The sequence below is a fragment of the Larus michahellis genome, chromosome Z (genome assembly GCF_964199755.1).
Source record: "Larus michahellis chromosome Z, bLarMic1.1, whole genome shotgun sequence".
Lineage (NCBI taxonomy): Eukaryota > Metazoa > Chordata > Aves > Charadriiformes > Laridae > Larus > Larus michahellis.
Window position 1 is genome coordinate 51,479,645 of NC_133930.1, and position 255,055 is coordinate 51,734,699.

General features: G+C 38.9%; 1 protein-coding gene across 2 annotated transcripts; it reads right to left on the reverse strand.

Annotated features, from left to right (window-relative positions):
• Nucleotides 1-73,558: 73,558 nt before the first annotated feature.
• ROR2 (receptor tyrosine kinase like orphan receptor 2) lies at nt 73,559-232,811 on the reverse strand. 2 transcript variants are annotated; one of them, XM_074570399.1, is made up of 9 exons: nt 232,536-232,811; nt 121,362-121,439; nt 109,560-109,847; nt 108,450-108,480; nt 86,468-86,595; nt 82,778-83,092; nt 81,050-81,295; nt 79,181-79,383; nt 73,559-76,952 (listed from the first exon to the last, which is right to left on the reverse strand). In XM_074570399.1, the coding sequence occupies exons 1-9, from the start codon at nt 232,627-232,629 to the stop codon at nt 75,510-75,512; spliced, it is 2,826 nt and encodes a 941-aa protein (XP_074426500.1). In that variant the 5' UTR covers nt 232,630-232,811; the 3' UTR covers nt 73,559-75,509. The 2 variants fall into 2 exon arrangements, with proteins under 2 accessions (XP_074426500.1, XP_074426501.1); XM_074570400.1 differs by lacking the exon at nt 232,536-232,811 and adding an exon at nt 147,851-147,881.
• Nucleotides 232,812-255,055: the final 22,244 nt, after the last annotated feature.

Consider the following 255,055-nt stretch of genomic DNA (forward strand, 5'->3'; position numbering starts at 1 on the left):
GTCACACAACAGTTTTCTGCAACAAACTAAACGAACCCTCAATGTCAACACTTGTGCCCTGACTGACTCTACCAACCCAGCCAATATTTAACTGACTGTTCATATGGAGTCTTTTTATGAGTCTTATTCTATACAAGGTGCAGCAGAAAGAACAAGGGTCTTATGTTCCTATTTGCAGAATTCTGTAGCTCAGGAGTACGCATTAGAGAAAACTTCTTTACTACAGCAGGTACAAATCTTTTGACATGGGTATGCTCTAGTACCTCAGTGACTGACCTATCACCTGTTATCCAGGAACATGTTCTGCTACTCTTTGATTGACAGCCACACTCTGAGTGGCTGTCACACACACAGCCCTCACACTTGTCAATAGATTTAATTTAATTCCTGGCCTCTACAGAGCAATGGCCACACCTCCTCAGTGGAAGAAATGAGATCAGGCTCCTCTGTATCATGGCATATGCCAAGTTTAACTCCAAGGACACCTAAAGCGCAAAAATAAGCTTTTTGAGATTTGTACACCTTTTTGTGGGTCGTGGTTGAATAAACTTCATGAAAGCTAACTTTGTGTAGATCAGATGGGGTTTTAGCTGCACTCTGTGACCACCACATCTGTATAATACTGGCAGTTTTCATACTTAGACTGCTAGCAGGGACTTATGCAGTGAATGCTGCATCAGCACAGTGTTTTCTACTCCTCAGAACTACACTAGTTGCAAGCTACAGTGCTCTGTGTTACTGTTTGAAATGGCCATGCTCTGCACACAGGGCTGGGCCTCACCCAGCCGAAAATGTCGTGTGTTCAGTGCTGGCTGTGGGCTGAGCTGGTAGGTGTTTCACATCCGAGCAAAGCGAGCTCGAGTTTCCCATTGTGAAGCACCAGGAACCAAGGCTTTTATTACACGCTTATTAGAGCAGATGCTCTGTGGGTTGAGCTGCCATAAACTAGTTCTTGACTACTGTTACCTCGCTGCTAGTTAAGTTGTTAGTGTTCTTACTCACTGCAGGCTGAACTTTGGAGCCGAGCCAATTTGGTTTTTGTACTTTCTTCTTAAGAAGCAAGTTTCCGTCTTTCTGTTTCTGATGTCCCTCACCACAAATTCAACGCCTACTCATCTTTTTGACGTGTCTGAAGATGATCTGTCTATGGTTATTGTCATGGCTCACCAGCAAGGCTTTCGGGGAAAGGGACTGTCATAGACGTGAAACTTCTCCAGTTATATAAATATCTGTATGGTGCTTCAGATTGGAGGGAGTCACTAGTATCCAGCTTCCTAGCAGGTTCACAGCAAACTTTGCAATGGCTGGAAGCTGTGAGTCACTCCTTGACTTCAGGAGTGAAGCAGATTAGCCGCCAGTTTACAGCTAGAAAAGCCTCCATAGCACCTGAGGACAGCAATACAGGTTCCCTAACAGCTTCTTTGTCTGACATATCTCTACGTCCTGTACATTTGTACAATACACACATATGTCCGAATAACATGGGTTTACACTCATGAATTTAAAAAATTTATTTGCTCTCTAAATTAATATCAGGTGTGTATTTCCATTTCTGGGCTCTATTTCAGTGTCTGATCATTACCCATGCACAGATGCCAGCAGTTTCTATTTCCTTTTGCAAAATGCTCAAATAAATCTGGGCATTACCAGCCATCTGTGTTTGTTGCTGAAGCTGCAGTAACATGTGCTATACATGATTGGACATTACTGGGCAAAAAGTCTTCAAGAAACAGGTTCCTATTTTTCAAGGATTGGTATATGTTTCCTAAAATCATACAGGATTCACTTTCAAGGGGTCTTGCTGCTACTATGGAACAAGTGTCAGAGCTGGTACTGCATAGACAAAACTCAACATCGTCCTGGGAACAATTTTATGAGGATGTCCGTGCTGTTTGGCATGTGCAAGGAGAGCTAGCCAGCAGATTTTTATTTTCTGAAGCCTGAGGTGCATACAGAGCCTGAGTCATGTGCAGGGCTTGATTTAGGTGAGTACCTGCCCGGTGCCACACTGTGTCTGGGATGTGGCACATCAAGTTCCCCCTTGAGATGGGATGCCACTAAGCAGCAGTCTCAGCACGGCTTCGTTTTTTTAATAAGACACATCCCAGGCAGTATTAAGCACTATGAGGAGATGCTCATCTAGGAAAAGCCAGCGCATGGTCCTTACCACTGGGCTGGAGCCACTGAACCCTGAAGGCATGCCACTGTCTCTGTTTTGCTACTTCATCAGCTTGATCAGCTTTTTCACTCATCCAGTCATCTTTCTTCCTGACCCTCAGCCAAGTATTTGAAGAATAAAGATCATTACACTGGTTTTACATTATAAACGTTATTTTACATTGCAATAGTTCTGAGTTTGATAGAAATTTAAAAAAAGAGGTTAACTAGATTGGTGAGAAACTGAAAAGCAGTCACATGATGAAGAGAAAAAGAGGGAAGAAGGTGGAGACAAGAAACAGCTGGGATGGTGGAAAGAGATCTCTACATCTGGCTGCACAGGCAACACACCCTGCCCAAACCAAACCTTGCTTAGACCATATATATACTTTCATATATATACAAACTCCACTGGCTCTATTCACCATTCGGCCTGCAGCAAACTTGCAAAGTAGTTGATATTGATGCAGAGGAGCTTTGAAAGTACACAGCCTGCTTAAGTTGAGTGTATTTTCTGCAAATCTAATGACCGTGCTGGTGAGCAATATTCTGGAGCCAGTTTCAGTGGGAGGACACTGATGTAACGGCACGCATGATTCAGGAACCCCCTGCAATGATAAACTGCCATTTTTATACACCACTGTGACAACTGTAGTGGGGGAAAGCACTATGTGATGACAGAGGTGAGGCTTGAAATTTAAAAAAGGATTGTAGGAAGTTTTCTTTTGTGATAGTATAATATTGCAGCGTACCAGACACAGCGTGTTCTCCCATCTCCACAACAAGAACACATTAGTAATTTTGACCTTCACACCATGAGCTGCTTAATGTTTCTGCATGTCTGTGTTTCTTAAACATAACCATATTGCTGGTCATGATTTCCTGTGAACCGTGAGTTATTAGTATTAGTACTGCAGCTAGATTAGATGTGCAGAGCTGCTGAAGCTGTTTAAGATGGTGACAGCAAAGCAAGTAACTCCTACTCTCCTTGGACCAAACAAAAGCTTCAAGTAGTCATGCAAGCTCTCTAGTTTTAAAAACACACATGAAGTGCAGCCTTCAGAAATGTCTTCAAAACAGAGGTAAATTTAAAGAAATAAATTGGATTTTTCTTTACCATTTTCTGTGTTCATAAAAATGAAATTGCCATAATACGAACAGCGGGGGGAAAATAAGCAGTGAAAGAAAATCACCATTAAAGCATTAATCGTGAAGCTGACAAATGTATTTTCATAGTATTATTTGAGTTCCAAAGATAGCTCTGAAAAAGGAGGTCAGCCTGGAATTGGGGCATTAAAAAAATGTTGGTTAAAGACGGGAAAGGTCACGACTGTTTGCACAGTGCTCTACTTTCTCCATTTAAAAAAAAAATACAGTTAAGGAGAGATGATGATTCAGTGCTGGAGGAAAAAAAGCAATGTGTGTGATTGGTGAGCACACTCGCCCCATCTATGAAATCATCTACATGCGTGGCTAGATGAACATCTGCTGCATAAAGTCAGCACTGGTTTCAGTATGCCACAAAACAATTTGGCTTTTGCTTTTTTTCTGAGGAACGGTACAGGAAGAATGTATGCTATACCCGAGTAGCTAATAATGTAGCATTTAATAATGGCACCAGTGAGCAAGCAATGCTAATAAAATTCAGTATCTTTGTCTCAAATGTGTTGTTAATCCAACATGATTCAGAAATGGATGAACGGGGGTGGGAAAGTAATCAAGCATACTTGTTTACGTTATTTCCTCTATTCTTTATCAAGAAAACTAAATGCCAGCACGTGATCAGCTCTGACTCCAGCACACTGCATTTGCAATGAATGTTTTAATGGACTGCTCAAACTGATGGCAGAATGAGAAAGATCATCCAATAAATTCAGCATATACATACAATATAAATCTGGCCTGTATTTATCAGTGACTAAGTATGACAGGGAGTAATAGTTTATCCAGGAAATTCCATATGCTACGTGGGCCAGATCCTCAGCTGGTATAAACCAGTTTAGCACCAGTGAAGTACTAGCAGTACAGTAGCGATGATCATAGCTGCCAAGTTTGATGCTGCACCATGTGTGATATTCTATGCCAATTATTTAACAAGCTTATCAGGTATTTGCATCTAATTTGCATATAACCAACTTCCTTTTTGAAAGCCTGCACTACTGCCGTGGGGGTGGAGAGCAGCCCTGCTGAACAAAACCCTCAGCTTAGCTACTGACCAGTCACCACTGGAGGTTTTCATAGCCACTCACATATCTGTAGTGCCTTCCCTGTGAGCAATAGACCCATACTACATCTTCTAGTAACTAAAACTGTTGCCAAGGAATTTGTGTCTATGGGCTGCAACTGAGAGTCCTTGCTTCTCCTATCCTGCTCCCTGTCCCCAGCCCCAAAATCCTGTGCCTTGTAACAGCCACAGAACATCAACTACATGTGAGTAGGTTTAAGTCTACAGATCCAGGTGAGGTTTATGCTGGTAAACTACAGCCAAAGATTATAATCAACAGTGCTCCCAGGCAATTAGTCTTCTAGTAGAGTGCTAGTAACCTTCACAAGGGAGATATCAGGGGTTCTTGTGAAGGTTTCTCTGTGGAAGTGAAGACTGAGATTTGGGAGCCACCACTATGTAGGCACACATTATTTCTATCACTCTACCCCACCCTGTTCCTAAAAAGGCAACTCTCATCAACCCAGATATCAACAGCAGAAGACGGTATATGCAAATTCACCTCTCTAGTGCAATATTTACATCACAGGAGTATGAATGCTGACATTTACACATTTTTTTCTTTGACTTGGCTTTGGGATGACCACCTTGAAGGTGTTGCACAGTCTTCCTGTATTCTGCCAGCAGAGGAAGTGGTGGAGAAAGTCATGCTGTTATCTGCAGAAGAGCAGCCCTTCGAGTGCAACACCCTTTGGGAGTGCAAATGTTGGGTTTCAGGATTTCCTGGGTACTTGCTTCAGGAGTACATTATAACTTAGCAGTCAGAGATACTTTGGGGCTTGGGTTGACTGCAGGAAACTAAATTCAGGAGAATTCTTTTCAATTCATAGATCTATCACTTGAGATAAAAGACCGTGCACATTAAAATGGAGACTTATAAATTACTATGCATTGTCTAACCAAGGATAAATACTTTTCCTGCATCATGAGCTTGGCTCCTTACTGTGAGAGGCAGCATGGCAAAGTAGAGGAGAAATAAGTCTACAATGCTTGAGAAATAACTCTCTAACTCTCTCTGTAACCTGTAAAATAGATGAACGGTTACTGGTTTCCTGATTTGGAGCAGGATCCATTGATAAGCAAGATCATGAAGTGCCCAGGAACACAAGAGGTTGTCTTTAAAAGCTGTAGTTTGCTGGCTGATGTCTCATTATACTTTCTCCTTAGGTTACAGAAGGTATGGGAAGAGCCCTCTGTCAGCAGAAGTGAATGGCTGAGTACTGCTAGCAGAAGAGCTAAAACACACTAGTAAAATGTGAAGGTCATATAGGGCCCACAACTTCTAGCTGGTTTGACGAGGGACCAGGCTTTGATATACTCCTAAATGAGCAAGGGCATCACAATCTGACCTAGATAGGAAGCTTGTGTGGGAGGATACCAGGGTAGTGACAACATCCCAGTACAAATGGTTACAGCCAGTATGAACTGAATGTCATACAACACATTCTCTGGAATAACAAACTAAAATAATGTGAACGCAGCAGAGATTTTCTTCAGCTGGTGCTGAGACTGGCTGCTGCTTCAGTTTCTTCCTTTGGAGCTCTCTAGAAGTATCCCACAAAACCTAGGTCTTAGGCAGTGTTCCTCCTTCTCGTTTAATCCTTTTTCCTTTGCTGTGTTAATTTTCACTGTGTCCCTTCTTCTGGCTCTTCATTCATTTGAAAAGCCAATATCAATACATTTTGGCCCTTGCTGTGCAAATACACGCCCAAGGTGTGCTCAGCATGGTATTAGCAATTCCAGCTCCAGCACCGACATTAGCTCTGTCAGTGCAGACATCAAATTGCAATACATAATCTTAATGCAACGCTGTCAACTGGTTACTTCATTATACCTACTGTATAGTATTCCCAGGTCAAAATTATATTAATAATAGAGTTAAGACAGTGAGCATAGATTAAAAATGTAGTCAAAATTAACATTATTAGCATTATCCCCAAAACAAATACTAGAAACTCCTAAGATTCAAAGTTCAATTTATACTAATAGAACGTCACAGTAAGGTCATCGAAACAACCTCAACTGTGACAAGTAGCAACAGCCTGCAATAAACAAGCAAGTTAGCCTTATAACAGCAACAGCTTCGGTAGCATGAAATATTCCTACAGGTTTAAAATAATTCTTTCTTCCTCATATGTTCTCTTTATAGTGAATTTATATATGAACAATAAATATCAGTAGTTTTGTTTAACAGTGTATGTAGCATGGCTTTCTTCTAAAATAGAGTGGAAAATACAGTAAAAATGGTTGTTATGTTGGACATACAAGCAGTTTTGAACAAAAGCCATGTGTTTTAATGCAAAGAGACTCCAAAAAAATTTAGTCTTAGATATGATATAAATCAGATCACCTGCTTTTACAATGTGTCTTTTGCCTTGCATTCACGGAGTTCATGGCAATAAAATAACATGCATCTTTAGCATGTAATTACATGTTCAACTGCCTACAGTGTAAATAGTGTGCCTTTTAAAAACAGTTACTGGCGTATAACTAATTAATGAAATTATTCAGGGTTATTGCCCACATACCAGCAATATTCGTTACAGAACAGTTTACATTCAGGTTTAACCAGTTTGCAGCCCTGCTGGCTTGCCACATTATTTTCCATGATAATGCTTTTATCTGGTTTAAGAAAACCGCATTTTAAGGAAAAAACAGCGATGGTACAAAATAAGGCTGGAAATAAATAACACTGAGGGCAAAATCCAGTCTTGGAGTCATGAAGCCACGTGCGGCTACAAGGGAAGAGCCTGTAGTCCACCAGGCTGCAGGCAGAAAGGGTGAGAGCAGCTGCTTGGGGAGGAGGGGGGCTGGGGGGGCACACATGCTTGCAACATGCTTTGAGAAGTTGCGTATGATCTCCCTCTGGGTCCTGTTGGGAAAGGTAACATCAGCTGAAAGGAACCAGGAGTTTCCCCCACAACCTGTCACTCAGGGTAGTCCTTGGCTGGAAAAGGATCCTGTTCCTGCGCGTGTTGCTCTGCCCTTCCTCTCTCTGTCTGAGTTCAGACTGGCAATTTTTTTTTCCCTTAACACCCAAGCCCCAGCAATGTGAGCTGAGGTTATGCCGTTGGCCCTAGAACTGTGTTTCCTTTGTTTGCATCGGTTTAAGCAAATTCCTCTTAATCACTTAATGTAATTTAAACATATAGTTGTGGGCCACATGGGTGTAAACAGGTCGGTACAGCACCAGAAGTGCTCGCGGAACTGCCTTTGCTTACACTGAAGGCTGAATTTGGTCCAGTATTTTTGCACAGAAAGGCAATGTGTAATGTTACTGCAACACATTTTCTCTGGCACTGTCTCACTGCTGTTGGCACAGACACAACTCTTTGATATTGAGTAGGTGAGTGATTTTTCTCGCCAGCTTTCTATCTGTAACTTTGACTCCCGGTAATATTTACTAGCTGCCATCAGTAGGGCAGCTTTTAAGTTTCATTTCAGTCGTAGGCCAGCCGTTAAAACAAAGCTAGAGGCGCTGCCTGTCCTGACAAGTCATGATACTCTGTGGTGATGCACTTCTGCGTCATCTCACAATGACAGTACGTGCCATGAGGAAGAAAAGGAAGGGGGAGCAGGCTTACGTCTGCATTTAGCAGCAAGCACAAACACACATTTCTCTCTTCTTGCCTGTGAACAAAATTCATCCACAGTTCTCTAGAAAAGAACAGACTGCAACACTGTAAAACAGTCAATAAAATTGGTTGGGGGAGGCTGGGTTTTGGGATGGGAAAGGAAAAAGGTGAACAGTGACGAAATACCAAATTTTACCTCCTACACCTTACATATTTTAAGACATTAAAGGAGGATAGTTTCACACCAACAACTACCCATAAGACACAGGAACCAACTTGTACTTTAACAGCAGCTTGTCAACTGCAAGGTATTTTCTATCAAAACATCAACAAATGTGATTCAGCCTGTAGGGCTGACTGTACAAATCCTACGTAATTTATTGCCTCCCTTCTTCTCTATACTGATAGCATACTGCAAATGCAATGCCTCCTTGAGTGCCTAAAAATAGAAATAATATTCTAATAGTATTACACATAAAATTCTAATCAAAACACAGGAGCTGAATTAGAAAGGTGCAGTGTTTCCCACCTATGCAGAAGCGTGTGCCTCACCAATGGGAGGGGGTTGGTGCAGGAGAAGCAAGGGTGATATTTGGCTCCACATGTACATGTGCTTTGCTCGATGTGCAGCTTCACACCACAGCCAGCTGAATGCAACTGTCAGATTTGTTCACAGGAACTCCTGCTCCTCGTCCTCCCTCCCCCATTTGTTCACTTGCTCCTGCTCCTATCTCCTCTTGCTCTCAGGGGTTGCAGGGCTGGCCGGTGAGCAGCTTGGACAGATGGTGGATTAGCCCTTGCATTGGTTCAGTGAACTGAGCCAATGCACCCTTTGGCAGAAAGATCACTGGATCTGATGTATTTCTTACGCCTGCGTATGTGCTAGAGCTGCAGCCACCTCTGGCTCCACCTCAGCGACCCGACAGATGAAGTACCTTGCAATCCTGTTCCACCCCAGGCAACCACACGTCTCAGCTGGCTCCTTACAAAATGCTTTGAAGATACGTGGAGCAACAGAAATACTACTAAGTTTTGTTACTATGAAATGTAACTTTCACCTTCTCAGGAGTAGTGCAAGGGGACGTAGGTTTACCCACCAGTCAGATGCCAGAGGAGGACAATGCCAAGCCCCAGCTGAAAGGCAGCAGCAGGGCATGCTGAGGAGCCGTGGGACAGCTGCAGTGACCCCAAGCCTCATCTAAAGCCAAACAGCTAACTTGCATCTGTGGGGCTGGCAATCAAGCACCTATTCCCAGCCCCTGCTAAATTAAGTTAAACAAAGACAGCTAATTTTGTAATTTAAAGTGACGGTGTTGACGTTACACCCAGTGCGGCTTTTCTTTGAATGCTGCCCGCCAGCCTGCCCTACTTTCTGAAGGTTGTGGGGATGCTGTAATGAAAGGGATGCAAATATTTCATAATACTAGCACATCTTCATAAAGGCACTATTTCTGAAAATTGCCAATCACCACTTGGGGCCTGTTATTGCGAGCAGCACTCGGGGCTTGCAGCCCGAGGAATGCCACTGCCACTTCTGCACTTTTGCACAACTTGTTTGTCCTGTATCCTCCACATCCAGAACGTTCTTCGCAGGTCAGATTGTAATCTTGAGTGAATTGTAAGCAGCACCGTGAACCTGGAAATGTCTGCAGAGATACATGATTATGCATGCTGTGTGCCCAAGATTAGAGCTTGGCCCGGCACCAGGAGTTAGGAAACCAGACCCTACCCAGGAGTTAAGAAACTCGCTTACATTTGTTGTGTACTATTTTAAACGTAAGAACAAAGAGGAAAACACTCTGCACTGATCCTTGCTGATGTGGAAAGTCAGACTAAGACACCTATTTATGTTTCACAATGTTGAGGAATATCTATTACTTCAGGACAACAGTCGCGCTGAGCCTGTTGTGCAACAGGGATTTACAAGAACTTCTGCAAACTTACCCTCTTAGGTACTAAATGAACTTAAGCCTCCCCATGTTTACTACACAAAGTTCATTTTAGCACTAAAATAGTTCATGGCACTGTTTGTCCCATACTTGCTTCACACCCTTCAGCAAGTGGCACGCCACGCGGGGCTGGAGGCTGATCCCCACTGACACAAAGGGGATCAGCCTTTGAGCCAAGAGCGGGGTTCCTTTCACAGGATTTTTCCACAGGTTGGTTGTTTTTTTTTTTCTTCGTTTCCAAAGGGAACAGAATAAAGCCAATAAAGCCTCAGTTTCCAGGAATGCTGTTTAAATGGAGCAAACACTTTGAAGCGTCACGTCTCTTATGTGAGCAGCTCAGGGGGGCTCCAGGGGTGGCGTCCGGTGGTCCCAGGTCACTCAGAGGCAGACGATGGGGTCTGGGGAGGTGGCCTGGGAGCAGGCAGCTCTCAGGGCTGTCGCTGCAGCCTTGCGGGGCTGCTGTGGCTGAATCACAAAGAGCAGCTGCGCACCCACAGCCTCGCCGAGAAGTCTTAAAAAGGTAGATGGGGGGAATCCCAGTGTGCCAGAGCGAGTTTCCCAGGCTGAAAACAGCTGTCAGGGCCTCCACTCTGGTCAGCAGTGAGCGCAAGCCAGAGGCCCAGCTTTGAAAGGTTTCTGGGCAAAGTGACATCTAGCCCTTGTAAAACTAGGTGCCGAAGTTGGTCTCTTACAGCAACAATTAGTTGCTTACATAAGTGACCTGATTTTTCAAATGCGCTGAACATCCGACAGTTCCCATGGACTCCAATTAGGGCTGCTGGCTGCTCAGCAGTTTTGGAAATCAGACCATTTCTTTGGATGCCTAAATATGGGCTTGGGGACGCTGGCTGTAGCCACTCCAACTTACAGATTCTGGTCATGCTGTTTCTGTAGCAGAGGCAACCCTAAATTAAGGTCAGCAAAGTTAGAAGTCATTTTAGAAAAGGACCCTGACTGCACTTTGAAAATCTGTCTGGTCTGCTGACATTGTTAAGTAATTAAATAGAAATTCATGTATTATTTATTGATAATCATCTATAAGATAAAACAAGAGTGCACACATACTCCATCCTTTGGTGTTTGCTGTTATGCTTGCACTTGGAGAGGTGCTGCAGAACACCAGAAACTGATTTTAAAAAACTGTCCATTTAGTTCCAGTTGCCCATCACAAAACACAACGTACTTTACCATGAAGAAAGACTTGGACTTCCTTTCATAACAAAGAAAAGAGAACAGTGATAAATAAAAGGACTAGCAGGCAGCGGTCAGTGTTGAAACTTGTTCTCAGGTTGTTCTGCAAGACTTCCTTCCCTTTGCCCTCTCCTCCTTGCCCACCACGGGGAGAAATGCTCAGGGTGACAGGGAGCAGCAGGCTTCAGAAACATTCTGACAGTTACAAGAAATTTTGTGTTCACCTTCAAACTTCAGACGATCCAAAGGAAGCTCTTGTTTGCCATCAATAGTATTTAATAGTCATCTAACAGTCAGGTTAGCCAGGAGTGAAAGTATGCAGCACAATCTGAGTTTGCTCAGGTTCCTTGTAGCACTGGTGTGCATCAGACAAGCTCTGTTCGAGATAGTCATACCTCCGTTCCTTTTGCGAGCTTTTTCTATATACTTCTTGACTTCCAAGCCACTCTGCCAGCTCTCTCAGCACTGTCTGTTTAATGTGCCTCCACGCTAAGCTGGAAATGTGAAAATGAGGTTGTGAGCCATTGCAAGTTGTCTGAACAGTGACAGAGAAGTGCTCTTGCTAGAGTACTTGGCTTAAGCTTCTGTATTTGGGCCTCCAAAATAGGCATGCTTGGCAGGTTTGATGTTAAATGAATTACTAATACTGGCTTTCAGCAAATTTCCTGTAAAGCTTTTACACTGATTTATTCTCCTGGCAAGATTTTTCTAAGTTCTGAAAATGTATTTAGATATTATCACTAACTTATGTAACACTTACAGAGAGCATGTCAAGTAGTATGGAAAGGGAGCTAATTTTCATTTGTGTAGCTGATAGAATCACATAACTATATGTTTGCCCACAGCCTGTTTGCATGCTGATTCCTGTCCCTGTAATTTTAATATAATTATGTAGAATCTTCACCATGACTCACATAGGAAACTTCAAAGACAATGAAGTTCATGCGTTTGTGTGCTATGTATTTCCCAAATTTAAACAGGAAAGTTATCATCACAGCATCCCCCAAGGGGAGCCCAAGTGATAACAGTTGCCTTCCCTTTCCCTGTAAGTACTACTCAGAGTAGTAAGTAACTTTCTCACGGACATTCCAGAGAGGGTAACGTGTAACCTGCACCTTCACAGAAGGCAAAGAAATCCCTGCTCACCTCCTATAATGGATCTCTGCTGAATAAAGACAATTCGTTCTTAAACATATTTACTTTGAGGTGACAGGGGCATTTCATAGCCTGTAACAGCAGTTTCGTATAAATATCCGTTTGCACCAGAGAGCTTTCCCTGTGGTATTGGAGGCAATGCTGCTGGTAACACTATTTGTCTCTCTCTTCTGTTTGCATTCCCCCTAAATGTCTAAACACCGAGTCCCTATCTTCTGGTGGGTGTTTCTTCTAAATAAATAGAAGAAGGAATGGGGTTGGCTGGCATAGAGCTGTGTTCTTTGAGAAAACCCCCATCATTCCAGTTTTTGATCATCTGGATGAAGGGGCCTGGGCATACTGTAGAAGAGTTAGCCGTATGGGCTGCCCAGGAGCTCCACTGCAAGGTGTTCAAAGGACACTCTGGCTGTACGGTCTGGAAAAAGGAAAGATTTTTGTTGCAGAGCTGAGTGGATCTTACTATTCAGCATAGGATAATTTCTGTATTTTTTTCTTTTGGGCCCTGTCCCATCACTGCAGTTACATTTAGAATTCGATTTATTTTTACTGATTGCTGATGGGAAGGGGAATATTTACTTTTTTAATCAGAGAAAAAGAGAGAATGCCACTTTCACAAGACAACAAGAAACTGGGCTGCAGATCCAGAAGATCCCAGTGGTGCTACACATAGGCCTATAATTCATTGGTGAAGTGATGTTCTCAGATAGGTGGCAAACTTTAGAGACTGAGCCACTGACACCTGAATTTAAAAGGCACCTTCACTCCCTGAACTACCCTCACCTCTTTCTCATCTGTCCTTGCCTCCACCCTGAATCCCACAGCAGTTCTGTTGGTTCAAAGGAGGCCACAGCTGGTGCAAATTTCCAGCAAGCAGGTAATAGAGACGCTTTGCAGGTAAGTATGGGCTATGCTTGTTTACAGAAAGATCTTATCTCCGCTTTGATTGGAGGCCTTGAAAACATATTAATGGCAAAATTATTGCTTCTCCAGCTCCTGCACAGATCAATGTACTTAACTTTAGTAAACATATTAAATGCAATTCCAGTTACTGACTGTTTAGAAACAACTGGGTCAACCAAACTCATCCCAATAAAATCTTTCTGTCAAATGTTTGGCATACATTTTCTTTGTAGATTATACATGTATTACCCACAGAAAGCTCACCTTAATACTGTTCTTCTAAAAGATGACGAAGTTAAGCATTCAGGATTTAGGAAATCCCAGTGTTAAGGCCCCTTGCGCAACCTTAATTCAGCCTCTGTTGTATATATGTTTTGTCATCATTTATGGTGACACAATCACATAGAGGTTTCTTCTCACAAGACCTCTGCCTCATTCAGTTGCTTAGGAAGGACAGTGCCCTGTAGGTGTTTAATATTTTATTCTTTCCTTGTTCAATACACTGTTACCTAATGCGTTATTCATCGAACACTATTCAAGGCTGCTCTGAAAAAAAGAATATAAAATTTCCTCGAGGGCTTTTCTGTGGTGCTTACCATAATAGTGCTGGAGTGATACACAAATGTTAATGAATCATTTCAAAGATTTAGAAGAGATGCAGAGATTTTCAAAGTTGGTAAGCAATTTTAAATGTCTGCAACCTGTTTCTTGTGATTATGTAGCATTGTATTTTCAAAGCTCAGCTTCCACTAACTACAGCTGCAGTTGTGAGCATTCAGCATTTTTGCAATACAGTCCTACAGTCTCAAGTCAGAAAACCAAGAAATATGGGGAAATAAAACTGGCCAGGCCTGGAAAGTCACCTGGAAGTCGCCTAGTTAGGGCTCCTTCCTGGAATAAGCCAGGTTTACAAAACTGGTCTGAACCAGCCTTAAATAGAATCTCTCATCATTACGATTCCAGTCTGGACTTGAGAAAAGTTTTGTCAAAACTGGAATGAGTACATTAGTGTCTTGATTTTGATAGACTGGCATTTTGTGACAAAAACATTGTATAGAAAAATTCCCAAACAGCTTCAGTTGCAACGAAGACACACCTGGAAACCAAATTAAGGTTGCCTCAGCAACATTCATTTTTTGATATTTCTTAGCTTTTTGAGTGGTTTAGAGTACATCCTTAATAAAAATCTTTTACCAGTGCGTGTGCGCAATCTAGTTCCATATCAGTAAATGCAGACATGTTCGTATTTACATATGTGCACAGACATAGATATGCTTGGACACGGTACTACACGGACTATCTTACTTCCATTCGCACACTGTGATTAAGCAAGATAGGAATAGTATATAAACAAGCAGATAATCTGCTACTTCTGACATTTCATTTTTTTTAAACAATGACATGAAACTGCCTGAAGGTTTAGCTTATGCTGGAGGATCTCATTGCTGGTGATTTCCACAGCTATAAACAAGTGTATAAAGACAATAAATAGATTTCCAAAATATTCTTGTATTCAGTGTTGCTATATTATTTAAATCTCCAGACAGGTTTCTAACTCATTCAGGAAGAATATTATGTGAGGGTTTAGGAGATGGGGAGGGAATAGGCTATACTTTTACCATAGATGTTATTCAGAAAGAATTTTAATAAAACCACCAATTGTATTACATCAGTGCATCCTCTTAAATCCCATGGAGATTTTCCTAAACAGAGCTAAGCCATTTGCTTCAACCATCTTATCTATTTCTGTCACTACACAAATCCCCTAAATATTTCAGTCACTGCAAGGCCAACTGAAATGGTAAATTACCTCGTATACTAAAGGGAAAACTTGAATAACACTAGGTTCAGATACTGCTGAAAATGAGACTGCTGGGATTGAAGACAACTGCAGGAAAATCAGAATTATAAGCAGTATCATCCCCATCCAACAATTACACTATTGCCTATTGGTAACATTCCTTTATATTTCTCCTTGCTTTGCTTTTGTCTGATGAGAGATTCTGTTATTTTCCTAAGCACATGTTGAAAGACAACTGACAAAGGATGGCCTCACCTATTATTCTTTGTAATGGAAGTGTTTGCAGACAGGTCACCAGAGGCTACTGCAGCTTTTGGAAAAGCTGACGATAATACAATGAAAGCATTTCTGAAACCTAAGGCTGCCACTACTGTACTTTTACTTCTCCATTTCACAGTGTCAAATGCTTTCCTTAGTGCCCCTTAGCTAATTCTGGAAGCGGGGACTTTTAGTAGATGGATGGTTTAACCTGGGAATAAAGGTAGCAGCACCAGGGGACAGACCCAAGTGGCTCAGATAAGATTCAAATTCACTTACAAACTTATTCATAAAATTCTACAATGAAGGACAAATCCAAAGAACAATTAGCTTCTGCCACTACATGAATTATCTTTCTAACATAACCACCAGAGCGTTAGCTGTGATCTCAGGAACTGACAATTCATGATGATGACATCAGCCTACAGAGGGAATACAGAAAGAAATGCATAGAAAGGATTATTATCCCCCCTTATTCTCTAGGATTATTACTTATGGTTTGTGGTACCATTGCGCTTGTGACACAGACATTCAGTTTTAAGCTTTGCCACTGGCTTTTATTTAAGACATCCTTATCAGGAAAAGACATAAGGATTCTATTTTCAGAAAAACAGCTCTTTAGTTTTGTGGCTTTTCCACAACCTTTATAGGCAGTTCTGAAGTTTAAGTGAAGTGGGGAGGCAAATGACATCTTTACTAATGGAGAGCAGATCCAGAACACATACCTGTAATTCTCATGTACTTTTAAAGCACTTATGGTTGCATATTATTAAATACAGAAAGGACAATTCAGCCACAAAAGGATGACTGATCTTTCCAAATTTGACCTTATTTACACTAGTAAACAGCTTTCTGGCAACTCCAGTGTAAAATCATGTAGGACACCTTCAGGAAAAGGCTGAGCATACACCTTGCTGTATATGCCAGCAGATAGGCATCATTAGTGCAACCCCATCCCAATGCTTTGAAGGTGGTCCCAGTGCTCTGAACTTTTCAGAAATCAAAACTGCCTCAAATCATGCCAGTTCTGGCATGGTCATCTCTTTCTCCTGACCACCTTCAGGACAACTCCTGTACCACATTAAACCTGTACCACATTAAACACCTCCTCTTCCCCTTCTCATTTCTCTGTCCTGCCCCTTGTCCCACCAGTGCTGGCCCCTGTGCTGCCCTGCTGCTCAGTGATGCAGGGAATTTGGGGTCTTCCTCTCACATCAGGGCATAATCTCCGGACCCAAGCAGCCCTACACCTGGCTTGCTGCAATGCCCTTCCTCAGGAAAAATGCGTGCGTCATCTGTTCTGCTCGCTGCTCGTATAACAAAATTGCCCACTGTTTGCCAGGGACTGGCCTCGAGAGCTTGGAGTGTTGCCATCCTGCTGTCAAACACCCACACTGCCACCCCTGTCTTTGTTTTCATTGATGTCTAGTACTTTAAAGCATTAAGTCTGCCCAGATATGATTGGATGTCAAGTGGGATGACAGTGTGGCAGTACTGTCACAGAGGAAAATTAAGACTGTATTTCTATTTTGGCAGAACCCAGTTGCTCACCTAGGACTGGAATCTCATTGAGTTGTGTCTTGTATCGTTTGCACCTTAAGGACATGGACAAGATGCCTGATTGAACACATGTGTCTGCTTAGCATTTAAATTTTAAGATACAGCTACGTCTTCACTAGCAGAAATGCATATTTTCATGTGAACTGACCGTGGTGCACGGATTCAGAAAATTCCCTGTTGGGCTTTTTAAAGAGGCTGTTGTATTTACATGCCTCCAAGAAGGAAGTTCAAAAAATTAAAAATAGTTCTCTCTCGTACAATGATGACATGATAATACCAGTATTTTTTCCCTGTTCTGAATCGAAACTTGTGCTCAGGAGGAAGGGGAAGGGAGCCTTCACCTCTCTTTTTTGGAACTCTGTTGAAGGCTGACACCAAAATGTAGTTATACTGGTTGGGCACATTGTTTTTCCTGAAAGAGGTCAGAGGGGTGAAATCCCAATTTCCTCTGCCTTCCCTGTGGAAAGAGGCCACAGCATATTTCTGCTGAGCAGCACTCTGAATGTTTTACTTTTCTTGGGAAATGTCTTTCTTTTTCTTCTTTAAACAATTTACGGCATTTTCTGAAAAGCGAGGGCAGCAGCAGTATGCTCAGATCAACTTAGAAAGCTAGAGGTTCACACACACCTCTGGACAAAGTTTTCCAACGGACGTTTTTGAACCGAAGTCAAAGAGGGAGGTCTAACCCCAGATTTGGTTGTATTTGGTTTATAACTGTTTGGAAAGCAGTGGCAGCCTCTCCTCAAGTGGAACCTGAGTAAAAGATGAGGATGAGGAGAGGCTGTAATTTCCATATAATCTGTGTGCACCTGCATGCACACAGGCACGCTCTGTGTTTTACAGATGAGTGTCTCCAACTGCAGCATCCCAGGTACAGCACCCAAGGGCTGCTCCTGATCTGTGCAGGTTGAGAGAAGTGAAGAGGCAGGTTTGGTGTTGCAACGAGCGCACGCTCTCCCAGTGGGCGAGGGTTGCCCAGTGACCCCCGTTCTCCTTCTGGTATGAGTGGACTCTGCAGCCTTCCTGCCGTGGAGCTCTTTCTCAACATCGTAGCCAAACCACAAGCCTGGAAAGCAACGCTGGAATGATCACAAGAGGGAAGAATGTTGTTGCCAGGTACTGTTCAAAGCCACTTCAATCCACTATAGAAAAGATTGCTGTTTGTTTGAAAGAAAAAGTGTACTGTACCTGTATGTAAAGAGCTAATTGAAGTCAGCAATAAAAGAAGGATTAGCTGATCTGTGAAGTATTTACTGAACTCCCCCAGCTACAGTATACAGTTTCCTTGAATTTAATATCTTAATTGTGTCCACAGTTCCTTTGGACACAAAATGAAAATGCAAGACTGCCATATTCCCTGGTGCGCAGGCTGACATCAGCTCTGAGTCAGTGCCTTCATCTCTTCATCTAACCCTCATAGTACAGAACAGTTGCTAGATACGGGAGAAAAGAAGAAAGGCATGATTAATACTTGAAGCTGTTTGCTAGTTTCTTGGCAGAGGCTGTAGCAGCAATGATCAGATCGGTGCTAGCCTTCCTATACTGTGGTTTGCACAATCAAAGTCCCCTGAGTCTGGGTGCAATCTACAAAAATCCTGGAAGGCTGCACTTGGACCATTGATTTCTGATGTTGCCCATTTCTAATGTTGCCTTTGGCTAATCTATTTTAAAATGGTTTTGGTTTTATTTTCAATAGGATCATTAGGAGTTAATACAACTGTTCACTCACTATGGGCTGTGCAAACACTGGAACAAAAATTCAGCCTGAATACTTTTCATTCTAGTGCCACCTTCTAGTCAAAGATTTCAAACCATTTTGCAAAGCACTAATGAAATAGCCAAGACTCATAACCCTCCTTTGAGACTTTTACATTTTCTGATGGTTCCTTTCCTCATAAAGAAGATGAGACACCACAGTTATAAGTAATTTGCCCAGATTTTGCAGCCCAGGACAACGGAATGCTGTCTGTGAAGACACATGCGGAAAATGACAATAGAGCCCTATGCTCCAAATAATACTCATGCTCACTTGTCCATGAATTAATTTTAATTTATTCCTGATAATTATCACTTGCACACAGGTTCTAAACTACAGACCCATAGGAATTAGTAAGACTCCATATCAGTTTATCCAAGTTCCTCTCTACTTCAGAATAAAGTCCATGTTGTTATTTTTAGACACCAAGCAATAAAATGCTTCAAGTATTCCTCCACCACCCAGATGTCATTAAAAATGGCTCTTCAACTATTTGATTACTGACTGATGAATATAAGAAAGAAAAAGAAAGGCAGAGTAAAACTGTTCAGCAACATCAAAAAATAATGAAAGCAAGTCTCTCATCCAATTTAAAGACAGAGATTTCTTTGGAAAAATAATAAAGCAGACTTGACAGTTTAGAAAGAAACAATTGCAGTTAAGAATGCCAAAATACAACAACAACAACAAAAATACAGCAGAAGAACAAAGTCGGCTAATATTGAGGCCACCAGACTAAACTTACACATTGCACAAAGATTATATTTTTTCCACAGAGAGAAATACCTCTCTACATCACTCTTGATAGGGAAAATCCCTTCCAAGTTAGATGTAGCAGCTTAGACAGGAGACAGAAATTCTGCATCAGGAAATTAGCCAGGTAATTAAGTATTTGTCAGCAGGAAAAAAAGCTACAGGCACAGATGGATTCCCAACTGAGATTTTTAAGCTTTTGGAAGTAATATCTTCTCCTAAGCTGTTTAGAATCTTTAATGATGTTTTTAAGTCAAGGGCAGTTAAAACTGAATGAATCTGATGGAAATATTGTCCCCTTTAATGAAGACAAACCAGTAAGTCTGTTGCCATTTGCCATGCCATTTGAATATCAAAAATACCTTCAAATAATTTGGCACACAGGTTGGAAAATCGCATAAAGCTCTCGATTAGCAGAGATCAGGTTGGTTTCAGTACTGGCAGGTGGATAACATCTGGTAGTTTATGGATTGAGTCAGTAAAGGAATGAAAGTGACATCATTAAATGCCATAAAAGTTTTTGTTACAGTAAATGGGGATAATTATTGTAAGCATGGCAGATAATGGAGGAGAAGCAGATCTGAATGGCTAGAGCAGTGAGATCAGGCCAACCATTTTGCATGAAGAAAGGATTTGTACACTTTTGAAGGAACAGGTAGGCAACACTGACCTCTCTCTTCCACCTCTGCTTTTCAACCTATTAGGAAAGGACAAGTATAGCAGATCCAGAGAATGATAAATGAGGAAACAGTAATAATTAGCTAAGCCAGAGGAATGGCTAACTGCACCAACGCAGGCATAACAGTTAGGTTAAATTAAAGTTTTGCAAAATCTGCTAACAGATATCTACTGGTAGCTGACAGAAATATTAACAAGCTGCCTTTTTTGGAGTACTAGCAAAGGACATAAGTATGTCCATAACCCTAACACCTGACGTGGCTGAACTCCTCCAAATTGTTTTAGGCTGATGTTATCCAAGATACAAAAACACATTGGTGACTAACTTACTATCTGGCAAGTACATCTTGATTGGATGCAGCCAATGTTGTCTCCATTACTATGTCTTTTGTCTGCTCATATTCCCAAATACTTTTAGGAGACAAAAATAATTTTTGGAAGTGCAGAATTGGTGAAAGAAATTACCAAATATTTGCTAAGATATCAAGGACTCTTTGATTACCTTGCTTTAACAAGCAAGAGAATCCATCTGTGGGATTCTCAGGACGTCCCCAGAATCTGTCACAGTGAGCTAGGTGGGCAACAATGCTGAGATACCAACTTCAACTCACCTCAGACACACCTCTGCAGGCGACAAGAGTGACACAATTCACCGCTAAGATTACACAACATGTACCATTATAGACACCCCAATTTAAGTTCTTCTGAACTCCTAACAGGCCAGATACAGATAATCCATCTCTGCTATTCTGGTACAGAAAGTCCTAAAATATTTCATGTAGAACAAACAGTATTAATGGGCATCTTCAGAGGAGCCTAATGGAGTTAAGTGTCTAGATCCCATAAACTTTTCCGCCTAACTCTGATAAGCTCTGAAAATTCCAGCAATTTGTATAGACAGATGAAAATTACTTTGTTTTCCTAGTTTCATTTAAAATTACATTGCATTTCAAACCCTTCAGCTGAAATTCCCCTCAAAGTCCAAGAACTTTACAGTCATTCTTTCAGCATTTAATTTTCAACCAGATTTAATGTTAAAACACAAACATTATATTAGCTACAGTTCAGTCCTTTCCTAAAGAAAAGTATCAGCACCAATATAATGAGGATATCCAGGAATTTTTACCACAAACATGGAAAGAAAAGCCTTAGTATAAAATCTTTTACTTTGGTTTTTCATTATTGGTTTGGGGTTTTTTTCGCATTTTCTTTAAAAAAAAAACTTTTTGGGGATCAAGATATACGAGACAAACACAGAGGACTGTAATCGCAACTCTTCCTTTTCACTTTAACTGCAGGGTCCAGTAACGCCTTAAACAATTCCCATTTCCCAGATGATAGTAAGCCTTTTTTCCCCTTTTTCCCCCCTTTTTTCCCCTAGGAAAAAGCAGTCCTCCAAAGCACAAGAGAATTAATTGAAGGAAGGAAAGTCATTGGACTTTGAGATATTACAAAAGAATTCATATAAATTTAATTTGAAAAAGTTGTTATTTCAAACCTCTGAGAAAGGGTAGAATTTGCAGAGCACATGCAGAGGCAAAGAGGTGATAATTAACTCTATGGAAGGTCCAAGGGCAGAATTTCAAAACACAGCAGTGAACTTAGTAAGCCTGATACAGAAGACAAAAGTTAATTATATGAGTAAGTAGGGTAAAGCTTCTGATAAGGAAATTTCCATTGTATTTTGGTCCCTTAAATCAAAGGAGGGTGGCTCTCTCTTCAAGATTTTTTCCTAGGGGTAAAAAAAATTCATTAAAGGTTATTAATTCAGAAGCATTACAACAATTTCTTCTTTCAAGATAATATACAGAGATGTATCACTGGCTAGGAGAGAGGGTGGGCTGAAAGGTAACTGTGTACAGATATGGTAGACCCAACCAGAACATATGGACATTATTAGATGTCTAAAATGATTTAATATCAGGTAAAAGATGAAATTACCACTTCCTGTATAAGTACTATAACAAGATTCATGAGTATATGCTGTAAAAAGAAGTACCTTTAGCACACCGAAATGTGAGTGATAAGCCTAATTTTATTAATTCTGGTCAGTTATCGTGCATATTTAAAATCTGGATACATAGATGGCAACTTCAAAGCTTTCTATTACAGAATAAAAAAGGTTAGAGCCATACAGGCTTCCTCTAATATTTTGGTGACACAGTAGCAAGTTGGGTTTTGTTGTGGGCATATGGAATTAGTTTGCATTAACAGAAGAAATATGTGCAGTACACCCAGAAGTAGTTTATCCTGCCACTGGAAAAGCAGTGCACATAAACACATGGAATATCATCATGACATCCACACTACCCAGGCCTCTAAGCCAGTATTAAGACACATATTGAGCTGACTCAAAAAGAGCACAGCAAATACAGTAAACCAGCACTGTGTTGGAGTATCCTAAACCAGATTGAAAATGGGCCAAGAAGATGCCAGCCACACTAGCAAAATCCTAGGATTTTATACATGTTACCAAAAAAATATTTTTTTTTTAATGGTACAAGCTGTAACATTCTATTCTTTTGCTTCTGTGTTGCAATTTTATTAAAGAAATTTGAAGATATAAGAAAGATTCAAGAAAAAGAAAAAAAGAGGTCAAATACTGAACGGACATTCATTTAAAGAATCCATTGGTCTTGTAAAACAGTTACTGTTTTTTCCTCTTTGTCTTCCAAATAAGATTATTTGTATTTGTTTCACTTCTGCCTCACAATTTAGAGTGCACTCAAAGAATTCCAGCATATTCATCAGGCATAATGTTTATTTCAGACACCCGTACAGCTTGTACCTCTCCACTGAAATATTTCTAAGTGCTCATAACCCTGGTATTATTCAATGTTTTCACCCTCTTCAGCTCAAAAAATATTTAAAAATGTGTCAAAAGACAACACAAAAACCAGAAGCAGCTCAGAAAGAACTTTCTGATAAAGTCAGTCTGTCATCCGTACAGCCTAGTATGTTACCAAAGGAAGTTCAGAAATGGAGTAAATTGCTAGTTAATATCCCTGTGACTCCTCAATACCAGATCTAGGTTTTCATTTCACTTTTGGTTAAACCAGGATTCACACACCTCCTTTTGCACAGCTCACACTTGGGAGTGAAGTACAAGATTTTTTTATGGAGCCTTATTTGTAGGCTCCACTGGGGAGAGTGGTTAGAAAGACGTGAGCCTAACAGGCATGGCTGCCATATAGGCAGCAAATGCTTCAGCCATGCAGGTTTTCTGCCTGTATGACAGAAATGCTCACAGCTACTCATAAACTTTATAGACTCCAATATAAAGCACACCAGCTACTCTTTAAAAGTTTTAAATAAGATCTGTGATTCTTTGTCACTGTAGTCCTTGGAGCACAAGAAGTAGTCCTGGAATTATTCACCAAGCACCCTCATTATCCTCACTCAACCCTCTCCTTAAATTTTCCCTTTTCCATGCTAAGCTCAGAATTCCACTGTAAATGATAAATACTCCGTATCGTGCCACTCAGTGCTACCTTGCACCTCCCTGTGCTCTAGCTCCAATCCACTGCACACACCTGCATGCTTTTTGGATTTCAGGTTTTGTTTCATTGGATCATTCCCAATAGTTAGGATGATTCCTTTGGCTTTTGGCAGACTCCACAGACTGAGGCTATTTGGCCCATTTTATTTTCTCTGGCTAGCTACCAGTTTGTCTAAGAAGCTCCAACAAATGCAGGCACATTTGATAGTGGTCCTGTCTTATCAAGAAAGTCAGCACACAAAGTTGTTTTTCTTCAGCTGATAAATACTGCCTACAGATCAGCACATTATTCAGAGAGGCCTGTCTTATCTTCTCTCCCTCTCCCTCTCCCTCTCCCTCTCCCTCTCCCTCTCCCTCTCCCTCTCCCTCCTCTCCCTCTCCCTCTCCCTCTCCCTCTCCCTCTCCCTCTCCCTCTCCCTCTCCCTCTCCCTCTCCCTCTCCCTCCTCTCCCTCTCCCTCTCCTTCATCTTCCTCTCTCCCTTCTGCAGTGGATTCCATCCTGGTGGACACTGCCTTCTTGCTTTCCATAAGACATTCAGTAGAGACATGTGAAACAGTATTTTAGTATTTCAAGGGTAAGTTTCTTCCCCTGTTTCTAAGAGCACTGCCTGACAAATAAGTCTCTAAATAGCAACAATCAAGCTGTTTGCCCTGAAGGGGTCTGAAGACCAAGCAGAGCTGTTGTCTAGGGTTTTTGTTGTCTCTTCCCAAGCAGCTGAAATCAGTCTTGATAATAGGCACAGGCAGCAGTGCCTCCTTTTTTCCAGGCCAGAAACATCCCAAAGAAGATCTGAATCATGGAGAGAGGTTTCCAGCAGGTGATTTAAACTCTGCAGTTTCTTTCCATGATCGTAAGTGCCAGAAGGACCTTGGCTCACAAACTGAAGGTCCCTTCCCTTTCCAGCACATGAAGGACACTGACAGCCACAGCACCCTGCAAAGACTGTCCCCTCACATTCCCAATTCCTGAACTAAAATGGCAGCTAAGCAGGGAGGAGATGCATGTCCAGATGGGTGATGAAGTCCTCATAGCCTGCATTCCACATCTGGGTTCTTTACCAAAAAGAGACTTTCACACAGATAAGACAGAGGTATTCAGAAAAAAAAAAACAAGGACCCTGAAAGAAAACCTCTTTTCACATGATGCCTATTTTTTTTTCAACTTCTTTTGTTTCTTTACAGTCTCTCCCACATAAAGGGGCAGCCTCTGAGATGTGAACAAGCTTGGACCTAAATTTGAGGTGCTTGTAGCATGCCTTCACTATCAAGACTTTAAAGAAGTTGAGTGGGGAAACAGAGAGTAACTAATATTGAAAAGAAATTCTTCTTGGCCTCTGTGCTATTCACCACCTTCATATTTGCCTGTAATACCCCAGAATCTGTCACTAACTGTCATAGCTACCAAGGGGGCAGATTTTCAAAGTTAAGTGCACGACAACATCCATCAAACAGAAAGATAGACTAGGTCTTAAATCTTTACTTCTTTTCACCAGGAGTTAATGATGCAGCCAATTTGGCCATCGCAAGGAATAGAAACAATAAAAATATAATGATTTAAAGAAAATAAGTTATGACAAGGCAATTTTAAAAATGTGCTTACAGTCACCGATCCAACCCAAAGCAAACAAAAACAATCATTTCACAAAACTGAAGTGTGTGCCACAAGAATGTACTGCTGGCTGGTGTTTTCAAAAGAATTCTATTGTTCAAAGTAGCTGACATTGCCAAAAGATACAATCATTTTATTACATTGGCTTAATGAACAGTAAACTCTCTGTACCATAAAATGGAGGAAAAACTGCAGGATTTTGAAAAGAAGCAAAATCTGCAAACTGAAACATTTCAGCTGCATGCTTTGGCCATGCAGCTGAATCAGTCCAAAGGAAATATTAAATATAGAAATGAATGACCCAAATTTTACCAAAGACCCAACACCTAGCTGTTTGTTTCTACAATTAATTATCTATAGACAACTATAACAGCTGAAGTTTGGAGATCTGTGCTTAGGGTAATTAGAAAAGGCATGTAAATTTAGACAGCTAGTCAGTGGAAAAAAAGGATGACATGATTAATCAACAGGATTAGATAGAAAATTTCTTTACATATAATTGTAAGGAGGAACTGCGCTTTAATTGTAGCATTGAGAGAATATGTCTTTCAAATGCTAAATTATTCATCGTGTTAGATACTTGAATGATCCTTTCTTAAATCTTCATATAGGATGTAAAAATTCTACAGACAATACTTAAGGGAAGATACTGCAGGAAAATTTATATGAAAAATGTAGAAGTCTCTCATCTGCCTAGACTAGTAAATAGTAAACATAAAAAGGGGAAAAAAGTGAAAAGAAGAAGGAAAAAAAAAAACAACCTTAAAGGAGAGCCATGATTTGAGAAGCCTGTTTCTTAGAACAACAAATAGTGAGTCATCATAATAGAGAAAGAATTAGTCATTCTTTGCAATGCTACAGTACATCCTCTGCATGAGTTATGCAGAAGATATGCAGAATATGGACTAGACTCTAAATCAGGACATAAATGGATGATTTTTAACAAAGATTCAGAGAACAATCAGCCAAAGGCTGAAATCCCATGCATTATAGCATTCTGTATACTGCAGCATCAAGCCGTCAACAGAATACAAACTGGACTCCGGCAGGCTGATCAGAGATGCGGTTAATCACAGAGCCTAATCCTAACATCTCACACAGGGAAAGTTACCCTGGATTATAGCAAGAGATCTTGCCAGAATGAGGATGACAAGAACAAGATTAGGCATTCCTTGCAGAAACAAGTTGACTAACAGTTGACATCATCTATAAGGATTACCAGTTATCTGGCTCCCTGATGCTATTTTTATAGGCAAATGGGGAAAGATTGGGCCAAATCATCAAATCTTTTTTATGTGGGAAGTAGTCCAGATTAAAATGTATAAAACAGAATATTTTATTCTACCCCAAAATATTTTCATGTGTGAAGTTGTGCAAGTATCTTTACTTTGGGAATAAATACTCCAGTTTTACTCTTGAATAACTTAATGTGGAACACTGACCAATGAATGAAGACTTTTTAAAAAAACCTGCCTCTAAAAGGCAATTACATTAAACTTGAATGAGACATTCTTATTATGCTTTTGCATAAATGCTTAGAATATATAGTATCTTAAATTTAAATTTTACTTGAATCCTAGTTAACTTTCAATGTAAGTGTTCAAGGCCAGGCTGGATGGGGCTTTGAGCAGCCTGGTCTAGTGGGAGGTGTCCCAGCCTATGGCAGGGGGTTGGAACTAGATGATCTTTAAGGTCCCTTTCAATTAAGGTCCCTAAGCCATTCTATGATTCTATGTAAATAGAAATCATGTATTTTTACTTTTTAGATTAACCTGATTCGAAATGATACTGAATAAAAACCTGCACTTTTAATGGAGGATAAGTATGTCTATATAGAGATACATGAAATATTTATAAGGCAGTATATCATCACATTAATATAATTCTTAATTTCCACATGTGGACAAGACTTTTGTGTCCAGAGACTGACAATGCTACCTACATTACTTCTGTAAATAAGGACATTTGTACTCATTTGTAGAAACAATATCATAAAAGTATGCCAACAAAACACAGGATCAAACAAAACCCGAAATATATTCAAAAGAAGGAATGAGAGAAGCAATTCACTGCTCTGTTAATGAACAAAAACAGGTTTGTCTGGCTGTGGAATGCACGTTACATCTTGCACTGCAAGCATGAGCTCAATAATATACAATTAAGGAATCAGAGAACAGTTGTGGATCCATAACGGACAAAGGACACCCCAGAGCCCCCAGTCTTCTCAGTGGAAGACAGACAGTTGCCTTGTAGGAACGTGTTGAAAGCCTCCTGCCTTACTGCACTTTTACTGCCTCTGAAAGGCCCATATTATTTCTTCCCATCACTCTTTGTTAATGTGCCAATGTTTTCTGTTTGTTTCCACTACAACTAACGAAGTCCACAAACTAAAATGCAGCTGACTCAGTTGGACCAGGAGTGCTTTTTCTAAATTGTGTTTATATTTATGGCATGCTCAGGTTTATGCTGTGCTCGGTATCTGTTCCAAAACATTTCAGTTTTAAAGAAGAGCCAAGTTAGCCAAAAGAACAGTTTATCTACATAAAGAAGTTATACCTAGAAATCCTGCCAAGTGAGAAAAAGGTCAGCTATTTAAGTAAGCAGCAAAGCTAACAAGTAGCTCCTCCTCCCCGAAGCCTGTTCAGATCTATCATGTGTGAACTGTACGTCTGAAGAGGGAAGAACTAGCATTACCATTGTCTTAACCTGACCATTCCACAGCTGACTCTTTCTTTCTTTTTTTTTTTAATGAGGGCTCTTTGTACGGTGGGCACATTTTATTCTTATTTCCTGAGAAGTTTCATAATCTAACCTAGCTTTTTCTACAAGGACAATGGAATATATCTAAGGGGACTGAAGTGCCCTTTCTTTATAAAATGTGGTTACTTGAATGAATTTATAATCACCCAATTTTTAAGAAGAGAACTGTGTCGGTATTTAGGTAGAGCATTCAAGACACCACTGTTTGGGTTTGGGGCTTCAGCTCTGGACCTCCCAAGCTCAGGTGCCAGTGAAGACTGGAGCTGCCCAGCATCTGATTACCGCATTCCCAGCTACCTACAACAGCAACTCCATGGATGGCCAGAACTGTCCATCTTTTTTGGTGCCAAACAACTGCTGAAAAAAGTAACAAGAATTCAAGAACAAGCTGTGTTTCTGCCCAAGCCCTCTGGGAGATGCACATTACAGTGGGTACTCTTAGAGCTCACCTAACCTTTGGCAACAAGTCACATTACAGTATCTTCTTACAGTATTTCTCTTGTTCCTAATGCTTCTTGTATTTCTTGTTTTGCAGGAGAAAAGCTTACACAGGAAGGGTGGGGATTGCCTCCAGCCAGCTTCACAGCTACCCTGGTGCTGACAGGACTTTCCTAGGAGAGAGATAGGAGATAAGGTTTTTGACAGCCTCAGGCTGAGGAGGGCAAGTAATTCCTCTCTCTTGTTTCCTAGGCAAAAACTCCAACCACTGCTTAACCACTTTTGCTTAAGGCAAGCCCAGATACCATCTTCCTCCTCCTCCAGCCCAGTTTTGAGTCCTTTGTTGTAAACAGTCACTTGTCTCTTGACTCTGGGGACAGCCCCAAACTGCGAATCTGTCGGGAACAGAAGAACTAGGTGCTTGAATAGCACGCCTTCACTCCCTGCACAGGCATGATTTCCAGCATCTTGCTTTTTTGCCAACCTCCCTGATAGCAACTTGGTCGGGAGTAAGGCTGTCATTTTCTCCCTGTGGCTCTTTCAAATCCCTGCTTCTCAGCACACACCATGTGGAGAGCTTATATGTGTTAAGTAAAGTCAAGTCATGTGTTGTTTTTCCCAGACCAGCCAAGCTCCACTGCTGGGTGTGTGAGGAGATCACCATCCCATGTCTTTTCCCTCTCTACCCATTTGCCTGGCTGCCGCTGTGCATTTTTCCAAACCATGCCATGCAATTGCCGTTGAGCATCCTTCTCCATTAGAACTGAGGTGTCAGCCTCTAGGTCGTTCAGCTAAAATAAGTGGTGCTACAGGAGCTATCCTCAAGGCATTTATGGTCTTTTTTTGGATCTCACGATTAGGAGAGTTCAAAATATGTTCCAGAGTTCAAAGCCAAAAACAACATACAGAAAAAATCCTTCACAAATTAAACTTCTCAGTCTGACTTTGATATAGCGTGCAACTAAAAACTCCGCCCCCAAAATAGTGATTAGGTCAAATTGCAGTGATTTGATAAACTTCAATGGACTTGATACTGGTAAATACTGGTTCAGGTTTTCCCCTAGACAGCATGAAAGTATTAGTCAGAGCACTTTGTTGGAAACTAGCTAAACTTTTTTTGCATTTGTGTGAAATAGGAAATATTATAAGATTTTGAGATGTTGGAGAATTAGATTAAATTAAATCCCTCATAGAAATGTTAGTGCCCACTGTGGTCAGGGTTGTGTTCCAGATTCAGTATCAAATTCAGTACGATACACACATTCCCAAAAAAGGATGCTGATAACTGAAATCAAAGTAATAATAAAGGAGCTATTCACTTGCTTTCTGATTGGGACTCCAAATTCTCATCAAATCAGGAGCAAATACAAAAAGTGATGCTGATCACTTCTATTTTAGGATTTTTTGATTTGTATTCAACATGCAGATATGGAAAGATGTTTTCTTTTTTCAAAAACATGCCTCGATTTTGTTGATTGTTGAAAATTAGCTTCATGAATATTTCAGTAAGGAAAAAGCATTTCATCAAGTATTCACCGACTTCACAGAGCTAATACACAATTGACTTAAAATAACTTATGTTTACAAGGCTGTATTACATGGAAAAAGAGCAACTTGGTTGGTCCAAAGCTGAGTATTATTCATCCCAGATATCAAGGCAAAAGATCTGCAATCCATTTGGATGCAATCAGAGTGAAAAATATTGCAAAGGGCAGTCCTTTCCAGGCTATATATTTTTATCTGGGTCAGGTCCAGAACTTCTGAACTGAGTGCCTCTATTTTGCCTCCTTAATCCATTTCAGCATTTCAGTGAATGGACTAGACAAATTCAGACAAAACGCTGAGAATTTTTATGGATTTAACAATACTGAAAATCAAAATCACATTAATATTTCTGATGATGCATAGCCTGTAGCAAGATTTCCTTGGGAAATCACAATTTTGTGACTGAGAAACAGAACAAATTTGACTAGCAGCTATGATAAGTAAGTACAAACATTCCTCTCTGACAAACTGGCTGGAAGCCCATTTACTAAAAACTGTCACTATCTTTATGTTGGTTTGCCAAACACAAGGTTACAAAAATTCTGTTGGGTGCGTTTGAGTTCATACATCAAACCTAGAAGGCATACAGACTTCAAATACAAAGTGCTCTTGTCACGTACTTACTGCTATTTTGAAGACACATTTAATAAAAGTCATCAATAACATACGTTTGCTAGGCTTTTTAAAGAAGCAAGCCACCATCCAATCAACCAGGGAATTCATGCTATAATGGGATTGCTTTGAGCCTCGATATAAAAGGTAAGACTCAAAAATAGTAACAACCCTATGTATAGTTTCTTAATAACAAATCTAATATTCCCCATTTATACTCTGCATTTTCTGAGTGGTAATAAACAGTGCAGTCTCTACGAACATCAGCAATACTGTTTTTAACTGCTATGCTTAAAAGTTTAACACTTTGGCTTGTTACCTCTTAGATTTCATAGAAGGGAGGATGTCAAAGAAACATTTTGCTTATATACAACACACTATGGAAGGCCAGGGCACTCTCCAGAGACCTGAAGAACAAGTGTAGAGGTAGTATTTAGGCTTATGTTTTTGGATTTATGCTGTTGAAACTAAATGTAAATATATATAATTAAATTTTTACCATGTAAATCATATTACCTAAAAGTATGGCCATCTCAGGAAACCAGCTGATCTTACAATTTTTGCCATCTTTTAAAAAAGATCTGTCTAGAAAGATATTCCACTGCTGTAGGTAAGTAAAGATATGCCAGTTCTCGCCAGAATCTGCACTAGCTTGAATGGATAGCAGAAAAAAATCTCCTGTTGGACATACAACCCAGACTCTTTGGGTAAACAAATTCAGCTCAAAACCAAGAATTATGTTAGTTCTAAGGCACTAGTTCTGGAACAAGCTTAGGCTACAGATAAATGTCCACTCTTAATTAGAAGGTTATATTGATACCTGTATTAGATATCATATTTGCGTGACACTTACAAAGACACTCACTAAAATGAAGGCCAACTGGTCAATTACAAATGTTTCGTATAGTCTATCTGCATGCTAGCTTTGTCCAACGGAGTCTGATTCTGCAACCTTTTTAAATGAAAAGTATATCTTATAGGCCTTTACACAGACTTGTAAGTAAACATGTTACCCCAGTTGATTTTATCTGCTGAAGTTTTAAATGTTTTCTGTATTGAAGCCCTGCAAAAGTCTACTGATTGATATCAATGGTGTGGCTGCCAATTAATATATTTGAATTCTTATATTTCTGAGATGTGTCAAAATTTTTCAATTGTAATCTTTGACTAAAGCATGTGACTTTTTCTTTTTCTAATTGAATTTGAGAATGATTTTGGAGAAAACTCATTATTCCCAGAGCATATTTGGCAGAATGACAAACAAAAACAATGCATTTCCCAGATATACTTCACAACTGGTGTTAAGTTGTGTAACATGAGCTCATCTGGACTCAATATCAGAGACAAGTAATTATCTCCCTCCTTCCCCTACTGCTCCCCCAAAATAAGGGAAAATTCATGCAATCAGCAGTGACATGACAATACAAAACGGAGTCTCAGGTATACACACATGCTACCTGAGAAGATCAAACTGCTGCTATGTGTCAGCGTGGATTTGCAATTAATGCTAACATGAAGATTTTTCATACCAAAAGAATGCAATTAAACACTGAAATGGTGCTGATTTGAGATACCATTGCCTAGTTTGTGTCACAGAATGCCTTAATGAAAATCACTTTCTTTCATAGCAAGCTGTAAATGTTATCAATCAAAACCCAGTTGCCTATGGATGTGGACACCCTTTGAAACAACATGCTATCAGGATAAATAAGGACACTTCCATTTCTCAGCGTCAATGGAAAAGCGCTCAAAGCTTTTGGCTGCCTGTTTATGAATTTTAATGAGGCCTGGATTTGTCTCAGAAGGAGGCAGCCTTGGTTTTCAAAGTGATTCAGACAAGTTATTAGAAAACAGTACAAAAGCATGAGCGATAATATAATAAAGCACTTTGATGAAGCTATGTTCGGGAGGGGAAGCCGGCTTATATAAAATCACCCCTGCTGTTTCTCCTCCTAAACTACAAAATTACTAACTTTGGATCTCAGTTTCCAACGTCATTTTCACCTTTTGTCGCTAAATAGTTTGTGGTATGGAATGAACAGTACAAACAGAGGCTGATTGTTACATTTTAGTCTCAGAGGATGATTTGACACTTTTCAGCCATCAGGCAGTCACTGGGCAGACTCAAGTTAATTTTGGCTTTAGAAAATGTTTGCTTACTTGAATTACTTTAGCAGAGTATTTAAACCCAGAATATGATTTGTCTTTAGCAGAACCTAATCCATTAGCAGGGCCTTTGAGGTTCCCAGTCTCACCTCTGCTCCTCAAGTCCCCCAGACACATCCGCATCTCTATGTACCACAGCAGCCCTGCAATGCCTTTGTCCCAACTATGGCCATGAATGGAGGGAAAAGCTGCCCTGGCTGGGCCCAGGAACCTATTCCAGCCTCTTTCCTCACTGTATTTCTTATATTTACTACATTTCCTAGCTGTGGGCAGGCCTGTGCATTGTTTTCTTATATGCAAAACAGGGAATATCACTGCCCACTCGTTTCTGCAGCAGCCTTGATTTCTTCCACAAGCCAGCCTTCAGGGCTCCATGAAAACCTGGGTTCTGCTGGCATGGGCTCAGGAAGAAACAACAGGTAAAAAAGAAGTCAATATTTGACAAACAGAAAAAGCCAGGTCCTGCATAAGGTTTCCACAGCCTAGTGAGTCATGTGGAGTGAGAAAGGTCATGAACACTGGATTCATTAAAATCTAGTTGCTTTAGTAGCATGTCATGGTTGCTACAGAAGGCCAATGCTTAGAGCAAAAAGCCAGCCCCAGGGTAGTTGCCCTCTGAGCAGTGGATGAGCTATCAAAGGCCCCAGAGCTGGGAGGAAAAAAGGTACCTCTCCAGTTGGTGTAAGAAAAAGCCAACCCAGGAACCCCACGAGTTGGGAGAACAAACTGATTTCTCTCACTCTCCCAGGTCCATCACCTCATCCCTCAGCATGAGAGGCTCCCCTCCATGCTGCCCTGTCCCTGTCTCTCCTGCTGGAAAAACATGGGGTGGGAGGGTCCCTCATTCACACTCCCTTCTGCGGTTCTTCCTGATGGAAAGATGGCATTTCTGTAAGATCTAGCTGGAGAGAAGAAATAAGTGGCATGACAATTCCTATCTTGATGATAGGGAGTAGAGTATGGGGTTGTTAAAAATCTCTCAGGGAAGACTTTTATTTGTTCTCTCATCCAAGTTATGTAGCACTTGCTGTACAAATCTTCAGGATCTCCACTTCGCTTTCTGAAGGCAGACACTTAAATGCAACAGCGAGTGGAAATCCCAGGCTTGTTAGGAGTCTATGTGAGTTTTCACATGTTTGAAAAAACTCTCAGTTCCTCCTTCGACCATACTGCCAGTAACTTCTGAAAACACCATTCTGCAGAAATGAATTAGAATCATGTAAGCTCGATGCTGCTCTTCTTTTCATGTTGCTATGCTCATTTTCTTCTACCTGCTTGAATTATTCTCATATTTACCTACTGGAATTTTTTCTTCTCCAACCTTATTCCATGTTCTCATATTCCTTGTTCATGCCTCTTTCTTACGCAGCAGTTCAAGACCATAATTAGTCTTCTATTTTCTTTTACCTTTCATGTTCATTCTGCTGCCTCTTTCTTCAAATGTCTTGCTTACACTGAGGTCCAGCTCTCAAATTCTTTTTAATTCCCCTGCACTTATGCGTAGTGGCACGCCCCATCTGATATTTTTCATCTCTGTTGCGTTTCCCTCATCTTTCCCATACTTGTCCTTGTTGTGAAAGATAGAGGAGACTGTATTCTGCATTGCAAATAAATAAACGGAACAACTGAGCCTTTGGAAAAATCAGTTTGTCATAGCCCCGAATGGCAGAGTCTAAGCCAAGTTAAGTATTGTGGTAGTATTCTTCAAAAAAAGGGTGGAAGTAGGTGGGAAAAATATGGTTCAATCCTAAAGTCCTAACGGGTTACTACTGTATGAGAGCACATGGTATGTTATATTCATCACACAATTAATGAACTCAGTTGAAGGTATAAAGCGAAGTTAGGAAGTGGTTAATTCATGCAATATATAAAATGCTTTATTCTGGCATTTAAACACTGCCACACCCAGAGGAAAATTTTTTGCTGCCTTGCAATATGTTAACCATTAGCCTAACACTAGAGCAGTTGTTAACTGACTCTGTTTACTGTCTGGGCAGGTGATAACCACACCTCTCCATGAGGAAAGTCATTAACATTTTCCTGAAAGGGGCATAAAATAGTTTGGAAATATAAAACTTTTACCTGTTGAGGGCTAGGGCATTGCTACAGCCACATAGGATATATTTGGATCATTAGCAAAAAAGCTCCCAAATCCCCTCTACCATCTGTAAATGGAAAATATAAGGACATATAAGGACTCACCCAAGAACCACAGACTAAGTCATGCAGGTGTGAAACATCACAACCAGCTATCAGCCAGACGATATCAAGTAAAAGACACTTTTGGATCTAATCTAGTACGTAGGTAGGTTTTATTCTCTTTTCATTGCTGCTCACTTGCTTCTGTAACCATTGACACCTTGTGACCTACATTTGGATTCTATCAGAGAAATTATTTTATATTCTTTTAACTTAGTTTTTCTTAGATCAGTTATAGGGTAACTGGCAAATGTGAAGGTCTTTGTAGGCTTTGCAACAGTGAGTTTTTAAGCACATGGTAGTGTGCCAGTTTTTCAGACAGATCACAACCCTAGCACATTGCCGCAGGACATCTAAAAAGTAAGCCTGAATTTCTTGAATTTGCAGTGTTCAGACTGTAGATAATAGCCACATCTCTTCCACATTTTTAATTCCCATTAATTTTTACATTATCCTGGTGCCAGGGAGTCACAGTAATGGATTTGGGTCCCCTATGTGCCGGCTTGGGAAGCAGCCTGTAAGAAAACCACAATCAGTGCCTCTGTAACCCAAGTATAAGGAAACATGTTCTGACCACAGCCTCCCAGTGACACATTTTATTGTCCACCAATGTATACTACAAAGCCTCATCTGCCAACAAGAGTTTATATATTAGGTCAGAAGATTCCCCTCCCTAAATGTTGCAATCACCCAGCTAAGCCACGTGAAAGGGCTGCAAGCTGGTCCAGGGGACAATTAAGAGAATTTCTGTTTACATGAGAGCCTTTTGCTCAGGATTTCCAATCTCCTGACAAAAGGGCTTCTTAAGAATGCAGTAAAGATTACGAAACCGGATAAGAACGTACAAAGACTTTAAACAGGGTTGTAAAGATAGTAATATTTATTAAAAACCGGGTCCTCGTGCATCTCAGGGCACCCCATCTAAGGAGAACAATCAAAACATTTAACAACCATGTTAATTTGGAACTCAGGTACTTCCTCAAATGTCTGGTGCTATGTTAAAATAAAAGTGGCATTTGTTGCCCAGTAGATGGACAAAACATTTGATACCCAAAATGGCAATTCAGTTCATTGAAATGCCCATGAGATGTGATGCCCATTTTGCTACGAAAGAAACAGAGGGTTTAAAATTTATGTAATGACATGACTTTCCATGTCCAAGCCATGGACAGCATTTGTAGTATCTGGCATTAAAGGTTAGGCATTCCTGGGTCCCAGTCCCAGGATGAGATTTGTCAGCTTGTTTCCACTCACCATAGAGTAAGCAGTGACAAGAAAGAAGTGCTTGAATATAAAAACAAGCTTTAACCTCATCAAGTGGGAATGAACTTCAAAACAGGAAAGCATAAAGCAGTACAAGCCCTAAAGCCACATTCTGTGTCTTGAGATGGAAGTTATGAACCACAGAAATCCTGTGTCAGCAGATCTCAGATCATGGCAGGCATGCAGGGAATAAAGAGATTATCAAAACTGGGATGAGCTAAACCCGTGACGTACAACTCTGCAAATGATCTGCTATTCAACAGATGCCAGCACAGGGCTTTCAACACTGGGGACAGATGTTTGAAATGCTTAATGGGAGCAAGAAGCCCTGCCTCTGCACGTTGAACCTGCTCCTGGAGCGTCTGCAAGCACTTGGCCAGGCAAGTACAGCGGCAGTTTAATTTTCTGCTCCCAGAATGATGACTTCCTGCACAGACTGTTAGAGACCCTGCTGCAGATCTAGGTGAAATGATCACGTATTATATTTTCAAATAAGCAAGTCTCTGGCAACTGCATGAGTTTTGTTTGTTTTTCATACATACAAACACAGCAATTCTAAGCACTGCAGCTAAAAGCAAACATGAATATTTGTTACAGAGGATGTGAATTCACAGACTACTAGGTACTCATAAATCCAGTCTCACAGTATATTAGAAGAAAATAATGTATTTAGTGAAGTGATCTATATCTTAATAAAAATACAGTGATTAATATTTCCAGCCACTGCAAACAAACAGTCTTAAAAATATCCTCTTCGGTACTGGGGAATTGTACTTTTGTCATCATGCCATTTTACTGATGAGAAAATCAAGACCGCAGCTTCTTGCAAGAGGAATCTGTCATAATTTACATCTGATCTCTGAGGATGATTCCTCTGAGAGGAATCCTATATAAGCCCCTTTTCAGCTGTAACTCAAATTAGCTTTACTGCTGCTTTGCGTGTATGTGATTCTTTCAGGACCTCGAACTGGGAGCAGGACTGTTTGAGATAAGGCTCAAATGATCAGCTAGCATAAATAAGCAGTCTGTTTGACTAGAACAATGAAAATACAAATAATTATATGATCATCCTGTTTCATTTTATGGTAGTCTGAAAGTATTAAGCACTTCAGATTTCCCTTTCTTAATAATTACCATTAGGAGAAATTGTCTAAGTGGATAATGGCATCAAAACAGTAAACTTAACTTTACTGGCCTATAAAGTCTGTCTTTACTGACAACTGATTTGTTTTTCTTTGTTATATCCATTGCTTACTTTTTTTTTTTTTTTTTAAAAGGATTGCTTTTTTGTCAGATACATAGAATTATTCTAAATACAACCCTGGGTTGAGGTTTTATTCTTTGCCTCATAAATTCTGAGGTTCATTCACAGATTTTTTTCTCTTAATTTGGAAAGGCTTATGGCCTGAAAGTGGAAACACAAAGACCATACAAGCATTGCCCTTACCTCTAGATTAGGTATCAGTCTGCCTGTTTAGCTGCCCTCTGGACACTTTAGTTTATGGTACAGATGCTGGTAGGAGAACAGAGAAACCAGGAAAAATATTTCTCTGTTCAGAAGATTTATACTCTGTACGTATGAAAGCCAAATTCTCCATCAATGGAATCTTTGGTCACCTTTTCCCCATCACGATGAGTCCCAAATGAAAATGGCACAGCATGAAAGAAAAATGGACAGATGGATATTCTCCATACCTGTATAATGAACTTCACCTACAAAAAGGCCGTAACAGTGGTTAGGCAGAGAGGACATCATTTGGTCTGGCACTGGAACAGGTTGCCCAGAGAAGCTGTAGATGCCCCACCCCTGGAAGCATTCAAGATCAGGTTGGATGGGGCATTAAGCAACGTGGTCAAGTTGGAAGTGTGACTGCCCATGGCAGGGGTTTGGAACTAGATGATCTTTAAAGTCCCTTCTAACCCGAACCATTCTTTGATTCTACAATTCTATGGTCTTTTGGAGGTTTGTCTCCATGTTGTGGTTTTGGCTGGATTGGCCAATCAGAATGACAGATGGCCCGCCCCACCCCTCTCCTCAGAGAGGAGAGGAAGAGATAATGAGATTTACGAGTTTAGAAAAAGAACTAAACTACTTTAATGAAAATAATAATAAATAAGAAAATAGTAAATAATAATAGAATAATAAAAATTAAAGAAAAAAAGTATACAATATATACAAAACCATATCCAGCTCCCAGGATGATGACTGCATCGCCAGCAGACACAGGGAAAGTCCCAGACTGGAGTCAGTGATGGACAGGAGCTGAATTCCAGAACTAGAGTCAGGAATGCTAAGATTGGGATCAAAGGCAGATGAACAGACAGGGTCCTCCTCAGACGTCGGCCCTTGAAGAAAAAACGAGCCACAGCCACCTTGCCCCTTTGATCCCTCAGCTTTTATACTGAGCGTGATGCATTGGGATGGAATACCCTGCTGGTCAGTTTTGGGTCACCTGTCCCGTCTGCTCCTCCCTGCAGGTGGGACCCCTCTACGCTTCTCCCCTTCCCACCCTCTAACGGGGCAAACAGCGAAGTTAGCTGACCTTGGTTGTTATAGCAATAAGTCTAAGCAAGAGCCTCTGTGCACACCGTTCCTTGGTATAATCAGGTTTTATCACTCTGAGAGGGAACAGTTTCTGAACAATATGCTGTTAATTTCAGACTTTAGTCAGTTAGAAGAGGTCCAGCTAAAATGGAAAATTACAAATCAGAAAATTGGTTCTGTTTTACCTCAAACCAGGACATTCCACCCCTTATTCCATACCATTTGCATCATGCTCAGATTACTGTCACTTCTGTTCCATCAAATATATACATATATATAGATACATAGATCTCTCACTTATGATTTTATATTTATACACCAAAGTTCATTAAATTAATTTAGTTCATAATTGCAGGTTTTCATGTATCATAGCAGACTCTCAGGGCAGAAAAGATGATGTAAACTTCATTGTGGTCCATGTCCACAGGTAGAATGTCCATCCTGAAGAATTTGCTGGACACCACTTGATGAAGCTGGCTCAGGTCTCATCACCACTATGTTATCCTGAAAAACACTTATAGAATGCTGTTAGTATTATATAACAATTAACACCATACAACTCAGAGTTGAGTATTTTCACCAACGGCTAAATTTCCTTGAGGTACAGACTGAATTTCTCCATTCTGCATCATCATCATCCAGGTCCTTGAGCAAAACCAGTCCCATGAATGGGTTTGCCTTCGCCTGAAGTAGAAGAAATCCAAACAGCTCTCCCCAGCATATTCCTTTCATGCACCACAGGGACCTTATCCCCTTCTATATTATGTAAAAGGTCTGATTGAGCAGGACCAGCTCGATTGATGGATCCCCTGGTGTTAACTAACCAGGTAGCTTGTGCTAAACGCTTGCCCCAATTTTTAAAGGTTCCACCCCCCATTGATTTCAGGGTGATAGGGGATGTGATATACCCACTCAATACCATGTTCTTTTGCCCAAGTGCTTATAAGATTATTTTTGAAATGAGTCCCATTGTCTGATTCAATTCCTTCTGGAGTACCATGTCGCCACAAGACTTGCCTTTCAAGGCCCAGGATGGTATTCCGGGCAGTAGCATGGGGTACGACATAGGTTTCCAACCACCCGGTGCTTGCTTCCACCATTGTAAGCACTTAACGCTTATCCTGACATGTTTCAGGGAGTGTGATATAGTCAATTTGCCAAGCCTCCCCATACTTATATTTCAGCCATCATCCCCCATACCACAAAGGTTTTAACCTTTTAGCTTGTTTGATTTCGGTGCATGTTTCACAGTCGTGGATAACGTGCGCAATAGCATCCATGGTTAAATCCACCCCTCGGTCAGGGGCCCATTGTATGTTGCATCCTTTCCTTGATAACCTGACCTGTCACAGGCCCACCGAGAAGAAAACGGATGGACAAAAAATGCTGGATTTTTCCTACAGAACTTTCTGTGTCTAGTTTAAAATGCCACTGAAGCTACAAACTGCCTTGGATATTCATAGGACAGTCCAGAAAACTCTCCTCTGGATATTTGAACAGAGGTGCCTAGGGATCTTGGAATTTATTTAAAGACTATAATATCTGCACAATGAAAATAATTTTTCAAGCTTTCAAGGTTTTTTTCTAGCTTCCCACATTTCTGCAGACTTGTGATTCCAAACTACAGTCATCATTCTTTCTCCACCCCTTAAAAATTGATGTATTAGGCTGATTCACGTTCTCTGTAATTGAATGTGAATTACGTTCCCATTACAGAAAAAAATAAATACAATTGTTTCTGCCTGAAACATTCATTTTCCCAGTAAGCCACTCCTCCCCCCGTCCGACGCTGCAATGTTTAAATCTGATAAACATGGTGAAGAATCTTAGATTTTGTGGGATGCCAAGGCATTAGGGAATTAGCAACTGCTCTCCTTGTGTGTTACAGCAGTGCTAATAAAATAGGCAATTGCCAGAGATATTTTGTCCTTCTTTGTAATCAAAGGCAATTGAACATTGTTTACTGTGTGGTCAGTATAAGCCTGAATAATATGAATTATAATCACAAAAGAGCTTTTAGGTGAGTGGGAAATAAAAGCCAGGGTTTTTTTTCCCCTTAAAAAAACAACCAAACCCAGGAACACAACAAACACAATGCCAATTTAGTGCATTTCTGGGAATACTTAATTAGAACTACGTAGCGCAAGTCAATATTAAAGCTCCATAACAAATTTATACCTTTTAAAAATTCACTGGGATTCAAATCCAAACAAAGGCTGCTAAGTGACAGAGAAATAATAGAATTACTACTGTATGCTAGGATACTGGTTATAACAAATAATCATGCCATTCTCTGTTGTCAATTCCACAGAGGTCCAAGTAGAAATTATTCCCCTTGTGCTTTGAGAAAAACAAAAATAAAAATATTCCCAAACTTGTTCCCTCTGTACAGGTGTTAAATACTTCCTAAATGGAGTAATGGTCAGACAATTAAGAGGAGCACATTCCATACTCCAAAAGATCAGTACTTAGAACTAATTTATCTTTTGGTTGTTTGTTTTAAACTGTCATACGGGATACAAATGTCAAATAACATGCTGAAGTGCACGTTAAAGCCGTTAACAAACAAAATTTTTAAGAGCTCCATGAGCTTTTCCACCACACATCTTCATCAGCAACAATACACCTTCTACAGACACCTTTCATTTTCCTAATCATTGTTCCATTTCATCTCAATGCAGAAACACACTAAAATTCATCCAGCTTCATGTGGCGACAATCTAATATTTGTATTACAAAGTAAGCTGATCTCCAAAAAATTTGGTTCCAATTAATTAGGTCTACAATTTGGCTTCAGGTTTTCTCTACATGATAGTATTACAATATAGAAACATTTTTCTTCTTCACCCACACTCTTAAAAATTGTGTCCAGACTCTTTTTTTACAGGTCAGGCACTGACAGATCTTTCTCTCAGCCCTAGACAAATGCTACAACACACCTTCCACATTCATCACAGCCTTTCCTTCTGACCTACCCATTTTGCTCACTGACTATTCTTCACAGCTGCTGCAGCTTTCCTTCCTCCTACACATCAGCCTAAGCTGTTCTAGCTTCTGTTGGTCACCCATGGTCCATACTCTCCCCATCCGTTCCAGAGGCTGACTCCTGCCTCCATGCAGCCAGCTTCACCGGTCATCACTTTTCCAGCCAGTGCCATCCAGCTTTTCCAGGCAACACTCTGAGACATGGAAAGAGTGCCCACAAAAGGGGCAACAGCCACCTCTGCTGTGAGGATGCTTGGTGAAATATTTGATGTGCCACACTTGTCAGTGTTTTCTCATCAGTACTTTCGTCTCCAGAAACTGCTGATTTTCAAGAAAGATTTAGTGTTTGACATTGCAATATCCTGCAAAATCATTCTGTGTTGCGTTGGTGCAGCAACTTTTGGCTGGTGGATGTCCCCAGCCCCCCAGAACCTGTGATGTTGGCATTACTGTATTAATGATGAACCAGAGCAGGGGGAGCAACAATCTACGGAGTTCAGATCCGACTTCTTTAAAATTCCAACTTTTGGCTTCCATTGGTCTTATTTACTTTTTAGCATCAAATAAAGCTGTTTTTTAAACCTGCTGACATTACAGGGCCATGGGAGAGAACTTATGAAAATAACTATTGGTGTGCTACATGCTGTACAAAGTACTCTAAGCATGATATTTGCATAGTTCTTCTGCAGTGACTGGATGGGCAAAGGCATGACATACAGTCTATGTTTATAAAATCTCACATAACCAAAAATTTTGTTCAAGGAGTTAACGTGGAGGAAGCATGAAAGGGTTTTAATATAAAACAAAAACACCCCATAACTTTGATTAGTACTTAGAAGTGAAACCTATCCCTAGGCCACCTCTTTGGCACACAGGCATCAGGAGAGCAGAACAGCATCTTGTTAGAGGGAGACCAAGCAATGAAGGTGCTAAATGAGAAAAAACATCTTTAGAGACCCTTAGCATGCAGCGCTTACTAGAAACCCAGTAAGTGTCTCAATCAGCGTACCTCCACAGACAAACAGGATTTCATAGTCTGATGTTAATTACCCATTCCTTTATACTAAATTCTACCTCAGTGATCCTGCTGCTCTTCAAAGGAAATGTGAATAAGTAAAGGTTTTGCGTTCCTGGTAGTATTCATATTTCATATACATACTAAAGTCTGAACACATTTTTAAAAATTCAAGTGTAACTAAGATGTGACAAAGCAGACCATACATATTAAAGTGCAGTGTGGATTGCATATGCTAAAGTCCTTGTATCTATCTAGGAACATAGCCAGACACCAGCCTCTTGTCAGAAATGCTGTGACTAAGCACATGCATCCTAGGTGTTTTAATATTTTGTGGTGTAGGTTTTCACCCTTTAGGTTTTGGTGTGTGAATTTCGTTTTCAAAATAAATGTTTGTGGATTAGCTTCGGTCTACAGACTACAATTTAGTGCATGGATGAAAATGAGAGAAACTCAAATCTAACTCACAGTATAAAATGCAGCTGGATGTACTGAAGTGCAGCTGGGGTGCACAGGCATGGATTTCGTTGGTGGTTACAAATATTCTGAACTATTTGAGCATTTCCAAAGGCAGTGAATATAACACATATTAACTTTTTCTTTATGAAATCACATTTTATTTTTTCGCATTCCATGTTGAAGGATGAAAGCTAGAAAAATCTCTTTTAAAATGCAGCCTGTTTTGCCTTGCCCAGCAAAACATTTCTTCCCTTTTCTAAACAATTTGTGTTGAAAAGAAATTATCAGACTGATTGGATTTACTTTTTTACACACACCATATATCAAGGCAATCCTGAGATGAATTTTATGTTCCATAATCCTGTCCATAAATATTTTTATCATTAAATAACTGCCCCCCTTGAAATTCAAATCTATAACACATAATTGACACATTAACTCTAGAATGGTAACAGGATATGTAGAACTATTTTCAACTGCTATCAGTTGTACATGGCTGTGCTTCTGAAGCGCTTAGTGCACATGGATTGCTGATACATTTTCTGAAGGGGGTAGGCTTTGTAGAATGATTATTTCTGTAAAGAGATATATTGTAGGTTTTTGCCTTTACTTTCCATAGTGCACACAGTAATCTCTGTGAAAGTTAAACACATTGTAAAAAAAGCAGACCATATAAAATAAATTGAAACTGTATTTTAATCACATTTTACACCAGCAATGACATTGCTTTATATATCAAGAACACAAGATGCACAAATATTTCTTCATCTGGCTCCTGAGTTGAAGATGACATGACTGGAAAAAATTGCTTATACAACTAAAATTTCATCTGAATAGTTGCGTGTGTGATTCATGCCATTCTATTCAAAGTATAATTTTAGTCTACTTTCACTTGCCCTTGAAAATCTTTTCAAGAGAATCTTAAGAAACTCTGAAAGGGAGGGAAAAGATTGGAGGTAAAAAATATCATCTTTGTCCTCGCTGTATTAAAGAGGCACCAAAATACCTTATTGAGGTTATAGGCCATATCCAGTAAGAAATGTGCCACAATGCAATTCAGCAAGAAATTAGGTGTCTAAATTGTGATCCTGAGAGCCTTTGCTGCCCAACTCCACTATGTATTCCTTAATGACTTTGAGGGTACATCTGAAAAGCACTGAGCTTGTTGTTACAGGGAGCAACCTGGCCATAGCAGGAGGCACCTTGCTTAGGGTGGCACACTTAGGCTTGGTGTCTCTTCTCCCAGCAGTGAACAGCCTTCTGCCACTTGTAGCATCACCAGGCTGTGTACCCCTTTTCTGGGCTTCAGCTAGGCCCCAAAATTCCTCCCCTAAAAGGAAATCAAGGCTCAATTTTCTTACAGATTGAAAGAGTGGATGTACCCCCAAAAGAATATACTAAAATACACAGAATCAGAGAGTCCCACAGCAAGGTCACTAAAGGAAAAGTTTTTATGATGTGATGAGAAATAACCCCATCTTTCAGTACAGCTGTGCCATGTCTCCTCCAAGGCACATACCTGACACAACCAGTCAGAAGACCAAGGTGGTGCCCATCATGTTACTAGCTCATCAAATTCCCTTGTACATGTATGCACACCTCTCAACAGTTGAGCCAGTGACCATTTCAACACATTTCCTTGTCATCTGGATTTATTAAGGAAGGGCAAGTTGAGTATTTTCAGCTTCTCATATGTTGAAAACTAAGGCCAAGTCCTAAGCAGCGTAAACTTACCACCTGGTCATCTTTATGCTTAAAGAAACACTGACTGAACTATCATCATGATCTGTGCCTATATTCTTGGTTAGATCCTGCCTACCTTTCGCATAGCATCAGTCCACTTTCCAAGGAAAGGAGTTGCTTGTGCTTGTACTCCTGCTCTGGGTGGTATATCTACATTAAAACAGACATTATACTAGCAAAAGATGTTTTTAGGGCTACTACTCTGCAAAGTACATATTAGAGGTTTCATATACATTCAGCACATTTTTGAAGATCAGTTTTGTGAACTGATCAAGGAACGCCATCAAGGCCTTATACCATCAAGGAGGGCCATTTGGCCTTTAAGCTCTTTAAGCAATAGGAGCAATAAAGTCCAGCTTGCCATGACCAGCAAAATTTTGTACCTGTTACAGAATCTTCTTACATACTGCTCTCCTGAGTCTCTTTTAACAGGCCAGAGACGGGACATATCATAACTGCTCATCTGGAGCTAAGGGTACGCTTATGGTACCAGGCAATCTACACGTGCATGTTGATTGACTGGATCACTTCTGCCAAATACACAGTATCTTTGCAGCAAAAAATCACCTGTTACAGTGACTCAAGGCTCTCTCTTCCTACCCTCCCTGTCTCCTATTTAGAAACTGATTTCGACAGACATTATAAGAAAACATCTTTGAGACTTCTGTTCCTCCCAAGATGGCAAAAATTGGCCAACAGATTCAAAGTTCTCAAGTAAAAAGGAAGACAGACAGACAAGTAGAGGTTGCATAATCATAATTTCCTCAGGAAACCATGTTAAAAACAGATTCCTGAGCCCTTAGATGTAATAATTACAGTCATACCACATAATATACTTTTCCATTAGCATTAACTCACTGAATACAGATAACCTTTGGAATTTAAAGTGGATAACGCCCTTTTTTGGTCATTTAAAAAAAGAATTAACTCTGAGGCAATTAAGAGTCATTAAAGTAAATGATTCATGGAGACCCAGTGTTCAAATCTGAATGCCTAAGCTAGCAAGATTTACACGTTTAGATGTTGAAGTAATATGCTAGAGGATATTTGTCACATACCCAAGTATTCTGCTGGAAATTTCAAAAGCCAGATATGGTCTTGGTCTCCTTAGTTCACACAAAAAAAAAGATTGAATGGCAAATTTGTAACACATCTGTATTGATTTTTCTTACTACACAAATTCTCAACTTGAGGGTCTTGGTCTAAATAACTATACTGTCTGCCTATGATGATGCACATGACAGATCAGACAGGGCATATCATAATTTTCATGTGATCACAAGCAGTGGAGATGTACTGAATAATTATTCCCTGTTCAAAAGCTGGTGAACTTCATATGAAGCTAGTACATGGCAATTTCAAAGCAAACTTCTTACAGCATGTATGAGTTCAGGGGTTGAATTTCTTGCCATGGGATGTTGAAGATGCTGTCACACAAACTGACAAAGGAACACACCAGTGACCTGCAAACTACAAATCACTGGAAGCCAAAGGATTATTCTGGAAAAGTTTCTCTTTATATCTTGGATGTCTGCTGCTGGCCACTATTTCTTAACGTTTCTTTTGTTTGTGAAGAAACAGGATTTTATTCAGGCAAGTATCATATACCTGTCAGGCATCCGGAATCCATACACACAGGAACAAATTCCCCTCTCTGCTCTTATGCCCTATGGTTGAGGACCAGGAGATTGCACACAGGTAGTTACTTGTTATTACAGCATGGAAAACATTCAGACCATTGCTGTTGTCCAAATGTCGAATTTTAGCAAGCAAGCGGAGTTAGGGGAAAAGGGACTTTCAGGTTCAAATCAATTCTCATGTTTTTTCAAGCTGAAACCTCAGCCTATGAAAGACAGGCCCCAGTCTTCCTGACATACTGCAACCTGCTACATAAAATGTTGAAAACAAACCACAGTATATTTCAACATCACTTTTAATTAGCTGTTTTATAAGAAAGGAATATTTTATCTTGTTTTTTATTTTCATACTAATTGTTTTTGTATAATTTCTGTTGTTATTCAGAAGCCTTGTTTTATAAGGTGTTAAGTATATTTCCTGTTAAAAATTAGCACTTTTTTAACTGCAAAAACCACAGTGGTCAGAAGGCATCAAAAGCATTTTTTCATCAGAAAATATTTCATTCCTTAAATACAGCTTCACACAGACCTTTCATACTAATGCTTTATAAATTAACCATCAGGAATGGATGCCAAGTAGGTTATACGTTTTCTTGGTGAAGGCGAAATGCAAAAGGCCAACCTCCTATTTGCTCTGAAACAGACGACTCCTGTTTATGTCTTGTTGCCTATTTAATAGAAAAAGTTACATTTATATTTTCAAGGAAGTTCCCATGCTGCTTCTATGTACCTAATATGAGACACTTTCCCAAATTAAATACACTTACGTTGTCCCTGTTTTGAAGCATGATAGTTAAGAGTGCATTTATAAATATGAAGAACATCCTATGCCCATAGTTTGTTTGCACAAAGTAAATTACGCTCACGCAAATCAGGGTAGCATAATACAATGCACTTCACAGGAAATACCAGGGAACATTTTGTCAGATGAACTGCACTGAAAAATGGCATTTCAGATTGATGATGATTGTACAAATGACTTCAAGCATAAAAAACAGCAAATGCAAGAGATGTTGAAATTTTTAAAGTGAATGTAATAATTCATTTTTTTTTAACTTGAAAGAAAATTTTATAATTTGAAATGAAATTAAATTGCTTGTCAAAGAGAGGATTTCATTTGTGCAGGAATTATTTTTATTTTGTTGTCCAGACACAAAATTGTCACATTCTTTATCTGCAGATCTCTGCTTTTAGGTAAAGTCAAAACGTGATGTTTGTGTAAAATTACATAGAAATTACTTCATAAAATCCCGAATATTGCCAAGATAAACTTCTAAGGCCACACTTATACAAAAAATACTTAGAATTTGCTTGTTTAAAAGCCTAAATCTTACTTAGGGTTCACTGATTTACCTAAAAGTTGGCCTACATGACAAGTACACCTAGGGAAGGTACTTACACTTGTCGAAAAATGTATGCAACTTCATGATATCCTGAAGTCTCTATAATTTTGGGATTCAAACATGCATGAAATTCATATTATATGAAATAACTTTAAAATTTATCTAATACAAATTACATTCAAGTCTACACCAAACCAAACACAATTTCTTCCACGTTTACATTCGGAAAGGCAGCTTTTATATATTGTGAAATCAAAACAATATCAGGAGGATATCAGAATTGTGAGGAGAGTGCACAGAGAATTGCAAATTAAAACACAATCTAAATTCCCTTTTTCAAGAAAAAAACAATACCTGTTTGCTGCCAAAGCTTTAAAGACCAAATTGTGGAACCAGGCAGCTCTTGCAATCAGACTGGAGTGGTGAGATACTCTTCTGCCAATACAGAGAAAACACTTTCTTTAGTTATTCAACTAATTCAGTCTAATGCACATGGATAGCCTGAATGAGATATTAAAAAAACAACACCAAAACCTAGAACTTCTTCTGTTCCTATGAAACTGGGCCGAAGAATCTGAGATTTACCAGCAGTAGAAAGACTTGGTGATCCTTTCATTTCTATTTCTGTAGATAATGCTTTCTTGCTTGACCACATGCATTAATTTAGTATCTAAAACATACTTTAACTTTAGAAAATGGATTGCATATCCAACACGCTTATGATAGTGTACTGGTTAATAAAAATGCTTTTTAAATGTCATTTGTGTTCATTTTAATTGAATTCCAGCTCTGTTCAAAAGCAAGCTGACATCAATTGTAAAGAAAAGAATAATCACCGAATAAGTTAAAATTGCACCATCGACCAATTTTAACACAATAAGTTGCAAACTCCTTAAATAAACATGCACAGGTATATTACAGGTTTTTTGTTAGCCTTACATATAAATCTCAATGCTAAGTTTATTAATTTGATGATCCAAATGTTTTGGTTCTTACAGCAAATTAATGTTCTTTAAGAAACTAAAATTACTATTACAAAACAATAAAATAATTTCTATTAAGTTTGCTTCCTTGTTAATGTAAATCAATCTACCTGGATGAAAAAATGCCTGGGACTACCTTAAAGTCTTGTGAGATGATCCTTTTCTTTCTGCAAAGGAAGATTCTAATTTTCAGAGAAGCCAGACCACGCAGATTTGTTGTTCTGTAGGTGCAACAAAATGATGTTGAATCTCCTGTGTCTTAGACTGGTCTAAAATAGGGCTGTTATTTAGTATGTTTTTCCGATAACTGACTCTTTATAGATGAATCATAACACGATGCTGGAAACTTGGCAATTACATCAATGACTCTGCACCATGCATTGTACGTGACCTGCATACTAAGGGAGAAGAGTACAAGTAGAAAGGAATGCTTTTGGCAGTTGCTGAAACTCACCTCATCTCATTATATCCTTTGTGTGCACAGCCTGACTCTCTTAGAAGACAGATGTAAAACCAGCAGTGTCCTACAATCCACACGTTACTTGCTGTTACTGCTTGAGTTCCCACGAAATGCTAAAATAATGACTAAATATCCTGAGATATGCAGCTGAAAAAACTCCAGAAAAAAATATTCTGAGACAGATTCAGATTTGTAGTAGTGCTTACAAGATATTTAAAAGATTCAAGGGAAAGTTTTGATTGTGTGAGAAAGTGCAAGTGAAGTACCTAAGCAAAATTGGCCTGATTTTCAGAGACACTCGGCAGTTTGATCTCCCATACAGTTCATCTCTAAGATTATACAAAATAGTCTGTTTGTATAATCTACAGCCTTGAAAGAAAGGTCTCTTGTGATCTCTCATAAAAGAGTCTTGGCAGATAAATGTGAGTAACACAAAAGACGTTGTCTTTCTTTCCTGAAAGTAAGTGCCATAAGCCCAATAGGTTTTCCAAACACATTGTTACAAGCACTTTGTTCTAAGAGGATGAAACTATCTACAACACTTTTAATGTTCTTTTTTCATTAAAGCGTGTTTCTATTTGGTGGCTTTCATCCAACTTGTTCCAAATTGCTTTCTGAAGTGATGAAGAGTACTTGATGGAAATAGGAATAGCAAATACTACACAGAAAAGACAACAATGTCTGGGAACAGAGAAAAGAAGTCCAATCTGTTCCAAAGTGGAATTTTGTTTTCTTTCTAGCTAAAGAGAGAAATGTCCTGCTTCAGCATGCTTTGCCTGAAAAGGATTCAACGTTTCTAGGTGTGCAAATATCTGCCTCAAACACACACTATAAAAGTACATATACGGATAAACATGCACACACCTGTCAACACAGACACATATGTATGTACAGTATATCAGTGTGCATATATATTCACTTCCTACCAAGTGTAGTTTATGGTTTACTGCTTCGAAAATTTTCATTTTTACTCTTACTTCCACATTGTCATTTAAGAAATAGAAGTCACAGTCCTTGCAGTGCAGAAAGAATAATGCAGAGTGCACAGACTCTGAAACTCAAGAGTTGGTTTTCTCTTGCTACCATTAAAAGACCTGTCATTAATTAAAGGGCTAGGGAATTACGACAATGTCTACTGGCTACACAGACCCTAGATACAAGTTAATTTCCCACCTTCACTCTCCCCTTGGACCCTTTCCTGTAAAGGCAACCTGCAGACTGGAAATGGAAGTGTACCATGTCTCACCAAGGGAAGACCATGTGTAAATACAATAGACGGGGCCTGTGAGGGAGAGGCATTACTATTTGTCCCCTCCTCCTCTGGCATTGCATGACTCCGCAGGGCTTGGGGAGCAGTAGAACAGCTATAGCGCAGGCAGTGCTCAGTATGCCAAGGCTGCGGCATGGGTGCCAGAGATTATGGGCTAATGTGCCTGTAAAACCTCTTCCCACACAATGCCTGAGGCTATGGGTTTACCTCTATCTTGTGACGTTACACTGAGATTAAAGACAGAGCGTGTTAGAGAGTCATCTGGGCAGAAATCAGGTCAGCCTACAATTTGCCACCACCACAATTAAGGTTCCTTTCTCATAGGATGGGCCAAGACTCAACCAGAGCTGTTCCCAAAGATCTAATCTTTATTCTACCAGCTGATAAAACTAAATGAGAAGCGTTAAGTGACTTGCCCAACACATCTTAAATATGATTTAACACAAAGAGGCCATGAATATTTAACTACTGGTTGGTACTTTTCTTGGAGCAACTGGAGAAAAATTCAATTCAGAATAGCTTTAAGTTAGAGCTCCCCACTGGGCCGTGGGAGACGGATGTCAGTCTCTGGGTCACAACAGGCAGAGGAGGAACTTGATCGTGGGTGGAGCAGGTCTCAGTATTGCTGTCTTTTTTATCAGAAAGTGAAAGAGCACAGGGGAATTCAGTTTTGTCATGCTGCAGAGGGGAAAGGCCTGTGGAGACCAAACCCTTGCTCCCCTCCGCCCTGCCAACAACATTCTCACCAGTGAGAGCACTACTACCCAGTGCTTCCTCTCTGCCAGGTTTGCTCTCAGACTTTGTAATATAATACGTGTAACCGCTTTCATATGAATCCATATAGGAACACAGTAGAATGTTATGGTCTAATTTACTTTTGTAAACGCTTATATAAGGGCAGATAGAGAGACTGGATGACAGGTTCTGTCCAGAACCACCTTGAGCCCAAGATATTCTGTACCCAGTCAAAACAACACCCAGCTTGTATGATCTGGAGCTGTGAAATACAGATGGAACGAATACAGCTAGTATGTGCTTATTCATATAGTCACTTCAGAAGAAAATACTTCTAATAGAATGTATCCTGAGTACTAGATAAGACGAATAAGATTTCCCCAATGACTACTTTCAATCTTTGTTTACAACATGAAAAAAAATCTGAGACTCAATTATTTATCTATCCATTATTTATTCATTCACCTACTAGTATCTCAGTAAACTAGCATGTGGTTTGGCTGCTCAGTTTCCCCTAAGGATTCTGGCCAAACACTCCTGCACAAATGAAAGCCGGGGAGTATTTTCATCAGAAAACACAAAGAAAGCAGCCATATCTTTTCAAATCTCTTTCATTACAGCTTTAACTGGTGATGGACATATTCCAGACAGTCTGGTTCAAGCTTGGTTAAAGTCTTCAAATGTTTGGAGACTTCTGAAGGACTCTTGCGCTTTATTGTGCTCCTGAAAGTGGCTCCCAGAAAAACCTCTTATCTCTGAAATACACTGAGAAGGTGTATTTGATTACACATTCAAAACATAGAGGAGAAGAAATAAATGTAGGCTTACACACACTCACGCACACACACACACAAAACAACCCAAACCCTGTCACTGTAAACTGAACTAGTTTATTTGAGGATATTGTTATTCTCAGAAAGCGTAACTCGCAACTCCAGCAGGCTTGCTCGGTCTGAGTTCCCCTTTCTTGCTTTTTGCCTCAGAATTAGAGCTCCTACCCTCACTATGCAAAACCTGCTGCTTTCAGTTCACATTATTTCCCCGAAATTCATTCCTCTCTATCGCTTCTTTCTCTTTAATGAAGAAAAAAAAATTAAAAAAAATCAGTCACAACAAACAAAGTGTCAGGTTTTTATATCATTATTGTCAAAAAAGGCAAAATCTGTGGGGAAGGAAGGATTTGGGCAAAATTTGGTCAGGTTCTAGTGAAGAAAAATATTCAGAAAGTGGTAAAATCCTTCCATAAACCTCACCCAATCTTCGTCATTAAAGTATCTCACATCTCTGTCTTAACCACACCATCTTGTAAACCATTTACAGCTAGAGTTCAGCATTAATGCAACAAAGCTCAGCCACCACAGTGACTACCTATTAAAGTAAAAAAAGAGAGGAAAACCAAACAACCCCTAAGTCTTCAAATGAAAAGTGTCAGGAGACAGTGGCTGGAGGAAACCAGGTCTCGGTGTAATGAATGTAGCGGGAAGGGTCTGAGGGGCAGGAATATACCTTCTTTACTAAACGAGAGAGATGCTAGGAGGCAGGAAACTCTAAATGAACTGAGGTAGCATAGCAAAAACCAGTTTGGGGGAAGAGTGAGATTTGGGGTGGGACTTAGTTGTACTTTACCACTCACTTAGGTAATCCATATTTTAAACACAGTTGGTATACTCTGAGGAGAGCTATGGTTCACTAAGACTATATTATCTGGATATCTAGAAGCTCTGAAGTGCTAGAAAACTGTATCAGTCGCTGTAGTTTGTAATAAATTTTATCTATTAAATGGGATATAAAAATCCAATAAAAAAGGTTATAAATTGGGTTTAGAAATGGAAGCCTTCACAATACTGAAAGATAGAGCAAGACAGCATACTCTATGATAAAGTGGTTTAACTATGACTTTGTAAAGCATGGCCAAAAAAAAATTGTTTTTTTCAAGTCATCACCTTCACAAGAGGAGAAAATAAATATTGTGGGAAGGCACACAGAGGGTGTTGTTTTCATTTATAGCAAGACAAATTAATCCATCTCCATTTACTGTGACCACTGTCACTTCACTTCCTGATCCCAAGGACTATTTGTAAAGTTTTTTAAGATCTCAGGAGGCGGGGTAAGGCACCCCAGTCCAAAGTACTACAACATTATAACACTTCATTGAGAATGAAGTTCACCCCAACTATCATTTAAATCAGAATGAAGCACTGAGTCCCATACTAGTGGAAAAAAGATTTTGCCTTGGCTTTTTGCCCAGGGCTGAAATTTTCTTTATTGTATATTTATCATAACAAAAGGACTATGCTCAAAGAATTCAAGGAATTTCAGTTTTTATAATAAAGCAAAACCTCTCTAATGACTTTGTAATTAATGTACTGTAATTCAGGAATATGAAAGATCTAGAGTTTTCAATAAACTGAAACACTTCACTGCATTTGCTTTGGTTCAGGCATGTCCTGCATTCACTTTCTCAGTAATCCTCTTTAGACAGGCAATTTACCTAAAACTAGCATAATTGAGCATATTTGTAATAATGCACGTGGTAATATGTCTCACTGAAGCATGTAACCTAAATTTTTTCATGTCAAAAAAAAAAAAGACAATAAATGATTTATGGCACTTCAGGACTCTAAGTCTTTATAACATACTCATCCACCTCACAATATGACATCCACTGCCCCATATGACATCATAGTGGTCAAACGTAAGCCATGACAAAATTAATTCCTAGAGAGACAGACACACTTTTGCTATGAGCTGACTTATTTCTGTAAAAACCTCTATCAGTAGTATCAGCGGTGTCAAGGACACTTAGATGGCTCAGTATGCAAAACAATTTTAGAACTGGAATATCTGGCTTCTGCAAAAACAAAAATTCTTATTTCTCCCACCCCACTTATGTCCTTGTGCTTGTACTACACGTAGCCCTGCAAAGCAAGCTGATAAAAACCTCTGTCATGCCATTGCCCAGTCTTGCTACAGTTGCTCTGGCGTGGAACTAAACAAACCACCATAAAACACAAGAACTCTAAATCACAAACTGTGAGCAACATCTTAAGGTCTCGTGTCACATTCAAGCTCTGAAATCAAACCAGCATTACCAGCAGGAATTGGAAAGAAGGAAATAACTCGCTACTGGATCTCACCTAGGCATAGATGAGACAAAAGGAAGGTTGATTCCTCTGTCGACATTGTGGCCATTTTAAATAGGAAGAATAGTTGCAATAAAAATATGCCATAAAAATATTTTCTGTAAGAGAAGAAAGTCTTTTCACAATCTGGAAAATGCAGAGGTGGACACTAATGTGCCAGGTACTGATGGCTGCTAAAGACAAGACTCAGACTGGCTACTTCACTTCAGAAAGATTGGAGAAAACTTGATCGATATGCACTTGTATCTCTCATGGATGCCCTTTAGGCCATGCTTACATGTTTACCTGTTGTAAACTGTACTTTTATCAAATTCTCTATTATTTCTTAAAAAAATTCCTGATTGACAGGATAGACTGTGACATTTCATGGTATTGAGTTATGCAGGTATCTTTTAGTGGAACTTGCAAAAAATTCGGATTGAAACTGCCACTGCCTATCCTTTTCCTTTTATTTTTTCATAAGCTTATTATGTTTAATGTTTCAATGGAATTCACCAGGGATTTATTATAAACTTCAGTATCTTAGCCACATGAAGAGGGATTGGTTTGAGAGGGTTTTTTAGGTGTTTTTTCCCAATTAAGCATTACGTGCCCATTGTAGCTCCAAGTCCCTCATGGTGTAATAGATGCCTTTGTACTTTAATTCATGTGACTTCCATGAATATTTATAAATATTAGTTAAAAAAAATTCAGCTACAGTTATACTGTTCTATGTCCCCTAGTCAACAAGTAAGAAGAAGTGCTCCCCTTGCCACATGCTTAACTCTCAGTTATTAATGTACAATAACAAATTTGAAACCCTCAGCTGGGAACATTATATTGTAATTGCTTAGTAGGCTATTAGGGCATACCTGTCTATCAGACTTAAAATACAGAAAATAACACTGCTGTTATGGGAAGAGAATGATTGATTTCTTGTGCCATCTCGTGGAAAAATTATTAATTGCAAGACAATCTCAAACTATTTCACACAGTTATGTATAAGCGGAAATGTCAGTAATGTGGTTCAAGCCAGCTTTGCTTCCTACACAAAAAAAATCTTTTGCCTATAAAGTAGTAACCTGGTTTGTTAACATCTTACAGTCAAATATTTTTGATCAGTCAACTTAAACTCAGTGGTGTACCTTTCTGTATGCCTTGTGATTGTGCAGTCTCCATCATAAAGCTCTGATTTATCTTCCTTGCTACAAACAATGTTTAGATCTTCCTTTATGTTCAGCTTTATATGGAAAGATAATATGCTTCTTTTAAAATTCATTGCACAACAGAAGTACTTATTCTCACCTGGACTACTGGTTGGAATAGATTTTTTTTCAGTAATTTTGAAAACTGCAAACTAATTGTTCTAACAATAAATATTCACTGATTGCTTAATTAAACTTATTAAAATGCAAATTGAAATCCCAAACCAATGACAATAATTAAAAAAAGAACACATTACCAAAATGATGAAAGATCAGATTTAACTTTTTCCATTATCCAATATAATGTTGATTAAGTATAATTGGAAAATGGGAAAGCACCAAAAAAGTCTGAAAACAGCTTTTGTAATGGAAACTTAAACAGGACTGTGTTACCTCCCACCGAGCTCAGAAGAAGACCATACAGTGCTATTTTGCCAGGGGTTTAGGTCATCTTGGTGTTCTAAGTCTACTTGCAGTCCATCAGAATTTGAAACACAAGCTAAATCTTCTTTCTGTCCTCTCCCCTCCAGCCATATGATATTCCACCTGTAGGAAACCTGAACACTTATCTAAATCCCATATGTTTAATCTATAGACACTTGCTAAAGTACATTTGCAGAAGAACATGATGATAAACTCTGCAAAAACCCAGCAAGATTGTGGTGGAATAACAGTAATGCTTGAGGATTTGACCATGCAGCTCTTTTAGCATTAATGTGAGTCAATAAAGTTAATTTCTATATTCCACTTTGAAACTACATGTGTGAGGGTTTGATTATTTCATTTTATTTATGGTTATCCTTTGATAATGCTTTAGCATATGAATAAAACCAAACAAGATGACAGCAGAGCTCAGCACCATTTACTCATTGCAAAATGAACTAGAATTGCCTGGGTGCAGTCTAATCCAGTACACATTTCAGGGAGTGCTACATCCTGCTCTCTCCTCCCTATCTCTCACTGGAGGAATAGCATGCTGTTTTGCTGTATTTCTGCATCTTTCTGGAGCAGATGGTGCTCTCTTACGCTACTGCATGACATATTCCAATCGGTCAAGAGTCCTCCGTGGACAATGTCAAGACCAACAAATTGAGCAATTATTTAAATAAAAGCCACTTGACGTGGCAAGCTACTGTGCTAACATATTGCTGCATCAGCTTTCAAATTCTACTATTTTAAATTCTTCTGATGTACTAAATGCCCTTCCTGGTTCATTGTTGCTGCCATGGGGCTATAAAGCATGCTGAACCTGCTAGAGGAAAGTCGGTGCTTGTGGAGGAGAGCGGTTACTCTTTTGGCTGTGTCAAGATCTCATCACATGTGGGTCAATCACAATACGAAGAAACACAGAAGCATCTACTGTTTGTAGAAAAACTATAGCTCCACACAGCTTTTTGCTACAGCTCTGAGCCCTAAATCAGTGGCATAGAGTCATTGCCTGTCCTTCTTCTTGGCCACTTTTCTTAATCCACTGCTGTGAGTGGATCCAGAAAAGAAACAAGATGCAGCCCCAGTCCCTGTATTACCCCAGTCTCAAGCACGCTGTGCAGTAGGAAACTGGTGTACGCTCCTGGCCGGCTATTCTCACCACCTTTGCTGCGTGCCCTAGTTTCTAGAAGCCTTGCAACTTCAATAGCAGGGTTGCAAATAACAAGGTGTCGAATTATGATCTCTCCATACAGGCCTAGTCCACGCTGATGTGAGAGCTGCCATGAGCCAGTTTTACTCTGACACAAATGTTTTTCTTCTTAATGTGGGACACAGTTTATATACTGTTCTTCATAACATAAGCCTACATAAAGATTTGCTCCAGTACCGTCTTTCATATCATTACCAAAACTGGACCAGTTGTGGCTGTTTGTTGTTGACATTTTTTAATAGGAGCAGAACTGAAGTCACATTTCAGTCATAAAGAAATTAAGGAGACTATAAAATCTAAGTGCTGACAAAGTGCAAACAAGTATGCTCTCTTCCTTTCAGAACGTGTAACGTACTTTCTTTTGTAACAAGAATTCATGTAAGTGCAGTTTCCCATTTGTTTTTTGCTGCTGCTCTATACTGCTGCAAATAGCATTGTTTTCTGGTAAAAATCTTCCACTCAGGATTAAATTATGATAGTATAAACTGATGTCAAAATTTTACCCCTGCTATCTTCTCAAGTAACTTTCCTACCTTGCCTGTACATGCTGAGGATCCTCTTCCGCTTCAGCATCACTTCCGGAGCCCAGATCCATGCTCTCGACCGTGTGGATTTGGACACCTTATAGATTGGGTAAGACAACTGAACATCTGGAGCTTCTTGTGTTGCTAGACTTAAGCACGCAAGAACACTATCCACTGAAAATTACAAGATTTGAACAAATAAAATTGAGGGAAAGGAACTTTTATCTCGTTTTTGAGACTTAGAAGTTCTGTTGAATCTTGTTTTCCAGGTTGTCTTTGAAGAATGAAGTACTGATACCATTTCCTGCCTCCGGGTGCAGTGCTTCAGAATTCTGCCAGATAGTATCTATGTGACCTGGCAATGCTGTAGCTCCTGCTCCCCATTAAAAATTAAATCTAAGTACCCTAAACATAGAGAATACAATAAAGATTTCTGAGTTCAGGCCAAGTCATAGGACAATTTAGTAACTGTGTTAATGGATCCATATTCAAGGAACTGAAGTACATAATCAGCAGTAATAATGATCCTGCGTGACAAATTAGATGGTTAATAACATGTAATCAGAATCACAGTTTTCTGATTGTGTCATTAGTAATAGCTGTGTAACCCCAATGCCGTCAGAGGGAACGCGCGTACAGACCTAAGTGGAAATTGCCAAACTGTCTTGTTGATAGAGAAGAAGAGGAGGAGAGGTGGTGTGCCCTCTCAGCTGTGTTGGCTCTGCAAGGTTAACAGGAGTGGAAGGTAGTACAAACTTAATTTTACCATTGGAAAACCTGCCAGTTTTGCGTATTCACATTTCACTGTATAGCTAATGATTAACTTTTCTTCTCTACCCTCTTACTTGCTGTCAGGCATTTTCTTTTCAGTACATTGATTCTTGACATGTTCTGTTTCTCCTATTTAGTCTCCTTTTACATAAAGCAGCAGTGGTGTGCACAGTGTCAACCCTTGGCTCAGAGAGGACATGGCAGTGACTTTAGCTTCTCTAGTCCTTCTACAAGGTTCCACAACTCACTTTGGTCCTTTGTATCTAAGTTGTGTGTGTAAAGCAGAGGGTATGACCAGCTGCGCCCCCATGGACGTCGGCCACAATGCCCTTATCTGTTGCAGCAAAACTGGTGTCAGCTTCAATGTTAACAATTCTTGTTAATGTAAGTCTATGCAATGGCACAACAGTAATGCATATTTACAAAGTGTTTTGGTGATTCTTTCTCAGACAGTTATAAATGATTTCTTAGATGAGAGCTTTTTACACTTGATGAATAGCAGATGATTGTCACTACTTTACTATTTAATTTTTAAATTAATTTGAAGTATAATTCTCCAACTATAAAGTGCTCTGAGACTACTAAGAAATGAAGCACATTAAATGAACTTCATTATAAATCATCATCTTTACATGACACTCGAAAGGATGCACTGGAAGAAATTAACGCATCAAAGCAGGATTCTCAATGTTTCATTTAAACAGCAAATGCATTTCAGACTTAACTAAAATGAGAAAACACTAGGTTGGTATTGAAATTGTGTGTAACTCCTATACCAGAGTTACATAAAACCCAAGCTTATACTTAGTAAGAGCATACCAATTTGTAAACCCTGTGAAATTTTACACTTATGCATTGGGTTCAGCTTCATGTTATTAAAAAATTCAAAAGAGGGTTACAAATCTGAGCAGTAACCTACAGTCTTATACCACAGATGAACTTTCACTAATTGTGTTTAAGAACAAGAAGAAACAGTAGTGCACAAAAGAAAGCAAACAAATGTTGCATTACACTTTCTACATAAACCCACAACATCTCCATATTGAAAAGAACACCACCAAACACACAAAACACAAATATTAAACTTACTTCAAAACAGTCATTAAACTACACTTCTTGGGGAAAAAAAAAACAACAAAAAAAACCACCACCAAAATTAAAAGCGACACTGTCAGATAAAATATGAAGTACATATTGGAAGCTGCATTTTGTAACCACAGTTTGGTCCAGTCCTTTGGTATGAGAAGAGAAAAGAAACAAGCTAGCTCTGAACTAATATGGAAGCTGCTAATTTTCTATAAACATATAGATATTTGCAAGTCTTTAGTGCAATAACAGTAACCAAAGGCATCAGGTTGAATATCCAACCTATTCAGCTGCGGCAGCCATGCAGAATATTTCTAATGAAACAGAAAACTACAAATTAAGAAAATGTAACTATTTAGACTGGTGTTCAAATCAAGTTTTAAATTATTTCAAAACAAAGCACAGAGGGTTTAAACTCTAGTAGAAGGTTTCTTGCATTAGTCTTTCTGCTAAATGCTCAACCATTTAGAGGTACCATGTATTTATCACAGTGGCCTACATTAATCTAGGGAGACCACTGTTATGATTAGTTTAGGAACTTGTCTCTGCTCTACTCGTCCACTTTTTCTAGTACTTGCTACTTGTTTACAACACAAAATAAGAATGGAAAATACAAGTCTGAACAGTTAAATTTGTAAATTTTTCAAAAATTTGTCAAAACCAGAAACAAGTGCTGAGAATGAAATACTACAGTGAAATATTGGAAACCAAAACAACTTAAATTTTAGACATCACTCACCTCTTCAGAATTATTATAAAGAAACAGATATACAATATGCAGATTTAAAGCTGCAATTGAAAATACAGTATTAGAGCACTTTTTACATGGAGCTTCAGTGTTTTATTAGTAAAAAGGTTTGCTAAGGTTAGCCATGTTGAAGGGAATGCTATTTTCTGCACATCTACTGAAGAAACAGAAAAGAGAAGGCAAAATAAAAATTACCTAGAGCCATACTAACTAGATTTAAACTTAATATACAAGCTAATTCTCAGATTTCAAAAAGGATTTAGCAAAGAGTTTAAAAAATTTTAATCCAGCTGGTTTTTGAAATTTCAGGGAAGTCTTAGAATTATTGACAAAGACTTCCTGTAACAAACCCAATGAGCTTTCCTTGTTGGAGTTGATTCACTAATGTGTCCTCATTGTAAAAAGGTTTGGGGCAGAGGGGATTTTATTCTTCTGTGCACTTATTTGCTACACATGAGCAGACATTTTATGGCCAAGAACTGAGAGCAAGAAAGTATTTTACAACCCCAGACCAAAACCCCAGAAAGGTAACATAGCTGCCCTTGACCCTACACACCAGAAAGAAAAAAAGAAGGAAAAAAAAAATGTGGTAGAGGGACTGCCTTTATTTTGCTGCAAAATAAATGTTTACTTGCATTTTCAAAGGAGAGAGGGGGGAGGGAAGGAAAACACTGACTTAATGGAGCCTAAAAGGAAAGAAAATTTAAGTTCCTACATTTGTCCTTCCCTAGAGAATTATCTCTTTTAAATGCAAGACCCAGTCATGAAAAATGGGAAAAATAAAAGCTTTGTGAATGTAGGCATGAAAAATACTTATACTTGCAGTAAACAGTGATGAGTCAATATCTATTTATTTGGAAGATTGAGTTGATATAGTATATAAACATAGGTACTTATTAAAGCCTGAGCCTCTGCAAGCTGACAAGCACCACACCTTTACTGTTTCTGTCCATGATAATCCTGAAGGGAAACATTTCTGTGCAACAGTTAAGTGTCCCTAAGGTCATTATGTAGTTTTTAATTATTTTGTTGGGAAAATGGAGCATCACACATTTATCTCTGATGTAAACGTAGTTCAGTAACATGGAGTTATGAGTCACCTTTCCTAAAACTAAAAAGGAAGTGAATACATAAGAAGGAGTGGCATATTCCACTTATTCCACAGTATTTCAGCAACAAGACAGATCTAAACCAAGATGTACAAGTGAATATGATAATGCTGTAAGTGCACTACAATAAATAATAAAAACTACAGACATAAGCTGTATAGGGACATAGCTATTTTCTTTCTCTGTATATGCCTTTGCGTTATGTTTTCATTGTTTTCTAGTTATACTTGCCATCTGCACCGAAACTGCTTAAAGAATGGTCTTTTGTCACTAAAGAAACAATGTATCATCAAGATGCCAAAACACAAATTCTTTACTTAAACAGAAGTAAATGGTAAAAATAGTGCCTTATAAGTAAATCTGCTGAAGCTACAAAACAAACTGTAGAAGAAACATCAAGTGCAATACGGATTACAAAATACGTGCATAGCTGCAATTGAAATTTATGGGAGTAGCAATAAGGGCAAATATATACCAAAGCGCCATCTGCAATAACAGGAGCACTGTCACTAGCATGAGATACAAAGTACAAAGGTGGAACCTTGGAAGACCAGTGTCTTGGTAAATCAAAATTACTGCTCAAATAAATGTACAGAGCTTCATTTTACAGGAGATGAACTAGGCAGTAAATGACCAACTCAATTACCTAGTTTTAGATAAGGTTGTCAACACAAGATATTTTGTTGCATAACAAAGGATTCCAAATTAGCTCATAGCTACAGTGCCATGATGGCTAACACATCTTAATACTCTGCTAGTGGCAATGCTATGCTCATACAACACTGTAACCAAATCAATAAAAACCTTTGAGAAAGTGTGAAATGAAGCATATGGACAAATCTGTCTGACTATCACAACTCCTTGGGATATTCCAAAAGGCATCTGCCTCATTCAGTGTCCTTAATTTTATTAAACCTAGAGGTTTCCAGTTTTTGTTCTTTCTAACAACAGTGCCTGCTTTCAGGGTTACTGGTAATAGACTCATGTTTCTGAGAAATATGCACAAAGTTTGACCTATTAGAAAATTTATTGAGGGCCTACTGGTAAATCAAGGCATGCTGATGCACAATTGTATTAGGGGCTTTATCACGAGTTTTATCACAGCACAAGTTTATCAGTTCTCAATGATATGAAAGTACATGTGCAAGCTGAATTTCAAAAGTACATCAATGAAACTTCTCATTATGTATCTCTCTTGTGCCATGTCACACTTGTGAAAAGAGCTGGTGTATTTCTTAGAAGTCTTTCTGTGTCTATATAATGTCTATAATCACATTTTCATTGTTTATACAGTTACTTAATGCTGTCCTTTTTCAAGTACACTTTCAAAAATCTACCTATTGCAGACATACGAAAATATTCAAATTATCTCTGTATTTCCATGGAAAATAGTTTCAGTGAAACTTTTCCCTTGCCCCCTGAGCCGCATCTCCACATTTCAGAAGTAATTATTTAATTAATTTAATAAGACACACACACACATGCACTTCATTTGATAGGCAAAATATCTACCATCTCCACCTAGGAATCACAGGTCAAAGCTACACTTATTTTTGAAATGCATCTTGTTCACATCCTCCAGTGATTCCAGAAGAAAAACAAAATGTTGTTAAAGAGGCTGTCGTTGTCTCTAACTGCACATCTCTTTCCCCAAGTATGCTTATGTGACCAATGGTCCATGAGGCTACCTATGGCATGATAAGCAAGGAAGTCCAAGACAGCGCTGCCATTTCCTTTAAGAAGTCATAGTTTCTGCACTGGCATCAATATTCAGTAATACATATTCAGTAATCCACCAAGGTAATGGAGAAAATTATTTTCTTAAACATGACTCTCGGGACATTGTACTCTTTGATTACAGCTCTCATTTTTGAGGTCTATGTTCAGCATTAGTCACAATAGCCTCAAGAATCATTTATGTGCCTTATGTTAAATATAGGCTTACAAGTCTTACCAGATCTGGGCTTATACGGAAAAGAATAGCAGAAGAATAGCCAAAAACATCAAACATAAAAAGGAATCTTCTTCTTCCATATCCTTTTTCTTGTAAACTGAGACCTACACGTGGGTTTGGTGGTACAGTAAGGTTAACTCATTAAATAGAAACCCCCACTCTCTTGAAAGTGTCTTCTATCACAACTTTTGGCATTATTTTATTTCTGATATGCCAACTTTTCTCCTGTTTAGCATTAACTGAAAATCTCATTTCTGTTACCTAACAAGACCTTTATACAACCTGGACATCTATAGGCCTGAAATGTAAGATGTCTTAACAGCTGTGATCCCTTAGAAAAGATATATTTTGAAGTACTGCTGTTCAAATCCTTTTTTTTAAATTTTTTTTTTATTTTACTGTGATAAGTGAAAGTCAAGACAAAGAAGAGAGCAAGGTCAGAGACCAGGAGCAAGCCGGTTTTACACTGACATTTTTATTTGATTTTCACTGCTTGCTGGAACTTGAATTGCAATCAAGTGAATCAGCCTAGTTTCTCTCTTCTATGTTCTATTCTAAAGGAAAGTAAGTTTTCAAAAAGAAGATTTTTAAATTATATCTAGATCAATGCCAAACCTTGTAACAATCAAGATTCTCTCCAGAGAACTGGTGATACAGCATCTCTCCCTGACTTCAGCAAAACCAGCACAGGTCTGGCAGAGTTTATCAGCTCGGTTCACTGCTGCATCTCACTTGCTCTTTCAAATGGGGCTGGGAGTTCTTGTGGGGATTGGACCATGGCACAAGCAAAACAATGTAATAAAAAAGAAAAATATTCCTGAGGTTGATTCTGAAATGAGCTGGGTGAATTTGTATGTTCTAATCAACATAAGTGCAGAAAACTATGCTGGACAGAGAAGTTATGACACACAAAAGCAAGAGACCAAGTTGATAATTTACAATTTCCTTCTTTTATGAAAATTTATAATGCCATGTGAAATGTCACCCTGCTTCCCAAAACACAAGAAATTCTTTGCCAGCAGCTCACTGGATTCCATCTGTGAAACAGTGGGACTAATTTCTCACTCTCTTTTCCTTGAACCTTTTCCTGGGATATTGCTTTATTTTAAAATAAAATTTAAAAAAGCGTTATTTTTAAAATCCCTTTTAAAAGGTGCTTAAAGTGCACCCTTTGCCAAAACAGCATTTATTTGATTGTGGTATGTGAGAAGGAGGTTCAGTTCATTTAATACAGCTCTAAAACATTGGGAAATATTGGCCAGTTTTGCAAATATGTATTCATTCAATAGTCTGTTCAGCCTATGTGAGAATACAAAGGTATACACATGCATGTGTATACAGCAGGAATCTAAACAATTAAGAATTTAAAGTATGTTCAATTCACTTCAAGGTCAAGTTTAAAATTATTTCAGCTTTAATGGAATTTCCGTGAAAAACTGTTGAAGAATCAGGTCTAGCATTTCCTCAGAAAAATGCAAACTAAGGGCTTTCTTAGGAAAATATCATACCTTCATTATTTTGACATGACATGAAAGCCAACTGCATCCTGGGCTGCATCAAAAGAAGTATGGCCAGCAGGTTGAGGGAGGTGATTCTGCCCCTCTACTCCACTCTGGTGAGACCCCACTGGAGTACTGCGTGCAGCTCTGGAGTCCTCAGCACAAGAAGGACAAGGACCTGTTGGAATGGGTCCAGTGGAGGGCCATGAAGATGATCAGAGGGCTGGAGCACCTGTGCTATGAGGACAGGCTGAGAGATCTGGTGTTGTTCAGCCTGGAGAAGAGAAGGCTCTGGGGAGACATTATAGTAGCCTTCCAGCACCTAAAGGGAGCCTACAGGAAAGATAGGGAGGGACTCTTCATCAGGGAGTGGAGTGATAGGTCAAGCGGTAATGGTTTTAAACTGAAAGAGGGGAGATTTAGATTCGATATTAGGAAGAAATTCTTTACCATGGGGGTGGTGAGGCACTGGAACAGGTTGCCCAGAGAAGCTGTGGATGCCTCATCCCTGGAAGTGTTCAAGGCCAGGCTGGATGGGGCTTTGAGCAGCCTGGTCTAGTGGGAGGTGTCCCAGCCCATGGCAGGGGGTTTGGAACTAGATGATCTTTAAGGTCCCTTCCAACCCGAACCATTCTGTGATTCTATGATTCTATGATTCTCTGACATTGCAATGTTTAGCAGAAATAAAAAAACTTCACTTACAACACAGTATTCAGAGAAAAATCACTCAGGGAGAAATATTAGGTGAAAGTATGTACACAAGAAAACACACCCATAACAGTGCTGGAAAAATTATAAGTGAAAACAAAGCAACTAGATAAATGTGGAAGTTACATTATTACCAAATTGCTACATTAAGGACTACTGTACTAAACCTGGTGTGTTAAACCCACATAGAGAACATGTAAATGGATTTTTATACAAAAACAATTAATCTAAAACCTGCACTGAACTTACCCAAAATGCCTTCTGGGACTCCAAAAAGCTTCTTCTCCCATCACTATGGTGCATGTCCCCGTTTTCAGGGGCCGGCCAGAAGCACAAGTGCTGGACTCAGTGGGAGGAGGCCTGCAGGGCTGCACTTCGGTCCTGGAGAGAGGAAGCGCTAACAACTCGGCCTGAAAGCCATTAACTTTCATTAACTTGCTGACAGAGCATATCCCTGACAAGATGAAGACAAGTGCCGCCTTCTTGTTGGTGCTTTTTCTGGAGAGGGCCAGGTGAAATCCCACCAGCCTTCAAGATGGGGTACAGCCCCCACACCCCACAACGTCTCACTGTGGCCCTGAGCAGCTGTTAGCAGCCAGCACCACCTTCCCTAGAGCCCCGTGGAGTTGCCACAGGAGCCTTGACATGCTCAGTGCCCTGGGACAGACCCCAGGTAACAACCTCTTGGAAGAAGGGAAGAAAGACCCCAGAGCTGGGGACAAGCAGGGAAGGCACCAGGCTGTCCAGGGGACACTCAGCTGGGATGTGGCTCCAGCCTTGCCCCCAGGCTTCTTGACCCTCAGACTCCTACTGTGATGTTGGCGGTTTTCAATAAATGCTGCCATGGGGCAGAGCAAAATCTTGCTCTGATCCCACTCTCTCCCTTGCTCAGGCAAGCTCTGTCAGATCTGCACCTCAGGCTGGAGGTGGACCCTTTCCAAAGCAGCAATATCGCAACTGTCCAACTCCCCCTACCCTAAAAGCCCCTCATGTGTTAGCAGGGTTAAAAATACATGAACAAAATACGTATATTAACTCACACTTATTAAAAGCAGATTATTGCAAATATGTACGCTGATTTCCAAGCAAAGCCACAAAGGAAAAAAAAAGAGGTTTTCATGCATGTTATTTTGGCAAATATTTTTCCCAAGGGCACAGGCTAGCGAACAAAATGATTACAAGAAATTACAGTATGTACCATGAATACTTTTTGGTATGCACAGAACAATTTAAGGTGTTATAATGTCACACTGCCACATTAAAAAAAAAAAAAAAAAAGAAAGAAAGAATCTCAGGCTTTTAAAGTTATTCAGAAAAGAATACAATGTTCACTCTGTGTTATAGAAGCTATTAAAGAAAAAAGAGATTTTCAAACCATGCTTTAATAACACTGTGATTACAAGTTGGGGAGTGTTTCTCTAAAAGAACAAGATGAATGTTTCTTATGGCCTTAATCCAACACCCTTTGAAGCTGAAGAGTTTTTCCCAATTACTTCAATGGGCTTTGGTTCAGGCCTCAAGACCATTTGTCATTATAAGATTCACCTACTCATTTCAGACCAATGTCCCCCACAGAAGTTTTTCATCTGCACACAGTATGTCTGTAGTTAGAAAGCCTGCACTTAAGCCCAAGAACCCTTCACCCAGTTGATACAACAATCTTCTGGGGAGCAGAAGATGCCTTTTTGTAATGCTTTCGTGCCACATTTTCGTGCTTGAAGAGCCACTTCGTGCATGCAGTGTAATCTATTATCAGGCTGGTAAACTTGTCTGCAGTATGAGTTCCCTTGTTCCTCATGATTTGCCCTCACAATACCTGTACGAAGCACCAGCAATTTTGTTGTTTACAGGAGAAACAACAACAGAAGCCTAAATAACTTACATGGGTCCCACATGGTGCCAGTGGCAGAGGTGGGCACTCAGTCCAGAGTTAACCCCATTTTTCAGACAAACAGATTTAGGACAAACACTCGGCCTTACTAGGCCTGTAGTTTTGAGTCTACTTAGGGCAGTTTAGAAGACATCAGCAGTTCAGGACCAGCTTTCAGCATAGGGCTCCTGCCTCATAAGAGATCCCAATCCCCTGACCTCCTCCAGCACTAGTCAGTGGCTTAGCACCTCCAGTGTGGAGTCAGCTAAAATGACCGGCTTAAGATTGAGGCAGGAAACTTGCACCATTCCCTGCTGTGGCTTTTGCCAGGTGTACCAGAACTACAAGGAGGCCTGAGCTTAGAGAACCCCACCTGTTTTGGAAGTGAATTCCACATTGGCTTGGGCGGATTCACTTCTTTTAAGGGGGGGCAGCTCTTTCCACAAATGCAGCCTTACAGATACCAACAGCAGAAGACTGTTGAGTTGAACTGCTTACATCAGATAACTTGATAAAAGAATGAGTAGAGGAATTACAAAAATACTCATTAATTATAAGCAAAGACATTGCAAAATGTTGATGAAAAGCCAGTACTCACATTTTACAGAATGCAAAAGTGCAGGCCACAGCAAAGTCAGCAGCAAACTTGTGCTGAAAGCCAAAGACCTTGCTTCCATATTGGGAATGTCTGAGTTTGCAAGTTAGTGAAAAACAAAATCCTCAAACTCTTACCACTGGATGCTTTTCAACATGTCAAGACTGAGATCGCTCATAAACATACCTCTTTATGAATATATGAACCGTGTCTTTTAGCCTGCCTTTAGAGAACAGTGTTTCAAGTAGAGGAAATGTTCTAGTGAATGCTGTGGCTGTCTTTTGAGAAATACCTAACAGAGGGCATGGGCAAGAATGTGTTAAAGGAACAAGGAACAGAGAAAGCAAAGGCAGCATGAAATACCTTCGCTTCATAAAGAAACAAATTCTTTATTCCCAGTTCTCTCAGTGTTCACAGTGTAAAATTTGAAATGCTTCCTCAGTAATTGGTACCAAAATGATCACCACTAAGCTGGGAACAGAAAGATAAGCTGATGATACAAGCATTTTGTGTGGAAAAAAGACAGTGGGAAAAACTGGAATACAACATGCCCATCTTGGTATGTAAAGCACATAGCTATTAGCTCTTTTACAAGATGTTTCTCCCAACATTCAGGTTACATCTCAGATATATATTTAATTTAAATCTGATATAAAAGTAATTAAATGGTAAACCACATCTAATTATGAAAAAAACTTATTCATAGGATTAACAATAGAGGAAGACAAAGATCCATACTGTAGCTGTAAAACCTCAGACTAAATTGGGAATAATCAGCCTCAACTGAAATCATATTATATCTAAATTAAATTAATGCTATGCACCTGACGTGTTTCTGGTTTTCAATGACTTGGAGACAGTGCCTATGTAGTCAATTACTTCTTTAGTTTGCCACCTGTTTTCCTGCCCACCATCCCATCTGTTAATTGCAATATCTTTTGTCATTCTGAAAGGAATTCCTGTTATTTGTTAATGGTGGTGTATATCAAATAGCTACTTCTAAAGCAAACTAAGAATTAGAGCTGGAGTTCTTCATAAGATTGTTAAAACTGATTGTTATGAATGAAAATTACAACAACTCCCAGCATCCCCAGTGACTACTTTAGTAGTTTGAAAAGAAACTTTCAAAAAGTCTACGTGGAGGGTGGCTCCTACAAAAAATATCTTATTCAGTAACAAATATAAAATACGTGGCAACAAAAGCACTGCCTTTAAATCTCTGTGATGATTATTTATTACTTGGTGTAGGGAAACAAACATTCAGTTAAATAAATGAGGTAATTTTAATCTATTTTTTTCCCCCTAATTCCACCACTTTTAGAGTTAACAAAGAACCTACTGAACAGATGAGTTATTTCCAGTTTTAGAGGCAGGTCTTAAAAAGGACAGTTAAACCATCAGGTACACTGCAATTGAGATAAAGTAGAGTTCCTCTTTCAGATCAATGGAAATGAGAAGTAGCTTCATCGGATTCTGTGTTCCCTCAGTATTGTGTTATTTTAAATTCCGACTCTCCCAGAGATTTACAGCCCTGTGAACCCCATACTATTTCCAGCTCCTGCCATAACCTCAGTTATATTACTTCCCCCTGCTTGTGCAATCTTGCAGTATTCAGCTAAGATTTAGAGCCCTGTTTTTTCATTTAAAGCCCTGTTTTTTCATTTAAAGCAACTGGACAGGTCCTGGGTCAGGGAGAGCACTGAGACGCTCAGCGTGGCTGTCGGAGGCAGACCGGGAGCTTAACTGTGACAGTGACAAACCCTTCTGCAAGTCCTACACAGGGGCAGCACACCATGGGTGCTGCTAGGGGATACCTTGTGCCAGGCTCGCCCCCTGAGTCCTCTGTTGCCACTGCCCCAAGTACTGTGACAGACTGGAAGCAGTGCCAGGGAAGGACTTCACTTTGCACTAGGAGGAACTGGGTTTGGTTTCAAAAGACCTCACACAGCCCTGGAGCATGTCACAGAGAGGAAAAAGGGAAAACCACCTCCCAGTGAACTGTAATTATCTGAATATGCATTGCCTCTTGCTGTTTTTTATCTGTATGCATGCGTGTGTACATATGTGTGTATGTGAGTACACATTCACACATTTCATTTGACCCTGAACACAGAGCTATTGCCTTATATTCCAGGATATTCCAGGTCTTCCAAAACCATGCATGCATACACATATGCATACACAGGAGTTGCCTTCTGTTTGAGGCCACAAAGTAAGCCAGGGGCCCAGCCTGCTGCAGTGGGAACCCAGCGTTAGGAGTCCCCACCGTGTATCTGTCAAGGAGGAGCAGTGTCTATAGAGTCCAGACACTACAACTCTTCAACATCAAACATAGGGCAAGACAGGAATATTAGGTGCAAAATGTTTTTACAGCATTTTTCTGGAAAGGAAACCCTGCCAAACTAACTCTCCTGCATTTATCACAGTATGTTCTGGTCTAGAGAAACATCTGCCTGACCAGAATATCATGGACTTCATTTATCTTGCCAAATGAGCACTTTTAGTCTTGCTCGATGGTCCCTAGATTGCTCAGACCTCATATTGCTGATTGAAGAAGCCAAAAACTTGTCATATCTGCAAGCTAGACAAAATGGAAAGATTACACAAGATCACTTTTGAAAAAATGAGAACAAGATTAAGTTTTCTAATAAGACAGAACTAAACCTTGTTCACTGAGCCATGTCATTGTTCAAGCTCTATGCTACTACTCTTCTAATCTTCTAATACCCCTTTCCCAGTGTCTGCGAAAATCCTCAAAAGTTGATTCCTGCCATTCCACTAATATTTCATAGATTTATTTATAGAACAGTAACATACATTGTTCCTTATAATACGAATTTAATCCCTTTTCTCAAATAGAGGATGGCTTTACTAGTGGATTTTTTTCTTCATATTTTGGGTAACTGAAATGTTGTTTTTGAGAACAGCTTGTGGTAGAGTTTGCCTGACTAGAAACAGAGAGTTGCTGTCTATGCAGGGTTAAAGTATGACTTAAAACCAGTAAAACATGGCTTTATTTGAAGATACAACTGTGCTTGTAGCTAGGTGTTTCATCCTTGCATCTGACATCTTTTGAGAGTGCTCCAATACAACAAGTGTTCCTGACCTCTCTCCCAGAAAGCGTCGGACCTCTTCCCTTCATTCCCGCATGGCTGATGTGAGATGATTTCTCTGAACACAGAAGCAAGTGAAATCTAATGAACTCCTTAGATAATAAGTGAGAAACAAATTCAAATTAATATCTCTACTAAAATTTTGAGGTACTATTACTGTGAAGTAATTTCCCTTTGACTTACTATAACGTTCGTAGCTAAGGCAGATACAGAAAACAAAGGGTTCATATATCCACAGCTAGCATGTCCTTCTGGATCAGACTTTAGGGAAACAATTAGATGAAACTGAGAGTAGTGACATTTAGATGAAAATGAAGGACTGAAGCTGCCCATCTAAGCTTGTAATAGTAAGGTCTATTTGTACTTATCAGTTTGCATGGAGGGTGAACCCTCTGTTCTTACACAGGTGTTTATACTGCACTGTTTATAGTTTTGTCTTCCCTATAGTTACCTATGGGTAAAACAGATGAAAACTCCCCACAATAACCCAGATCTCGGGTAATATCAGAACAGGATTCAGATTAGTGTTCTTGCCAGGCTGCAGTAACGTGGTGGGCATACCTACGGTTACTCAGTTTCCACACTCAGACTACGAATCATCCCCAGTCTTCCCTGCCCTGTGATTTTAAATCCATTCACCGTCTGCCCCCATATGCTTTTGCAAACAGGGACCACACTTGTTTTCAGGCACAGGCAGATGCCCAGTTGACCAAGGTGCTGTGGGATCCTATAGACCTTTGATTCTTTATGCTCTGGGACACATGAACCCTAACAAAGTCCTGTCATGGATCAAGACTTTGTCTTGGCACTTGTGACTGTGCTATACCCAAAGCCCTCCTGCCTCATGTTTCAGCTTCTCCATCCTCACTTCTTTCTCACGAGGACTCATGAATACAGGCAGTGCAGACCTTCCGATTTGCTGATGCTGGGCTAATCTCCAGCCCTGGGAGGGATCCGTTCAGCACAGAGGTCCTTTGTCCTGCCCTGAGGTGAATCCCAGGAGCATTTTCGTGCTCAGCAGGCATAGGCTGCACATAAGAGAAGGGGCTGATGCCACCAGGTCTCCTTCCACCTCTTTCTCCAACAGCTCTTTCTTCACAACAGTCTGAGACAAGATCAGAGACCTGCACCATATCAGAGAGCTAGACTTGAGAGAGGACCGCTAAACCAGTTGGGATGGGTGAGGGGAGGGCATGCACCAGGTCCAGTGTCATAAACTACTGGAGACAGGGAAGAGGCAGTCTCTCTCAGTCACAGCCTCCTGCATATCAGTGGGCTGCTGTGAACACTAACAACGCTCTATCCACTTTTCCCAAGGTCAGTCCCTGTCTTCTTAGCAAGATCATATTGGCTGAAGCAGAGTAGGCAAGTAGCAAGTGGCAAGAGAAAACTTTTGAAACATCCCATACCCTTCTCAAAAACATCTTGCCTTCTCTTGGTCATCCAGACCTATATTTCTTGTGTAGAGAAGTTGTTATGCCACCAGGACAAACTCCAGCTTTGCTAGCCCTGGCGGGAAGAAGTAACTTTGCATGCCCTAGTGAGCAGCATTGTGCTGGCTTTGCTGGGCCCCAACCCCAACCCTTCCGTCCCTTATTCCCACCTTACCACCTTGTCCCATCCACATACCGTCACATCCCTTCCTGGGTTGTCCTTGGCCTTGCTTCCAAATCTTGAGGAAAGGAGATCCTGACTCTGGCTGGGTCTTTGCAGCAGACATCATGGGGCAGGGAGTAGCCTGGGGAGTTGCAGAGCAAGAAGTTACTACCAATACATATGACTTAGATTAGCCACTAATGTGTGGGTAGTGGTGCAGAGGTGGCCACCTGAGCCGCAGATGAGGTGTTTGCACGCTGTCACGGCTCTGACTGTTGCAGCTCAGGGAAGTGCATCCATATCAACTGATGGGAGAAAGCCCCTCTGTGGTACTGTGTGCATCACCAAGCCTGGCCTAGAGAATTGCATACTGCAATACTCTACCGTCATTTTGAGAGCACATACACATCTTAGTGGGGATGGGAAAGTCAGTACAGGAGCCTGTCCTATTTTTTCTAATTATAGCTATTTATAGGCTGGAATTTATGAGGCTTGAAGAAGGGAATTAGGAGTTTCCCAAACTGCACACAAAGCACACAAAGTTGTAATGCTCTTTGACTGTTAGAAATGGGCTGAACTTCAGACAGTGCTGTACAGACACTTCCATTGACTGCCACTTATGAGTGTATTGTATCTCTTCTCTCACTGATGCATGTGGTATAACTGGACTACTTACTCTCCATTTTTCAGGCAGTAAGTTAGCAAAGGAAGTCAGTGTAGTTGATTAATGAAGTTCATTAATCTGAGAACATGAAACCTAGAAGAGACAAAGAACTTAAAGTAAATAAACTTCACATTTTTTTTATTTATTTATCCTTTATTTAGTAATAGCACCCAAAGCTGCATTATATTAACACAAGTAATAAAGCTTTCATATTTTATTCCTACCAGTGCATTTCCAAATCCAGGTGAAATGCTGGAAATAAGTAATGCTGCCATACCATGAACACAGGGTGTAGATCACAATGATACACAACTTACAAGTGAATCCCAAAATAATAAAATAAAAAGTTGTAGTTTAGGTACGAAACCTGTAACATAAGGAACTGTGGCCATTTCTATTTCCACAAAGTACCATAACAAAACAGCAGCTGTAGGAACTATAAAGATAACATACTTAATCATATTTTTTGCATCACTTTATTGAATAGTCCATGTTGGATGTACAACTTATAGCTATAGTGTGTGTTGACTACAATGCTACAATGAGAATATGTATTGCTTGTATTACAGAAAGGGTCATGAAATGTATGGACCTGTCTGCATGTTTAACAAAATGAAACAGCAATACAATAAAACTGCACCACTTGTGAATATTGTAAATGGTTAAGTTATGAAGGCATTCATTCAAAAATCCAAATATTTCAATGAAAAAAGGTATATAAAATGTAGTAAAATATAAATTACATTTAAGGGTCTGTACATGATTCATCCTGCAAATAGAAGCAGAAAACCAGCACTTTGTACAGTATTGGTTATTTTGGTCTTCTAAAGTTCAAAGGTTCATTTTCACTAAAGAGGCAGGAAAAAACATGGTTTCACATGCAATCCAGCAGTAATTGCAGTAAATCAAGTAAGTCTATAACCCCGCACAAACCCCAACACTTTTACAATGTAGGAACATATATGTGGAGCCCTTTTCTATACTTGATAACCAATATGCAATTAAATTTGGATTGTTAAGTTAGTGCACACCTACAATATCCCCTACAATATCCCCATTTTTGGTTAACAGTGTATTAAGGCTGCTTGCTGCTGAAAATATGCAGCAGAGAAGGAATACTTTCATCCACAAATGCAGTCAGATGATCTCATCTGGAAGCTTCTGTCACAGTCATTCATTGGGAATGATGAAAGCAAGCCATCCTCTCTCCTCTCATGTTATTCCACAGGATGTTGTGGATGCTATAAGTTTATGTGGGTTCAAAATCATTTGGATAAATTCATGGTAGAAAATTCCATCGAGGGCTATTAAACAGAAAAAAGTTCCACTTCTGGCTTGGGAAGTCCCTAAGCCACAAATTGCTGGAGGCTGGGGAAATACCCTGGGGAAATTCTACAAGGGAAATTGCCCTTGCAGTCTCCCCTGGGCAGGCATTATTGATGGCCTTTCGAGACATGCTACTGGGCTGGACAGAACCATGGTCTGACTCAGCACGGCCAATTTTATGTTCATTTTCCCTACTTTTCCCTACTTTTCTGGTTACCGTAATAGAAACACGGATCAGTATTCTCAACTTGTTATTTTTTTCAGACTCAGAAAGAAAACACCAATCTTGTGTCCATTATCAAAGAGATAAATACTATAAACTAAGCTGTCCGTCATATCCAGGGCACTTCTTTATGCTCAGAGTAATCCTGCAACCATAGTTGGATTCCTTTTTGTGTTACTGGTTTAAGCATAATTCACTAACATTACACTCACATATCATGATATACATGATGTGCAATGCTACTCTGCAATACGTTGCACAGCAACAGTACATAACTGAAAAGCAGCTTCCCTCAAGAACTGTAGGACAGTAAAAAAGATTAAACCCAACAATTCTATACCATCATATTTGCAAAATCTGATGGTTGCAATGGTCAATAAACCCAGTATATCATTACTGCTGCACTTTACATGGGTGTAGGTGTTTTAGCTTTGTTTCTTTTAGTTAGATCAAAATCGTTGCCGTTAAGCCTAAAGATCTACAGTCTCCATGCATGGAAGTGATGTGAAATTCTTAGTAATGAGGCCAAATTCCTTAGGCTTCTGATTGAATTTCTGCTTCGTCCATCTGAAGTGTGTCATTATCACCCAGCAATTCTGTTTCAGGCACGGAGCCCTCCTCTTCCTCCTCCTCCTGGACGGGATTCTGGGCAATGTCTTCTGTTCCATTGTGTGTGTCATCTGTGCCCTCTGAGAGCAGAGCAGCCCTGTCAGCCACCGATGCATTGGAAGGTGCTGTTGTTACATAGCCTGTGCTGGTGGATCCACTCCCACTGTGGTGGGAGCCTGGTTTGGGAATGATCTGGGGAGGCATTTGCTGAGGAGCCATTTGCATTGGAATTTGGACAGGGTAAAAATTTGGCAAGTAAGCACCATAGGCAGGCATTGGCTGGTAACCATTGACTGGAATGTAGAGCTGAGGAGGTGGGACCATTGGTCTCATCTGCCCTTTCATTTGTATGAACTGTGGTTGAGGGAAAGCTGGAGTTTTCTGCTTTGGTCCAATGTACCTGGCATTGCTGACGTTGCTAACAGGGCTTGTGCTGAGAGAACTTGTTTGTGTGGTGTTGCTTGCCCCAGAAGTTTGCGCTGAGCTGTTGTAATTAGAAAGGTTTCCCCATGTTCTTAGTCTGTTGTGTATATCTTTAAATCTTGGTCTTCTGTTGGGAAATTCATTCCAACACTCCAACATCAAAGTGTATATCCATGTGGGGCAGTCGTCAGGACATGGCAAAACCTGTCGGTTCCTGATCATCTCGATGACATCCTGGTTAGAATAACCACAGTAAGGCTGCAGGCCATAGCTGAAAACTTCCCACAACACAACTCCATATGACCATATATCCGAATCAATAGAAAATTTGCCATACATAATAGCCTCAGGGGACATCCACCGGATAGGAAGAAGGGAATTTCCCATCAGTTTGTAGTAATCAGCAGCGTAAACTTCCCTGAAAAGGCCTAAATCAGATATTTTCACATTCAGTTTATCAAAAACCAGTATATTTCTAGTGGCCAAGTCCTTGTGGACAACATGGTGGCTTGAAAGATATTCCATTCCCGCAGCTATCTGAGTCACGATGTGGAAAAAGTCTGCTGGTTCCAGAGTGGATTTTACTGTCTTGTCATCGTCAGTGCTCCCAACGTCTGAATGTGGAGATCTCATCACCAAGAACTCATGGAGGTCACTGTGGGAACAATAACTAAAAATCATGCTTATGGGTTGTTCCTTCGTCACTATTCCCAGCAAACAAACAATGTTTGGGTGCTGTAATCGTGACCTCATCATTGCCTCATGTTTGAATTCTTCCCGAAGAGCCAGTTCTGCTTTGTCTTTGAGTGTCTTGATAGCAACAGCCTGTGTCTGTTCACCTGGTGCTGTACCAAAAAGATGCCCCTTGTAGACTTTGCCAAACCTCTCCTCTCCTAGTTCCTCCATAAACCGTACAGTGGACAGATTGATTTCTTTAAGTTTAGCCTGAAATTAAGTAAAGAAAATAAGTCAATAAAAAGTCCCAATGTTTTGTAAACAACAGAGTTTCTTATGAAAGAAAAGTTCCCAGTGGTTAAGTGCTCCAAATGGAAGATAAATTGGGCCAAAATTACTTCTCAGCTTTTTGTGTATTCACATCAGCATATTGATTTTACAGTTAACCTTGAAATGAGTTATACTATTATCAGAAGTGTAAATTGAATTATGCTGCAAGATGATGAGTATAATTATTTTTTCAAAGGAGCAACCATATTTCCTGCAAGCTAAATGAATAATCAGTTCAGAGTAAATCTGGCAAATAATGATGTCTGTAAACTGCAGCTGCACTTGCCCTACAGATCTGCCCAGAGGTGCCCACTGGACATGCGTCAGAAAAGCTGTGGGCACTGGCTGAGGAGGTGGCAGTCTTGGGGTGAACTGAAACATGCCTTCCAGCAGAAGATGGAAAAAAAACCTCTCTCTTTCAGTTCTACAGTGGCAGATATGCCCTTTCTCCTCCATTGCAGTACAGGAACAGCCCCCACTGAAAAACCTCGTGCTAGCTTTGATGAAGAGGCGGGTAGAAGAGGAGCAGAAGGGAGAAGGAATTTCTCTCTGGTACATGAAGGAATAGGTGGCAAAGCCAAGAGTGAGAAATCCCCAGAGCCTCCCTCCTGCAGCTGGTAGGGAGAGCAAGGGAGTTTGTGATGGTGATCTAATGGGCTCGTCCTGACCAGCATGGGCTGGAGGAGCCCCCAGCCAAGACAGATGCAGCTGGCAGAACTTCACACATAGCGCACTGGAGCAGGAGGGAGCAGGGCAGGCTGGAAAGAGGATTTAACAGGTGATTTGGGAGCAAGCTCTGATTTTGGTGGCCAACAGACTATGGACTGGACCAGACAGTTTCCTGCTGTTAAAAAAGTTTCTTTGCCCTAGATTTCCTATAGCAGAGTCTCAGGCAATAATCCAATAATCAAAAGAAAAAAATAATAATTTATTTGAGTGGTAGAGCAGCAACGACAGCCTGCTCTGGGTGCCTCTGGAAGAGGACACAGAACCAAGAAATTGCTGGGCAATTATACCCTGACAATCCATGCATCTGCCCCTCATGTGTTCTTCATTCATGCCCCCAGGTAATTTGTGGTCTGAGGTCTTCTTATTCCTTATCGGATTCTTTCTCTGTCTCTGTTAACTGTTCTTATCTTGGCAAGTTGCATCCTCCTCTGACAGTAGCTTCCTTATCTCCTGGCTTGTACCAGTCTTAGGGCCTTCTTTTATGTAACTAAGTAGAAGTTTAAAACAAGTTGAACTTACCTAGTTCAAGGTGAAGTTCACAGTTTGCGGCCTAAGGTTTCAGCAATTTTAGCTACGTACGCTGAATGAGTTCTATATAAGTAGTACACCAATGCAGCCTAGCGCTAAATTATTAACTCTAAGTGATTAATTTTATTTAAACTGAACCATTAATATTCCCTATTGTTTTACACAGTCCAGACTCAGCCATTCAACCTCCCCCTTATCACACAATTTGTTACAGTTGGTAATATCCCAGAAATATTCTACAGCTTCCTGAACAGATGTTGCCAATTGTTCCAAATAGAGCATTGTTTTTTAGAGCTTGCATCTTGTAAATGCTGTGATTAAAAATTCAACATTAGCTCTGAACAAGATTTTAGTGTGGAGATCAGTTAGTTGACCCAGAAAATAGCATGCAGGAGCTGAGGTCTGTAAACAGAAGTTCAAAGCCATTTTCACTTCACCATCCTTTGTGATACACAGCCTTAGAAATTTGTTGCACCCTGGCTCAGCTCCCTGCTCGGTGGTGGTTCAGAATACCAGCAGACTGAGCCGACAGATTAGACAAGAAGCCCCACCGTGCACGCTGCTTTAAACAAGCAAACTGGCCACCTCGTTACCAGGAGAGAAAAAGAGCTGCAGGCTGAAGACTGGATCAGAAATAACATTTCCAGTCACTGGGACTGCAGGCAGAATGAGGACTGACAGGTAAAGCCAAATGTCATAAAGTACTTTGTCCTGAAAGCTGTTGCCCAAGGCTAGGATTTCTCGATACAGCTAGGGAGTGCAAGACCTAATTTTCACTGAAGTAGATGGCCAGCACAGTATGAAAATTAGGTCCCTTACAACATGGCTCAATTTGAACACCAACAAGCTGAGACTCTGAAACTCATGACACTTTGGAAATATGTGACCTAAGCAAACTCTGGAAAAAATACCTGTTTATGTTGATTAATGAGTGGCATTTCCATGTCCTGGCTGGGAGATGCCATCAGCTGGCGGCGCTGTGGTGTAGCAGCAGAGGCCTTCTGCTTGTTTCGGCACATGCAGACCAGAAAGAAAAGGCAGGCGATAACCAGAGGGATGGCTATGCTGGGAACCAGGATATACAGGATTCCCATTTTACTGTTGTCACGTGGACCTGTCAGGCACAAAAATGTTCATTGTTTACAATAAGTATTTTTAATGCAGTCAATAGAAAAGCAAAAAACCCCAAACATCCAAAACCAGTATGATTATTGATACTATATTTTAAACAAAAAGTGAACTCCTACAGCTTGAAAGTAGAAGTCACGTAACTGTCTCCCCCTTCTTCATAATTTTCTATTAAATATTTCAAAGAAGTTTGAATGGACAAAGCAACTAGTGGTATGAACAAAACTAGGAGCCCCATATTTAATGTGTTGACTATAACAGTATGTGGTTTATTTCATTTTATTTTTGAGGCTTCTTGTTGTGGGAACTGTGGAACATAGACCTGAGTATCATTGCATTATCTTGTTCAGGGGATAAAAACCAAATGAGTAGTCTTTTTATCACAGTATATAAAGCAATGTGATAAACCACAGCACAGCATTGCCATCTGGCCTTCTCGCCCAACTTCAGCCATTTCATCAGCGCTTTGTCCACTTTTTACTTCCCCTGGTACTACTTCTGCCCAGAATAAAATAAATCTAATTTCTCACTGGCAGAGATATTTTTTGTTTTGTACTTAATAGAATTAAAGTGTTTTTACGTTACAGTGAGACAGACATGAAAAAGCCATCAAAACACTTAATAAGACTGCTCTGGAAACCTCCAAAAAGTCTGTTTTCTTTATACTTAGAGACCCTAGGAAAGCATAGTGATGTCCAAAATGTTCATTGGAACTGCCTGGGATGTTTTCTGCAATCCGCGGTTTTGCTATTTGCAGCTACTGCTTTCACCACAACCACATCCCAGTGTTATCTTTATACCATGTTACGTGCAATGTAGAAATTTATTATAAATGTCAAATCATGTTACTGTAAAAAAGTGAAGTAACTAAGAAATGTCATATCAGTTTTGAGTGCTGTTAAATACCCAGGCAATCGGTAACAAAACCACTTTTATGACTTCTATGATACATCTGTTGTTGCAGGAAACATGCTTTTCTTCCTAATGAAGCACAGTATTAAGTTGCTTTGTTGCGCCCAAAGACTGTTACCACTATACCAGCTCTAGAGTGCAGGCTGTACTAAGGCAGGGAAGTGCGTGGGACAGTATTAAGCCGTGAGAGCAGTGCTTTTTATTTTTGCTATCAGTTGTGTGGTTCAGAGCTGCTAGAAGATAGTGTAGGACTTTTATGATATGATCATGTGTTTTATGACATCTCTGCTTCTGCACTTCACGTGGTTTCCTTCCGATCAAGCATGGTGCTGTATCTCCCTCTACAGGATCTGAAAATCCTTGCTGCCTGCAAGGTGCCATACAGGTCAAACACAATATACCATTGAGGAGTGTGGGCAAACCAAACGCGTATAGGTGATAAGTACGTCAAGTCTGGCATTTGACAAGTTAGAATACAAACTGCAGCAGTATCGTTAATTATTATCTCAGCTTAAGCACCCAATACATAATAAAAAACTGTCACAGTATCCCAGTTACACTCTCTGATTTCCAGAAAATATTAAATGCCTACAACACAAAACAAGGGTGCCATATTACAGCAAGTGAAACATTTAAAAGCATAACCCTCTTAAGTGAATTGTACTTGTAAAAATAGGGAACATTCAAAATTGCACAGGATTCAGGATGGTAGTAGGGGAAAAAAGAAAGAGAATACATACTACAGGAAGGTATGTCACACAGTTCCATGCGTACGTTTTTATTCTTTGTAAAACACCAGGGCCCATCCATCTGACCTCCAGGATTTCGGCAATATGCATGTCCTCCACCTAGCTCTGGGAACTGTGTGCTTGTCAGATCATGGCTGTGGGGACTCTGAGAGTCCCAGAGTTGGCAAGTGTGGCCAGACTTGGTAACACTGACCGTCCCTCTGTAGTCTGCTCCAGAACCATTGTAGCACTGATGATCTGCAACGTAGGGTTTGACAAAACATTGCAAATAAGAAAACAATCAAGGGCCTACAAGACCAAAAGGGTGGAAGCGCATAGACTATGTATGCAAAAAGTACTTGAATTTAGGTACTTCAGGATTTAAATGAAAGCTGTGGGTTTTGAAATAACAGTTCTGCAAGTATCTGTACTCTTACACCCAGTTATTTCTGGATTCTGCCCTAGAGTATATCAGCTCTATGGCTATACACACCAGTATTTGGTAACTCTGAATGAAAGTTGATATTAAGGAGTTGGGGTTGTTCAGCCTGGAGAAGAGAAGGCTCTGGGGAGACCTTAGAGTCCCTTCCAGTCCCTAAAGGGGCTACAGGAAAGCTGGGGAGGGAGTCTTGATCTGGGAGCGGAGCAACAGGACAAGGGCTGATGGTTTTAAACTGGAAGAGGGTAGATTTAGATTAGATATGGGGAAGAAATTCTTTCCTGTGAGAGTGGTGAGACACCAGAACAGGTTGCCAAGAGAAGCTGTGGCTGCCCCATCCCTGGAGGTGTTCAAGGCCAGGCTGGATGGGGCTTTGAGCAGCCTGGTCTAGTGGGAGGTGTCTCTGCCCATGGCAGGGGGGTTGGAACTAGATGATCTTTAAGGTCGCTTCCAACCTAAATGTTTCTATGATTCTCTGATTGTATGACCCTGCTCCTAACTGTGGGTTCAGGCAATGGATATTCAGAATAGTCTTGTCACAGTTTGAACTTTAAACATCTCTTGGACCTTTCTTGTAACGTTCATTGTAGGGGGTGGTGATTAATTGCTAGGAAACAGAGTAGGCAGAAAAATTGTCAGCACATAATTACTGAACAACATAACAGCCCTTCTACTCATGGGATGCAAATATAAATTCACAGAAGTGAGATCAGTGTTTTCACCCATCCTATATGGGTGAAGAAAGACAATTACACTCCATGCTCAATTTACAGGAGTGGAGTTCCTTATAGAAAGAATGAACATTAAATGTTTAATGTCTGAACAGTTTTTTCCAGTGAAGCTTCCACAGCCTATTTGAGGTTTATTGATAGGTAAACAGAACTCACAAATAGCTGTATGGGGGGACTCATCCAGAAAGGCAAGGACTGAGCCAGAGGTGGGGGCAGGCATGTGGGAAGGGAAGCCTGCAACGCATTGCTGCCCCTCGCAAATCTGAGTCAGATTGGTTGTGTGCAGAGAGTTTTGTAGCCCAGAATGGTTGATATAACCTTTTCAGTACTAAGCAGCATCCTTTAAACTTCCTTGCCATCCTAACTATACCCTAAAACAGTGCAAGGTTATGGTCAGTATTAACATGATCAAAAGTAGTAGCATCCAGTATAGCACTATATATCTATATATCTCTATATCTCAGTACTTTCTTTACATAAAAGAATGACTGATAAAATACTGTCTCTCAGACCAAACCTGAGGAGGTAACAAACCCTACTTTTTCCCAGTGATGACACACCCAGACTTACATCGGCTGAGTCTCTCCACGGGGATCCCAATCCTTATGCAGTTGGCAGCTTCCAAGGTGTCAGGTCGTGGGAGATCCTCACACTTAGGCAACTGTAGCTGCATCAAGATGAGGGGGTTTGACCTAGCGATGTTGTATTCCTGCCTACAGAGATCGTTCTCCAGAACTTCACATTCATCCCGGCACAGCTCCCGTGGCTTAGGCGTCCGAGAGCGCTCATCACACAAGGGAAACACAAAGTGGCAGAAGGATGGTATAGCAAACTGTGAGCACTGATCAGACAAATGCGTAGAAGTGCCAATCATGGTAAATGCAGCTAGAAAGGAACAAAAGTACTGCCTTAAGTATTAATTAAAAAAAAAAAGCATGAGAAACAACAAAATTTCCACGTCATTTGCCTTTTATAACTTTCATCTTTTCTTGAGGGTCTGAAAGCCTACTAAGCAGCAGGGAAATGAGGCAATTTCTGCTGTAAAGGAGAGCTAACAAATGCATAAACAAACCCACCATCCGTCTCCCTCTGATGTCTGCATAGAGCTTGTAGTACCTTAGTTCTTAGCAAGTTACCCAAGTGACTAGCATTGAGCAAACTGTCAGCACTTGCCTAATTTTAACTTGAAAAAATACAGAGTGAAAGCAAGATACACCTGCCAGCATGTTGACATGTATTTCCAATGTTCCTAATTAGGTAAAATCTGAATGAGGAACACCTAGATTCTTCTTTCTGTAGACATTTTGATCAATAAACAAGGCAAGTGTTTTTCAAGTCTTGAAAGGCAAAAGGAAGTGCGCCATTGGTATATGAGGAGACATTGCTATTAATAGACATGAGAAGACTAACAGGCAGCAGTTTTGGCAAAAATGAATGTAATCAATCTCATCATACTGACCACATTAAGATGAAAGTCATAATGGATTAGGAACTTAATCCTGCCCTTCAGCATCTACACACTAACATATATCTGAGATTTTTTTTGCACATTGCAAAGAAAAGACAAATGTGCATATGCAGCATCTATCTGGGGATGAATGAAGCTTTAAATGCAGAAACATTCACTCCCACACTAGAAAGCATCATCTGTGAACGAGGTTTGCTAGACTGCACATTCCACCAACACACACTATTAAAAGAGAGGAAATGAGCAGTTCAAGTCATTCAGCAGTCTATTTACAACATACAAATTAATTCTTTCCATCTTGTCCAGCTCTCTTCTTTCAACCATCTACTTCCTGCCGCCACCTGCTATCAGAGAGTCTCCTGTCTCTTCCTAAACACGACACATGCAACGAGCAGCCCCAACTCCAGCCTTTTGTACTGTTTACACCTTTGCTTGTTTTAATACAGGGATATTAACACAGGAATATAACTGCTTGTCAGTCATGTAGGGAACACTGCATGCAAGGATGGTATCAGGCCTCAAATGACAGCTGTGACACGTGCTTGTCCTGAAGACTAACAGGGAAAAAATAAACCGGGAGGGGGGAAGCAGGCACTGTTGGCTATTTGAAATACCACACTAATTTTTGTGAAGGCATTACAGAATTTAGATAAGCATGAGTGAAGAGTGCACAATTCACAATCATGTCCTTATTTTGATGAGGGCTGCAAAAGCTGGAAGGATGGTGTGATGGCATCTAAGGGGTTTATTTTTTTAGTTATTAAACAGATATAAAACAGCACAACAAAGACATTGCTAGCCACACACACCCAGAGGTCAGGGGTCAGGTCTGTGCACTCTTTATTGTTGGCTTTCCAGTCTTTCAAGTCATGTCTCAAGTTTTTCTCCAGAAACGTCCTTCTTTTTTTTTAATAGAAGGCTACAATTCTCACCTTACCATGTGGCCAGGACCAAACAGCACCAGGGGCCATTGAGACAAAAGGAATGTCGTCAGCACGGCAGGGAAATGAAAATCCAGAGTGAAAATTCCCCATAGATGTCGCCTGAAACCTTATTAAATTTTCTCGGTGTCAGGCGGCAGGTGTCACTGTTTCCTACGCACAGCCTCCCCTTAATGCCCTACGGCTCTGGGCACAAGGGCCTTTCACCAAAAACGGCACTTAAAAAGTACGGGCAAAAGCATAAGCAAAATCTCAGCAGCAGTTATACAGCACATTTATTTTTTATTATCTAACACGTTACTGCAATTTCAAAAATACCCTGTCATTTGGACAGAGAACACCCAGTCTTGCAATACTTGTTTTATGTATAAGAAGACTTGTAAGAACCAAGTAAATTGTGAAATCCTCAGGATTATTTTGCATAAAGCATTTAGTATGTCCTTCAGATGTATATAGTTTGAAAATGCCATTTTATTGATGGATTACCGTTACTGCCTAGCTAGGCACTAGGTAGCTCTAAGTGGTGGTTCACAGAGTTTTCCTGAAAAAGAACAGTTCCATCAGAAATTCTCTTAAATTCTAGGACAGACAGTACCAGCCCCCAGCCTCCAAAAATCTAACTGATAATCAGTGGTATTAGGGATCCAGGAGCCAGATCCATCTATGTCCATGTGGTATGTTCCAGAAACAAGTGTAAATTGATCAATAAACATTTTGTGGAATATATCACAGGATTTCTTGGAGTTTTGTGTTTTGTTTTGCTTTTCTGTTTTGTTTTGGCTTTTGTTTTTTTGGTTATTTTTAAAGGACATTATGAACCTGATTCATGGAGTTACAAATTTAATCATTTCAAATAGCTGAACATTTCTGTATTGCTGAAAAACATCCAAACAGGATAGAGATTATGCTGTAGAAAAAAATTTCATCAATAGTATGTATTAATTAATGACATAATGGTAACAGAGGCTGGAATTACAACAGAGTACAGGAGAAAGAGGGAGGAGAATGAGTTGCAATAGCACAAGGAAAGGTCAGCACCTGGATTTTACCAGTCCAGGAATCTGATCACCATCTCAAGAACAGAAAAAAACGTGACCTGGATTTCAGGCTTGACAATTAGGGGCTGACAAGTGAAGTCAAACTAGGTATTTTGGCAACTAGGTATGTTAAAATGGCAAATTCAATTAGTTAACCATACATGGCCAGACACAAATAAGCTCCTACTGGACTGAGTTAATTGCTCATATATTATGAGAAACAGTTTGATCTATTTCATGGATTCATTTGCTTGCTCTTCTTCTGTACATCAGAGTCACAGCTGCTAACGTCAGCTAACGGAGGTCCAGTGAAGAAAACCCATGTTGATGTACAGCATCAGCAGGGGCAGAGCACAGAAAGGTTGACTCTTTTTTTTTTTTTTTTTTTTTTTTTCCAATGTGAAATCCAGACTCTGATAGGATTATACAGAAGGACAGGAAATCCAAGGGAAAGGCCACCATATATTTTTCAAGAAAATCAAAACCCAGTGATTTTATATTACATCACAAATTGAGTTTTTAAAAAATCTTCCATTTGAATCCATCACAAAAAAGCTCCAGTATAAACTATGAGCTGTTAAAAAGTCCATGCTCTGACATTTTAGTTAAAGACATGAAAAAAGCTTCTACGCATGAGAGCAGTAATTCATCTTCCTTGCTCCAAATTTTGCCAACTGCATAGGTGGGAAACTGGCTTACCTTCTCTAAACCTTAGTATAAGGATAAAACTGAAAAAGATGCTAGCACTATTTATACCTAAACTGGATGCTTTCATGGATGTTTTTTGCCCTGCTACAGAGATATATAAGCTTACCAGTAATTCGGTTTTCAATTTCCCCTTGCATCTGGAGGGAGTCCACATAAATGGTCCTGTTTCCAATGATTCGTGCACACGCAATTCCCCTGTATGGCTGACAGAACCCATCTTCATGGTAATCTTCTCTGCAAAAGACAGGTTAGGATTTTATAAGCAGCAGTCTAGCTGTCCCCAAAAATTTTTTGCAAAATATATTCTTATAAAAGGAGAAAACCCCTAAAGACTGTAAACCTGAAATTGTTCCGTTACCCAGGTGCAGCTTTCTCCTCCCATTCTCTCTACGCCACCTTAGAAGCATAAATGAGGCACCCTGTAAGTAGTTAATTAGAGAAAGAAGTAAACCAAATCCCAAGATTAATTTAAAAATCACATGCTAATAGTAATGGGATTTGACAGATGAATCTATTAAAAAGCTGTTAGATTGAGACAGCAACATAGATCTTGTTAGATCTAGCTGCACCCAGTGCAATTAAGCAAACAGTTGGTTCTCTTCCCCCACCTCTCTCTCCATTTCTTCATTTCCTGTAGCAAACAGCAGAGGAGACATTGCCAAGCTTTAATTAAAACACAAAATAATTTTGAACTCTGAATTAAATAAACAGAATAAAAAGTAACACAGGTTTTAACCTCTTTTCCTGTTCTCTCTAGCCAGAGTCAATGCCAAATTCCTCTTCTAACATGTATTTTAATACATTTTTCAATTCAGTGAGGTTTTGGGCCAAATTTTACTCCCTTACATCAACATAAATATTTTGGCATAAAAGCACTAGACTAAAGGCTCAGTGGTTCAACACATCATCCCTAAAGCCCTGGTAGATAATACAGACCTGATCCATAGATCTTAACTGTCTGAGCACTGAAAAGGGGCTTCAGAATGAGAGCTCTCTCAGAGTTAATATCTAGTATGTTGTGTATTTCCTCTGGCATGGCACAGCCTCTGTGCTAGGATTCACTAGCGTGATGGATTCACATCATGCCATCCACTGCATAATGGACCAAAAAAGGCTTAAAACATAATCTAGAAAACCATGATTCTAGACTAACCTAATCCTAGGACACCCGAAAGTTTAATCGGCTTTTGTAACTTAACAGTCACTTGAAAAGTCTAAGGTACCTCTCCCATACCAGTGATTTTCGAAATATTACTTCAATACTCTTCTGCACTTTGTACTGTATTATCTTTGGATATCAATATCTGTTCTGTCACCCATGTTTCCACTTCTCTTACAAATACGTTCACCCTTCCTTCACATGACACATGAGCAGGACAAAACTGTCAGTGCATATGTGTAAACCCACATAACTTCAGCTGGGCCAAATTGGCATGAAAACCTGCTGCCTAACAGCAGCTAGCCATGCTGAGCACACCACCCAACACCTAAGCAGTGCTGAGTGCAGATCGTTATTTCCAATATCTTATTCTGTCTTAGGAACCTCAGTCTGTCTCCCTGATAAAGCTCATCTCTTCAGGGAAATGTTACCACTATTTCTTAAAGTATTAACTCTTTGGCAGTGGAAGGTTGGACAGAACCATCCATACAGTGTAGCCAAAAGCTGGAACCATTGATCACCACTCGAGCAGCATGTGTCCCTTTCCTCCCAGAAAGAAGACAGGAGGTTAAGGTCCTGCCTTAACCTGACTCAGTCCGTCACACAGCTGCTAGAAACGGTGATAAGAAGTGTCTCGTGAAGTTGTTGTTGGCCTTTATTTCCCATCACAGTATGATCGTTAAATATTCATAAAGCAACATTTTGTCTACAAACTCTGAAACAAGTTCTGCTTCCACAAAGATACGTAAGTTTTTGATTATAGTGGATAAAGTCAAGGAGGAGTCTTTCAGGATCAGTTAATTTCTGCAGTGAATTCTTTCACTCCCATAACAAAACCTTTAATTTTACAACAATTGAATCATGCCCGAAGGGACAAAAATATCAAAGCACCTTTTCTGTGCCTGTTTCATGATCCTTGACCACCTCACTAGGAAGTCAGCAATTCCCATAAGGAACTCAATGAGTATGAAACCCCTATTTGACCTTCTTCTCAAGAGTAAATTCATACCCCTATCCTGCAGAACAAAGTCAGCAATGTATCTAACTGAAACCGTACATCACACTTCAACTCTCAGTGCAGGGCTATCTTGCCAGCACAAAAAAACCAAAACCAAACCAAAAACCCCCCACCAAACCTCTATAAAAAACAGCACTTCAAACAGCATGGGTTTGGTGTCAAAACCAGTGTGATCTCTTACTTAGCTCAGTTTATTTATTTCTGTCAAGAACTTCTAAATACAGCTTAGATACCATATATACACACATATGCTTCCCTCTCCCATGTTATAGTCAACTGCTGATTAAACTAAACTGGATATGACCATTACCATGGATGCAAGCAAAATTAAACAGTAACCTGATGTCAGATGCTCTGGTAGAACCCGGGCTGTTATTCTACATGCATCTTTGCCAGGTCAGGGAACTCAGTGAGTACAGTTTGAATACTACTAGTGATCAAGGGGACAAAATTACATTAGTCTTCTTAGGAAAACAGTTGATTTCAACAAAGCTGCAGAAGTGACAGCAGTTAAATCTCCTTACAGATTACTCTTTCCTTTGGCTACATGTGAACTCAGCGCATGGTAAAACATCTACAGCAAAAAGCAAGCTGGGGGGAATCTAGTAAAGCAGCACAGAAGCAGCATCATGCTCAGTTCAAACAGGAGTTTTTGGAACCACGTGTGGCTTTGATTTGTGTTCCAAACCATATGCCAACAATTTAGTTGCTGATCAGAGCAAGAGTTAAAAGCTGTTGAAAATAGGCAGAAATACTGACTCTTCAATTTCCTGCTGCTTGAGCTGTAAAGTCTGCTGTGATCAAGAACCCTGGTAAAAACAGAAATCTGACTCCACAGGAGTAATCCAGAAGAGTTAAATTTGTTTCACTTGCAGAAATCCTACAAGCTAACCGCCATAGGTACTTTTCTACCTTTCTTCTTTATTGTTTCTTTCTGAATGCTTCAAGGTGGCATAACTTTTTCTCACTAGTGATTTTCTTCCATTTTTACATAACTAAAAACAGAGTCAGAGACATCCTATGTGTTGAACTTATTTTTTCACCTTTGTTGGAGGGGAGTCTCAAACACAGTGCACCTGGAACATGAATTTTCTGACAACTCGATTAGAGTGGATGTAATGTATATTCTCCTACTGAGAGAACTCTCCTCTCAACTACTTGTCAGATGTTTGACCAGAGTTAGGATTTAAAAATTAAATGGTAAAGAATCTGTAAAGACAGACCTTCTATTCCTAGAACTGCAACTTCCATTTTTTAGGATAAACGCCATTAGTTTTCCAGGCCCATAAGGTCATCTTCTGCCAGAACATAAAAGTTAAGAACTAGCCTTTCTAATATAAAGCTAAGCAGGAGAACCTTTTATTTTGGGCATGCACAAGTAAAACCAAAACACTGATACTTCTTTTATGTACAATGTGGGGTGTCTCTAATATTGACCAGATTTTCCAGGTCTGGAAACATCTTGAAGAACCAAGCACTGATAAGAGATTTACAAGTTCCTTATCACACATGCACTGCACCATCTGATTAAACACAGCATGCCTTCAGGTTTGTGGGCAGAAGTCTGTATGAAATGGAGAATTAAGCAAACAAGCAATGTAGAAGAAAGATACAGATTCAGTGGCATGCTGCCAGTTGACTCTCCTCCCACTGACAGAAACCATAATTTCCAGGGACATCTGTGTCTACAAAGGAAGAACTAGAAGAACCAGGTGCCTCTGAATAGCAATAAACTCAGCATGCATAAATAGGAATATGCCTAGGTGGAGGTCATGCAAGACTTCCATAAGGTAGATATCTCCTCTAGAAGCATATGGAGAGATTTCTAGGCGTACTGCATGTGCTGCAAAAACATACTGAACATCGCCATCCCCGCTCTTGTGTTAAGCATTACTTTAATTTCACATGTGACACAGAAAGAATACTGAACAAAAGCCTACAAAAGAAAATACCTAGGAAACAAAGAGGCTTTTTTTAACGGAAAATCTGAAATGCTGAAAGAATACGTCTGGGCACAATACACTGTATGATAGCTATGTAACACAATCTATTGTATGCAACTGGCACAGCTGAACAGTCCAGAGGGCATATGAAACAAAAAAAGTCCCAGTAAATAAAAGGCAACCATGGAAACTCTGTTCAGTACTAAAATCACCTTGTGAAGTACATAAGTCTGATGATAGCTTTCAGTATGTATTTGGTGCCCCTGAAAACATAGCGAGTGCAGACCTAGTAGTTTTGCTGAAAAGTAGAGAAAACACATGAAGGCGTAACAATCTTTAGCAAGGGTTGGTGAAGGGAGCTGAGAGTTACTAGATATTTATTTGCTAGTAAGATACCTTTTCTTCTGATTTCATCCCAGAAACTTAACTTATAAAGAAAATAGAAACTTGTAGGTTAAAACTATTTTCCTGAAAATAGAAAAGGTGCAACAATGGATCAGCCATCAAAAGAAACTCAGAAATCCTCCACAAAACTCAGAAAGAAAAACTGTTCTGAATGGATACATTAAAAAACCCAACTAATTTAACAATAACATACCAACCTACCCTTGTAATAAAATGCACAAAAATGTTATTTAAAACTATAATTTGAGAACACTTTATTTTAATATATTTAAATAATAAATTTAGAAGTTATTTGGAGGTATACTTCCTCAGCTTACACTTTACCAAAGTAAACAATACTAAGCCAATTCATAGAATATAATGTAATATTCCTGAAGTTAGTTTTAAAAAAGATAGTAGAAACTGTGTTACAGCAATTTCCTGCAAGCAAACTAAATGCAGTTAAAATTTCCTATAAATTTTCCCACAACAAACAATGAACTTGAAGTTTTGACTCTCTTTCATCTTGTCCAGTGATTAAACAGCTTTTAAATAAAAAATGTTAAATACTAAGAGAGGATATTAGTACTCCCCTTCATATTCCATTACAAGTGGAGTTTCAAAGCAAGGAAAAATGCACAGAAAACCACAGTTAGTGACAGATGAAGGAAAGGACAAATTATTTATATCATCTTTTTTGCTATGGGTAGATAAATGCAACGTTTGGTATATGCTCACTCATCTTGAAGGAAAATCTCAGAGTTTTTGATAGCTACAGCTTGAAAACTGATGGCAGAAGCCGCGTAAAGCAGACAGTTATAATCAACAGTAAGATCACAGAGAAAAGGACAGGCATCGTATTTCAGATTCTGAGTTTACTCAGCCTGGTGTGTGGCTACTTCATAAACATAGAGCACACAAGTTAAATGACCTGCAATACAAAGAATTAAAGGAATAAAGGGTTTACGTTTAATCAAACAGAAGCAAATAACTCTGACTTGTGAAATGGGCATTATAAAGGGCTACACTAAAAAAATCAGGATTTTCTGTTTTTAATGTACATATGTATTTATGGTTTGTTTATACTGCATCTCAAAATCAAGACCTCTTACAATCTGGCCTTACAGCCCTTGTAATTTGTTACCCTTACTCTTAACATGTATCATATCGTAATGCCAGGGAGTGAACTCAACTCACAAGGGGATCACTTTTCAATGGCTAAAATGAGTTCATGTCTCCAAATACTCACTCCCTCCCACTGAAACAGGTCACAGAGAAGATCTGAGAGGAGGGAAACATACTGCCCTTGTCATATGCCATATGACATCTATAAAATTTGCCTCCTGTCAAAAATGTAGTGAACTTATATTAATGTTACTATAGAAAAATACCTGATACTTTCCGGTCAGGTTTGTATATTTATATATGTATTTGTGTATTTATATATGTATATATTTGTATATTTATATTCCCTTTCAGGGAAAATATCAAATAAAACACTCAATTTCTCGTGTCACCATGAATTAGAATTTGTCAAGAGTGTTGTCATTTAAAGTAAAGGTTACAATAGGCGATAAAATTGCTTCTTCTCATAGGCCGCCTGTTGTGGACAGGAGATCAATGGAAGTTTTACTACTGACATTCAAGGCAACAGGACTGGAGTATAAATAGTATAAATATTTGATGGAGGAAAACAATGGGATTTTTCAAAACCAGTATTGCCTGAACTATTACTGTTCATCCGTTGAGAAGGGTTGGGCTAATGCCAGGTGCTCCTGACATCGCCCATAACTTCTGCCCATATAGGGCAGAAATTCAGTACTACGCATAAATAGGTTGGAGGTTTTAGCGAAGTTTCCAAAACCCAGGTGTACAGGAAAACCTCAAAAAAACTCAACCCACAAACCATAAAACACCAAAAAGCCCACACTTGCACATCTGTGTCCTGCCTGCTGAAGCCAAGGATGGCAGGGACAACTTTAGTGCTGCATTGGTGAAGTTGCCTGGATGGAGGCACCCTGTGCCTGCGTCTTGGGAGAAGGGCACAGGCTTCCTGCCCTGTCTGTTTCCATGCTCTAAACAAACAGTTTCATTCTCTGACCAAAGGTTTATCTGCAAATAACCCACCTTTCCGGCACTTAAAATCATTTGTTTGCACATCTTTACCCACGTCTAAAGATCAGCACTCCTGGGATATCAGAAAATACCCATTGAACCCATGGGTTAACACCTCAAAGACAGACTTCAGTAAAATAGAAGAGGGATGTAAAAACTTTTCATATACACTAAAGGAATGTAATAAATAGTATCAGAAAAGAAGGAGAGTCTAGTGTTAAAAAGTCAAAAACTAACAGGCAGGGGAATTTGTATGAATAGTCATAGCTCAGTTGAAGTCAATGGACCTATGACAATTTACACTCACCAGGGATATGGCCCATGAATTTTGCTACCAGATGCTCATCGAGTGTAACAACAGATCCCAAAAGCAAGATTCCCTTAAGTCTAGCATACAACTCAGATAAATATTAAAAAAAAGCCTTTACTTTTATGTTTTTATCTGAAAAGTAGCACATAACAGAATCCCTAAAAGCAAGTACTTAAAGTCACATTTACTGAACAGAGCGATTGTCCTGCATTTGATTTGAATGTTTATCTGCCAGCTCCTAAAAAAGCATGTTGTGAACTGAAACTCCAGATTCAATATCTAAGATCAGCAAAAAATAACAGTTGATCTTTATTTTACTGATTCTACTAAATGATAAATTTCTTAATGTTAATCATAGGATTTGACATACCTTTTTAAGCCAGGTATAAAGTAATTCATTGAAATGTCACTAGTAAAAACACAGCTGCAAATTCACTTAGTGTTTGTCACAAACTAGAGAAACCTAAGTTGTTTGTCAAAGAGCAACTTGCAAACAACAACCTTATTTTTAGCCTTTTGCAGTTATTTCCACAAGGGATTATAAAATCAGTATTTTTAAACACAAAATTCATGCTCCAAAGTCGGTCTTTAAAACATAGTCCAAATAACGTTTTAAACATATATTCCGATGTAACCATGAAAGGAGGATTCTTTTAATGCAATGTATTTTAAAAGCATTTAAACAAAAGACACAGGGAGAACATCAATAAGGTTTAAGCATATAATTATCAACCAAATTGTTCCACTCACTAGGCATTGTCATAAGCGGCTGTCAGCTCTCCTAGCTGAGCTGTGTCCTTGCTAAAAGATATCACATTCAATTATTGAAGTGGATGAAATCACCGCAGAATGATTGCTTTTGTTTCTTTCACAGAATCATCAATCCTATAACGATACCCAGCACGGCCCTCACCAGCAAAGAAGTAAGAAAGAACCGAACTTATAAATAACTGTGTCAGGATGCTCATTAGATAACACTACATGCTGCTGTGGTTTCATGGTATCACAGGCATTCACATACTTGTTATTGCTTTACATATTTAGAAAAGTTTTCAGAGTAACCAAAGCTGTTGCTGTTCCCAAGTACAGTAATCACGGACAGAAGTATAGACATGGGTGGCAGGATGGATCTTGCTACAGTAACCTGTGTAAAACAGTCAAAGAAGTAAAGCTAAACAAGGACATCTAAGTCTGCAAGGAACAGAGGTTTGTTCCTGAAGGTATAACCAGCCATAATCCTCTGATTACTACACGTAACTTCAAACAGATTATTAATATTACTTCTACCTACGAACTCTCTCTTTCAATTTACTCAATGACATTTTGTAAATTCTCCCTCAGCTTTCACAGGTGTCAGCGTGTTTGGATGAAATATTGAGATCAGGTGAGTCAGCTGGCAAACCAGGGAAGGCTGCAGGTCTGTTTTGCTGAGTGTCAGATATTTTTAACAGAAACATCTCTGTTACGACCAGGGTTACGGGAAAATTGGGAAAAAAACCCCAACCCTTCAAAAAACGAATTTCAACATATGGGAACACAGGCCTCATCATGCAGCATTCCAGCTTCTCGCTCACCAAAGGAATCATTATGAGTCTCCCTCCCCACCCCTTTTTTTAAAGGCAAGTTATCCCTCTCAGAGTGTTACAACTGTCTAACAAATTGTCTCCCTCTGACACTCTGAAGGAAAAAAAACAGGGCTAATGAGCCCTCTGAAGAGCCTCAGACAAGCAGTTCCCTATTCCCCCAGCTGCCAGAGGAAAGCAAAATTCTTCTTTGCTTTTATCCTTCCTTCTCCTGCCATGTCACCCTGAGTAAGTACACACAGGTCAGCTCCAAAAAGGTCTTGGAAAGTTCACCAGCTGAAAATGTTATTATAATTGCTGTTGTATCCAGGTAGCAATAAAACTGGTAGGGGGCATCCCAGGCAGGGCTTCAGCAATGGGGCTGCCAGTCCCCTGGGGTCAGCTTAGAGGATGGAGGGCTCTACCTGGGCTACGCTGAAGGAGGGATGTGACTGAGAGGGCGGAGCTAAGAGGCCATGTTGACTGCCCAGGGGGATGAGAAAGCCATCGAGGTGAGAAAGAAGGAGCAAGGGCAGCTTTGATGTCTGTGATGCCATAGGAGGGAGGGAGGGATATCAGGGCTCAACAAGGGGGCTGCTTCGGGGATAGGTGTCCCTTTTTATGCCTGGGAGTGGGTGAGAGAAGGGCAGCCTGATCTTGCCTAGCACAACCCTCAACGCCCCTCCTTAAAAGCCACCCAGGAATAAGCATGATATAATAAATTCTTTAAAAAAAAAAAATCCTTCAAGTTTTCAGGTAGATAGTCATGCATTGTGATTCACCTACACAGGCAGATTTTTATGCTGAAATAGAAATTTTATTGTTATTGTTTAAAATCCATTGATGGATTTTTATACGTATGCCAGGAAGACAGGTAGGAGATAGAAAGTCTAGAAAGAAAAGAAGACTAAGGAAGCATCTTCAAAAATAGCCAGTTATGTAAATCCAAATAGAAGGGGTCATTTCACGAAAGACAAAGGAATAATTTAAAACAAAAAACTAAATCCTATGGAAGTGCCTCAAGCTTTCTGTTTGTTTTTGGTTTTCTTTTTTCTTTTTATTTTAATTGAATGATGGAAAATATAAGTTTTCTGTAAAATGCTTCCTAGCTTTTTGGTAGAGGTTAAAAAGCTAAGACTTTTTTGTGAAAAAAAAAAAATGCTTAAAACCCATTATTAATTAAAAATTATTTAAGAATTAAAAATGTTTTAACTAACCATGTCATTAAAAATGCAATCACTTATTAAAAGTATCTGAACAAATGAAAAAATTAAAATAACTACTAGTATAATTTTTTTCTATCTTCTTTTTTTTTAACATATCAAAGGCAGGTTTTCTATTTCAGCTAACACAGAGATTATACACCTGATAGCAGAGAGCTTTGTAAACCAGCCAGAAATTATCATAGCATCATCTATAAATTGCTTACATAATTATATGTACATGCAAGTGTTCATATTCAAAGTCTTTCATAGAACATTTTTATTAAAACTACAGAAACAGCAACTGTTTATAACCTTGTAACACTGGAGGGTTAGTTTCACAGTAATCTTTGCAGTCTTAACGAAAAATTAGTGTATTCCGTTTATCAGAAAACCCCAGCATCAACTAAATTACTTCATTAAAAACGTCTAAGCAACAATATTAAATACTTGTTAGATTTTATATTGCTTTTTATAGATAAGTATGAACTACTTATTCTACGCAATGTTACAGAAAGTTACAGTTTGTGAATACTTCCCAATGTTAGAGGCTGTTTTCACAGCTACTCTTAACTTTGTAGAACTTATTTTAGCTGAAATTTTCCACCGTTCAAAGATTATTTTTTTTTTAATTAAAGAAATGGTTCATGTATTTCAAAAGATGAGGTAAGAGAAAATTACCATTTTTCTCTTTGGAAAAAAAAAAATTAGACCAAAAAAACCCAAAACCACTACCAGGAAAAGGAGCAGCCATTTTGTTGTGATGCTACCATGTTCTCCTGATTTTGAGCAGACACCTGACACTTGCTGGAACACAGCTTTTGCTGTTCCCATGAAACACTACCCAAATTTGTCCAGCCTTTACGTCGTTTCCATCTTCATGTGCTCAGTGCAGCCTACGAGAATGTAGCTGATACATTCTCCAAAGACTCTGTCTACAGCAAGCTTTGCAGATGTGAGAAAATAAAACTGCTTGGCACCCTTATCAGGGCTAGTGCTTAAGGTTAATTGAGGCAATAGTATGAGGAGTTTGCTGAGGGCCCAGCAGGACAGGGGCTATCAAAGTGGGAGGAAGAGGCAGGTCAGGGATGTATGAAGGGGCTACCACCAGGACAGCAACAGTCCTCCAAAACCTGGATCAAAAACCCAATGTTTTTGGTGTCTCACCATTTCTTTCTGTCAATAGATGAGTAAGTATATATCTCCTCTTCTGGGCTGGTCTGTACTGAAGACAGCAGGCTATTATTAGTGCTATCCGCTTGTGAGCTGGCTCCAGCAACAAATGTCTGGGTGGTGCGGCTAAGGAATCCAGAACTCATGAAATAATTTTGGTGTATCATCATAATGCCACGTAATAGGATTGTTGATTTTTTCCAAATTAGGAAAATTAGCTTTTTCTGTGCAGGAAATTCTATGCCAGTTTCAATACAAAGCCTCTGGAGTTCTCAAGAACTGAAATTAAACAGGCACTCTTCTACTTCAGCCACTGGAAGAGGGTAGAAACCAACAAACTTTGGCTCTGCAGCTATCCTTTGTTAGGGCTGGGGGCACAGCACCCTGAATCACCCAAAACTGCTGGGATGCCTGGGTATCCACCCAGCCCTCATGTAATCCTGAATGATAATTTCCCCTTACTTTTCTTCCTTTGGACTTAAAGCCACTTACTGAATCTTTATCAGACCTCATTTCCAAAGACTTATCTCTTCTTGTTTTTATTTTTTTCAGTGTATAACCAACTAATGGCTGAATGTTACATTTTTTAATTTAAATCTTTGCACACTATAATAGTGGACACTGCTTTGTATCTCAGGCAAAGCAAAATAGTTCGCATTCCAAAATCAGAGTTATAATTTGTTTTTAGATGCCACACACACAGTGCTACGCAAACATTATTAGCTTGAGAGGCAGTGAATGGCAATTGTACCATCACCGCAGCTCTGTAAATTAGCCTAATCGGGTTTTATATTAATAAACTCTTCATGAATCAAAACATGTAGAAAACTCAGTTGGGAAATCAAATGCTTCTCCAAGTTTAGCATTTCATCGTTCAGTTCTTAATGCTTGAAAACTGTGATCCTGTATATACTGATATAACTGTCAGTCTGAATGACAGAGAATTTAAAAGTACAGTGATCACCCATTGCACAATCTTCCTGAGTGCCTGAGTCTTGGAACTATTGGTTTAGTAATACACTTGTGCTTTTCTCTCTTCTTAATCTAATGCTGAAATAAAAAATATGTAGCTAAAATTTGTTAACCTCTGAGGTTGTCTTTTCCACATTAATTACCAAACACAGCATGAACATGCTACCTTGCAGCTACCAAGAAGAAATGGGGAATATCGCCACAGCAACTCAGAGTCAAAAAGCAGCTGCAGTTTTAGCTTAGTTAACACAGTGCACTCACAAGCATGCTTTTGTTCTAAGTTTCAGGTTCCTGTGTAATTTAGCAGATCTTACAGCCCAGAATATGTTTTTATGCAACATGTAATGTTTTATGGTTTAACTCGATCTTAAGGGTCTTTTTCTATGTAAATGATTCTATGATTTTATGTAATAAACTATAATCTATTGCAGAAGAAAGTAAAAAGACAGTCTGCACTCCTTCTGTTGAAAGCATAGAAGATTTGTCACTATGTGAAACAACATTTTCTTATGCTGCTTGCTGCTGAGACAGACTCCTCTCTGGAGGAAAAACAGACTCTCTCTATTTTGGGGATTGAGGTAACGTTGCATGTGGCCTTTGGGGAGGTATAAGGTGCTCTGGGTGAAGAAATAACTGAATGGCAGGGCTCAAGGAGTTGTGGTGAATGGGGCTACAACTGGCTGGTGGTCAGTTGCCAGCAGTGTTCCTCAGAGTTCAACTCCAGGGCCAGTTCAGTTCAATATTTTTATCAATGATCTGGAGACAGGAGTCAAATGCACAGTTGGTAAGTTTGCTGCTGATAGTAAACTGAGAGGTGCTATTGACTCTCTTGAGGGACAAAAGATCACTTGCAGAGGGATCTAAATAGCATTGGACAATCATCAATGGCATGAAATTTAACAAGACCAAATGACAGCTTTTGCACCTGGGACAGAAGAACACCAGACAAAAGCAGAGAGGACTGGCTGGAGAGCAGCCCTGCAGAAAGGGATCTTGGGGTGTTGGTTGACACTAAGCTCAATATGAGCCAGCAGTGTGCCCTGGCAGCCAAGAGGGCAAACTGCATCCTGGGGTACATCAAACACAGCATAACCAGCTGGTCAAAAGAGGTGATTATCCCATTGTATTTAGCCTTGCGGCGGCCTCACCTTGAGCACTGTGTGCGGTTCTGGGCCCCACAATTTAAAAAGGTTACTTTTTCAAGGTTAAGGTACTTGAATGCATCCAGAGGAAGGCAACAAAACTGGTGGAAGGGCTGGAAGGCATGGGGAGTGGCTGAGTCTCTGAGCTTGTCTCGTTTGGAGACAAGAAGGCTGAGTGGTGACTTCTTTGCTCTCTACAGCTTCCTGAGGAGGGGAAGAGGAGAAGGAGATGGTGATCTGTTCTGCCTTGTATCCAGTGACAGGACATGTGGGAATGGTTCAAAGCTGCATCAGGGGAGGTTTAGACTGGACATTAGGAAGCAGTTCTTTACCAAGAGGGTGGTCAAACACTGGAACGGTCTTCCCAGAAAGGTGGCCAATGCCCCAAGCCTGTGAGTGTCTTAAAAAGAGGCATTCGGACAATGCCCTTCATAACAGGCTTTAACTTTTGGTCAGCCCTGAAGCAGTCAGGCAGTTGGACTAGATGATTGTTGTAGGTCTCAGCCAAGGGGAACCATTCCATTCCATTCTATCCCATTCCATCTCTACTCACTGTTTTGCAATCTGGAACTACTTTATTCGCATTAGGCAGGTGAAAAACACTGAGTTTTTTCAAGGTAATTTTGCAAAACTGATTCAGAGAAAAGTATCAGGATTTCTATACGCAGGTCAGCCTGCTGAGAGTGTCCCACTGAACTGAAAAGAAAGATTTTCCAGCTTGAAGCAGAGGTAAATGTGGTTTCTGGCCCTCAAATGGAACTGTTAGAAAACCCGGGGTGAGGGGGGCAGGTAGGGGATGGGGAGAAAGTATGTGTATGTGTGTGAACACATATGTATAAAAACAAAGTTTCTGTGATATATCAAACATTGTTTATGTTCCACTGATGTAATTCTGTGTTATTATCAGATTGAGAAAAATGAGAAATGGGACACTTATAATTGACATTTTTGAGGAGCATATGAGAGAGTGCTGATGAGACATGCTTCCTGCACCTTTCTATTTAGAATACTATTACCTCAAATACTTCAGATTTTGGACTTAACAGAGCAGTACCAATTTAAAAGAGCAGATTTCCTTAGTATGTTTTCTTTCTCCTTTTTTTTGAAACAATGTCTTCTATCACTCTTAATGTTATTTAGTTTTGAATGGAAATGTTCAAACTTTATCAGTTTGTACCATCTGTTTTACCTTTTCCCAAGTACACTAAATTAGTTGCAACTATAGTTTGTTTGGTTCTTTCAGACTGAAACAGAGAAGAAAATAATACAAAAGTAGGGAAAAATTAGCCATAAAGTCATAAAAATGGAAAGGATGATTTATGATGTGGTATTACAACATTATCTCATTTTGTTAAATTACCTACTTTTCTTTAGAAAAGACCTTTCTTTCCTTTATCTTTGTGTCTAACTACAACATTCACCCTTTCCCTGTATGCACTTAGAGGCTATTCAGTATCCTAAGGAACTCTAATTAAACTCAATGTGGCGTCAAATGCTGACAGGAAGTCTCAGGGACATATAACTGTCCTTTTGTAGCACATACAATAAATACTTTGAAAGCCATTTAAGCTACTGAAGGAAGGAGAGAAGGAGAGGGAGAGAGGGAGGAAGTAAAATCAAAACAAACGAAAGATTGCTGGTTACATCAGGGGTGTCCAACAGCTGCAGTAGCTACTTGCCAAAAGTCCAAGGGCCATTACTACTTTGAATATCAATTTACATATATCCTTAAATGGATTAACAAATGTTTTATTTCGTTTGCAACTTCTTTGGTAGTTTAATACAAATTGTTTCTTTGAGCTGCCCAAATATAAGCATCTGCTCTTGATCTGGAATTTGCTGGAAGAGGGCATGTTGGGGTCACATATTTACAAAGTCAGAGCTGTATTTGGCTTTTTGCCATATATTTCACATCTCAGAGTTGCACCTTACAGCTTGCCTGATAGGATAGCCTGCTGGCTATCAAAAACCTAACCACTGCTCTGCAGAGTAGGAAGCAGACTCTCCCAGCACAGAGGCTATGGGTAAATTCTCCCTTAAAGAAACCATTGACTTCCTTTAATACCCACCTACAAACTGAATTTCTAAATTTTGGAAAGCAGAACTCTTAGGAAAGAAAGTGTTTGTGTGCTTTGATGTGCTGCATGCTGTAGACCCACATATAAATGCAAAGTGGTAGGCTTTACATCCATTATGCTCTTGATACAAGCCATTTAAAAGTATCTTGACAGTACTGCTTATCACAAGTGGGAAGGTGCTTCCTCACATTTAACCCTAGGTTAGCTTAACTGTAAGAGTAGATGTAAGTGTAACTAATGGCTTCTTATTCCTAAGCTACTTGGAAACCTTGCCCAACAGCAGAGAAGTCCCATAGGGCTGCTTTCTTCTCTTTGCAACCAGGCTCTCTCAGCAAAGCAGTGCAAAGTAGATGCATTACACCATAAGTCTCGGGCATTTAATTTATACAGTAGCACAAAGAAACTAAAGATTTCCTGGAGGTTTATTTTAATCACCTTTGCATATGCTTGGCTTCCCTTTTGTTTTGGGGGGTTTCTGAACAATACGGATTAGCAAGCATAACAGGTTGAAACAAACTAATATCCTTTTTTCTAAATTCCTTGTCAGCTTCTTTCCTTTGTTTTGCCCTTCCTTTGAAGGAAAGGAAAAAACGACCACTTGCAAACAGTTTCCCCAGAGAATAAGTTGCAGAAATACAGACACTTGTGTCTAATCCAACATGCTATGGATATTAGTTTAAATACCCATCTGGCTTTTAAAATTAATCAATTTTGTAAGCATATATTCAGTTTATACTTCTATCACAAAATCATATGAAATGCATTAGATTGATCGTCATTTATGTACTAGAGATTAGAAAAGATTTAAACTGAAGAAATAACATATTGTGGAAAAAAGCTGGGATCTGGTGTTGTGCAAAGCAACCCCAACCAGTACTTCCACTGTTTTTTAACCCTGCCTTGACTTACACAGATTTTAGGTTTTTAATGAGAAAAAATCTATTTTTTGAAACACAAAAGTAAGATTAGGATAAAAATTTCCCAGTTTCCATTACAAAATAGAGGGACAACATCTTCTGAGTGTACTCTACAGCTCTGGACAGCCCAGAGTATAATTTTTAGTTATATGTTATTGGTGACATGGTATACTTATGAGCCCTACTAGAGTATATCCTACATAGCTAGAGCGAAAACAATAACTGTGCTGAAAAATTACACTCTAAAATAGATAAGAGAGAATAGAGTATGTAAAATGGTTTAGTGCAGCCTTGGTTTCAGTTCCCTCCTTCGTCTGCAAATTTCCTGTCTCAGCCTGAGAGACTCTCAAAGGACACTTAAACCGATAGCACCAGAAGCAGACCTGAGACTGTGGATCAAAATTCCCTGAAAGGAGCCCCAATCCCACATCAGAGTGAAATACAGCCTCCTCCCAATCTTGAAAGAAAAAAAGGAAACTAACACACAGGGTCTAGGAAGGAATTGTAGCATGTTCCAGCCAGATCCCCCAGATTGTATTGTCAGGGAGCCAGAAAATCTGCCAAGGCAAACTCGTGCTGTTTAACGTAGACCAGCCTGAGATAATCTGTGCCTCAGTTCCTCATTCATAAAATAGGAATAACATTCCATGCTTTATGGGAAGAAAATGTACCCTAAACATTTCAAAGTGATTTGATCCCATAATAGAGGAAGGCAAAAAGTTCCCAAGATCGACCATCTCCATTTGATGTACAAAACAAGGAGAGAAAAAGGTTAAACAACTTGCTGCAATCACACATGGAGACAGGAGCACAGCCAGAAATTGAATCCAGACCTCTAAAATTACAGTCCAGCATTTTAATCACAAAATCCTTCTTCTTCCTTGATTAAAACAGGAAACCAGAACACTAAGTATGTGCTTATTCTGTAACTTCAACATGTTACCACAAATATCTTAGAAAAATATATATACTTCAAATATGGTCATCTCAGCCAAGCGTGTACTTTGATGAAACAAAAGGCGTGCATGTCATTCTGGAGGAGGTTGATCGTTGAACACCTGGTCCTCATGGGCCTGAATAAACACTGTAACTTCTGAGCTAGGACAACCTTGTATTGGTTATAAAAACATCTATTTATGTAAATTTTAAGATAATCTTGTATAATTTCCAAGAGTAAAAATGTTATCAGTTGCTGATGTGCACTGAAACTAAAAGTATTTGGCGTGCCATCTGCAGAAAGGAGGAAGTTAGAAGGGGTGCAGTTGTATGACCGTAAGTAAAGTGTTCCTCCTTTTTAACGTGATTTTGGGTACCTTTTCCGTCTTATAAGTACATGAACATTTGCCACATCATGAAAACATACTTGCCCCCATCATAAGGCTTTATAAGTTCCTGTCACATCATGCAGAAAGTGCCCTTTGGGGTCACAGAAGAGATGTGCTCTGGCTATATGAAAAAAGCCACAGGATATGCACGCCCACAGAAAATAAATTGCCCTACCCCTCTCCCCAGCCTCAGGGTTCCTCATCAGAGTTTAAACTCAGAGGTGTTACTAGTTTTTAAAGATGTTCTCTTCTCCATTGTTTGAAAGAACTGGGTTTTTTTTCTCAACTACAGTTCCTTCATCACTTTTCTTCAATGGACTGAATCTTAAAATTTTTTGCTGTTATCCCAAGCTACCTGAAGAAAATAAGGTATGAGAGCATGTAAATTTATTCTGAATCATTAATACCTCAAAAACTCCTCCCAAAAATAATGACCAATTTTACTTGATGGCAGTGTTTCTTCTCACCTATTTCTCCTTCTAAATGTCCAGCATAAGGCTGCAAACTCAGAACTGATCTTAGTCGGAGTTCTATAAAACAGGGACTTCTCAAAGGTTCTTAGAAAGCCTGATTCTGCTGCACAGGGATCTGGAAGGAGACGTACACCTCCTTGCATCCTAAGCAGACAGTAGAAAGGTCGTGTGGAGAGACAGAGCCAGTTCTCTTCACATACGCTTGGCAAGGGCTAAGTTTATAGTCACTTCTTTCCACCTCTACTCTGTTGTGCCTTCCTTGCTTCTCCTAGAGCTTCATCAGATTTTCCAGAAGCCCTTAGAGCCAACATACTGTCAGATATCTTCCATCTCACGTTCCCTTCAAGGTGGCACCACTACAGTCCCTGCCTTAATGAAAAATCTGAACAGCTTCAAAATAGGAATTTGCCCAATGGGTAAAATTCAATCTAACCTTGCAATTCGAGAGAAAAATACATGAGACCAGAGAACAAGTAGTCTTTTAGAATGACATTACCTTGTAAGAGCAACACCTCTAGAAAGGAAGGCAATTGTTTCTGCTGTTAGACTCCAAGAGATTAATATTCACTGCTTAATTTTAAATCATGCTAAAGAAACATTCTCCTATATTTGCTACCTGTTTATTTTGTTTCCACATACTTGTATCTTTCTGAACAGACCGCATGTCTCTCCTTAGAAGGGCAAAAGCTAATAATGTTAATGATACAAAAGGTATGCAGTGAGAGAAAGAATTCAACCTGCTGGCTTGTCCTCTAGTAGAACAGTGCTATAGTAGCACAGTCCTTTGGGCACCAAAGGCTGGGCAGAGACTAGTTTTGTGACTGTGTTTTGATTTTATTTCCTTTGTAAATTAATTTGTACTAGCTATTAATACTTTCAATAATTTTAATACTTTTTATAAATAATTTGGATAGATTGTATTTTTCCATTTCTACAGAAAAATCGTTAGAAATTTTTACAGATATGGACCGTCACAGGAAATAAAGATGTCTCCACCGTCTCAAAAAAATTCACAGTAGTTTAAGACTATGTGTTTGGTTGAAAATTTTTATTTTTAGATTTTTATGGAAATGTCTCAACTTCAGTACCTGAAGGTCATGGCCCTTTTTTGCAGTGGCAAGTCTGACTATATAATGCACATTTGATCTCTGGAAATCTTTAATTGTAGATAATTTCTCGAAATCCACAGCAGAACACATGGACTGCATAAAAATATCTTGCTAGATGGTATCTATATAGGTAATGTTATTATCCTTTAATAATTCATTAGGTGTAGTTTTAAATCAAGTTACAATGGTTTTAGGTTTCAGCACTTCCACCGAAGCGTGTCTTTTTGGAAGCGTTAATGCCAGGAGAAACAGCTCTCAGGTGGCTCAACACAAGACTGTGCTGTGCAGCCAGCAAACAGAAAGAGCCCTTTGTTCCATGCAGGCTCCTTCAATGTAGTTAGGTATGTCTTTTGCCTTTTTCCCCCTTTCCTGTTTTCTGGCTTACAAATTCACCTGCACGATTTTATACAAAATATTCAGCAAAAAAATCACAGTCAGTTTCTGAAAAGAAAAAAAATAATAGTGCCAAATTATGAGATTTTATTTGAGGGACTAGATAGGAGGCATGGAGCAGAGGAAAATGGGAGCAATTGTGAGGAATAAGAGGAGAAAAAAAATAGTATTAAAAGTATTAAAAGGAGTACTAAAAGGAAGGATAGGAACTTGAAACAGGAGCAGGCGTACAGTGGGACAAAGATCTATGAACCCTGAAAGCTCCTGGACTTCATAAGTCTCTCACGACTTCTCACTAGACTTTTGACCTGAGCTTGTTTTTCTCAAGTTTCAGCTTTCTCTTCAATCTAGTGGATCTTAAAAAAAATTAATTTACCAGCAGCGTACTCTTCATTTCAGCTGTTAATAGCAGGTCCAAAACAATGATGACACACTACTGCTTCCAGGTCCACCACTGATACCATTAGTACAAGAGAAATTCAGAGGTGTCATAATCTAAATGACAGGATTTTCTTTTTTATTTGTTTTGTTTTGTTTTGTTTTTTTCCTTTATTTTGTGTTCAAAGCCGGCTGACCTGGTTTGAGTGACACAGGACTGATTTCTTTTTCAGTAATTTTACTTTTCAGTAAGGTCTTTTCAAACACTTGGGAAAACTGCATTTTTGGAAGACTTTAGTGCCTGAATTTGTGAAAATGCTTGGTATGGTTTTGTGAAAATAGCTATGGTATATGGGTTCCAAGATCTCAATGTTTCCCAACAAGTCAGATGCAGGGATGAAGATGCGTGAGGCGCGGAAACTTGACCCAAGCTGGCCAACAGGATTATTTCATACCATGAACGTCACAATCAGTATAAATTTGAAAGATTTCTATGGAGTTTCTGTCTTTTATGATGGCTGCAATCTTGAGAACTCCTTGCCCCTGTGCTGGACCCCTGAGGCCTTCCCTTCCTGCCGAAACCGTAGCACTCACAGTGTCTGACGTTTGCTGTCCACTGCTGGGAGTGTACAGCTTCCTGCTGGTAGAGCTGGCTGAGTATAATCCTTGTACATTTTATATTGGTATCGGGATCAATATTGGTACTTCAGTGTTATTAATGTTAATTATCTAGGCATTCTATTAAAACTGTTTATATTACAACCCTTGGGTTTCCTTGTTTTATCCGATTCCCTTTCCCAGGTGGGGATGGGTCATTGGGGGTTAGAATAATTATCTAAACAACAACAAATTGTTGTGGGTTCTTCAAGCAATAACACCAGCAATGGTTGAATAGTCAAGCAGAATGAAAGATGGCTCAGAAACCCTAATTCACTTCCACTTTTGGGGGGTGGTGGTGTGTAATTAAGAAATATGTTTCATGTAGTAATTTTTTTTCACTTTATCAGTTGGAATTTCTTTAATTTAGATTGGTTTCTGTAAAATATTAATAAGTTAATGCTCAGTACAGGAGAAGAGTTTGGGAACTATTAGGGAAACCAAAAGATACAAGGTCAATTATTTGCTCAATAACAAAAAATGCATCAATGTAAAACTTTATTCCCAGCTTTTCACCTTGTGCTCAAAGCTTGCAACTCTTCAGTTGCGTTTGAGAGCTGTTCTTTGAACTTCAGTTCAGTGCTTCACTATACAGTTTATTGTCTCTTGTACCAGTCTCTCCCTTCTGATATCATGAAAGATCAGACAGATTCTTGATATCTCACTATTTTTTTCCTTTGTAGAACAGGTGCATAAGACTTTTCTAAAGTGCTGTAAGATCTGAAGTAGGATTTCAGTGGTTACCAAAAATGATTACATTTTTTTTGTACTCTGTCATGAACAGCTGTTTTTAATCTTCAGTAGTTAGCAATCAATTTTAAGAAAAATATGAACACTTGTTAAATCCCTATTATGTTGAAATCCTTTAAATTCATTTACACTTTCTGTGCATATAAAATACAAGAATGTGTACTACGTGGTATTATTTTTATATATGCAAGACGACTGAGTGAGGTACTGTGTGGATCAGTGGTCAGCCCTCTGCAGTTCTTTAAAGTGTTTCCATTCAAGCTGTTGTGAGTTCAGAGATCACAAACAATGATCAATAATGTATTTTTGAAAAGCATCCATGTGTCTTTACAAGTTTGCTTTTACTCTTATTTTTAATTATTCCATCACCAACACTGATTTTATGCCATTAACATGCAAAAAGGCCTCAGACTGCATTCCTCACTCCACTAATTGACGAAATGCAGAATCTATGTCAAGAAACTATACAAGATGCAGTATTTAAATTAAAACTAACACATAAAGCAATGATGATGAAACAGAACTGATCTATTTTCATCCTTATGTCTGGATCAGCAAGTGAGCCGGGGCAACTAGCAAAAATCACCTAATCACCACCATATGTCAAAATGACACTAACAAAATGAGGTTTTACCTAGCTACTCAAAGATGGGATTCTAGCCTTGTTTTATCTGACTTTTCAAGTTATAATAACATAACATGGGTAAATTTACAACCGTAGCAACCTAAGCATTTTACCCATTCATTTTTAACCACTCTTCCAGACCGTACTTGCCCTGTAAACAATTATTGTTCAAACATCATGACTTTGTGGTGTTTTGCTTGTCCAAAATATGAAGTAAGCAAGAATAAGTTGCTCAAGAAAATCTGATCAAACCAAAACCCACTGTAACACAATGCTATCCCTGTCTGAAAAAGTTTCATCTATTCTGTGAGTTTTCAATCAAATTAGATAGTTTTAGCAAGCAAACTGTGGTTGCAGGCAGTGTTTACTGAGTGCATTAAGTAATTTTCCAAAAAGTACTTACTGAAGATTGTGATTTGGGCTGTTTGTTGGACCTGTAAACATAAAACAAACAAACATTGCTGGCAAGTTTGGCTCAAGGACAACAGCATTTAAAAAGTCAATATTAATCTAAAGGATACTGTCTCTTTAAGGAAGGTTTGTCTCAAGATTCAAATAAAACCCTCTGCATTCCTGCATATAATTATATATTGCTATATTCAAAGCCACAAATAAAAATCATATGAATTTTCTTTCTCTCTGCTCAGGCAGCCACTTGAGTGGACTTAATTTTTGTTAGGAACTATCTCCCACCATAAATGCACAGGCTGTTAAAAAGACAATGCGTTATCTTGACACATCACTTACCTCTTAATAAGCCCCACCTGAGCCTTACTATCAGAGTTTATGGTAGTACAAAGGCATGCTCTTAACCTTTGTCACAGTGGGAACAAGGTCCAATACCCAGCACTTAATGAATCACTACAAACTAAACTGTGGAGTTAGCTATTTTAATTACAAAATTAGAAGAAATTTTAGGAAAATGTCTCTAGATTTTTTTTCCCCATTGCTTCAGAAGGAAACTAAATAAAAGCTTGCCTTCCAGGCTGGATGATTAAGTGTCCAAAGTGCAATATAAGTACTTCTTGAAAGGTACAGTGTACCTTCAGCTGTCACAGGGCAGAATTTGAGGCCAGGCTTCATGTAGCAGTACAGACGAGGTATTCCACAAGAGTGGGCCCAGCATTATGAACGTCACGTAGAAAATCACTTATCATTTTTCTTTTCAGTTTTTTTTTTTTGTGAACTGAGTTCAGCAGTAGGGTGAAAACTCCAAGCAATGAAATGTTACCTTTTTCTACTTTATACTGGCACTTCTTTCAAATTTTTTCTTCAATATGTATTTACAGAACTTACCACCTGTATTTACTTTCTTTTATTACCAGTAAACAGGTATCGAGTTCAACTGAGAAGTTCTGCAATGGGGGAGAGGCCCTAGGCAATGGCTTTATTTATTGCCTTTAGTGTTGAGAATTCTTCTTAAAACATAAAACTAATTTCTCATTATGCTATTGTGAAAACTAATACCTAGTCTATAAAGCAATCTGAGTAATCATAAAAGCCAGGAACTTACCAAGCCTTACAAACAACACTCCTGTTGCAGTTATCGTCTTCATCCCATTCGAAGCCACGCACTGGTAGTATCCTGTGTCTGTAGTATCCAGATCCTGAATTCTCAGACGCGAACCATAATCCGTTTTCCTGATGATAATCCGTCTTGGCTCCTGAACCACTGGGGCATCATTTTTTAGCCATCTGACATTCGGAGATGGATTTCCTGCAACCTTGCAGTGGAGGATTGCTGTTTGTCCCTGGACTACAGTGATATTGTTTACTGGTTCCAAAAAGGTCAGGAAGTAACCTAAGAGGGGAAAAGGTCAGAAAAGATCAAACTTCATTTGTGTTGCAATAAAAGGCTGCCCAAAGGCACTTTTTTAACAGAGGATCTTGGAAATGGTTTCAGTTTTCTTTCAAGATTATACTCCAAAAAAAATGTAATTCACTGTGCTCGGAACATCATAGCATCCCACTGTACTTTGTCTTTCATGACTGACTTCATGTTTTTTCTTCAGGTAGGTATGCAGATTAGAAGGTCAAGCATGAATTAATACCATTACAATCCTAACTCCCTCTGTGGACACCTATTCTGAAGCAATAATGACTTTTTCTAGTTAGTCTTTTGGGAAATAATTAGTGTTATAACAGAAAATACACCCTTATTCCATTAAAGAGGAATCCCGGTTGCAACCATATTAGAATATCATTATAATTTTACCACTTAGTCTTCTTACATGATCATATATTTGTCTTTAAAATAACTAAAACTGGAAAAGTCACTTTTAGGTATTTATTTGACTCGCCAGATGCTGCTCTGACAAGAAAATCTTCAGATGAGCCTGATTTGGACAGGCTTATCTTACAATTGAATTTTAAATTTGATAAGGCTCACATTCAATTTAAAGAAAGGATGTCCCAGCTGCAGAAGTAACCTGTGATATAGAGGGCACTTTTAAATTGGTTATAGACTGCCATTTTTTACATCAAGTCCTAAAACAGTGTTAAATTGGACAACGAAAGGTCTGCATGGATATTGAGTAATCAGGTTTCATGGGTTTAGTTTTATAAATGGAAACTAAAAGCACTAATTTGTGGTTTGTTGAAAGCAAAGGGCTTGTCAAGAAGTGTGTATGCTGTATTGGTGATCTCAAGTTATAAAAAAAAGAAATAATTGATGGAAGATCACTGTAAAAACTTGACAATCAGAACTTCTGTATGTTATTATTTTTAAATTTAATTTGGTGTTAGGAGTCCTGCAAGTGACACACATCACACATTGACAGCTTGAAAGTATGTAATCCCACTGAAATAATAATGTAATTGTCAAAGCAAGTAAGAAAAGTATCTAGCTGTCATGCTCATGTGTTTGTTTTGATGAATTCATACTATCCAGACATAGACCATACGGAATACTTCATATTACGTTACATTTTTATGTCAGCTGGATCCATATATCAGATAACTTTGATGGATGTCCACATGTGTCATTTCCTGTCAGTTAAATTGTTCTGCAGTCATTTAATTAGGAAATAGCATATTACTGTGCAGGAATCTAACACCAGTAATGGTCAACACCAGAATGGTCAACATTCGCACTCTAATTGCTGAAATACCTTAAGAAAATTGATGGTCTGCTTTGATAAACCATAAGCATATGACCATGAAAATCAGTTCCTCTGTAATGGCTAGGTGTAGCACTGGAGAGGTGAGCAGTAGGAACATCAGAATATCATGAATTTGCAAAGCCAGATTTTGCTGGAAAACCGTGTTTTCCCAAGTATTGCGTTGTTCTCTACCATTGGCCTTTCAAAGAAATCCTGCCTTAATGAATAACATGAAAATACAATGTAGGCAAGTGAGAATTTAGTATGTCACTAAATAGAAAACAAAGTAAACCCAAATATATAATGACCACATTATTTTGTCATTTTTTTTCCTCATAAAATAATAAATTATTCTGAACGTACTTTCACATTAGTTTTCCCTATTTTTAGTCTAAAAATCTTTAGTAGACTTTGAAATATTTTGACAAGACACAAAAAATATTTCTTTTTAAATGTCTGATAAAAAGGGGGGTGGGGGTGGGGCTTGGGAGGGAGGAAGAACATTAATGTTTTCTGCAACAATATGCCACAACAGTATCATTTGTTGTGGTTTGTAGTTACATTTCCCAGCTGCAGAATTAGAAAAACTAGGATGACATTCTAGCAGTGAACAGAAAAACAGCAAATTACCTTGTTGATATAAGGAATAAAAGCAGTTGATTAAAACTATTACTTAAGCCAACATTTTAGATATATAAACATTTCTAGCAGCTAAAAAGAAAGCACAATCAATCCTAACACAAGTTAGAAAAGGAATTTTCATGGCTATTTCACTTTTAGCTCATTTTTTAGGGAGTACCACAACTTATTTTGCCACTTTTTAATAATCTGTATGTAGTTTATTCTCACCAGCACCACTGAGGCAGAGTACACAGTCAGGAAGAGAAGAAGTAAGCGCATTTATTTGAAATATGTTCGAAAAAGGGCTGTCATACTCAATAACACCACTCAAGTCAGAATAATCAATTTATGAAAAGAAGTGGAAAAGTGGAAAAACTGAAAAATTCTTCTAATTCTATCAAAACAGCTGGGGCATTGAGGAAGTGCAAGAACATCTGGTCATGGTAATGGTTTTGAGCTATCAGGTGGAAGAGGAGTGGAGCCACAATGTGGGCCCTTGAAAAGACCAACTGAAGGAACAGTTCTGGCAAGATACAGATTGGATGTGTGGTCTGCAAGACAGGTATGAAATTGGCTCACAGGCCACACTCAGAGGGAGGTGATCAACGGTTTTTACTGAGGCTGGCAGCCTATCACAAGTAGGGTCCTCCAGGGATTGATACTGGGCTCCACACTGTTCAACATGTTCACACATGTCTTGGGAGATAAGATTGAAAGCACCCTCACCAAGTTCTCTGATTAGACTAAACTGGGTCGTGATGTGGGCAGACGGGAGAGCCATGTTAGACAGAGACCTGGACGGGTTGAAAGAGGGGGCAAGCAAGAACTGTATGGAGTTTAACATGGACACGTCTAAAATCCTGCACCTGCGTCAGAATAACCAAAGGGCACAGTACAGGCTAGGATCCATGTGTCTGAGGAGCAGCCTTGCTGAGAGGAAGCTGAGGGTCCTGATGAATAACAAGCTCAACATCAGTCAGCAGAGCGCAGCTGCAGCAATGAAGGCAAATCAGATCCCAGGCTGCATCTGCAGAGGCATTACTAAGAGATAGAGATACGATCATCCCAATCTATTCAGTGCTTGTCAGGCTACACCTTCAGTATTGTGTCCAGTTCTCATCCTCAAAATTAAAAATGACACAGAAAGACTGGAGAATGTTCAAAGGAAGGCCACGAAGCTGACTAAAAGGATGAAGAACCTGCCCTATGAGGAAAGACTTGAAGGAGTTGGGTCTCTCATCTCTGGAGAAGAGAAGGCTCAGGGAGGATGTCATCATAGTTTTCCAGCACTCAAAAGGTGTCTACAAAGAGGATGAAGACTCTCTCTTCACAAGGAGGCACATGGAGGAGACAAGGGGCAATGCATGCAAGTGGCATCAGGAGGGGTTTTATCTCAATAGAAGAAAGATATTTTTTGCAGTGAGAACAACTATTTGCTGGAAAACAACCTCCCCAGAGATGTGGTAGAGTCCCTATCACTGGAGGTTTTCAGGATGCAATTGGACAGGGTGCTAGATGATCTTGTCTAGGCTCCCTTTCCCAAAAAAGGTTGGACCAGATGATCTTTTGAAGTACCTCCCAACCTGGGCTGGTCTGTGATTCTATGGGCCTATGAGTCAGCAATTCTGGGTGTGGTGTGAATGTGTTCATATAAGGGAGGCAAAGGAGACGGTTTAAGGTCTTTTTTGAGAAGAAGTTGGGCCATTTCCAGCATGTAGCCAGCACAGAGTTACAATCATCTGTCTCAGAGATGCTCCTGATTCCTAAGAAGTGAAAGAGGTGGAGAAGATGCTTTCTATAAAGGTAGGGTCAATTCAACACTGTAAGTTGTCTGCCAGGGAATGTGGTTTTCATGTGCCATTTGTCCGCTTTTGTGCCATTGGTCAACTTATAGTTTGCTCAAACACCACTATTTCACTTTTCCTGATTTAAAATGTGCCAGGTTAAGTCTTCTCTTCAGGTGAGTCAGGGATATTACATTCAAATAAATTTGGATGAAAACAGATACTAAATTTGCTTGTTAGGACCAACAAATGTTATTAACTCAAGATTAAATCCATGTTAGACTTTTGGGTTTTACCAGTTAAACCAGACTTACTGTAGGAAGTAATTTGGTCCATAGCTTTTAAGCAATCCAAAATATTTCATATGAATTTATAATCTGATTCTTTTAATAGCTAGAACAAAACTATTACCACCAAAAGCAATGACAAAGATTTATGTATGAATTCAGACCCAGTGTGATTAGATACACTTTCCCTGAAGTCAGTATAACTGAGTCAATTTCCTGCAGGTCAGAATTTGGCTTTAGTTCATTATTTCTTGTGCCAATTTTACAGCCATTTTTTGCAGTGTTTTATATTACCCTATATACCCTATATCAACTAATAAATATTTTAACCTACTGAACTTTTAAGCACTTGTGTTTTCTTCTGGAGCTGTAGGGCAACTATCCACTGTCTCTGTCCATACCCTGAAGTGCACACTCCCTGTTTACTAGTTTCATTTCCTCTTTGAGAAATGATGAAGAAGTCTGGTGTTTATATACTTACTGAATCCGAAGTAATTGTATGACAGGGCAGGCAGCCATTTGTTGGGCTGCTCTGTTATTTGGTGTCCACTTTAGATAACCCATAATTGCAAATCTTTCAAACAAAGTGGAAAATATAACCAGCTATGTTCTTAAGAATGTTTTCCTTATTTATTTTCTGTGATGATAATCAGCAGTTACTTTTTGTGATGTATACCACACCACAAATATTGTGTGGATGCCAGTTTGATGCAATGGTTTGGGGTGAAAACCAAACTATTTCCCAGGATAAAGTCAGACATTAACAATGTGCAGAGCAACTTTTTTTCCAGCGTAGTTCTTTTTCTCTCTTAATAAAGATTCATTTGGACAGGTACAGAGGAAAATGAAACGTGAAGGTACTAGAAGTTGTATTTAACTTGTGTCCTATGTTTTGTGATATGCGTCAGTCAACCAGTATTTTTTAAAACTTGAACAGATTTTTTAATCTGTTTTAATACTGACATACCTTTGAAACAGAAAATAAATACTCTCTATAAAATATTTTGGGCTTGCTACTTATAAACAACATTACTAAACTTGTACATGTCATATTATAAACAATTATATTTCTCTTGGGATGTGGATATTCAAATAGAATTTTTAAAAAATCTGAGTATAAAGGCTTGCAATTTTCTGTGTCACACAAATACTATTGTTATATACTATTTTCTATACTCTGGCTTGGTTCCAAGGGTCACTGAAATGAAGGAAAATGCTTCCTTTGCCTTCAATGGTCTTTGGTTTGTCTTAAAGTACTTCAAAGAGAAAAGTTATCTGGTGGATATTTCTGCTTTTGCTGTAGGCAAAGGTGCTCTAAATTAAATTTCTCTTTTATTATGGTTACTAACATAGTGTACAACCAATACCAATATTTATTTTGCTTGAACGGAGTAAAAACTGTTCTGTCAAGAAACTATGAGAAGATTATGCATCTTAATCTATATATTATGTTATACTATCATAGTCTATGCACGCTATGAATAAAGTAGCTTAGGGAAATGATTGACATGAATGCCGGCAAAACTCTCTCATATTTTGAAATGCCTTTGTTAGGTTGCCAGTACTTCATATTTTTTAATGGAATAAAAATAATATAAATATATCAAACAGAATCCCACAGCAAATCAAAATTAAGTTGACAGGTCTATTTTGCTTGTTTTGGCAAGAATATAAAAATAAACTTTTCCCACATGTGTCAAATCATTGTCAAGATATGCACAAGAGTATATAGTAAGCTAAAAACATAAAGGCTGCAACTATCACGGAGACCTCACATGCATATTATTTTGCTTAGTTTTATTTATATTATTCTGGCACTTAAATGTCCAAGTTATTAGCTCAAACCATATGTGCTGTGCTTGGCATATGCACAATACAAAATGATTGCTCTGTTTTTGTTATTTTAAGATCTTAGCTGTGATTTTGAAGTTCATTCTAAAAAAAATATTTTAAACCTTTTTAGTTACTTTAGATCAAGTTAATTATGACTTAGCTCTTTTCAATTCAAGTTTTGGTTTCTATTAATTTGTTGTTGTTGTTGCTTCTTTTCCCTACATTATTTTAAAAATAACTATGCATTCATAATTTTCAAACCAGCTTCATGATGGCCTCCATGAATAGCAATTATTAAAAATAAGCAACTTCTTTTATCTCAGAACTTCTAAGTCATTTATGAATATTGAAGTGTCATGAGATGGGAAGATATCATCAACCTTATTTTCCAAATGCAGAAAGTAAAGCAAAGGAAGTTAAAGTGACTCCCTAAATTCACGCATAGATTAAGTAGTAATATGTGTGAAACTATACTGAGTTTCACATCTTTCTGTGTTCCTGAGATAATGAGGTTATGAGATAATAAGATAATCAGCCATTATTGTGGAATAGTTGATTCCCTTTTCTTTCTGCATTGCACAAGGGAAACAAACACTGAACGTTCAATTTCCAATTTCTGAGAACAAGAAAGGAATATTTAAGTAATCAATTGCTAGACACCTGAAGACACAACAATCTCTTCAGAGCAAGTAGTAATTACATATATTTTTTATAACTTTTTAGAATACATATTTCTTGATACAACTTATGTATGTATTTAAATAACTTTAAATCCAACAGTCAAAAAAAACCATAAGCTCATCTGTTCAGTACTACAGAACAAACCACAACTTACGGCAAGCATTAGCTTTAGATACTCAAAATTTAAAACCAGCATTTAAAAAAAAACAAACAAACAAACAAAAAAAACCCTAAAAAACACACCAAACCCTTTTTTTTCTGTGTAAATGTGTACAATTTAAAGCATTTTCAGATTCATGGCATAAAACTTTCCAATGTTCAAAACCACTAAAAGCATGTATATTATGACTTGTTTAGAAAGGAATGTGGGATTATTTTTTTTCCTCTCAGCCCCTTGCTTTTTTTTCCCTCCCTCCCCACTCCTTTTTAATTTTTGTCTTCAAATAACTTTTTTTTCATTTTCTTAGATATAAATAAAAGAACATGGTCTTTCTCACCACAACTCTTTCAAATTACAACTGTCTGTGATGGCATTTGAAGACTAACATAATATTATATCCAATACAGATGATTTGTTTTGGAAAACATTTTGAGTATTAATCTAATGATATATCGATTAGAGGCAAATTCATAGTTTCCCGTAATAAGACATCGTTTTTCGCCTAGGAAGCATGCTTTAGATTATGGAATGACCGATTATTAACAAGGAATGATTTGAGGAAAACAACACTATGTTTTCACTACAGTAAAAAGTATAAAGTGTTCACAGAAATGACAGGTAATCTATAAAGAATATCAAAGAGTTGCAGAATGTTCTGAGCTTATAAAAGAATTGAACACTATTGTAAGAGAAAACAAACACGAATGTTGCTGAAATTCAAAGCATTTATTTCTAGAGGTGTGTATAGCAACATTGCTGTAAGTACGAGAGTTTAGGGGACCTGGATCACACCATCACACCTTAGCTGGTGGTGGGAGTCCAGTAAAGTCACTCTTTCCACTAGTAAATCAGAACTGGAAATATATTGAGAAACACCATCCTAATAAGAAGGGGAGAGAGAAGTATAAGACTCATGATTTCTTGCACAGACCATTTTCCTAAATACAAAGCAGTCTTACCAGTTCTTCGTCCCTCTGCTTTATTTAACCACAATACGAAGATGAGCAATCTGCAGCATATTGGAGCCAGGTTAGGAAATGGAAGGGATGTTGGCAACTCTCCCAAAATACATATGAGCAGTTACGGAAACTACACTGTTATATCCTGCCATGTAATGTTTCCAGATGAATTAATTGATACCTTTATAGCCTAATTTAATCCCATTATTTGCACCCCATCTTCCATACTATTTGTGATCTCAGTGTACAAAAATGCAGCCAGAAGCATGTAAAATAAAGTGATTTGGATCACATGCACTTCAAATGTAGTTTGGAACAAATTATAGCCAATTCAGGAATGAAGAAGAATTTGCATTCTATACTACCAAAATGTGCACTTTGACCCCCACACTGAAATCAGTGGGCTTAAATTCACTTTTTAGCAGAAGAAAACCTCTTTTTGAGCAGTATTTTCTGGTACTTGAAGGACTGAAGTTCTTACCTAGCTCAGGAATCCAATTCTACGGGATGGAAGGGTTCTGTTTTTTTTTTTTTTTTTTTTATTTTCTGAACTCTCAAACTAGACTGTGAAGAGGCAGGTACCACCTGTCCTAGGTTACTGCACATTTAGAAGCAGATCTTTAGGGGTAACAGAAGTGCAGTTAGGATGTAGACTGTTCTTTGGGTCACCAGTTGTGGAGATAAAAAGCCACCACTTTTAGAATACATACAAATGATCCCTGACATGTTACCTTATGTCAAGTCAAAGCAACCAGGATAGTCCAGTCATAACTTGGATTTATCATATAGGTACCCCTTGAAACAGAGTAAGTTTCCAGATGGACTTGTGTAGAAACCACAGTTAAGGTCAGAACCTTGAGACATCACATCTCCTGGAGCAATCCAACTCAGTCAATGTCTCAGCTATTGCAGGTTGCCCTTACTCATGCATTTCTTTAACTATTTAAGTGTTTTGCTCTAGTATTCCCACCACCAGACATTGTTTATGATGTAAGATTTTACTGGGAACTCATCTATGCATGAAGAGATCATATCTTACCCTTTAAAATCTTCCCCAGGCTTGTTTTAAAATTATGAGATTATGAGCAGTGAACCTCTCCTTCATGACACACCAGCAGTGCTCAGCACCAAAAAAACCACTTGGTTGCAGCTTGTGCCACAACTCTTGCATTTATCTTTGATTAACAGATACGTTCTTTTTCTTCTCTGGCCTTCAGAAAGAAAAGCTCCATTGTTCTGGCCAATCCTCTGTTGCAGTGAGAGGGGGAACTTTGCTCCTTCCTCAGCATCACCTCCTTCCCCAGCATCACCTCCTTCCCCAGCATCACCGTCAGAAAAATCTGGGAGGAAGGTGGGAAGAGAGTGCAGGACCCAGCAGGCAGCAAGCCTGGTTGTTTCCAGAGAGGATCATGGAGCTGACACAGTTCTGCCTCTTGAGCACGGGAAAGAGACCTTCCCAGGGAGAGTTTGTTGCAAACAGAAAGACATCAAGAGACACTCCATTGAAATCAAGATTGGGGAAAATGCGATCTTTACAAAGATTGACAGGCCTGGGAGGAGATTTGTGTTCAAATCCTTTTATTTTTAATGCAAAGCAGACCTAAGTTATTCTACAGCAAATGCTCACTGTTCTGCTCTGTTTTTCAGCAAAATGTTGCTCAGAGGCAGTGTCCTTCTGATGGTTCAGGTGCTCAATCAAAGGAAACAAGGGAAGATAAATTCTCCTCAAAGCCCTAGCTCCTCATGATCCTGTTCCATCAACTATCAGAAGGCTAGCTTCACTTGTACGGAAAGACTTGCAACTTATTTAAAGTGCACATTATTAATAATACCTTGTTTAACCTGATTACTTCTTTAGACACAACCATTTTTCAGGACTTCTGGAGGATTTAGAGGAGAGGGTGACCTATAATCTTAGTACTTCTAAAGTGGCTTTAACAATGCCCAAAGTTATTTACTACTATTTTCATACATGTTTTTTGTCTATTCTACAGTCAGTAAAAAATATAGGTCATAAACAAATCTGAAGAGCTAAACATTTCTCAAGAAAGGAAAGAAAGTCAATGTGATGGAAGAAGTTGAAGAACTCTTTGCAATGATCTCAATGGTATGCACAAACTCTGAAGTAGAACCTCCCAATGATTTTTTGAAACCAAAATTGTTACCTAACTATGATACAGAAACACGTGTTAACGTTGCAACCAAAGAAACAAAAAGTTTCAATCAAGGAACTTGTGCTTATTTGGAGAATTTTGTAGCCACGAAAATAGAAGGGGAGGAAAATGAGGCCATTTCCAGATCAGGTATGCTGGAAACTAACAACTGATCCTATACCAATGAGTCATATAAGAACAAGGGTGTCTTTTTTTTCTGAAGGAAATACAAAATCCTTATGATGTAGAAATGTTTGAGATGTGATTAACTACTTCCTTAGACAGGTATTGCCTGTGGCCGTTAAAAAAAAAAAAAAGAGAAATAACTAATAACTGCAACTCCTTTCTCAGCAAGAATTTAACCAAGTAATGTCACCTGAAAAAACATTTTCTTTTATGTCTGTACCCTTAAAAGCTCAGGCACAACAGAAGTGGAACCAACTTGCCAAGTAAACAAGCCTGTCAGGTACAGTTAAAGATTAAACATGGACCTTTTCCCATCAAAAGTAATGGGTACATGGGATAAAATGACTTTTGAGTAGTTTGAGGAGTTTGAGAAGGTTTGAAAAGAGTTTGAAAGGTTTGAGGAGTACACCAAGTCCTGCTCACAAATAGGAGGGGCATGGTCCCACATTGATGATCAGTGGGAACGTTCTTAGAGTTATGCAAATATAAACATGTCTTCTTTTATCCAATTAAGGATAGAAATTCATGTAAGATTCTGGAAAAAAGCTTCTAGTAAGCACAGTCAAGATAAAAAATCTAACTAGCATGCAGGTGAAGCACAGTAAGGATTACATGACATTGTATATCTATGAGAACAGAGACTATATTTGAAAGTATACTCAAAATTTATGTTCCTTTTAAAGTGAAGTAGCAAGAAGAACATTTGACCAGCACCTCAGAGCTTTGTAGGCTTCAATATGTGTTCATCTTGCTGAAAATGCTAGTGATAAGGTAGAAAGCAGCCTGAGCTCTTCATATTAACAAGATTATCTGGCATTTTTTCTAAGCATAAGGGTTGACTTCTATCGCAGTGCACTCATACAAAGAGAAAAATCTGTACTACAGGTGAGAAAACATGTTTCTTCAGGTAGAACACTGAAAATGTCCTGTTAGAGGAAGCTGCATCAAATTGGAATTGGAATCACAATTTGCAGTAAATATGTGTATTTTCAGATCCAAGAGTAGCATTTGTATTTATAGTTTAAGTGATAACGTATCATAAAAAATTCTCATAACATGTTCCTAGAAATCCTGCCATTACACTCTGTTTAAAAAAAAAAGAAACCACTAATGCTCAGAGCTACTTTAAAAGTAAGTATTCATGTGTTAGAGATAATTATCTCAAACCAAAGATATTTAGAGATACCAATACTTAAGATTTACCTATAGATGCCAAGTGTGGCACTGTACAAAATTAAATCATTGTCACGGCACCAACGTGACAGAAAATATGCTAGGAAGGTATATAATAGCCCTTTGTGTTTGGGTCAAACATCTAATCCCTCAGTGTGGGGGGACCGAACATGCTTAAAAATTAATTTTACAGACTCTTGTAACCTTACTATCCCTGCTTAGAATCAGATGTATTAAGTTACACAAGGCTGCCTTTCTTACAGACTGGTATTCGCAGGTAAATCAAGTGAACATATAATAACAGGATTTTGCTGGTCCTTTATAAAGTATGCTTATATTTGGCAGGGAGAAGAAAAAATAACTATAATTAATTTTACCTTTAGGCGTTGGAATTGGTCTCTCAAGTCCATCTGCATGACCTAAGGGGTCATTTGAATCTGGAATTTCCATTTCACCTAGGAAAAAAAAAAGATTTTTTTGAATTGAGGTTTTGGGTTAATCTTTCTCTTAAACAGCATTATGACAGTGAGTTCAACAAACTCATTCAGTTCAGATCCTGGCTCCAGAGTAGCACACAGGAAACACCAACTAGCAAGGTCAGCATTTTTCCATTGTGGATTAGAAACCTTTACAATAATTTACCTTGTGGACTTACTTTGTGCTTGGCAAATGTGAGTAGCATTAGAAATCTCTTTCTAGGTCTTACCAGAATAAAATTCACACAGTTTAACAAAGAATGCAAACATTTCCTGAAAGCAGTGCTGGCCCAGCAAATTAAGCAGTACTTGAGCTTTATTGACAATCTCAGTTACAAAATGGCATAAATCTGCTTTTGAAGTTACATTACAGTAATTCAGATTCTATTTCCAGAAGTCAGACTCATCATCTCTGCTGACTTTCTCGTTCTATTCTCAGCCACCTCCCTAGAAGGTATCTCCCAGAAATGAAAATATGATAACCATTAGCCAAGTATTCCAAAGGGTGATGAAGTGGATGAGCATCTTTCTGTGTGCCCTACTTGTTTGTGCCTAGCATATATCAGAACAAGGCAGAAGCAATGTTTAGCCAGCAGTTGCTGCAGACAGCAGACAATACTTACATGCTCCTTTGCTTTTTTGCAGATCTTACAATACTTTGACTATTATAAAATGGGAGTTCACCTGTCTGCCATTCCTTTTGAAAATATGATGGTGTGAGGAAGAGAGCTGAACTCTGAATCAGATAAAGTTATAGGGGTGCTTTTAGTAAAACAACTTTTCAAATTATATCCCCTATATTTTTGTATTTCCTAACTTACATTCAGTCATCCAAATTCCTTGTCACCTTGGCATATGACCAAGAGAGCATGCAAATCTAAGGTCATCAAGATCCAAAGTTAAAGATCTTGGGTTTTTTTGTTGTAGATTTGTTAGGGGTGTAATGTTTAGGGTAAAATGAAACTAGGGAAAAGGTCCTCCCTGTTCCTTTTGTCCCCATTCTCTTTCCTTCAGACTAAATCCTACAACACTCTGACTACAAGTCACAGTGATGAAACACAAGTAATGCCATCCCTATCTTCCACTACATTATGAAAGAAGAAAAGAATTGAGACTGTCATTATTTTTCATTTTTCCTGTATGCTTTTAACCATTATCTGAGAACAAAAGATCTAACTAACTGACCTTTCAGTTTACAAGGGGAAACACAGAAACCAGAGACATCCTCTACCTCAGGCTGGGTCTGAAAGCATTAATTTTGTCACAGTACTGACACCTTGTCACTACTTCATCTCCCACTGCTTGAGGTTCCTAGCCTGGCAGTACTATTGATTCCACTTGATTTGTGTGCCCATTCCCAGACATCCCAAATAGACTGATGGTAAAGACGGTGCTGTACCCCTGGTAAGACACTCTCAAATTGGAAGAGTGAAGACTTGAGCAGACACCATCTTCTGCCACTCCCAGCACTGGCAAACGGAAAGGGTAGATAGTCTCCATCTACAGAGTAGAGGGAGAAAGGGAAATGGGTGGCCAAGGTGTCGGCATGCTAAATTGCCATTGTAAATCCTGTGACAGTGTGTCTTCACACCCCTGAGGGCATGGTGCAGACTCAGTGCCTGACTTTTTACTTTACAGAAGTTTTGTTGAGTCGTTTGATTCAGTGTGAACTGATGAATGCCTGTTGTGATATTTCTGTTAAATTTCAGCAGAGAAACATCACATCTCATTTTTACCAAGGGGCTTCAAGGCAAGTTCAGGTCTATTCCCTTGCTTCTGTTTGACCTCCTCTATGTCGCACAAGGAATTTAGAACAGGACAGCAACATTTACTGGCCATAAGGAAGATAAAACCAAGATGTGACATTGGAGTAAAAAGAAGAGTAGGAAGAGTAATTGTTCTTGCAGTCACAAGCACCTGCACTTGGCTTGTTTTGGTGCTTATAATCCAGCAGTACTCACTGGATGAAACACTGTTTGTAGAAGCTCATTCTTAGGACAACTGGTGCCTTAACACTCAGACCTCCAGAATCCAAACTGCCTAAGATCTGGGTGGCACTTTTGTTTAATACCACGTGTTCAACTTTAAAATAGTTGTTTCCATTTCTTCAACCATTTAGTGGGATTCACAACAGGAAAAAAATATTGTAAGCTCAGTTAAATGAGCACAGAAATGTCTTGCTCTCTCTTCCCTCCTTCCCAGCCCATATCTCTTAATTTTTAAAAGCTTTGCAAAACAAAGATGGAAAGAAACAAAGTATTCACTGGTTTGAAAATGTTTAAGTAAGTTTCGTGTGATTCACTCATGCTTGATATGTTTATGTCTGGAAAAAACATTAAGCTCCAAATGTGCTTTGCCAGAGAACAATTAAAAACCATAGACACCACCTACCAGCAAAGTCTCCATAACTGAGCAAAGTTAAAACTGAAAATCTGTTGCGTACATTGTAAATTACAAATACAAAACAGATCTGTCACTTAAACTTGCTTTTATGAAAGAAATATGTACCTTTTCTGTAATCTGCAAAATTCCACTTGTACCACATTTCTTATGATTTCCAAGCCTTAGCCCTAAAGTTTCTGTACCTCAATTTAAAACACCAAAAAGTTATTACCAATATGAAATATTAAGTTTTTTACATCATAAATGCTTCTGGATCAGATGACTAACTAGTCACTACAACAAAATAAAACCTTTTCCTCTTGAGTTAAACAGAATTAATTCTGCAGACAAGAACAAGGAAAAAGCTGTGTTTTCCTGTTGATTATTTTCAGTGCTTTCTGATTTTGCATTAATAACATTACATTTTTCCTGCTGTGAGTAAATCCGTGGTGTATTCATAGAATCATAGAATGGTTATACTTGGAAGGGACCTTGAAGATCATCTAGTTCCAACCCCCTGCCATGGGCAGGGACACCTCCCACTAGATGATGTTGCTCAGAGACCCATCCAGCCTGGCCTTGAACACTTCCAGGGATGGGGCAGCCACAGCTTCCCTGGGCAACCTCTTCCAGTGTCTCACCACCCTTAGAGTGAAAAATTTCTTCTTAATATCCAACCTAAATCTACTCTCTTTCTATTTAAAATCATTTCCTGTTGTCCTATTGCTACACTTCCTGATAAACAGTCCCTCCCCATCTTTTCTGTAGGCCCCCTTTAGGTACTGGAGGGCTGCTATAAGATCCCTCTGGAGTCTTCCCCTCTCCAGGCTGAACTACCCTAATTCTCTCAGCCTGTCTTCATAGCATAGGTGTTCCACCCCTCTGATCATCTTCATGTCCCTCCTCTGGACTCACTCCAACAGGTCCATGTCCCTCTTACGCTGGGGACCCCAGATCTGGATGCAATACTGCAGGTGGGCTCTCACCGGAGTGGAGTAGAGGGGTAGAATCACCTCCCTCAACCTGCTGGGCATGCTTTTTTTTATGCAGCCCAGGATACAGTTGATTTCCTCAACAGATGATAATTCCTGTTCTCATTTTTATTTAATTCCCCTCAATGTGGTGCAGATACACTCCTGATTATGTGCCACCACAAACTCTCTGCAGTCTTATTCTTCTTTTAAGACCCCTACACAACTGTGCTCCTGTCCACATTTGGTTTTTAACTTATGTCCCTTTTCCCACTTTGTTTATTCAGTATTTCAGTAAGGGTATCCCAATTTGTTTTTTTAATTCCTACTCTCTTTATCTTTTCCTGGCGGCAATTTTATGTGTAGTTCCACTATGTGAAGGGGAGAAAAATCCACAAGATAATTCTAGGTGTCCAGGTCTCACTGTAAGTCTTGATTAGTAAGCAGCTACCGCTAGAAAAGATATAATTGTTCACTAAACTGGTTTTAGATGTGACACAGATTCTAGTCACATCTTTTTTTCATGTTTATTACAAATAAAGCATTGTCATACAATGCTAAGAATAAAGGTATACCTGCAAAACACAAAACTGGCAAAACAACAGCACCTCACAAAACATGTGTTATTAAAAATGGATGAGAAGATAAATGCTCAATGTTGGATCCTTACTTGTGATATTATTGACTCACCCCGGCAAGAAGTATGCTAACTAGCATGCTACTACATAAATATGTAGCTAACTGAAGACAAATCAATCACCATGGTGTCTGAAAGTGTCTCAATGAACATATCCGCATTGGTGTCTGAAGAACCCCGCCAGCAGGCTGGACAACTGTGCAGGTATGTACAGAAAACAGATGCACAGACTTGTACAGTCCAAGCCTAAAACAATTCCTGGCAGAGGGCTTTGGGTGGCACAAATGTTCGTGGAATGGAGAAGACAAAAAAGAAATGGCTAAAGGGTATACAGGCTATCAAACTCTATTACTCAAGGCTACTAAAGAAAGCAAAGCAGAGAAGGAATGGGAGCAAACACAGACCTGAATGAGAACAAGGGAGACAAATGGAAAGAGGAGAACATGGGGAAAGCTTATTCTTAATACAAGATTTGTTCAGAACTGACCATGACTTCTGAGGACTAAGATCTTGACCTCAAAATAGTTAGTTCATCAAAATGGAGCTTAGTTATCAAAAGCAGTAAGGAAAGCAAATCCAGACAGTATTGGGTATTTCTAGGAAAGGAATAAAGAGTAAAACTTAAAGCATCATTATGCTACTGTGTTAATCTACAGCCTGCTCTCACACATTGAACATTCCGTGCTGCTGAGGTCCTCTCATCTCAAAAAGGGTACAGAAGAGTTGAAGGAGATTCAGAGAAGAGCAGTGAGAATAATTAAAGTTATCGACCAGGTTTTGTACAGCTGCTAGGATTTTTCGATCTGGGAAGATGGCTGATGTTAACGACAGTAAAGGTCTACGGAATCATGAGTCTTAGAGAGGATAGACCAACCTCTCAGTAAAAGAAATGGCAGTATGGAGGGAAAATGACAAAAAGCAATTTCAAAACAAAGCTAAAACAAGGTCAAGTTTTCTCAAACAGGATGTAGTTAGCCTGTGGGCAGAGTTCACATGGGCTACACAGGATATCAGGCAAGTTCATGGAGAAAAGTCCATTCAGATCTAAGTAATTCATAGAAATCCTATGTGGGCAAGGAAGTCCCTGAGCTCAAAATGGCTGGAGGCTAGGTAAATACCCAGCATAAAGTAGTACTATAAAGAAGTATGTCAGATGACTTCTTACACATTTACTTCAACATCTCCTTTTTGCCGCCATCAGAGCCAAGATACAGTGTTACACAAATTTGTCATCTGCTCCACTATGCATTTTTCACTTGCACGTGTTCTCGCTCAGATATTAAATGTATCACAGCTTATTTCTGAACACCTACTTCTTCAATTTACATATGCAGTGATGGTGTCAGCTAGAAAAGATCACTAGTGTCTGTAATCCTTCTACATTGCATGACCAGACAAGAACAACATAACCAGAACTCAGCCTGAATGTCAATTGCCAGCATGGGACAATGTATGTGCCAGAGGTGCCACATGTCAGATCCCCAGGAATACCCCTCTTTTCAGGGACCACACAGTCAATTAGAATGCAGATGTTGTAGAGGTACTATTTAGTACCTCGTTTAAACTGCTTACCCTCAAAAAAAAAAAGATTTCTTAACTTTTTAGGGCGATAAAGGAAGCTATTTGAATTTAAGGAAAATCTCAACTGCAAAAGAGAAACCATATTTAAAGTCCGTGTTTCATATTTCTCATGTACAAAATACATTCTGTTCCTTTGACTTACTACAGCAAACTGCAGCAAGAAAACAAGCAGTACAGAAAATCATTTTCCAAACTGAATATAAATAATTATTGCTTCTGTTGTCAATTCCCTTCTCCTAAAAATATGAGCAAAACTTGCTTACTGACAAATTTCAGTGCATGTAACCCCACTGCTTCATTTTAGGCACCAATGACCAACAAAATACACAAGCAAACACCCAATGCTATTGAGAAAGGAATGCCTTTTCACACATTTGGAAAATAAATTGCCCAACTGATCATAATGCCAGCTCACCGGGCATACACCATTCATCATAAAAGAGCTAAATTTTTCCCTCTGAAATAGTTATGAGTTCACAGATCATTCATTACTTAAGAGGTAATTACAATAAACAGATTTCAAAATGCATATGGCCACAAGCAGACATCAAAACAATACATTAATCTTCATCAAGAAGCCAGGCACAAGGAGGCAGTTATCATAATTGATACCAGGGAGACAAACCAAGGCCTCAGCCTCACACAGGAAGAGAATAACAAAGTCAGGTATTTTCAACTAGACTGGGCTTGATTAGTTTAGAGCAGTTAGGGACTGGCTAATGCAATGCCATGCAATGTTAATACCTGTCTTTCAGTTCTTGCAGAGCACAGATGAAACCTTAAAAGAGAAATTGCACAAATAGTTACTATTATTTATTAGAAAAGGATAAAAAGGAGTGCCAGAGAATTATAGACCCATCACCTTAACTTCAATTCCTGGAAGAATAATGGAACAAAGAGGTTTTAAGCAGTTGCAATAAAGCAGCAAGATGAGTAATAACCAACATAGAAGCCAACACTGAAGTGTCTTACATGGATTAGAACTGAACGTAAGTCAACAATCTCAAGCTACTGCAAACAAGGTAAACGTCATACTAGGACACATAAACAGCAGTTAATCCTTCTAGTCCACTCAACACTAGTAAGGCCCTGGAGTGCTTTCTCCAGTTTTTTGCATTCCATTTCAAGATGGATGTGGGTCAAACTGAAATACTACAACTAGTGCTGTGAGGATGGTCCACAAAACATGACCATGACCAACAAAAAGAAAAAATGAATGACAGCTATGCCTGCTTAGTCTGAAGGAGATTAGGCATGAACTGAGAGGTAGTATTCTTTAAACATGCAGGTCTCAGAGAATGAAATTTTCCAGGGTGGCAGGACAGGCAAGCATATACTGCACATGATACTGCACAGATACAGCTAATGCTTCTTCTCCCAGGGTGAAACAGGACCTCCTAAGACCTTTTCCAGTCTCAGGATTCTATGAAGAAAACAACCATCCGTCTCCCATTGTATGCAAAATCCCAAAGCTTAGAAATAAATCCTTCAACACTAACAATTCCATATAGCTACAATTAGGGAAACTGCAGATTTTTGTTCAGCCATTCCTTCCACTCATCAATAATCCTGTTTCTGGCGCTGAAACTATTTTCAGATTTAAACAGCAATATGCAATCTTTGCTTCCTGCGGCTGTAACCTTTGACTCAGGTTCTAACATTCTTCCAATAACATAAAACTCCCAAACTCCCTCTCTTCAGCCTAATAATACCCTCTAATATTCTGTTCTTTTCTTCATAAAACTTTGTTGACCTTCTGTCAGTTACTAACCTCTACAGCTCCCAAACAAAGGGCCCACTGTACCCTTTGATTCAGCTGCCAATCTGATTACTTTGGCTGGGGGAGGCAGGCTGCTTGGGTTGCTGAATCAGGGCCTTTCATTGAAATTTCTCTTTTCCAACATCTGCAGCCCCTGGCAACCAATTGCAGAGTGGGCTTGGCAGACCTGTAAAGGGTGGTGAATAGGCTACAAAAGGTGCAGTTTGTAGCATAAAATCAGTGCACCCCTTTCATAGTGATGGCAGATTAGAACCTCCACGGCACGCATTGCTTAACTGCTGCAGCTTCACATAAAAATAGCTGAAGGTGGGGGAAATAACCTGCACTTTTTGTTGCATTTGCTCTACTCAGACAAGTGTGAAGTCTGAAAAACAGGCATTTCTCACCTTGCTATCAACTTCCAAAACGTACTGTTCACAGGACAGTATGTTAACCAGTTAATCTAAATTTATTTTTTAGCCATCCAAAATTCTTTAAAATTACTTTCAGCTAAATTCATAGTAATAAAAAGCTGTCACTATGAGATCATTAGAAAGGGAGTAAGCTTTTCTAAGCCTGCTCTGTTGTAACATCAAAATAACATTAAATAGTATATTTAAAGTAAAACTAACACCAGCCTGCAAGTCACAGAACCTTCAGAAAGCTGGTAGAACACAGAGACAAGAAACCTTTCACAAGAGCCAGGGTTGAGTTATACAGAATACATTCCCACAATTTATAAGCATTCCTTATTGAAGCAAATCTCTTGTTCCACTAGTGTGAGTTGTCCCTTCTTTATAGTTGTGGGGTTTTTTTTGGTTTTGTTTTTGTTTTTCTTCCTATTTTACCTTACTAGGTTTGAAACAGTTTCATTTCAGTAGGTATCAGGAAAAATATTCTGTTGCAAAATGTGGGAACTACACTAGGGGACAAAGGCAGACCTGAAGTTTATGATCTGTAGCAATGAAAAGGGCTTAATTATTTGTTTTGGACAGAAAATTTATTATTGACTTAAAATAAACATAAATGTTAAACCATCTTCATTATGCACAGTGAGACCTCATTCCTCAAAACCATCTTAACAGAGATTCAAAATCCTATAGTTTTACATATTTTTATCAGTTAAATGCATAAAGAGGGCATCTGCATATTGCATTAATCTCTGTTACTTTTGAATGTTTGTGTTCACAAACTGATCCAAGATAGACTGGTTGTCTGTTTTGGAAAACTAGTAGTCAATTGCATGAAGAAAAAGTTGCTTTACAAATTTCACAATGTTCCGGCAGGAACTTCCTTATTTAATAAAACAATCCTTATTAATCTACTATAAAACCACTCTAAAACACAGTCAAAGGAATCAGCTGGCCATCAGCACAAAACTTCAGAGAAGGAATGATTCTTGATTTCCACACAGAGCTGCAACAAACCTCCAAAAGTATACTGAAGAAGAAGTATACTGAAGATGCAGTTTATCTCCTATAGTCATCAGCCAGGCGCCTCACCAAGTGCTATGAAGTCAGTGTGAAAAGAACAAAATCAGATAAGACATTTAAATTATTATTACCAGGGATTCAAACACAGACTTCAATGAATACATTGATTTATTTTAATGCCTCATACTGTTAATGCATATTTTACATTAAACCACACAGCTGAATTTTCAACTGCACTGTCAGTCTTTACCCTTTCATTATACAGTCCTCATCATGGAGCTTAGCTATCAAATAACTTAGATTCTTCCTCCTGAAACTCGTATTTAACGCTTAAAATGAGAGTGCAGGAATGTTAGTGAGACAAACCAAAGATAAAGATTTATTCAGATTTCATTCCCAGAGGAACCTTCATTAACAGCCATTGCAACGTTACAGTAAACCAAACAGAACCCATGGAAAAGAAGATACTCAGTTTAAGTCATCGTTTTCAGTGCATAAAGAAGTTCTGAAGATGATAAGCTTTGGATTACAAGTGATTCCATTAGTTTACAGCTAAAGCACTCTTTTGATAAAGCTACAATGAACTCCAGCTCCTCTTATTTTACAACACAAAGCGGAGATCATTAAACAGGAACCCAGCCTGTACAAAGAAATATCCAAACCCTACTTTCAATTCTTAGGACTTCCTGCAATGTCCTGGCCAACTCACCTTAGGCCAAACTGCTAAAAGTATTTGATGCCAAAAGATGCAGACAGATGTCTACCAGGATTTTCAAAAGCATGTGGGCACCCAAATCTCATGTCTGCAGTAAATATCCCTTAATCTTTTGTACCTCAGTTGCCCAGGGGCTGAGAGAGGGAAAGGTTAGCTTCCTGATGTTGTTCCCAGTGCAGTTGCATGAGTGTTTGAGTCAGCACAAGCATGGAAGCAAGAAGCTGGGGCAGAGAAAAGGCAGGAGGAAGTTTTTTGATGACTGTGGTGATCTAAGCCACTTTGAACAGATCATGGAATTCCAGATTTAAACTCTATTCCTGCACACTGCAGCAGTGAAACCTTGCAGACACCACAGAGTGCTAGCTTTGCTCCTAGTAAAGAAAGGCAAAAATTAAAGCACTATTCGGAAACAAATTAAGATGTAATTATGCCAATAAAACTGTTCTGGGTGTTTAATAAATAAGAATGAACTCTATGGTATTGACAGCATAAAATACTTGAGGCTTTTTAAACCACAAGTGCATTACAATGTCATTTCTAATTCAGCAACGGTAGGACTAAGTCTACTAGCTGTCACAAACATAGCTTTTCTGTACAGCTATATGTTGAGCAGTCCAAGTCAATATACTGAATATAAAAGCTTATAAAAGCCTTGAACCATGGAAAAAGCACGAGGCATTCTGGATTTCATAACAAACAGTCTTTGTAGGCATTATGCTAAAAAAAAAAGTAAAAAATAAAGCAATTGTGGGTACATTCCAAAGCTCTTCACCACCTCAGCTGTAAAATCACAGTTTAAACACAACCAATAGAGGCTCTGAACACACCTGCAGTAGCTCAAAGAACACCAAGCAACATAATAATTATCCATGGCATTATTACGTGATTGATTATTTTACTGCTTCTGGCTGTGAAAACAGAATAGTCTCAACCAAAAGGTTGAAAATAATCATGATTTATGAGTATAACACTCCATCAACTGGGATAAACAGTGCTTTTTTTTCTGAAAAATAATTTAGAATCCAAAAATGCCAGTCCTGTTTGCAGCCTTAGGCTGAAATCTTTAAGACTCCAATTCAGAAAACACCCCTAGTCAGACAGACACTTGAAATTGAGCTTATTTCTAAGCACACTCTTAAATGCTTTCCTATATTTGAAAGAAAAAATGACATTAATCTCCTTCTGTCTAGGTGGTAATATAAAAACCTCACAGACCACAACTGAGTGTAATAGAATATAGTAAAAGCTATACTAGCTATCCTAGTGGTTATTTTTACTGGGTTGAAACTACAGGCAGTGGAACAACTGTAAGTGTAAAAAAACCTTCCTACAGTTTGTTTAGCTTTCACTCGCTAATTGTACTTCAAAAGCAGAAATTACAGCACCAGTCTTGGAAAGTAGGGCAGTTACAGCCAGCCATTCTGCTCTCTGGAAAACAGTGAGAGTAAACAGCACATTCAGACTAATCAGAGCATATTTTGAATGATAACAGTACTTATGGGTAAGTATTATAGCTATCTTCCTGACAGAAAGCTTACAGTGGAAACCAAAGAATAATCAATTCTCAACCCTGCTGCCTGATCCTACACACTATTTTGAGGAAACTGGGCACCCAGGCAGGAAGCCTGGTTTATAAGTATTCTAAGAAACAAAGGCTGGGAAGTGATGCCATGATGTGGCAATATTCATCCTTAAATAAAATCATTAAATAGAAGCTCATGTTCTTTCCTGTCACCAAGCATCACAATTTTAGAAATGACTCAAGTAGATAGAAAAGTGTGCTTCTGGCTATCTGGAGCTCTACCTACCCACTTTGGATTTGTCTCAGCTAAGTCACATTAGAACATGATTTTACAAAGTTATGCTAGTAACATACATAACACCAGATACTGTGTTCAATGAGAACACAGTATTTAGTCATTAGCCAAAATTATTTCTTTCTATAGGTTTTGCTCATGACTAGTTGGCATAAAGTTAAATATACCAGATTCAGTTCTTAGGGAGGCCAAATTTCTTTTTAACACAAAGTATCTTGGTTTCTAGATCAAGTGCTTAAAATTCTTGATTTTCTACTGAAAGTCCTCTTTATAATAAGTAATTAGTTATGGTCCATATACAAAAAAAAAAAAGAGTAATTCATCTCCCTCTCTAACAGTTCAGCTTGTACTGATGGCCATGGAGCAAGTATGGAGAGAGCAAGTCACTGTGCGGGTGATGTGGCCAGGCAAGTCACACGTGAGCACCCCAAAAGATTTGTGACAAGGTCAAATATTGGTGGTGGTTAAACTGTGTGTGTGTGTGTGCGTGTGTGTGTGCATTTGCGCACGCACATTTGCCTGTGTGTGTAGAAAGTGGAGGACAAAGATGAGAAAAGATGCCAGATATGAAGGAAACTAACATCTGATCTATATTTTAGCCATTGAAAAATACAAACCAGTTATTCTAACTGAAAGTTTTAAAGATAAGTTATTGATTTGTTTAGTAGGTTTTTCTACATTTCCAGTTACTTATATAGTGTTATTTATTAAAATAACATTTATAGTAAAGTTTAAATAATATTTGTATTTATTCATTTCAGACTAAATGTCTAAATCACACAATATTTCTGCTAATGAGCTGCTTGTCCAGTCTAGACAGGAAAAATCTTTTTCTTCCTACTGGAGAATTTGTTTGACTTCTTGGATTATAACTGAATGCATACAGTGAAGTCAAAATAGTTGTCTTCTCTGAAACAAACTCCCATTTCTGTTTCTCCTGTTGTTTAAACAACTTTCACTGCTACAGGGAAAAAAATAGCACAGATGCATAAGTGGACTTTGGTACAGTTGGTCCTTGTTGTTTGTCTTTAATTGACAGAGACAAGCAACACTTTTCTGCATGAAAAGAGATGGGATATTATTTGCTTATACTCTTCTAAAAAACAGTGATAAAAAAGAGCAGAGCCCAGAGGTGGAAAACAGAGTGAGCAGAGTGCTTCCAGATGTGGATACATGCCGTTTTCAGTGGGTGGACAGTGAAAGAACTAAATGAAAACCCGGTCACGGTCCCACTGACAAATAGCTAACACGGCCATTTCCAAATGACATAGTGATGCGTGGGAGACCCTTTTTGCCATATCTGCCTGCATGCAAAGCAAGGAGGGGCTTCCCTCAACCAGCAGTACAGAGGACAGCCGGGCATGCACTCACTAGCAGGCGGGCTCAAAGCTCTTGGCAGCTTCCACGGAACTGCTACATATTTCCCCAAACCAGGCAGGGATTTCCTGAGCTGCCATAATCATTCCTCATTATCCAGTTTAATGATTGTAACTGATGCTAATCACGAGATCAGCCTTAACTATTTTATTACAATTTTGTTTCAGTAGCAAGATTCAAGGCTGCCACACTTTTTTGCCACACATGCCATTTTAATGAGTCCTGAAAGCAACATTTGTGTAAACTGCACTTTCAATGTTGCATTTTACCATCAAAGAGCTTTGAATCTTCCATGTATAAACTCCTGTTTGGCAAACCACAAACTTTCCCACCTTTTTGTTACTGTGATGGCAGGACTGACATAAGTCGGTTTTGCTTCTACAACCATAAAAAATACTGTACCTGTAAAGCACCTGTTTTCGTGACATGTAAGTGAGAAACAACACAAACAACCTAGTTTTAGATTGCAAGGTTAACTCATGGCACTGAGCCATGACCTCAGATTCTTACTTATCTATTTAACAAATCTTGCCTGAAAGTCACATACAATCACAGCTGAGATTTCATAGTCGTGTTTTCAGAAAAGCACTCACTTGAAGCAATAGCTTCTTATTTTTAACTAATGCAACAAAAAAAACCTCACATCTGTGAGTAAACTATTGCAGTCATAATCATAGATGAGAGTGGAACAAGCTGAATGGAACAGCAGCATTTACTGCTGGAAAATTGTTTGGTTGCACCCCGAAGTGAGAACTGCACAAAAGGCGATGGCTACTCCAGCAAGTGCCAAACATGCTGGTCTTCATTCCTAACACTTCAGAGCCATAATGCAGATCCCTTGGCTTTGGAATTGAAGGAGATTGTGTTTTAAGGAAGAAGAACATTCTTCACAATGAGAATTAAAATTGGAACATACTTGTATTCTGTTTTCATGCATTTTATTATGTTTCAACGCTTCAAAATATACATAGCAGGTATTCTGCTCAGATCCAAATGTTACTTCTATATTTGATACATTCCCTTGCAACCTCTGTTTACTTAATCCAAGTGGACAGCTGTGGTGTTCATTATCCTTAAACAAATATTTTCACAGGTATTACTTACTTGTGTTATACATTACCATAAAGTTTTGCAAGCAAAAGCCAACCATGCCAATCTAAATGTCCTCACATATGAACCTTTTGAAATGAGTGTGAGCAATTGCCAAATAAATTGTTTCAAGTGTATAAGGAGTTGCTTTCCCTCATGTTAGTTATGGACAGCTTTAAAACTACATTAGCTCCAGAGTATAGAAGGACTGCTAACACTAATAAGCAGGAGAGGATGCTAGAATCAGCATAGATCTGTATATACAGCAATCAAAGCAGCTGTCATAGCAGAGAATAACGTTAAGAAATTACATGATTTTAGGTACTTGTAGGAATCTAAGACTTGTCGATAATGAAGCTTCAGGGCTGTGTGATGTACATGTGTGGTGTACATGGAAGTAACTTATGCATAGTTGGCACTTACTGCACAATGGAAAGACAGAAAACCGATGATCTTAATGAACAACTTTTTAATTGCAAATGCTCTTGCTTATTCTAAGATACTAACTGGGTTTCCTCTGGTATTAAAATAGAAGTAGAATAAAATCTTTCCATCCTTGCTTGCACAAGTAGTCAAGCCACTTTCCTTGCACTATATGAATTTCCCAGGTCTGCTGGTTCAGAGCCCATCAGATAATTACCTGAGCTACTGAGCAGGCTGTGATCTGTGGTATTTGGCACAGCAGCTGATTCAGAGAGGGAATGGCCAGAAATGGAGAAAATGACAGTTTGAGCTCGGCATGCGCAAATCAGGTCCTTAGTCAAGATCGAAAGGAGTCAAGCTATATAAGTGACAACAGCCTACCCAGCCAAACAGAATGGAAGAAGGAAAGCCACAACAGTACAAGACAATTGTTTGGCAAGATGACTTCAAAGCAGAGTGCATTTCTTCTCACTCGTCTGACCATTTTGACCATTTTGCTGCACACACTAGTCAACATAATATGAGGCCAACAGTTTGTTTCCCATCAAAAGCATAGATTTCCTGTTATGAAATAAGGCCAGTTGCTTTGACCTGACAAAGCTCCACAGTAAGAGAAATGGTTTTCTGATGGCTGCCTGGGGATTCAGCCTCATTTATAGTAAATAACATTTACATGACAAAAGACTACCATAAAAATTAGCAACCACAAGCTATCTTTGCAAGCAGTCACAAAGATGCCATCATTGAAGCGGTCAGAGGTACCAAATACCAGGAAAGTTTATTACCTCTGCCATCAATTTCATGAAAATAGATATTTTTCTTCTCTGGTACTATCATTAATTTCTCAGCACTTACCTTTTTGAAATGTTTGTTATTTATAACAAAATTCAACTGCAGCCAAATTTTTAAATCTTGACAGAGTACCTGCATTAGGTAGCCGTTACTATGTTACTAAAGGTTTGGGAGGTTATTTTTCCTGGTATGTATGCATGTTCCCATGCTTTGGGAAAATATTTAGGGAATTCTGTTCAAGGCACGAAGTGAAATGCTGACTGCAACCTAACCATTAGCTGTTTTCAAAAAAAATGCATCTTTGAAAAGACTGGAGTGCACCGCACTTTCTATCACTAGACAAGAAATTAAGAATACACTGGGAAAAAGCTTCTCTGGATCTTCCACTACATCAATTACTTACTGCTTCTTAAGTTTTCTACAAAGCAGCCAACTTGAAAGAGACGTGGTGATTTACAGCTCTATCAATGTAGATAAGATCTGGTCAAAGATCTAAAACAAAACAAAGAACTCTGTTTTACTCTTGGAATGGCTTCTCAAATATTTAAAACTACTATGACCTAGAAAGCCAACCAATTGATATATTGCCCTTGTCATTCTTGGCTAGTTTGTTTTTCACTAATCTGTCTCTGTATTCTGTCTTGTATATATTAATCTGAAATACCTAACCTCATTTGTTTGATAAAGTAGGCACTGTGCAGATAATAGGTTAAGTGCTCTGCTCAGTTACTTGGCTGTCCATGAGTATCTCCTGACTCTGCAATATGGCAGAGACATCTTCTTTGCTAGCATGACTTTTCAGAAGAAAAATATCATTATAAAAACCTGCTAAGATGCCTCCTAGGATAATGAAAGGCATACCTGAAAAATATTCTAAGAATTTTTATTTTCTTTACTTATGAAATTAAATTATATAATATTTGCCTTTTCTCCTACTTGGAAAAAAATGAACAGTAAATTACTTCATTCCTTGAAAAATAAAATTCTCTGTATATTTATAAACATATGTATCTCCAATAAAATTAAAAGTCAGTCAAACTGCTAATGCGGGAGCTCTCAGTTACAACAAAAGATAAATTAACTCCATTTTCTCCTTATACTTGTCTCACTGACACAACATATAGGAGTCTTCATAACATAGAGAAGCAGTCATAAACCTGAACATGGAAACATGATGTGTCAATCTAAATATAATAAATGAACACACACACAAAAAAAATATTGTGCATATAGAGGAAAGTAAACAGGCTGCTCTACATATACATATTTCTCCCTCCTATTTTTCTCCTTTTCAGCACAAAAAAAAGTCTAAAAAAAATCCAAGCCCTCCCTCCAAGACCTGTAAAAGAATCTAAATTTCACAGCTCATGCAGAAATTGTAAGAGAAGTTAAAATTGAGTATCTGGTCCTGCAATTCTTGCATGCCTAGAATTCCTAACAGGAGTTTGAGAAAAGAACAATAACAGATTAGGTCCTTAGTTGGCATAAATCCCTTTTCAGGAAAAAGTTTTGCAAAATGGCAAAATTAAAAATAAATTATAATGATGAAGTAGGAGATTCATAGAATGCAAAAGTCAGCTTTGAGGAACATATATCCTTGCCACAGCACGGCAACTCAACTTTTAGTAGTCACAGAAGGACTGGACTGAATTCCTTTACCATAATCCCCCTTCTACCCATCACTTTCCATGAGACAAAGGCTACCGCAAACTTTTAGTCACTTGTTTTGGCTGGACTTTGTGAGACTACTTCATAAGCAAAAGAGGAAGCATACATACTGTATTACGTTACTGTAACAAGGCTTTGAAGCAGATTTGAAGTGACCTTATTGACCTGAGTCATAAAATGGTAATTCTTAGTGGACCTATAATTTATGATAAAATTTGACTTGAGCAACAGCCCCTTGCTGCTTCAGCTACTGCAAAAGGCTATATCGCTATATTTTTATATTTAAAAAAAAAGAATTATAACAATGGTATTAATAGAGGTCCAGTAAATTAATAACAAGCAAGTCAACAACTTTTGCATTTTTCTTTTCAAGTACAGAATTCAACACTCAACACCAATCTCAAAGTGCTAGCGTTTCAACTACAAGTATTATATCAGCTAGGTTAGTATAAGATCCAATTATGTCATTTCACTGCAAAAGTGTGCCTAATGAGGTATACCGAGCAAAATCATTTATTACAGGACACAAGTATCATTGAATTTCTGTAGTTTTCCCACATTGCAGTGACTAAGCATTCAAAAGAAGATGCTTAGGTGCAGTTGTGCTTAAGAGAGAATAATAAAGTAAGACAAAGCCTTTATGTTAAATTGACATTTTCCTCCACAGACTTTCTAGCTAAGGTTTGTGAGACAAAGAGCCCAGGGAGACTAAGCACAGGTTGGCAAACAGCAGCAGGAACAAAGGCTGTAATTACTACTCATCCCACTTCAGTCAACTACAATATAAAAAAGGATGATCAAAATTTAGGCTTGCTTGGAGGACATCTGGAGACTAAATTATAATTCAGTACCAATAGGAATGAAATTATTAAATTCAGCATTACCCCAGCCTTCTTTGTAGTACTAGATGCTGCAATTTTCTGAGAGTTGTTGATATTTTAGTTGTGGGAAATCTTTTCAAGAGTAAACTTTATGCATAACTGATTTGAAGATGATTACAGGACTCAAGGATAGAAACAAATAAGCTCGTGTCAAAAAATCATGTATTAATTCTTTGCCATACCCTGTGTAATGGGCATACAGAAGCATGCCTTTAGGATGGGAGTGTTGTGTTAGTTGTAAATGTGAGAAGCCCTTGAAGTTCAAAGTAGTTTAAAAAATCCACACCTACTCAGAAAAGGATTTTTTAGGAAAAAAAGTTTTTTCAGATTTCAAAGTTTTCAAAGATAAGACAAGTTAAGAAATGCACTTGTATTTATATTGTCTTTCAGATATTGTAGACCAGAAGTGACTAAGACATAAATGTTTAAAAATCCCAAGCATTTGAAAATGTGTTTTTTATTATATTACCAGAAAGCAGTTGCTACACCTAAGAGAGTGTTCAAGTTTTTGTTAGTAAATGGTTTTTTGCTTTTCTTCATGGGGAGAATAGGGGCATTAATCAGAGTCCATGCTGTCACCTCAAGCTGCAGCTTATCATGTAACCTGGTGTAGTACTTCTTGTCTCTGCCATTTTTTCACCTTTAAGTCTTCATTTCAATCCAGAAAAACAGAGACAAAAATGCTTTACCTCCTGTTTGTACCTGTGATCCCCTCGCTACGGTTGAGGTGGTTAGACATTATTTTTATTATGCATAGAAATAATTAAAAACTCTGTTAGTGAAAATAATTCCCTATATGAGCTCCTTAGAAGGTGACATTAAAACACACACGTTGGGTAACATTTTTGAGTAAGGTGGGGGTGTGTCTGAGCCACACTGCAAAATGCAAAACACCACAGTCCTTGCAAACTGTATCAGTGACCTGTGTGTACTGTAAGGCTTGCTGCTGTTGGAAATGAAGAATCAAAGCGGGTATCACCATCACATTGACCACTGCTTATGCAAAGGACCTCTGAATTTGCTACTTACCATTCAGAAGCACTTTAAAAATCCCTGATATCACTAGAATTAGTAAAGCCAGTAACAAACTGATTGCTTTCTTCCCACTTGCATTTCCCCACTTTGCTGTTCTTTTCCTAGAAGCGTGAATGCTTAGGTAGCAATCATTACCCTAACAAACATGGGTGGACATTCTATTCAGAAACAGCAGTGTTGCTTTCTGTGAAACATACCACTATTGTATTGCAATAAATAAAGTGAAGGTTCATCAGTCTAATCAAAGTAGGTAGTTTTAAAAAAATAGAACATTTATGGAGAAAAAACCCGCCTTGTTAACTAACACAGATTCTCACTGTGACTGTTTCAAAGCAGGCAGCTAAGAAGAGTGCCCTGCTTTAATTCTGTGCCTTCACTCAGTAACGTAGCACAGCAGCTGGGTAGTTTATGATTGCTTGTGTAGTCAAATTCTCAGACTAACTGACAGTATAGACTACAGTGTTTCTGTAAATATTCTGGGTAAGAGCCATAAAATATGAACCATTCTCTGTTTATTTAAAAAATTCCCTGTACCAAGGATACATTTCACCTTGGTGTGCTCATGGTCAGTCTGCCCTCTCTCTCTTTCTGTCCATCTTTCCCTCTTCTCTTCCCTGCCTCTCTCGCCCCTTCTCCCCACCTCAAAGAAAGCTCTTAGCTTTCCCAATGTTTTACCTTTACCAGTTTAAGCCAAAGGACTTGCAATAACTCTAGTGAAAATATTTAATTTTGCTGACTTAGAGTTAGGTTTTACAAAGTTATGTTCTTACCAAAACTGACTGAATTTCTGAGGTGTTGGTTAAGCCATTTTCCACTGTGGTTCACTGAAATTACAGGTGTGTGGTTAACTTTAGGGTAGAGGGGAGAATGGAGTTGCCTCCATTTACAGCCTTAGATATGGGGACTTAAAGGCTCAGATCCAAAAATCTTAAATCTCTTCAGCTAGCTAAGCATAAGAAAACCCAAACTTTTTAGATTATAATCTGATTAGAAGCACACTTCTGACTCAACTATCTTTTAGTATTAAATTAACTTTAAATCTTAACATGTGAAGGAATAAATTTTAATTAGTATCTTTTACACTCCTATTTTTCTTCTTTCTTAGTTTTATCCAGGGAAAAGATGTTTATAACCAGACTTCTCTAAAATGTTGACTCATCACTCATCATGCAATAGAGCACTGTAGTCTGTTTACGGCACTGCAAAACTTAATGCATTTTGTGGAATTTTTTTCTGCCAGATGTTGCCCTATTCAAAATTTGTACACAGCAAAAGAAGCATAACAGTGAAGTCCTGCCTTTTGGCAAAATGACAAAATAGACATACATTAAATGTTGGCTTTCCAGAGTTTACATCACTCACACCCCTCAGTCTACAAGGACCTACAAATTACAGCTGTCGAAGTTTTTGCATAACCTAAACTTTCAGCTCTAGAGAACTCTTACTTGTCTACATTTATTTATATTCTTGGTAATGGAGTGGTTCATTATTTATACTAGCTGTTTAAACAGTAACTGGGTTGTTTTAGGAATTGTGCGTTTCTGCAGAGATGGTCTGTGCATTTTACGTATCTGAAGAAAATCAAGATTCATCAATGAAGTAATTTGACTTAAATTTTTACAATCATAAGAGTAAAATATTTTTCCCTAAAATCTTCTGCAATAGGTTTTGCAAGCAAACAATGCAGATTAAATTACTTCTCACATCTACTATTCGTGTTGCTTGACTGTTAGGATTTAACATTGTTAAATCTATAAACAGACATTGCTATATTTTCAAGTCTCCTTTCATTTTTAAAAATGTTTATGTTTGCTCATGTGTAAACAACAGCTCTGGAGACATGTGTTACGGAAGACTTATTACCTACATACTAAACAATCTCCTAACTGAACTTAAAACTGAGACTGGTGCTCTGCAGACCTTCAAAAATACAAATGGGTAAACCTTTTCAAATAGCGAGCCTTTTGATCTTGGAAATTCACAGTATGCACAGAAGAAGCAGGAACTCTTGCACTTCTTATCGCAAGCATTTTGAATGCATGTTTCCTTTCAAAATTGACTGCATCAACAGAATTGATGATTATTTGCAGGAAATTGGAAACCTGGACTGTGTATGAATGACAGATAGCTTGCATTATACTGCAAAGAGAGTGTTAACATAGGTAGGAGTATGCTGTATACGTGAATAATTATGCACACAGTAAATAGTAATTTGGATTTTTTCTCTTCTCACTCCCATTCCTCCAGTATCTTTTAAGAATTTTGAGACATATTCAATAATGTAGAAATTCAAGTAATTTTCTGAAAACTAGTTCAGAAAGTCAGTAAAAGAACATTCCCACATTTCAGACCTTAAAAGCCACTTAAGAAAGAAGTTAAAACACTGGTAGTGACCATGTACCCAGCACAAAGGTGAGTGTTTATGACCTCAGTGAGATGGGATTTCCATTTCCTTTAATGAGCCAAGACATCAGGCCTGCACTCTTAACTAATGCTTACACAGAAGCAGCCCCTGGGACAATATGTCTGTTTCTGCGGAAGCAAAGGAAAGTAGGTGTAGAGAAGGGGCGGGGGCAGACGGGGATGGGGACTTAGAAGAAGACTTGCGTAACTAAACCAAGACAAAGATGGTAATTGTGGTGTAGCTGATCTGTGTGCCAGAAAGGAGAGGAAGAAAGCACAACTGTGAAGTTTTGCCCTGGGCGTCACTGGTCACTCCTGTATTCCTCAGCTCTGGGTAGCACTGCATGTATTTTTGCTCCAAAGACTGAGCCCATCAACAACCCTGGTCACCACAAAATGCTAATTTCCAATTTTCTGTCTCTAGAACAATGGCTCTGGTTCACAGAGCACAGTGTTTTTTCAGAGCGTTTGGATTTTGAATTTGATGGGATGACAGAAACTTGTGTTACCCCAGCTTCCCTGTCATAACATTAATGCTGGCAAAGACAGTAAAACTAAGGTGCTAATTGTACCAGAAACTATACGCAGTATTTAAAGGCAGCTTGTTTACTTCTATCATTCACTGTTTCTTCATTAAGCAAACTGACATATCTCAGACCTACAACATGTGTAAGCCACGAAGTTAAAACTCTGCCTTATCACAATTGAGGGGTAGGCTGTAGTGTTTAGCCCAAGGCTCTCAAAGCATGCAAGCCTCATGAATGGAGAGTGGAGATTGGCCAGTGAGTTACGAAGGGCATATCTGCCAGCTGCACGTTCAACATCTGGCTGATCAGCCACCCCCCTTGCCAAGCAGCATGTTCTGCAATTTCGCTGTGGCAAACCAAACAAGAAAGGGGAGAACTTCCATATAGAGATGTGTAAAAAGAAAGGCAGGAAGGCAAAGAGGAAGCAGGGGACCTGGGGAAGTCTGGCGAAGTCTTCAGAAGGGAATGGGGAGCTTGGATATGGAGGGACTGCAGAACTCCAAGGGAAAAGCTTAGATGTAGTGGTATATGTGTAGAGGGAAAAGAGGTCCCAGTGGGGAAAAATAGGAAGCCCACTGGTAAAAGAAGTTCTCAACAGAACACCTACCCACTTGTCTAGTATAACCTTAACCTCCTTTAACCATACCATCTAAGCATCAAGTTTTGGTCTGCGTAGCCTCAACTACTCTAACCTCACTCTCACAGATCAAAAAAGGTTAAAAGTAAAGCAAGTCTTGGAAAGGTCTTTGGAAAACTGATGAAAAAAAGAGTTAAAGAGGAAAATAATCCATGGCATTTGAAATACAACTTTGTGGTCACAATTAGAAAGCCCTTGATGAACAAGATATATAACATCAAGCGCACAACTACTTTGCTCAAGGATATTCATAATTTGAAGTCATATATTGCTTTATATTTATTCCTAGTCTGCTAAGATTGAGTCTGCATGAGCACTAGCATTGAGTTTATTTTTAGAAGAATACACTAATAGCTTAATTTACAGGCAAGAATGAGAGACGTTTGGGTAAAATATTTTTTAACTACAAAAATAATTAAATGCTGGATTGCCAATCCTCTTCCTGGAGTTTTTCAATTTCTTAATTAATATCTGGGGAAAGCTATTAGCTGCAGCTCATTTGTTGCAGCTGTAAAGTGCTGTAAAGTGCCAGACTGAGTCATTTCATTAACTACTGTTTTTGAAAGAACAGCTTGCTATCTAATTCTATGAAGTCATTCAACCCCCTGGTAGCGCATGTCAGGAAACATAAACCAACCCAAACCTTCTCCGTTCACTGTTTCTGAGAGCAGACTGACAGCAATAGAACCAAAAACAGGGAAGGGGAAAAGTGCACGTGGTTTATATCTGATCTCTTAGCCTTCTTCACAAGAAAATGTAATCTGCACATACAACATATTATGGTCTAGTCAAAAGCCTCATCTTCAAGCAGGGTTTTAGCTGTAATCTAGAAATTCATAAGACCTATGCAACCCAGTCGTTCTACAATCAGAATAATGAAGCTTCTGCTGTTATGGAAAATGGAAACGTAACTTTGGTTAAAACAGCCATACAGGTAGCCATGATTGTTTATCATCTTGCTTATACCAAGCAACCAAAGTGCCAGCAGAGAGCCAAAAAGATTTTAAGTAAGCAGAAATTTTACATGTCTTTGATTCTTAGCAGCCTACACTTACCACTTAACATGATGAGGTATCAAGTAGATGCAAGAGTTATGTCTGATGTAAGACACAGGATATTAAATTCAGGCATTTACTCTTCTTAAATCAACTAGTCCAGATCTCTAATGCTACAGATGCTAGTTTATGCGTGAAAAAGTACTACAGACCCTCATCATTCATTGTAATAACCATACGGTCCAAACAGTTATTTTCTTTTGAAAAACAGCTTTATAATAACTAAGTAGTACATTTTAACCTCGTAGCAACTTGCCTCAAAGCATCTTCTTTCATTAGTATGGTTTGTCATTTTACAAAAATATATACTAAGGCTATTTGTATTCTACACAAAGCTAGAATGTAGGACTTGAAACAGAACACTCAACATTTAGGGTAAAATATGTACATTTCAATTCCGAATGAGCCACTAAATCAGCCAAAACTTGCTTCTGACAGACTACTGATGAATTATAGGATTTTCAGTAATCCTCCAATAAACAAAGTGAACACTGTTCTTCATGCAGAAACTGCTGGTTAAATCACACACGACATAGATCTGGTATTCTTGCTGGAAAATATGACATTACTTTGATTGTCAGACAGCCTTCTAGAAACACTCAATTTTCCAGCTTGCCTGTGTATAAGCACGCAGTTTAAAAGAAAAATTATGTGATAGAAGTCATAAACATACCAAAATCCTACCTAGCAATATAGATCTTGAAAGAGTTTTCTATACTTTGGATCAAGGGAGAAAAATACTTTCAAAAATGTACTGTGAAGGAAGGAAGAAGGATTACATGAAGCTGGAATTATTTTGCAAAAGAAAATGAAGCCTGTCATCCCTCTCTAACAGATTGTAAAGGTGCCTAACATTAAAGTCAGTTTGTCACCTGTAAGAGGTAGAGTTCTGCATGGCATTTGGAACAAGACTTGCTTTGCAATGGTAAGCTCCCTGTATGTTTGGCAGGGAAAGAGTACCACCTGCACTACATGGCAAAACTTTTTCATTCAAGGCCAAGGTCACATACACCTTGATGAAACATATTTGTTTCAAACAAGCTTGTGGGGCAAAAATGTGGTGTATGTACTTCTCTCTGCTTTAAAGTGAAATTTTGCCACAGCAGGAATTGTTCACAGAATAATTACAACTAAAACATCTATTCTAACTCTTGGACAAAACAATTAGCTCGTATAAATGGCAGATTAACAGAACGAAATTATGTCATCACCCATTTGTCTGCTTTTGAAGTGACGAGCAAAACTATGTTTAGTGAAGTGCGAAAACATATCAACCCTTTCTATCAAATTTCCTTTCTTCAGAGAGTGAGCTCAGATCTCCATAGGGATCTTGGTGGGGTGGATAAAAATGAGAGCATTTTAAAAATAGCTGGCTTTCAGATGTTGCTGTTATTTTCTTTTCAGTTTCCCCATTTATATTTAAATATGAAATTATTACGTTGTGTGCAAAGTAATAATCTGGGAAACACAATTAAGCCACAAAAATATTCAGTAGTATTTAAAATGTTTAAGAAAAATCAAATCTCTGAAGAAGTGGTAGCCAAACACAAAGCAACTGAAGCTAGAATAAGCTGAAATGTTAAACCAGCTTTTGACAGAAACAGACTATTCTGCAGGTGCACAGTGAATATTTGCTTCATTCCAAATTTCAACTACTTCATTCAAAGCTGGAAAACCAAGTGGGACTTTAAAAGCCAGGAAACCCTATTTTCCCCTTACAATCCATGAATAAAAATGAGGTGAGAGGCTGAGATCCAGTTTTAAAATCTTGAAGCCCATGGTAACGAGAAACAATCAGTTCAATTCACTAATATAGATAAAATTGTATTTACTAAGCCAATATGTTTCAAATTAAAAACATATTTTTGGAAAGTTATTTTCTCTTCCATACGCATGTTAAACAGATTTTATTTTACTATTTTTTCCAAACCTTGTTTTATGCACAAACAGCACAACCATTGGTAGTGAGTGCTTGTACTAACATTGTTTAAATTCTGTGAAAATGAGAAAACATAATAATTGCATATTAACGTACACTACTGCTAAAGTGTACTGCCCCATTACAAAAAAGGGGTACCAGTAACATACTTATGAACCTTTAAACTGTTTGAATTATCAAAGACAACCAACCTTTCCCTAAAAAACAAACAAACAAACAAAAAGATCAAACCCAATAATTTTCCTATATTCCAATTTAAATTATACTCAGAGGCACTTAAGTTACTTTAAATTTTTCTACCCTGCTCTTCTTTGCCTAAAACATGGAGGAAAAGGGAGATCAGTTACAGTCCTTGGAAACAAGTTAGTTCCTCTACTACACGCATTTCATGTTTCTTTCACAGCAACAGAGCTGAGATTACTTCTATTGAGGAAAAGCACAAAATTTCATTTTCTTCTTTTGATAAAATCAAAGTGATGAAAATCTAAGCTCTAAAAACATGGTGGAATGGAGCTGACAGCGGGATTTGCTGGTTGGCACCACCTCTCTCCATTATCTGAACTTTAAAAAAAAATAAAATTAAAAGAGCTCATTTCTGGTTTAAGGCAAATTCCCTCCCTTTCTCATAGAATCATAGAATGGTTCAGTTTAGAAGGGATCTTAAAGATCATCTAGTTCCAACCCCCCTGCCATGGGCAGAGACACCTCCCACTAGATCAGGCTGCTCAAAGCCCCATCCAGCCTGGTGTTGAATACTCCCAGGGATGGGGCAGCCACAACTTCCCTGGGCAACCTCCTCCAGTGCCTCACCACCCTCACAGGAAAGAATTTCTTCCTAATATCGAATCTAAATCTACCCTCTTTCAGGTTGAAACCATTACCCCTCGTCCTATTGCTCCACTCCCTGATAAGGAGTCCCTCCCCATCTTTCCTGTAGTCTCCCTTTAGGTACTGGAAGGCTGCTATAAGGTCTCCCCAGAGCCTTCTCTTCTCCAGGCTGAACAATCCCAACTCTCTCAGCCTGTGAAGAGGTGCTCCAGCCCTCTGATCGTCTTCGTGGCCCTCTGCTGGACCCATTCCAAGAGGTCCATGTCTTTCTTGTGCTGAGGACTCCAAAGCTGGATGCAGTACTCCAGTGGGGTCTCACCAGAGTGGAGTAGAGGGGTAGAATCACCTCCCTTGACCTGCTGGCCATACTTCTTTTGATGCAGCCCAGGATGTGGTTTCTCATCCCCCACAAAGACGTTAAACAACACTGGTCCCACTCACCCCTGAGGAACGGCACTTGTCACTGGTTTCCACTTGGACTTAGAACTGTTGACCACAGCCCTTTGAGTGTGGCCATCATGAAGTGGTCCATCCATCAGATCCCTGCCTTTCCAATTCAGAGACCAGGATGTCGTGCGGGACAGTGTCATGGCACAGGAGCAGTATTTTCCCTTTGCCTTTATACAGCAAGTCATGGTCTCTGTGGGGAACGACAGAAGGAACTCCCCCCAAATTAAAATACATCAGCAAAAAGGATAAGAGAGACAATAGCCTAGCCCATCTAAGACTAAGAATGCCTTTGCCTTAAAGTCTCAGGGTAGGAGCATAACACTTTGATATATAACGATACCTCCATAATTACTGACACTGTACGGTGAAAAGACTTCATCAAGTTGCTTTCAATTAAGTCATTTGACATTATAAATTTATCTTCAGTTTTCTGACAGAAAGGAATGAGCAGGGAGTGCTACAAGGAAGTGTTTTCTGCAATAGTTGCACAGATGAAGTCAGACCACTTCAAATCCCTAGTATGGGCTAGTTGCCTAGAACAGCTAGCACTCAGATTCAAACAATTTCATACTGAACAACATTAATAAACACATTGAGGACAATTTCATGAAAAATAAAGAATAAAATAGTGTTATCTTTTTCTTTTCTTTTTTTTTTCCATTTGAACACCCAGCAAACTGCTACAGTTGCGTTTACCAACATAAGCAGAACTAGCTTAGCCAGCTTTGTCGTTACCTAAAAACTTGTACCACTGACTCAGTCAATTTGATGCATCCCTGGTCCCAGTCTAATGGCCTGTATTTTAACCAGACAGTTCCATCGCTTAAGTAAAATATAAATTGTTTAAGAATGGAAACGGCAGGTTGTGGTACAACTTAGGCATTCTAGAGCAAAACCACAGTACTAAGGTACTATTTTTTTTCCCATTACTTTGCCAATTTAATCAAGCTTTCCTTCCCCAAGACTGATTTCCTTGCTAATATTGCTTGGCATTAAACTTGACTGTCTTTTTCTGTTACACAATTTATTGGCATATATTTAACAAGAGGTTTTCCTCACATTCTTGATCTTAGCACTGCAAATAGTATGTAATAATATATAGTTTATTTAAAGTCTCCCTGGTTCCACTAAACTTCTTCAATACCTTTTTAAGATAAAGTTATTGCTATTCAAATGAAGAAAATCCATTCAGACAGCTACGTGGTAATGCAGAAAAATAAAATCTAAGTTTTTTATTGCAGATGTACCATATAGATATATTGTTGAGACAAACATATAGATATATATCATATATAATTGCTTATGACAATCATATATGCATAAGTTTTAACAATTCCTTTCTTTGTCAGAGAAAAGCAAACAACTTATCTTATGAAACTCAATTTTCTCACAAACCAGAATGAGTTACCTGAAAGGTATGAAGCTGATCCGGTTTAACTACGCTGATATAACTCTAAAGTTGCCTGAGCTCTGATACCAGTTTAAGCAGTAAAAATTCTAGAAAATGGATAAAACTGTACTGCTATAAAGATGTTTGTACCCATGACCTTCTTACATATGGGTGGCCCCGTAGACATTCTGATTGTCAGTGAACAGTCACCCCATCATTATCCTGTTTGCTTACAAGATCAGCAAAAGATGAAACTGAGGACATAGGAGACTGTATTGAAGACGATTGCAGTATGACAGCAGTAAAAATTCATTATTTTAAGCAGTGTTTCAGCTTTCCAAGCCATTTCCTCCCATCCCCATCATGAGGTCCAAGCACACATTAAAGTACCTTTGACTGCTCCCAGCGTCAGGCATTTTGCAATCACTACATGACATCAGGCATTAACCTCCACTGTCAGGAGATGGGTCACTAGTAGAACTTGCACTTGGAGAATAGAATGAAGGAACAGAAGAACATAGAAAAGACCTGAGTGGTGCTCTCTGTGGACCCTACCTACTCACCTGGGCTTGCTTTCCAGTCAGAACCATCTTTCCCTTCGTCTTCCTCTACATGTTCTCTGCACTGGCCCCCCACAGGCTCAAGACTGAGCAGATGGAACACCTAAGTCAGAAAACTCTGGCTTACTGGAGTTCATACAGCAGGAACTTTAAGCAATGTAAAACCCTGACTCTGCCATTCACCTTCAGTACTATGCAAGGTGCCTACCTGCACAATGGGTTTTCAGAGGCTGGCAGGAATGGGCTTTCAGAGATTGGCAGCAATGTGTTAGATAGAGTTGGAAAACCAGTCAGCTTGCTGAAGAAGTGAGTTGTCCAGCCTTTCCTGGGAACACCTCAGTGGTCACAGCACTGAGGAGCCAGTGGCAGGTGAAATGACATCTGGCCTAAAACGGCATGACCAAACATGGCTACAACTACTTGGAGTGCTGGCATGTGTGAGTGAAGAAACAACAGAAGCTTTCTTTCCTGGTAGCTAGACAGAGATTCTTTTTCTCCAGTGTCCAGCAGAGAACAACAGAAATGGTTTTCGGTTAGACCACAAAAAGGAGACAAGGAGCAGGAATACCTGGGAACATGGATCCTGCAACATCTGAAAGCAGATGGGAAGGGCAAAGTCACCTCCAGCTAGGTACAACTGAAATAAGCCCCACACAACCACTTCAAAAATACAGCTAAATGTTTATTAAAAAGAAACCAGAAGTAATATTGGCTTGATCCCAGGACCTATATAGTTCATATATAGCAGCTAAAGCCAGTTTATGGTGGTTATGTGACCTGCATTTGAGGCAATAAGCATTCTTCCACTGCCCCCAGATAAAACAAGTCGGGCCACTCTTGAGCTGAAATAAAAATATCTGTGACATTCTACCAATTAATGTGTTTAAAATTTATTTTTTTAAAAAAAACATGTTACTTTCTTGCACAGTCATCACTACACATTGCTTAAATTGACAGTTGTGGTCAGTGCCCACAGCTGATGTCACGCTGGTCTAACAGTCAGTGAACCATCACACTTAGATTTTCAATGTTTTCCCAAACATATAAGTACTAAGCTTGTAAACCCTGCAGCATTGTAACTATGTGGTAGCAACAATATAATTAGAATTGTATTGATGAAACAGGGACAGTTCTGGGGAAGAAAAGGAATGGCAAAGAAACATCGTTAAGTAACAAACTAATAAATACAGGATTCAGCAACTTAAGTGCAACATACAGTGTCTGTCTTCTTCTATCGTTGAAGCAGAACAGGCAATAGCAATCCAGAAGACCTCACTAGAACTGATTTTAAATATCCTCAATTCAATATATTTAATATGTATTTCAGTGTATCTGGTTAAGGAGAAGTATCTTCTCTTTCTCTATATAAAAATGAATAATCTTAAGAGACAGAAATGAATACTTAACTCTTGGTAAATACTGCAAATGCTAAAGGCTGGATTTTCAAAAGAAGACAACACCCCTAAACACTCTTTCGCAGAACATTTTTTTCACAGCTGCTGAGCATTGGGTAGTTGGGAATCTTATCATAAAACCTTGATTTCCAATTGTAAAATTAAATCTGTGTGTGTGTGTTTGTGCGTGTGTGTAATACAACAATTAGAAAAGCAAAAACTAGGGAATTAGTTCAATCAAACTCTTACAAAAGACTAAGGCTACAATTTAAGTTCATAGTGCCTATATGGAATAAACCTACTGTGAAATAATTAATTTTCTAAAACAAATATAAATTTTATACTGGCTCTGTCTGAGATCCACTGGAGAGAAGTTGGTTAGATAGTACAGGTTGAGAACTCATGCACTCCTTCTGCTCCTGCATTTATAGATGAGGGCTGGAGGATCTAATGATGCTGTGTAATACGGATTTATTGGCTCAGACTGATGATAGACCAAGCTTCTTAGAGGTTGTATAGTCAGCAATGCCGCTGGTCTCTCTCTTATTTATACTTTGGATTTATATTTCTATGATTTGAACAAAGTTTTATCCAAATTCTTGAACCCTCTCTCTTTAGCCTAAGTATCTGGTAGTTACAAGCTTTATAACCTTTAACACTTACCACCTCAAGAAATCTGCATCAACAAAGAGAAGAGTCTTGGTTGTTAAAATGTGTTTTCACTGATACTCAACAGTTTTAGAAGATTTATTAGAGATATTTTCAAAAGTTTAACAAATGTATGCTAAAAAGTATCAATCTAACTAAACAAGAACATAACTATTAAATATTTATTTTGTTTTTCTATATTTTTAATGAGAATTTTCAGCACATTTTTGATCATCTGTTTTCTAAAGACCTACGAAAACATTATGAATCCTGTACTACACTACCTCCGTGAGCTGAAGGCAAACAGATCAGCTAACTCTCATGCTCCTAAGCAAACATTTCCAGAGAACCCCTCTCAAACATACATTAGAAATGTTCTTCAGAAGCCAAAAGCAAGTCCCTAGAGTCACATGAGGAAAGACAGACTTGTCATGCCATTAATCCAGCTCTTTCTCCTTACCTCCTTAGTTATATCTCAGAAAGCGTAATTTAATTAAATTTGCAACTATAGTTGTGGACTTAGGTGGAAAAGAGACCTCAAGTTAAAGAAAAATTAATGGAAAGCACGTATCTTCATATTGAGCACTCTCGATTCTGTTCCAAGACCCTGTTAACAGAATTACCTGAAACAAACAAAACCTAGGGCACTATACAGTGAGTAGGCGAGGCCTTTAGCTGATTCAAGTGAATAACAAGATTTTACTACATGACTTAAGAAAAGCTTTCTAGAAAAGAGGAGGTTTTAGCTGAGCTGGTTATCCGGGCACCCCAGAGACCCCTACTGTTACCCTGCATTGAGAGGGAGGGCATTTGATAAGAGGAGCCCAGTTCCTGCAATGGAAAGAAAAGCAGCATTCTGTTGCCAGCATTTTTAGGGACCAAAAAGTAATCATTCTGTATGAACCAGGTGAGGCCAGCTCAGGCTTACCTCCTGAGATATAGTATGGACTCCTGGCAAAAGGTAGCCAGGTCCCAAGCGTCAGAAATAAGAGGTACCAGAGCCAGCTCTTGGACAAAGAACCATGGTTAAAGACCATTATGCAACTGGAAATACTTGTGCAAGGGCTAGAAAAGCACTGAGCTTATGAAAAAGAGGTAAAGACTGCAGATACGGAAGATCAGCCCTCTTATTTGTGAATCCCCAGCTGGTAGGTTACAGGGGTGCCTCATGCTTATCCACTGGATACGCTCTGCTCTTAAAATAGGTCTATAGAGAAAGTTACAGCCTCATTTTTCAGTCTCCTATCAAGTGTCTCTGCCCTTATGCAGTTACTGAAATCCAGAACATGTTTGTAATGCATGCATGAGACACTTCACAATTGGAGATGCAGAAAAGTTGGAATCATAGAGTCATAGAAGAGAATCATAGAATAGTTTGGATTGGAAGGGACCTTTAAAGGTCATAGTCCAACCTCCCCTACAATGAGCAAGGACATCTTCAACTAGATCAGGTTGCTCAGAGCCCTGTGCAACCTGACCTTGAATTTTTCCGGGGGTGGAGCACCTACCACCTCTCTGGGCATCCTGTGCCAGTGTTTCACCACCCTCACTGTGAAAAATTTCTTCCTTATAGCTAGTCTAAATCTTCCCTCTTTTATTTTAAAGCCTTTACCCCTCATCCTATCACTACACTCCCTGATAAAGAGTTTATCCCCATCTTTCCCGTAGGCCCTCTTCAAGTACTGGAAGGCTGCTATAAAGTCCCTCCAGATCCACCTTCTTTCAGGCTGAACAACCCCCAGCTCTCTCAGCCTGTCCTCATAGGAGAGGTGCTCCAGCCCTCTGATCATTTTTGTGCCCCTCCTCTGGACTTGCTCCAACAGGTCCATGTCCTTCTCACGTTGGGGACTCCAGACTTGGACACAGTATTCCAGGTGGGGTCTCACCAGAGCAAAGTAGAGGGACAGAATCACCTTCCTCTGCCTGCTCACCACGCTTCTTTTCATGCAGCCCAGGATAGCATTGGCCTTCTTGTCTGTGAACGCACATTGCAGGTTTGATTCCAGCTCTTCATCCACCAAGTCCTTTTCTGCAGGGCTACTCTCAATCCTTTCATTCCCCAGCCTATATTGATATCAGGTATTGACCCAACCCAGGTGCAGGACCTTGACCTTGGACTTGTTGAACCTCATGAAGTTCACACAGGCCCACTTCCTGAGCCTGTCCAGGTCCCTCTGGGTGGCATCCCTCCTCTCAGGCATGTCAACTGCACCATTCAGCTTGGTGTTGTCAGCAAACTTGCTGAGGGTGTACTCAATCCCGCCGTCTATGTCCCTGATGAAGATACTAAACAGTACTGATGCCTGTATGGACCCCTGAGGGACACTACTTGTCACCGATCTCTATCTGGCCATTGAGCTGTTGACCAGTACCCTCTGGATGCGACTAGCCAACCAATTCCTCATCCACTGAACAGTCCTCCCATCAAATCCATAACTCTCCAATTTAGACAGAAGCATATTGTGGGTGACTGTCTCAAAGCCTCACAGAAGTCCAGAAAACATTAGTTCTTTTAGACCTTTATGCTCAAAATGAAGACAGTAAGGGAGAAGATAGCTATCTGATGTATCTATTTCTCACTAGCTTTATGGTCTGTTCTGTTTTCCCTCAAGCAGTGAAAAACTGTGCAATGTATGCTTTTCTTCTCTCATTTCTCTTGTTGACCATAATAAATTAAAATTAAAAATAAATAAAGGTGGTGACAGAAAGGCAGAAAAAGGTGAAAGTAGTAAAAGGTACTCAAAACACTGTAGTTCCCCTAAAAAGCAGCCATCTCTCAATAAACCTGGACATCTACCAGCTGAAGGGTTAACAAATTTGTTTCTAGCTTTACTTTTCTTAAACAGATGTTCCACACAACATTAAATAGGAGCTAGAAAGAGGGGGGAGGCAGAGAATGAACTTTGGTGTAATATGGAATTTTTAAAGGCATTTCCTTCTCCCTAAGAGCCAAAAGCTGTGATCACTTAAGTCTTTGCCTTTTTAAATATATATTCATTTTGTAGCTTTTGCCAAACTAAATGAATCCAGTCTTTGAAAACCTTTTTTAAAAAAAATTATAATTTTCCCAGTCATACTTGAAGTCTGACTTTTTTCCAAGAATGTCAACAAAAATGTATATGAATTTCTCCCTTTACAATGAATTCTTCTTAACTGCTCAGGTATGTGCAACAACAGTAAGTTAGTGTTACAGTGTTACAGATCTTAAACTTTCAGATCTAAATAAATTCATTTTACTCAATAATTAGGAAAACAAACACTTATTTCTTCCTGAAAGAAGTTTCTGTACTCTTTATTCTGGGGTTGGGGTTTTTTTTTGGAGGGGGAGTTGTTGTTGTTGGTTTTTTTCTTAATTTGCCAAGGGTAATATCAAGTAATGATAACACAGCTGTTGAACCTGAAATTCAAATACTGCTTAGCAGTATAGAATAATATCATCAAATTTTATAAAATACTTTCTAAAACTGCATTTGGGAATATTTTTCTTAATGAACAACTTAAAGTCAATCATGTATCCAAAGAACATTCTATCTTTCTGACTATGCAGATGTTTGATATACCTTACTCTTCCTTTATATGAAGTCCTGAATGGAAGGATAAATGATTCAGGAACACAGACTCCCACGTAAAATAGTTCTTTCACTCCTGAAGATTTATAAAATATTTTTAAAAATCAGAATATTTTTAAAATGTTAAAAATCAGAATGTTTTTATTTCCCAAGTAACAGCAGAAAGGAAGAAATTTCTTATCTGTTGTAGTAGTTATACATCTGCTGAACTGTACTAACTACAAAAACTAGAAGGAAAAAAGAAAAATCAATTTCACTAAAATTGTGAAAGCTGTTTTGGTTTCTGAAGGTCCAGAATAATCTATTTCTGATTTTTCTGTATTATGCATATCTACATGACACGTTGATATCACTTTTCCCACTCGGCTTTCTCATCTCCAACTTCATGACTCTTACATTTAAGAAAAATAACCTTGAAAAACATTAGCCAGTTTTAACAGGCATAAAGGAAGGCAGATGGGAAAAGAGAACAACAGAAGAATACTGATAAATTATGGATGACGTGATAAAAAATTCTTGCTGGGTAGGGCTCCATGTTTATGTGTGTGTTGACAGTGTTCACTGTAGAAACGACCTTTAGTAAACCATCAATAGTAGTCAACAGGACTGCAATGTGGAAAAAAAACCCACCTAAATCAGTTAAGTACACTGAAGAAAAAGACAACCTTAGAGACGTTCAAAACAACCAAAATTAAAGTAGCATTAGATGATTCCCACTCAGTATTGGTGAGGATCCTCATGTAGGTGAGGATTCCCGATGCAGACGCCACTTATGCAAAGAGGAGGAAACCAGTGCGTCAGTTTGCAGTTCTAACATAGGAAAGGTATCCGTCCTGGAGGACAAATAGGAGTTTTGCTTTTGCAATGTATAATGCAATGCCCAATCTTTACAGACAGATTTTTAATTCACTTAAATTCCAAAACATTAATGGAATGAAAATTTTTATTACTCATCTGCTTTAACCAAAGTTTGTTGTGTGTTGAGAAGTTCAGTTGGGTCCCAAGCTTCTGTTCCAACAAATGCAGTATTTTGCCTCTTTACAAGCTCAAATACTAAAGATCATTTATTTCTCGTTCTCTGCCATACATCTGGTATGTTTAGTCACTGTATATCCAATAGCTAAAGTCGAAATAGGGAAAGGAAGAAAGTTTATCAGAATCTCAGTAAACTGAGAGTAAATTGTGTCTTTTTGAAGGCTACACAGTCCGGCACACCAGTAAAAGCTCTAAAGTTCTGTTATGCTACAACTTCCAGCATTCTTTCAATGCAAACTTTTATCAGAAACAAAGGCATTGAAGTCAGTGAGGAACTTCCTGGTAATAAATAGTCAATAATTACAATAATAAATAACATTAATAATTAGCAACAATAAAAAAATCAGTTAAAATAACCACTACTGACTTGGCAATATATGGGACACTAGAGTTCCTGATACTCTAGTGCTACTTCAAGCTCTACAAGAAGGATAAGCAAAACATACAGATCAGGCATATAGTGAATAAATTTCAAGATAAGATATTTTTATGCATTAAAAAGATGTACTTTCCAGAGCTTTTGAAATGTGAGCAGTAATTCAGGGCATATTCTGCAAACAGATGCGATTTGACTGTAGTAGAAGAACCAAGCTGGAAGTCATGACAGAACTCATGTCATACACTCTACAGGGAAACACCCATCTCTTAGGAAAGCCGGCAGTACACAGCCAGCTTCTGGGAGCTATCATAAGAGCTACAGAGACAGTTGTGTTCTTTTCAAGCTCTTGCATGTCGTTTTTCTTTCAGTATCTCAGACCTGCAGGAAAGGTGGCCTCTACTGCATCATCTGCATCACACACGTGATGAAAAATAACAGCAAGAGAAGAAGTAAGAAGCAAAACACAAGCTGATTCATAGACCACTCATATCTCTGGCTGAAAGCATACGCTTACATCTTCAGCAAAAACAGAAGCATACTACTTGCCTTTTAACTGCAAGGAAATTCAGTAATAGCCCAAATAGTCCAGATTTTTCAGCAGGGATAAAATAAAATGGCCCTCACTAAAACAACAGCTTGAATCTCTCTCTCAAAACCCTTCTTGCTGTTAAGCATGTGAAAGTAACTTTGTATTTTCTGGTGATGACAGAGGTAGCTGAACAAATGCCAAATACCGCTAAGAGTTGTTCCAAAATCTCCAGTCCTCCTGAGATTTCAGAAGTAGTTCTGTAGACACCAAAAAGACTTTATGAAGCTGGAGTGCTGCTCATGACAGCACCCCAAATTCTGGACATTTGGTTAAAAAAAAAATCTTTGGAAATAATCTGTGATATTTTCACAGAAATTAATGAAAATAGTCCTCAGAAGATACTGAACACGATTAAAAATGTAAGTTGCATTCACTTTTCAACAGTGATGTTGCAAAAGAATTGTAATTGTACATCTTTATTGTATTTGCTACTTTAGAACAAAAAAACAAAAAACAACAACAAAAAAACCCCAAAAAACCCCAACAAAACCCCATCCCTTGAACAGTGAATAAACAATTATTTACATGTAAATAACTAGAAACTTGACAGTCTTTTTTTATTCTCCTTCTTCTTTCCGTGTTTTGTTTATACTAAACATGACCCTTCTGGTGGAGAACGGTTCACGAGGGAAGAGAAAATGAACTGTGTGTTCAATGCATTAAGACTACGATGTCAGGGCCCTGCTGTGCAGAGGCCAACATTTGTATACAACCATTACTTACTCTTCCTAAGCATCAAGTAACACTGGAAGGATAACAGAAATACAGAAGATTTTAAATTCTCCTCAAGTTTCCAAACACAGACAGTGTGCTGAGAGAAACTAAAAGTAAAATGTCCTTTTCGATACTTAGTAAGGTAACTGCTTTTTCAAAATCTGTTCCCCTTAGCACAAGCTATTTTCATTTAAATATTTGGGGGGGCTCACTGCCTGCAGAGCAGCTGTACTTTGTCACAGTTTGATGAAGCAGACCTGTTTTGACAGGGAACAGGGTTACTAAGGGCTGTCATTCATATACGCTGAACCAGAGCAGGAGATCAGTCACTTTCTAAGCCCATGCCCTGCTCTTTATAAATATTCCCATGTGTTTGCAATTAGTTAGTGGGCTGACTATTCCGGCAGCAAAGGTTATTGAAGGCTGTTTTCCAGACATGGGTTGGTGAGTTTTTTTCCCTCTGCACAACTAAGACTCAGTCTTAGCATGTTTAATAACACCACAGCCAAACAGTAGGCTCCCATACACATATATCAAAAAACATCTTAAAAGGAAGAGTTTATCGCCTTCCTTTGCAAAAATTGGATGTGCTTTAGATCTAAAGGGCCACAGAATGCAATTGTGTAGCTTTCAGCAATCTATGACAAGCAACAGAAGCCCTGCAAAGCACAGAATATTTCTGAGTTTGGTTTTTGATGCTGTAGTGTTCAGAGTGCACTGAATATGGGAAAGGATTCAACCCCTGCTGTCTGAAATTTCATTGCACTAATTGTTTAATTAAGAAATTTAGTTAGTTAAGTATTCTCCTCCAAGATCTGTAAGTATTTGCCCAATTAATGCACTATCAGTTGCATCTCAGTAAGTACATTCAGTTGTGCATGATAGAGGTGCAACCTATAGTTTACTGGAGTAAATCGTCATGGCGTTCAAGAACAAGTGGCGTGACATACCACACATACATCAAAATATCACATTTCTGTTTGTTCTCTTACATCAGATGGTAACTTCAGTATCAACCTAAATGCCTGTATCTCTTAATTACAAGTAGAAGGTTTTGCAAACAATAGTGGAATAACAGTACATAAGGAACATCATCAACCAGATACAGCATTAAGGGTTATTCATAACATACCGCTACAACACTAAAAAATATGCTGGATTCAGAACTAGCACTGAATAAAGAAATATAGCATGATTAAGTTACTTTGTAAACAATGCTTGCATTTCAGTAGGCTGTCTCTATTGTTCACTGAAATGAAAATCACAGTGCTTAGTTTAAAATCCTTGGATACAATAGGTGAAAATAAACAAAGTGCTATAGTGCTGTAGTCTAAGGCCTGACGGGATTACAAATTTACTAACCAAACCACCCTTTATGGTTTATGCGGCTCATGAACTTAAAGTAAGCATTGAAGCTGTAGCATAAAATATGGGTTCTGCTATTTTGTGACAGAAATAGGTGTCTCATTTCTGACACATGAGAGAGGTGACTCATAGTACTGTCCTGTGATGGCCAAGAGCATATGAAGAGAACAAGAATAAACCTAACATTACTGCTAACATAAGCCACTGTTTCTTGTCCAAGTCATCTTATTGTTACAGTCTGCCTGTTTAGTGCATTACAGAGAAAGGCAATTGAGTCAATACTAAGCATTAGATGCACAGTCAATAGGAGCAGCGGTTAACTCATGTGATTTTCTTTGTTACAAGAACAATTTAAATATACAATAAAACCTGCCATTTTAATTTGTTATGGAAATTGAAGGGAATTTAAAATATATCAGACTACGAAAACCTGTGCTTGTGGAACTATTGAAGTCAGGACAACTACAACACATTTCACCTTTCATCCTTCTACATACAAGCTAGACCAGCAACATGTAATCATAAAGAGGATAAAATGGATTGTTCTTGTACAGCACCATTGATACTTATGCATTTTAAAGACAAGGATCAGGAGAGAACACAGTCAAAAGAGTTGACTCTGCGAAGGGCTTTCACATTGAGTTACAATCAGTGGGATTATTCACATGATTAAATGCAACTCATGCTATGAATTAGACTTTAAATTAAGAAAATGTCAGAATTAGCTAACACACAAGAAGGATGACAAAAGGTCCGGATGAAAGTGAGGAATCTAAAATTATGCAGTCTTCAAGGAAGGCAGCATACCATGTTGGTATTTTAAAAAGTCTGTTTAAAGGGAAAATTATTAGATGATTCTCAAATTTCATAGCTACACATAAGCCATAACCAATTACAGTCAAACCGTATCTCCATATTATATATTTAATACAGATGGGTTAAAGTGCAAGACTAACATCTAGTCCTCTTCAGTGTCTGGAAGGAAATAAGAGTTTGATCCAAAAACCAAATGCAATCTAATTTTTCCAGTACTGTGTCAAATACTGACATAACCTTACAAGGTAATTTGATTTCATGATACTTTTACCATTTGGGAATAAAACAGCCTGATAGCAGCTTCCAAGAATTCATCATAATTAAAGCCAGGCACAATCATAACCAGGATTTGGGCATGAGCCCAAATTATAGGTGAAATTTCATTCAGATTTGCCCTTTAAGTTTATCTCCAATACTTGTACTATTAAATACGCAAGAGAAACAGACCTGAATAGAAACATAAGGACATTAAATGAAATTGTACTTTTAAACTTTTTACTATTGCAAATGAAAAACAAAATAAATGCTTTGATTACATAATGAAGGAAAACAAAAGAGAACCAAAATGAGATCCTCATGCGGACTGCTTGAAAGGATCAAAGTCATTTGATCAGTCATTTACAGTCCTAGAGTACCAAGACTGACAAATATCTGTACTCTACAGAAGGGTGAAAGTCTGTATTGCTGCGTCAGTACAGGATTATACCTTCCTGTGTCCACTCTATTATGAACAGCATAAAGGATACAAATCATTTCACCATTGTCAAGGAAACTAGTTGAAAATTCCTGTCTCAACATTTTCCAATGACCAGCACCTCTCTGTACACAAGGAAGTTCCCTTTATATGCAGATAGTGTAGTTTAACATTGTTATAATACTCTGACCACCAAAGTCAGTTGCTTTCCACAGCTAACAAGTTTCAAGCCAGCACAGTATCTCATTCACAGTTGACTGTAGTGAAGGAATGCTTGCAATAAGAAGGAACAAACAAGCAGATAAAAAGTAGTAGGCAGAACCAATAATATGATTGCACAGCATACTCCGCATTTATTTTTAATTTCCCATCAGAAATTCAGTTGTGGTCTTCAACTGCATTTGCCACCTACGATTCACAGTTGCTAAGAGATGTAAATATGTAACAGATCAGTCATTCATCTTTCTGCCAATGGAGAATTACTGCATACAGTATGTTTTCTAGTGTTTATCCAGCTCAGTTTTATGATTTCCAAGAAATGGAACCTCCCTTGAGAAACTATTCCTGACAGTGACAGAAACCTTCTGATGATACAATGCATTATATTGACAGGTAAAAAAAAAAAAAAAAAAAAGAAAAAAAAAAGAAAAAAGAAAAGCTTGCTAAAATTTACTGTTCTTCATTATTTTACCATACCCCTTACTATCAGTGATGCTTACACCATGTAAGTATTTCTGTGCTTGGCCCTTCCTATGCCATCATCACTTCTTCAAAATGCTCATATCTAGCCAATCCTCTTCATATGTTTGTACGCGTATATACAGGGTTTGATTATTTTTGTTGCTTTTCTGCAAGATTCTTTCCTTTCATTATCTATTAATGGCAAATTCACATTCACAACAACCTAGCAAAACATTTTCCTGTCTCACAGAAGAGACTGTTTTACGCAAAACTGTTCCTATCTAGTCTTCTTGCCAGCCCAGCCCTTCTCAAGTACATTCAGAGACCTTTCCTTCAGAAGCCACACTGTCTTAAACAGTCTTTACCTCCCCTGCCCTGACAGCTTTTTCTCAGTATGTCTATGATAGCAGTGTATCTGTTTAAACAGCCATGCTATGACGTGGATCAAGCAACTAACCAGGCTAAAAATAACCCTGCGAAAGAGAAAAATAAATTATTTTTAACACAAATCAGTTTTCTAATCCACTTCACTACATGGGTGCACACCCAGTTGTACCGGTTGATAGATGGGTTCTCCAGAGACTGGAATAAGCAGCAGAGAGCAATGGCTGCAGTGCAGAATAGCACTGCCAGAAAAGGATACGGCCATGAAACTATACCGTTTTTCCGTGAAGAACATCTTGACAGAGAGTGCCTGGAACTGCACTTCATCGCCTGCCCAGAGCCCTGTGCTGTGATGAAGTGCAAGGAAACACTTGTTGGTGTGAGATACAGGCGAAATCAGGTGAGAGGATCTATTTTTATTCTGTATTCCAAATAAAGCAATGTATAACTTTAAAAGTAGAACAAGGCAGTATATTTTGGCCACCAGTGAAGTTAGTGTAAGGATTTCTATCCCTCGTCTCCACAGAAAGTTTTTCTGCTGCTTCAGCTATGCTCATGCAAGCGTGATCATTGATACAATGGATAAGAAACTTCCCAGGTTTTAGAAAACAGGTTCTTCATTTAAAATCTCATCTTTTAATAACTATGAACTTCAAAATAAAACAAAAGCCTTGAGAGAAAAAAAGAGAGAAAAGATTTCCCATGGATTCATTAAAGTAAGTACACATTGGTGAGATATATATATATATATGTATAGATATATTGGTATGTGTGATGTGTGTGTATATATACACATACACATATATATACACACACCAATATATATATAGAGATATATAGATATATTGGTAGATAAGGGGAGAGCAACTGGCGTCATCTACCTGGACTTACGCAAAGTGTTTGACACTGTCCTGCGTGACATCCTGGTCTCTAAATTGGAAAGGCACGGATTTGATGGATGGACCACTTGGTGGATAAAGAACTGGCCAGATGGCCGCACTCAAAGGGTTGCGGTCAACCGTTCTAAGTCCAAGTGGAAACCAGTGACGTCGCATTCCTCAGGGGTCAGTACTGGGACCAGCGCTGTTTAATGTCTTTGTCAGAGACATGGACAGTGGGATTGAGTGCACCCTCAGCAAGTTTGCTGATGACACCAAGCTCTGTGGCGTGGTCGACATGCTGGAGAGAAGGGATGCTATCCAGATGGACCTGGACAGGCTTGAGAGGTAGACCCATGTGAACCTCATGAAGTTCAACCAGGCCAAGTGCAAGGTCCTGCACCTGGGTCATGGCAATCCCAGGCACAAACACAGGCTGGGCAGAGAATGGCTTGAGAGCAGCCCTGAGGAGAAGGACTTGGGGGTGTTGGTGGATGAGAAGCTCAACTTGAGCTGGCAATGTGCGCTTGCAGCCCAGAAAGCCAACTGCATCCTGGGCTGCATCAAAAGAAGTATGGCCAGCAGGTTGAGGGAGGTGATTCTACCCCTCTGCTCCACTCTGGTGAGACCCCACTGGAGTACTGCATCCAGCTTTGGAGTCCTCAGCACAAGAAGGACATGGACCTCTTGGAATGGGTCCAGCAGAGGGCCACGAAGATGATCAGAGGGCTGGAGCACCTCTCCTATGAGGACAGGCTGAGAGAGTTGGGGTTGTTCAGCCTGGAGAAGAGAAGGCTCTGGGGAGACCTTATAGCAGCCTTCCAGTACCTAAAGGGAGACTACAGGAAAGATGGGGAGGGACTCCTTATCAGGGAGTGGAGCAATAGGACGAGGGGTAATGGTTTCAACCTGAAAGAGGGTAGATTTAGATTCGATATTAGGAAGAAATTCTTTCCTGTGAGGGTGGTGAGGCACTGGAGGAGGTTGCCCAGGGAAGTTGTGGCTGCCCCATCCCTGGAAGTGTTCAAGACCAGGCTGGAAGGGACTTTGAGCAGCCTGATCTAGTGGGAGGTGTCCCTGCCCATGGCAGGGGGGTTGGAACTAGATGATCTTTAAGGTCCCTTCCAACCAAAACCATTCTATGATTCTATGTAGGGTAGGTTAATTGGGATCGAGGTGTCTATGGATTGTATTGGATACAGCAAACCTCTGACAAGGATTACTTTTTCGAGTGACAAAACACCAAAACTATAATACATCACACTGTTTTTATTAACTTTTTGTTACCTGGACTGAGAAAGACCTGAGAACGTATAGGTTTTCATTTTTTTCTCATCATGGTATGGTTAAAAATGTAACCTGAAGAAACAAAATGCAAATTTACTGCTGGAAGAAAATGTCACTTATATGTGTTCTCCTTTGGGACATGACTGGTTGCCATACCCTCTCTACCTCATGCCCTCCTCCAATGGGAAGGCAGCTACCCTGTTCATACTACCTGCCCCAGCCTCTCATTCATTGTGCTGGACTTCTTTCTTCCCTTTCACAGCCCTCTAGCCACTATAATTCTCCCTTATATCTCCCTCCTTCTGCTTTGCTATCACTCTTCTCAAGTTGTCATTCTGGATTCTCATAGACTCTCCGCTATTGCTGCACGTTCCATCTCACCATCTGTGGCCCTTTCTCCACAGTCTTCAAAACAAAGGTCAATGCTGAGAGGCATTCCCCAGAAAACGGAACCAGATTATTAAGTGTCTTCTTTACATCGAACACTGACGATTTTTTACTGTATAATATGCAAGTTAGCAATTTTATTGGTAAGAGCATTTTATTGGGAGCATTCTTTGACTGAGTCATAATTCCGTCTCTCCCCTTCAGATCCTCAAATGTGACTGATTTTACCTTTTGCTGCCATAAGGATTTACATTAATTCCATTGCTATGACATCTCATTTCACTTTCTGCAGACGAGAACAGTACCAAACTTCCACTGAGATGCAGGGAACTTTATTACATACTCACATGAGAAGACCCAACTTCCTTAATAGGATCTTCAAAATCTTATACTACTCATGAAAAGAATTTCAAGCAATTCCAAAGTAGGCAATTAAAAGCAAATTTGAATTAATACTGATTTTAAATCTTGTAGTGGGATAAAAAGCCTTGCTTTGGTCAGACATGCAGTCCAGTGATCTCCAAAGCAGAGATACAATAACTGTTCAAGGATAAATGATGCACTACATGAACTGGCAGCCTGTAATAAAAATAGATGATCAACTCGATATACATACGAAAGATCAATGAAAATCCATGAACTAAAGAACTACATTTTGCATCAACTGAAACAATCTTCAGTTACCCTCCAGGTAATAAAGGCATGAAATATATCCTCACCCACCCAAAGATGAAAGAATATTATGGAAAGAGCTTTGTGATTATTCAGTACAAAGTATTCTACGTCATAAAAATATGCCTGTGCTTGTTGCAAAACTTTTTCTATATTATATGGAAAGCAAACACTATGAACCTAAACAGTGCAGATAAATCATACAGTAAAGATCTAACCTTGTCTTCATCAAGGCTTTCAACACAGTCTCCCACAGCATCCTCATAGGGAAGCTTAGGAAGTGCGGGTTAGATGAACGGTCACTGGGGTGGATTGAAAACTGGTTGAAAGATAGAGCTCAGAGTGTTGTGACTAGGAGCACAGAGTCTAATTGGAGGTCAGTGACAAGTGGTGTTCCCCAGGGATCAATACTGGGTACAGTCCTGTTCCATATATTCATCAATGACCTGGATGAAGGGATAGAGTGCACCCTCAGCAAGTTTGCCGATGACACAATACTGGGCGGGGTGTCAGCAGAAGGCTGCACTGCTATACAGCAAGACCTGGAGAGGCTGGAGAGTTGGACGATGAGAAACCTTATGAAATTCAACAAGGGCAAGTGTAGGGTGCTGCACCTGGGGAGGAATAACCCCATGACCCAGTACAAGTTGGGGGCTGACCTGCTGGAGAGCAGCTCTGTGGAAAGAGAGCTGGAGTCCTGGTGAACAAGGACCCTTGTGCCCTTGTGGCCAAGAAGGCCAATGGCATCCTGGGGTGCATCAAGAAGAGTGTGGTCAGCAGGTCGAGGGAGATCATCCTCCCCCTCTACTCTGCCCTGGTGAGGCCGCACCTGGAGTACTGTGTCCAGTTCTGGGCTCCCCGGTCCGAGAAGGACAGGGAACTGCTGGAGAGGGTACAGCAAAGGGCTACCAAGATGATTAGGGGACTAGAGCATCTCTCTTATGAAGAAAGGCTGAGGGATTTGGGTCTTTTTAGTCTGGAAAAAAGACAACTGAGTGGGGACCTTATCGACACTTATAAATACTCAAAGGGTGGGTGTCAGGAGGATGGGGCCAGGCTCTTTTCAGTGGTGCCTGGTGACAGGACAAGAGGTAATGGGCACAAACTTGAAATTCCATCTAAACATGAGGAGGAACTTCTTTACCTTGAGGGTGGCAGAGCACTGGAACAGGCTGCCCAGAGAGGTGGTGGAGTCTCCATCTCTGGAGACATTCAAAACCCATGCTATGCAACCTGCTCTAGGTGAACCTACTCTGGCAGGGGGGTTGGACTAGATGATCTCCAGAGGTCCCTTCCAACCCCTATCATTCTGTGATTCTGTAATATATCATACTGATGACAATTTCAGATTAAAAAGGCTGCAAAGGCTTCATTGCTGGTCCTACAGAGGTAGCTTCAGCACTTTCTTTTGTGCTCCTTGTTCCATGTTTTGAAAATGCTCTTAAGAAAACCTTAAAGATCTCATTGCATGTGTCTCCTTACCTATGCATCACGCTTCTGCCTTCTCTACTGCCTTAGCACAGTAAGTGAAAATTCATTTTGCAGTTCTGGCAGGGTTACCTACACTCCAGGCACCTTTCTTCCTTTCTTTAAAGGACGGGGGAAAGGAAAACAGCAATTCAAGAAACAGCAGACCAAATAATTGAAGCAATATCTCAAAAGACAAAACAAAGGCAGCACCACAGAGCAACAAAACCCTTTCTGTGATCAAATTTATTTTGGCAATTATTACTGCTCCCCTTCCTTTTCCGAATGGGAGGAATGACAGAGGGGCCTGCAATTACCCTTGCTGTATAGACTTGGATAGTGTAGGAAGGGAGGTTGCATTTCTTCTATGATTTGGATTTACCTTTATGTTTACAGGAAGCCAGCCATAAAAAGCTAGGTGCAATGCAAAGATAAGCAGAACAAGAGGCTCAGCTCCACTTGAAAATCTGGGGAAACTGCCTTCTCTGAGTAAGATTGGCATGATTGAGAAGAAAATCAGGAAGATAAGAGTACAGCAATAGGTAAATCAAATCATTAGGCAGAGGATGGAAAGAAAGGAGAAAGTGCTAATAAAAATGAGAAAAGCAGTTAGGTATGAAAAAGAAGTAATTGATTGTGCCTTATACAGCTAGAATTTAAAGTGTAAACACTCAGAAGCAACCAAAATGTGATCAAGGCATTTGCATGCTGGGATTCATTAATGGGCAAGGCTTCAGAACAGATTTTTAAGGAAAGAATAATTACTATACAGGTAAATTGCAAACAAAACAAATCATAACATAGGATCTATAATAATTCTATCAGTTTTACCCAATATCCTTCTCTAATAACAGCACTGATTTTACAGACAATGTCTTCTAGCTAGATTAAGTAAAGCAATTGATATATGGAAATTTATACGCAGTGTCAGATGAATGATAGAGTACTACAAGGGCAAACCAAAAATGAGGTTGTAATAAGTACTGATAAAATGAGTTTAAGACTGGCATGAGAACATTAGGGAGGTCCCAAACAAACTGGTGCTTGGACCAATCTTGTTTAATATTTTTACTGATAATGCTGGAACAAATATCAGAAGATTGATGATGAAATCACTTAATCACAATGCAAGTGATGGCATTGTAAAATGCCTAAGAAGAATGACCTTGAGGTCTGGATTAGAAAAATGGAATGAATCAATATAAAAATCATGAGATCGTGGAGTTAGAGACTAACATAAAACTCCATGGTATACTGGGAGCTCATCAGTTAATTGAGGTGAAGATGTCTGAATGCACTGGTAAAACACAGATGTGAAAGAGGAAAATAAGCTCCTTAAACATATCAGGCAAGACATTACAACACTGCAGAACTAGCACTGTTGTATATCTTATATAGAAACTTGAATTAATATCACATACATTGAAGAGTGAAGCAGAAAACAGAATACATGCAGAGAAAGGAACTGAGAGATAGTACTTACAGAATATGTGGAAACAAGTTTTGCTTGTTTCCCATAGCAAAATAAAATCAAAGAGAATTCATGTCTGCTCCCCATGGAAAGTTCGAGGAAGGTAACCCCACAATGAAAAATAACTACTTGCACAAAAATAAATAGATATAAACAAGAAGTGGACAAACTTACACTCAAAACTGAAGATTCCTACCTGTTAAAGCAATCAAGTGCTGAAACAGCCTTTCCAATGGGAGTATCAGAGGCAAGAAAACATTAGCTGTTTTTCATACAGGCTTCGATAAGTTTAAGAAAGGGCTTATATGGCACAGTGCCTTCAACTGCAGAAAACTGCTTAGTGATGCAGGAGGTTTCTTATAGTCCTAGGAAACCTGCTTTTTTCCCCTTGGGTTCAACAGCTCATAAAGAATTTGGATTTCCACTCTTTCCCTTCCAGCTGATCCCTGTTACAACTTATTGGCTGTGAAAAAGAAGTCCCTGAGACAGTACAGAATATGACCACCAAGAGCCACAGTGATTAACGCCAGAATGAGGAGGAAACAAGAAGCCAGAAATGTGCTTCACACTTCATCCTGCAGATGTGGACTGACCCAAGCAGGATATACCCCAGATGGGACTTGCCTGACCGAGAAGGTGACAGGCATGTCACCCGAGCCACAGGGTTCTGGTTTGACTAAGTTTCACATGAGACTCTGGAAAAAATGTTGGTCCAAAACAGCACCAGAGGAAAACAGCTGTGGACAGAGGGGAATGTGATTGCCCCTTTTAGCAGCAGCAACGTTACATCAGCTTAACTGTAACGTCAAATCTAAACATGTGCTGAATGTGAGCTAATTCAGTGCAAGACCAGCTTGGGTGGCTCTGCTTGGTGCTTATAGCACTGGAGCTCTGGGAAGTGTTATCTGAAAAGTCACAGCTCAGTCCAGCTGAGATTGTTAGTGGATCCTAGCAATCTTGGTGCAGATCTAGCAGCAGTGAAGACACACCTGAAGATGAAGATCCTTGGCTGAGTGTGATGGCTTTTGGACATGGAGGTGAGGAGGCTGAAGACGAAAATCTAAACTCTGTGAAACTCAAACACCACTTTTTTTTTCTCAGCTAGGCCACAGCCCCATAAATCCACTTCTCTAGAACACATAGATCATAGCTTTTGGTGTTGTAATTAAAGCTGTATACAGCCCCTTTTTCTTTCTAAAAGCTTGCAGCTTACCTTTCAGATACACATATCACATAATTCTTAAACCCATCTACCAAAGCAGCAGTAGGCTTCTGAAATGGAATTAGTCTTTTTTTTCTACTTTTTTAACACATTGTTTTGACAAGAGGCAATTTCTGAATTGAAAAGAAAGTGATTTCAAAATTAAATAAAACATTTCTCCCCAGTCCCATACTTCATAAAGGCACAAACGTTTAGATGCAGTGCAAGGGTTTACCTAAAATTTCCATTTCTCTTTACTCCCACAAGGCCCAAGATAAACAGTACTCTAATAAAAGTTGATAGCATGGGCTCTGTTCAAGTGAAACCACTTTATAACTTGACCAAGTGTGTTCTCTGCCAGGAAATGATTGCTTTTCCAGTTCAACCCAAGAATGTTGCTCTGTCTTATGTCTGCTGGCAACAACTTCTCTGTTTATGGTTGGGCGAAAAAAAGGAGGATTCAAAGGCTAAGTTTAGGCCTCAGATAATGGTGCTAGGATTAAGATTTGGTCCTAGATTTTACCATACCTATCATACTGGTTTGTGAAGATGAGCAGACAAACAAGGAACATACCACAAGTTACATCGGTTACTAAGCTTCTGTTTTTCTTCACCTTATACTTATTAACTACATCTCAATTTAAAAAAATCAGATCTACAATAATGAAACCACAAGCAAGTATGATTTATTTAACTTCCTATAGAAAGTTGACAATATCACATACAATTATGTCAAAGCCACTGTATCAGAGATTTCTTGAAAGAAATATCCTTGTACTTTACTGCAGAAGATCCTTCCTGATCAGTGCAATGCAAAACCAGCACTGTAATTGGTAAATATCTTGCAAGATACCACAGCATCAACCTTTAAGGAACAGAAGGAATTTGGTTCCTCCCAAAAGAGAAAGCCATTCAAGCCACGTAAAAAGTACTGCTGCAGGTCACCATGCAGCGCTCTCACCAGGGAGACTTGTGGTGGAACATGCTTCGAGCATTCCATGTATGTCTAACACAGAGAGTGAAAACTAAAATCAAACTATCCCCTTATCCTGCACTCAAAAGCAAAGTACCCTAACATTAAGCTACATACTGTAAATGCATTCATGGGAATTTCCCAGGCTTAAGGAATTATGAAGAAAACCTAGTATAGGTCACAGCGTTAAAGAGTTACACTTCACTGCCTGAAACTCTCTGTAAACATCAAACAGCCTACACAGTGACACTCCATTTATTGTTCTACCGATACATTGACTTATTCACTTGGAGAAAAAAATTATATATTTTTTTCAAGAATAAAATCCTGTTGCAGGGAAAACTGTCTAGAGTTGGGGAATTTTACTTCAGTTGCCGTGCAACACAAACCTCTGATCACTGATTTGGGCATTGAGAAAAGGGACATAAACTATTAAGCAAATGGTTACATAAGAAATATCCTCTTCCTTCCCTAGTCTCAATTTACCTAGTTTTCACAAAAGTTTAAACTCAATCCATTCACATGGCTCTGGCAAGGCAACAGGCAATATAGGAGGTCGAAGGGGTGCACATAATGGATTTTGTCTCCTACCCTGTGCTTAGGATTTCTGCTGCCGTATGCTTAACAGTTTGTTGCAGCTTCACATGGTAGTTTCTACCCTTCTGTTCCTTGGTGCCCCAGCAAGGGCTACCTGTGGGCTGCAGTCCCCCAAGAGTGTTCCTGACCTAGCCTGGGTTGCCCGTGGGCTGGTGTCTTTCGGGAGTGTCCCACTCAGTGTGGCCCACCCACGGGTTCCCCAGGAGTGCTGCCCCCTGCCTACTTACAGCCTATAACATATGTACATTCAACCTATTACTCCCATCCCTGCAAAACATCTTTGACACTAGGTTACACAAGTTAACACCGTAACAGTCTGGATATATTTTCACTAAAGACCTTTTGTGTCAGAATAATTTCAGGAGGGAATGCCAGAACAGTTGCAAGAACACTGATGGATGAAAGAAATAGTCATCTACAATGCAGCTATGGAAAATTTTGATGGATATGTACAAGCAAGAAGGGTAGAGTAGGGGGAAAACAGCTTAAATGAACACCTACAAAGAAAAGCAAGATGATCAGAGGGCTGGAGCACCTCTCCTATGAAGACAGACCAAGTGTTCAGCCTGGAGAAGAGAAAGCTCCAGAGAAACTGTAAAGCAGCATTTCATTACTTAAAGGGGGCCTACAGGAAAGATGGGGAGGGACTCTTGATCAGGGAGTAGAGCAATAGAACGAGGGCTAATGGTTTTAAACTGAAAGAGGGTAGATTTAGATTAGATATTAGGAAGAAATTCTTTCCTGTGAGGGTGGTGAGACACTGGAACAGGTTGCCCAGAGAAGCTGTGGATGCCCCATCTCTGGAAGTGTTCAAGGTCACGTTGGGTGGGGCTTTGAGCAGCCTGGTCTAATGGAAGGTATCCCTGCCCAGTGGAGGGAGTTGGAACTAGATGATCTTAAGGTTCCTTCCAACTCTAACCATTCTATGATTCTAAGATGTGAACATATAAATTGAAATGTCCTATTACTAGGCTGTCACAAAATTTTTTTATACAAGGCTCAGTTGTTAAAAAAATTCCATGGCAGTAGGCTTACCTTCACAGCCTGAGCAAAAAAGCCAAGCATAATTACAGACCTTCCAACAGTTTCCAATAGCTTCAGCAGGGAAAGCAGAGCAGAGTGAGCTTTCCATCCCCACAGCTCTTCAGGTCACACTCAACTACTCACAGGTGACGCAGATGTGCAAGTCTATCCCTGGAAAGAAACACTTCCTACAATTTAATACAGCTGCAGAAAGACATGTGAAACCATGCCTTGTTAACAATTTATCCATAACTGGGAACACTATTAGAAGTAGTCTAGAGTTGTATTAAATCAAAAAGGACCAGAATACCATTATGACAAATCTGTACCAAGTTATAGAATTGACCTAGTTTATAACAACTGTGTTTACAATGACATAGCACCAGAAAAAAGCCACCTAGATTCTTGAAGTACTAGCACAAAGAACGTAACATGTATTTGGGAGATGAATGTCTAATACACAACTCAAACGAACACCAGCCTTCTTAAATTGATACTTGGAGGCCTTCATTTAGCTTAAACAGTTTACTTCCAAGTCCTTCTGCATTACTCAAGTTGGCAATGCACACTACACCTGGGAAGCTACCCTCATACAGGTTTAGGAGAAAGACTTTTTCTAAAATAAGCTCTTAGACACACTTCTGCCAGTATCTTGTCTCGGTTGTTACTAGAATTTTTTAATTGTTTGCAACATGAAGCTTTTTATTGCAAATGAAGAACAGGGATAAAATAACTTTGGATAAAAAGTCTATTTGTTGAATGAAGAAATATTGTAGTCTTAACCTAAGGAGCTCAGGATTTAGCACTAAGCAATAGGCAAACTGCACAAATATCTTCAGAGAAAGGAAGGCGTAGAGACCTAAAAGAAGCACAACTGCCAGAGGAATTATTACATCAACTCCATTTTTCTAGAGGGTTTTATATACCAAATAACTGGGCAAAATGAAAGGAGACTTTCTCAAGCACAGGGACAAAAATATAGCAAAAAATATACTTGCAGGGGGAAAGAAAAACAGCAGAGTAGTAATATAATACTGACATTTTAGAGACATGAAGGTAAAGGCAGAAGAAATAATAATTCTGGTGTATGAAGGGCTTTTAAGGTGAACAGAATATTCAATCTAATTTTTTTAAAAAGCCACTTAATGGACTCAGGAAAAGGTGGAAACTACATAATCTTAAAATTCAACATCTTCTAAAGACAGAATGCAGCAACATCTCTGGAAAGTGATGCAGAGGAAGACCAGAAAAGATTTAAAGCCAAAACTGAGGAGAGGGGGGAAAGAAGGGGGAAGAGAAAGAGGGCTGTTGAAGAGCAATTACAAGGATTTAAGAGGGAAAAATGAGGCCTTATTTTAGACAGTTGGCAAGGGCAGCAGGTTAGCCGTAAGAGATGTCAGAAACACTGTTCTGGAAACAGAAGCAATCTGATCTGATGACCATATTAACAATACTAGCAAATAGAAATATTTAGAAAATAAGTACATTTCTTAACCAGAAAAATAAGTGAAAGTTTCAGGAGTATTTCAACAGAGCCTTGCGATACATGAGGATTTTTAGTTTATTTTTAAAAAAATGTTATTGACATAGATATGACTGGGTTAGTTGTTGAAAAACTGGACCTTGTTACTCTATGTCTACTCACACTTTAGTCACAGGCAACTTCCATAAGGTCAGAGTCAGTACAAAAACCTGTAGTTATAGACATCGTACTTAATCTCAACTTCTTACTGATACATTGTTAGAGCCTGCTGGTTGTTGCAGTCAAGCACCACACGTCCATCTATACAGCCCTGATTTCTGCAGCTAGGAAACATATAAGGATATTGCTGCCTGTACACCTAAAGGACTTACCAAAAGTAGGTGGCACAATAATTTCTGTTAGAAAGTGAACTGATGAAACAGCATATATACACTGTATTAATACCTATATAGCACATGGGAGTTATCACATTCACGTATTCCTCCCAGGTGAAGGATGCTCAGCTTCCTTATGTTCTATGAAAGCAGATTATTATTTCTCCAATTAATGGGTATAGAAATATTCCCAAGGTAAGAATTTGTGCCTGGTGTGAACAGTACCATGATGATGCTGGGGTCTATATTTGATCCACAAATACAGTATGTGCTATAAACAAACTGCTATGTCACAGAAGCCATAAACGTTAGCCTAAAAGCAGCTACGCAAGCCGAGGAAGGAAAGCGGAAAAAAAAACTTTTTGGAAGAAGAAAACATCCAATAAATTTGGTAAGGTATTGCATGTGCACTTGAGAGGTGCTGGAAAGTGTCCAAAGAAGAGCAACGAAGCTGGTGAAGGGTCTAGAGAACAAGTCTTATGAGGAATGGCTGAGGAAATTGGGGTTATTTTTCTAAAGAAACAGGGACTGAGGGGAGACTTTATTGGTGCCTACAACTACCTGAAAGGAGGTTGTAGAGAGGTGGGGATTGGTCTTTTTTGCCAAGTAACAAGTGATAGGACAAGAGGAAATGGCCTCAAATTGCATCAGGAGGGTTTAAATTGGATATTAGGAAAAATTTCTTCACGAAAAATGTTGTCAAGCATTGTAACAGGCTTCCTGGGGAAGTGGTTGAGTCGTCCCTGGAGGTATTTAAAAGATGTGTAGATGTGGCTCTTAGAGACATGGTTTAGTGGTGGACTTGGTAATGTCAGGTTCATGGCAGGACTCAGTGATTTTAAAGGTCTTTTTGAACCTAAATGATTCTACAATTAACCTCTTGTTAAGTTTTGCTATTCAACAACACACAGACTTCACAAAGGACAAATGTCCATTTTCTAATCCTTTTCTGCTAGAAAATAAAAAATATCCTTTTGTTCTGAAATTAACAAGCTGCCCCTGAAATCAATGTATTTTTCATTTCTAGAATGGTTATTTAATTCTGCTTATCTGAGGATAAATGCCATTTCCACTAGGGATCTGAAATTCACAAGCCACATTGACAAACCAGCAAAGACGGTTATGAACGTGTAAGAGCAATGTTCATTGAGCTTCATTTGCTGCCTATTCATTTCAGGATGAATTTAAAGTTCTGACTTACATTGCTCTCAAAAACTGAGTGAGAGTTTAATGTAAAGAAAAATCATAACCCCATTTATCAAATATTAAATACTACTTCTAAAACTCTATGTCGCAGGAGATTGTCCAGTTACATCGTATTCAGATCTAAATACAAGAGCTAAATAAAACATTCTTTTATAATTGCATCTTACCGTAAGCATTAAAAGTCAAGTGAAAGCAGCAAGGAGGAAGGAGACAGCAAAGAAATATGAAAGAAGGACCATATACACCACTAGACAAGGTTCACAGTAACTTCTTCTGTGGGACTGTAGTTACATACAAAGATGCTGGGCACCTTTTGGGCATATAATACATTGACAATACCAATTGGCTCTTTTGTAGGGTGAAATGCATTTGTATCAGTTAACTTATTTGGGAAGCATAAGATACAGAGATGCATTCTATTTTCCATGTTTTCCAATTGGTGTACATTGGCACATGCCTATTGACTTCAACAAGGCATTATGTCAAACTCATTCAATCTGAGGATCTCTTCTGGGTACAGGTTCTCACCAACAATCTCTCCAGTCACAGAGTGCAAGACAAGTTCATGGCAGACAGAATCACAAATGAAGCTTATGACCACACATGATAAAGCAGCATTGAAGGAAAAGATGATCTTTGCTTTTCTTACGCAACCAGATTTTTCAAATTCTGGGTAACATAAAAGATGAGCAATTTCTTCATGTAAAAGAGTGCAGCATAAAAAAAGACAAGGATTCCCATCCCACCAAGCCCTCTGCAGCTTACCTTCCTACACAAGAGTATTGTTTGTACTACAGTAGCTGATTTTTTTCTGCAGAGATTTGCAGTAATGCTAACTCATTGCATGCTGATGCCTAGAAAAGGAAACATAAAACTTTCCATGGGACTGATTTTTGCATGGGACATCATTTCACAAATTTAAAATGAGAACCAGTGCAAGACTAGTTTGTAACAATGTTAAATCTTTTGAAAAACAGTGAATATATATGTCTTTAAACAGTGTTTTAAATATTTCAAGACACAGGATCTCACAGAAAGAATGTAAGACAGAATTTTTTTTTTTCATTTGAATTATTTATCTTTCCCCCAGTGTCTGCTACTCCTTTCTAACCTCGCTTCTTTTGTTATTCTTCTTTCTTTCTTTTTTCTCTCCCTCCCTCCCTCCCTCCCTCCCTTCCTTTCTTTCTCTTTCTCACTCTCTTTCAAAAACATCAAAACCGTCATAATCTGGGACCAAGAAAATTTGAAAAACATGGGACTCAGATAAAAATTTCAGTCATACTATAGATATGGGAAAAAAAAATCATATTCATAGGACTTTTTCTTTTTATTGTGGTACCATGACAGGTGAGAATAAGTTTTGAAACTTGACTTACTATAAAAAACTTATTATAACTTCTGGTGCATCCTCCATAATGAGGCCTTTCTCCTGCAATATCACAATGTAAGCTAATAAAAACAACTGTTTGCAGGATCGGGACTTAAATTCTTCCAAAAATTTTTGTACTGTTAATTACATTCATGTTTACATCTTTATATCATAAAGGTGTTCAGAACCTAGTAGTAAGAAAAAACGACATGCTGATTTGTGCATACCATAACAATAGCTGCTAAATTTAACTGTATATTGATAACTTCCATCTGTACCAGTGAATATTAAAAACACAGGCAATCCAGAATGAAGCAATTCTGTCTCTGGCAAGTGTTCAAGCCACCCATAACAGAACAGAAAATATTCACTAAGGGTTGCCTTTTGAATTAAATCTACGTTTTCAAAAAGCAGCTTTTTGCTTGAAGAAAAATGTAGAATTCTTAATAGGAAACCCCCTTCATCCTCCTCCCATGGATGCTCATTACATGAGCACACCTTGGATATTTTTAAAGTGCCTCTTCATTCTACCTCTTCTCACTAACTAAAATAGGCAAACAAAATACCTAAAACTAAGATGGAAGCTGCTACCTCATTTCTGTTGTCTTCTTGACATCAATCTGTGAATCCCAAGTTTTGCACAGGGTCAGCAACATTGCGGATCTGTACAGCATGAGCAGCAGACTCACCAGGTATTGTGGAACCCCTGCCACAATAATAGACCATGTTTGACACACAGCCTACAGTGAGTTATGGTCTTCTCTCCTTTGAGAGGCAATTATTATCTGTAAATCACCACAAAGAACTGAAGATGATACATTCTAATTCCTCTTTCTCATCTAAAATAGCTTGCTACACTACACAGAACTGGGGTACGCAAAGCATTCAGGATCTTCAGGATACAGGGACTTATCTTCTGCTTAGCTTGCAAAGAAGGCAAGAAGTGGTAAGGTTCACTGCTCTCCCCTCTTCATTTGCACCTTGAAGGAGCAGTAAACATTTTTGGACTTGCATTCAAGATACAGATATTTAACCTTTAAATTACACAGTCTCCTAGAAATATAAAATATATTTTTCTGTAGCACAAGAAAAATTATGTTATTAATTATAACAAAATTTTACATGGAATCCCGTGGCTGACTTAGCTAATTGCACTGTACTCTGTTCTTTTTTTTCCAATGTAAGTTGTAGAAGCATTGTCTGAATCTCTCTATATGGTGATGAATACCCTTGATTACTGTCTGTCATCAGCAAGGACTTAAGTATGGCTCTATTCTAAACCTTAACAGGTTTAGATCACAGTGTTTGTGGTCTTCCCCACAGCTTAGGGGACATTTTAATTCAATGACTTAGTTCCTAGGGTGATCAAAGACTTGCTTATGAAACAACACAGCACAGTGACCAGTATAAAAATCATTCAAGCCAGCATGGTATCGCTGACGCTGGAGGTGGGGGAAAGCAGCTGGAAGACTTCCACTGCCCATGGCCGTCAGGGCTGCCTGGGGTGTTTCTGTACAGCACCGCGTGAGGTTGTGCCTTGCAGGCAGGTGATCACAGCCTTGTTCCCTCACACTGGCAAAGAACATAAAAACTCTTGTTTTGAGCTCAAGCTATCCCTGAAAGCAAAGCTGGAAGGTGAGTTTTGTTCTTTAATGCCCACCAAATATTTATTGACTACCTGGTAATAAGTAAAAGCTGGATCAAACATTAAAGACAGTGGGGTTATATAGATGTAGTTGCAGCATAATACACCATTCTCAATAGCACGTAAAATGTAAAACCTATGCCTCGATCTAAATCCAGAGCCTAACTTACAGAGCTGGTAGATTTTCGTGTGTGTATGCATGTGCACATGCACTTGTGGTGGGGTGTACATATGTGGTTTGGGAGGATGTATGTATCTGAATGGATGTAGGTGTGTATGTAGGGTGGGTTTGTGTATAGGAGGGTCCGTGCACGGGGGTGTAGATGAGTGGGTATTTGCAGATAAGCATGTGCAAGTAGGTAGGTACAGGGGCACATGGGTATAGGGTTGTACGTGTCTGTAACTGTGTGTGGAGGTCCATGTGTGTGTGTGGAGGGATGTCTAGGTGCGTGTGTGTGTACATGCAAAAGTGTGAAAGTGTATGTGAATTTCACAGAATGGGTTGGAAGGGATCTTAAAGATCATCTAGTTCCAACCCCCCTGCCATGGGCTGGGACACCTCCCACTAGATCAAGTTGCTCAAAACCCCTTCCAGCCTGGCGTTGAACATCCACAGCTACCCTTAGCAACCTATTCCAGTGTCTCAGCACCCTCAGAGTAAAGTATTTCTTCCTAATATGTAATCTAAATCTATCCTCTTTTTGTTTGTGCGAGTGTGTGATGGGTTTTGTGTACAGTTGTGCACATGTGCATAGGAGTGTGTGTAGGATGTATGTATGGAGAGGTCTGTGTTTCTGTGTTTGACCAGTGTGTAGTGCAGTATGTAGGAAATATGTGTATGGGGTGTCATAGGGATGTGTAAAGATGTGTGTGCAGGAGGAGAAATACAGAGGTGTGTGTTTGTGCAGGGGTTTGTGCTGACAGGTGTCTATAGGTAAGAGCGCAGGGGTGTGTATGTGGGCACAGTATAATCCAAGCATATGTAACATAGTATTTAATGGAATATAGATTTTCAATATAGAAGTCCATTTTCAAATAAGCACTTTTGACAGAATTTAATACAGAATTATACTTAAAGATATTTCAGACTTTGCTGGGATTTCCATGATGTTTACTTTACCACAATCTGAAGAGTTAAATATGCATTTGGAGAAGCAATCAGTATACAGGCTGAGTATTTACAGGTTATCCATTGACACTGATTTCTTCAATTTCACAAGGAAACAGTGACTAGCCAGTTTCTTTGAGAGACTTCGTAGCCCCAGTGTCTCTAGTTTAGTGTCTTGCATTAGCCTTGGATTTACCCATAAAGGGGATCTTCTACATTTTCCAGCACCAATGTCATTTTATACATAACTCAGCATTTTATAATATATTACCATGGTCAAGGGAGAACTGTCTTCTGAGAAGCTATTACATTGTGTCTTCTAGTTCGATTTATTAGACTGCCATCCATCATGTGACTGAGATCTTACTATAAAATACATTAAACTAAGCCAAAGTTTTCATAATTATTCTCTTTAACATACAGTAAAAGAAATATTTGCATTTGAATTCATTTGATGTTACAATTAAACTTCATTTCTAGGCTTTAAACATAATCACATTTTTAAAAAATCACCCATCAAAAGGGGTGTTCAGGAAGAAGGTACAGTATTTCAGTACAGAAGGAAAACAAGAGTACATAAGCAGGACTTTTAGCAAAAGAAGTTATCTGTGTACTCAAGAAAAAGAAAGAGAAAAAGACAACATTGAAGGCAGAGCTGCTCCCTAGGCCCACATTTTTCAAAGAGAAGAAAATCAGAGCATCTGAAACTGAAGATGCATTTCTAAAAATATGGCTATAAGATCCTTGGCATGGTACTAGAGATGAACATAGGAACTGTGCTGTAACTCTCAGCAGCTAGTTCTACTTGCATCTCTTTGGGAGCTATCAAAACTTATATACATCTTGACTAAATAGCGCAAGGAATTATTGACCTGAGTGACAAGGCAGAAAATTTACCCTATCTTGCTTTATCCCCTAAATGTTTCAGTTGTCAGGCAGTTCCTGCTAAGTAATAAGGACAAGGACAGGATGTTTACCACAGAGCACCTGTAGCCACTTCAACTAGGGTTACTTCATAGCATTACCTCAAGGAGCTCCAGGTGCAAAAAGATCCACTCTGCCTGAAATACGTTGCTGTGAAACCTCCACACTATACAAGCTCCAACAGCTCTCTAATAAGGACACAGGAATGGGACACTCTTTATAAGTGTGCCATCTAGACCTGAGAGATACTAACTAGCTAGTCTTCCCTTCCCATGTTGCTGATTTTCTCACTACTGAGCAGTGGCAAGTATTGCAAAGTAAATACTGCTCACATAATCTATTTTCCTTTATACTGAGGATCATGGATCTGATATCCTGACTTTGAGCAAATTCTTAATCAAGATTATTTTTCTTAATTGACAACCAACATTCATAAGGATTTGTTTGATGATGAAGAAGGAAACGAAGCAATGAAATAACCATAATGCAACTTCGGTGAAAAAAAAAAAGGCAGGTGGGTAAGAACATTCCAGACCTTCTTAATAAAGAAGGAAAGGGCAGATAAGCATCACTTCTGCCTTTCACAAATGTTGTGTTTCCCTAGGCAAGCACTGTGGCTGGTTACCCAAGTTTGGGGGAAGGAAGTGGTAACTTAACAGGAAAACAAAGAAACACTCTTCTTGACAGAAAGCTCTTCTCCCTCAGCCCATGAATGTGTGAAGAGTAACAGAGAGTTGTAATAGATTAATTATTTACAGTGAAGAGTAATGGATTTACCACTACAAAAAGAATATCACTAGATAACGCTGCAGTTTCTTTCACTCATGAAAGGCAGGTAGTAATTACATACCCACATAATTTTTTTCATCAGAAAGTTAAATCAAGGGTCAAGTTAGACACGTAAGATATAAATTTTTAAACTACAACATAAATGGCTATCTTTCTGAAAGCACTTATTCCATTGAATTTTACATACAGAAATTGTTGAGAAGAATTCTTTTTTTTCTTATCACTCTGGTACATATGATGGTGGTCCTGACAAACTCTGTCTTTGTTGTGGGTGCTTTGTGTTAGATGCTTTTCAGTCACACAAGAAGGCTACAAATTCTTTTTCTGAGGACCATAACTAGGACTTATTGCTGAGCCCACATGAAACCCATGCAATTATCACCACTAAGGCACTGCTCAGGTACACTCTAACAGGAAAGACCAGGCTCTGTCAAATGAATGATCCATCTCCTCCAGTACCCAGTCTCCCACAATGGTCTATGGCAATTATCTTGAAAAGAGTATTAAAAAATAAAGGGGAGTTTATAATTGTGTCTCCAGTATATTCTCACACCCTTTAGCTGCCTGCAGCTGGAGGTCTTCCTGAGCTAAATACGGTTTCTTGTTGTTTAATAGCTTCTGGAAATTCTAATGACCCCTTAATGTGCAGACCTGGAACAAGATGTATAACTTACATCTTTGAGAGAAAATTGATAACAAAGACATGAAAACATACAACTGGCCACGTTGCATAAGATCAAAGGACCATTTAGCCCAGTGCTGTGTGTCTAAGAATAGACAAAACCAGATTCATATATAACACTTCCCCTTAATAGTCTTCCAGCTTCAAACTGTTTTCAGGCTCAGGAAGTTCCTGAGGTGGATGTATGCTCAGAAACCCTCAACAGCTTTCTCTTCCATGACCTTGACCAAAGCTCCGCCTGGAACTACATTTTGGCAACCAACATCCCCAACATCCTTTGGCAACTGGTTCCATAACCCTATTATCAGGTCCATGAAGACTCATAGTCCTCAGCTTTATTTGATGCCTCTTAGATATTCCAAGCCCTGAATTAACTATACTACTTCAGATGTTTCTTTAAAAAGTGAAACATGGACATGAAGAATATCTTTCAGGAAGAAAAATTAAAATTAATAAAGTGGATGTGGTAAATGGCATTTTGATATAATTACAGAAACCATACCTGTAAGTTGCTTTTGCAAATTAAATAGGCACAAATATCATGTTCTCAAACAATAGAGGTGTATAAAATAACAAGACCACGGCACTTTTGCTATAAGAGCACTTCCCTAAAATGAGAGAGAAGGTGAGGTGTCTGTGTGCTCTGAAGTGAAAACTAGATTAACTTCTGTAAGAAAACCCAATAAGCAAATCCTGGGCAGAGAGTCAAAAAATACATTAAAATACAGATACAGAAAAAACACACAGGATCCCGATGGTAGCCATACTTCTCAAGAACAAGGCATACCTCAAAGCCCATACTGGTTCAAATATGGAACAATAGCACTTAAAGCTTTAATGTAATAAAATATCAAGTAATTTTTAGGGAAAAAAAAAAAAAGAAACAAAACTCCCTCCTCCTTTGGACTGATTCCTGGCGCCACTGGTTGAACGAGGAACCACAGGCAAAGCATATTTACAGCAAGCTTTCCAGATTGTGCTGCAAAAGCCAAGAACCTTTTCTGTAAACTGAGGCCTCAATCCACCCCACACACTTCACATTGCAGCTATGTGCATTTAATAAAAGTTCACATTCACATTTTTATTTTTCTCGTTACATTGTTTATATTACTCTGCATTAATTTCCTCTTTGTAAAATCCCCTAAACTGCTCATAAAACTGCCTTAAAAAGAAGTAAAATGATCCAGCTTGGAGATCAAGGAAGAAAAATGGGGCCATTTTTCACTAGAGATGTAAAGAACAGAAAAGAAAAATAATGTATCACTGATTGCTGTACAAGGCCTGCCAGCAGATACGAATCTGGATTGTTGTATTTCAGGATTTATCCCAAAACGGTACAGGATGGTATTTGAGAGAAAGCACCTATATTTTAAAAGGTATTTCTGAGCATAGAAATACAGGTATGTGTGATCCTCGTGGAAGCTCAATGGAAACAGGAAATCCATATACAACCAAATTTCAATAAACCTCACAGGTTTGAAAATCAGGTCCTGAGTTCCCTTGGTAGCTATGAAGATGTATCCCTATGTAACCTGAAACGAAGACAGGGTCACTCATGTGGAAAATGAGGTGAGATGTAAATAAGTAACATGTTGAAAAATAACTGTCACAATCCAAAAATCAAGAGGAAAAATCTTAAAACTTAGATTTATCATAAAGGAATATACAGGCAACAGAGATGACTGTTCTCAAACAGCTATTCCATATAGGGATTTATACTTAAGTCCCTATTTTCATAAATCTAGTTAAAAAAAAAAAAAAAAGAAAAAAGCTTAGGCTGATGACAAGCCCACTTGGCATGAGCTGCTATAAATATTGCAAAGTTTCCATTTCTTTCTCTTTAAAAAAAGCACAAATATAGTCCTTTTATGTTCTCATTTAAGTAATCTCTTGCAGGTTCCACACAGACCCATCCCCATGAGTAAGACTTAAATTCTGCTATTACGAGCAGAAAGGATAAAACTGCCCTTTGGCAGAAGTATAGTTTTTGTGTAGTCAGACTTTTGGATTTCTACCACTTCCCTTGTTGGCTTCCATTCTTCCCCCCATTCCTGCTGCACACATACTGGACCTTTAACTTGTGCTGCCAAACAACATCCCTCCAAAGAGCACATCAGGGGAGAGAAAAAAAGAGTGGGGCAGGGTGGAAGGGGGGCCAATTTTACTTTCTGATGTTGTGTAACAAACAACCCACAAAAGGATTTTGAATCAGCAGAAAACAGTAGGGAAATTACTGTTTATCCCCTAGAAATGATCTATCTTCTGCCCAGAAGGGAAGCTAAGACACCCACTGGAGTTCTACCTGTGCTGCTCTGGCTTCATTGATTAGCCTTGGTTGGCAAGTCACCATACGCATCTGATGGGAACATTTACTATTATACCCCAGAAAGCTGTTAATCAGAATACTGTTATTGAAAACTTGCCATAGAACACAAGTCAATCTGAACATTATCAATCATTCAATCTGAACAATATCAGACATTCAAAAGCCAATAATCACCAAAATAAATTATTATCAAAACTCTAGCTTTTGCCTCCATCCATTCTGACTCACTCTGAACTATGCCATTGGATTCTTAAATCATAATTGTTTTGCAGGAAAGTTAGATAACATTAAAAAAAAAAATCGACTGGACTTCACTCTAGATTCATAGCTGGCAATTTCAAAACTAATGATGCTTTGAAACTTCTGAATAATCACTGGGACACATTCTAAGGAGGCCTGAGTTTTGGCAGACAGCACTCAGCAACTTCATGAAACTGGGTTCCTTTGAAGTGCCCCTATCTGTGTATCAAAAACAACTAGATTTTTCAGTCAAAACATTTTCTGAGGTCATAAAGAGATAACAGGGAGAATAATAGGGCAATATGCCCTATTTGACATTTGAGATGTCTACGTAGAAGTGTCCAAAGTCAGGAGAATAAATAGGAAGAACTTTCAAGTCTTTAGAATCAACCAAAATTACCGCTGAATCCACATCACAAAGGCTGGGGATAAATCTCAGGGCTGGAATTGGTGTGTAGGGGTGAAATGAATTTGCTGATGAAATACAGCAAGGTGAAAAGAAGTGAGAAAGTATTATATTGTAAATAAAGAACACATACACTTGCTCTGAAGTTCAGGAAGAGTTGAGAAGCAGACTTTTAAGTATCTCTGAACAAATGCAAAATGTGAAAAAAGAGAGGACAGTCACATTTTTTTGCAGACCTGCTATAAGTGACTTGATCAGAGGGAGAAATGTGTGATGTTTTTCTCTTAAGTAACTAGTAGAGGCATCCAGAATAAAAGAGTTGATAGTAATGGAGACTTCATCAAGAAACCCACAGATGAGGAGGAGAAAAGACAAAAAGGAACATACAGGCAGTCCAACAAGATTTTTGAGAACATCTTTTAGGTGAGGCTGATTTATATTTAACTCTAAGTAAAGGAGAGATGAGTCAAGAAACAGAAGCCAAATTAGTGGTCACAAAATGACAAATTATTTACTCCATAGGAAACAAAAGAAGATTAACTAATCAAAAAAAAAAAACAGAAACCAACCAACAACCCAACCAAAACCCAACCCTAATGCAATAAAGAATGTTGTATTCAGAAAGGGATACAATAACATGCTACGGATATTGGTAAGCACAGTGCCTGTGGATTAAAATCTTGAGTAAAAAGAAGTGAAGTCAGAATTTGTCCCAACACAGAAGAAACAAGAAGCAGAGGAAGGGACCAATGCAGCTGTGTAAGGCCCTCTTTATAATAAGAAAATATAAAAGGAATTTTTAAACAATCTAGAAATAAGGACTTGTGAAGAATAATTAGTCATAGTACAGAGGAATTATAGAAACACACATGGTTAAAACCAGAAAGACCAAAGCATGCAATGAGTTATAGTCAGCATGGATTCAAAAGACAGTAATAACGTGTTCCCTATAAACCATATGTTTAAAGAAAATATAAAAAGTAAAGTCCATACTTAACTGGGAAAGAAACAAACAAAAGAAAAAGGCAGAAGTTCTTTTCTGAAATTTGTTTTTAAAAACTGATTAATTGTGACTCATATTTTTAATAGAGAAATATGATCATAAGCTTGAATAGACCTAGAAGAAGTAAGCACTATATAAATTGGAGCTATTATTTAGGTCATCATCAGGGTCTGGTCTGTCATCCTCTGTCTGACCAAATTCCTTCCACCAAACTCTTTCTCAAGGGCCCATTAGATGTGAGCTGTGTCCCCAAGTTCCTACCTCATACAATGGATAATGTCATCTCAAGGCAGGACCACGTGTGTGCATACAAGGTTAGATGATCAGCAGCTGTGTGTCTGCAGGGTTACATGACTCTCCGAATTGGGGAGGCATGTCTGAATGTCAGTCATGCAATATATCTTGACTAGCTACAGCTTCTGACCTTCTCTTCAAAATAGGGATCTGGAACATACGCAAAACGTATCAGTTAGGTGGAATCACAACTAACTGAAAAACTGTCTGCCCATGGAGGAATTCTCCACTGTCAAACTGGAAGAGAAGCTCCAGTAGGATTTCGCAGGTCTACTGTATTGGATTTTATTCTTTAACATATTTTCATTAGTTACCTGAATGGTAGATTAGAGTATAAATGTCAAACTTGTCACTCCCATGCAGTAGGTATCATAAGCAACCTGAGGAATGGGCTCAGAGTCTAAAGTGATACTCACAAACAGGAGGAAGCATCTAACATCAAAAAAAAAAGAACTTTAAAAACATCTGACATATGCAAGATTTAGTAACTTTTAAAAACCACAACAGTACAAAATGAGGAAAAACTACTCAGGTTACAATACTGTTGAAAAAGTTCTGGCTGCTGCAGACAATAGAAAAGTAGACTGTTGGTGCTTAAGACTTAAAACCCAAGGAAATCTTACCGGAGAGGACTATTTTGCTTTATTAGATATTGATGAGGACTGGAAATAATTATTCTGCTGATTGGGTGCCAAGGTCCTTGTCAAACTTTGAGCACCACTGAAAAAACTGTGATCAACAGAGAGATCCAAAAGCAACAGGAAACATGAATCAAAGAAAAATTGCACAAGCAGGTTTAAGCATATAAAGACATAGGTAAGCATTTGCCCAATGTATAAAAGGCTGTTATAAAGAAGACAGAGAGCATCTGTTTTAATTTCTACTACATGAAGAAGGATAAATCAGCTTAATTTGCAGCCCAGAGGATTTGGGTTAGAAACCAGGCAAGCATATCTTATTTTGAGCATAGGTAAGTAAAGGGACACACAATATATTCACTGGAGATATTAAGGAGAGGATAAACATCTGTCAGGACTGGTTTGAAGTACACATAGCCTGCTCTAGAGCATGAGCTTGAACAACATTGCCTCTTGTCTATTTTAAACTTAAAGTTTCCCCGAGACCTTTAATTTTCATTTTTATCCTAAAAATGAAATATCTGCAAGGAACTGACAGATTTTTTTTATTTTAAAAGTTACTTAAGCCTTTAACATTTTAAAAGTTCATTCCTAGAAAATTCCTAGATTATTATTATACCAACCTCCTCTTCCCAGGTACAGGCTTAGTAGAAATGAAATAGCTACCAAGATTTGGCTTGAAATTGGTGAAAGAGGAAGGAGAAAATACATAGGTAAAACTTGCTGGACACAAGGTAGGCATCTCATGAGCAAAGGGAAAGGCAAAATGAAGATAAAGAACAGAGTAGGGGTAAGCTATGGCTAATTCAAGGGACCTGTGGTACTGGCAGGTCTGAGTCACCACTCCCCAGGTCATGCAGGAAAGCACCCATACAGATTAAGCTTTCATTCAAAGGACACAAGCAAAGCAATGAGTAAAAGCTTCTTTGTGCAGTCCAAGCAGACATGAAGCACTTTAAAATAACAAAACAAGTAAGAAAAACCTGGAATTCAACCTTTTCATATTTGAAGCCAATAACCTTCTTCTAAAGCCCTTCCTGATTTAACATGCTTGAATTTGGCTTTAATAGCTGTTAAAGGGGTGCTGTCAAGAGGTGGCTTTTCGAATAAGCAATACTCTGTTATCTCTTCCACTCCCTCTACCTACCTAAAAGAGTAAAACTAATATGCAATTGTCAGTTCTAGACACCCACTGAGCCTAGATTAGGCCTGAAGTCATACTGGCAGGAGATGAAAGTAAATTCTGATCACAGTCCAGAGGCTGATTTAATCTGGGAGAAAGGAGAGGAGATAAGTGGGTGTGTTAATTCCTGAATTTAGTTTTTTCTGTTCATCTTTGCACTGGAAAAGAGGTCAAGCTGGAAATATTTAAAGATGGATGAATATACTGAAAAAGAAAGGTTTTAGCACATAAGCCAACTTTCATAAAAGACTGCAGGCTTGCATACACTGGGGGAGAGTGAAAACATGACTAAGTACCTTCCTTTCAGAAATGTAGAGGTGGAATATTAGTGTCTCTAATATTTTGCAGAAGAATTTTTCCACTAGCAAATAAAAATGATTGGCAAAGATAATGCAACTAAAAGTAGTAAAACAGAAATATAACAGGCATGTTTATCTTCTGAATAAATGAGTATAAATTTGCAACATTAAATTATTTATATAATTAAATAGCCAAATATTAACATCTAAAGATACTTAACCTGCACTTACATTAATTACAGCCATGGTGGTGTTTTGGTTCCCTCCACAAAAAAAAAAAAAAGTTAAATAACTTAAATAAATTAACTTTGACTGCAGCAAAATTTTGTGGTCATTATACAGCCATTATCCTAAAAAAAAAAGAATTCAACGCAAGTCTGTTTAAATTCTGTCCTATCATCCTGTTAACAGAAGTGTTCTTCTGCCAGTTCTTTACTATCAAAACTATCTGTTTTGTAGATCAGATTCCTCCAAAATCTAGTTTAATACTTTTATATTTTCCACACTAACAACAAAATACAACACCAATTGCCAAAAAAAACCCAAACCCTCAAAAAACCAACCAAAAAAACCAGAAGGTAAAACAATTCATTTCAGTGTTTCTGCACTGAAACTAGCTTTAGGTGATATTCACCTAAACCTATTAATCTCATCTAAACCTCCAGTAAAAATTTGCTGTGCTGCTCCCGAACCTCAGGAAGCTTCTCCTAAGTGAACCAAACATAAAGAAATCCACACTTTCTGCACATCTAATGATCATTGGGTGGTCCAACTACGTGATAGCATATTCCACAACTGTCTGGAAAGTGGACAGCCAGAACAGGGAGGACATGATCCCTACTAGTCACTATTTTTTATATAATTTATTTCTCTCGGTTGCTAACATACCTTTTGTAATGTTTTCCAGTAGTTTTCTTTGGAAAAAAATTTCTAAAGAGGGCATAGATCTCAATCTGAAAACACTGTATGGAAACATATCTATTTCTAAGAAACACAGTTGAAACACAAACCTTACATGAATCTGAGGATAGCAAATTTCTTCCCAAAAAATATTCTCATATGATCATCTGCCCACCCTTCATCTACTTTAAATGTAATGCCACTAGGAGAAATTCGGTACAGATCTCATTTATCATGAAGAAAATGTTCAGTAGGAAAATTATATTATTCACTGGGTGGGATGTGGGAGAATGTGTGTGTGAGGGGGGTGTGTGCAGATATATATATGTGTGTGTGCGGCGTCTGTGTGTGTTATATGGAAATAATCGTTATGGTTTTCTTTGTTTCAAGTTACTGGCTTTTTGCCCAAATTTTCTCCCCACCTAATTTGTCAAAGTGGGTAATTATCTCACTGCCATGAGCACTTAATAAACATTCAAATAATTTCTTTCTTCAGTGTGGGTAACCCTGAAATGATGATACACTCTTTTTCTCTCTTCCAAGATTAATCCATTACTTATCTGATCATTTTTTCTTCTTCAGCTGATAGCGTCACGTAGTTCCAGTTCCAAACCATAGAGTCCCAGCTAGACAGTGTCTAAGTGTAATCCCCTTCTTAATAAAGAAACTAACTCTGCAGGTTTGCTATGCATTGCAAAAAAGCAGAACAAGTTGAGTTTTTTTAAAGTTGTCTCAACCGTTACTACCCATATATTTTTAGATTTCTCATCTTCTGATGTTGTGAAGATGAAAAAGGTTACTAAGCAATTTCACTACAGTAGCTGTGCTATAAAACAATGATGCCAATATAAGAACATATACAAGCAATCCAACCTTAAACCCCCACATTTTTCAATCAAACTCTATCTAATCCAAAAACTGAGTGCAGTCACGCTACTGCTGTTTTTAGGCCGCGATGCTGCTGCACACTGTCATCAGTGCTAAAGTTGTGCCTCACTTCTACCACTCAGGCTTGTCTTGCCTTGTATTCTGCAGTCCCTCCAAGATGGGTAATGGCTGAAGCCTCCTGTGTCTCACCAGAAATGATCCCTGACTCTGCAGCAAAGACCCAGAGAAGTGAAGAAGACACCAGACTGGTTTTCCACTCCTGACAATGAGCAGCTGAAATGTGTATTTATGCTGCTGTTGAATCCCACAGCCAATGGGAGAGAGAGTACACCCCAAAGACCCCAGCAGAACATCTGGGGGAAGACGACAACTCTTAACCCTTTGTTCACAAGGGAATCAGTCTACTTGGGACTGGGAGCCAGTGAACAAGGGAGACGGGAGGAGGAAAAGAGGGAGTAAGACTTATTTTCCTATCCACCTCCTTCCAGAAAGTCATTCACTTCTGGTCAAAAGGTTTAATAGGATAGCAATTTTTTTTCATGCATATTATGAAATGTCCAAATGGTATTTCCAGTTACTAATTTTGTCCTCGTTTCCATGTCAAATAATCCTGAACTCTAGGGGAAAGAAGCCAGCTATCTTCCTACCCACCCCAGAACAGAACCAAGCGCCCTCTTTATTTTACTATTCTTTTTGGGGGATAGATTTTTGTGTTGTTTTATTATTTTAAGAGATTTATGTGTTTACACAAACAGATGAGACAAAGATAAGGCAGAAGAGGTTTTTTTCTCCTCAAATTGATTTATTTTATTGTATCTGATCATGACGGTGACTGAGACAAAACATTCCAAAAGAAACACAGAACATTTAATTCAAACATGTAAAGATAAACATCACCAGCAGGTGAAGAACAACTATCTGTTGTATCACAATATGACCAGAGTAGTCCTCTGTGGGTGAGACTTCCTTTGATGTTGATGGAAACCTGCTTTTCAATTAATTCATAAGAAGGGAAGCACACATATTTTCATTGCAACTCCCAAGCCAAAATCTCACAATAGTATATAAACTCTCTATTAAATGCAGAACGTTTGAGCTTTAAAAGAAAGTTATTTATATCATGGAATCTTTCAGTCAAACAGTGAACTAATGTTGACTTACCACCAGTCATCTCCCATTAATGATACTTGAGTATGAATATTACAATTGTGCATATGATGGGAGAGGAAAAAAGAAAAAAACACAAACCAAGAAAATAATAAAACTCTTACAAAAATCTAATTACACTTTTGATCTGTAAATTTTGAAAAAGTAAGTTAAGAACAGAAACAATAAATGGACCAAATTAAAAAAAAAAAAAAAAAAAGGAAAAAGTTGGAACTTAAGAACAGGTTTGCTTAAGTCTTCCCATTTTTATGTTAATTATGGCTCCACTCTGTGCAGTTTCATAAGACACATCACTGCATTCCAGGGTTATTACCTCAAAGATTTCCAAAGCAATATGCTCAGTTTACTCTCAAGCTCTGCAAATTTGACCTGCAACCCATTCATCAAACCGAGATACTTCCCCCTTGTATAAAAATCAAGAATAAAGATGAGCAAAATTCTGCCATATGTGATACCTCAGAAAAATCTATCAATCATCTCCATCAGCATAGCAGAGATTGCTTTGCTGCTTTGTCAGTAAACAGAGTGAAAGATGAACAATAAGGAAGGAAGACAAAATCAGATGGGATGGATGACAGAATTACAAGTTTACCACGTTATCACTGTAATTGTGTATGTTTTAGTGTGGTAGATGTCTTCTAACTTTAGCTGAAACATCACCATCTCCATCCAGCTCTTCAGTAAAGCTCACTGGTGTCTCTATTTCGTAGCTCAACTGGAGCCACTGACAAGATTACAGAATGCTTGTAGGACACTGTGCAAAGGCAGACAGGTTTGCTCAAACTAATTTCACTAGCAGTACATGCTAAACTGGCTGACTTCAGACAAAACAGGTAGGCAGTGTTGACATGTTCGGTATCTGGAATTTCCCTGGCAGTAGGCAGCTGCAGATATAGTATATGGTGCAGATATAGTATATTGTGCAGATACATAGATTCTTTCTTAGTAGGAAATATGTAGCAAACACTGTGTTTGATAAAGAAAACGTCTATCTCCCTTGCTGCCACATACAATTTAAAAAAAAATAGGTCTTGACCTGTGAAATTTATGCATTTTATACTATTCTAGGTTGATGGCTTGGAAACTGATGGCAATCACCATAAATACCAAATAAACTGGGCCAACCGAAAAAAAAAAAGCAGATGTTTTCTAATTGCTGTTTTCCTGCCCTGGTAACATTTCTATATTAGTGACAAGAAATACTACATAAAATACATTACTTTTAAAATTTATTAACTAGCAGGTTTTTCCCATTCTAAAACCAGTGTGCTAGGACTGGTCAATATGGCACTTTTTTTTTTTTATTTATTTCTCGGAATACCTAGCTAACCAGACAGCTAAACAGAGAGTTCTCTGCCTGAGTGGGAACACAGTTAAAGAGCTTTCCTAAGACTTGAAAGCCAAGAAGATGAGACTGGCCCCTTCCATGGTCAGAAGAGATGGTAGTCACTCCCTCAAGCATCTCTGATTTCCAAGGGATGAGATAGCAGCTGAGCAACCAGCAGTTAAATCCTTGCATGTAAAGCCAGATCCGTCTGTCTCACCTCCAAACAAGACTCAGCTATGTGACTTCTCAGGAACGCTTTGAATTTAAAATAGTAATAATTTGCTACTATTTTTACATGAAGAAAAGATGACATGTATCGAGTCTTTCCCCTGAAGCTGAAGATACAGCTTCAGAAACATTGAGAAAAAACCTATATAAAATGTCTCACCCACACTTTTTGGACAAACCTGTCTGATCTGGTCATGAATTATTAACTGGAATGTCCCTCTGTTATGGGTGTACCAAACACCTATGACCGAGTACAAAGGAGAAACAACCAAAAGTATCAACAGTGGTCCTCACCGTTGGACTTGTACTACTTGTACTTCAAATGCTTAAAAATGAAAGCCCACTTCACAATCCAGACTCGCACATTCATGAGTAGAAACATAGTTTATTATTTCTTAATTTTAGGGTAATGTTTACAATATGCTCCCAGACTCAATTTGGAATTTCTGATGATAAGTTAGCTCATATTATGTTGAGAAACATTGTGTAATTGTCATCACAGCATTAGGAGTTGATAAAGCCCTGATATAGACTAACGACCTTCTACGGCCTGGGCCAGAATGCTTCTCTCTCTAACACTGGGTGTAGATATATATAAAGAGAGAAAATGTATATCAGATGTATTTATTTGTATTTATATTTCCATGTACTAGAAGTACAAAGAATGGAGGCTAAGCTGCATACAAAAAGACTTTAGAATCTGCTATTTATTCAGATATTCCCTGATTATATACTTGGAAACAGCTTTTCTTGGGTAAAACTAAAAACTAATTTCAAAATTTGAAAGAACCACCGGACACAAGATTTTTTTGAGTTACCGTAACAAATTATAATCAAACACAAGAGTTCTATTGTAGTTTTTCAGATTAAAAGTGGATATAATATTTTTCCAGAAAGACTGAATAATCCAACAGTGATTGGCTTACATTTTCTTTCTGGTTTTTAAAGTTGTCTTATAACTTGCTATCCAGTGTATTACTGCCTGAAAGAAACTTCAAATAGGTGACAGCTGACAGCAACAGCGGAGTTTTCTCTGCCAGAAGTATACATTAAAAAAAAAAAAAATTGCAAGCATGCTATGCTATTTAAAATGAGACTCTAAGGCACCACAAGAAGAAACCCTTTATAAATCAAGGGCACACTGTATACAGTAATTCACTTACAGTACTGAAGAGAGATGTTGTTAAAATCTACTAATCCATTTTTGGCATGAACTGCAAACAGGCGAGATAGTTTACAAATACAGGTTATAAGCACTGTTGCTAGAGCTGCCATTCCTGTGATCTCAGGCAAATTCTGAAGCATGTTGCTTCCTTTCTGAAAAGCTTAAATATGTGGCCTTCCCCCACACACCCTTAGCTCTGGACAGTTGAATCATTCTCACAGCAGATATATCTTTCTGACTGCTGATTATTCTGACGGGGGAAAAAAGGCACTGTGTGTGACAGGGTCCTTTTTGTTTCATTACAGGAACAACAATCTGTTTTCCATTGAACAGAGTTTTTACTTCTCCCTCCAGAACATTTTTCTTTAATTATGATAAAAGACAGTAACTTAATCAGGCATAAATCCTGTTCAACTGAACATAAGAAAATAAAGGGGTTAACTTTGGAGGCAAAAAGTTAGACATGTGACCTCTCAATTACAACTCTAGATAATATACCACTAAACCACTGACAAATGAGAAATTGTTCATTCCTCAGATATGCACTAGTATCACTAGTGAAATAATTCAACAAATGCACAATCATGTTTATTTTTATTAACACGTTTCACCTAGAATGTAACTATTTGGTTATAAAATGATCTTGACTTTTACTCCAATAGTGAGCCATATGTACAGCTGCTGACAGAGAAAAACATTTTCTTTGTAATATGCTATTTGTTTCAGAAACTCTGGATACCAGCACCTCAGTTTGCCAACTAAGCTGGGAAAAATTAGAGGTTGGGACTGATACCAGTAGGCAAAGACCTTCATAGTTGAGCTATCTGATATGTGTAATACAGGCAAGATGTATATGAAGCCTAGGATCAGCATCCTCAGAGTATAATCAGTATTCTCACTCATTGCCAAATCTGAGAACTGGCACAGCAAGTTGCAGTTTTAACTCAGTTTAGTTGTTGGAACCAAAACTTACCTCAACCAGCTAAACTGCAGCAGAACTGGTCACTATTCACACAGAAACAACCATCAGTTACTTTTTAAGCTGTGAATAGGCTGTCTGTCTTTTAACTCACTCCAATGAAGCATGTTTAAGCAGGACACCACCTCCACCCATCTTCTCAAGGACAATGCCAATATCGCAAATGACTCACCTCTTAGAAAACTGGAAATGAGGGGACAAGAGGGAGAACATGGTCTCAGTGGAGCAAAACGAGAGGATGCACCAGCAAACTTGCATGCAAGGGAGCCTAGAAGTAGGGACAGGTGAGCAGGAGTTGTGAGAAAGACACGGGAAGGTCACAGTACGACAAACTAGAGAGTTAAGGCATCTGTGGGACGGAAGCATGAGACATAGTCAGACATAGCAGGGAGACAGCAAGGGAAAGAAATTTAAGGGCTGAAATTTGGGAGTCACTGGAAATATGGATAGGACACGAAGAATGTATTCTAGCTGAACAGGCATTGACTGAATCTTACTGAGCAGAAAAGGCCACAGGCAGCTTGTTGGCCCTGAGGACAGTGAAACAGCATGTGTCATGCCCACGTACCTGCAATCTCTCCTCTCACTCCCAAAGAGGCTGGCCATATCAAAGCTAACCCTTGCCAGATGCTCCCCGCACATTATACTCCTGCACTGTTAGAGTTAGACCTACAGCCTAAAACTATGGCAGAAAGCATGCTCCTCAATAAACCACAGCCAGCTGCAAGCTGGCATCCAGGCTTCAACCTAGATCCTTGTTTGCTTATGATAAGGACTCCAGCCAAAGCTGCTGGAGTAAAAAGATGATAGACATTGCATAAAGACAACACGGACAAAAGTTCACCTTTAAAGACAACCTAGGGAGTCATAGGGAGCCCCCTAAATATGGAGGATGGGGAAAATCCCACACAAAGACCTTGGTGGGCAGAATAGATGGATTGCATAGGTTTATGCAACAAGGACAGTGTGCAGACTATGCAAAGTACACAAGTGCTCCATTCCTCCCACAAGTAGAAGTAGTTGCCACTACCAATGACAAGGTCCATCGGTCATCACACTGAGCTTCCCCATTGAGTCTCACCGGTCATGTCCGGTTTGTAGTTTATACCTTCTTTGTGTAACTAGCACCAAGGTAGCAGTTTTTAAGACTACAATGTCACTATACGAAAAAGATAGATTTGGTTAATTGATTAAAGACTTTTCTTTGGTTGCTTAAGTTAAAGACATTTCTTAAAGCTGAATAAAATGTTGAATGTCGAAACTACAGATGTCAAAAGGAAGAGAAATCCCTTGGGTTTGGGGTTGGTTGGGTTTTTTTGGCCAGTCTGGAGTGCATTATTTCAGGCAGCGTGGAGCTGCCTCTGGCTATAGTTACAGAGTAGACTTTAAATGAAAACTGGTGTTGGTCTGCATAATATTTTGTGCACCTGGGGAAAATATTTATCCAAGCAACAAGCCAGATCTGTGGCAACCAAATATGTTGAGGACTTGCACTATGTTCAATGGAATCTTTGAAAGTACCAGCAGACACTTACTGTATTTAAGCTAGCTTCTTCTTTCTAAAATTTATGAACAAAACTTAGCAAAAGAAGTATGTCCTGGTTTGATCATCATTATCAAATTGAATTAGAAACTAGGACATTCACACAATGTGGTCTAATTTGCTACACAGTTAATCTCATAGTATGTATTTTGAATATGATTTTTATAATGAAAATTTAGGTTTACATGGATCACACTTGTAATTAGTTTTCCTGCATTAGGCATTTAATAACTTTAAAGCTTAGGGGTTTAGTATTTTAAATATAAACCTACCTTTTTAAAAATCATATCCAGACTTACTCATGCACATCAGTTTTTTTCCCAGAGCAAGCATTCGTTATATGCCATACTAGCTTTGCAGTAATTCAATATCCAAATGCTGGACTTTTAAGGGTGTGTGATGCTGTACGGAATCATGAGTGGAACCAGCAATGTTTCCATATCAGGGAAGCAGACAATTTAGAGTACCAACATTCTTCATTTATATGGAAATCTTAGTATATAAACAAATATACATTCCTATGCTGCCATGCAGTCCCAACATCTCTCTGTTCATTTTAGTGTGCTCCTGCATCTAACTACTGGATTATTTGGGACACTGGGGAAGTTTTAGCTAATGCAAGCTTAATCTGAACCATTTCAAGTACAGATCACTGTCTATTTTTCTTTCCTGAAATAAAATAAAATATGACATCCACTTCAAATACATCCAGAGCCAAATTACAGTTTACACTGTCTCTACCCCCATGTGTTAAACCTCTCTTTGTAAAAGAACTCTATTAAAGAACGTTTCTGTTACAGAAGTGCATTTAGATACCTTCCGAATTCTGATATAATGAAAATTTGTTAAGGTAGTAAGATACTAAGTCTGTAAAGAGTTTAATAAGTAAATGCTCTCTGCATTCTAGATGACATCTACACAGTTTCCTTTGACATACACAGGCATTTTTCCTAACTAAGTATTCCTTCTCAACAAAAGTAAAAGTGGAATTGATGATGGAACTGAAATTTATGCACCGGAGCACAGCTGCCTCAAGACATGTCAAAAAGCATCCTCAAGACATGTCAAAAAGCATCCTCAGCACATCATCAGCCCTGCCCTGCTCTTTAGCCACATGCTCCTTGGGGTAATTGGTTTTTGAAAGAGCTTAGACTATAAATTACCTCAGACAAATTGATTTTCATTTTGTCTTCCAATGTAAGAAGACCAGAGATGCCACTTAAAATTATGTTACAGAGATTATTTCTTGTCCCCCAGTGACTACTTTGCCTGGACTATGCCAAATCCAGTATACAAGCCATCCTTTAGTACTTCTCACCTGCAATTTATTTTACATCCCTAGGTAACCCATGCTGAGACAGAGGAAAATTATAATGGCCACCTGGAAAGTGGGTAACAACAACTCTGCTGTGAAAACCACCAAAATAGCCCATGAGAGACATGCTAAAGCTGCAGGGGACAAATTTGAAAATTAAAATCATAAATAATTCTGAGAAAACTTGATACAGAAGGTCTATTCTGACATCATCTTAATGTGAATATAATTTTTCAGAACACGTAATGTTAGGAATGAAAATAATATTATGGCTTTACTACCTCAAATCTTTTTACAACCTTATACTCTGTTAACTGAAACACATCTTTAGTCCAGAAACTATGCTGTGTAATGAGAATATAGAATTCTAAGCAAACACATTTATTGCAAATTTCAGTTCAAATTTACAACAATTTTTAAGTACTATTAAATGTATAAAAATCCTTTCAGGTCAATGCATCTCAAAGTATATTATCCATTTATATATAGCCACAGCTAGTTTTAGAAGCCCAAACTAAGCAAAATGAGGAACATGAAATTTTGGCTTATCTTTTTGAGGTGACTTTGTTTGACTATGCTTCACCGATTAGTACTTTTCAAGATGAGGAATGAGCAGGGCTAGACATTACAGTTGAAAATAAAATATTTTTTTTTTTTTACACCTTCATTCAGTTAATTTGCATTCATGGATTACAAGTGTAGCAAAATAAGTGAAAGCTGACAGACAAAAGAAATATTGGTGTTTGTCCCCACACTTGATTTTCCAAATAACAGGATGAAGATCACATATTTACTTTTACTGCTGAGCAGGATTCCTTGAGTCTTTTTCTTCGTTTGTTATGTGATATAACACACTGTATTCAGAACATGTTTCGTCCAAAATACAAAGCACCAGCTTTTAGAGATAAATCCTGTTCTTTAATCTCTCTTTAATTTCAAAGTATTTCGGGGCGGGGGGAGGCGACACATCTATTGGCTCCTTACTTACGTAAAAGTGATACTACGCAGTCCAAAAGTGCAAAGTTAGAAGTGAGAAGGAGATGCCAGTGAACAATCTTTGATAACTCATTGGGCTAAAGAAGTATTACCAGACTTACACAGCAATATGGATTGCATCCATATAATACGATTATGCCTTTTATGGGAATGCTGTAGAAAACATTTAGCAGAAACACTGCAGAAAGGAGTAGAACTACAAAGTGGGAATGCCTAGGGTGTTCACTTCTTCATCACCTTACCTCACCTCTCAATGTTGCTTAAAGGCTAGACAGCAGATAGGCAGCTAAGTCAGCAGCATAACAGCCAACAAGTTTATTCAGCCACTTTCTGAGACTTCTCAGCAATCAGATTTGTTGAGTATCAGTTGTTTGTATCTGAAACAACACTACACCAGAGCCAAATGCATAAAAAGTATTGTTGATAATAGACAAATGAAATACTGGATGTAAAACAAAAAGGAGCAACAGCTAAAACTGGCAAACCTGAACCAGTACTTGCTGAGGATTCATTCTCAAGAATAGTTGGTAAAGAAATGCTCTTAGATATCCCTAATGTTTTTAATTATCCCAACCTACTTCATACGTATTACTGTAACAGTTTCTGAAAGATCAGCTAAAAAACATCCAATATTAACAGACTGTTTAGTTGTTTCTTAATATAAATACCAGTCTGCCGCCTTTTCAATTCCTTGTTTAATTGGGGAAGACATCATAATGATTACGATAACATTTAAATCTGGTATCACCCTTGCTTGTTGAGAAATTGCCGGATTAGAAGGAAGCAAAGCTTCCTTTTTGCTTTTCTTATTTTTATCTTTTTTTTTTCTTTTACTGCCTTAACAATCCATTTGGCAGAAGAAAGAAGCCTTGTTTGTTGGCAGTGAGGAACACAGCCAGAAATCTGTGGTTGGACCAAAAAAAGTCACTAGTGCAATAATGGAAAACATAAACCCATCATTCAAAAAAGCAACCAACAAAGAAAAACAGGCCCCACTTTCTTAAAACGGTGAATCACGTATATCCTCTGTCCTGGAAATTATTTACATCAATTAAAAAATAAAGACTTACCAATATCCCATCCAAGCCTGGAAAATTTGATAGGGTTGGTTTTTTTTTTTCCTTAAAGTTATAGCCTTCATTTTAAAGTGTATTGCCTGTTCTTTCTCCCTCCACCTTCTGCTTGCAAAATGACACCCTTACAGTTGCAAAGATAATATTCCAAAAAACAAATGCAATGTTTTGACCCCCAATTCACAACTGGTATAATACAGTATTAGGAGTCTGAGTAAGTTTACAATTGCCATCTGCAACCCCACAGGCAGTAAAACTACCATGTACGAAGTCAGTTTCCCATAGTTTATAGTGTGAAATTAGGGGCTCAATTTACTATCTAAGGAGACACACCCAAAAGATAGAGGCCGGGAGTAATAAGGGTTTTTTTTCTGTGTGATCTCGTTAATATCCTACATGATCCAGCTACACGTGGGGAGCTGTACAACCTCCCGCTCACCCAGGTGGATACAGAGTTTCTCCCTGAAAATGAAGAGACAGAAGTAGTGTTTACGATTGTACTAGGAAACCAACATCCAACAGAAGCACCCAGGGTCATGGAATGGAAAGTGATGAGGCTGACAGGAGAGAAAAAGAGGAAGGCATCATCCCTCACAAACAGCCTCCAAAAATGTTTTCTATACCTTCAGACACATAAAAGTAATTCCTGCTCAAACTCAACCCATTCAGCTTTTCACAGCTGCAATTCAATTCTCAAACTGCATACAAAGAAAATGGGTTTGAAGTATATGCTGAAAGTTCCGGCTCTTCAGAGCCATTAGCACTTCAGGTCTGAGCTGCTTTTCTCCAGAGTGCGGGGGAAACAAAAAACAATAATAAAAAAAAAAGACAACACTCACAAACCACAAAAAAACCACAAGGTTACGTGATTCTCACTAGATGCAGGAACGATCAGCTCTATGGCAATCAAATCAGACAATCAAGATTTTGGTATTTGTAGTTTATAGTCCACAGATATTCAGAAAGAAATGTTCATACAAAAGAGAAGGGAGGGGGTGGGGTGTAGGGAGGTAGGGAATGAAAATAGACACCCCAGTGTAAGAACTGGAAGCCAACTAATTAGTGTTATTTCGAAAAGTCATTAATTCATAATGGGGTGTAAATTGATTAATTCTTAAACAAGAAAAGCATCACATACACTTCTTCACACTTGAATATACTCCCAGTTTCATCCTCTGTTACAAAAGCAAACCACATGTACAATAAATTCAGCAGGCTTAAACAGAATGTACATCAGGTGAGCAAAATAAAAAAATGAAAAGAAAGGTTCAATATAAAGCATTATTTTAAAAATATGTTCAACGTGTTCTTTGAAAGCAACAGAATCACAAGGGCCTCATTGTTCCTTCAACTGACTTTATGCAACCCTTTCTAAAACATTGTTCTGTTAATTTCTCCTGTGCTGCTTCTGCTTGGCTTCACAACTTCAGCTGTGTCAGACTGACTTAGTTGGTCAGTATGAGTATATGTATATACAGAGTTAAGGCTAGGGCTAGAATCTTCATTAACATTTTTATTTTTTCTGTGTGCAGGTGTGTCACTAAGTGAGCTTAACTTTTTTTTTTTATGAATGGCATTGTGTTTTTCTACCATACCTATGTGATGGCTTTCCCCCACCCCCACCCCTCCTATTTGTCCATATTTTCTTTTCCCTCAATGTATTGTAATATCTGCCTTTACCATGTGATGGTTTTGATCTTGCAAGCATTTAAAATCTTTTTTTAATCTTCCAATCAATTTTTTTATCATCAGTTCAACATGATTAGAAGTATTTTATTATATACTGCACTATATTTGTATCATGTTGGTATGTCTTCCTAAACATAAAAACTGTGGAGGTAAAAATGTGCTTATGATCTTCCATGTGCACATGGAAAAATGTGGTAGGTAGACATGGTTAGAAAAAAACAGTTTGATATTTTGAAAACTAGAATCTGCAAAATGAAGGAAAACAAAAATATTCCAAAACTGCAAATACTCTCTCTGTGGAAAATCTTATTGAAGCTTTTACAATAGCAGAATTTCTACTTAAAAAAAAAAGTTAGAACTTCATGAAAATAAACTATTTTTGCCAAGTACTTGAAACCAACACATCTAACTAGTCTTATACCACCAAAAATAAAAATCTTGTGCATGCAAAGACTGTATGAAAAAAAAAAAAACATACATTATTTTCTTAATATGTTTTCAAGATCAGGCTGGTTATTTTATTTTAGAAAAGACCTTAATATATCCTGATTTTTATGAGTTCATAGGATCTCAGTTTAAAGAAATATTTTCAACATCTTTTAAAAATATTGTAAACGTAGAAGATCATAAGTATATTTTTACCTCCACCTCAGACAGCATTTAAAGCAGAGACACAAGATTACAAACACTTATATACTACCAAGTCTCCAGATCAGACTTCAGACTTCTCCTGTATCCTGAGAATACCAAGTTGTTCACTTTTCAGTTGACACTGGTAATTGCATGCAAGCTGCAGGAGGTTTATACATCCATTTTCCCAGGCCCAGTTAACTTTCTGAAATAGCCTGCAAACTGTAATAGAGTTTTCCAGGAATGCACCTTCTAACTCCATTTCCTGTTGCATTTAAAATCCTGCCAAAGGAACATTTCAAAGCAAAACGCAGGATGTAAGCCTATGATGGAAAGTTCATTGAAGGCTTCCGAAATCACAAAAGTGGACATGCTAATTTAAAAATGAGATGCGAAATTGTTTATTGAAGGAATAATGGACTATGATGTTCACGTGGGTCTATGAAATAATGCTAACAGTGTTGCAGCCCCTGCAGACTTGCTTTTAATTTTACATAAAATGTAGTTATTGAAATATAGCACAAGTGCTCCTGGAATTGTTTGTATTCCCATCACTTTGCTCCCTCTAATATCTGGAGTAAAACAGGTTTTGAAGAAAACTCCTTTAAATACTGCTGGCTGCCAACAGCGGCCTGCCCCAGTCCTCAGTGGAGCCACTAGGGAGCTCTGCCATCACCCTGAGTAGGAGCAGAGCCCGGGGCTGGCCTCCTCCAGCTCCAGTACCCAGCATACGGCAACATCAAAGCAGCACTATTTCCTTGGTCCTGTAACTCACTTCCTGGGGTTAACTGTAAAAACAACACCACAGTGCGTCAGTATGCCTTGTTGGTTTCTTCGTTACATAAACTGCTCAGAGAACAACTGAAGACTCTACTTCAATGGCTTGACAAATAATCTGAAAAAGATATCTGAGGGACCTACGAGGTATTTGCGAGGAGATGTGTTAGCAGTTCTCCTCCAACAGCAGATGCCATTCTTGGAAATGCTCTAATCGCTATACCTTAAAGGAGAACAGAGGCTTTTGGCAACACTAGTGAGCAGTAACTGTGCCTGGGGCATAGCTGTCAGCAACAGCTTCTGAAACTGACAGCATCTTCTCTCAACGTGGCAATGTAGGTGCAGAGCTCAAAATGACTGACACTGTGATCCTGAAACGTGCCAGAGACTCTTTCCCACATAAAGTGAATAATCATGCATTTATACACCTAGGAAAGTAAAATCCTGTCTTATTCCTTGTTTTACCAATACCATTTCCTTCTGAAACCTGCAAACTTGCAGGGAGAAGCAACATTGCATTTGGAAAACATTATTTTCCAAGTGATTGTGAGCAGAAAGTTGCATTTGGATCTTGGATCCAATTGGAGCAACTTCTGGAGGGAAAAAACATATGCAACAAATGGGTGAATGCAAGAAATGGTTCTGCTACACAGGTACAGACACAGAACAAACAGTCTTCAAAGTACACAAACACAGAAAGAAAAATAACATGGCATGATATGAACATATCACTGACTTCTGCAAGCACCGAACTTGACAGAACTGAGGCTATTTTAGTCACCATAGTAATGTTCAAAATGCATTTAAGAGGTATTGATCTTTTTTGTTTGCTTGCTTTACTGTTTTCCACAGTGTTCTTATTTACTCAGAAATACATGAGAATAGCATTCTTCTATGCTTCCCTATTTGGCAAAAAAGATCTGTAGGCACTTAAAAATCTGATTCTGGACTAAGGGTAGAGTTTTGCTGCAACCCTTCTCAATGAATGCCACCAAATGTAGCCTTTTCATTTTTTTGTTTCTCTTGTGGGAGTTTTTGGTGGTTTTTTTTTTTTTTTTTTAAGTTGTCATTATCTGTATTTAAGGAACAAATTTTAAAATAAGGACAAATTTTCTGGAAAAAATCTCCAGAATGGTTAAGGAATTGAATGCAGATGTCATATAAGAGGTAACACCTCTATTGCAATCACAGGTCAGTGTTAGTTCTCCTCCTTTTCCTAGGAAAAGTATGTTTGGAATAATGGTACTCATGACTCTTTTTAAAGGGAAATTTATTTCTGACAGCTGCTTTCATTTTACATACAGAAATATTAAGTCTGTGATTATTACTGAGGACATATAATTACAAAAAATTTAACACTTACTTTCAGATGTTCCACAGATTTCCTCCACCCATCTCCACTAACATGTCACTTTCATGTAAGAGGCAAAGAAATACTATACCATATTATTTTAAGATAGTTTCAGTTTAAATTATACTGGCTTGAAAGCATATATCTTTTTTTAAAAAAAATAATGTTATTTTAATCCCTCTGCAGTTCTATTTTTCTTTAGACTTACAATTGATTAAAACAAAACAATGTTCTCTCCAAACCTGCATATTTTTCACTGTTTTCCCATCCTTCCTTTATCATCCTAAAATACTGTACTCTTACAATATGGAATTCTTTAATCAGTCCTGACATGCATCTAGTTTTTACTTGGACCAGCCCCAGGAAACACAGTCGTGCTCTACTACACATCATTTCTCTCCAAAACCTCTCTTTTCCTTTGGGTAACATACTTCATTTCAAAACATACCTTCCACTACAAAGCAAGACTCTGGGCTTCTCTAAGGGTTAAATTAGAGTTTGAATAATTGATGCACAAGCAGAATTCTAGTTTAGTTGACAAATACTACTCTCATTCAATCTGAATTTTGGCCAAACTGGCTGCAAAAGTAAGCTTTTGCCTGCCTAACCAATTGCAATACACTCTTACTGAAATCTTCAGTGTTTTTTAAAAGACCTAAACTTGAGAGTATGTTCCAGGACCAATGATTCTTCAGGTTCATCAACTCTTATGCGGTATTTAACAAAAAATATTACAAAATAAATCAGTGAAACATCAAGTCTAATTATTTCTTCTGCTACAATGATCACCATTTGGGAACTCAGCCCAACACTGCCATTACGATGGTAGAGAACCAAGAGATAATTTCCCAGTACCACACCATTGGCAAAGCAAAAGATAGACATATACTTTTTAATAATGCTAATAATGATGAGCAGAGGCACATCTTTTCAGAGAGCGAGCCTCCTGCCACAAAAAAAAAAAAAAAAAAAGAAAAAAAATACCCATTTCAGAGAATAGGAATACTTAAAACTATATATAGCTTTCCTAGGCCAATAGGTTTGATCCAAAACCCATTAAAAAGAGTTACTCTGCCTCTTACTTTTGAAGAAGTGCCAGTAGCCTTACCAACATATTAAATTATGTGCAATTTTGGGCTCTGTTTTTCATCACTGTGATGTAGCCCTAAAGATGAAACTTTAACTTCATGTTACAGCTCTCTTTTCTTGAGGAGAATATTGGTTATACATCTGTTTTGTATACAGAGTTCTCATAAGCAACAGAAATGCCTGCTTCAGCCATCTCCTCCACTCTTTCTGAAAAACTGTTCTGCTGCAGGAGAGACAGCATCCACTAGTTCTAATTTAATCTTATTGTGCTGTTTCATACTCAGTTTAGACACAGTCATGTTGGTAAACATACATCACAGTAGAAAAAAGAAACATAGGAAGACTTGAAGGACGAGATTTTGGAAATATCTGATCACAGTCAAAACAGACTGAGACAACTGCCTTGGTGGCAGAGAAGCAGGAAAAACAATTAAAAACAAAACCAACCACAAAGGAATTAAGCCTATGACTTTTTTAAGAACTGGTATAGGAACACAATATGATGTGATCCTAGGCTTTATTCCACAAAAGCACTCTGGTTTGGAGCATATAAACCACCCATACCTTCAGCAGGTCACATGCTGGCAGCTCATGAAGAGCCGTTGCAGGGCTGCTTGGGACTGGAGAGTTTTACAGATCATTGTAAAATGCAATGGGTGCTCCCTGACATGGATACAAAATGTGCTATTAATCCTTTTTTTCTCTACACCAGAATACCTTTAGTTATACTGGGCATCAAATTTACAGACTCAAGTTAGGATTTTTAAAAACAATGCAACCGTAATTCAATTTCTGCATTACAATAATTAAAATACAAATAAATACATACATATACATGCATACATATATATATATGAAATATTCATAAGGTCTTAATCTACTCGGGAAACAATGCTTATGAAGCAGTTTTGTGTTTACAAGAAAAGTGGCATCAGAGTCTACTCATGCTAACCCTTACACAACACTTTCCTCCTGTGATGCAGAGCTGGGGGAAGAAATTTAAAAATTCCCTTAAGAATTTTTAGAAATCAGTAAATCAGAGGTCTCTTATACAACTGTATTTTGAGCTGTGTTTTTCCAACAAAAAATATGCAAATCACAAGAGAAAACTTAATCCTTTTTCCAAGGCTCCGGTGTCGAGTCCTTAAAGCATGTGTCTAATACGGTTAAGGCTGTACGTTGTTACTGCAGCAAAAGATAATGTGCGTCAGCCACAGGAACGAGCATGCACATTTTATGAATAATGCAACAGGCAGACAGGTAAAACTGATACCACAAGCTGCTGACAGGTGAGGCAGAAACCCCCTCCAGGCAGCAGGGACTGAAAGGAGAAACTCTTATTTTTGGGCTGCATGTATCCTTTCCTGTAGGACCTCATTCTCCTCGAGACAGGCTGGCAGCCATACTCGTCTTGTAAAGCTAGTACTTCATTTGCACATTAGACACAGTAGCTAGCTGAACAAACAAAGCAACGTTGAGTCAGCATGTCACACAGCCTGGTCAGACTAGGACACATTCATTACCTCGGGCCTGTTTTTTTAACCAAGTAGGATTTGCACAAGAATAGAAGACTGGGTTCGCCATGCTTTACACGGGCATCATTTCTTGTAACATTTTCCAAGATGAAGTTACTTCGATATTTGTCAAGCCAAACTTCAGTCCGCTGCCTAACGGAAATCTCTTTTGATCCCAGCCTTTCCACCGGTAACTGACACATTATGGGTTCTCGTTAAGAAAATGAAAAGAATGATAAGTGCTTTTTGCCTTGAGAAGTCAATAAAAACAATCTTATCGTCTAACTGTTGTTAAACAACTGTAAATACTTAGGAACCTAAGAAAAAAGGGATTTTTTTTTCATTCAATTATATAAACAGATCAAGGCACACTTCAATTCTTTTGTGTACGAAAATCTTTAATACTTTTTTTTGCTTTGTTGTCAGAGATAACATTTTTTCACTCAGGTTAAAGATAAACTTTATGCCTCTTGTTCAGATAAATTATCAAAATTCCAAGCCTGATGTTTGACCTTAATCAGTAGGACCAGCCAGAGGACTTGATTTTCTTGTGCCAATTTATGCTAACTTTTGCTACAGGGTTTATATAAAAGCAAGTGTCAGTAAAGGCAAGAATAAAAGCTCTATTATATTTGCTCTGAACTATATGAAACTCACTAAAAATTCTGATTAAAAGACTCTCAAAGCAGAACAAGAAAACTTTTAATGCATCAAAATGTGAAATATAAAAGAAGCTTGAGTTTACAATATAGTAGGTTGTTATCATGGATAAAAACAGAGAGAAGTAAAAGTATTTTACTATGTTAAGTAAAAAAGAGTTTTGATGGTCTGTTAAACACCTTTTATACTATGGTCAGTAATGCAGTAAACAGGTTTTGCACCTAAGCAGGTTTTCCATGTAACATATTTAAATCCCAGGAGGAGAGTCTGGCCTCTGGCAGTCAGTGTGAATCATCACAACTCCAAACATCTCTGGAAGATTAAACTTTGCTTCCATATTTTGACTGCAAGCTTTTTCCTTGTTCTGTAGCCACCACAACTTAAATAAAAAAGAAGTCATTTAAGCACAGCATGAGCATGAGTAAATAAACCTGAAGAATTAATGACAACACTAATTATTCTAGGTGGAATGCTGCAATGATTGCCTCAAAGATTTTGGGCTGTTCGGGACTTCCTTTCCTCTTAAGAGGTAAAATACATTCATATTTCAGTATTATTTTCAAACACTGCCAAATAACACTGTGGGGACTAGGGTTTTAAAAAAAATATTTTGGAATATGTTTAATTTATCATTATCAAATTTATCATTAAAATGTATTGGGCCGTGTTTGAAAATGGAAATGGCTAGCAAGCTTGCAAACTGCCAGTAGTCCATCACTTACACAAATACACACACATTTGTCACAACAAACATGCCAGATTTTCTTTTTTTGACCCTAAGCCCATTTATACTTCTATTGCAGAATGGTGAAGGCTGAATATGCCTTTCAAACAGCTCCCATAGGCCATGCGTTATCATTGACTTTAGCTTATCTAGTAACACAGGGAATCCTTTGTGGCTGTTGCCCCACACACCCTTTGGGCAAGAGATTTCTGTCCTAGTGTCCTAGTTGAGCACAGACACTGCAGTCAGATACTCAGACACTGCAGTACACAATGCAGTACACAACTGCGTCTCAGTACACAACTGCAGGGGCAATCGGTGAGGTGCTCAGCTTTAAGTGTGAAGGTTTTGAATGCAAGATGGTGCTCATCATATGAAGCTTTAGATAGACCTTCAGAGGATCCCGTGACACACCCATGCATTAAGTTTACTTGACAAATGGCCACTTACATTCTCTTTTTCCATTTCCAAGTGATCTTCAGGAAAAAAAACAGGCTTCATTTAGACCTAATCTTAGAGAAACACTAATCCATTTTATTCCCTCATGACCATATCAGCACATGTGCTGCCTCATTAACCTCATCAACAACGTTCTAACCAAGAGATGATGGAGGAATCTCATGCTTCAAAAGCATATAGCTCAGTTATATGTATTACTCAAACCAAAATAATATTCATGGAAACAGTAAAAGAAAAGTCCAATAAACTCTGGTAACTGAGCTCCCATAAGGCAAGCAGTGCTAAATCTTTTCCTCTGAGGTTTTCTTTAGAAAGTAAGATACTGAGCTGTCACATCTACAGCTGAACACTCACATGTTCCCAAAACTTCAACAACAAACCCAATCAAGATCAGAAAAAAAAAAAAAAAAATTCCAGATCACAGGTGATCTCTCAGCAGAGCAAGCAATACAACTAGTTCAATTGAAGTAAAACTCAGCCTGAAAAATCAATCAGATGGTGTCACAGTAATCTGAGAACTCCAGGAAATGCCAGAGTTGTCAGGCCACCACCTTCTCAGTAACATTTCTCCCAAATTAGAAACTGGATACACTAGGTCACTAGTTGGCAAAACTCCCAGCCTCCAATGATGGCCTGTCAAACAAGAAGGGCAGGCTTCCATCTCCTGCACTACTGCAGGAGGTCCTGAACAGAATCAGTGCTTCACCACAGAAAAAGAACAGAGACATACTTTTATTTTCTGTAGAGCACTGCATTCCCCAGCAAACTAATTTCTTCAGAATTCACAAAATGAATCTTCTCTTCAAAATGTTCTAACTTTAAGATGTTGGGTAACTTGATCTATTGCTATGTGAGGTACTTCACTGAAATTATAAGTTGCAACTGGGAGTACGTTAGGAGAGGAGCAACCTGATTAGTGAGGTTATAAAAACCTCACAGTAACTCTGTCAATAATATCTTTTACATGTTGATCCTTTTGTAAAAATTGGGATGGGGGGAGGTGGTGGAAGATGGAGTATTAATAAACGGTCAATAAAGATTTTTCTAATAGACTTCCATGGAACAAAAAAACCAGCTGCTTCTAAGTCAAGTTACAATGTCAAGAATACCTTTGCTCACTTACTTCCCTTTCCTTCCCGACTTTGAGGATGGCCTACTGCTACAAGAGCTCCATCCACACATATTATGATAAACAGTGCCACAGTCAAACGCGGACATCTTGTATGCCTTTATTTTAACCAGTCCTTTATTTTAGCCACATTCTAAAATGTTTACGTGGCTCCCAAAGGCAATGTAAGTACCCCAGCCCCTCTAAGAAGCTGATTCACAGGAGGGAGATGTGATCTCTGCTCTTCAACTTGAGGAATGAAAGCTCTGCACAATACCCTGTGGCTGTGAACACCCTGAGTCTCCAGAGCACAGAACTTGACATACGCCTTAACTTCTTCCCTGCCTGAGAGCCTAAGCTTCTTTCCAAAAGGAAACAAAGTACATAGGCCCATTGCATACCCAGTCTCACCCTCACATGGAATCAAGCACCCTGGGATGCACATCGTGAGCCCAGAATGAGCAGGCACATACTGAAATGCGTCTGTCTGCAACATGCAACAGGTCATAATTGAAGACATGAGTGCAAAAGAAAAAGACAAAGTAATTGACACTGCTGAAAATTCAGATAACCTTAACTAGGCTACAGTCCATTTTTACTTACGGAAACTAGGATGTCAAATTTAACTTAAAGTGAGGCTGTAAGGCCTTTTGGAACAGAGATTCCCCTGAAATGCCATTTCACAGAGGCACACTGTGCCAGTGTACTTCAAGTTAAACATTTACTAGACACTTGAGAGAAACAAAACACTAATATAACTAGGGGAAAATAATCTCCTAGATTCTCTACAAAGGTCACATAAATTAAATGAAAGTCAATCAAACAATTGTTCTGAAAAACAGAGTATAAAAATCATCAGAAGAAAAACAGAGCATGATACTAACTCACTTTTCAAAATGGAAGAAAACAGAACAAAAACAAAAAAACCTACTCCTATTCTTAAAGGACTGGTTGTTGAAATCTATCAGGATGAATCAACTTGAAAATATCTTTTGGGAAGGATTTAATGGGAATTTTTTACCAGCCAAGCTGAAATTATCACCCTTGGTACAGCATAAAATAGGTAGGAAATAATCTGTAGTACAAATAGCATTTTAAAATTCCCATTAGCTATGTAGGGTTTCTTTTTTTTTTGCTTTTAGATAAAAGCATGGTAGCTGCTAGAGACTGCACATAAAACAGAATTCAGAAAATTACAGGATAGATTTATGTGAAAACATGCATGGTTAATTCTTTTTAATATTACTAACATGCCAAAAAGTCATGACTTATACACAAAGTAAAATAAAATACATACTTATTCAAATGGCAAAATAACTTGTAATAAGTCTTAGTGTAATTTACAGGAATGGCACACGTTCAGGTGTAGTTTTTGGCATCTATATATCTGTGATTTGGGATAAACTAACTTCACTGAAGCAGAACTGGAAGCCAAGCCTTTATCTTGCCAAGCTGATTGAGGAGACAGGAGCACTAGTCTGGCAAACTTAAAAGTTGGCTTTTGATGAGGGAAACCAGGCTGCTGGAGGAGGGGGAGAGGGGGAAGTAGGCAAGACTAGGTCGAAATGTCACCAGACTGACCAATTCTGCTAGGAAAAATGGAAGCTGTACATATACATCAACTTTGTGCCTTGAGATCACCTCTCTGTCATCACAGGGACAGCAGTGGCACAAGGAAATACATCTTCCTATCTAAATCTGGAATATGTACAACACCAAGAATTGTTATCAGGGAAGAAAATATTAAGTCACACTTAAGAGTTTAACTCATGAATATCAGCGTATCTGACAAGAGTGTGAGAGGCATCTCACTGCAAAACAGCCATCTCCTCCTCTGAGAGGAGAGGAGCAAGGCTTGCAAGTGGAAAATAATAGTTTGTGTCACGGTATCAAAACATGGACCTGAAGATGAGGTAAGGAGCTACCAAGGAGGCATCTGCTAGCATGGCCAGGCCAACAGGCTGGTGAAATCCTTGAGGCAGCAAGAGCCAGTACCTCATAGGCCACCTGGACTCACCATGGCTTGTTTCCCCTATCAGGGGAATTTGCTGTCCGTACAGGCATGGACCAAGCAGACATGGTTAGCTTCAGGGTTGTGCACAGCACCCACACCCTGCACCACATGGCACCCAGACACTACCATCACCTTTTTGAGGAAGGGTACAATTTGTACTGAAGGTGTTGAGGAACTGCTGTGAGGACAGGAAGCCAGACACAGCCAAAACTGGGATGGACACCTTCAGCTCTCTTCACATGGCAGCTTGCTGGTGTCGGTGCAAGATCACCTATTACCACAGCAATTCACCTGCTGCTTCCCCAGCAGCTACCCCTGGGCAACACCCACAGCATGGGGCAGAACAAAATCATCTCACAACCTACCTCTTCAGCCTTTCCAATGACATTCTGATGACAGACATCAGTCCAGCAAAAAGTCAGGCTTAAATCAGAAATAACCTGAATGCCAGCTAAAGCAACGTATTTCATAGAATATGAAATAGAATGGTTTAGGTTGGAAGGGACTTTAAAGATCGCCTAGTTCCAACCCCCCCTGCCATGGGAAGAAACACCTCCCACTAGACCAGGTTGCTCATAAACATACAGAAAGACTAAAGGACAAGTATCCAGGTTATGTGGGCAACAATCCTCCAAAATTTAAAACAATGTTGTCAGGAATTTGCATCTTCACACAACATGAACAAACTTTTCACCCAGTATTTTCCAAATGTCATGACAAACAAACAGAGCTAAACTCTAGCAGCATCACCCTATGCTATCATCACTAAATCAAGTATAAATAAGGCCAGTTAATAGACACAAACTTCATTGCAGCACTTAACTTTTTGTTCAGAAAAGTCTGAGCAATTTTTGATTCTTAGTCATCTCTTGACACCCTCCAATAATTAAATATGTTCTGAAGGCCAGCAGAGAAACACCATCCAGGACACCACAGAGCCATGAAATAATTTTACTTTTGAAATGTGCTTAAGTAATATTTCAGTGTGAAGAGACAGACATCTTTACTGTGCACTACATTCCTGTCATTCCTTCCTGTCCACAGGTTCCTGTTCATGTTCTTTTCCCCCTGTATACAGAAAGCCTTCTTTCTCAAAAGACACATTGCACAGGGAAATTTCAGAGCAAGCTACATTTACAGATGACATGCTTGAAAGTTTAAGTTATTGAAAAAATACTATCTTTAAAGAAAGAAAAAAAGAGCAAGAGAGAGACGTAGACCAGATGCTGTGGGCGGCAAAACAGAACAGTACAAGAGTTATTAAATTGCATCCACTTGGAACTCTTTAACTGGCCAAGAATCAGCAAGACAGGTTTCCAAGTAAGTCTGAATATTCAGGGCTAAAATCCTGGGCCTGAAAGTAGCTGCACAATCAATATCAAAAGAGTGACACTGTAAACATACCATTGAGGGAAAAAAAAAAAAACCACAACAAAAAACAAACAAAAAACCCAACCAACCAACCAAACAAACAAACAAAAAAAACCCAGAAGACCTTTAGCGTTTGATTTATATGCTTGCCACAGATACAACAGTATATTGGAACTGAGCCACCTTTCTGATAAGAGAATGTGAATGCTGGCTTCTATGCAGAGTAAACTCCTCTACCAAAAATATTCCTTTTGCACGTGATGTGTTACGATGAGAGAAAAAAAGTCTTATAGAATACTTAAAAATTTCAAAGACATACGCTTTTTGAAATGAAAGCTGCAGATACCCTGTACTCATGAAAATGAAGTCAATTAAACTTAACATGCAATTTTAAACGTCGAAGTTAGAAAATTCTGGACAAACTGCAAAGCATACAGGTGCCAATGTTTCCCAAATTTGCAAAATGCAACACGAATCACAACAGCTCATATTGACTGGAATGCAAAGAACTAGTTTTTCCCTTTCCTTCTTGCACTCTGATCTGCATGACTGTAAACACTGCCCGCTGACAACAGAAAGAGGGGAGAAAAAAAACCTGTTATGAGAGGTTGAGGTCTAGAGTAATACACCTGAAACCATTATCAAATTTATTAGACTTTCAAAGAAACAGATGGGCTAGGAGAATGTTCACCTAAATTATATTAGGCAAATATAATGGCAGCTCAGATCCTGCAGGTCTAGGGCAATTAGGAAAAGGAGTGGTTTAAACAACAAGAGTTCTTGAGGCTAGACAGCACTTTAACAACTCTTTCTGAAATGTAGTTAAAGTATACAATGTAAATAAAAGAATTCACAAAAGGATACATTGCCTGCTAAAGGGAAAGGGCTTAGGTCAGGTATTATCAGTAATTACAGTTATATAACCTCATCTTCAAAGCATTAAACAGGGAGGATACTCAGCTCTCCACTGCGCAGAGTATAGTTCCTATTATGGATAGAGAGAAATTGAAGTGTTGATGGCAACCTCAGCCTGTGAAGTCAGTCCACGTGAAATCAGCATGACAGGCAGAAGTTTGACTCATGCTTTCTAAAACTGAAAATTATGATTTTTGAAAGGTTAGAAAAAAGGAAAGATTAAGGATGCTGTAAAGCAGAACCACTGAAAGAAATGAACAATGCTTTAGTGAAATCGGGGTTGTGTTTAACTTAAAAGGCAGAGTAGTCACAGGGGAAGATCTCCAAGGCTGAGAGGAAAGCTGGAATATCCCAGAGCCCTAAAAACAAAAGAAGGGTGAAGAAAAAAATGTATATTTACAGTATTTAGTTATTTTCTTCTAACAATCCAAGAAGTTGTGGGAAACGGCAAGGTTAAGACATTGTCTTAGGATTCAGGCTTTCTTTAAGCCTCCAGTAATCAGAAGTTATTTCTGCTGTCAGACGTAACTGTGGATGTCTACACAGTAAGAAATGGTGCCTAGGAAAGCATAACTCTGAAATAAAGCTCAAAAGAATATTTAACATTTAATATTGTCAGCCTTGCTCTGAGCAGGGCCTGGACTGCAAGAGGAACTGAGGTCCATTCCAACCCTACTTATCCCAGATTACACATATTTCCACTTCATTTTTCTGTTCAGTGTCTAGTCTAACTAATACTCTATTGTTTTAACTTTTTGCCATTCCTTTCACTATTAGGTTTGGTCATCAGTTCATCTTGCAACTGAACATCTGTCCCCTCAGGGTGTCCACTGCTGTAAATGAGAATGCTTGAGAGCAGCTCTGAGGAGGACTTGGTGTTGCTGGTGGACGAGCAGCTCAACTTGAGCTGGCAATGCGCTCTTGTGGCCCAGAAAGCCAACCACATCCTGAGCTGCGTCAAAAGAAGTATGGCCAGCAGGTCGAGGGAGGTGATTCTGGCCCTCTACTCCACTCTGGTGAGACCCCACTGGAGTACTGCATCCAGCTCTGGAGTCCTCAGCACAAGAAGGACATGGACCTGTTGGAATGGGTCCAGCGGAGGGCCACGGAGATGATCAGAGGGCTGGAGCACCTCTCCTATGAGGACAGGCTGAGAGAGTTGGGGTTGTTCAGCCTGGAGAAGAGAAGGCTTTGGGGAGACCTTATAGATGCCTTCCAGCACCTAAAAGGAGCCTACAGGAAAGATGGGGAGGGACTCCTTATCCGGGAGTGTAGTGATAGGATGAGGGGCAACAGTTTCAAATTGAAAGAGGGTAGATTTATATTCGATATTAGGAAGAAATTCTTTCCTGTGAGGGTGGTGAGGCACTGGAACAGGCTGCCCAGGGAAGCTGTGGCTGCCCCATCCCTGGAAGTGTTCAAGACCAGGCTGGATGGGGCTTTGAGCAGTCTGGTCTAGTGGGAGATGTCCCTTCCCATGGCAGAGGGGTTGGAACCGTTCTATGATTCTATGATTAAATCCAGCCCATCAAGAACTACCCCACACATGGCCATTGGCCAGGCTCTGCCTTTAAGTGCCCCAGCACTCTCAGAAAGACATCCCTCAGTAAAAACGCAGACATAAACCTGAACATATGCAAATTGCTGTAAATTAAAGCAGACTCAGTACAGAAATGTCCTGTGATACTTGCTCCACTAAGATAAAAAGCAAAAAAAAGATCTAGCTTTAGATTCTGCCTCCACGAGCCTTATACTCATGAGTGAACCTGAGAACAAAAGGTACAGGAAAATACACTGCGAAACTAAGCCAGAAAAATAGGCATTTAGGCAAGCGAACGCTATCAAAATTCAGAGCAGCCTGAGCATCGTTCTAGGATGGTGAAAAATCTACACATTCTTTAGCATATCTACCAGAATAGCATGAATTAGAGGCATAAAGACAAATTTTTAAATTATCTTTCATTTTAACCAATTTGCCTTTAGTGTCAAAAACAATCTGTACCCTGTTAGCAATCTAAAATACCCCACCTTTCTGATTTACACTTGGGAAAAAACCAAAGCAAATAATGAATGGTTATAAACTGTAATCAAGTAATCCAAACAACAGCATTCAGACATCTTTTAACTAAATATTAATAGAAAGACAAAACCCAGGTATTTTGAAATCCAGTAATAAGCAATTGCAAAGGCATATAAAAGTCCAAGATTAAATCAGTTCCTGTATCTTGATCCATGGCCAGAGGAATGTTGTTATTTACAACATCTATATTGCTTCAAGGGGAGGCCAGTTGGCTCGAACACAAAATTTCTAATCTAAAACATCTTCAGGAACTAGAAACATCATCTGTCAAGTCTAAGAGACTCCAAATTTAATCTTTGTTTGAATGCTTATTAATATCCTCAGTGTGACTTCATTGATTGTAACAGAACTGTGTCAACTTAACAACAGCTGAAGGCAGGTATTACACTTTTTGTAGTATTACCCTGTAGCCCGCACCAGCCTCTATATTCTGCAATCATATAAACAGAAAAAAGGGTAAGAAGAAAAAAAGGAACTGCAGACAAGATGCCCTAGTAGTGTGTGGCACTCCTGTATTCAGCAGTATGCAAAATCCTTCTTGGAGAAAAAGAACTGTCCTGCCACTTCATTTAAAGATGTGCATGTTTCTTCGTATGCACTTCCTCTTGTAAATTAAAAAATATATATTACACACACTTATTGCAAGCAAGCTCTTTCTTCAGGCCAGCCAATATCTTCACAGCCACCCTACACATCTATGAAAGCTACTTCTCTAAACTCCTGATGCAGGTGCTGCTTCCTTTTGACAGCAGCAGGACGGGTGCCTGGGTAACATTTTAGCTTTCTGGTCCCAACAAAGCTTTCCACCACCCATTCTCTTCTTTCAGACCAAATCCCTGCTCCTATGCCCACAAAATTTCAACTTCTTCCCAAACCTGAAAGTCTGTCGGCCACAGAAGGACTTTCAAATCTTTCTATTTACTGAGTAAATGATGGCATATGGAAGCTGGAATTGCCTTTAAAAAAGAAAAAATGCCTTGACAAATTTGCTTTTTGCTGTTCCCCAAATTATTTCAAGCAACTATATCTCAGGAACTTTCTAATCACTGGATACATTGCTTTCAAGAACAGTCATTTTCTCCAAACATATACTACAACTGGAAGTTACAATGGTTCCATGATTCAATTATTCTCCAGTTGTCCACGTACTTTTCCCCATTTTCTGATAAATCCATTTTAACAAGAGAAGATCTTAGACTCAGCTATTTTAGAACGATTCTTAAGCTTCTTTCCAGTAATTACATGCCTATTTTTCTCCTATGCTTTCTGTTTTAACCTGCAAACAGACTTTTATACATCTCTTTACAATTCTGGTTAGTTTTAGTTTGCTCATGACACTGCTCCAGAAATGCTGTAAGTTTTTGCCATTATGCTATCAATCCCCCTTTTTTAACCAGTAATCATTAAGAGTGAACCACAGCAGTAGGCCAAAGCTATTGAAATGCAGTAAGAAGAGCTTAAATTTCTTATTTCCTTGGATAAAAATGTAAGCAAGCTAGTTGCTTTACTTCTACTTGAATCCAAATCAGCAACAGGAATTTCTGGTATATTCTTACTTTATTTTTTTCTTTTAGCATTTTGATCTGTTATTTTTTCTTCTTAGTATTTTACTAACTTCTCAATTAAACATCATATTGTGCATATGCACAATCATGTCTGGTGCCACATGTTCATGGACATGCTATATGGAAACTTCTGCTCACACAAAAACCTCTGCTCTCAGCACACTTCACATACCTTCCTTCTGCCTCAATTTCCTCATTTATATGATAAATAAGACCATCTCACTTTCTCATGCAATTTGAAAATCAATTAGCGTTTATAAAGTTCTTTCACTTTGCAACAGGAGTTTTAGGAAGCGTTGCTGAGTCCACAATACAAGTATCACTGACACCTACAACTGTGTCAGTGAGTTGCAACTCCCCGCTCTGTTTCAGATGTTGGACTCTAATGGTTGCAGAAGTAACACAGCAACTCATATCTGGCAAGTGAAATGTCTTTCAATTTTATTTTTATAAAGTTATACTATAATCATGTAGGTCACATTTTTTTTTAATGTACATCATCTATTCAGGTAAAAACTAATTATTGAATGTTCACTGAGAGAATCTGGTTTCTTACGAAGTTGAGAACTCCTTATTACCTTCATCAAAGAGGTATAAATGCTAACTTAATTAATAAACTTTCACTAGCTGTCTTATACAAGTGGTAGAGATTGCCTCCAGAACAGCACTGCTGCACATGTAATTGAGAACGCCATTACCTTAGCAACCTATTCCAGTCTTACACAGCATTGCTTTATTAATTGCTAGACTCCTATACAGAGACCTCTAATTTGTCATACAATCTGTATGTGTGCATGAACTTTGCAAGCCACTGGCAAAACTGTTTTATTTATGACACTAATTATGAGATACACATTTAGGAGAGTGTTAACCATATAAGATAACTGGTTTACAAGCAAAATAATATGCAAAATGTGTTTATAAAACCAGGTCTTATAAAGTTCATCTCAGCAGATGGGTGCTTGGGGGGAAATGGCAGAACAGTCTATAGATTTTTACAAAAATAGTTTTATGTGGTCTTAGTTCTGAACAACTCATGGTTCACATACATCCTTCACTGTCCAGTCTTGTGGAGAGACAAGCAAGCATGGCTTTAGATGGTCAGGGTTCACTCAATATTGTATGCCAGGTCAATAAAACCATATGGTGAACTAGAAACCATCTTAATGCAAAAACACACATTAGAGTCAGGAAAACATGACTTCCTGAAGATTTCTTTTGTCAGAGCTATAATCATACAGATGAAAATATACAACAAAAATTGAGACCAAAGCAACTGTTCTACGCTACACAAAGGTCTGAACGCCTAGACCAAGACAGAAATAGGGATTACACAGAAATGGATGTCCAGGTAACTGAAGCTCAAGTAAAATGAAGCCTCCAAGAAGACAGTAAAAATTGTTTCTGTAAAGCTGAGATGGCACTTTAGAGATAATTAAACATAGCCAATGAATTAGTGATGTAGTTCACTAATTACTTACTTATCATGTAAGTGTTAGTCTATTATTTATTGCAAAATTCAATACATGACAAGTCATGCCTGGTAAAGTCTGCTGATACACAACTGGGAAGAGAAAACACTCACATAAAATTTCTTTAGTACATGGAGAGACACAGAGATAACCTATTACTGGTTCATAGATGCAACTGAAATCCCAAAAAAATGCTGTTTTCAAAACCTTTGACGATGAAGCAGTGGTTCATACAGAAATCTTTAAAAAAAACTGTATTTGTTTCTTCTGCTTAGGTCTTAACTACTATGACTGTAATTGTATTGTTAAACACAAATAAGAACCATGCAAAAATGAGGGAAACATCTGCAGATAACACTGTTGTTGTATGACAGACAACACACTCCCAAGCGAATATCACAAATGCCAGCTTCAAATACTCAGAAGAACTTAGCACAGTATTCGGTAAATCAGTCAAATGAGTTTTGAGTACTGAAAAAATGAGCTCAGGAACAGGTTCTTAGTCTTCAGTTATATTTTATAGTTTGCACATAGAAAAAAGAGTACGAATTTAACTTGGTTTCTAAATTAAAAAATTTCCTCCCTTGGATAGCTACTTGCAACATTAATCTATCTGAAATGCTTTTCCTATAGTAGACATCAAATTACTTAAGTTTCGAGCAGTTCCAGATACTCTACTTATTTAGGGAGTTACTAAAAAATTAAAATTGTTGCATTTAATGACATACAATTTGAAGCTAAACTACTTTATTTGCTAGTTAAATAGCATTTTGCCCCACTCTAAATTTACCACAAAGTAGAGAATTCTTACCACTTCATAAATATCTTGTTAACAGTTAAACTATGAGCTAGGTAAGACACTCCATTGCAAAACAGACCACTAAATCAACTAAACTTATTTTTGTTAAAGCAGCAAAACAAATTGTAAAATTGTAGGCTTTTCAGAAGGGAGGGGAACTCTGACGGTTGAGAGAACGATGACTAACAGTATAAATGAAAGTATTGGCTTTTTTCTCTTGGGACTCAGGAAGGACCCTTTCCAAATTATGGTTTTAAAATAAAGACATTTGGGAGTCTCAAGTCTAGGTCCCCTTTGGACATTCATCCAAATCCCTAAACCACGACATATTTTAGAAAAACTTGGCAGCCTCTGTACAGAAAAGCCCAGGACTGACCTAACTGACTCAGAATTACCAAAGAGAGTGGTTCCATCAGTTCAAAGGAGGAAGAAAAAAAAAAGGAAAAAGGGAAAAAAAACCCCAAAACTAAATGCAAACATATTAGAAAAAACAGCACAGAGAAAAAACAAACAAACAAAAAACAAATAGACCCCACAAAGGGGTTGCATACATCAGACATGTGCAAAGAAAAAGGAGGTCATAATTTTCAATATTTCATAAGTATAGTTTTGACCTGAAGAAAAAAAAAAAAAAGCATGTGTATTTTCCTAAATAACCAGAGTCCACCATTGTTTTTACACTGTTATGGCTCTCCAAGTGACAGGACCTGTAGATGGTAAATTTGTTAATTACTTCTTCCTTCATGCATCTATCCACTTTGAGTGTCTTAAATCGGGCAAGACATTAGAAATATCCAATCATCACAGCAGATGCAACTTCACCTCCCTTCTTTTTCTCAAGTAAAACTTAAGATCTAAAATTTATACAACTCATAGTGAAAGACATTGTCATTGCTTACATTGTAAGTCCTGAAGACAAGGAAAGTATCCAAAGTATAAGACAGGACTTGCCCAAGCACAGTGTGGTGTACCTATACCACCCAGCCGTGTTGGCATGGCAGCAGTAGAAGTTTCTAATTCTCTGCCAGTCTGCACTCATGAGGATGTTAACCTCCCCTGTACTTCCTATCACACATTCTCATAACCCTAACCCCATTTACACGTGCCACAGACATTTATTTTCCTCATAAACTGATCACAGTCCAGCTCCTCTGCTCAGAGAAGCCCATCCACCTCAGCCCACTCCCACCTCATTGGAGCCATTCTCCCCATCTCACCCTTTCCTGGCTTTACTCTTCCAACCCATGCAAAAAAAGTACAGGTGCTGATATCAGCAGTTTTCTCAGGCAGCATCAGTTATGAAGGAGCATGTTGCTAATGGCTCAATTAGTCACAGAAAACCATCTGTTTGGAGGTATTTTTCCTACCTGCTGTTCAGGCATTTTTTTCCAGACAGCTAGAGGCAGCCTCTATACATTGCTTTGTAGTGCTTCCTACCATTGATAGGCAACTACAGCATATTTGTGAATTCCTAAGATATAAAGTGCTAGGTAATCAGCAAAGAATTAGTCAGGAACAAAACAAAACCACCCACAAAACAAAAAACCCACAAAACAAAACAAAACAGAAAAAAACCCCACAAAACAACAACAAAAAAAACCCCCACAAAATAAAAAAAAAAACACACAAAACAAACAAACAAAAAACCACAAAAAAACCCACAAAAAGTGTCAGAATTAAATGCTTTGTAGGGAAAGAAATAAAATCATAGGAAACGTAAAATGAAGGAAGAGGACAGGATAATGGGAGTTACAGGCACCAAGGAAAACCCTATAGAGAGAATGACAGGTGCACATATTTATTCTTACATTATTTCTATAATTCTAAGCCCATAATTTATTTCAGATAAATATTAATGCTTAAAATTGAAATTATATCATATGCTCCCAAATGTACAGTAGGTTTGGTGAATTGCCTTAGTCTTGCAAAATGAAACTACTCACACAATATGAGATTTTAAAGAGCAAAAGAAGCAGGAAAATATTAACCAGTATGACACTAAAGGATACAACTTCCACCCATTAAATTGATGCAGACACGAAATTAATACATAAAGAGAAACTACTATTTACAGCAAGTTTTCTAATGACTTTGTCTGAACTCAGAAAAAAAGATAAATGAATCTTTGAAAATAATCAGCTCTGAATTCTGTCTTTCAAATTGATGAATCTCATTCTCTGGTACAGTGTGACAACATAGCTTACCACAGTTACAGAAAGTTAAGTTACAGAAAGGCAAGTTTTTTAAAAAGAAACCACAGCAGCACAGACTTAGACATGTCACAAGAGTTTCTGCTGGGGAAAGTTTAGCTCCCAAGGACTGTAATATGACAACTCATATTCTGTATTGAATGATAGCATGAAGCTGAGGTGCCAGCGGGAAATTAAGGTGATCACTAGCTTGGGGGGAACTGTCCCACATGACATTCTAACAGGTGAAATACGAAAAAGCTATGTAAAGACAAATTCCAACTCATTGGAAAACTATAATAGTTAACACTCAGTGGTTAACTGATATGATGGAGTTTCAAAGTTTCAGAGCTATGGATACCTCCCCTACTGAACTCCACAGGCAACAGTAAGCTGTTACGTGTTGCCAATATTCTAATCCTGGCAAACAAAATAAAATATCAACAAAAAATGGTACGGAGCAAGTGGGAATAAAGATGCACAACTGAGTGAAGAGAGGCAGAAGGTTTTGTACTTAAACCATTGCATTGGTACCAAACGGGGACTTGGCAACAATTCCACATGAAAGATCTGGAGCAGATCAGAACTTGAGCAATGCCATCCTGCCACAAAACAATCAGACATCACTCTGGGAAATAAAAACAACGTCATCTGGTAAATATAGGAAATAATCCTCTTCCTTTAGCCAGTGCTGGTGCAGCCTGAGCTGGAATACACCAGTTTTGGTTGTCTCACTTCAAGAAAGATGTTTTGGAGCAAGTCCAGCGGGGAGGAACAAGCACAACCATGAAATTCAGAAAACATGATGTAAGAGGAAAGGCTGAGAAAAAAAGAAGGGGGACAAGGGTGTCCCAGGAGAGATGCCTACCAGGAAATAAGATAATTTTTGAAAAGTGTGCATTTCAAAGTTTAAGGAACACTTTCAGAAGTCACACACACACACAAAAAAAATACAATTACAAGGGGTAGAGTAATAAATTGTAAGAGGCGGTAACACACTCAAATTACAACCAAGCATAAGTAAGCCCTAAGCCTGTGTGCTAGCCTGTGGAAGCCACTGAGTCTCTGTTCCTGTCACCTCTTGAGAATAGGTTATGCTAGCTACAGGTGATTCTGTCTTGAAGAACAGATAATCCGACCTCTCAAGATCTTTTCTGATCCTTTTTTCCCCAATCATACTATGGTTACAGAAGATCCAGAGCTTCCTAGAAAATATCACAGGCATAAAGGCACTTGAAGAATTTCTACAGAGCCTAACAACGCAGTACTGAGGTTTGATTTTTCTCTATTTCTTTCTAGAAACGATAAATCACATGCCAGTGGCCAGCACGAACAAAGATGACATTTCAAGTATTTCACTGATCACTAAAGACTTGTCTGCAGGAAGAAGTTACTACATCTAGTTTGCTCTGTGGTTTCACACTGAACTAGTACTTTCTAATAACTACCTCTGTGGGCACAGTAAGTGTTCAGTAAACGTGAGTTAACATTTTCCACTTTTTGTAATTTTGAAAATGCGCTGTAAACGGACACCTCTGCTTTTTGCAGTCCTTTCCTGTGTAAATACATCCTCCCCAAGCTCCAGAATCAAAACCACTCCCTAGTTTTAAATTTGGCATTTAGATTACAAACGGGGATAACTTCTGAAACCTGTCTTTCCTAACTCTACATGCTCTTGACTTTAACTGACACCATCCTCTTCAAAGCATTCTCTGCACTTGATGTGTTCTTAAATAACACATTGACAAAAACGTGTATTTTTCTCAAGTGCAACATCCTCCAAAAGCTCTCAAGACATAAAATTTGAAAGAAATGTGGGTGGTTTTTTTTCTTGTTGCTTTGAAAACCACAGTATTATGAACTTTGTAACGGATTCTGCTACCTCTGTTAGGGAATAGATTTCTGAATCCTTTTTCTACATTGACACAGAGAGAAAAAGATAAATGTGAGATCAGCTTTAGAAAACCAGATTGAATTACTATCTACAATTTCAGATATTAATATCCAAATTCACTGTGTCTGCAAAATGAAGCATAAAGAACAGACTCACCCTCTCAAGATATTTATTAACTACTGCTTCTGGTCTGGCTGGAAATACTTCAGCAAAAAAAATTCAATTTGTTGCATTAAATTGCTTCCAGGCAGAGCTAGGAAGCATAGTTATTTTTAAAATTAAAACAGCAGCATATATATTTTCCTCATGTAGGTTTGGTTCAGATCCTGTTCAAGCTTGTAATTCTATCTACATAATACCACTTTCCCCTTTGTAAAGGTTTCTGGTCGATCACAAAAGGAGTCATCATTAACCACCACTATAACTACAATTTTTAAAATAATTTTTAATGTTTAAGCTCACCCTTCAGCTATTGAGTTGCTAAGGTACCACAATTTTAATTTCTCCTTCCCCAGTAAAGAAATTTCATATATGAATATAATTCTCTGGTTTCTCTGTCACAGGCTCCTCCCCGTTTTTTCTTTTCAACTTTATGAAAAAAATCTTTTATGTCTGTTCTAAAGAAGCATGATTTGTATTTGTCAACAGAAAATTGTAAGATTTAAAAGAGTAATTATGGCTAGATGCCACAAGATTCTTATTTCCTCAACTTAGAATATTCAAATATTCAAATAGCATACTCAAAGCTTTGGCAGATCTCTAGAACCTTTGCAAAACTCTCCTTTTGTCCATTTCATTGTTTGTTGTACTAAAAAATCTCCCTTGTTTTATTAACTTATTTAATTTCAAAAGATCATTCATTCTTACCTAGTACAATGCAATGTACAATTCACTAAAATTCAGCTTAAGAAACAACTGCTGGAGATTCCACTGTTGAAACACAAAGAGAAATGACAGAGAGTATTTGTGGTGAGAATAACTACCTGACAACTAATTAAACACTTCTTTGCAGACTAGACTTTCGAGGCAGGCGAGATTTTTCTTATTTAAACTGCCCAGGTTCAGCTCAGCTCTGCAGAATCCAAATCTTAGACAGCCATCAGTTACAATGATATTGTGAAAGCGACTCTAAAATTTCTAACCCACACAATTATGTTAATATTTCTGCATATCACACTTTCTATCTATGAGAGTGTTGTCCCACGGCAACTTAAGCTACTCAGTGCTAGGTGTAGCTCCCCCTCCCTTGTGCTCCTGCTTCTGGCCCTCCAGCCACCCAGTCTGGTCCCTTCCACACACCAGCATTGGTGCTCCTGGGGACAGGAGGGAAGCCAGTTCAGGCAGCCCAGCCAGCACTGGCTTCGATCTTGCAGGGTTAATTTTTGTCCAGTCAGCTCTCTGGTAGATGGTTTGGGTAGTTTTGCGCTACTTGACAATTAAGACCTCAGGGTAGGCGCAGCTCAAGGCAACTTTTTATAAAGAAAAATGCTTCTCTAGTGTATCAGCAAAATCTGATCAAACTCAAAATCAACTGGGCTAGCTTAGAGCAAGTGAACTGCAGGATTTTGTTGTTGTTGCCTGAAACAGATTGATGAACATCCACCCACTGCTCTGACAGGAAAGTTGGAAGGTGGTAATATCCTGCAGGAAGGACATCATGAAGACCTGGAGAGGGGGGAGGAAGTAACTTCTTTTAACAGTACTTTTAGAGATGGATGACCACTGGCCATGTGCAAGAATAAAAGTACAACAGTTACACCTTGTTAAGGGCCTTAGAAGTGAAAGATTAATGTCTTACAAATAGAAAAGTACAAAAGGAGTAACTTTAAGATCTTGCTGTGAAACACAGCTCAAATGCCTGAGCTGTGCTGAGTTAACCAGCACAGAAAAAGCTTAGGAGCGGGTTATCTCTGCGCTTGAATTTTGTTCTTTAAAAAAATCTTTTGAGTGTCCTTTACCTCCAAGTTAGGGGTATGAGATCGATCCTGTTGCAGAAAGGAAAGAAAGATCTTCTGTTTGTGCAGGAGCCTGCCAGTGTCATTAGTTTGAATTGGGTAGAGTTCTGTGATTCCTCTTTTAGATTTACATATGATGAACTTATTTTTGTTTACAGTTCATATGAAATAGAAGAAGAGAGTGTTTCTGACTAGTAGAAATTAATTATTTACAATAGTTTTTATACTTTTTTCCTCCTAAAAAACCACAAAATTCTTCCTGTCTTTTGCTGTATGTTATCTGTCCTCTGTCTACTCTATAACTGAATATGTGACTGCATTATTACTTTGATAAGGAATTAGTCCTCTGATGCTTTGATTTATGATTCAACTAGACAGTTGTATATGTTGTTTTGAAAAGTAAGACTTCACAATTTTAGGAGAACGCTAACAGAATTTATCCTCTCTTTATACAACTAGACAAGTCATTCTACTTACATACACAATACCACATAAATAATAATGCTAAGGCATTAAACTACCAAAAGCAAGGAAAATCATTTACAGAAGCCACTTCATCTTGAAATAATACTTACCAGATGAACTGTTAAATGAACAGCGTAGAGCAGCGTTGATGAGGACAAGGGTCAATAACCTGTAGTTACAGAATTAAATGTTTATGCTGCTCATATAAAAGGAAGTGTCCAAACAGAGCAATTAGAAGATAGAAATCTAAGTTCAGTAGAGGTTTCATACAGTTAATAAATATATAATTCATACAATTAATATATATACAATATATACATAGGGATTTTTCTTTCAAGAAAGAACATCAAACGTGTGTTTGCTGTTTCTCTTTACAAGTTCCCATCACTTGAAGTGGAAGTATCAAATGTAAAATGTACTTAGACGCATATCTCCCATGTGAAATCAATGGAGAGCTCAGTGACAAAATATCTATGGGAACAAAATCTAGTTTCCTGATTGGACTACTCACGCTTCCAAACCAGACACTGGCCAAACTGTGGTTTGGAACAGTTCCTGTCGACTTCACTTTGCTGTTCCTGCAAGCAGTAACCTCACAAATTATCTTCCTACTGCTCCAGCAAAATCAATACAGCGGAAAAAGGAAAGGTCTTACTGCTTTTTATCATGCTAATTCTTTGTTCATCTCTGCCCACGTGGTCTTTAACTCCCGCAGAATCCTTTTTCCCTATGATTACTTTACAGCAGAGTCATCTTGCTGATTCAACTAAATAAACAAAGAACTTCAGGTGCCCGTGAAATGATGCCCTCACAACTAGAAAACCTTGAGGGGATGCCAGTAGGCTCTGCCTTGGACTCAGAAGGAACAGCTACATAAGACCACGTCCATTCTTCAAATACCTTCTACTGAATCGGTAGTTTTGTGATATCCTTCCTCTTCCATCAGCTATTGTATAACACACTTCTTCTCCACCACAGACAGGCATGCATTGGGACAGTTTATATATCAAAACCAGAAAGCATCAATATAAACGTAGAGTAATTCAACCAGTGGACGGCAGCATAGCCCCTTTCTTTCATGAAACAGTGCACACTATCGATACAATATGTGTGCACAACAGTTCATGCAGGTACACACAAGCTAATTTCAAACCAGCTCAGAAGCATGGAACTGTGCATAGGATACCCACACTGCGGCTTCAACAGGCTTTGCAAACTGCTCAAGACCAGAGCTACCCCTCTGTGAGCTAGCTAAGCCTAAGGTAGGTGGAATACATCTACTTACTCCCACCACAATAACAGCATACCATTAGTGAAATGCATTTCTATTGTGATTTCTTGTTTTCACTGAAATTACAATGCAGATTTGATTATGTTCTTAAATGAAAAATTTTGTCCACTGCCAGTTAAAAGACAAAGTGATACTCTACAGCTAAGGGATCACCCTGACTCTTTGAAAAGCATCCTTTGCTGCCACCAGAAAAGTCACATACATATTTTTTAGTTTCCAAAGGTATTACAGGAAGCATCACTTGGGAAAAAAAAAAAAAAAGTGGAAATCCTTTCCCAAAGTAGCTGAGGAGGACAAACAGATGTAAAGAGAAGAAGTTTGTTTGTGAGTCAAGTCTGTGGAGACCATCAGAAACAGTATCTAGCAGGATGTTTGCAAATGAATATTGGTGCATGGCAAAGGCTTGGAAAAAGTAAATGCAAAAAGCTGGTAAGGGACATTTCACTTCAAACTACTTACACGTTTAGACAAAACCAAGAGGAAAGACGATCATTTAAGTTAAATTGTTGTTTGTCCCAAACGGTTATTAGCAATGCTGCAGCAGTCTGCAGTATGAGTAATAATTAAAAGCAGGATTAACAAACAATGCATCTTCTTTCAGTGCAGCAAAATCCAGTCGTTCCTTTTCTTTGAAGCTTTAACTACTTTGTAGTCAGTGGATTAGAAGACTTGAGGACTTGCATACTTTCCAGACATGCTGAGCCTAATGACAACTTCCTTTACAAAGCAACAGCCTCACAATGAATAAACAAACTTAAATAGCAAGCTATCCTTTGCAGAGAGAACATAGTGACAGATGCTATAAATTAGATGGAATACTGTGAGTAGCATTTCTTCCCTCTGAGCAACTGCACAATGCAACACAGAACAACTATAGAAAGATTTATGTACAAAAACCAAAGGATATTTGCTTAATACTGGTTTTTTTGCCTGCAATGTTCAAAATCATACAAAGCTCTTTAAACGAAATTCTCTCAATCAAAAGTATGATTAAAAACTTCAGATGCTGACTGCTTCTAGCTGACATGATATGAATATATTGAATATAAAATGTGAATTTAAGACTCTGAAGATAAGCCATGAAGAGGACTCTACAAGCATTCTGTATAGAAAATTCTCATAGCTATCAAATAAAACTCAGTATTTATTACCGTTTTTTCGTTTTTCATTTCGCTCTCATCGACTAGTGTGCTAAGACTGTCAGTTTTCTAATTCGTGGTCAAATATATTTCCATGCCAATGACAGTTCTGAAAGCTATTCACACCTTACACAAAGTGTAGTGAGTTTAGAGAAAAGATCAGCCTTCCTGCAAACAATTGGAAGCTCTCTAAACAGGATTAATTTGCCTCGTCTGCCAACTGGTCCTTTTCTTCCTGCATCTTGCATTTATATGCTGTTTACAGTAGAAAAGAGATTAAGGAGAAAACTGCAATTCCATCACAAATGCTTAACATAATCAAGGCACTCAAGGGGAAAAAAACATTCAGTGGCAACCCTTGACCGAAGGATAAACTTCACCACTAAACTACTTAACGATTTAATTAATGCTAGAAAAGGTTCGATTAAAGTTTGACCTAAAAATAGTTAATGTAGTCAATGTCATTTATTAAAAGCTATGTGAAGACTCCTTGTATGCAAAGCTGTATCGACTTTTACTACATGACCCATGTGCAATTTCCAGTGCTGAATCTCATTTATTAAAGTCAGGAGGGAGCTATAGCTAAATCTCATGCAACTTTAAAGATTCAAGCATTTTACAACTTTTTGCAGTTAGGCATTTAAAGGCATTCAGAAGTAAGCGGTACTTGTATTCTTTCATCCACTAATATTGTACTCCAAGAAATTAAGGGGTTTTCTGTATAAAACTAGGTAGACGTTTACAAACTTCACTGCTTGCAAAATCATAGCAGAGTTACCATTATGTTTTCATTCCCAGACATTCTGTTGACAGAATTTTTTATTATTTTTTTTAAACCTTTTGTTCTGCATACTTCCTCAGTCATGTGAGTACTAACTTCACGTTGATTAAAAGTCCTTTCTTACTTAATGGCAAGGGGGCAAAAGTCTATAAGCCGAGTACATTGTGCATCACCAGTTTCACGAAACGACCATCTTAGTTTCTGTTGCCTCTCACTTGGTCATCTTGTAAAGTGAGCACTGAAAAGGCTGAAATAACATTTTCAAAAATAAATGTTTAAATGAAACATAGATTACCAAAGACTCGGTTTACCATTAAGCAAATATAATTAAACAGAAGAATACTGCTTAACAATATAAGTACACAAGTATTTATTGCTGTGATTATGGGCTCTCAACCAGTATGCTGCACATTTAGTGAAGAAAATGGAGTCTCAGACTCCGAATCCACACTTTCCACAGGTGGTTGAGACGATTATCACAAACCCGTTTACGGCGCAGCATTTAAAACAAAAGAAAATAAAAGACAGTCCCCAATTCCGCTTTTTACAGTAGTTTGTGATTTTATACCGCCTCCGAGAAGGTTGAAACGTTCTCACCAAATTTGAAATGTCTCCTGGTGACACATGCAGGCAGAGCGAGCAGTATCCTTGCCCACAAAAGACAGAGATGCGTTGCCACGCTCGCAACCCGAGCCGCCCGAGCGCTTTTTTGTCCCGTTTTGCCCCGCTGCCGGGGCGCTCCCTCAGCGGGCAGCTCCACGCTTGTCCCGGCAGGGCCCAGTGCCCGCGTCCCCCCCGGGGAGCCGCGGGGGAAGGGGCGGCAGGGAGAGGCTGGCAGTGGCAGATGCACAAGCGTCAGGGTACGCGGGCTGCAGGGGGGCAGCAAGGGGAAGGGTTGCGAGGGAAGGACGGAAGGAAGGGAGGACGGAAGGAAAGCAGCACTTCGGACACCCTGCACGCCTCCCTCCCGCTGCGTCAAAAAAAAAAAAAAAACCACAGACCCAGCTGCCCGGGGAATAAAGTGGGGAGAGGAACAGAAAGCCCGGCACCCTACTTTGCATCCCACGGAGGGCGACCGCCATCCTCTCCGCGGCCCCGGGAGGAGGCGCTGCCTTCAACCACAGTTCCGACCCCTCGCCTCCCCCCCCAACACCCCCCAGCCTGCTCCCGCCCGGCCCGGCCGGCCGGGAGATCCCCGGAGCCTGGGACCCTGCAGGAGGGGCAGAGCGGCGGGGCCGACCGCGCAATTTGTTAGCGGGCCCCCCTTCAAAGGGAGCAATAAAGGCACTAGCAAAAATAAACGCGATGGGAACTGACCCCAAACTCGCGAGCTGTAACACGCTCGCCTCCCGCTCTCCTCCCGGAAAACCCCCAGACCTCTAGCTTTCTGCTGACCCTCTCCCTTCACGGTAATGCAACAAATGGCAAGACCCAGGACCCCGGAGCTGAATAACAGGAAATATAGGCATCTGTCACCTCCCGGGGAGAGGTAAACGGATTAGCGAAAGCAACAAAGGGAAGAAAAGCCCTTTCAAACATGCAATTGATTAACAAGTCCCCTCTAATCTGCAGCATCACTGTTTTTCTTTAAAGACATCATCGGTCTCCTCCTGCACTTCGGTGCAATTAAGTTAAAGCCAGGAAGGCGGGGGGAGGGGGGGAAGGCTCTGCTTGCCCGCTGAGCTCCTGCGCTGCCCTGCGGGGACAGCTCGGGAAGGGTTACAAACCTGGCATGGAAATGGTGCCGCCTGTCATCCCTCCCTCAGTCCCTGGGCAAAGCACCCCGGGAAGGAGTTCGCGAGCAAGGTTTATCGGCTGCAAAGGGGGAGAGGGCAATTTTCCAGAGAATGGTTTCACGACAGATCAAAGAGCTGAATACGGCAGCTCCTACCTCCCCGGTGTATTTCACATCCCAGGAAAAACGAAAACGTTAAACCTCCCCTTTTCTGCTCTGAAAGCACCACACATTTTAGGCGTGCATGGAGAGAGGGAAAAAAAAAAAAAGTTTATGCGGCTTCTTTTACAGGAACTGTAACTCTTACACCATCGCGGCTCTCCAACCCCACACGCTCCCTAAGGTCCCTATAAATCACGGCGCTCGCCTCGGAGATGCCGGACAAACTGGCAACTGTTCAGCAGCCGCACTGCCGCTGCCACGGCGCAAGGTCAGATGTTAATAAGGCAGTTTATTCAACCCTAAAAACAATCGCGGAGCTCGCTGAACCGAGTCCTAGTGTTTCCTGAGTGTAAAGGCTGTCCTCCTGAGTCCCCGTGGATCGGCCAGGCACACGAGGAAATGGGACCCTCTAAAGCTCAGAAACACACAGAATGAGACCCGCTGAGTCTCCATCAGCTGCAAGCACAGCGACTGCCCCCTCGCCCACTCAACTTTAACCACCACCACCCCCCCCACCCGCCCCTTCCTCCTGGTTCCCGCTGAGATTCTGGCAACACTCAACGGCCCAAATAATAACACATTATTATAACCACTCCGAGGGGAGGGCTGGAGGGCGGGCGGAGTGAAGGAGGAGGCTCCACTCTTTGCTACCCACCCCCGGCAACAACAAAACCCCGAACTTTTCCTTTGTTTTCTCCTTCTTTCCCCCTCCCCCCCCCGCCCCAGTGGCCACCATCCAGCCTGGGTGCGCTGAACCGGCGGAGGAGAGGCGCGAAGCCGGAATGCGCTCGGGGAAAAAGTTTTAGTGAGCGAGCCCTCCTCAGCCCAGCCACCGCTGCCCTCGTCTCCTGCCAACCCCCGCCCCCTCGTAAAAAACCGCAACATCAATTTTACTTTTTGCCAAGAAGAAAAGAGAAAAAAAAAAAAGGAAGAAAGGAAGAAAGGAAGAAAAAAATCACGAACATCAGCCACCAACACGGGATGCTGGCGGCTCCTCCGGTCCCAGATGGATGCGCGCAACTCTCCCAGAGACAGGCGCAGCTTTCCCTGCCTCCCCTCTCCCCGCACACCCCTTCCCCGAGGGCCGCAGCATCCTCCCCTCGGGCCGGGGTCCTGCTCCTTACCTGCCGCGCGGAGGCGGAGGAGCGAGGCGGCCGCCAGCAGGGCCAGCAGGCGGCCCGCCGCCCCCCGCCGCCCCGCCGCCGCCGCGGGGAGCATGCTGCCCGGCCGGCCGCCGCGGCGGAGAGCCCGCGGGGTAGCAGCGCCTGCGGGCGGAGCGGGCTCCTGCTGCTGCTCCTGCTGCTGCTGCCGGTTCCGCGGGCGCTCGGGGCTGCCGCAAACTTCTCCTCGGCACCGCCGCCCCGGCCCTGCGCCCCCGCTAACGGACTGTGCCCGACTGGGGGCGGAGGAAGCCGCCCTCCTTTCCCCTCCTCCTTCTCCTCCTCCTTCCCCAGCATCCCAACGTCACCCGGGGCAAACCCGACAGAGGGGAGGGGAGGGGAGGGGAGGGAGAGGCGCGGAGGCGGGGGACAGGACAAGGACAGTCCCTGTACTCCGGCACCCTCTGCCGGGGGCAGTCCCCGCCTCCTGCCCCGGCCCGGGGGGAGCCCGCACCCGCCTTTCCCTCCGTACGGGGCAGGGCGGGCCTGGCGACCCCCAGGAGCCGGCAGGGCTTGGGCCCCCTCTTAAGGGCGATTCCTGGCCCCCGAAGCCTCGGAAGCCTTCAAGCTTTCTCAGAAAAGTCCCCAAAAAGAGTCCAAAACCAAAAATAAGCGGTCAGGCGGCTCATCGACCAAACCCACTGCTGCTTCTCTCCTTTGCCGCATTCCTCCTCGCTGCACAATTGACGCTTTTTTTTGCACCCATACAGCGTTAAGCGGTTGAAAACAGTTGCTCCTGTCCCCCAAACGTCCAGGGTCGTCGGCCGCAGCACATACTCTAAAGGCAAGGGCCACCGCCACCGGGACCTTCCCCTATGTGCTCTACTGGTTCCCTCTTGTTAGGGTGTTAAAAGTAAATTTTACTTTCTATCTTTAACATGCAGATAATCATTCTCCTTCCAGTAAAGCTCAAAACATTCCAAAGTCATTTACTACCAGAAATAAGGGCATTCTGAGCACAATTTAAATATTCTTTTCAAAATCCTTTTTAGTTCATTTTTTGTGCAGTTCAAAGAAATCAGCATTCTAAGATAATGCAGAACTGTGAGCAGCCATCCGTTAACTGTCATCTAAACTCCAAGAACACAGTAACACCTGAATTTGCCATATTTTTTAAGTCATATTTTAACAGCAAATTTAATCAGATGTCTTCCCTATAAATACAACTTTCCTATTGGTTTAGGCTTGATTTCAGAAGATTTGATGCTGAGTAGTGCTGAATACATACCAATCCTTTCAAGTTCTTCCCTAAATCAAGCTCTAAATTCACAATTGTCTCAGGAAATTTAATTTTCTATTAAATTTACTTCTTATTGCACATAAGGGCAAACGCTACAACATGTTCTTCCTTCCCTCTTTTACATTGCATTTCTTTCCTCTCAGGTCTCCAGTTCCATCTTGAAAATTCTTCTGGCACCTAAGGATGACAAAGGGAGGTCCTGATCCCTCTTTGACAGGAATGTAGGACTGACTGAATTCAGTCCCTTGCCATCAAAGCAACACATTTTATAATCCCTTTCATAAACATATGAAACCTAATGTAAAAGTAGTGGAGATCTTTTTTATAAGCTCCACTCTTTAGATTAAAGGCTGCTCTTTGATGGTTAGAAACCTACGCTCCTAATTTCCAGCCTATATGTATTCATGACCAGTTTATACTCCTTATCTCTTGTGCCACTTCCCACCTCTATGGTATAAAATGACCAGCATCACACCTCAACCTTTATTTTGATCCACTAAAAAAGCCTAAATTTTTATATTTCCTCTGAAATGATCAGTTCTGCGTTCCTTGATCACCCTAATCATTTTTCCTGCCACTTTGCTTAGTCCCCCATCCCCCTGTATTTTTGGCAGTCTGATTTAGTCTTTCTGAAGACGGGTGGCTCAAGCTCAGCATAGTTTTGGAGATGCTTTCTTTACCAGAGCACTTCAGATTTCCTTTCTGTGCTGAAAAGACGAACTGATAACCCTGATGATCACGCCGCCTTTCCAGTTACAGATATTCTATGAAGTGTTAGAAAATCTACATCCTCTCTTTCTTTATAATTTCCAGTGTATACCTAACAGCAGAGAACTGCATCAAAATTTTATGTGTCTGGCCTTGTAAATCCCTCCCCTCCCCTTTTTTTGTATCTCAAGTCATCAAGACCAGTTCTTTCTGTAAGATATCCTGCTCCATCTTTCACCAAGAACACCTCTTGGTTCTGCATCAGCAAAAAATTTTGGCTGCACTTTGATAGTGTGTAATAAGGCTTTTGTAAATAAATTAAATCTATATTAACTATCAGAGATCAACAGTGAAGAGCATCCCTACACCTAATAGTTTGCATTTTAAAATTTCTCATTTTCCTCTCTTCTGTCAGCTCACCATCCACCTTACACTCCACTGAGGAATCTCCACAAGCTCCATCTTCACCCATAACTTCCCATATAGAAGTGTATCGAATGTTCAACCCAATTCCAGGCAAATGAGATCTAGTATGTCCTTTGTTTTGAAAACTATTGAAAGGAAGCTATTAAAGTCACCTGGCATGATAGTAATTTCTTAAATAAGTTTTATTCTATTAACTTCCATGTTGCTGTTTTTTCTTCCAAACTTTGTTCTGGAGCTTTGTAAATTCCTGAGGCCAGACTGACGATCTGTAGGTATCTGGATGACTTTTTCTCACTCTTCATAAACATCATCTACAGACTGAACATTTCTCTGGGGAAATGGGCAAGATCACATAGCAACATAAAATGATACAGTAAGCATATGAAGCACATGAACTGAGGATAACTACTTACTCTTCAGCTCCTCTCCAAAATAAAGGTGTTACTTGCCACTGGCTATAAGTAGCCAGTGTGTTACTTCCCAGTTACATGGTACCGCACCTTCTTCAGTAGATTACACAGGATGGGTAGGGAAAGGAAAGAAAACAAACGTAACCAGGCCCGCAGTTGAATATCTTCCTTCTCCTTTCCCCCATTTGATAACCACATTTCTTATTAGGTGATGGTATTAGTTTTCTAAAGCAGGGCAACAGATGAACTCAGTGTCAAGAACTATGCCCAAGAAACTAAAGCAGAGACTGTGCTGTGAGTTTTACAACAAAATTTAATTAGTTAAAACCTGTAGCAGTTACCTGCCTAAAACTCTACAAGCTCTGAATTTATGTTCCTCTGGAGCTTATGATTTTTCATCCGAGTTTCTTACCTTCCAAACATAATAGGAGAAAAAACTGTTTGCATAAATTAGTGTACATTTTGCATAATCCACCCAAGAAATAATATTTTGCTTTTTTTCTCTGATGATCTCAAAAAAATCTTATGAAATAACTAGGGTATGGATCTAAGTCACTTTTGCATTTGTGAATAAATTAGCATTTGATAGAAACTTTGTTTGTGAATTATTTTTCTGACTTAGTAGGGGAAACTTGTCATGCTATGAAGGCTAAATGACTAGACCGAGTTAGGTATTGAGAATTTCAGTCGTCTTCATAGCCACAAATGATTTTGTCACTGGCAACAAAAACTGCCCTTTCATATTTCACATTTGCAGGGAGAATCACTTGATAGGACTGAGGTGAAGTCACTACAGTAAAGAAACCACAGAAGAAATTCTTGCTCTGTGTTGTAGAAAAATATGTACACCGGGGAAAGAAGCATGGACAACTGCACATTTCTTCTGAGTTGATTCACCCTATTCGTGTAAGCCATTAGAGTGTTCACTTGTGTTCTGCAGCATATGGTCCCAAACTGCTTTGTCACTATTTGATAAAGAAAAAGCTGTGCGTGTATTTGTTTGCGTGACCATATGGTACGTGCCTGATACGAGTAGTTGAGAGCAATGGGCAAAGCTGGAATTCAGCCTGAACTTGCCTGGAAATCCCTGACAGAATTTGGATGGATTCCCTTTGCCATGTGCATCTGCTTTCATAATAAATATAACAAAAGTAACTTTAAAGAAAATGTAAGATCACATGTGGTTCAAACATCAAGGTCTTTGTGCCCCTATAATCATTCTACAAGCTTAGATAAGTTAATTGGTGCAATATCTTTATTCAAAAAATTCATTCCACACTGGATCTTTCTATTACTATGATAAAAGCAGTGCAGAAAACTTTATTGGAAACATTACCTACATGCTTCAGGTTTGCAGAATCACCTCATGGGCTTTCTTGTACAATGTTTAAGCGTGTCCCACAGAATTCTGCTATAGGCCAAAACTGAAAAAGGGATTTAAGTATCTAAAATAGGATTCAGACAGGCTTCAGACACCCAAGTTCAAATTTGTAACACAAAAATGTACTTGTTTAATCTTAAATGTCTTATTAACTGTCTTCTCTTTGGTGTAGACATTCCTTGCACACCCAGACATTTATACATCACCAGAACTGCCCCAGCCATAGCAACAAAATGCCCAGTTCCACTGAGGTCCAGGAACTTTCCCAGCACAATGCTTAAGGTTCTTGACAACCTGTGACTGATTCTGACCATGCAAATGGTTTTGGTTGCTGTCTTCTGAAAAGCACAGCTCAGAAGGAAACTGTGGTGATGGTACTCAGTGTTATGTATTGGTCCAGCAAATACCAGCCAAACCATGAAGAGCTAGGCTTTTGACCTTTCTCAACATCTAGGCCCTCAGGGAGTGACTTGGCCACAAGACACTATACAGACGAGCAGGGCACCCTCTACCCCTCTTACTGAAGCTGTGCCATTGCATGTAAACAAATGTAAGAGTCTTGGGATGGAAGTGAGAAGGCACAAGGGGAAGCCCAGCTGTGTGTCTCAGCCACTGAGCAAGCTGGGGGAAGCCCATGAGATTGGTCACCCAGGTAAATGTCACAGTTAGAGATTCGTTGAATAAAACCAAAAATAGTTTTGGAGCAACCACTCAAAGAACTGTGTGTTCACAGTGTGCCTGCACATCTCTGATTTTTTTTTTATCGAAACTTGTAACTATCAAAATAAAAAACAAGTTAAAAACATCAGAAAACCTTTTCCTCCACTCGAAGCAAAATAGTATCAAATTTTAATCCACACTTTTAGACCATTATTTATGATGCTTAAAATATACATGACATTGAGATACATATATGTATATTAAAATGCCACAATAAATATTTTGAAGGAAATATTTTACCTCCAGAAAGACAAGCCCATTTCTAAATGGGTTCAGGAGTCATCTCAGTTCTTGCTTTTGTTTCCAGCTCTACACATGCAAATGTATCAAGCAGTACAGAAGCCTCAGAAGCCAGCCCACCACAGAATAAACAGATCTGACAAGTATTCACATCATCAATGCTCTTTTATAAAGAAGATCACTTAGGGTATTTCTCATATCTAGAACCAAAGGAAACAATAAACACGACTTTTCGTTTATTTCTTAAGTTAGGATGCAGACAACACCCAGAGAAATAGAGCTGGTTCCCCTAACTTGTAAAATCATGCTCACCTGATGGTCTGAACATGTAATGCCTTCTCAATCCCCACAGTCATAAAAAATGAAAGGGTGAAAAAGCTGTATGACTTCCTGAAGATCAGAATCTGAATAGAGAATGGGATTTAGGTTTCCATTACACAAATTAAACAAGAACATGAGTGTATGAATTAATTTAATTTAGAGCTCAACTAATCATTGAAATTGTTATTATTACACTAAAGAGTGGTCTTGGCATTTAGTCTCTCATACTCCAAAAAATAAAACTGGTCTTCTTTTTTTCATATAATTTTCATTATCATTTGTTGTTAGTTGTACTGAAATACAACTTTCAGTTGTTTATTCAGTTGTTTAGGTCAGCCATCATCATGGCACTAGAATGTTACAGTTTTTTTAAATAACATATGAACAATTACAATTGTAACTATTTAACTTACGTGAACTCGAAAACGAGTTCTAGCTGTCAAGCTGGAGCACCAACATTCAGGCAGTTGATGGATTTCAAATAAAAAAAAAAAAGGCGTCTATGTGCCCTTAACACCCTAAGTTACTCGCTGAGTTCATACAGGACTATAAATCCATTACCATGCTCTCAGTACAGGATACTATGCTAAATACTGCAGTTTTAGGCAACACTAATATTGCAATATTCTCTCAGTGAGGCAGACACTACAGTGTAAGTGGATCTAGACACCAGGGAATGGTACACTATGCAGTATGAAAAAATAAAGTTCAGTTTCAAAATGCATCAGATCTTCACAAGTCACCACAAGACTATATATTGTTTTATTTTGAAAGGTCACCATCTGGACATGAAGATGTCAGACAAACACTGAACTGAACCAACAGTTGAAGAGGTAGCACACAAGGGGTATTAATGATGGAGAATGCTCTTTTGAGAGCCTTGATGTGCATGTCAGTGTCTGAAGGACAGTTGAGGGGGAAGTTGGGAGAGGGGAAAGAAAAGGTGAGGATTTTTTCAGTTTGGTTTGGTGTGATTTGGGGCTTTTTTTTTTAATTTTTTTTGGTTGATTTGGTGTTGTTTTGGGTTTTTTTTGTGTTTGTTGTTATTTTGTTTTGTCTTTAAAATTAGGCTTATCTAGAGAACAGGCAGTTTTCAACATCGGCACACTGGGGTTAAGAGCCACAGACAGGAATCTGAAGTTGTATGCTCTGTTCCCAAGAGCACTTAAGAGTGCACCAGATGGGAGATATCTCATTACAGGCTTGTCAAAAGTGCATCAAAGAATGCCTTGGATTTGACACAGACATGAAGTTTCTTGCAACTCCTCTGCCTTTGCAGTCACAAAACAGACCCCAAATGGACAACAGTCTAGCAGAAGCGGGCTAAACACATTGCGATCCTGCACTAGGGATCAGCCATGTGGTAAAACAAAATTCCTCTCCTTCCCTTTTCTCCCCCCAAACTCGGGGTACATATGGCATACACACATAAGCGAGCAAGAGCAACCATGGGAAGAACTTCAAAGACAACACAGAAACAGTAATGGGAACTCAAATAGAATTAAAATCCATTTGGTGCTGCTGTATTCTGTGGCATGGAGTAGATGAGTGCTATTGGCTCTCACTATATGTTTTCCAGTGTTTTCCCTTTGGTCTACAACACTGAGGAAGACATTCCTGCCACATTTTTCCCTCCTCTCACCCATAGTCTGAATTTTAAGACTTATGAAAATTCAGCATATTGATGAATATGAAAATATTCAGGATATCATAAGCTAATAATGTATTGTACAGCATACATAGACCATTGAGTTTGAAGAATGGGAACTTAAGAGAGTGACATGGGCTCAAATAGATGACATCCATAAATATAACTGCTTAACACACACAAGCACACAAAAGTAGCCAACAGTAGAGATAACAGAGACTTCGCACGGAAGTACACTAAAGAAAATGGATTCTACTTCTCAAACTTTTTAAAGACTGTATAAAACCTTTTCTCCTCAGAAAGATTTGCAAAGCCAGTCAGCTGGAAAGAAAACAACAACTGGGTTCCCAGCTCCCACACGGATCCTTGATTTTCTCTTCTATTAAAAGCAGTATAGTGCTAACAAGTAAGATTATTTTAAAATAGACTTTTTTGTTACATACAACTACAATGTGGCACTGTGTCTGAATCAGCTATCAAATGTTTTTGATCTTGCTGTGCTACTACCTGTTTGGTTGGTTTTTTCCTTCTGCGTTTCACCTTCTCTTTGTCTGTGCATGAGTCCCATAAATATATACTTTATAAAAAATAGAAAACTGAGATACATCTGTTCCCTTAAAGATGCCCTCTACCTCTTTTCATTCCCTGTGCTGGAATAGGAACAATCTGAACAGTTATTCATTACACAACTACAAAAAGAAGCTGCACTTGCCCCCCCCTTCTAGAACTTCTTTTTATTATTATTATTTGATTATTTTATATTTTATTTTACTTATTTCTATATATTTTTTATTAAAGTAGATTTTTAAATATGTAATTATTCCATCTCCTTTGTGCAGTTACATACTTTAAATCATACAAGTAGGAAAACCTTATCTAAATATATTTTCCCCTTCAAGATCTTATTATCATTCCTTTTACGTTCTATGCCTTTCATTCACAAAAGAGACACAAGATTGGAGACTAGCAATAATTAGAAAAAAGATTCATGTTTTCTCTTAGGTTTAAATTGCAAGCTCAGTCAGATCTGCCAAGGGAGATAAGTAATTGCCTCAACCTAGGGGCAGATCAGATAACCCTCCCGAATGAAAAGGTCTTATCTCCATACCCAACACAGGGAGAAGGAAAGGGGCTGAAGGCAGGTAAGTAGTTTCACCTTTTATTCAGGAATCAAAGTTTTTGTACCTGGTCAGCTACTTCTTTGGCACCATGTCCTGTTACACTTCATGAATCAGGAGAATATACTTCCTGGTTTGAGTCCCATTTATGCAATTGAATTTCTGCCGAATCTGAGGCTCTGCTTATGGGTGTCAGTAGCCGTTGTCTGGCATCAGTCAGCATTCCCCACTTTGAGCAAACAGGCAAGGATGGATTATCAGATCAGTCACTACTGTTGTCCTCTAACAGCTGTAATTTGACCAAGATCAAACAGGAGAGAAAACTTGGATCCTATGTTGTTCAGAAATTGCTGAGACACGAGGTTTGGTGGAGGTTTATCTCACTTGCATAACATCAGCTGCTACGCTACACAAGTGTGTACCTGCCTTATGTGAAAGCCTCTCAAATGAACACTTCTTGATATATTTCTTTCCCAACCAACCGTAGCAGCAGCAGCAGTCAATTTCTTACAACAAATCTGTAATTAAATTAAATGGCACAGTTAAATTAGACTCAGATGCTCTGAGCTATTGCATAGACTTGATGATATCTCTGAGACAGCAGTGTCATTTTTGTGGAGAAGAGTTCATCTAAAAGCATGTGCCAGTTGCTGCCTTGTGCAACAACTAATGTTAAGCAATCCTGGCCGAACAAAACTCAGACCATGAGCCCAACTGTCCCCTGTCAGGTTCTCAGCAACTACTGAGCAGCATGGGAACCAACCCAGCTAAGAAAAATAGGAAGTGGAGAAACGGGATAGCCCATTTCCAACTCTGAGTTGAAGCCCTCTGGGAATGTCAAGGGTAAATGGGGAAAGTCTGAACAGCAGTTTTTCTCTGGCCTGTAAGTTGTAGATAATAGGAAAAGAAAAGACAATGGAAGATAATATTATTTCTTTGTGTGGTTGGTTCTGAAGTACTCAATATTTAATAATTAAAGTCAGACAAGAAGGCATAGACTGATTTGGCAGAAAAGCTGCTGTTTATTCTGTAACAACAAAGGTGGTCTATTTAAACTTTGCATTTCTACACTTGCATAGCTTTTAATTCAACAGGAAGTGGGGAAAGACAGGGTTGATAACTGTACTTTTGAAAGTGCAGGAAAGGAATCAGGAGGCTTTTGTTATATAGTGACTTACAGAGTACAGGGCTGCTCGCAGTGAAATGAACCTGAATGGAGCAGACTCGGGGGGAAACTGGAACATTTTTTAGCAGAACTGTTGCCAGTGGTGCTGAATGCAAAACCTACAGTTTTCCATGAATGCTAACTTCATTGAGGAAGTTTCTTGGTGAACAAGAACTTGAGTTCCTAGAACACGGAGACTGTATACTGGATATACATGTATTTTATTAATGATGTACCATAGACAAGGTTTTATACTGATGTGCGTATTCTATTGAAATGAAGACCTTTACAAGATCTTCTAATGCAACCAAACACCAGGATCCCAAACCCACTTTTTTTTTTTCCCCTTTTTTTGTTTAAATTCTTTAGAAACAATGCCATTAAAGGAAAATGAAGAAGATAGAATTAATAATGCAATAAGGAGAATATAACTTAAAACAGAGTTCTGCATATATTCATTCTACTTCTAGTCTCTGTTTACATTTGCAATTTCATAAAATTATTTATCTGCTATGTGCTCTCAGGCAATAAAATTCCAACAAAAATTTAGCCAAAACAAAAATATATTCCTCATATACAACATGACTGAGTTAATGTTAGTGTTACTCATGGAAATCTGACTTTTGCTGTGTACTTTTAGTTTACACCTTCAACATTTTAAATAGCAGAAAAGAAGCAACAGTTGCTAAGAACTCCAGGCCAAAACCTAATAAAAAAAAATATCTTGTCTTTTGCATTGATAATGACACTGAAAGACTGTGGTGTTTAAGACCTTAAAGTTAGCCTTCCTATTACCTACAATAAACTCCATGGGGTTCATTTTGTTTATTTAGTAGTATTATTGAGGTGACTTCTAGGACTACTTGAAGCTATAGCTTTTTCAAATTTCATTAGCATTAGTGGGAATTACATACATGCATCAGTGGCAGGATAAACTCTAAAAGAATCCATTTTTAAATCAAAAGGGAGATTTAAAGACAGATTTCTATCAGTGCATTTTACATGACTATGCAAGGATTTTGATTTGATCCACCCTCAGCAGGGGTGCCTGTTATTCAAACCATGTGGTATCCTCTTGGTATGCAGGGTATAATACTGCTGCTGTCAGCATTTGCTTTAAAAATCTAATGCAATATATTACAAAGAAGATTTGAACAATCATAACTAAAATTTGTTGGGAAGACTTGAAACAAAGGATTGAATGAAGTTGAAAACTTATGGAAACAATAAAATCTGAAATGTTATAAAAAGAAACTTAGTATCCACATGGGAACTATTCAACAACCTCCTCGGCAAATTTTAATCAGAGATGCCTAACAAAAGTAATATAACTAACTTCTATATAAGCAAAAACATGCATACCTTCCAACAAAGGGATTAAATACTACAGTTAACATTTTTTAGGACTACCATATATAGGAATATTTGCTGCAATCTGACAGCACTGAACTTAGAGAAAAATGCACATAAAATTAGCTAAATAATTCCGAATACATATCTGTTTATCAGGTCATCTTTCACTGTTTTCCACTATGTGAAGACTATATTAACATTTATACAATGTAATTCTATCTGGTTTATTCCATCTACCTTTATTTGGTCTTGTTAAACCTCAGGGGAGATTTTTATGTCCAAAACACATACACTGATAACCATAACCTTCACAACCTGCCATATTTAAACTTATTTAAAATTTTACTATCAATGTTTCTATTAGATGGTATTTAGAGAGGTCTGTCAGAAGTTATGAAGGAGTTCAGATGAAACAGTTGTTTCCCAAAGAGATCTAAAGTTTTATTGTAAATTACACAGCACAGTGGTGGAAGACACCAGACTTGAAAATAGAGATTTGCCCCATAATAAATACTTTGCACTACACAACTTCCTTGTTCAGAGGTTTTCAAAGTCTTATGGAAACATGAATATATGAAACCCAAAGTTAAATAAGGTGTTTCAACAGCTTTTTAGAGGTTAAGAAACTAAAACCCTGGGGAGATTGACCAAAATTTTATAGAAATTGTGACCGTGGGAGAAATAAAACCTGCATCTCAGATCAGGATATGAAAACTCATACCACTCTGTCTTTTAGCCTGTGCTTCAGAAGACTGACCTTCAACTACACAAAAACATCCTTCCTTCTCTACCTAAGTAGTGAAGTCTTCTCTGTGACACATTACTTACTTTACTTCTAACATCTTGAGAGTTAAAAAGTGAGGTGGAAGAATAAGAACACATCTTAATATACAAAAATACAGTGTTTCCAAACAAGGAAAGAACTACAAAAAGGATATTTCAGATAGTAATTTTGCATTATTTATAGTGATATTAAATAAAGGAAATAAGACCGGCACTATAGGATTTGAGTATTTAAGTTGTTATGTGTTGAGTCCTTTTGCACATTTTAGATCATCAAGATCTCAAGAAACAGAAAGGATACTCTTAACTGAGGTAAAGTCATCCTTTTTACAGGTGTTTTCTAGTCTGCTGTAGGCAGCAATCTGATACAAGTTCCTGGGCAGATAGACCTTGATCTGGTATGGTTAGTCTTTTATTAACTGTGTTCAGCAGAAGTTTTCTAGTATCAGCAAGACTAGACTCTACCACCAACTATTGATACACACTTGATTCTGCTTCAGAACAGATTACAGAGCCTTTTGAGATCCTTTTGAGATCCTTTCCAAGATATTTTTTTTTTAGAAAAATAAAACCAAACCCAAACTGCAAGATTGGTATTATTGTTAATACAAAAAGTATTAAAAAAAACCTGTGACCACAATGAAATGTTAAATTCCACCATGACATACAAGTGGTTTTCACTGACATGAACGAACACTGAAGTATCCAAATTTGTTTATGGATACAAGAAATTTGAGACTGGACTGAGAACATAGAAAATACAGACTTTTTTTTTTTGCTACTATAATTTATCAGCAGCATTATTTTTCAGAGTATAGATTCTATCACAAATCACAAAAATCACTTTTTTTAAGAGACATGTTACTATTAGCCAAAGATAAAGGTTCTGGTGGCAGTACACTTGATTGTTCTGCCAGCAGAAGAAAAACGTATCTGAACTGTGCTTTTGTCACTTTATCTATCCTACTGATTGGCATGCGCTTGCTTATTTCTTCTTCTTTTTGGCTTCAGTATAGCCACTTGTACTTGTCAAGTCTGTGGTATAGCCCTATGGAGATGTACACAAAAGGAATACATTGAAATAGAAAACTCAAATACTTTCCTCAGTTTAACCAATGACAAAGATTCTACAGAAACTTTTCAGTTTCAGTTTTCAACTCTTTCCCTTCCATTTGTATGGATTATTTGTTATTTTTAAGAAAGAAAAAGATGGTTTATTAAAAGGTAACGATGAAGCAACAATAAGAAAACAACAACGTATTAACAGTAAACTCAACCGTGCCTTATTCAATGCTTCATTGTCATCTTAGGAAGCCAGCTTCCAAAGCACAAAAGGACCAGCAAGATGTGGGAATTTTGTACTTTCTCTTAAGAAATATTTCCCCTACCTATTGTATATCTAGACCACTTGCATAATACAGCAGACATTTATTTGTGTGTTAGGCAGATAAATGGTGGTATTAGAGCACAAGGTTTATTAAAAAGCAATGTTGTAGGGACTTAATTGATGACGAAGCACAGAACCAACCATCAGACACAGTAGCAGAATGCATAGGTCACACGTGTTTCTGGTAGTAGCTTTCTAGTCTTTTTGACTACTGATCAACACCACCATATGGTAAGAAAGGTGTCCAAACTGTTCTTGCCATAAGCCAATATGTGCAAAAACAGGCACCGAATTTAATGATAGAGCCTCCATAAGCCATTACTATCTAGAACTACAATCCAGTCAAACACTACAGACAAAGAAAATTTTTATTATATGAACAGAATATACCTAAAAGATGTGAAACTCACCTCATGTCAGTTATCCATTCTGCACCAGTGACACACTTTCACTTGTTTCCTTGCTTTGATGGACCTATGCAAAAAATTTTATTCCCAATACATGACACCTTGTATTTCAGTAGGTTATTCCTTATATCCCAGCCTTCAGTATTCCATTGTCATTTCTAATGACCACAATAAATCATCTAGGGGCAACTATTGTACCCATAGGAGGGCAAAAACTGAGATCTAATTTCAAAGTCTATGAAGTATTTCAGAATACCAGCTCAACTAGCCCAAGCAGGGAGTTCAGACAGGAGTGACCTGTATCCGAGGGATTGTGAGGGTATGTGCAATGGATTGGTTGAATCTACAGCTCAACAATGCTCCACAGTCAGATAGGTACAGTACATTCCTAAATGCTACCACCAAACAAAAATCCCTAAATAAGTGTAAAAGATCTTCTTTCAATTCAGGGCCCTCAGAAGCTGGGGTGGTGGTGGAAGTTGTTCTTTAGGTTTTTTTTAAAATCACAAGCACTGGGAAAAAACTAGAATTGAAGTAATGGTTTGGGTATAAATAATGACTCAGACAACTGGTTTTTATTTTCATTTTTGTTTTCACTGACTGAGAATGTAAATTGAACTTTAGTGCTATTGTGCTTTGTTCTCCCTCTCTGTGAAAATGTGTTCTGCATTAAATTGCATGGATAAACTAGAACAGCTCCAAATATCACCCTTCAGCTTTTGTATAACACAAGAGCCAAGAAAAGATAGAGAATGTGGTTTTATGACCAACAGATGGTGTAATTGGTATCATATATGTTTTTATGTCAGGGGGTCGTAGGTTCAGCCTCCATCTGGAGCCTTCTCAGATCTGCTGTGTAGCTAAATGATTAAAGAAGCTATATTGGGTCAAAAACACAACCACCTGCCTCAGGGTAAATGTACTGCTTTCTTGAAGTAGCTGTTATACTACAGTTGCCTCCCACATTACAGTTCTCAAGCCAACCAATGCAGCAGTTAATACCAACAGGATTCAACAAAATATTCAACACTAATTTGCTTATATCACCCAAGATTCTAAGTAACTTTTGATGAATCACACAAAAGTAAGTCTAGTGACTTGAATGAAAAGCTATTCTAACTCAGACTGATAAATAATTGCAACAGGCCAAAACCCAAGGAAATGGAAACAAGTATTCTGGGTAGAACTTTAGAGATGCAGCATTGGTCAGTTCGCCGAGATGGCTCACATCTCCCAATCAGAATTAGACACAGTTGTATTTGTATGTAAAAAGCAACAGTATTACTCAACACAACTGGTTTTAGCTACAGTTTCTGGATTAGGATGAGAATATCAACAAAAATGCTCTAATCCTACAGTATTAGGGTTATATATGGCTTACCTGACTAAAAGGGTAAAGATAGATCAAACCTAGTAATTTAGGCACACAACAAGGCCACCAGTTTATTTCTGATATTGGGCAAGTATTAGCAGTAATAAATGCACAAAGTCAGTGAAACCATGACTTCAGTGGAAACCAACCTCACTTCCATGAGGTAGGGATTCTACATACTCTTAGTATTATTGTTATGTGGTGCACCAAACTTGCCTGGGATACCTCATGATTTAGTCAGAGAGCTTACCTGGCTAACACTGGAAACAAGTAAAATGTTTGTGTCTAATAAAAAGACACATGCAAATTACCATAGTTTCATGTAGTTCTGCCACAAAGCATCCTACTACTCTTTGCAAATTCTGTATAGCTGTATTCCTATACAGGCTACTGGACAGAAACAGGGGTCCAGGATCTGAATTTTAAAGACAGCGACACCAGTATGAGTCAAACGCTTTCCATTATTGCATTTCATGGGCTTGTACACAAAAGAATTGTAAAGTCAAACTCTCCTTCAAAATGTCAAAACACTCCCTTGTGTCGTGTTTTAAGGATTCTCCCATGCTAATGAAAAACTCAGTATTTACTAGGACTTCAAACTAAGTTTTAAGACAAATTAAAAGCTAATGTTAATAGACTTGTTTATTTTCAAAATTTAAAACACAAACCAAATAATTTAACTGAAGATAAATATGAAGAAAACAACATGTAATCTCATTACTGGCTTTAAAACTTTCTCTTTCCCTATATGAACAGACAGCCTGCTAGATCTCTGCAAACACTTGCTGAAGCTTTCTCTGGCAAACCTATGTACCTGAAGCCGGGCTTCAAAATAAGAAATTTCAGCTATTGATAATATGCAAGATTATGTGCTGCTTTTTGCAGATTCCTAAACAAAATATACATATACATATGTCTTCAGAAAGCAGTTGCTTATTAATCACAGGTGAAGTTTTAACTGCACTTTCTTCAATGCTAAATATGTTTGGCATAGGGGGTCATTCATATTACACGTGTTTACTGGTATAAGAAAAACTTGGAATACAAGTGAGAAAAAAAAGGGCATCTTTTTTCTCTCATACACACAAAAAATTACACACTTCTATTTATTTTTACTTACCAGAAGCAGGGAAATATTTTCCTTTAACAAAAGAAACATATTCTCTCTGCTTGCACTATGGGAAGGATAACAAACACCACATCAATGTAATAAAGTACATTTCCATTTCAGTCATCTCTGAATAGTTGAGACATTTCAAGTAGATACCAGATTTATGAAAATGAGTAATTTTAGCTGACCACACCAAAATACTAACATTAGCTGCTGAGCATATTGCCTAGACATTCGAATGCCTCTGAGTGGGAAACATCATCAACGTAATTATTCAGCAGCCAAGAAAACAAGTTTGTTAATTTAAGTACTTCTATGTGAATTTCTATAGCCTGTCTTCATGGATATATTCTGTGCCTTGATTACTGCTCAGGAACACCCCACAGTTTCACGTATTTCTTCAAAAAAATTCATATGAAAATACTTTACAACAATAAACAGGCAGCAAACTGCAAGTAATAAGGCGGTCATACATCCTGAGACTGTTGAGAAACACAGCATGATACTCCTATGTCATCTGAAAAACCTAGCTTGCTCTTGCATGAACTTCAGGAATTGTTTCATGCCAAGGCAGTGGACAATTTCACAGGAAAAGTAATAACGAGAAGACGAGGCACACACCTGGATCTTCCAAGAAAACCTGAAAATTAACCGCCTTTCACCTCTAGGTTCTTTGGGTAAACACATGAGCATTGGTCCAGAAGTTGCTGTTCCGGTGTCATCTCTAATGTTTCAAATTTCTCTCTTTGCCATTAATGCCTGGCAAAAGCTATACTGTGATGTCTGTGAAGAGCAAGAAAACAGGATTAACCAGTGGCCTTTTGGGCTATGTTCTATTGAACAGCGGCACAGCAATCAGAAAAGAGTCTGCTTCCACAGCAAGATGCTCTTCCTCCTCTTGTCTCCTCGAATCCATCAATACTACCTTAAGGGACAATAAACAAACACACAAAGGTGTATCCTAGCAGCCTAAGAGTCTTCTGAAGCTACTCCTGTTTTCTGGAAGTAACAGGCTGTGTCAGGCCCTTAAGACACCAAGTAAGACACTCAAATGCTAAACAGATTGGGTTTTGTGCAAGTTTCATGCTGCCCATCAACATTTCCACAGCAAACTACCCCAACGGCAAATGTTCCTGCCATTTTTCCATCTGTGACAACAAGAACTCATTCACCCATGAGTTAAGCTTCGTACATCTTTCTTCTGCCCTGCTGGCTGCACAAAGAATCTCTGTGGCCAAAGGAGTACACATATACCGAACTTCTATTTCTTTTTAATTTTAAGGATTGAAATAGCCAAAACTTGTTCAAACCTTGCCATTTGATACCATCTCTTAGTTCTGATCAAAACTGTTAAGAGGTTATTTTTATCTAGCTGTTTCCAACTCTTTCTTTAGCCCAGTAGACCAAAACTATTTGCAGAACGATATATGGGTAGGTAATAAATTCCCTTTATTACATCGAACTCTGCCCCCAGGTTGCAAAGGGTATTTATAACTTCATTCTTTTGCTAGTTTCTATATGATTTCGTAGTTGCATCTAATTTTGCTGTGAGTTGAGTCACTACCACTGATTTTTCTTGCACACTCAAACAGTTTCCAATATGCAACAATTTCCAGTACTCAGAACCAAGTTCACCATTCTCCAATGTGCATGGTTACTCCCTAGACTTGGGTGAACCAACAATGGGTGAGCAACAGTTCTAGTGACAATTAACTTCAGTAACCTAGTCTCATTACTAATGATAGCTAGGATCCTGCTGCCCATTTTCTCCATTGCAGGGCCGCTGCAGCAGTTTGCATTCTTGTATCTTATTACTCTTAATGAGCACTTTATGTTTCGTGTTCAAACTGAGGGCCCCTCAAATACTACCAAATTCCACCTTTGTAAAAAACATCACTATCTGGCTGTCTTCACCTCATTGCATTCAAAAAACATTCCCATTTTTGACCTGTAACTGCAGCTGTCATATCTTACTCACACTTAATTCTATGGCTCCAAATAGTAAAAAGTTACTAAAATGGAAAAACTAGCCTTCTGCACTTAGAGGTGATCATTGACACTTGAGTCATTATGTGTTTCTAAAGATTTCAACTAATTCTTCAAACCTCAATGTTGTGGTTTAACCTCAGCCCCACATTGCCTCTCGCTTGCTCCCACCACGGTGGGATGGGGAGAGAACTGGAAGAGTAAAAGTGAGAAAATTCATAGGTCGAGATAAAGACAGTTTAACAGGTAAAGCAAGAGCTGCACTTGTAAGCCAAGCAAAACAAGGAATTAATTTTCCACTTCCCATTGTCAGGCAGGTGTTCAGCCATCTCCAGGAAAGCAGTATGCGTAGTGGTTACTTGGGAAGACAAACGGCATAACTCTGAACATCCCCCCTTCCTTCTTTCCCCCAGCTTTATATACAGAGCATGATGTCATATGGTATGGAATCTGGTCAGTTGAGGTCAGCTATCCCAGCTGTGCCCCCTCCCAATTTTTTGTGCACATTTAGCCTACTTGCTGGCAGGGTGGTGTGAGAAGCAGAAGAGGCCCTGACTCAGTGTGAGCACTGCTCAGCAGTAACTAAAACACCCCTGTATTATCAATGTTGTTTCCAGCACAAATCCAAACCATAGCCCCCTGCTAGCTACCCTGAAGAAAATTAACTCTATCCCAGCCAAAACCAGTAAACTCATACATGCGTGTATTGTAAATTGCACAGCACTCACCAGCACTAAGCACCAAGGAACAGATGAGCACTGGAGCTAGACTGAATCTGAGTTACCACATTTTCACTAAAATCACCACCTAATAAATCCAATTCATTTGTACCATTTTATTAAACCCCCAATCTAATGCAACTTGCTGCACATCCCTTGTCTCCTATCAGTCAGATAACAGCAACATGCGTCTGCACTTAGGAAATGCAGATATAATCCCTAAAACGAGGTCTACTGCATGCCAAACACTTTTCATGGCTCAAGTAATTTTTAAGCAACCAACAATGCATTTATTTTTGGTGGCTACCCTGGTAAATGAAGGGAAAAAAAGGGGCAGGAAGATGACTGGAAAACAAAGGTGCAGGAAATAGAAAAAGCCACAAGAAACAAGAGCGCAACTTAAGTAAAAGTTCTGATCTTTTAAAATCCTTAAACATTTTAAAATTCTTATTCTCAAGACAGCAATTTAAGCAATTAAAGTATTTAAAATTTGCTTATTAACAAAGTTTGAAAATCAGCACATTTCAGTAAAGGAAACTGCATATGATCATGCCTATGGCTTAACTTCTTTCACACAGTTCTTTTAACCATGAAAAAGTCAGGAAATTTATTATTGCAATTGCTGATTACTGTTTGTTAGCAATTTTTTTGTGTAGCTTGATCACAGAAATCTAAGGATGGATCAAAATTATATCTTTCACCAATAAAATATTCTACCTGAACAGTCATGAATAGGAATTTTGTTACCATCGAGTAATCTATAGTACCAGTTACTTTAAAGCCCGCTTAAATACTCCCAGATTTTAAACCTAAAGGCTGCATACAAAGGTAAGGGGTATCATAGTCTGTTTAGATCCTCTAACTATAAAGTTCACATTCACCATTGAGACCAAGGCAAAACTTTGCTCAGTACAAATATGATAAACATGAAAACAACTGAAGCTAGCTTATAAAAAAATATCCTGGAGAAAGTTAAAAAAAGTTAATATTTGATCTTTCAGCCATCCATTTCATTATCTCATTATGTGAAAGACAGAAGTCCAAACCTGTGAAAAGTTATGACAGGAAGTCAAAACCACCTCTCAGATTATCATGAAGTGCTACTGTTGTGTCACCTTTTTTATCCTCTCTCTTTAGCATCAGTCTAACCTGTACTTATTGTAATGCACTGAGTTTAAATTCTTTTTCTTGCATTCCCCCCAACATCTACTGTGACATTGTTTGGTAACCAACAAATGGCTTACTCCAAAAGAAATCCAATTTTGAGTAGTGCAAGTGTCAAAAATTATTGCGAATTCCTGTCTTGAGTTACCTTGACCTTGAAAGATAGCCTCGTCCAACCTTTCATGGGAAAAGGAGCCTAGATGAGATTACCCAGCACCCTGTCCAGCTGTCTCTTGAAAACCTACTGGGATGGGGACTCCACTACACCCCTGGGAAGGTTGTTTTCCAACAACTGGCTGTTCTTCTCACTGTAAAAAAATTTATGTCAAGATGAAACCTTTCCCGGTACAACCTGTATCTATTGCCCCTTCTTTTCTCCATGTGGCTACTTACGAAAAGAGTGCCTCTGCACTCTTTGGGGATGTCCTTTAAGTACCGGAAAACCGTGATGACGTCCCCCCAACACTTCTTCTCTCCAGGGAGAGGAGACCTGAATCCTTCAACCTTTCCTTATAGGTCAGGTTCTCCAGCCCTTTGGTCATCTTCATGGCACTCCTTTGGACCTTCTCCAGTCTGTTCTTGTCTTTCATGAATTGTGAGCACCAGAACTGGACACAGTACTCCAAGCACAGGCTGATGAGTGCTGAGTAGAGTGGAATGATCACTTCTCTATCTCTGTTAGTAATGATCCAGAAAGTTCTCATTTTGGGCCTGCCTCAAATGTATGTTAAGCAGTGGATTATACATTTCCAATACTACTTAATTTTTTCCTCCGACTGCAATATTTATTGATTTTCGCCAACACTGGATCCCCTGGTGGAAAATGCAGCTCAGTTATCTAAAGAACTAGCAAGTCAGGTGGCAACACCTTTAATAGCAGGGGTAAAAAGAAATCTTCTCCATATAACATGATAGGCAAAATTGCAGTATTTCCTTCTGTAAAGGTCTTTCAAAGCTGAGGCGTATTTCATCTGGACTTAAAAGTTTGTTGATACATCAGAAATTCTATACTGAGTCACAGCAAAACTGTATCTGTCCCAGTGCTTAGTCTCCAACAGCAGTTTTCCTTAAGTATTTGCTACCTAAGTATTAGAAATTTGTCATATAGAGAACTGTTCTTCGTTCATAGATACTTCCAGATCTGCAGTTCAGCTGATTTATTAGTTTATGTGACTTTTATTACGTGTATTTTCCTAGCACACACTGGACATGAAATTAAAATTTGAAAAATCCATCAACAGCTAGACAGAGTAAGTCCATTATCTTATTAGCATGAAAGCTGCCAAAGATAAGAACACAAGAAATGTTATCCAGACACTTGCTTTTATTAGGACACTGAAACAGTTTAATATAAAAATTCTTAGTGTTAGTGGTAAATATTTCCTCTGTTTAAGCAGCATTTACAGCTCATGTACATTTCTCAAGTCATCTTAAAGACGCAAGACACTTTTGCGGTAGCAACTTCATAGACCAGTGAATGCCAACACACCCACCACCCTGTTTAAAATAATAAAGTCCAGATGGAGTGACAGAAAGGAGACAGTACACCATTCTGTGCAGTGACTGGGATCATATTTCAAAAGAGAAAAAAAATAATCAAAGTTATTCAGCCATACCTCCCTCTCTTTCTTAATACTCTCCTTATGCATTTCACCTCCTATTAAAAAATGATTACTACAGTAAACAGAAAAGGCATCTGTAGGTTTTCCTATAAAAGCAATGAATCTACACAAATAACAATCAATTATTTTTAAGTATTCAAGAAAAATAGATCTGTTTAAAAAAAAAGAATATATATATCATGTAGGCATGTTTCTCCAAGCCAAAATACCTTAAAAGTATACATTCTTTCCAGTCCATCCCAGTCCCCACATATTGCAAACAATTGCTTTCATCTGGACAATTTCAATAAATGTCCACCTTATTACAGTTAAAATGCATTCCTTCTCAACTACCAGATACCAATCTTCAGAAAAAAAAAAATTAACATTTATTTTTGATCACTATTTCTTATCCTGATGCTTCCACTTAGCTGAAACTCTGTTCCAAATACCTGGCAGGGCAAAATACCTAAGTTAGTTGAATTCGAATTAAAAATCCAGATATTTGTTTTCAATAGAAACTTTGAAGTTCAGGATAAGGCCCTTATGTGTTTCATTCACCTCACGGTATCCTGCTGAATAGCTTTCCACTTATTTACTAAGACCCCCAGCCTAGCTCCCACATCTGAAGAAGAGGATGAAAAAGTCCCGCTTCATACAAACAACCACAAAGCAACTAAAACAGCCTTGTTCATATATTTTTCAGCCTAGAGCACTGAGAATTTAAGCACCTTAACAGGCTTCTGATTTTTTAAATGTCAAAAGTTTAATGAGAATCACTTGCTGTCTCCCAAACCCCAACCAACTTTTTTCCCCAGAGCTGTCCTTCCCTTCATCTGTCTGCCATGTCAGAGACATTTATCAAAAAAGCCAAAAGAGGGACAGACATGCTTAACTTGACCAGGTATACCTCTCTCCATCAGCTAAATCTCATAAGTGTCTTAATTCCTCACAGAGACCACGTATATAACCTGTCATTAAAAGACACATTATAATAGTACTTTAACTGCTATCACCCATAAGGTGTTCACTTTACTGTGACTTAAATGCTTCTTTTCTATACACTTATAAACAACAAAAATGGACAAGGCGGTTTTACCGGTGTTTTAAGGCTGCCTATGTGTTTGCCAAATGAATCGGATGATAGTATCTCTTAGTAACGTACTTGAACTTTTGTTTCATCAGAACCGCAGCTTTGAAACTGTCAGAAAATCCATGCTGCTT

Excerpts from the sequence above, each read along its gene's own strand:
- ROR2 (XM_074570399.1), bottom strand. The coding sequence starts at position 232,629 with ATGCTCCCCGCGGCGGCGGCGGGGCGGCGGGGGGCGGCGGGCCGCCTG. Across the intron at positions 121,440-232,535 it reads CCTCCGCCTCCGCGCGGCAG|GTGAAATGGAAATTCCAGAT; the intron begins GTAAGGAGCAGG and ends TTTTTTTCCTAG. Across the intron at positions 109,848-121,361 it reads ACCAATTCCAACGCCTAAAG|GTTACTTCCTGACCTTTTTG; the intron begins GTAAAATTAATT and ends TTCCCCTCTTAG.